Source organism: Psittacula echo (genome assembly GCF_963264785.1).
Source record: "Psittacula echo genome assembly, chromosome: 3".
Lineage (NCBI taxonomy): Eukaryota > Metazoa > Chordata > Aves > Psittaciformes > Psittacidae > Psittacula > Psittacula echo.
In genome coordinates, this window is record NC_137736.1 from 8,566,417 (window position 1) to 8,845,830 (window position 279,414).

Consider the following 279,414-nt stretch of genomic DNA (forward strand, 5'->3'; position numbering starts at 1 on the left):
GAGGTAAACTCACCAACCAGAGTAGGAAAAAAAGCGGGGGGGAGGGAGGGGGAACTGCGTGTGTAAAAAAAAAAAAAAGTCAAAATAAAATCTAGCAAAATAAAAATAAAATTAATAATAAACTAAAAAAGTAATAATGTAAAAAGTAACAAAGAAATAGAAAAAAACAACTGAGAAAATTCTTGGGGGGGACTCTAAAGGAAAAAAAAACTAAACAACAACTAAAAAAAAAGCCAGCAAAACCCCACCCCATCATAAAAAAAAAAAAAAAAAAAAAGCCAACAATAAAAACACTAACCTGGGGGAAACCCAGGAGAAAAAAAAAAAAGAGGGGGAAAAAAAACCAACCCAAGAAGGTAAAATAAATAAATAATTAAAAAAACATCCCGTGGGGGATGAAGGGTGGAAGCGGAGAAGTGTGGAAAATAGAAAACCCTCACCAACTGAGGTGGACTGCGAACTGGCTGAAGGACAGAAGCCAGAGAGTTGTAGTCTATGGGGCGGAGTCTAGTTGGAGGCCTGTATCTAGTGGAGTGCCTCAAGGGTCAGTATTGGGACCAGTATTATTTAATATATTCATCAATGATTTAGATGAGGGAATTGAGTGTACTGTCAGCAAGTTTGCTGATGACACTAAGCTGGGAGGAGTGGCTGACACGCCAGAAGGCTGTGCTGCCATCCAGCGAGACCTGGACAGGCTGGAGAGTTGGGCAGGGAGAAACTTGATGAAATATAACAAGGGAAAGTGTAGAGTCCTGCATCTGGGCAGGAACAACCCCAGGTTCCAATATAGGTTGGGGAACGACCTGTTAGAGAGTAGTGTAGGGGAGAGGGACCTGGGGGTCCTAGTGGACGGCAGGATGACCATGAGCCAACACTGTGCCCTTGTGGCCAAGAAGGCCAATGGCATCCTGGGGTGTATTAGGAGGGGGGTGGTCAGTAGGTCGAGAGAGGTCCTCCTTCCCCTCTACTCTGCCCTGGTGAGACCGCATCTGGAATATTGTGTCCAGTTCTGGGCCCCTCAGTTCAAGAAGGACAGGGACCTGCTGGAGAGAGTCCAGCGCAGGGCGACAAAGATGATTAAGGGAGTGGAGCATCTCCCTTATGAGGAAAGGCTGAGGGAGCTGGGTCTCTATAGTTTGGAGAAGAGGAGACTGAGGGGTGACCTTATTAGTGTATATAAATATATAAAGGGGGAGTGTCACGAGGATGGAGCCAGGCTCTTCTCAATGGCTAACAATGATAAGACAAGGGGTAATGGGTATAAACTGGAACACAAGAGGTTCCACTTAAACTTGAGAAGAAACTTCTTCTCAGTGAGGGTGACAGAACACTGGAACAGGCTGCCCAGGGAGGTTGTGGAGTCTCCTTCTCTGGAGACATTCAAAACCCGCCTGGACACATTCCTGTGTAACCTTATCTAGGTGTTCCTGCTCTGGCAGGAGGATTGGACTAGATGATCTTTTGAGGTCCCTTCCAATCTCTAACATACTGTGATACTGTGATACTGTGACAGGAAAAAAAAGTGTGTGTGAGGAAAAAAGCTCTTGGGGGGTGGGGGGTGGTGGAGGAAGTGGAGAGGGAAAAAACTCTGGGGGGGTTAAAAAATGTAGACCAAAAAACATGGTGGAAAAAAAGGCCAGGAAAAAAAAGGAACCTGGGGAAAAAAAAAACCAAAACCAAACAAACCAAAAAACCCCCCAAAAAACCAAGAACAACTAGGGGAGGAAAATCCCAGCCAAAAGAAAAAAAGGGGGGGGAACCCCACCCAAAACCACCAACAAAAACAACCTCCTCCCAAGAAAACAAATGAAACCCCTCGGAGGGGGAAAGGGCAAAAACAAAAGTGGGGAAAATAGGTTGGGGAAAGTTGGGAGGGGAGAAGGGAGGAGGAGAAAATTGGGGGTGGGAATTGTGGGGAAAAAACCCACCAAGCAGAAGGGAAAACGTGGGTAGGGAAACAAGTGGGGAGGGAAGTGAGTGTGTGGGAATCCATGGGAAAAAAACCCTTCCAATCTGGCGGGAAGCAGTGGGAGGGAGAAAGAGGGAGGAAAAAAGCTGTTGGGGGGGGGGAGTGGGGGGGCAAAAAAGTTTGGAACAAAAAACACCATGAAAAAAATCCAGCAAAATATAACACCACAACAAAACACCAACAAAACAATCCCCCACCTCCAGAAAAAAGAAAAGGTGGGGGGTGGAACCCAAACCCCGGGGGTGGAGGGGGAGAGAGAGAGAAAATGGAGGAGGGAAATGTGCATGGGTTGTAAGAGTGGGAGGAGGGGGGGAAATGGAAGGGTGAAAAAGTAGGGAAAAATAACTGTTGGGTTAAAAAACATGGAACAGAAAAATATGCAGGGAAAAAAAAATCCAGGAAAAGAAAATGGGGCTAAAACCCATCAACCATTTGGCGGGGGGAAGTGTGTAGATTGCCATGTTGTGGAGGGCATCAGGTGTAGGTGATGCTCAGCACCAGCTTTCTGCCCTGGCACCTTACATTTAGCATCAAGATTTGGACTTTTGCACTTTTTAGAGCTGTTTTCTCAGGCGCCCGAGAGTGCACTCTATGTAGGCAGTAAGCAGATGGACTTTTACTCTGTAAGCGAGGATGGATTGCCATGTTGGTGTGAGAGGAACTGTTGTTTTTGCATATTGGGGATGAGGCTTTGCAATATTAAGACTTTTCAATATTTGGTATGGTTAAGTTACTAAAGGAATGAAACAAAGGGTTTGAAATACCATGACTTAGGCACACTTTGTTTACACATTGTTCGAGACAATGTCATCTTTGGGCAACAGACACTCTGTGATTCAAAAGAATGCTCTCTTTGTACAACCTATGAAACTACGCTGGTGCAGGCTGGTTCTGTAGTTAAACAGTAAGTTGGGGTACCACATGTCTGCCACGGTTATGAAATCAAACCATAAAATGAGATAAATAAATAAGGGGAAAGGACCTACAAAATCGAGTAAGGAGAGATTTAAGCAGAGGTGGGACAGTTGGCATGTAGATTGTACGTGTTGGACATACTGTAAACCTTGGAGTACCCAACCAATGGGGAAACAAGGGAGGGAACCTCAGGCAGGATAGGCAATGTAAATGCAAATTTTGCGTTTGCTGTGTGTGCCTATTTGCCAGGACACCCGTTTTTGCACAAACATTAAATAAACAGCTGCTTTGCTGTTGTGTCTGACCAAGGCCTGCCTGAACCTAGAGACCAGTTTCTGACAAATCTGCAGTCAGTTGATTTTTTTAACTGCAAGGGGTGTTGCATTTCTGTTTTCTCTGTGGTTTAAATACAAATGATGGAGTGTCCTGGTTGAAAGAAAGGCTTCATGTTTCAGTCATTGTTGCTGACACTTTTACCAACAAATAGATCTACACAAATGTAGATTGAGATGAGATCTCAGGAAGAAGTTCTTCCCTGTGAGGGTGGTGAGGTGCTGGCACAGGGTGCCCAGAAAAGCTGTGGCTGCCCCATCCCTGACAGTGTTCAAGGCTAGGTTGGATGGGGCTTAAAGCAACCTGGTCTGGGGGAAGGTGTCCCTGCCCATGGCAGGGGGTTGGAACTGGATGAGCTTTAAGGTTCTTTCCAACCCAAACCAGCCTGGGATTCTGGGATTGTCTGATGTGCAAATATCACTCACTCTCCATTTCTCGTAGGTGGACGTGATGCTCTGTTCAATTCCTGAGGTTGAGCTGTGACCCCTTGCATGCTCCACCTCCGGGCAAAAGGCGCTGGGGAAGAGGAGCCCAGGAGGGACCTCCCCGAGCCGGCTGAGCAGAGACTGCTCCCCGCATGGCAACTCCCAGAGCACCTCTGCGCTAGGTGTCCAGTGGCCATGGGCTCGATGCTGCTGCCATCACAAAGCTGTGGCAGTCACTGTGGAGACCCCATTGTGACGGGGGCCCCCACAGTGACCATGGGGTATTTAAGGAGTGAGAGCCCTGGAGTGACCAGTGCAGAGGAGACATCTCTCTTGTGAGGCTGCAGCTCCCCTGGGTGCCCTGCAGCTCCAGGTACATGTTATGCTGAGAAGGGAAAAGAACAATTTTGTTTCATTCCACAATACAGAGATGTCTTTGCTGTTCCTAATACTCATTTAGCTTTTCATTTGTATTTTAGTATTCTCTTTAAACACATTTTGGGTCTGTGCTCTAAATGAGAAGCTGTCAATGGAGACAGTCATCTAAGGACAAAAAGGCTTGTTTCAGAAATGATTCATCTGCAGTCATGGTCTAAAGCTTAATTTAGTCTCCAGCCTTGCAATCACACCTTCGATCTGCCTCAGTCACTGGGATGATTCTGTAAACCATGAGAGTAGTGTTCATGTTGCCTTGGGTTTCTAAGGTACTATTGATGTACGGAAAGGCTGCCATAAGGTCTCCCTGGAGCCTTCTCTTCTTCAGGCTGAAAAGCACAGCTGTTTCAGCCTGTCTCCAGAGCAGAGGTGCTGCAGCCCTCAGAGCATCTCTGTGGTCTTTCTCTGGACTGACTTCAACAGCTCCACATCCCTCTTTGTGCTGGGGGAAATGACAACATTTTGTTAAATTCAAAGGAGCAAGAAGCCCATAGCACTGGAGCTGTGCTTGCAGCTCGCTGCTGTGCTTGAAGCATTGTGCTACAGCAATCCTTAGGAGTGCATCAGTTCTGTCCTGTTGCCACTTAGCTGACCCAAGCATCCCTCAGCTGCTGTCTCAGTGTTCCACTGAGTTCATGAAGGACTCCTCAGCTGTCATGGGACAACAGTGCTGTGGGATTCTGGGAGGTGAGTTTGGCCATGGCTGTAACATCTCTTGTAATGTGGGGGGGGCTACAGGCTCCTTCCTCTTGGGCATGACATTAGGTTTGGAGGGTGTGCATGGATGGTGCTGCAGGAACCCAGTTGTGTATTCTGGAGGCTGCTTCTTTCTTAAGTGTGCTCTGCTTGGGCACACGCAGTTGAGATACAAGCGACCAACTGCCTAGAAAGTCTTGGCTTTAACCTAGACATTGCACCGCGCCTGATATGAGACAACAGGAATTCCACTTGTTCCCAGGGTGTGAGATGAAGGCACCTGCTGTTCAGATCCACTGTGGTCTGTCGTTTCCCAGTTCCTGCAGATTCTCTTGCAACACTCCCCACTTATCCATGGCGCTCACCTTCCGTGTGCACTTAACTGATGTGAGACACTATTGAATGGATTTCCAGTGTCCAGAGAGACTATCGTAAGGGGAGGGCGGGTATTCCAGGTGCCCATAACAACATCTAGAACCAATCAAAACCCCATGAATGAAAACACTGATTACTTTGAATTGTTTAATGTTTCAGGTCTAATGACCAGCCTTTTTAAAATCCTGATTTCTAACTGCAGTTCTTCTGAGGAACACTTAATGCACATGGATGGGTCTGGACATTTGTGTTTGGGAGCTGGTTTGTGGGTTAGTGGGGAGTGCGTTTCACACATTGAGTTTTAGGTGAATAAGTAAGTGAGGATATCTGTGTTAGTGTCACTGTTCCAGAGGGCACAATGTGTAGGTGATGCCCAGCACCTGCTTTCTGTCCGAACACATTAGGCTTAGGAGTAGGGCCTGGACATTCTCACTTAGGGAGCTGGTATCTTGGTCACCGGAGAGTGCTAAAGCAGTCAAAACCCTGAGAATTAAAACCTTACCTTACTTTGAATTGTTTAATGTTTCAGATCTAATGACCAGCCTTTTTAAAATCTTGATTTCTAACTCCAGTGCTTCTGTGAAACTTTTAATGCAAATGGATGGTTAAATGTAGAATCATAGAATCACAGAATGGTTTGGGTTGGAAAAGACATTAAGATCACCTCATTCAAACCCTCTGCCATGCCTCACACTAGATCATGTCACCCAAGGATCTGTCCATCCTGGCCTTGAGCACTGGCCAGGGGTGGAGCATTCACAGCTTCCTTGGGCAACTTGTTTCAGTGTCCCACCACCCTTACAGTAAAGAACTTCTTCCTTCTGTCTAAGCTGACCTTCCCCTGATTCAGTTTAATCCCTTTACCCGTTGTCCTATCACTACACCTCATGAAGAGAGGATTAACTTCAGGCAGCCACTTTCACATACTTGGAAGAAGCTGTCTTCTTCAGCAGGTGCTTAATATTTCCTGGCAGTGAAGGCTGTTGAGCTTGCTTCTCATAGGAGTTGCCAAAGATGATGACAGGTTTCAGTGCGGCAAGCCGCTTTTGCAGACGATTGTCTTCAGCTGTGTCATGGTGGGTTTTATTGTCCATGGGTTCTGTTTCACTTTGCTGCCCCTGCATTCTGTACCCTGGCTGGAAGCTTACACTGAATTTATGGGTCCTGTGCCTTACTACTGGCAGAGCTGAGGATGTCATAAAAGATCATTTAAAACCCTTCCTGAGCAGACAAATCACTACTTGTAGACCTGAAGAGGTCCTGATTGCCTTTGACCTCTGCTGCCAACTGGCAATGAGAATGAGAAACTTGGCATGTGTGGTGGCTGATTTTTGACTCCTGTGCAAAAATAGCAGCAGTTCTGGCAAAAGCTCATGATCTGCCTCTTCTTTGGGGGCATTAGCTTTGCCTAAGGATGACTGTGAATTGGGAATGTGTAGTAAGGATTGGAATGTGTGTCCCTGTAAGCTTTAGGGCCTCATTTGTTATGAGCTTGGACTTGTATTCCATTTCTTGTTGAAATGCAGGGTTAGGGAGAATTTGTTGTGTTCAGGAGTGCAGGGAAGAAATTTGCACATCCTTCGCTATCCAAGTTGATGCCAAATAAGACATTGTCCCAGTTGGACTCCTTAGCCCCCCGATATGTGGTCTCTGCAGCCGCAACAGTCCTAGTCTGGTTGGCCATTTTGAGCAGAAGGTAAAACTTGAAAGGGAGGCAGATTCTCTGAGGCATCACAAAAAATGGCAGAGCTAAGTCCCACACCACCCCGTGGCTCAGAAAATATTTTGGGATGCCATCCACTGGGCTCACAGGGGTTAGGAAAAAGGGGTTAGTGAAAAAAAAAAAAGAGGGAGAGGAGAAAGAAAAGGAAAGAAAGGGAAAGAAAAGAAAACATAAAAGGAAACTAGTATACTTAACTATTCATAAATAATTTATACAGTATTTATGGTTTTGTTTCCAAGATATGCAGATACTCTCGATAAATTTTGCACTTCTGAGGGATTGGCTGGGGTAGCTACAAAATGCATATTGGTAACTACACTTTGAATCAAGCATATTAGGCAAGGAATTATGTAAGGTAATATAAGTAACATAAGGAGTCCCCAGATTAAGTAATAAATTACCCTTTTAGTTCATGGTCCTCCTGGAAGCCAGGACCACATATCAAAGTTCCACTCACGCTATGTCTGAACAGGAACGTGTGCAAATTTACAAATTCCTAGGGTAATCATTTTAACTACTTTTCCACTATCATCAATTTGTAGGCAGCAGTTAGAATCATTCAATTTTCTACAAACTCCTCCTTCCTCTGCTAGTAAGTAATAAAGAACCAATCTAGGTTGTAAAATTGCTGTCCGCAATACCTGCAATACCTGCGGATAGAGTACATCCCTCCCTAAGAATCCTGACTGATAAAGAAATAGAATCGAGATCCCTGAGCTCGGACAAAGCACAATTGAGGCACAGTAACGGTAACCTAAACTCTTTTCATTAGTTACAATCCCAAGGGTAATTATCTAACATATGGAGAAAGAGAGAAAAGAGAGAGAGAAAGAGGGGGAAAAAAAAGGTTAAAAGTAGAAATAGTCACCACCCTGGATCCTGCAGCGTCCCATGGATCTGTTGGTGGTCCTCAGCAGTCGGTGGTGGGTGCACACACGGATTCTTCAGTGATGCTCTTTTATAGTTGCAATTTCACTGAGTCATTCCGTGTGAGCCCTTTTGTGCCAATCACCTTTGTGAGGAGGAGGAGGCATTCGTGGCTGGCATTGAGGTGTGGTTGATTGTTCTCAATGAACCTCCAAATAAGGCATTGTCCCAATAGGACTCCTCAGCCCCCTAATACGCGGTCTCTGCAGCCGCAACTGTCCTTGTCCAGTCGGCCATTTTGAGCAGAAGGTAAAGCTGGAAATTGTGGCAGATTTTCTGGGGCACCACAAAAAATGGCGGAGGCAAGTCCCACACTGACCTCCCCTTTATGAGAGTCTCCCTGGGCACTAGAAATCCATTCAATAGTTTCTCACATCAGTTAAGTGCACATGGAAGGTGAGAGCCATGGATAAGTGGGGGGTGTTGCTGTTAAAGCATGGTGCTCTTCAGATAAAACAGGACACTCTACTCCTGCAGCAGCGTGCCTGCTCTCAAATACCCCTGCGGCCAGCCTGCCAAGTTTTCAAATGAACATAGCAGCTTCAACACAGCAAACAACCGCTTCTGCCTCTGAACAGCTTTGGCTGCAGTCTTCAGGCAAACCAGATCCTGTCACAGTTAACTCCCAAGAGAACACGCAGCAACTGGGAAACGACAGACCACAGTGGCTCGGAACAGCAGGTGTCTTCATCTTACACCCTGGGAACAAGTGAAATTCCTGTTGTCTCATATCAGGCACTGTCCAATGTCTAGGTTAAAGCCAAGACTTTCTAGGCAGTTGGTCACTTGTATTTAAACTGCGTGTACCCAATCACAGCACACTTAAGAAAGAAGCAGCCTCCAGAATACACAACAACTGGGTTCCTGCAGCACCCTCCAAACCTCATGTCATGCCCAAGAGGAAGGCACCTTAGTCTCCCCTATAGAAGAGATGTCACAGCTATGGCCAAACTCACCTGCTGAAATCCCACAGCACTGTTGTCCCATGAGGAGTCCTTCATGAAGTCAGTGGAACACTGAGACAGCAGCTGAGGGATACTCAGGTAAGCTCAGTGGCACCAGGACAGAACTGATTGTCCCGAGCCGAGCGGAGACGGGTCGTTACAACCTTTACCCGGCCGCGGCTTCGCAGCGCAGATGGGGCAATGGCTCAATCTGCCACAGCAGCACCACGGGCACCTTGCCCGACTTCTCTCTCCCGGTACCGGTACTCCCGAAGCCGCACCTCGTCAGTAGCAGGAGAGCAGAGCGGAGCGGGGAGTTCCTGCGGGGAGGCCGGGAGGAGGCCCCGGGGACTGGGGGGAGGCAGAGGCTCCCAGCCGCCGAGAGCGAGCTGGCTTGTGCTCGCCCCTGCCGGCCACAGCATCCCGGAGGCCGAACCGCGGCGCTCCCAGTCCGAGCCTTCCGCGGGGAGCCTGTTCCTCCCGTGATCCCTTTTCCCTGCCTCCTCGCCGCTGCCCGGCGTCCCCCGGACCCCGTCCCCCCCTCTCCCACGGCGCCACCGTTGCTCATCATGGGCAAACCGCTGTGTCGCGTCCCCTCCACCCCCTCCCGCGCAGGGCTGGATCCAGCCTTCCCGGTGCTGCTCTCGGGGGCTGGGCCTGGGTAACGCGGCTCGGCGGCCTTTGGGGGACCGGGAGAGTCAGTCTCGCTGTGAGACCAACCGCTGGGCCCCGCAACAGCCACGCTATGGTCCCTGCACCCCGCACGCTCGCAGTATCTTTCATCCCGCAATCTCGCGATAAAAGGATGGCTCCATCACAGCACGTGCTTCCTTTTATTTCAGTCTGCAGGGAAAACAAACAAACAAGATTCCTGCCTTCCCTACACTGTGCACTATTAACACAAATCCTGCTGTCTCAACACTCCGTCCCGTGGCGAGACCCGACAGCGCGGACAGCTGGGGCCAACTCCCCCCGCCACAGCCCCAAGACAGACCCCCCTGGAGAAAAGCAACCCTCAGCTCCAGAGCGAGAACCTGCCCGTGGCAGGGAAACGGCAGCGATTACAAATATGGGCACAGGGAGCTGGGGAGCAGGAGCTGCCCGGCGCCTCCGGGAGGCTGCTGACAGGAACACTACGGACCCGGGGATGGGCACGGGACACATGGAGGGAAGGACCCAAGCGGAAAACCTAGGGATCAGCAGCTTCAGGAGCAAGGCGCGGGTTGAAAACCCAGGGGAAATATAAATAAGTAACTCACCCACCAGCCAGAGCTCTTAAAAAAAAACAAGAACAAAATCATGACAAGAAGTTAAAAACAAAATAAAAGGTAAAATCTTATCACTATTAACAACTATACAACAAATTGCTGCTGAAGAACTGTCATGGTTTAAATGGGACAGAGCATAAAACTCGACAGGAGAAAGGAAAACACTAAACAGCAGTGATGCGCAATACAATTCCTCAGCATCCGCTCAGCAATACCCAGTCGGACCTGAGCAGCAGTCTGGGCCTTCCAGGTGACACTCCCATTTCTATGCTGGGCATGACGTGCTGTGGTATGGAGTACCCCTTTGGCTAGTTTGGGTCAGGTGCCCTTATCTTGCTTCCTCCTGGCTTCCCCTGCCCCTCCTTGCTGGCAGAGCATGAGAGATTGAAAAGTCCTTGATTGGGGTATGTGCTACCATGCAACAACTAAAATACTGGTGTGTTACCAGTGTTATTCCCAGAAAAAAGCCAGAACACAGCACTAGACCAACTACAGGGAAGAGAATGAATTCTATCCCAGCCATAACCAGGACAGTATCCACCCCTTATTCCATACCATTCACATCATGGCTGGTCAAGCATGAAGTTTAAGACCTTCAGAAAAGAGTCAGCATTCTTTCTGCATACCACTATAAAGGCAGCATGCAAATTCCTTCCCATTTTCCTCACCTCCTTTCTCTGCCATTCTGTTGTTCTTCGTCCTCAAGGAAGAAGGCAGCACTAAACTCTCCCTCATAAGCACACAAGGCTCAAGGCAGCAAGTAGAGAAGTCAAGGAGAAGCCCATGTACATCAGTAGATCCCAGCACTCTAACAAAACCAAAACTACTTTCTTCCCAAAGCAAAGCCAAATTCAACCCCTACTTCTAATCTCAGGAAAACACAAGAAAATGAACCAAACTCCTTTCCTTTCCAAGCCCAACTCTCCCAGAACAATCAACAGCTTCAGAGAACCTTCTGGTGCCTGGTAAGGGTAACAAAGCCCACCTGTGAGCACATTGCTCCCACTCACCTCACTGCTCATTCTGTAGCTGGAGCCCACCAAAAATAATCCACTGGGGTTTATGAGGACTTACGGAAATATCAACTTAATTCCTACACACGGTGACCTCTGGAAAGGTGCCACCAACATGGTAATCTGCCCCGGCCTTGCCACCTTAATCACCATTGGTGTACTGACCCTCTGCTGAATGCACTTTGGTGTGCTGGAGCACAGCTTCACAGTGCAAACATCCAGTAGTGCCAGGACAGAAAGCTGTTGCTGAGCATCACCTACACAAGAAGACCTCCAGAACGATGCCACCTACATGACAAAGAGGGCTTGTTTGCCACTAAAACACCATCTGCATACTGCCCCTCTGTTGAATGCACACTGGTGGCCTGGAACACGGCTCACAGAATGAAAACATCCAGAACCTGCTCTGACACCCTGTTAGAAGAGGGTGAAATTTTCTGGAACCATTCTAGCAGTGATTATATTTGAAAAGTTTGCAGTTTGCAAAGAAAGCCTTTGTACGTATGTTAAAATTTTGTAACTTTGCTGTTCTGTATTTTAGACACTATTCCAGTAGGCAATTGTGTTTAGAAATCATAAATAATAGAGAAGCTTCATACACTGAATACTGCAGTTGTGCTGGTTTGTATCCTAGCTACTTTATAACTAAACGCTACAATGGTGACTTTAGGAATAGAAACAAATATAACCTTGTAAAGTAAAGGGAATGTAGAAAAGAATGTACTGAGAAACGCCAACTTAGCAGAACCAAAGATTAAGTAAGCCTGAACCACATACCAAGGGAAGATAAGAGAATGCTGTATCCACATAGTGGTTGGGATTTGTCCAAAGAACAGAAAGGTAAAAAGAGGACAGAGTGAGGAAGACGCCTTACTTCATCAGGACGACCACCAGACGACCACCAGAGGGGGCTGCGCAAGCGCAGGAGAGGCTGATGTCTTAAAGGACTGATGAAGCAATCCCTGATACCTATTGTGAAACTTCCAACATGTAAATTGCGAACGCGATGTTGTTAGCGTCAAGACAAACACATAACCACCGGAATGGTTATATGAGGTGCTTTATTAAGGTGCCGAGAACCAGGGGTACTCACCCAAATCTGGTTCTAACCCCGTCACATCGCGTTCGCAATTTATACACTACAAATCGGCTGATGCAATACGCCTATACAGATTTATGATCTATTCCCGCTTTGTATTATAATGATCTTCACACTTGCACCTGCACTCTGATGACTTAACCTTGGTCCAAACTGCAGAACTATTGTTAACTAGTTTCTTAAGTGTTCCAGCCAGGCTTCGAACAAAGTTTTCCATTCTAACTTTATTCTTGGATATTTTCAATCATCGTACAAATCGTTCCTTGATTAGGTTTCTAACATAATGCTTAGTTATAAAATAACTAAAGATAAATGTACAATTGTTTTCCTAATGATTTATAATATTTCCAACAATGTGACGAGGTTAGAACCAGATTTGGGTGCATACCCCTGGTTCTTGGCGCCTTAATAAAGCACCTCATATAACCATTCCGATGGTGATGTGTTTGTCCTGACGCTAACAACCTGACATGCCAGGACAGAAAGCTCATGCTGCACATCATCTGTACAGGGAGACCTCTTTAATGGTGCCACCAACATAGTAATTTGCCCTTGGTTTGACACCTAAAACACTGTCTGCATACTGCAGCTCTGCCGAGTGCACTCTGGTGTCCTGAAGCACGGCTCCAGAGTGCAAACATCCAGCTCCTCTTCCCATGCCCATAGTGCTAGGACAGAAAGCTGGTACTGGGCATCACCTACCCATGGTGACCTCCGGAATGGTGACACCAGCATGGCAATCCAGCCTTGCTTAGCTACATAGAATTGCATCTGCATACAGCCTACACAGAGCGCACTCTCAGGCGTCACAGACCCAAGATCCCCAAGTGAGAATGTCCAGATCACGCTCTTAAGACTAATGTGTTAGGACAAAAATCAGGAGCTGGGCATGTCCTACACATGGTACCCTCTGGAACAGTGCCACCAACATGGATATCCTCACTTCCTTACCCACCTAAAACTCCATCCTTGTAAAGCCTCATTGGACAGCACAAAACACTGGACCCACAAACCAGCTCCCAAAGTGCAAACGCCTAAGGTGCCAGGACAGAAAGCTGGTGCTGCAAATCACCTACACGTGGTGGCCTCCACAACAGTGCCACCAACATGGCAATCCACTCTTCCTTAGCCATGTAAACCTCCATCTGTGTACAGCTGCAGAGGGCAGTGCTGTCAGATGCCCCATACACCAGGTCCCTAAGTTCAATTATCCAGAGCCTGCTCCTGAAGCTAATGCATTAAAACAAACACAAATAGCTGGGAATGTTCTACACAGGCTACCCTCTGGAACAGTGCTACCAACACGGATATCCTCACTTACTTACCCACAAAAAGCTCCATCTGTATAAAGCCTCACTGGACAGCATTTTCTGCTGACACACAAACCAGCCCCAGAGTCCAGGTCCTGGTGCTAAGCCTAAGGTGCCAGGACAGAAAGCTCATGCTAGGCATCAGCTACACATGGTGTTCTCCAAAACAGTGCCACCAACATAGCAATCCACCCTTGCTTAGCCACGCAAGCTTCCACCTGTGTACAACTGTGCAGGGCAGCACTGTCGGACATCCCATAAACCAAGCCCCTAAGTGCCGTTACCCAGAGGCTGCTCCTAAACCTAATGTGTTAGGACAAAAATAAATACCTGGGCACATTCTACACAGGGTGCCCTCTGCAACAGTGCCACCAACATGGCAATCCACCCTTGCTTAGCCACATAAACCTCCATCTGTGACTATCTTTCGTGCTCCTTTGAATTTAACAAAATGTTGTAATTTCTCCCAACACGAGGAGATGTGGAGCTGTTGAAGCCAGTCCAGAGAAGGACCACAGAGATGCGCTGGGGGCTGGAGCACCTCTACTCTGACAGGCTCAGAGAGCTGGGCTTGTTCAGCCTGGAGGAGAGAAGGCTCCAAGGAAACCTTACGGCTGCCTTTCCATACAGCAATAGTACCTTAGAAACCTAAGGCAACTTGAACACTACTCTCATGGTTTAAAGAATCATCCCAGTGACTGAGGCAAGTAGAAGGTGTGATTGCAAGGCTGGAGACTAAATTAAGCTTTAGACCGTGACTGCAGATGAATCATTTCTGAAACAAGCCCTTTCTCCCTAAGATGATTGTCTCTATAGACAGCTGCTTCTCCCTTTAGAGCACAGACCCACAATGTGCTTAAAGAGAACACTAAAATACAACTGAAAAGTCAAATTACTATTAGGAAGACACATCTCTGTATGGCTGAATGAAACAGAGTTGTTCTTTTCCCTTCTCAGCATAACATGTACCTTGATTCGCAGGGCACCCAGGGGAGATGCAGCCTCATGAGGGAGATGTCTCCTCTGCACTGGTTACTCCAGGGCTCTTGCTCCTTAAATAACCCACAGTCACTGTGGGGCCACATCACAATAGGCATCTCCACAGAGACTGCTGTGGCTTTGTGATGGCAGCAGCATCATGCCCATGGCCACTGGGTACCCAGGGGTGCTCTGGGAGTCGCCGCGGGGGTACCAGCCTCTGCCCAGCTGGCTTGGGGAGGTCCCATACAAGCTGCTCTTTCTCAGTGCCTTTTTTCTGGAGGTGCATCATGCAAGGGGTCACAGCTCAATCTGGGCAATGGAACAGGGCATCACGTCCACCTAGGAGAAGTGGAGAGTGACCAAGATTCTCAGATCAGGTAATCATGGAATCCCAGACTTGTTTGGGGTGGAAGGGACATTAAAGCTCATCCAGTTCCAACCCCCTGCCACGGGCAGGGACACCTTCCACTAAGACCAGGTTGTTCCAAGCCCCATCCAACCTGACCTTGAACACTGCCTGGGATGGGGCAGCCACAGCTTCTCTGGGCACCCTGTGCCAGCACCTCACCACCCTCACAGGGAAGAACTTCTTCCTGAGATCTCATCTCAATCCACATTCGTGTAGATCTATTTGTTGGTAAAAGTGTCAGCAATGACTGAAACATGAAGCCTTTCTTTCAACCGGGACACTCCATCATTTGTATTTAAACCACAGAGAAAACAGAAATGCAATGCCCCTTGCAGTTAAAAGAAAATAATTTATTGCAGATATCTGCAATGCTGCTGCCTGAGCAGAGAATGAAAGAACGTCCTAGAGGTGAAATAAATCACACCCACTTCCCGTTAACAACAATAGAGCTAAAAATGTCTTATCACAGAAGTTACTTATTTCTATTTATTACCTGCATATGTAAACTGAAAGTACTGCACTGTAGGAGATCCAGTTTCATAACCTTTGAATTTAGCATATTAAACCTAGTACAAACATTTCATCACTTGTCTTCAGTACAAAGCACAGCCTTTCAAACCTTCACATCAACTATCACTATAAACACAGTAGCTGAAAAGTGAAAAAATTATTTGGAAGACCTATTTAAACCCAAGTTCTAACCCAACACATATGCTGTCATTGCAGAAACCATTTGAATTAAAAGAGAATTGTTAAAACAGTCAAATTCTGCACTAATGTATAAGATTGGCTTTTATCACTTGACAGGTAGAAAACACAGAGAATGTAACCAATGAGCTGTGAAAACTGGAGTGACCCATCCCCTCCAGAGCTCAGCTAAAACTCAGTTCTGATCCCATCACCGCAGCACTTGTCCAGTTTTATCTAAGTCCATTCTTCATTAATGTGGTGATCAAGGGAGTCAAATCCTCAAATCCAGAGCGGTGGGAACAGGTGCCATGAGGTGTTCCACACAGTGACGGGTGTTCAGCCACCACAGAAGTAATCACATTCAGTGTTATACAGCATCACACAGTTTAATTAACTGGCTATTCTCACCCAAAGTCAAATCTCCTTCAGGTACACACCAGACTTCCCCATCCTTCCGCATTACTCACCAAGTGCACCATGTATAGGAGATGTCCAGCACCCACTTTCTGTCCTGGTCCCTTAAGCTTAGGAGCACAGTCTGGACATGGAATCTCTCATGACATAACAGATCCCGTGTTAAAGACACAAGCAGCTTTACCCGAAGTATTATTACAGATGTGAACAGACCTGAACCTGAACATATGCATTGCTGCTACATGCAGTGTTATGCCACCAACATGGCTATCCACCTTTGCTTACCCATCTAAAACTCCATCTGCTTAATGCCTCTCTGGGCAGCTCGCTCCAGTTTTGTGGACTGGATTCACAAATCTACAGGTTGCAAATCGGAGAGGACATCCCCTGCTCTCCTCCGAGTTCTCCTTTCCCGGAACACCTTGTCCATATCCAAGTCTGCACTGACCTCTAGTGCCTGCTGCAAGGAATTTAAGGTGGCCGGAGAGAAGGAGAGGAGACGTCCATAAGCTGAACCCAAACCCAGAGCAGAAACCAACAGGAGCTGTAAATGAGCTGGAGCCAAAACTGAACTGGAGTTATTCAGGAGCTGTGGCTGCAAGAAACGGGAACCTGAACCAACACACAAAACAACCGAAACCCAAAATCAAACAAGGAAACCCAATCCAAATCCAAACCCAAACCAAACCTCAAACCTAAACCAAATCCAAATTAGATCCAGACCCAAACCAAACCCAAAACAACCCCAAGAAAGGGGGGCCCAAACCTTCAACCTGTAGCTATGTCCAAGCAGTACTGCAGGCAGGTGCAGGCAGGGCAGCAGCAGTGTTGGTGAAGCAGCGTTGGTGCAGCAGCCTGGCTGCTTCTTGGGGCATCAGCATCAAAACAAACAAGCAAAACAAAACCCAAACCAACCAAATCCAACCCAAAAAACGAGCCCAGAAGCAAAATGGGGCCCAAACCCCCAAACTGTAGCTACATCCACGCTGGAGCCTCTCACTCCTTGCACTGTCGCCGGGCAGGCAGCAGCATCGGCCTCAGCACAGGCAGCCCGGCTGCTGCTGGGGCTCACACAGTTCCCTGCATGGCTGGGGCTCCTCTGCTCATCCATTTGCCCATCCCTGTGCAAGGACAGACATAGCACAGTCAGCTCCTGGCAGCACAGCCCGGCACAAAGAGCCCCGGAGCTGCTCCCAGGCCAACCCTGGCAGCTCTGCCCGGCCCCACAACCTGGTCCCGCAGCTCGGGGCAGCCGGGGAGGGAGAAGCGGGGCCAGGACCCAAGAATGTCCCTGTTCTTCCCGGAAGGGGGGGCGAGAGCCAGGAGCTGGCTGAAAACCCTCCTGCCCCGTGCGGCTGCCCCAGACTGGGGCCAGCACCCAGCAGAGCCGTGGGTCGGGGCTGGACCCCATCAGCGCCCGCTCCCACCTCCCCAGACGCCCCTGTGCGCCCTCTCCACCTCGGGGCCGTGCTCCTCGCCGTAGTGGAAACCAGTTTCCTCCAGCAGCCTCTCCCACACTCACCGGTCCCAGCTCTCCCTGGCTGCAGCAGAGCCAGCGCCAGGCTACAGAGGTCTGTCCTCCTGGTAGTTGCTCTAGGAAAGACCAGGGGAGCAGAAACCAGAGAGGGTCTGCACCCGGAGGAAGCAGCTCGCAGTCACAGCCAGAGCGGGGAAGCAGAGGCAGCTGTGGGCAAACCCAGCAGCAGAAGGCAGGTGGAAGCAGTTGAGTGCCTTTGGCTGCTCACCGGCATTAAGACACTAATGAGCTGCAACTCCCTTTGGTCTCTGCTCCTGCTCTATGGAGACTCCCCAGTAATCTCAGTCACTCGCTCATTCAGGCTGGGGATTCCGATGCCAAGGTCATGCGCAGGTGTGTGGGAATGTTCAGCCTGTGCAGCCCAAACCGTCCTGGCCTGTTCGGGGCTGGAAACGCGCTGGGTGCAGCCCAGATAACGCGTCTTGTGGCAAATCCAGCAGCACTCGCGTCACATGGGGACATTAAAACACAAAAATGCCCCCCAAAAAGGCATTAATTGCACCACAGGGGACCCCGGACACGGCTCCCCGCACCCCGCCAGTCCCGAGGGCACAGTACCGACCCCCAAGTACCGACCGTGTGGGACACGGACAGGCGTCACATCCTCGTGTGCAGCTCAGGGACCCCCTGAACTCAGACCCTGCCAACGGGCGGCTGCAGCGTCTGTGCTGCCGGTACCCGTCCCGGGACAGAGCTGCCTGACCCCTTCGCCGGGGGTCCCGCCACGCCACAGCCCGAGCCCCGCCGCCCCTTACCCCAGCGCTATCGGGGCAGCACCACCTCCCTACTGGCCCTGCCCTCTCAGACCCGCCGGGCCCAGGCACCTCTCAGGAGCTGCGGGGGTCGCCAGGGGCACGGCGCGACCCGTAGCTCGCCCGGAGCAGGGCCTCGGACGCTGGGGGCGGGGCAGGACCCTCCCCTTTCCGCCAGGGACCCACCGGACCATACCGTACCTGCTGCCGCCGCCTGGTGGCTGCGACTGGTACCGCACCCCGGGGCCAGTTGTAGCCTCGGAGGGCGCTCGGCACGGACCCGACCGACCAATCAGCGGCTGCCGGCGGGGGGGTGCGGGAGCTGTGCGGTAGCCAAAACCCGTTTCCTGTTAACTTCTCATCTAATAAAAGATAGAGAAAGGGCAGTGAAGCCACACAGGAGAAAACAGAGCACAAAGTGCCACCTTATGTGCACTCGGTGCCCTTTCAGTACTTTCCTAGAGCTGTTGGTTCTGTGTCCTGGTATTTACTTCTGAGATCCAAGAACAGTGACAAATCGGATCCCAAAATGAAATCCTGCCTCAGCACAATCCTGCCTCTGCCAAGTGGGCGACACAGTGGGGAGCTCTTTGCAGTTTCTCACCTCCAAAGGGCACATTCTTCCAATCCCTCAGCAGCATCTCTGTGAATTTGTTTGAAATTGATCTTTCCTGAACGTGTGGGCTGTGACTGGCACAGACTATTCCAGGTGAAGGCTTCTAGTGCTCAGGGCAACCTGTAAACCCACCACTTCCATCAGAAACACTTCACGGTGTCCTGTCATAAGTTCCCACTGAATTACTAGCTTTTGATTTCCTTGGGGGAATAAACCCAGAGCTTCCTTCCTCTCTCGTACCTCTGATAGGTGAGCTCTCAGCATTTAGAGCCAGAAATCCTTGCTGCAACATAAATCCTGGCCTCATGCTCAGGATGGAGTTTGATACCAGTTTTACTCTCTGGCCTGCCCAGGCTGCCATTACCCTCTCAGCCAGTCTTTCTGTCATGTGTCATGATGGCACACATGCCGGTGACACTGTGCTGGAGCAGTGCGGAGAGCAGGCAAGCTGCAACTCACAACACACACACACATTACTGAAGAGAAACCCAAAAAGCACTCACCCTGAGACAGATATATGTTGGGAAGGATTGCTCCAGGATACAAAGCAGAAGGGATTGTTGTCCTCTGAGGGATCACAAGCATCTACAGTAACATCCCATGCGACAGCAATGTCAAAGGACCTGCAAGAACAAAACCAAGTCTGTAACTGCAAGCATAATTCAACCTCCTGCACAGCAACTTCCTATCTAACCACTAAAAGACTGTCACATTAGGAGAAGAAATCAGAGCACAAGACAGCCCTGCAATGCATCAACACTTTGTGAGCCGTTCTGAGGGGAAAAAGCAAATATTCATCCCTCACACCCACAAGCAACTCACCTGGGATGTAAACCTGCATCCTGCTCTGCTGGCTGCAGGCTCTGTACCCACAGCAGCAGCACGTCACACACAAACAGCACTTCCGGCTCCACAGGGACATTTCCATTCCTTCCCAGCAGAAAAGGCAGCTTTGGAAGGAGGCGTTTTGTTTTCCAAATTATTTTCTATGTGACTAAGCAAGGGTGGATTGCCCTGTTGGTGGCACTGTTCTGGAGGTCACCATGTGTAGGTGTTATAGTGACTTATTTGAATAGAGAAATCAAGTTTAATCAGGTTTAACGTAGATTGCTTGAACTGGTTTTGGTGACTGACAAAATGTAAGATTCACCCTAATGAAAACGTAATAGTGGTAATGTGAAAATCAACGTTAATATCACTTGAGGCAGTGCGTTTGTGACTCCAGTGAGACTGATTAAGCTCAGGATGCAGCTGGGGCAGGGCCTGGAAATTGCTGCATCTTGAAAGACTTTTTTTAATAGGTACTGGTTCTCCATTTTGTAGTCAAGAGGAGTCAAGAAATGCTGCCTCCCACAGAGACAAGACACTGGGACTATTGTGCATAGCCTTTAGGAGAAGCAGTGTTTCCTTATTCCTATAATGTTCAGAGCTTTCTGGGAACCAGGAACTGAAACTGACTGAGGTGGTACCAGCAGGATGACTGGCATCCATTCACCTTGGTGGGAATAAACATCACTCTGCTCTCGCTGAGTTTCTGTTGTTTGGTTTGATAAGCAGTGTCTGAGAACTCACTCCAGGAAAGATGCTGAACCATAAGACAATCAAAACAGAATTTTGTCAGAAGGAAATAAAGGACAGGCAGCCTGGCACTTGACTCCTCATGGTTTGTTAAAGGTTGAGAGTTTCTTTCACCGTACTTACCAGGGAGGTTGTGAATGCTCCATCCATGGTGGTGTTCAAGGCCAAATTGGATGAGGCCTTGGGTGACATGGTTTAGTGTGGGGTGTCCCTGCCCATGGAAGGGGGGTTGGAACTAGATGATCTTAAGGTCCTTTCCAACCGTAACTATCCTATGATTCTATACTCTAACCCAGCCAAAGGCATTGTCTTGCATCTCTGCTAAGAAAATGGTGGCGTGGACCAATTAATGCTGTCATAAATGTGCAAACTTTACCTATGTGGAAAAACAATGAAGTTACTGGAATGAAACTTGTTTAGAACTAAAGAGAAAAAGGCCCAATCTAAACCAGGAAGTAATGAAAGAGAGGATTAAAAGATTTAAACTGAAAACAGAAAGTGAAAATGAAAAAGATAAACTTATAATTAAGCTACAAGCCCTAGAAAAGACTAAATTGAACTCCTGTAGTTAAGCCAAGAAAGAAGGTGAAGGTAGTAAGGAAGAGTGACATTCTGAAGACAGATCTAAGGGCGTTTTATCTGATTGAGAACTTGCTTCATGATTATTCTGAGATTTCAGCTCTCCTGAGCCTCTGGTGGTTTCTGTGAAGCAATCAGGACCTCAGCCTCTTCACAGCCCTTAGGGGCATCACCCTTCACTCATTCTGAAAACCTGAGGTTCCTGTTAGCTGCTCTTTTCAACTCTTCCTCTTGCCATGTGATAGCCCATCACATTAGGTCTCACTCCCTGACCACTCCTCCTTATCCACATCATCGGTCAAGTTCTTAGCAAGATAATGCCATGAACCTAAAATGGCAGGACTCAACACAAAAGGACATGACCTCATATAGCTGTAGGGCAAGAGAAGAATCATGGAATCATAGAAGCATCACACAGTTGCATTGCAGTACTTAAAACCATAAAAGAGTGGAAAAAATACAGTGGAATAGCAAGGACTTAGAAATATTGGAATTGGGAAGAGAAAGGTGGAGCTGGGCCACTGTGAGACGAAGCAGTAAGAAAGTCCACCCTGGTCATGTGAAAGGAGTATATACATGAGATCAGGTAATGTTAATAGGGGCTGCAATCCTCTTCACGTCTACCTTGAAAGCCTTTTCCAAATGAGCTTCAGACCAGAGCAGGCACCTCGAAAGTACAACTCTAGATGTTATTGGAAGTTAGTTTCAGATTCATTTGGACAACTTTGTGAATGTCTCTGTGGATCTAATGAAAAGTTTGGGATTTTTCACTACAAGGTTATAGCCTGCAGCCAGAGGGGCTCATCTGGAAAGGAAGAGAATAGCTGCATCTCCCATAGTCCTTAAGGAGCTCAGCAGTGCTCAGCCCGTCTTGGGCTTGGGATCACAGCACCCTGGGCCTTGCTGAGAACCACTCGTGTTGACATGTGAAAATCACGTATTTAGTGCCTCCTTTTGTTCCCTGTGCAATGGTAAATGAGGCATTGTCCCACCTCAGTTCTTCCTTAGAGAGGCAGTGACTCAAGACATCTCATCTGGGGGCATCTTTATTTCTTTCTTAATTTGATCTGATGCAACTGCAGCTCCTCAGAGGAACAGCGGAAAAGAAAAGCTCATTCTCTGACAAGGATTTCCACAGGAGACACCATCCCAAGTTGACGCTGCACACACTCCATCCCCAATGTACTAAGGCTACAGGTCATTTCCTCGTTCACCCATCTCATGTTTGACCACCTAGGTTAATATTTTGCACCTATGTCCCTATGAACCCAGTAGTCATTTTCAGGATAGCAGGGCAAGTAACTGTTGTTTTTCCAGAGAAGCTTATTGCAGAAAGGAAACTGGCAAGTAGCATCCCAGACTGAATAAACAGACTCCAGATGAAATGGCGCTCATTTAGACAGAGGAGCTGTGGCAGACAGTCAGTATATGTGTGTTCAGAGAAAGCAGGTGGACTGCAGAATCTGTTCTAGCACTCAACTCTTGAGGTTATCTCAACCTATGTTTCAAGCAGATTAGTTGGAGGTGAAAGAAAAGAGCAATCTGTCACTAATGGTGAGCAGAACCTATATTTTAGAAACCATATATGCTTGTTGAACTGGATAGCAAGGGAGCAGATGCTCTATCACAGCCATCCAGCTCTTGCCTTTGACTTTCTTTAGCATCATTTGTACTTGTTGTCTCACACTCTGCTTTTTGGGACTGGAAGATGGAGGGAAAAGGAAGAGAGGACAGGAAGGAGAGAAAACAAGACCAGTACCTCAAGACTGTGTTGGAAAACAGCTTGTTATAATAGCATGAAAATGTGAAAGGTTTGAAGTAGCAGACAGGCAGTGAAGTCTAGACATTCTTTGCAGAAAGTACCATTTAAATGCAGTGCCTACCTTTGAACTGCTCTTCTCCTTAGCAGTCTGTCTGTGCTAAGCGACTGTATTTGAGCTGGTAATGAAATGAAAAGCATGAAAGCTACTGTCTTTTGTGGTATGAGGCAAGAGCTTGGCAGGCAGAGCTTGTTGGCTGTTGCCTTCTCTAATACATTTTCACCCTTTGTTTCTTTATTGCTGATCAGCTGCTTAGAGGAACTATCATGGGCTTCCTTGGACAAGCACTTTGCATGTTAAAGTTCTACACATCAGCAGATACTGAGCTCTCTTTTTCTTGCTTCTCTTTTTCTTTTTCCTCTTTTTCTTCTATTTCTGCTGTGTCAAAAGCAATAGAACAGCATTCTGGAAAATTACTTTCACAGAAAAAAAAATTAACAACAAAAAGCCCAAAATACCAAACTGAAGAGGAACAAATTGCAGGGACACCTCAACTGCTGAGTGCTAAGACAAAGCAAAGAAGCTCATTAGACCCATTTGAGTCAATGTCAGTGTACATAAATCTAGATCAGGACAGCATCAGACTGGCATGGCTGAATAGGAGGGATGGACAGGGGACTTGGATCTTTATATAGAGGTTGCTGAGGCATAACATGGGGCAGGAAATATAAGGGTTTGCCAGTCTTCGGTCTTAAGTAATGAGCTTGAATGATCCTGCTAGCCAGGAGGATTGTGAGATCAGGGGATATTCCTGGTTGCAAGTGACCTCTGGATTCCATCATGTCCAATCTGCTACTCAAAACTGGGCAAAAATGAAGTCAGATATGGTTGCTCAGGGCTTTATCTAGTCATGTCTTGAAAAACCCTTCAGGATGGAGACTACCCAGCTTCCCTGGGTAACGTGATCCGAACTTCCACTGACCTCATAATGAAAAAGTTTCTTATTTCATCGTCTGAAAAATCCCTTGCATTGGTTCAAGCCTGTCACTTTCTCATCCTCCCACTGAATGCAGTGTTCTAGATGCTGTCTAAGAAGTACTGAGTACAGGGGGATAATAATTTCCATCAATCTACTGGTTAGTCTCCTATTAATGCAGCCGAGGATGCTGCTGGCCACCTTTGCTGCCAGGGCAGACTTGATTCATGTTCAGCTTGCTGCCTGCCTGCAGACCTCCATTTCTTTTTGAGCAGAGTTGCTCCCCAGACAGTCAATCCTCAGCACGTGTCATTGCAAGAGGGTCAGGGCCTTCCTTCTCAGATGCAGGACTTTGTATTTGTTCATATCAAATATCATAGGGATCCTGTCAGCCCATTCCACCAGGCCTATCTAGATCCTTGTTGTCGAGTGGTGTTGTAAGTGAACTTGTTAACGAGAACTCCATCACCTCCTCCAGGCTGTGTCTTTCAGTCATAAATATGTGGGGGCTGCAAGTTTCCATCTGATGGGCCAAAGGAGAAGTGTCCTAGTGAATAAGAAACGAAGAATGTGATAACCACGGAGCTGGAAAAGGGCAGGCCAAAAACGGCCCGTATGCCAAGACAGGAGGGAAAATGTGCAAGAAACTGTCAGCAGTCTATTGTTCTGTGCCATGGGTGACCTATCCTTTTAATGCTAAAGAATCATTAATTAAAATGTCTGAATTATTTTAGCAGGAAGTGAAATTTTGCTTGTCGATGCAGTAACAAACATAAAGATACACGTTAGCAGTACAGTAGCCTGATGAAAGGGCACCCCTTTATACTCTTCAAACCTGTCATTCACCTATAGTTATTAGGAACATGTAGGGAGTTCCTCAAACTGGTATAATCATTAGTAATAAGCCACCAGGGAAAAGATATCTCAGCCATGATATCAAAAAGAATGTTTTTTGTGGATGTCTTCTTTCAACACCTTCTTCTTCTAGGATAAATGTTCCTTCTCATATGCAACACGTTCAAAACTTCCAAAGGTTTTAACACTAAAGCATTACTTATGTCTACATCCAGAGTTGTATATGTGTTAGTATGGTATCATCACTGTGCTAGGAGGGGCTGATTTACAACAAGGCTAACTAACTCAGGTGCACCTTACATCTATTTAGGCTCCGTAGCAGATTTTTTATACCATGTTGCACTGCCATGTAGAAGCAAACTCATTGGCACCACTGAGGCCAGAGTGGCAAATTGTGCGTGCTCACTAGCCTGCAGGACTCCCCTGAATGAGTTATAAGAGTGCCTCTGTTGGTATCTTAGCAGGGGAACTCTTGGACGTGTCTAGCCTATAAAGCCTGTAAAGCATCCTGCAGATAACCTGTTCTCATAAAGATGGTAAAAAGCATTAATATTTCTCAGGTAGGACCAACCACAGGACAAGATCAGGCTTGTTTAGCTCGCCAGTAAATGTAAAATTTAGGCTCAGGGTCAGATGTTGTCTGCCAGGAAACTAAACGACAAGCAGGCATACCTGATTTTGTTCCTCAGATACCTAATAGGTGAATACATGATGCATGATAACTGAAACAATAGTACCTCAAATACATTCTTGGCAACAAGGTCAGATTTGACAACTTGAATGATACCACCAGTTACAAAACAAAGTGTCGTGAAGTTGGAATGAAACTGTGTTTTTCTACATGTTTGGCAAATATTGATAAATGAGAGGGGTCTCAAGATGGAAGAGCTGGTCTTGAGAGAAGCAACATTCACACCAAAGCTTCCTGTCTGTCTTAAAAGAACCCAGGTTTCCTAGGCATCCCACTTTTCAAGGAAGAGAGATTGCAGAGCAGTATGATCATAAGAGATATTATATAATATTATGTAATGTGTACATTATATATTACATATTTTATATTGCATATTCTGTATTATAAAGTGAATATCTATATCATGCATTATCTATCATATCTATATCATATATCTATCTCATATATTATCTACCTGTTATCTGTTGTGAACTGTGGTAATGGGTTGAGGATGAGTGTAGATTTTGGCTGGCTCCCTTCTTCCAGCCTCTCCCCACACAGTGGAGAGGAAACTAAGCAGGCTGAAAGATTGACTGAAATGTGGTATTTCTGCAGGACATGTGGCACATATATTTGCAAACTGCATAAGGTTGTTTTCACTGGAGTTGCTAGAAGAACTAAATGAATGGTGAAGGCTAATGGCACATGTGGCAGTGTGAACATGCCAGTGGTGATCAGGAGGCCTGAGAAGGCTCACAGAAGACATCACAGCCTGGGACACAATCCTGAATCTAAAAATTGCAGTATAAATATATAGACAGAAATAAATGCATAACCATCTGTATACCCAGCGTAGAAGGGCTCAGATATAAGGGTACAGAAGGCCATCCTTAGAACATCCTGACTCTGTTTGTGTCCAGCAACTTGGCCGAACAATATCCTATCAGGCCTACTGTGTAGGGAGAAATACATACACCCATGCACTGATTTCTCCTGGAAAACCCTTCTCTGTTCCAGCTTTTTTATTTCCAGGACACCTCTGATCTCATTCCACAAGGTGGTAGCACACCACAGGCACCAGCACAGCAGCTATTCTCTTGATTTGCAGGTAGGTGTTGTCCTCAAGGTCAAGTGATAGCAAAAATGGGGGGGAAATGTGAAGAACATCCACATTGAGATTAAATTAAATGCTTGTGAAATTATCTGCCTTCTGAAGCTAATGATATCCTTTTGTTGAAAGCACGGAAGGGGGTGGCCAGAGCTTGACAAACATCCAGTCCTTTTGGCACACCCATGGAAACTGCAGTGGTCTCACGAGCCTGTCCCCTGCAGAGCAGGTTCTCCAGCCAGTAGGTGGCCAAAACATACATCCCATTGTGTACCATAACCTGAAACGTCTTTGGTATTTATATTACAATATAGTTGAGCAAGAAGGAAGCCAGAAGTTACGACAAAAGAGCTAGAAGCAAGTGGGACTGTTGTTCACCAACAACTACTGCCACTTGACTCCACAGGTCGCCACAGGCATGATAAAGAAGGTCTTTTCTCTTAAAGAGGGAAGCTGTGTCCGTCTTTAAGCAAAGGGGTGAGAATACAGCATATCTCCCTCTTTTTTAAGCAACAAGAATAGTAGATGAAAATGGTAGACTAATGTTTGGTACACATCTGTCTGGTCTCCTTCCCAGGACAGCTGCTGGTCTTCCCTTAGAGCTTTTGTTTTGCTCTCAATGCAACTGCAATTCCTTTCATGTAGAGTCCTGTGGTGACATCTGACTAGCATGAACAAGGTAGAGGTGACTGGATTCCATTTCTCTGTGTTTGTACAGATCTTCAGGCAGTCAGATATTTCAACATTGAATTACAGTGGATTGTATTGTGAATTATGCGGTTCCTGGGTTTTGCCAAAGAAACTAGAACCCGTTTGTAAAATCCTTTCCTGTCTCTGTAGGTTGACATGTAGAAATACAAAGTTTTGAGAGGTGAAAACCTCATGCAATGGCTTGTAAAGGTAAATTTCATCATCTGGAACTAGATTTGTTTCAATTTTTCTTTTTCTGAAACACTTAGAAATGTACTGAATGATTCACAACCTACATGAATCAAAATATGATAGTAAGTTTTCATTCATGACTAAACAACATTGTGCAAATGCAAAGATGACCTCTTGACAGATGTTTTCTTTACAACTACTTTCACAGCCTCATCAATCTTTGCTGTTTCAATGTTATTTTCCTATTAGGGACCACAATAAGTCAGTTCTCATTCTACAAATGAGACCTGCAAATAGATGATAGGCAAGTGGGGGAATTTGTACAACTTGACTTTCATTTAGAGTACTGTCATTTACTATGGCAAGTTTTAGACTGAACTATATATCACATAGATTACCATTTTTGTTGTCCTTGAAGTTTACCCTATTATATTGGCTGCAAAGTAATACAAAGTTTCCCCAAACTAAACTGTTCATGTATTAAGGTGATAAAGAAGTTCCATCCTGTTCTTTATGACACTTTATCTTGATTGATCTTCACCTGAACAGTACAGATAAGTTTTGTATGGAACAGCTGGGTACATCTTCCTTCATCCTGAGCCACACAAACTCAGAAGTGAGATGAGAATGATAAAGGTCACAGTAAACCGTAACAAAACCCTTCATCGTATCTTAGCAGAGCTCAGGTACTTCAGAGCAATGTTTTCTCTGTCTCTCCTCCTTCAAACATGCAGAAATAATAACTGAACTTACACTAATGATGTTTGGAATCCACAAATGGCCCCTAGGAGGATGTGACAAACATAAAAGAAATCCTTCTCTTTTGTTTTATTATCTTTTTAACTTTCCCCTCAATTTAGGGTTTTGCACAGCACTATTGTAGTCACATCCAAACAAACTTCAGATGAGCTCACTTTACTCTCAGTAGCAGTCTAAACATAGAGCAGCAGAAACCCTATTGCAGTTAGACCATATGGAATTTTGTGGACACTACCTGCTAGCTAAAGAAATATCATTGTGTAAACCTTTGTACCACACTCCATGTGTGAGAAATCCTCAGTGTGTCATAGAATCATAGAATAATTTGGGTTGGAAAGGACCTTAAGATCATCGAGTTCCAACCCCCTGCCATGGGCAGGGACACCACATACTAGATCATGTCATCCAAGACTTTGTCCAGCCTGGCCTTGAACACTGTCAGGGATGGAGCATTTACCACTTCTTCGGGCAACCTGTGCCAGTGCCTCACCACCCTCACAGGGAAGAGCTTCTGCCTCATACCTAACCTGAACTTCCTCTCTTTAAGTTTAAACCCATTCCCCCTTGTCCTGTCGCTACAGTCCCTGATAACAAGTCCCTCTCCAGCATCCTCATAGTTCCCTTTAGCTGGGGAATCTCCACCCTTGGAGGTCAGAAATCACCTGGAGAAGGCCCTGAGTAATCCAGTAATGTTTGGAGGTAGCTCTGCTGTGAACAAAGGCTTGGAGGCTTGGACTAGAGATGTACCTTCCAGCCTAAATCTTTCTGTCAGTAATTCTAATAAAGATTAAAAAGCCATATTGTTCTGTGGCAAATTTGATCCTTTGTTCAATTAGTATAAAAAAGTTTCAGCATAATTTCAAGTCATATGTACAATAACTTGGGGATTACTGTTTTGACCTTTATAAAGTCGATTTCCCCCTCAATTCCTCCACAGGCTCTCACTTGCTATCTTATCAAATGTAATCCACAGGCTCCATTTAGGGGTTAGAGTCCATCACCAACTTTACTTTCTCTTCCTCCTGCTGAAAAACCTTCAAGAATCCTACGCTGGGTTTTTTGACCTGACACTCTCACATTTCTTTATATTCTGTCATTTGAACCAAAAATCAGCTCTGCAATAGCAGATGCAAAGTTTCCAACACATACCCATCCATACCCACTTTAAAGCTTTCCTTTTCCGTGACATCTGTGAGGAGTTCACAGGATTTAAGTGCTTCAGTGCTGACACCAGCCTACAGCCCTGTTATGTGCCTCACTTAACTTCCCATATTTAGCTTTTGACCTCAGAAAGTGTTGTGGGATTACACTCCTATCTAGTGCAGGGGTAGCTGTGTCTATGAAATGCCAAAGAGAGGTTTATAGAGTTACAGGAACATTTAGGTTGAAGGGAGCTATAAGGTTTTCTACTTTAAGCCCCTGCTCGTGGCAGGATGGTGAAATCCATGTAAGATCTCTAAAAACATCACAGCTTCTTCCAGCAATAATTCTACTGTTTCTCTCCAGCAGGAAAACAAAGGACAGATTCCTTCCTTCCTCTTTTTGTGTTTGAAGACTACACTCAACTCTTCTTATTAACTCCTTTAGGCTAAACAGACTTAACTTTGTCAACCATTCCTTATGTTTTTAAAAAACTCTATCTTTGCTGTGGCCTTCTTCAGACATATCTATCCTCTTTGACAGCAAAAATAATGTGAAAACAGGAATTTGCAAGGGAAGAGACGGTGCATTAACCTGGCATTTGGTAGCTCAAGAGGGAGAGAAATGAAGAACAACAATGGCCATGTGTTTTCCATGTGTTGGAAAGGCGCTTGCATTGAAAAGGGAGCTCAGTGATGTCTGGGAGGAAATTTCTTGTAAGATCAAATGCTTGAAAGAAGACTAGAACAAATAAATATGTCTAGATGGGACTGGGAGAATTCCTGATACATTTTTATTCACAAGCTTTCACTACAGAAGTTAGTACCTAAAACTAGAGAATAGAGAGATGATGAAAGTGTTGGCTATAAAACTAGAGGAGAGAAAGCACAGTTGAAGTGGAAGGTTTGTTACTGTAGAACTATGAACATGTTTCCTGCAATAGGCTGAGGTAATGGGAAATGTTGGGAAAATGGCTAAAACTGTGTTGGTGGGTGGGAAAAAGGAGAACAATGGCTGCGGGAAGCCACAGAGAGCTGATGGAGGCAGCAAGCCTCACCACAGATAACACAGCTTCACCTGGGCATCGCATAATGGTCCTCAGCTAAGTGAGGTGTCACTGCAAGAGACGAATGGCAACCAGGTAGCCTCACAGCTGCCTCTACAGGGCAGGGACTGTGACAGAGACAGTAGTTTGGGAACTAAGTATTGTTTATCTACCATTTTGGACTTCTCTCTTCTTCCTCTGGTGATAACACAGGTCACTAAGCCAAGTGCTTCATGCAAGCACGGGAAATCGGCTACCTGACATGTAGCCTTGTTGATGTGGCAGAAATCTCTCCCTCCCTCTGCCCCTCCATTCTTCACTAAATGTTTTCAAAACTTGCTTAGACACAGCAAGTGATAGTAGTTCTAGAACCTTTTGCAAGTAGCTTAAACTTTTCTGAAGAGAAATATAGCCTGTTTCTGATACCCCTGATGAAAAATAAATCCCTTTAACTGGGTTTTGACAGGTTAATAGTAAGGAATATGTTTGGTCATTTTTATCTTCTATTTAAAAGAAGGAGAAATAAGCCCAGAGCACCAATTCAGGTGAAGTTTCCACTCCCATTAAAAGCCAAAAGATTAACTGAATGCTCATGTTACATCCGAAACTGATACATTACAAGAAACTTCAGGTCATACTGTCAGAAACTAGAAAATTACATCAGCAAGTATGTTCTTGCATCTTTATTTGTTCCCATTGTACATATGAAACCATTCCATAATATTATTCTTTTTTCCCCACAATGCTTCACTACATTTTGGTGCTGTTCACTCTGTGCCTAATAAGTAGTTAAAAAAGCATTATTTTTGTATCTTTTAATACCACAACCATAAGCCATCTAACTTTAGCTGTAATGATTCTAAAGCTTTACCAGAGGCATACTTGGGTCTACACAGCCCTACACCTCAGTACATGGTGGACTTTCTCTTCAGTCATCTATAGATAGCATAAACATTTAAATGTTCATTTTGCTGATACTTAGAGCTTTCGAGACACTCTTTGCTGATATACAGCATTTCTAGGTGTATTACTTAGTAAAATGGAACTGCTGTAGAGGTGAAAAGTGTAATAATGAAACTGAAAGAAGCTGATTTGAAATGAGGCCAAAGTTCATTGTATCGCTAGATTTACAGATTCTAGAGTCATGGAATCACAGAATGGTTTGGACTGGTTGTTGTTCAATGGCAGCATATAAATCCATCCTATTCTAGGCTGGTTTAGTCACTCTTCGTCCCATTGGTGTGCTCCTCCTCCCTTTTCTTACCAGATGATGGGCACCATGGTTCAGGAAGAGCCTTCCCCTTTCCAGGACCATTGAACTGTAGGGTGAGCTCACAAAACCATGCTGTAAGGTGCGATTTGCCGGTACAGCAAAGCTGATTTCACATATAGCTGCTGCTAGAAAGTGAAGTCCTGGTTTTCTCCTCCAACCCCCAGAATGCAAATTTCAATTGCTCTGCTTCCAGACACATGTAATTTTGTGCTATCTTAGTTCTGTGACCTGGCATACCATGAGCTCAGCCAAGCACCAGTGACAGAGATGAAGGAGGAGGATTTGGCTGCAGCTTGTGTACAAGCTGCCTGTTGTGGCAGGAGTGAACTCCCCCTTCCCAGCTCCCCATCCTCTCCAGTAACATCCTGCCTGACAGAGCAGAGGTCCCTTGAAGCAGGGAACTTTATAACAGTGACCTTGAAAGAGGCTTATGTTTAATGACAATCTAGACTAGCACCAGCTCTGTAACTACATACTCTGCACAACTACATACTTTCTTTCTGGGAGTTGTGGCGTATGAAAAGCTTGCTTGTACTCCCTGCCTCCTTGGTTCCTCTCAGAAGATTGTCCACAGCGTATGGCCAGTGTGCCCATACCCAAGGTATATTTGAGACCTACTGCTGCTGAGGTTGTGGGCATTTGATTTGTTTGCCCCAATAATCACTAAATCTCCCCTGAGTCCTTGTAGAATCCATGTAGATTCAGCCCAGCTATAAGGAGAGGGCACTGTGCTAGAGACCTCCAGAGGTCTCATCCACCTCTATCCTTCTGTGAAGCTGAGCAGTCGCTCAGTCGTGTTCACTGCCAGTACAGCTTGTTCATTATTTTACACAGTCATTACTATTCATCACACTGTTGCTTGGTTTTAAAATCTGGAGACGGCTATGGCAAAATAAGTCTTGACAGGATGTCTCTTCTTGCTGCTGGGGGTATTTGCAGGATCTGGATTATTCCTGAACTAGTGAAAATTCCACTGTTTCCTCTCGCTGCAGTGCAGCTCAGCAGTGTGCTGGCCAATTGATGTCTGAAAATATAGCCCAGAGTAAACCTGCAATATGCAAATAAGCAAAACTGTCACCACTGCAGCTCTGCCAGAGCCTCCTTTGCCCTGCTTTACCAGACCTGCATCCCTGTGGCTGCTCACATGGCTATGTAGGTGAGGGGTTTGCACCCCGGCAGCGATATCTCGCCACAGTGCAGCAGCCCAGATGGGTTTACCTCTGCACTGCCAGTTGCTCTGCTTCTGTTACTGCAACCACCCCCACAGGGCATTTGCCACCGTGCATGAGTCAATATAAAGTACTGGCCACTTTTCTCATTCAGCAGTGTCCAAGGCCAGCTGGATGGCTTTCGCCTCGGCAAACTGACTCGATTCACCCTTTCCTTCAGCAGTTTCTGCAACTTGTCGTAGGGGACTCCATACATCTCCAATGCTTGCAAAGCACTGGAGCAGCCCACTGGCTTAGATACTTGCCTGTACTATCCCACACACCCTGCCACTCATGACTGTCCAGCCTCGGGGAAAATCTCTTGGTGGTCCTCCTATATCATCGTCTAACCCTAGACAAGACCCGAACCCACACTGCTTAGCTTTTGAGATTAGATAAAACAGGGCATTCTCAGGGTGAGATGGCCATGAATGGGTGAAACACATGCTGCATGTGTGCCAACATGCTGATCCCCAACACAAGCAGCAGGCAGGTCTCAAGGGCATTCAAAGGCCATCCAAAACCTTTAGAACTCAAATGCTGCTGTAAAAAGTCTGGTGAGGGAGTGGGGGGTGTAAGGGAATGTCTCCTTCATAGGTTGACCCCCTGAGGAGAAAAAAAAGATGTGTTAAAAGATGTGCTAAAAAATTCTATTAAATACCTCCCAAAGTAGAGGTGATGACCACACTGGGAACACAAGCCAGACCAGTTTCATGATCAGTAAGTCTATTGTATTACAAGTCATTACCATAAAGTACAGTGAAACAAGAACCTTAGCCCAGGCCTCCCAGCCGATAAACACTAAAATAGCAAATACTGGCTGTAAGTAAGGTACGACATGCTGAAACTCTGGGATCAAGCGCAACAACTCTGAGAGCAAACAAAGCAGCATTGTGATGAGTGATTATTAATCTGAAACAGTGAATGCTTATCACAAATACGATTAGACACACTCTGATCAGATCTATTGTTATCTCAACCCTTCGAGCTCCAGGTTGGGCACCAAAAAGAGCTGTAACAGCCTCTAATAATAACTACGTTGCAAGCACACGTATCTGAATCGTTAAACACGGTCTGGTTACAGACTTCATTGATTTGCACATATTTACAGCAGAATTAGCTTTCCTGATTGCTAAGTAAGCCAGAAAAGTATTGATTGGAAAGAGCTCTGTACCTACAGCACTCATCATAGTCCTTGCAGTTTGATGTAGACTTTTCAGTTGCCCCCAAGTGATGTTTTGCGAATCATTACTTTTTCTCTTCCTCTGTCTCATTCTGCTTGGAGTCTTCAAGGTCAGCTCCTGCATCTGAGGCTTCAGGTTCTTCAACTTTCTGTCCAGCTCATGGTATGGCTTGACAAACTTTGTAGGCAGCCACCATGGACCTGTAGGTAGGAGGACAAGCATATCCCCTCCCCCAGGTTATCACTTCCACAGGCCCTGCCCATTTCTGCAGGCCCAAAGGATCACAGTACCACACTTTAGCATGTTCAGAAGGCGGACTGTCAGAGCCAAAATGTTGTTGTGCTGCAGTGAGAGGAGTATTCATGGCAGACTGAGTGCAATTTAAAAAATTCAATGCATGGGTGGCATTGTCTAATTGCTCTTGAGGGACCATATTCCCCCTTTTTTGTTTTTGCAGCATGGATTTCAGAACAGTGTGAGTTTGTTCCACAATCCCCTGGCCTGTAGGGGAGTGGGGAATACCAGTGACATGCGTGACACCCCATTGCTGTAAAAACCGTGATAAAGCTAAGGAAGTATATGCAGGGCTGTTATTCATTTTCAACTGGGAAGGAACTCTTGAGGTAGCAAATGCACACATTAAATGTCACATAACGCCACGGGCCTTCTCTCCTTTATGGGCAGTGGCTGAAATCATATAAGAAAATGTGTCAACAGACACATGAACATATTTAAAGGCACCAAAGGAAGCAATGTGTGTAACATCTGTTTGTCAAACCTCATTTGCTTTTAAGCCATGAGGATTTACACCCATGGCAAATGAGGACTGAGCTGTTGACTGGCAGTCAGGGCAAGACCCGACAATTTGCTTTGCTTGAGAAGAAGACAAGTTAAACTGTTTCTTTAAAGCAGACGCATTCTGATGAAAAAAGGAATGTGAAGCAGCTGCAGAAGTAAACTGCACAGTGTTATCAGTCACGGAGTTTGCTGTGTCATTACCCGCAGTTAAAGGGCCAGGCAGGTTGGAATGTGATCTAATATGTCCAATAAAAACAGAATAATTCCTAGTTTCCAAACAATGATTTAGCTTCAGCAAAATGTCAAAAAGTACATGGTTATCAATTTCTTTTAACACACTAAGAGGAAGACGGGTTAACAATTGAACAACATATTCTGAGTCACAAACAATATTTAAGGATTCTGTAGGAAACAACTGTAGCCCATGTAAGACTGCACCAATTTCAACAAGCTGCATACAGCCATCCACACGTATAACAGAGGATTGCCAGGCATCATTTTCAAACCAAACAACAGCAGCTTTGCCAGTTTTTCCAGAGCCATCAATAAAAATGGTTTTAGCATCCTGAATGGGTTTGTGTTTGAGCTATAAATCACTCCTGTACATCAAAATCTGAAAAAGCTTTTAACAATTTATGTTTTGCAGTACCATAAACAACTTTTCCTGTAAAGTCTGGTAATGCTATTCGTAAAGACACAGACTGAGCGAAAAGGAACTGAAAGTCTGTTACAGTTAATTCTGGAGGGTCGTTGCCTGTTACATGTTGAAACCTCATGTGGCCTTTGGCAATCAAGCCAACAATTATATCTAATGGTTCTGTCACAGTCTTTCTCTGAGTATGTGGTAAAAAAACCCACTCCAAAAAGTAAACAGAGGTCCTGTCAATTTGACTTATAACTCCTAATGGCCTTCATTGCATATTAAAAACAAACAGAAATCAGCAAAGGTAAATGCACTCTATTTGCCTGTAGCGTCTCAACTTTTTGAGTCACTATATTCAAACTGTCAATAGCTTTAGGGGTAAGCTGATGAGGAGAATTCAAGTCTGAGGCCCCTTGTAGTAAATCAAAGAGTGGTTCAAGGTTTGCATTAGTAATACTCAACATAGGACTGCACCCAATTAATAGTACCTAAGAGCTTCTGTAAATCATTCAAATTTGTGATTTGCCAGTTTTAGCTTCTGAGGCTTTATTGTTCTTTCAATCAGCACTCACCCCAAATATTTCCAGGGTGGCATTCTTCATATTTTTTCCTGGGCAATTTGTAGTCCAAAACAACAGAAGTTTTCTGTTAAATGATTAACAGTGGTTTCTAAATATTGTTCCATTTCTGCACAGACCAAAATGTCAACGATAAATTATTGATTCAGGAAATGTGCTCCTAGTTGGTGATATAGCTGTGAAAACTACTAGCTGACAGGTTGCTGGACTGTTCATCATTCCTTGTGGCAAAACAGTCCATTGACATCTTTGCATGGGAGCAGCACAGTTGACTGAAGGCACAGAAAGAGCAAACTTACCACAACCTGCAGGATGCAAAGGAACTGTGAAAAAACCATCCCTAAAATCAATAGCACAAAGAAACCCATGGGTCGCATTACATTATTAACTGCACGCAGATCCTTGCAAGAGTCGCCACTTCACTGATTTCTTTGGGATTACAAAAATGGGTGTGTTCCAGGGACTAGTAGATGGAACAATATGTCCTGCTTTCGGTTGTTCTTCAGCCAATAAATGTGTTTGTTCCAATTTTTCCCCTTTTAAAGGCCACTGATCAACCCAAACTGGTTTTTCTGTTAACCATGAGAGTTTGAGCAAGGGCTTCAGTTCAGCCACTGTTAGGATAAATTTGCACTGTCTGTGGTAAGTAACAAATTCCACTGCATTTGCAAATCTCGCCCCCACAGATTCATAGAAACTGGCAGTATATATGGTTGAAAATCAGCTACAGCACCATCCAGTGCAATAGCTTTGAGGACTCAACTACTTTTAAAAGGAGACTGTATACCTCCTATTCCAGCTACTGATGCTGAAGTCTTTCCAAAGGGCCAATCAGTTGGCCATTGAGATTGTGAAATAATCGAAACATCTGCCCCAGTGTCTAGTAACCCACTAAAGACTCTATTTGCAAATTCAGTAAAGGTTGTTTCTGAGTAATCCCCTGGGTCCAGCAAACCTCAGCTTTTCCAGAACTTCCAAATCCAGAGGTATTCCTTGTGTTAATTTCTACTTTTGGCATCCAAACCTGTTACCCCTGGATGAACTTTTACTCCTTGGAGAATTGTACTTGAGCAGTCTAACAAAAGACCCATAAATCCCTTTGGTAAAGGTCCCCAAACATTGGTAGCTATAGCTTTAACAGTGTCACAATCTAATCTGATGTGCTTGTTGCCAAATCCAGCCCGGCACTGTCTGTTGTGGCTGCAAGATGGGAGATGGAGTGTTTGCTGCAAAAACCCTGTTGTTTTGAGGGGTATTGGGTTTTGCCATGCCCCGCTTGGAGTTTCCCGAGAAAGGATTCCATCCTTATCAAATTTACATTTACACTGATTGTTCCAGTGATATCCTTTCTTGCATCTGGGACAGAGTTCAGATGGCATTTTCTCTTTCTGCTTTTGTTTCTTTTTGGGACACATTTTACTAATATGTCCTTCCTTTCCACAGTTAAAACATTTTTACTGACACATATTAAGTTTCAATAATGCACTAGCCAATACAGAAGCCTTGTGATTCTCCATACCAAAATCCTGACATGTTTTAATAAACTCGGCAATGTCTGTAAAATTTTCCCTGACCGGGGCTAAAGCAGCTTTGGAGTCTCCATTTGCATTTTCATATGCTAGCTGAAATAGAAGCGCACAAGCAGCCTCAGGATTATCAATCTGCCTTTGTACAGCATTGTTTAATCGGTCTTTAAAAGATAGGGTTCCTGAGACCCTTGGTGAACAGTTGCAAAAGAAGACATTTTCTGTCTCAATTCAAGTACTCGCCTCCAGGCTTGAACAGCCATACAGGCGGCTTGGTGGAATACCAGAGGGTTTAGATTAAATTGATTATGAGGTTGCAACCATTGCCCAGAGCCTGTTAACATCAGCATCTATTGGTATTCCTCTTTGAACGTTATCTAAATACCTGTAAAGCCACTAAGTTATTATATTCCAATCTCCACACTGAGTATTGAGCAGGTATCAAAATCATTCGCATCAAAGTGTTCCAATCCCATGGCACCATGGATCCTGAACTAGCCATCATTTCTAGCAGACCTAATGTATAAGGACTTTAAATTTTATTTTCCATCATTGATTTTTTCAATTCCTTAAACACTGTGTACAGAATATTTTCATGTACTGGTTGTTGTTGTCCCTGTCCATCTGTTCTATAAAATACAGGAAAAGCAAAAGCCATGTCCCCAGTAAAATCACCATCCTCTATCGCTTTCCCTATGCGTTTTTGTATAAATATTTTAGTAGCCTTCTGGTTAACTAACAGCTGGTCAAATAATTCTTTATCGAGATCAGTCAAGGGAGGTGCGGTAGGCTGAGGAGCATGAGGAATATTCAATGTGAATGCCTTTAATGGCATCAGAGGTGGGTATAAATTTTCCTCCTTTTCTGAATCTATGGAGTCAGGATCAAAAGGATCATCAGACTCCTCAGAAAAGATATTTTCATCCTTGCTCTTTCAAATTGTCAGTATTTTGATCATTTGTTTTACCATGTTTCTGAATTATATCCTCAGCAGCTTGTAAATTAGATAACGCAGAACAGACAAAACGCCATGCCACTATTAAATCAGCAGGAATCTCCATACCAAGGCGATTTAGAGTCTGTAAATGTTTCCCCACTCTCTCCCATATCCAAGTATCAAATGATCCTGTTGCTGGAAACCAGTTGCAATTTGTTTTCACCCATAACAAATGATTCATTACTTGCTTTTCAGACAAAAAATATCCAGAGGAGTTTAGAATTTGCTGTAAAACTTTTATATATCATTTCTCTTCAGCTGATCCTCTTTTCCCATTTTTCTAATGCAATCCCGTAATTCCCCATGCAATGAGTATTACTGACCTCTAAGAGGCGAATGTCGGTACCAGAAATTCCCCACTGGATCGCGCAGACACCGCAATGTTGGGCAGTCTACTTACCACATACAGAGGGCACTATTTGCAGCATCTGTAAAGAAAGAGGCTAAACACACACACACCCCCCTCATGCTTCCACAACTAGTTCCACTTCATTCACTCCAGCATAGTAATATATAGCATACAGATATGGGTCTGAGCTGTGAAGCCAAACAGAAACCACATTAATTACAGTGATTGTTTTCAGTCACTATAAATTCCATTCAATAAACAATGACTTCCCAGGAGGTTTTCCAGCCTGACCTTGCACTCATAGAATCATAGAATAGTTTGGGTTGGAAAGGACCTTAAGATCATCTAGTTCCAAACCCCCTGCCATGGGCAGGGACACCCCACACTAAACCATGCCACCTAAGGCTCTGTCCAATCTGGCCTTGAACACCGCCAGGAATGGAGCATTCACAACTTCCTTGGGCAACTCATTCCAATGCCTCACCACCCTTACAGTAAAGAACTTCTTCCTTATATCCAATCTAAACTTCCCCTGTTTAAGTTTGAACCCGTTACCCCTTGTCTTGTCACTACAGTCCCTAATGAAGAGTCCCTCTCCAGCATTCTTGTAGGTCCCCTTCAGATACTGGAAGGCTGCTATGAGGTCTCCACACAGCCTTCTCTTCTCCAGGCTGAACAGCCCCAACTTTCTCAGCCTATCTTCATACACACTTGTCCTGGGCTCAGCAGTAACAGTCCTTTTTTTTCCTCCTTCTTAGTAGCTGGTGCAGTGCTGCGTTTTTGACTTTCGGCCTGGGAACAGCACTGATAACACCAATGTTTTTAGTTATTGCTCAAATGTTTAGCCTGACCAAGGACTTTGTGAGTCTCATGCTCTGCCAGGGAGGAGGGGAAGCCAGGAGGAAGCAGGGACAGGACACCTGACCCAAACTAGCCAAAGAGGTATTCCATACCACAGCACGTTGTGCCCAGGATGTAATTGGGAGTTACCCGGAAGGGCACTCTCTGCTCGGTCGGGCTCGTTTCGGCAGGTGGTATCGTATTCTCTTCCCTCGTTATTTTTCTTATCGTTATTATTATTGGTGGCAGCAGTACTGATTTGTTTTATACCTTAGTTACTGGACTGTTCTTATCTCAACCCAGGGGAGTTACATTCTTCCGATTCTCCTCCCCACCCCTCCGAGAGGGGGGTGGGGGAGTAGAAACTGCGTGGCTGACTTGCCAACAGGGCTTAAACCACGACAACACTTCTTGGCTTGACCAACGTGCACTATCAGCAATTATTCTTTTTTCTTTAATTATCCACACAGCAGGTACAGGACGGCTTGCAGTTCCCACAATAAACTGCAACAAGCAAAAAGTTCTACAGGCCATGTGTCAAAAACATTTTGATGGATTTGTTACTGTATTTCAGCTGGTTTCTGGAGAACAGAGACAAGAATCAGAGCTCTAGACTTTGACACTATGCTGACTATCCAACAGGCTTTGGAACCAGAGCAATGAGTTAGCTGGGTTTGGGAAAATCAAAACCAAAACAAAATAGCTAATGACTTTTGAGGGTCATATCAGCCACTTCTCAGTTCCGTTGAAAGGGGTGTTTCACGACACACTGTGCAAGACATAAATGTAGGCAAGAGAGCCAGTAGCTCCCACAAACAGCAGCACTGGGCTGAACGAAGGAAGTGTCAACCAACTCCTCCGTCCAAGAAGCCAACATCAAGGTGAGATGCACGCTTTTTACATTAAAACTTTTAATGGCTTCTTGGGCAGCTACTGTGAAATGCAGCTTAAGAGAAAAAGGTTTAAGTTTTGGGATGAGAGCTGCAGCACATATGTGGGACTCCGATGTCTGTATTTGCAGAAACTTAACACATCTCTGAGGTGATGAGAAAATGCAGGATAAAAATACCTTGCAAAGGGAGAGGGTGGAGAAAGCAATTGCTACAAAATTCCAAGGGGTGAAAGTGAAAATATTTTACCAATGAATCTTGGGCACAAGGATCCTGTTGGCTGATGATGATGAATATTATTATTATTATTACTTTTTCTACAGGCAGAAGGTCATTAGCCCAGTGTTCAATCTATCAATAAATTAAAGTGTGGGCAACCACAGCCTCCATAAATTATAATCGTGAAAAAATGTTTAAATGTTTTCAATCACAGAGTAAGACTTTTTTTTTTTAAGAGATATTTTTTTTTGTTTTAATGTTGATTTTGTTGCTCAGGTCTTACAATTTTAATATGACTTTTAATCTTACTGGGGAAGATCTGGTCTCCTTCCATCACTTCCTAGAATCAACTACAGTAACTGTTTCTTTCCGTCAGACATATTTGCCCTGAAACCTAAACCTTTGCTTCAATAACTGTGACGTGATTTAGAAAGGGAGCTGTTACCATAACTGGCCGCTCATTTCTGTTCTTGCAGCTGTTACTAATAAATACTGTGGTTCTTTATCTGATTCCAGACAAATCTGAGCGGAATTAGACATAATTATTTGTAACAGTGCTACAGAGAGGCATTTACAACCTGAAATGTAGTCTGACTCAAAGAGCTGATGCTTTGAACTTGGTTGCTTCTCAACTTATGTCAAGAAAAGGAATCTCTTGATTTCAATAGAGTTTCATATGAAAAGAACAAAATTATTTCAGTGAGTCTAAAAGTTTAGTTCTGGCCTTAGGAAAATCGATTTTTTTTCCTGTTTACGGTACAAAATGCACTTTCATTTAGAAACTAATTATCTCATTAATTCTTTACTTGTGATATTATGCGGATTATGAAATCTAGTACAAACAATGAACACCAATTGCCAAAACAGTTCTCAAATGTAGCGTCAATTATCAGCTGAAGGATTTAGCACCAGTTCTAGATTTTATTTCATCATTATTTGGGATACAGAGATAAGATGTTGAACTAAATGCTTACATGTCCCTTGCACATGCACATAAACCAACATACACAACTAAATAAAACTGGGCTGTTTTGGTGTACCTATCGCATTTTACTTTTTATTCCAAATTCAAATCTCTGTCATGCCCTCACATTTTTCAGCTGCTGCTATATTTATCCTCTAAAAATGTTTTATTTTTCCATTTTCTCCCCTTTTCTTCTCCAGTATTTTGTGTCTGATGCAAAAAGGCTTCTTACAAGCATGATTTGTTTCCAGTTTCCCTTTACTGCAGGTTGTTATCCAGCTCCTGAAGCAAGAAATCTGGGCTACAGAAGTCTTACTGGACGAGGAGGAAGATGAGAAAAATCACCATTTATGAGCACGCCAACTTCCAGGGTTATTCAAAAGAATTCACCAGTGACATTGCCAATCTAAAAGATGTAGATTGGAATGACTGTATCTCTTCAGTGACAGTAATTAGCCAGCCTTGGGTGGCTTATGAGCACTCCAATTATACAGGCCAGTTACTGGTATTTGAGGAGGGAGCATGTAACTTTGTTGGGCATAAAATGAATGATAAGATCACTTCTCTGCAGATGATCACTGAAAATCTGCACAATCCCCAGATCATGTCAATTATCAAGGGAGGGGCAGGGTGATAACAGAACCAACCAATCTAAATAGGGCACATGATGATAACACCATATCTTCTCACAAAGTGCAGAGAGGTGTCTGGCTGCTGTGTGAACACAGCAATGCAAGTGGTTTTCGTTACATTGCGCAAGAACGCGAACACTTTCCAAGTTATGGGGCCATCGATTTCAATGACAAGCTTTCATTCCTGCGTCCCCTTCTCCCTGGCAGGAGCTATTAGACTGCAAATCCTGCAGTGCTGAGGGAACCAGCAGCACCAGCAAGAAATCTGAGACCTAGATCTCTGTCTATGCTTGTATTGCTTTTTGTAGAGCTTTCACATCCTGTGTCACAGAAACACTGAATGAGAAAGATCTCTTTTCATACTGCACTGCTGATCTGTGTTTCTCATCTCTGCCTTGCATTGCTCCCCCTCCCCATAATCCAAGTGAATGCAAAAGCTATTGTATTTTGTCGGATTAAAGAGACTCAAAGACAAGAGACATCCAGGAGTGTGCAACCTATTGCACCTGCAGCTGGTATTCTGATGTCCTGCACTACTTAATGTAAAAGCATTATATATTGCTTCTGTTGCTAGATGCATAAACAAAGTATGAGCATATAACCAGCATCACTTACATTGTAGTTTGTTGTACAATGCTCTGTCTTTACCAAAGCCCAGCATTCTGTCTGTCATGGTTTAAGCCAGTTGGCGAGTCAGCCACGCAGTTTCTACTCCCCCCGCCTCCTGGAGGGATGGGGAGGAGAATCAACAGAATGTAACTCCCACAGGTTGAGATAAAAACAGTCCAGTAACTAAGGTATAACACAAATCACTACTGCTACCACCAATAATAATAATGATAAGAGAAATAACAAGGGAAGAGAATACGATACCACCCGCCAAAAACAAGCCCGACAGAGCAGAGAGCGTGGCCTTCTGAGTAACTCTCAGTTACATTCCCGGGCATGACATGCTGTGGTATGGAATACCTCTTTGGCTAGTTTGGGTCAGGTGTCCTGTCCCTGCTTCCTCCCAGCTTCCCCTCCTCCCTAGCAGAGCATGAGACTCACAAAGTCCTTGGTCAGAGTAAACATTCTGACCAGCAACTGAAACCATCAGTTTTATCAGTATTTTCCCCTGGGCCGAAAGTCAAAAACACAGCTCTGCACCAGCTACTCAGAAGGAGAAAAAGTGACTGCTGCTGCTGAACCCAGGACACTGTCCAACCTGGCCTTGAACGCAGCCAAGGATGGGGCAACCACAGCTTCTCTGGGCAACCTGCGACCACCACCCTCACAGTAAAGAACTTCCTTGTATGTACCTGACCTTCCCGTTTAAGTTTGAACCCATCACCTCTTGTCCTATCACTACAGTCACTAACGAAGAGTCCCTCTCCAGCATCCTTGTAGGCCCCCTTCAGATACTGGAAGCTGCTCTGAGGTGTCCACGCAGCTTCTCTTCTCCAGGCTGAACAGCCCCAACTTTCTCAGCCTGTCCTCATACAGGAGGTGCTCCAGCCCCCTTATTTTAGTGGCCTCCTCTGGACTTGCTCCAACAGCTCCATGTCCTTCTTATGGTGAGGACACCAGAACTGCACACAGTGCTACAAGTGAGGCCTCATGAGACCATAGTAGAGGGGCAGGATCACCTCCTTCGAGCTGCTGGTCACACTCCTTTTGAAGCAGCCCAGGACACAATTGGTTTCTAGGCTCAAGTGCACACTGCAGCTGACTCACGTTCAGTTTCTCATGGACCAGCACCCTCAAGTTCTTCTCCCAGGGCTGCTCTGAATCATTTCTGGGCCTGGGATTTCTCCAACCCAGGGGCAGGACCTTGCACTTGGCATTGTTGTACTTTATGAGATTGGCAGTGGCCACCTCTCAAGTGTGTCAAGGTCACACTTCAACTAACTAAGACAACTTCAAACTATTTGCATTTGGAATATGAACTGTGCAAGGCTTTCTTGCAGCTGTGGGTTCACTAGCTAGTTCAAGAGCTGTTTTGCCATATACATTTAACTGAAGGGCAGAGAGTTGCAGTTCTGCATTAAGCCTGTCTAACGGCAGCTGCACTCTGAGATGCTTACGATGCCAGCTGTGATGCAGCTCTGCATTGCAATATTTATCTAGCTCTGTGATGGGCTCCTGTCTGCCATGGTTTTCTTGTATTTTTATAGCTAAAAATGAAATGCAGAACACGCTGTGTTATCACCTGCTGGGTTTTGCTCTCATTTTGAAATAAGCACTGCGGGCTGTGCTGACATGGCAGCCACTTGTGTTCCTCAGCTAGGCTTATGTGGGCAGATGCAATGGTGATAAGCTCAGGCTCCACGTGTTTTAGGACACTTCTTACTGTTTTACAGCCCTTTTCAGGTTTCCTTGCTCTATTCACCAAAGATCTTTTAATGGGATTGCAAAATTCAATTCCAAGAACATGGAGCATTCTCCCTGCTCTAGGCCAAAATAACTTGAAAACACTGACCTCTCCAGATAAAGCCAGCTGTGCCCAAAGGAAACAGTGTATTGGAAGGAGAAAAGCAAAGACTAGCATGTCCTAATGTGGTCTGTAGCACTGGTATCAGTGGGTATGTAGTATGCAGTGTTCTCAACCTCCTCTATAAGATAAATCAGACTGTGCAGAGCTTTCTATTGTCACCACTAGACTTCATCCAGAAGGCCCAAGAGCAGTGTTTTGCTCAATATACAACAGAACAAGTTCAGGCGCATTTGGACAACTGCAGAACATAAAACTGGGGCTCAAGGTCAGGTCTTGTCTACCCAGAAACAGGGTGATGATTACACATTAACCACTTAATTTCGTAATAATGCCAGGTTGCATTGCCGATTAGAAAATAGGTTCTTTGGAAAACTTTCCTGGGGCTGGCTTGGCTCTCAGCTCATGGCTGGGCTTGATGCATTGATAGAGCATGCATCTTGACTGACAGAGCACCAGGTGCACCACAGACCCTCACAGGCATCCTAGTTTCACAGCAACACATTTGGCTGGGAAAGCCTTTCCAGATCCCCACACTCACATGGCCAGGAAATGTATCTGACATTTAATTCCTCTTATACCAGCAGGTTGTGCTCCTGACCCTTTCAGTGGCTTGGTCCAAGCATGACAGCCACTGGCCTGCCCTCGACTCAACACTAGGCATCACTTCTGCTTAAGAAATTCACCAGAGAAACCAAAAAGTTTACAAAGAAAAACCTACCCATCGGATTCGCAGTGGGTTTCTGTACCTGCAGCTTGAGCTAAAGACATGGACAGCTAGAGTTTTACAAGTTCATGTATCTCATGCCAGGCATCCGAAACCATCTGAAAATACAGACTAGCATGGTTTGGATTAGGGACCTCCAAACATTCCTCACTGCCTTACCTCTCTGTGAATCAAAAACATTCACTACCCGCTACCTGCTCCCACAGTACGACAAGGCACAGCAACAGAAGATGTGGATGTGGCTGGAAATGCAAACTAGGATCAAGATACTTACAGAGTGCCCGTGCAAACCTGTTTTGGAGGCTGCCAGAGACAAGGCTGTAGCAGGCAGGCAAAAAGTGTGAACTGGAACCAGAATGCAGACACCAGCCAGCTGCTGCTCCCTGAACCAACAGCTCATTTCCAAAGACGATTCTTAACAGGACATGTTCTGCACAAAGGCAGCTCAATGTTCACTCAGCCCCAGGACACTAAACAGAAACTAGTGTGTAGATGAAGATCTGGCCTCAGCAAAAGTAGGACAGATGCTGTGAGATGTACTTCAAATGCAGAAGGGAGGCAAAGTGAGAATGACTTACAGGGAAAGGGGACAAATGGTGACAGCCCACTCTAGCTGCAGAGACAGGAGGAGATGTGTGATAGGGAAGAACACCAAGCACAAAGTCAAGAGATAAAACCAAACGGCAATGGGAATTGAGGCAACTAGGAAGCCGAGGAGAAGCCTTTACAACACTTGATGAGAAAAAGGGAAAACCAAGCAGTGACAATGGGAGGGTGATAGAGGAATGTGCTGCAGCAAAGGAAATCATTGGTGAAAGGGACAACAGAGAACAAGGGAAGGGACAGCAGGTGAGGAACAGCACAGGCATTGATGTTTTGTTTTGTTGAGCAGAGAACCTGACAGAAGGACAGATCAGTAAAAATGAAAAGGCACATCTCTGACCTGCACTGCATGCGAGCAGAACATAGAAACGGTGTCGCCCTTCCATTCAGACAGCATAAGCAGCAAATCATTTTGCATGCATTGCAGCAATTCCAGAACAGTGCACGTAGGTTTCAGTCCACAGGGCTGGATAGGAGACACAGAGGAAGCTGGAGCTGTGAAAACATATAGCAAGAACTAGTCTCTGCACACAGCTTCTGCTCCGGATTGTTACAATAGCAAGAGAAAAACAAGGCTGTGAAGTAGAGGCATGAAGAAACAAGTGCCTGGTAGGAAAAGAGTAAGTGCTCCCTGCCTAAGTCCTGGGTCTTAACCAGCACAGCAGTCAGGGTTCTCAAAGAGGTGATAAAATGTACCGCAACCTCCCTCACTGCAGATAGCTAGAAAATGAAAACAAACAAAAAGCTTAGGCTTCACTGACCCCTAAGCCTAAGCAAGAAAAACAGAGTTTATGGTACAGGGAAGCTCTTGTGCTGACTCACAGAACTGGTCTGAAGCTACAGCAAAATGATGTCCTTTAAGCTTCACTTGCATATGAGCTAACAATAAAACAAAACCTGGGTCAAAAGGAAAGACAGAGAGACTCTGATCTATCTTTTGAAAACCAGTGGGTTTATACCCCAGAGAGCTATACTAGCCATTGTATGCAGCTCCAACAGAGGCACAGAAAAAGACGTCGTTTAGGCAATTTTAATTCTCCCCCCTTTATTATACAAAATACTTTACAATTAAAAAACATTTTTCCCCCCAATAGAATCATATACAGATATTTATAATTAACAAGATTCAGTTACACACAAGATGGGGAACTTCTGCACAAAGGAAAACAATGACATGATAAAGTGAAAATTAAGACTAAAACCTTTCCCCATCATATTCTGGGCAGAGAGATTACATTTTAGACTTCTATTCCTATCCCATTCCTCCAGGTCTGAACTCTGGGACCTCCTCTTACCCTGAACAGGGTAAGGACCTCCACTTGAGTCTGCAGCATAAGTACAATACTCCACTCTTAAAAAGGTTCAATGAAGACATTAAGAAACTAGCATCTGGCTGTACCATGAAGTTACCAGCACCCAGAAAAGGGCACCGCTGCCCACAGTTTTCCCTAGCAACCCACATATATACACATGCAAGCACATAGATGGAGAATCATGCTCAAAACCCAGAAATTTTCACTCTTTCACGAACTGGCAATCCCACCCCACCAAAGCAACCTGCACTTGAGACATATCCAGCAGGTAGTCTCTGCAGAATGGCTATAGCCAAGCGGGGCATTACTGCAAATGCAGTCTGGAAAAAGGGCTGGATGTCACAATCTTTCCCACTTAGATCATCTACCTACCAACAGTGTCAGTCAGTCTTGGAGGTGATAACATGAACCACTCAAGAGATGCACAGGCCACAACAGACAGGTAGGGAAAGTTGCACACTTCAGCAAGAGGTTCTTTCAGAAACAGTTGTCAGTGATCTGCCCTACCAGAGCAAGGAGATGTGTGAACCCTAGTAAACGTTTTCTCTCTAAGGAAGGTCACTGGTGGGCTGGGCCAACCCTGCAGTCGCAGGGAGCCTATCCCAAAGTCACTGCTGGAGGCCAAATGCCTGAAGCAGTGTGGGAAGATCACGGGCATCAGCTGCCCCGTACAGGTCACTTTGCCCCAGCATGGAAAGGGCCATGCGGAGTGTGCTCCAGATGTTGTCAGACATAGCTCCTTGCTGCCCCCGCGGACCTCGGCTCTTCTGCTGCATGTGCAAAGCCTCTAAGAAGTGCTCCACAGCCTCGCTGTCAACATGAGAACATACACATGCTTACTGGAGAAGATAGTACATCTCACACTCCCTCCCCCATTTGCTTCTCAACTACTTCCCCTTCAAAACAGTCTCCTCCTCTTCACCAAATCCTGCCCTGCTCCAGCACCAGAAATTCCCCTTTCCCTCTTAACAGTGACTTAAGTCCAGATGGCTCCTACTCCAACTGCATCTATATGATGCTTTGCTTTAGGGAAGAGTTACACACTCGCTCTACTCTCCTGTGCCAACGGAAGGCTGCAAGCAGCGTAGCACTGCCCTTGTAACCTATCACAGTCTCTCCCATGAACACAAGCACACTTAACGGTCACAGCAGATCTGCCTATCCTATGCTCACCGGTGGGCACCTAAGTTGATGCAACTGATGCCCAAGTTGTAGCGAGAGCGGATGTATCCTGGCTGGAGTTCCAGTGCCCGACGATATGCAGCCACAGCTTCCTCACTTCGATTCCCATTGGCCAGGGTAGCACCCAGCTTGTTCCATAGAAGATGGTCCTGGAGAAGGGGGTAGGGAGAAGGGGCTGAGAAGCTGGACATTTTTAAGCGCCAAACCAACCCTCCCTTCCCCATGTGTCTTACTCCTCCACTCCAAAATGTAACCCTCACGCAATCGGCACCTCTACCCAAACCTTCACCCATAAACCTCCAGGTACCTCCAGTGTCCACACTCTATCCCTTCTTACATTTGGGCGCACACTGAGTGCAGCACTGAAGCAATCCACAGCCTTCTCATATTCACCGCTAAGGTTGAAAAGGACACCCAGGCCACACTGAACATCAGGATCCACAGTTGAGGGGTTGCTGCGCACAGCTGCTAAGAACAGCTCCTTCACTTCCATGAAGAGCGAGCTGGAAAAGCACAGAACAAGGATATTGGTGTACTGTGGAGAGAGTTGGTCTTGAGTTGCTCCCTCTGCTCCAGCCTGAAACAGTCCCAGCCCTCCAAGAAGCCTCTCAATTTGTAACCCTAACTCACTCAGACAGCAGGGAACCTAAGACACGCTTGGAAGGCCCCAGGTTTGTCCCCGAGACACTCTCCTCTGGTTCCTTCTCCAGCAGGTGGGCATAGTCTGGTTTATGGCGTAGCCAGTCCCGTAGGGTCTCACATGCCTGCTTCTGCAAGGACTCATTGGTGAAGCTGACTGCTAAAGCCATAAGTGCTGTGAGGTTTCCAGGCTGCAGTTCCAAGCACCTGCAGGTCAAAGAAAAGTGAATACAGTATTAAATCTGTCTGGGAGACACCCAGACACAGGAAGTAAGACCAGACAGAGCACACCATGCTAGCCATATGGTCCTTGTGGTACTAGAAAAGGAGCCATGCTCAGAAGCTCTTTTGCAACACTCACTGTCTGAGGGCACTGATTGCCAAAAGCTCCTGTTCATTCTCTGCTTGGGTGGTTCCCAGATACTGCCAGGCCTGTAGAAGATAAAGATATACAGAGTCAGACTTCTTCACATCCAGAGAAAAAGGTCAGCTGATAAACCACAGAGATTTACATCCACCATATTATCCCACACGTTTTTAGAGTGAGACCAAATACATGCAAGTATACATATTATAGCTGCAAATACAAGTTTCAAAGGACAAACAGAAATAGACTTTATGGCACATGGATTCTCAAGGCCAATAAAACTGGCATTGTTATAGTGAAAAAAGAAAAAAAAAAAAAAAAGGAAGTGCAGATCTATCATACAGCAACTGTTGGCAGTTTTCAACTTTTAAGTCACAGAATATCCACTTTTAACTTCTGTGGCCAAACTGCAGAGGAAGGAGGGAAAAGCAAATCTCTTATTTCCTAAGAACAAAATGGCAAAGCAGCAGTGCTAATAAATGAGACCTTCAGGGTAGGCGGCTGTATATACTTGTGCATTAGCAAGTGGTAATGTTAAGGAGTTTACCATCAGACCTGAAAAGTAGGAGCACTGTTATTTTACTGACTCTTCAATCATTGTGACATCAGTACATGAAAGCCACTTCCATCTCCAGGCAGCTTAAATAGGGAATATTTAATTAAGGCATTAACTCCAAATTACCTGTTCATTTTCTATCGATAATCACCCCCTTGCTCAGAAACAGGTCAGATAGTTGGTGGGTTTGTCAACATGAAGTACTCACTTTTTGAACAGAAGTCACAAAATGCAGTATCCACTGTCTCAAGGAAATAAATTAGAATCATAGAATAGTTAGGGTTGGAAAGGACCTTGAGATCATCTAGTTCCAAACCCCCTGCCATGTGCAGGGACACCTCACACTAAACCATGTCACCCACGGCCTCATCCAACCTGGCCTTGAACACTGCCAAGGATGAAGCATTCACAACCTCCCTGGGCAACCCATTCCAGTGCCTCACCACCCTCTCAGTAAAGAATTTCTTCCTTATATCCAATCTAAACTTCCCCTGTTTAAGTTTGAACCCGTTACCCCTTGTCCTATCACTACAGTCCCTGATGAATAGTCCCTCCCCAGCATCCTTGTAGGCCCCCTTCAGAGACTGGAAGGCTGCTATGAGGTCCCCATGCAGCCTTCTCTTCTCCAGGCTGAACAGCCCCAACTTTCTCAGCCTGTCTCCATACAGGAGGTGCTCCAGTCCCCTGATCATCCTTGTGGCCCTCCTCTGGACTTGTTCCAACAGTTCCATGTCCTTTTTATGTTGAGGACACCAGAACTGCACACCATACTCCAAGTGAGGTCTCACGAGAGACGAGTAGAGGGGCAGGATCACCTCCTTCGACCTGCTGGTCACACTCCTTTTGATGCAGCCCAGGATACAGTTGGCTTTCTGGCCTGCGAGCGCACACTGAAGCCGGCTCATGTTCATTTTTTCATCGACCAACACCCCCAAGTCCTTCTCCGCAGGGCTGCTCTGAATCTCTTCTCTGCCCAACCTATAGCTGTGCCTGGGATTGCTCCAACCCAGGTGTAGGACCTTGCACTTGGCATGGTTAAACTTCATATAGTTGGCATCAGCCCACCTCACAAGTGTGCCGAGGTCCCTCTGGATGGCATCCCTCCCCTCCGGCGTATCAACCGAACCACACAGCTTGGTGTCATTGGCAAACTTGCTGAGGGCACACTCAATCCCACTGTCCATGTCACCAACAAAGACGTTGAACAAGACTGGTCCCAATACCGATCCCTGAGGGACACTGCTCATTACTGGTCTCCAGCCTGACATTGAGCCATTAACCACAACTCTTTGCGTGCGGCCATCCAGCCAGTTCTTTATCCACCGAGTGGTCCACCCATCAAATTGATGTCTCTCCAATTTAGAGACAAGGATGTCATGTGGGACAGTGTCAAAGGCTTTGCACAAGTCCAGATAGATGACGTCAGCTGCTCTGCCCCTGTCCATCAGTTTCGTAGCCCCATCATAGAAGGCCACCAAATTGGTCAGGCAGGATTTCCCCTTAGTGAAGCCATGCTGGCTGTCACCAACAACCTCCTTGTTTTTCATGTGCCTTAGCATGTCTTCCAGGAGAATCTGCTCCAAGAGTTTGCCAGGCACAGAGGTGAGACTGACTGGTCTGTAATTCCCCAGGTCATCCATTTTCCTCTTCTTGAAAATGGGGGTTATATGTCCCTTTTTCCAGTCGTCGGGAACTTCACCTGACTGCCATGATTTTTCAAATATGATGGCCAGTGGCTTAGCAACTTCATTCGCCAGCTCCTTCAGGACCCGTGGATGGATTTTGTCAGGTCGCATGGACTTGTGCACATTTAGGTTCTTAAGACGGTCTCGAACCAGATCCTCTCCTACAGTGGGCCTAAGGTCTTCATTCTCACAGTCCCTGCGTTCGCCTTCCAAGACTTGGGTGGTGCGGTCAGAGACTTTGCCGGTGAAGACTGAGGCAAAGAAGTCATTAAGAACCTCAGCCTTCTCCAAATCCTGGGTAGCCAGTTCTCCCGATATCTTCCGAAGGGGGCCTACGTTGTCCCTAGTCTGTCTTTTACTCGCTACGTACCTATAGAATCCCTTCCTATTATCCTTAACATCCCTAGCCAAGTTCAATTCTAACTGGGCCTTAGCCTTCCTCACCTGGTCCCTAGCTTCCCGGACAGCATCTCTGTATTCTTCCTAGGCCGCCTGTCCCTGCTTCCACAAATTGTTTCATTAACAAAGACCCAGACACACTGCACAAGCAAGAGGCAATCTAATGTCTCAAATCATAGATTCATAGAACCATAGAATAGTTTGGGTCAGATAACCTTAAGATAAATCAGTTCTAAACCCCCTGCCATGGGCAGGGGCACCTCACACTAGATCATGTCACCCAAGGCTTTGTCCAATCTAGACTTGAACACTGCCAGGGATGGAGCATCTGCCACTTCTCTGGGCAGGGTGTTCCAGTGTCTCAGCTGATGAGTGATAACTGCATAGTGTTCTGCCTGCAGAAGAGCTGAGCTTCAAAGTGAAGTCATGATTTGGACCAAAGCAACCATGACATTTCCTTCACAGCAATTGTTCAATTTAATTGTCTATTTCAATTGTCTATTTAATCACTGTACTGTATTTGTGAAGTCCTAACTTATGTACTTTCTGCAGGCACAACAAAATTCAGAAATGTTTTCACTGCAGCCAGAATTGTCCCAAGATTTCAACTACCTTTCCATTATGCTCAGCCTGCAGCCCACACTATCGTAAGAGAATGCCCATTCTAAAGGAGAATTAGCAACACTTTTTGACCACTTTAAAGCTTAAGTAGATCTCCAAAACCTCTGACTACTTTTCACCTACTCTCAACACCCTAGAAAGTTAGATGCTTGTATGCCCAGAAGCCAAGAACCTCTGTTTCAAGAGGCCACTTCTAATCTAAGCCTCAGGATTAACATAATAGGTATTTCCAGCCATATACAGTTAACAGAGCTAACTATATAGGAGGTAACACATGTAGAATTAACATATATATGTATTTTTATTTTATATATATATATATTTTTATATATGAATCAGACATACAATTCAGCATCCCTAGGTCCTCAAGGCAGGCACTCCATTTCCCAATCAATTCTGCAGAAGCTGAAATGCTTTACAGAAGTATTCGCCAAATTAGGAGCTGGAAATTAGTCTTCAATATAAAAATCATTCTCTGGCCCAGAGGTTCAAATGAAAACTGTGAAGACACCCAAGCCACCTCTCAACCCTTTGGGGTTACACCTTCTCCTGGCAATTAGATGCAAGACCTAGACTAGGAGTCCTGACTAACAAGCTGCTGTAAATTAGTCTTGAAAGCAGCTATCTGCCATAAACATCTCCAAGCTTGCAATGCCAATAAAGACTACCACAGAAGCAAGAGATAAGAACTCCTTGTCTTGGCTCCATGCACAGCCTCATGTGCTCCTAAGATTTTACACAGCTCTGGGACAGAGCCTTTGCGCTTTCTGTAACTGACATTAGTCATAAACCTTCTTCTCACAGCCCTCCTGGGGATTCACATACATAAGCTACAAAACCAGAGCCACAGAAAAAAGGTGGTGTTTTCATACCCCCTTCACAGCTCTTAACACTGAAGTAAGTTTTCTACACACACCATGACACCTCAAAAGGAAAGGATCTAAGTAGCAGAACACCTGGCCAAGGCCTGTTAGCTCTGCTCTCACTCACCTCCATATGATCCGGCTTCTGTTGCACTGCAGCCTCAAAGAGCAAGACAGCATTGGGGAGGTCACCTTCCTCCAAACGCTTCCGCCCCTCTTCAAATGCATCTGGGTGATCTCTCATAGGATTATCTTCCTCAAACTGGTATCCCTAGCAGGGGAAACAGACAGGGTATAATGCTTAGAGACAGGCTTACAGGAGAAAAGCATTCTCTGCAGTACAGCATAATCTAGACCTGCTGCACCAGAAACACTAAAAGCTGCTGAGCAGCCAGCACCCCATCCTCTCTGCTAATTTGTAGCACAACAGAGAACAACTGCTCTTCTTTCTGCCTGCTCTGTACTGAAAGATTTATCCAAAACCAGACTTGGAATAAGTTGCAACAGAGACTAAACATCTGGTATGGGGCCTATCAGCTCAGGGGTAGGGGGTGGCTGGCAACAATTGCACTCATTGCAAAAAAATCCCAGCATTAACTGGTATTTTATGTTGGGCAAGAACTGCATTTGCAGACAAGCACAAGTGAAATCAGTATTTATTCAGTCCCTAGCTGATCCAAGATGAGGGCGTAAATTAGAGCTAAAGATCAGTGGAAGAAGAAATCCTAGCAGCATTTGGGGATCCATGGAGCTCATCTGCAAGGTAGACATACTGCCAGTCTGCTCAAAGCAGTCCATCAGAGTGCTAGGGATTAGAGACCCTGTTCTTTATTACCTTGTCATATGATGAGGAGCTGATGTCTTCATAATCAGAGAGCCAAGGGTGAACCTCTGCATCTCTCTTGGCCATCTCCTCCCATTCTGCCTGGAGTTTGTCCCAGAAGTCCACATCTGACTGAGGGGACAACAGAATGTGACTAGAGTACCTCAACCATAAACTGAGCTCTACAGACACACCAGAGAACACCCTCTTAATTGTTTCTAGCCCTCCTCACAGCACGCAAAGGAGAGAGGTAACCCTATCATCAGCTCCCAGTTGGTACTCCAGCCCTCCTCCTCCACCAGCATTACCTCCACAGCAGTCTTTGCCTGCTCAAATTCCGTATCAAGAGTTGACATGTTCCCAGATCGCGCAAATTGATCCACCCAGGCATCAGATGTCCCCTGGAAGTTTGGAAACAGAAACACACCTTTCTTTTTAGACTCTGGCAACCTCAAGGCACATCCCAAAACAGCAGGAAGGTCTATGGTGACCCTTCCTCCCCATCAGCAAGAACTGATGGCCTGTAAAGTAGAGAATCCATATGAATATTCCCCTTCCTCCCAGGTGCTATAGGAGATGAGAAAACTCACACCACCCAAATACCTTCCCAGCTTCTGGCTAGACTCTACTAAGGAGAGCCCAACAGCCCCTCCCCTTGCCTCCCACAGCCTAATCATCAGTAGAGCATTGCTAAGAGTTGGACTTGCTCCCAGACTGTGCACTGTGGCAAAGAGCTTTCTTCCTTCAGAGCACATAGAGCTGGGGCTCCTACCTGCTGCTGTATAAACTCAGTTGCCCATTGCTCTGCCTGATCTTGGTCTCTGTGGGTCACCTGATTAGCTTCGATCGATACCCTCCCATCTCCGATCTGGCGGACAAACTTTAGGAACTGCAGCAGAGAAATGAAACAAGTGTGGAGCTGGGCAGATGCTCTACCAATAAGCCCTCTGCCCACACACACCACCCCTTCACTAAGAGGACTTCAATCTGCAAAGTGAGCACAAACAGCTCAAAAATGCGGGGAGGACAGGACTTCACCAGAGCCATGTCGTAGAGATGGATAATATCTAAAGTGGATTGTAGGGTTCAACTTCTAGGAATCAGGGAAAAAATGGAAACACAGGAGAGCAGGAGGCTTTATTCCTTTACTGTCTTCCCCCTCCTCAACTCCCAACACCCCTAGTCACATCAGGTATCTGTCAGCCCTGGTCAGGGAACTTCTTACCTCAGAATTCTTGAGTTTTGGATCATCCACTTTAGAGAGGAAATCACTAACGGTTTTTTTAAGATCATCCTCAGGTTGGTATTCCTCATACCTGTGTTCAGAGGCAGTAAAAGAGACAGTCTGACACCAAGCAACAGTGAACTCCTTCACTAACATGGCCTACACAATGGGCCAGACAACAGCACTGAGAGATACAAACCCTCCTCAGAGAGTCTCCAAAGTGATTCAGTACACTTATCTGTCTGTAAAAACTCAAAATTACTACTAGGCTAACTGTGCAAGTAACCAACATAAATGGCAGCAGAATTAAACAATTACAGTGACAGCACAGTTCTCCACAACAATCTGGATTCCTTGGCAAGTTCACATGCTACCAGACTTTGCAAGTTCTAGCACTACAAAAAACAAGGTCATACATCTAGGAACAAAGAAAGTAGGTCATGTCCATAGAACAGTGTCTTGGAAAAGCATCAATTCTGCAGAGGACTCATAGCAAGCACACAACTCAATATGTTGCCTTGCTTACAGCAGGACAGGACTAGTTCCAGGTGTTACTACTACATTCAGTCTTGCTGAAGTTTTTGGAACCAGCAGCAATAACTCAGGAATGTCCATATTTGCAGAAAGGTATCAGAAAAGGCAAGAGCCAGGAGGAAGGGGAATCCCAATATGCAAAATCTCAATGCCCAAGTTGTTTGCTTATGTTTTGCTTCTTTAATTTAAAACTTGACTGCAGTTAATAGGTACCTATACAGAGAAGTAGTAGCAGTACCTATACAGTAGTAGAGTTGACTGTTCTTTACTCTACCACACCAAAACCACATGAAAACAATGTCTGGGAGGTTGAATCTAGACATGTACAGAGAAAAGGCTGGATGTGGTTTGTCAGATAGGGAGAATAAAGTGATGAAAGCTTAAAACTAGAAGAGTCTAGTACTTGGGATCTCCCAAATCAAAAGCATCTGTTGTGGAAAATTCTGCTTGATTAGGAGTTTCCAAAATCACTTTAAGAAGCTTTGCATTAGGTATGAGATTAAGTTATTCTGCATAAGCCCAGTATCTTCCTGGAACTAGAAAACAGAACAGCTAGGATCTCTTAAAAAATTCCATCTCCAAGCACTGTTTCCTCCTTCCTCTGAAACCAAAGGCCTGAGAACTTCAATCTAGGTTAAATGACTCAAAAGCATTCACAGCAGATTTCTACCACCTATCTTCACCCACCCAAGTGCCCAGCAACACTAACTAGCCTTGAGAAGACAGACTCACCATTTATCTGCCAAAGACTGGTCTTCCGATTCCCCAAGCCACAGTTTCTCCTCTGACTGCTCTAGGTATTCTTCTGCCCACTTAGCAGGAGACACAGAGAGCGGATCTGCATAGGACATCAGGAAGAATGGGGAGAAGAGTGACATAGGCAGACCATCGCTCAGATGATCTTCAGATTTTGCCCTCTCGTCTTCACACAGTTAGCTAATCTGCAGAGAGCAACTCTCAAAGAAAAGTTTTTGCTTGTTTCTTCTAACTTTTTTTATTCTGAGCTAAATCTAAATTAAGCCTTAGGTTCAGACTATGTGTTAATACAGATGCCACCATGGTGCCAACAAACTTATGATTTCCTACTTAAGTTTCACAAATCATTTGTCTGCTTCATGTGGGATACTGTGTAGGTCAAGAAAATCAGCAATGGACTACAAGTCTCTTACAAAGCACAGCCTAACAAAGCACTTGCTCTAAGACCTTTGTAAATGCTGATTTCTATTCTCAGAAGTATAAAGAGCAAAGGTGAAAGAACTGGCATACATGGCCCTCTATAGTGGCCACTCCTGGAAAAGAGAATAGCATCTATTTAAATCTTATTCATAACTTCCAGATTAGATCATGGATGGTAACAGGAATCTATAACAGCCCCATCTCTATATACAATGCAGGACAGCTTTTTGGATAAACTGCTGGCTTGCTTGAAACAGGAAGCTTAACCTTTGGGACAGAAATATTCATTTTGCATATTTCCAAGGTGCAAAATCCCTCTACTTCCATGAAACTGATACAAAGTATTTGGCCAAAGCACACTAAGCAATATTTACCCTTGTAACAAAGGCAAATTTAGCCTTAAGAGAGGGAATTAGAGAATATGTAAGCAAGAAGTGGAACCAGACCATCTGCAGAATTTCCATCAGTTGAATCCTCACGATTTTTATAGAAGCATTTTGAATAGCCTGCTTCTCCTAAATTCTCCAAGTAACCCAAGCTAAAGAAAAAAGACCCTTACACCCGAATAAAAGCTTCCACACCACACTGTTCACAACTTGGCTCAGTTATGACAAAGCAGGTGGGTTTCCCCTCCTTCTCACCCCCCCCATCAAAGCTGCTATAGTAAACACTGACTGCTGGGCCCAAAGCATTACTCCAATTTCACATCCAGTAATTCTCTGCTATATGCTAGCATGTGACTGGGCAACATCTTAACAGTAATTCCAAATAGTAGCCTTTACCTGTCACTTCAGCAATGAACTCCTGTGACCAGTCAGCCTCATTATAATCTGAGGAGACATCACCAGCACTATCTGCTGCAGCCAAGAATTCCTGGGTCCAGTTTTCAGACAGTGCCAGAGCTGCCACACCTGGAGCTAGAAGAAGAAAAAACAGAAGTGAGGACTGGGGCACTCAAAGGCATCATTTAAGTGCTCCCTCATCATCTCTCATCTTGTCCTTTCTCTTTGTTAAGAATAAAATCTCAGAAAGATTCTACTTGGAAGTAATCTCTGGAGATTGCTAGTATTCTCACAGTAGGTTAACACTAAAGGTAAGGATTAGGTTGCCCAGGGCATTCATCAGATAACTTCTGCATTTGTCCAAGGCTAGCAATTCCCCAGCCTCCCTAGGCACCTGCTCCAGTAATGAGCCACCCTCCAAGGGAAGAAATGCTTTCTTACAGCTAGTCAGGTCCCCCTTCCACAAGCTATGTCCATTGCCCCTTGTCCTTCTGCTGTGTAACACTGCAAAGATTCTGGCTACAGCTGCTGAAGACAGCAATTAGACACCCCACCTCCCCTGCCCTTTAGACCCCTCTTTCCTAGGCTGAGCAAACCAAATTTCATCAGGCTTTCATTTACACTGTGCTTTCTAATCCCTGAACACTATCTCTACTGGCCTTGCCTCAGTACATTAGCATACTGGGAAGGCCAACTCTGGAAACAATACTCTAGACACAATCTCACAAGTGCTGATTAGATGGGTACCACCCTGCTAGTACCTTAGCCATAACACCAAAATCTTCTCCAGCTCTTCACCTACTCTAGCTCCCCTCACCTCGCTGAGGGGCCTGTCGGAAGCTTGACTGCTCAATCTCTTGCATCTCAGCCAACAGGTCATCCATCTTAAAGGTCTGGGGTGCACGGGACAGTAAAGGGGCATTCTGCTCCTGCAGGAACTCTCCAACCAGCTGCCGAAGACAGAGACAGCTTACAAACATCGCATAGAAAACAAACAGGCAGAATATGGAGCATGAGAGAGAGGAATGGCCTTATCAGAAGGAAAAATTAATATCGGGAAAGGGGGAAAATAACAAACAGTACTGATGAAAAAAGCAGTAAGGAGCTGGATCAATCTGTTCTTACCTCATCTTCAGTGGCCACTCCCAACGGTTTGGGTGCCTACAGGGAATAGTCCGCAATTATCCCAATGGCTTTGCCCTCATACCCCTCTACACACACATTATAATCCGATTAATTTACATCGTCCTCAGCATTAAGCTATCAGCATTTTTTTTGCATTAGCCGCATGTTTATGTGGAAGCTAAAGGAGCGGGAATATCTTGACTGACACTGTTCAAACCCTCTCACCCACCACCTTCTGTGTCGGAGCCTGTAAGACACATCTCATCACAACCATCAACATGCTCCGAGCACACATAAACACAATTCCCGCAAACAGCCCCTCACCCCACAACCCTATAGGCCAAATGGTATGACTCCATGGCCTGTTTACCCAGAAAAAAAGCAACACTGCACCTATGCGCACCAAAAATCCCGGTACTGCTCATGTCACAGCCCTGTTCTGCCAGCACACCCCTATGCCCTGCAGGCTGACCCAGACGCAGGCAGGCCCCACATCCAGCCCCAGCTCAGCAAACGGAGTGAAAGGCAACACTCACGGCTGCAGCAGCTCCGGGAGCCCCAGGGGGCCAGGCCAGCGGGCCCTGAAGTCCTTCCTGCCGCAAGGCTTTGTCCTGAGTGAAGTGGCCAGCCAGCTTCATGAGAGGGTTGGAGCCCCCGCACTCCGGTTCCACCAGCTCCCTCATGGCCATGGCGCCAGGCAGGGAGGAAGGGAGGATCGGTGCCGAACCCCACTGTGCCTGCACCTAGCCCCTGGGCGGCACAGACACCGGGTGAACGCCAGGAGCAGTCATAGGCTGCCGGGGGCGCTCGCCGCCTGTCCCCGGACCCCGAACCGGCGGCCACCTGCCTGCCCGCCCTCCCCTGCGGGCCCGGGGGCCTGCGGAGATAGCCCTGCCTCAAGCCCCACCTGCGCGGGCGGGGAGGCGCCGCGCTTGGGCCAGAGCCCGCACGGGCAGGAGCCGGACTCAGGCGCATATCGCCACGGCACCAGAGAACCCGCGGGTTCCCAGCGCGGCCGAGCGCAGCCCTGGCAAGCACAGCTACCGTAGCCGCCAAAAGACTCCCGCCACCGGCTGCCGCAGGGAGCGGGAACCCGTCTCCCAGCTCCCTCCGCCCTGCCCCAACCACCGCCCGCCGCCCGGCCGGCCCGGCAAAGGACACCCGCTCGCCAGGACATCAAGGCCGCGCCCGCCAGCCCCCCCCCCCCGAAACAAACCCCACCCGCCCCTGCCGCCGGCCCCCCAGACCCCTGCCCCGGCTCTGCCTGCCCCGTCCAGGCGGACGGGAGAAGACGGAGCAGCTCGATGAGGTTCCCCAACCCGACACCGTACCTGGGACTACCAGGGCTCGCGGGGCCCACGGGGTGGGGCGGGGCCAGCTCTTAAAGAGCCAGGCACCCCGCGAGCACCGCACCAGAGTGCCTTAAAGAGCCAGAGGCTCGCGGCCTGCCAGGGTTCAGAGGGGTAGTGGTTTCTGCTCGGTCCTGCTGCGTGACGGTACAGCTGAAGCTGCGACCGGGGCGGGGGGGAAGTGTCGCTCCTCTCCGTGTCGCCGGGCGCCGTCCCCAGGGTGGCTGCTTGGCGGCGACGCGCCCTTCTGCAGCTCCTGAGCCAGTTCCCAGCACTGGTGGCGGGGAGGAGGGCACACTAGCGCGGGCTCTGCAGTGTCTGCTGCCCACCGCTAGAGCAAAGTGGTGTGTATATGGCTTGCACATACACACTGCACAAGTGTGTGTAACGTTATGATACGTCGTTAAAGCCATGTCATGGAGTCAGCGTATACGCTCAGTAGATGCAGAGCAGCAGTTCTGTCACGGTGTGGGTGTCCTGTTGAGCTGCTGACACGGGTTAAGCGGTTTTTGCAGTGACAGCCCGCCCTACAGGCGGCTACAGGGCTCTGTCTCAAGCAATGTGGTTGTTAAGGCACGGAGGGAACAGGAGGTTCTCCTAATATCTGAACAGCACACGTTCATTTGGCTGATGGACTGCTCTTTTGTCATATGCTCTGGAATCACAACGATGTTTGCAGCTGCCGGTAACAGGTTAAAAGCACCTGCGTTTAGCTGAAAAGTATACGATGGCTTCAGATAAGCTGTAGAAGTAATACTGGCTGGCCAGTATTCCTCAGATCTTTTTGTTTGTTTGTTCGAATAGCCAATATATTTGGCCTTTTGCAGTCTTCTGAACGTTTCCATTCTCTAGACATCAAAGAGGTAACTGCCAGTGCACCTGATGTGGCTTCAGCCAATTCTCCAACCATCATGGGATGAATCAAGCCCAACCGGTCTGAAAGCATTTACTTTGCCTAAGCACTTACAAATCTAGAATGACTTTTCGTGCACTTGTCATTGGTGCTATTTAACCACCATCCCAGGGAGGTTGTTCTCATGAGTGGGCTCACTCCCCCATATTTGCCTGTTTCGTAGCAGTGTGTACCCAAACTGGATACTCAGTTCTGTGTCAGCCAGTGCTGTGACACTCACAATAGCACTCACAGTTTGATCTGACAGCTTATTTCATGTGACGTCCTGGCTATCCTTCTAGCCATACAAACCGGCATGATGTGTGCCTGGTTGGCAACAGCATGATGTTGATGTGCATTCTGCTTTTATTTCCAAGGAAAATGATATTCTGTGAGCTCTGACACTGCATGAAACTTTGCATTTGCAAAAGCAGCAGAGGATCTTTTTGTCCTGAATATTCCCCACCTTTGACATACTGATCCTCTGACCTTTGAAATCACGGGTATAATTTGCTCTGAGTGTTTTTTGTCTGAAACAGATTGGCCTGTTTTCATACAAAACCAAGTATCAGAGGAAACATCTGTGGTCCCACTGAGTGAGAATGAGAGTCGGGAACGACTGGGCTTTGCCTGTGTGCACCCTAAAGTCTGCACGGAGGGAAACGCGAGCAGAAAAGCATGGAGCGGCGACGAGGGAGGCCTGGGTTCAGCCCCGAGGCAAGGCCTAATCCCGGAGCTCCGAAGCAGCAGCTCTACACGGCCACATCCCCTCGCACCCCTCCCGCCTCCCGGCGCCCCGCCCCTGCTGGGTCCGGCCGCGCTCCCTGCCAGCAGCCAATGCGCGGGGCGGCGGCGCGGGTGTTCCTGCTGAGCGCCAGGCCATGCTGCAGCATAGCACCCTGCTCCACCTGATCGCTGGAGGGTGAGTGGCCGCGACGGCCTCTGCCCGGGATACGCGGCTACGCGGCCGGGATGGCCCGAGGCTGCCGTAGGCTCTGAGCCTCGCCGGGCCCTCGGCGCGTCTTTCTTCCCATGGGGCGGCTCGGGCCCCGCGGCCATGGCGTCCTCTCTCCCGGGTTGCGCCGGGCCCGTCCTCTGCTCCCGCCTGCTGCCAGGCCTGGATCTCTCTGCAGCCGCCGCCACGCCGCAGGGCGCTCCCTGCGTCCTGCCCGCCCTCGGGAGCGAGGCCTGAGGCGGCCCGTACCACCTCCCCCCGCGGGCGGGCCTCGGGTCGCGGACGCGTTTTGCGCCGGAGACTGCGGGGCCTTGGCTGCAAAGAGCCGGGGGAGAGGAGAGCCCCTAAGCCCCCTGCCTCGCCCCATGCTGACAGTGCCTGTGCCCCGCGGGCCTCACCCGCGCTGCCTTTGCTGTGCCACGTTCGAATGCAGACGCATCGGTGTGGCTCTAACAGCTCCGCGCCGGGTGAATGTATGGCTCTGCAGCGTGGGGAGAAGGGGAGCCTCCCTGTGATTCAGGAGGGCCTTCGTGTGGCGCTTCACCCAGCCTAAGCTCACCGGAGCTGAGGGAGCGAGGGAAGCTGGGTGCTGAACGGGCGAATGTGCGGCACCGCAGGGCCTCTTGAGGGAAGCGAATGGTGGAGCATCCTTGTCTTTAGGAGGGCACCCAACCCTCCACCACCGCGTGGCTGAGATTCCTGCATGTCTTCTTTGGCTTTAAATAGTGCGTCTGATTTTGGAGAGCCAGACGTTGGAAGCGTGAGGCTTCTGAATTCGCAGCGTGCCCTTGAGCATGTCCCTCGTGCGGCGTTTCACCCTTCCTCACTTTAAGAAACGTTTAAGCCTTAAAACAATGAGCTTTATGTTTATGATGTCCTAAAGCAGAAGATACTGAGGCCCTCTACACTTTGCTGAGTAACTGCAGAGAGCTCTTGCCTAGATAGCCACCTGATCCCTTTCCAGATTTCACCATCCTGTTGGATTCTGTGTGACAGTAAGCTTCGTGGTATAGCATGTGCAATAAAGCACCTCCTTTAATTGCTCTTAATGAGTAAATTTCCAGATTTCTGCACTAATGTAGTTGTCATGCTATGTCAGTCTTTACTTACATGTACTCGCCCTGTTCCCAGAGTTACTTTGTATATGTTATTCTCTTTTATTAATTAATCCTTTGAACTACGTCATCATTGCATTGTAGCCTTTCATAATGTTGGGGTTTTTTCCATATTTCTTACCTTTCCAGTTCAACTTTTCCTCATCCTTATTTCCACATTGGTTCCTGAAATAACAAAGGGAGTTTAGTTTCTAGAGTATGGCTAATGACAGGAGCATTGCTAGTGGGAGCTTTTAAGTCTGTATCCTGTCCTCACCCGCTGAGCAATAATTCTTGAATTGCAATTAATGAAAACACAAGATAGGAATAAGACTAATAAGTTCAGGTTATTGCTGCAGTATATAGTTAATATTACTGTTCTACCTAATGAAACAGATTTCACTGATGAAAGAACAGTTGTTCACTTTATATTCTAGTGTGAGAACTGGGGACCATCAAATGAAACTTAACAAAAGGTTTGTTCAAAACTAATGCAAGAACACAGCTCTTAACACAGTGTGCAGTTAAACTGCGGGGCTCCTGGCCATGGAATATTAAAGGGTAAAAGCTTTTTATTGTCCAGAAAGCATTTTAAGAAGATTAATGAAAAAGAATGTGCTGAATGCTATTAAATGCAATGCAACTTTCCTGGCTGACGAAATCCCTAAGGTGAAAATTGCGGGAAACTGGGAGATTTCTCCTACTCTTCTGTAGGTGATCTTTATATCCTAGGCAAAATCTGGTTTAACTGTAGATTTGTCTGACTTGGCACTGCTATCCTTAAATGAAGATCTTCAGTCCGTCTCAGTTTTTGGCTAGCCTGACTGAGGGCTAAAATGGGACTTACCAATAAACCCTGTGGCTCCTGTACATGTTCTCAAACCCTTCTCAGATAATTGAAAGAAATGCTAATGGTGGTTTTTGTATTTCAACAAATCCTCTTTTTTTCTTCCACTTCAAACTTCACAGTTTTCCTTCTAAAAATGTGAAAGCAAAATCTAGCGGTAAGTACTGTTTTCTAAGGTACAATCTTCTTCATTTAGCTCTTTTTGCCACTGCTTTGTGCTGGGAGTACATGTTATACTGGCTGTCAGACACTGCTCTTCATCATATTTTGCAAGAATTGCTTTTGTTCCTGCTTCTAGAGCAATGACTTCAGGGGTTTGGCTTTATTAAGCAGGCCTGTTTAAGCCCAGCAGGAGGTCCCTTGGTGACTGCTCAGTTCCATTCAGTAGTTTTTCATGATTTGTCATTATTTTGTCATTGCAGCTTTGCTCAGTACTGTGACAACCTTCATCGCCCATGGATTTTATCAAGAGTAAAATGTTATCTCCTGCCTGTTGGTGGAGAAGTTGAAAATGGTTAGGTCTAGGCTAGAAGTGATTTTCCTAGACCCTTGCTGGACTCCTGCTGTTTGTTTCTTCACTGACATCTGGTTTCAGGGCAGGGAAGGATTTTAATCCATTTAGCATCTATGCTGCAACCAGAGTGTTAAGGCCGTCAGTGTGTGCTCGTGAGATACCACAATTTTGCAAAACTGAAGTATATAATATCTTTGTAGTTGCTTTTTTTGAATCCAGCTTTTGTTTGGCAAGTTCCATAAAAAGACTCAACCACAACAATATACCCCCTCCTACCCCTCAACATGAATGAATGCAAAGTGTCTTTTAAGTCTGTAGTGATCTGATTCTGTAATTCTCTTCTGGCAATAATCCCAAGTCATACAACCATATAACCTTAGCAGAACAAACTATTACAAATGCACTTCTTCTTCAGTCCTGGTGGACAGTAGAACTCTTTTGTATATTTCCCCAGTACCTGAGGAATGCTTAAATTTCTTAAACATTGAAATCTGTAGGTATGAAGTCTCCTCAATCTGCTATTTTGAATATACACAGTCATCATAGCAGCCTTCCAGTATCTGAAGGGGGCCTATAAGGATGCTGGGGAGGGACTATTCATTAGGGACTGTTAAAAAGTTTAGATTGGATATAAGCAAGAAGTTCTTTACTGTGACAGTGGTGAGGCACTGGAATGGGCTGCCCAGGGCAGTTGTGAATGCTCCATCCTTGGCGGTGTTCAAGGCCAGATGGGACAAAGCCTTGGGTGACATGGTTTAGTGCAAAGTGTCCCTGCCCATGACAGGGGGGTTGGAACTGGATGATCTTAAGGTCCTTTCCAATCCTATCTGTCTGTGAACACCTTCTGCGTGGCTGTTCCATGCCAATTAATCTCAAAACAGTATTTGAGGTACTGAGCATCCTCTAGAAGAACAGTTGTCAGTCAAAGGATCAGAAGGGGCAGAAGCAGAGAACCAAATGTATCAGTTCCAACTTGCCCCTGGGTGGTAGAGAGGAAAAAGGGGATATGCATCCTTTCAGCATTACTGAGGTATGGCTAGACTGATGGTGGTGGTTCTTGAGTTCTAAAAATAGCTTCTGTCTACTGAAGGTCAGGGTCATCTTTCCTTAAGCAAGTCAGGCTGGGGCAAGCCTGGCTGTTAGCAGCAAATACATGTCTTGTTTATAGGGCCTTGCACATATGGGGCTGAATGGGGTATGGGTTGAAAACGCAGGCTGCGGGGTGGAAGACTTTTGTGCTGCCCCTCTCCGAGGTAGTGCAGCTATGGGGAGATGGGAGGCACAGTGCCTGGTGATCTCAGCAAAAGGCATTGCCGTGAGTCTGGGCAGCAGAAATGTTTGTTCTGGGAAAGTCTGAATACAAAGATCAGCAGCTCTGAGTGAGGGACTGCTGACTCCCTATGGACTTGGGACTGTTTATCTCAAATACTGTGTGAGGTTTCAGGTGAGGCTGCCAGGAGATGTCCCCAACTGAGCCACTATGATGTTAATCAATGTCAGAGCAGGAGGTCAGGCTGGGGGAGAGGTCAGCTCTCCTCTCCTAGAGAGCTGAAGGTTGTGGATGCGCGGGGTCGAAAATATTGCCCTGTTACTGCACAGGGCAATATTACATATGCTATTATGTCTTTGTATGCCCTAGATGTGGTGGCACAGCTGGAGCCATCCTGACCTGTCCCTTGGAAGTGGTGAAGACACGACTACAGTCATCCCAACTGGTACTGCGGCCTCTGTGCCTCTCAGAGATACAGCTGCCAGGGATGAGTGTGAGGCTGATGAACCCCACCTCACCATCTCCTGGAGTGCTGAAGCTGCTGAGGTGAGTAGGACGGGACAGTGTGCATGTTAGCACCAGGGAGATGAAGGTTTAGCCATTGGGTGAGGGGAGAGGGAGCACGATCAAGAAGGGGAGATGGATTTTCAGCTGAGGCTCTGGAAATTGCAAGTACAGTAAGAAGTTTGGTCAGAGCACAGATATATCTACTTCTCACAGTTGATCAGTGCTTTGCATCTGCAGGGGAGCTGTTGAGACTGAGAAATTTCTCAGCTAGTGGTTTGATCAGACCCAGAGTGATGGTGTCAGCAAGAATAGGGAGAAATGACTAAGGGAGAGAGAAAGCGGGTGGAGGGAAAATGAGAGTAGGGCAGGAAAAGGATAACACTGGAGGTGAGGAGAGGATGCTACAAGAAGTATTGAAGAACAAAGAAGGAGGAGCAACAGGAGAGCCCTTAGCTTAGTTATTCTGCTGATGTCTCTGCTCATTTCCTTTTGTAGGGCCATTATTGAGAAGGAAGGTGTGCGATCCCTGTTCCGAGGTCTGGGTCCCAACCTTGTTGGGGTTGCTCCTTCCCGGTGAGTACTGCTCCCTGAGGACAGCTCATGCTGTACACTTTTTAGAGGACCTCCATGACAGCTATTGCTCCACATTCTGGAGGCAGTCTGGGCCTTGTGCTCATGGGGTCACAGGACCGCTTTACACAGACGTTTTCTGAACCTTCCAATCATAGTTTTAAGATAAGATGATTTCTGTAGTAGTATTCTGGTATAAATGGTATCTGATGTCACATTAGACAAACCTTTGCTGGGAGTAAGAAGAGTTGGAGTGAGACCCCACACAGCAATGCTGCCTCTGCTTCTCATAGGTGAGCTGTAACCTCTTCTGTATTTCTTTTCAACCAGGGCTATATATTTTGCTGCCTATTCTCATGTTAAGGAGAAGCTCAATGCTTTCCTTGTACCAGAGTCCAAGAAAGTACACATGCTGTCGGCAGCCTGTGCAGGTAAGCCTCTTTTGTCTCAAAGCAGAGTCAAGGTGTCCTTCTGTCTGTAAGTGTAAACAGGTTTCCTTCCTCACTTCTGCTCCCATGAGTCCTGCTCTCTCTTCTGAAGTTTTCTCCCTCCACACCCGGAGCAGTGAATGCCTTGGCTAACCAAAACGCTTTCTAACTCTTTGTTCATCTTAGGCTCATCTCTTCGAGTTATGGAGCTGGTCTTTACCCCTTCAGCTACTATCAGGAAAAGAGCTCCATTCAGCTGTGAGAGGGAGAAGGCAGTCTGTAATTTGCAGTTTGTAATTTAGACCACTCATATTATTTCTCTTGATATATCCTACTTCTCTAAAAAAATCTTCCACTCTTGCAAGTTTAGTGAGTTGTTTCCTGCCTCTTTGTAACACCAGGACCTGCAGCAGGGTTATGTCTGAGGGAGAGGAGCTAATTACCAACAGACAAAGGCTGGAATGGGGGAGGCAGAGAAAAGAACAGTCTCCCCTAAATGTCTCTTCTCCTATGGGAGCTCAAGTTGCAAATGCCTGCAACTTGCCAAGCAGAATTCAGAGAGCAGATAGAGCAGCACCTCCTCACAAACTGTCAGCGTGATCCTGGTGCTCATGGCTTTTCCCCTCTTCTGCAGGCATTACCTCTGCCACACTCACCAATCCTATCTGGTTAGTGAAAACCAGGATGCAGCTGGAAGCCAGGTAAGGCAGGCTAGCAATGCAGAGCCACTCCATGTCAAATCAGGACTGGTTTTTGGGTGGAGGGTTGCATAGGGTTCTGTGACTTGCCATGAGGACTTAGGTCTTCAAGGTATGCTGGGGAAGAGTCATACAGTAGTGTTCACAACAGCATTTGAGGTCAGTGGAGCAGTATGGTGTTCTAACCCTCCCTCATCTTTACAGGGTGAAGGGGGAGATGGCCAGCAACGCTCTGCAGTGTGCCATGCGTGTGTACCGCACTGAAGGCCTTCGTGGATTTTACCGTGGTATCACTGCCTCCTATGTTGGAGTGTCAGAGACCATTATCCACTTTGTCATCTATGAAGCACTGAAGCAGCAGCTGAGAAACAGCCATCATTCCCTTTCCCCACCACTCACACTTTCACCAAAAAAACATGATTTCTTTGGACTAATGGGAGCTGCTGCTGTCTCCAAAACATGTGCTTCGTGTATTGCATATCCACATGGTGAGTGGGTCCACTCCCCTGGCTTCTCTTCCCCTCTATGGGAGATGCCATGCCCATAGGATCACTCTGCTAATATCACTTCCCTTTTTTTGTCTCTCCAGAGGTCATTCGAACACGGTTGCGAGAAGAAGGGTCACGATACCGTTCCTTCATACAGACTTTGCAGCTTGTGGTCCATGAAGAGGGACCTTTGGCTTTATACCGAGGGCTCCTGGCTCACTTGGTCCGTCAGATCCCAAACACAGCTATCATGATGGCTACCTATGAACTCATCGTACATTTGGCCTCTTCCACCTTGTAAGCACACTAGCAGCTGGTTGAGGCTGCTGTAGGCACCTCATGGTTCTGAGAATTGGTCTTTTTCAGTGGTCTGAGAAGTGCTTTTCATCACATATCAGAACTGGGTCGGGCATAGCATTCTCAGGACAAAAGGCTTTTCTTGTGCAGAGTGTTTGGCTCTGGTGTGTACGGTGTAGCCTTTCTTCTTTCTGGAGACTTGAATTGCTCCAGTGCTTCAGGATTGACATCCTGGTTTGACAGTGCCTGCTGTAAGCTCCCTGTATGAAACAAGGGCACAACACTTGCTGGGAAGGATACAAAGGAGAAAGCATAAGGGTACCTTAGCCTCAGCATGTTCACTTCTTTTGGACCCAGTAACAACCAAACGTGGGCACAGTCAGACATGACAGGCTAGAGCTCAGACATCTGAGAACTGCAGCAGGCTGAGATCTTGAGCTGAGACTTTTTACCCTCAGAGGGGGTCTTTCACTCTCATCTCCTATGCTGCCTTCCTGCCCTTAAGGAGGATTTCTCAACCTCAGTTGCCAGCAAATGTCCTATTGCAGAATTATCTTTTCGGTCCTTCACATGTTGCAGGCACTGCCCCGAGATGTGTCAGGCAGCTGACAGCCTCTTTTTGTCTTGCAGAGTCTGAATAATCAGACCAGGTAGATCAAGGGAAGAAGCACAGCCTGCTAGAAAGCACTACCCTTCACAACTCGTGCTACTGGGCTCATAGCCATGTTTTGCCAATATCTGTTGTGTCCCATCCCCTCCATTCCCAAAAGAGAGAGTACACCTTCCCTTGGAAGTGCTGGCTCTGTTCTGCTACAAGTTGGAACTCTGGTATGAAAAATACTCTTTAATGTAGAAAGAAAGCGGATTGGGTGGAAAAAACACCCTGGATGAAGCTGAGGATTTGGCCTGTTTCTGTTCATGATGCACTAAGTGTAGGGAGAGAGCCTTACTTTTTCTTTTCTGTAATCAAGAATTCAGTTTGCTGCGTGTGTTAACACATGCCTGTGCCAGGCTGGGCTGCCTTCTGTTCCTCTGCGGGGTCCTAGCCCCATGTCCTGGGGAAGGCTACATTGTGTTTACAAAGAGTGTTTTGACTCAGGGTCAGGAGTGATGTGTTTCTTGTTCCAACACATACAGTCAAAAATGTAACCCTTCCCTGCAAACGGCAGTCATTTCAGTAAATAAATGCTCTGGACAATCTCCAGTCTTACATTTGAGGCTCCACTGCCTGTTTCTTTCCCTGCTTGTAGTGAAAAACTGCAGAAGCCCTGAACATTTTATTTGAAATCCATTTATTTTTAAAATCCACTTTGTTTCCTCATCCTTCTTCCGTTCATTCATTTACTTCAGTAGTATTGACAACTTTACAAAGCGACACAAGCTGCAGTGTTGGGTTTGTGGTTGGTTGGTTGGGTTTGGTTTGGTTTTTTGCATGAAACAAGAATAAACCTCAAATGACAACATTGAAAAAATATACAATATATATATATATAATATCTGGGGAAGGGTTGTGAGAGACTCCCCTCTGAACCCCATGGCTGGCTTCTTCTATCTTGGTGTCCTTTCCAAGCCCCTCCTTCCCCAGTACAGTTTGAACTGTGCCACAGGTTAGGGCAAGTGCCCTAACAGATGGTTCTAGAGAGCCAGCTGGGGGGTCAGTAATGTGGGGAATGTCCACAATGGGAATGGCAGAAGTGGGGGGAAGATGGGAGGCAGAAATGACAAATGAGGGAGGGAGTGCATGTGTACACGGTGCGGGAAGGAAGAGGTTAAAAGTAAGACACCTCCTTCCAGCCATATGTTAGGGGGATCCATTGGACTGGTGGTTTAAAGCTCCTAGTAGCGGCGAGAGCCGTCGCTTCTGCCCATGATGTGTCGGTCACCCACGTCATTGCTGTCCGGCGAGTCTGGTGTCTCCGAGTCGGTGCTGTCATCATCATCCATGCCCTCACCAGCCCTGCCTTGGCCGCTGACTCCTGCCCTCTCCTGGCAGCTCTGGTAGGACTGGGGAGGTAAGACAAGGGGTAAGGGGAAGTATCTGGCAAACCAGCTGCGGCCCCAGCCCCTGTGGCTGCTCCTCACCTCCATGGGGTTGACAATGATGGTCAGGGCTGAGTCGTCCCAGAACATGTCACTCTCTTTGCCACCGCTGCTTGTGTGTCCCCCTTCAGCAGCTCCAGGGACCTCTTGCCCCGCTCCCCGCCGGTGCAGGGAGTGGATGCGCAGGATGCCAAGGATCACCATGAGTGCCAGGAAGCCCACACACACCACAATGATGACAGTGGCAGCACTAGGGACCACTTTGGAGAAAGAAAATGAGAAGCCGTGGTTAGACTCTGTCACAGAAACGCGTTTCCAACCTGGCCTGCAGGAACCAGGGTTCCTGGGCAGAGCTTGGAGGTTTGGGGTCTAGGCAGGACCCAAAATCCTGACTTTTCTGCTCCCCTGGGCACAGGCAGTTTCTGCCTTCAACTGCTCTATGTTTGCTTGAGGCCAGCATGGTCTTCCAGCATGCCTAGGTCCAGATGCCCTCTGATGTTGGCCTGGCCTGCAGACTCTGCACACTACCTTTCTGCTCTAGGCCAGTAGGCTCGGCCTCTTCTCTCCAGATGACCCCATTACCTGTAAAATCCATCCAGGCTCTCTGTGGATTTGTTCTGGGTAGTTCTGTGCAGCAGGGACAACTTTGCTGCTGCAATAGGGCAGAGCTGGGACAGGGAGAGGCAAGGGCTGGGTTTTGGTGCTCTCCCAGCACATACATAGGCTGTCCCTGCAGTGGCTCAGTGCCAGCCACAGGACTGGACCAGGCTGGGATCAGCAGCAGCAAAATCTAGCACCAAAGGTGGTTTTCATGTTCCCTACAACAGGGAACCAGAACCAACACAGGGTACTCTGTAGCCAGCCCTAGAGCTGGTCTGCAGTCATGCTTGTTGCACAGGGCTGCCAGCACAAACAAACAACTCTTATCTCTAGTCTAGCTTTCCAGCTTCTCTTTGCTTTGGGGGCAAGAATCCTCCTCTTGTCTCTGTGGTGCTATCTGTATTTTTCTGCCTTCCTTACCACCACCTAGTCCCATCTCTTTTTTTAAAGCGGTGTCGATCTTCATTCCCTTATTTCTCTCTTGCTGTTGAAGCTTCTTTCTGAAATGACATTACCCAATGTCATTTGTCAATGACACTACCCAATGTCATACAGTTGTTCTTGTTAGACCTTCTCGGGTGTAGATTTCAAACTGCTTCTACATCAAGAAAGCACACACCAAAAGAAGAAGTATTGTTGCACCAAGCCCTAAAACACAATTTGACTGCAGCCCATTTGCTAATGACAAGTGGCACAGGACAGTATAATGAGAACTCAGTAACATGGGTATAGAAAGCCTGAAAGGAATCCTCTACTATAAGTTCTACTACAATGACAGAAAATCAGCATCCTGACCCAACGAACAAACCCCAAAGATAACATTACATACTTGGGTTGTTACGAGTGCTTGCCAAACTGTGCCCAGATAGCTCTGGAGGTAAATGATGGCCTCGGTGCACAAACTGCTGGGAATTCAGAATATGGTTAGGATGAGCAGCTTGGTTCATGTTGTGGAGGACATTCACCTGCAGAAAGACCAGAGTGACGGAGACTCAGCCCTATGCTCATGGTGCATTCTACACTGCGTGCATTCCTGTTCACCATGTCCTCTCCATGCACACACAAGTACCTATGTGTGCATGTATTGATCGTGTACCTCAACAGTAAATTCATTGCTGGAGTAGCGTCCATTCATCTCAGTGCAGGACAGGTGAAACTTCCTTTCATAAAGAGCAGCACCATGGTTGATGTGGTACGAGACTTGGCGTAGGATTTCCTCGTAAACTGCAATGCTCTCCACACCTGAGATAAGAAGAGAGGACTGGTGCAGTGTGAGGAAGCTCCTGCTTCAAAGTCATCTGGCATCATAACCCTGTAGCAACTAGGAGCTATAGAGGAATCCAAGGCAATGCTGGGTTCATTATTTTTAGGAAGGGAGCAGAGATGGAGCTGGGCTGCAAAGGACCCAGTGAAATCCCTTCTTGCATTGCTAATACAAGTTGAAGGGAAGGGAGGATCAAAAGCAATAGTCCTGTTAAGTTCTGGAGAGTACTACAGGGTTGTACCAAACCACAACGTGTGGGATGTGCTGTCCCCCAGTCATGTCAAGCAAAGTGATGCTGGCACATGAGAACACCAAACCCCAAGGAGTAAGTCAGGAGGAATGATACAGATCTGGGTGAGAACTCGGAAACCATGCCCTAGTACTACTGTGTGCTGGAGGAGGAGGAGCCAAGAAAATGGCCTGGGACTTCTAAAAGCCAGTTCAACAAATGGTTACACCTCAGAGTCTCACAGAGTACACCAGCACATCTCTAGCATCAGGTTAATTGCTTCTCCCACTGACAGTGAGAAAGACATAGATAGCTGTGGCCAAGGACAGGACATACCTGTGATGGTCAGGTAGGCAGAGGTGTTAACAAGCTCCAGGCCCCGCTGCTGCAGCAGTGCCCCATCCAGGAGCAGATACTCCCTTTCTGGGTCCAAGTCATCTCCTACCAATGAGATCTCGCAGCCATCCAGGTTGTGCACAATCTCATCTGACATTCGTGTGTCTGTCACTGAGATGCAAATGGAAAGAAGACAGGGCCAGAAAGGTAGCCAGCCATCAGTGAAGGCAGGAGTTACTCAGAGTGGTACCCATTTACTTAAAAGTGCTCACATCATATGTAATGACTTCTCTTTCTCCTGCTAGCACTGACCTTGAGTAAAACCAGTCAGTCCAATTACTTGTTGCAGGAGTCCCCCTGGTTCTAATGACATTATTTATGCACATAATAAAGTCACTTAATTTTGGAATAACACACTATCAGGCTGGTTCATGATAACACATCTTGGCTGTAAAGACTCTGTTGACAATGACAATGTGCAAATTAGGAACAGCTCTATCACATATTAGCAGACCCTAAGTGCTTTCAAAAGCTTTCCCCTGTCTCACTTGCTAACTGCTGATTAGCACGGTTGGGATCTTCTTCAAAATGGCAGCCACATTCACCTTTTGAATGTGAAGTGAACCTGACTTTACCACTTTCAGCAGGGCTAAGACCAACCTGCTCTAAGTCAAGAAACTTATCATTGCATGAGGGAAGGCAAAGCTTCTCAAGAGAAAGCTATGAGGAAAAAAAACCCATTACCAGATATGAAAGAAGTGAAAGGACATGTAGACATAGAGTGCAGAGAAATAATCTGAGGATGATGAGGAGAAATTGAGGGGCAGGATGCTACAGGGTGTGAGGAAACTGACTGGGGATCACAGGAATAAGTGATGCAGGAAGAGGTGGGAGGGGGTGAGAAATAAGGAAAGCAGGAGAGAATGAAGCAGGAGGAGACTGGGTAAGTGTGGGAGTGGAGAGGGTAACAGGCAGGACATCCATTCAGTGCTGGATTCAATAAAGGGAAATGTAGGTAAAATGTAAAAGGGATTAGGAATTAGCAGCCTGGGAAGAGTACGGCAAAGGAACTGTGTGCATAGAAAAAGTACAGGGAGGAGTAGAAAGGGATAAGAACCGATTAGCCTACATATTGGCAGACAATGTGACTTGCTCCTGTATTTGTAAACTCCCTCTTGCAGTTTTAATGAGGGGCTCCGCTTTCTCTGCAGGACAACAGCCCTTGTAGGGCTTTCCAGTTTGTCAATTACACCTCCCTCCGTACTCCACTCACCGGTACCGTGCCAATTCTCATCCTTCTTGGCCTCCACCTGATGAGAAATAGAGCAGCTGATCTGCAGGTTAGGGAACAGGGGGACCCCATCAGGAGCTTCAAAGTCTGACACAGGATGAGCAGAGTGGGCATTGCCACTCAACAGGATCTGGGGGGCATCAGGCTGTAGCACCACAACATAACCTTCCACATCAGGAATGGAGACACAGGACTCTTCGCTGAAACACCTGAAGGAGAATAGTAAAAAGCATCAGTTGGCCCAAAGTTGTAAAAGAAAACCTCCTGCCTATTACTGCCAGCGAAGGGAATATTCTTTCTCTGGTAGTCTTCCTAAAAAGCTTCCCTATAGCCTGCTGTGCAAGACAGAGAGGTGTGTGGTAGGACCGACATCACCGGGTTCCAGGTGATTCACACGCCACACAGAAAATTAAAACCAGCCCACATACTTGGAACACCACGAGTGTAGAATGTAAAGTGAATGTAGAAGTTCTGCCATCCGCATAGACCCCAGGGCCCAATATTACAGTATCCATTTGGATATTGCATAGGTCAGTATTTATTTTCAGGAAGACTTTTACCCATTTTGAAACCATCAAATAGAATTAAAATACAAGGTGTGAGAGTGTAATTTTAGTCAAAGGAGAGGTAACCCTTTTGCTGCACTTCGCCAGAGGCACTGCTTTGTCCACTCACTTAACAGTAGTGGTGAGTCTGAGTGGCCGGACTCCAGGGGTAGCAAAGCGCAGTGAATTCATGTAAGCCACATGCTGGATTGCATGGTTGAAGGTTTCCACATCATCACCCTCCAAGGTGAGCAGGGACTGAGAGGGGTTCACATGAACCTACAGGTGGAAGAGAAGGAAATACTCAGGGCTCTTCAGCAAACACCATGAACCCAGGCTAAGAGAGACACAGAGGAGAAACGTGGGCAGTTGTCTGAGGTGTGGGAGCAGGCAAAGTCCTGGGAAGCAAGGCTGGGGAGGAGAGTAGAGGAGACCCATGCAAGCTGGGCAGATGGGCATACCTTCATCCCTTTGCCCAGACTGTCGAAGTCACTGTAATCAAGCCCCTCACGGCAGGCATACAGGCATTCAATAACCTCCCGGCTCTCCAAGCTACCAGGGCGCACAGTGAAGCCAGCCAAGTAACCATGGAAGTAGTGGTGTATCGACAGAGGATCTCCTGGGGGAAACATGGGAGGTGAAGTGGGTGAGAGACATGGCAAGGAAGAGAGCAAAAACCACAAAAACAACAGTGTGGGGGACATATGGATGTTAAGAGAAGTAGAGAAAGACAGAGGAGTGTACAGAACATGGAAAAACAAAGACAACAAGAAGATGGGAGATGCTGAAGTAAGGAGATGACAAAATTCCAGATAAGGGAAAGTGGGAAAACCAGACCAACAGACAGACCACGGCAGTGCCCAGTGGGTAGCATAGAGAGGTTTCTGCCAAACTGCTGAATGCCAGATGGAAACAATTTCTTGTTCCCTTCTCACACTGCTCTCTGTGAGGGCTTTTAAAAGAAGATAGGGATGAGGTGACATCTCCTGATGTCTCTAATGGCTATCGCATTCTTCAGAGACCAACTTTAATAATCAGGCATGAGGACTCTATCCATATGAAAAGCGTACTTCATCTCTCAAAGCAGGCAGTAGTGCTCCTTTTCATGCTCCATAGATACCAAGGTACCAAGTACCAATCTGCCAAATAAGGGGTTTCCTCCCAAGATGGTGGGAGGTGGCAGGACAGGACTGGGAGAGCTGTGTAAGGAAAGCACCATGCAAGAAGTGACAGCCATGCACGGTGAAGAAGGAAAGAGAACCATCTTCTTTCTTTCCCCTACCTTGTATAGTATCAGTGGAGTTCTCGCTTTCTTTGATTTTCTCTTTGTTTTTCTCCTCTGCAAAAGGAGAACATTCAAACAAGCAATAAGGCATTGGAACAGGGTAGTTACAGGGTCAGGCAAGTATCTATACAAGTGCCTGTATTGGCCAGTCCAAAGGAACAGCTCTGGATTCATGTGCCAAGCAGTGCATCCTTCAACCCTAGAGACAGCACATCACAGATGAAAGAGAGCAAGTCCCTCTCATGAAGGGGATGGTGATTCTGTAGGATGAGTAACTGAGAAAGTATAATGGGTTTCTTTTGGGGGGGAGGTTCTGGTTTGGTGGTTTGTTTGGTGGAGGGTTTTTTTTTGCCTTTCCCAATGATATCTATTTTGGGCATAAATTGATTCCTATTTAGGGATCATGGTCTTAGCCATGCTTGCAACAAGCCATGCATTCAACATCCCTTTGAAACTCAAATGGTTCCAGGAGAGTGTCCCAAGCTGGTTCCTGTTTGTTGGGTGTAAAAGGCCAATGGAGAGCACAGAGCTGTGGGAAGATCCATGATCTGTGAGAAGCAGTACTACAGTAAAGATTTGATCTTACTAGAGTGAAGGCAAGCAGCAGGAAAATTCCTTTAGTTCTGCCCTGCTTCAGTCTTGAAGTAGAACTGAAAAGAGCTGGGAAATGCAGTCTTACATCTCCACAGAATGGGTTTTAATCTGGTAGTGGCTTAACTATGTTCCTAACCTGATCTTCATCCTCCAATCCAATTCCTCTACAGAATGACTTGTGATTTCTTCCTATAGACCCTCAAGACACAGAAATCCCCATCAATATAACCAGCAGCATAAATAGTACTGCCTGCACTCTGGTGAAAAGCTTTGACAGAAACATCAGCAATACAGACAGTTTCAACCTTCCTCTGCCTGAAAGCTGGTTATCCATTGCATGTTCTACTGCTGTTGCCCATGAAGCTGCCAATGACACTTTTCCCTGAGCAATTATTACCATGGCCTGCTGGCTTGGTCCGTAAAGGAAGGAGACACACCAGCTTTGGTGCCAAGAAGGCAAGATAGCTGCAATGTGCTTTGCTTCACTTAATATTGTGTGGTGTTTCTTTCACCTCTTCTGGCTCCCCCTCCACTCCCTTGTTTCCTGTATGGGAAGAGCATGGTTCAGGGAGCGGGCACTCACCAGTCCAGCAGGCTCCAATCATGAGTGAGGGTTCCTGCCGGGGTGGGTGAATGAGGCCATTGTCGTGGATGAGGGCAGGGTCGTAAGACACGCCATCCACATAAAGTGTGACAGTGGGGAACTCCAGGTTGAGGGCGTAATGGTGCCATTCGTCATCACAGACCTATGGCAGACAGCAGAGGAAGGGATCAGCAAAGGGCAGAAATAGAACGGACATGAGGCAAAGGCAAATGCTTCCTCACCTGCTCAAGCTTCCAGAGGAATTTCACAGGCCTTGCGCTTTCCAGCAATGGCCAGTAGAGGAAAGCAATCCGGCAGCCGTGCACAGCCAGAGAGTAATGCGAGTAGCCATCCTCTGCCAGGGACAAGCACATGGAGTTAAATACCACAGGAGATTTCTTCCTTCAGGCATAATCCCTCCTAACAAGTCAGAGGCAGTGGGCAGAAGCATCACCACCCCAGGAGAAGTGTCTCACCGCTGTGCACTGTACTGCAGATCACCGTCTCCTCTTCCCGCCTGCCTTTGCTAGGAACCACAGCATGCTTCATCCATACAGACAGGGTGAAGTGGTCACTCAGCCCCTCATGGGCATTCAGCCCATTCATTACAGGCACCTGGGCAGCCTGGCTGCCATTGAACCAGTAAATGAGGCTGCTGTCCTGGCTGTAGTGCACCGAGAGTCGCGCAGTCCAGTTCGCTGTGGGGCTAGGCACTGGCAGCAGGTCAATCTCTCCTGAGGCAGCACCTGCCAAGAAGGGAAGGAGTTAGGAATGTCAGCATGAGAGAATAAGAAGTCTGAGAATTAGGGAGCAGACAAAGAGAGTGCCCCGAGGTTTTGTTGTAGCATCCTAGACCAAAGGAAGAGGAGGAGTTGCCTATAGGCCTTTGGTGACTTTTCCCTCATCTGTGTTGGGGGAAGTCCCACAGACTCTGTGTACTGGAGCAACACACAGAAACCTCTGGCTTCCCACCAAGGGGAGCACAGGGAGCCCCTTGTAAATATGGGCAAGGTGCCCACTGCCCCTCAAGTCCTCCCAGCCCCACTGATCACAGCAGATGTGAGGAATGTCCCCCAGCACCTCTGCTGCGTGAGGCACAGAGCTAGGACCATGAAGCCCATGGTGCTGTGCCATAGCTGCCCTCCGCCCAGGAAAGAATCAACTCACCACAGAGTTTGCGTAGTGACTTCTCAGAGTAGTTATCCCGGTCACAGCCCTTGGCCACATGGTTTGTCTGCAGCTCCACTGTGGCCTGGATGTTCCACAGGGGCTCATCACACGTCTCCAGGTGAATGGTGGGGAACAACGCAAGGCTGCCTGCACCTGGGGTGTACTCAATCCTCTTGTTCCAGCCTAATGAAGAAGAATGAAAGAGGGGGGTTAGGTCCTGCCAAGGACCTGAGAACAGAATATTTGGCACACACACAAGTGGCATCTATGGGCTACCCTAGAAACAGAGATTTTTTTGGCCCTTTCCATATTGAAATGACAACTTCATGCAGCTGGCACCAACACAAGGGAAGACTTCCTAGAAGCACAGAGTCTAAATCTGTCATCTTCTACAGGTAGTACCAGTGTAGCGTCAATCCTTGAATTGTCAACCTCTCTTACCAGGTACAGCAGATATTTAGCTGTGTTGATTTCTCCTTAATTCTATTGACTAAGGGAACCTGTAGGCATACACCACCTCTGGAAAAGCCAAATATCCTCAAGATGAGCAGCCCACAAAGCAATCTACTTTGAATACAGTCTATGAGCTTTATCGTATTATACATATATTATACATTATCAAATACATAGTAGTAGTAATCCAAGGAATGATTCTACAATGTTAGAATTGCTTTTCAGTGGCTTTGCAACAGACTGATAGGTGCTGCATCCCCTCAGACGGGACTGATGGGTTGGTGCCAGAACTGAATTTATCTGTATATATACACACATTTGCAATGAGTAGGACTGAGTCGTAGTTCAGCAAAAGCACAGGGAAGACATAACTGTGTCTGGAGGTTTCATACCCTGCCAGCTGGGCTTGCAGGTGGGTTTCACCTGGATTTCCACTTCAGCATCATCAGAAGCCCGCTTCTTTCCACAGTCATAGGCTGTCACTGTGAATTTGTAGACACGATCTCCACTGTACTGCAGCTTTTCTGTGTTCTCAATGTTCCCTGGTTAGCAAAATAAAGAGATCAAGGGAGAGGAATTTCAGTCTCCTCAAAGACATTCCTTCTAGAAATCACTCTTATTCCTGATTAACCACAAAAACAACCAAAGAAGGGTTGAGCCCCCTCCTTCCAATGCTACTCTGTAAGAGCTATAGCATCCCACAAAATGGCTGCTGCATCTCTGCGCCAGGAGAGATAGATCAGCAGTGCTAGAACATTCATATAGCACAGCTCTGCCATCAAATGGGACTGGCAGAAAGGGAGCAAAGCAGGAAAGGGGGAGTGACGTGCTCATGGTAGGTGTGGATTCTTACCATCATTGTCAATCAGAAAGGGAATATTGGGGGTCAGGATCTCATAGTAGCAGATCTGGCTGTATTGTGGTGAGCAGTCTCCGTCAATGGCCTCCACACGCAAGATGCGGTCATACAGCTTTCCTTCAGTCACTGCCACACGGTACAACTTTTCCACAAAGACAGGAGCAAACTCATTCACATCATTTACTCGCACGTGCACTGTGGCCCTGATACAGAGAGACATCAGTAAGAACAGACTGGCTGATTAAGAGCCACATACCCCCTACATTTCAGTATAAATCACGCCCCTAAAAGTGCACCAGTCTGATTTCCAGATATCAAAAACAAAGACAAGGAAAGAGACCTTGGTTTCAACACAACAATGTCAGCACACAGGAGCTTGGACAATGGTTTACCACCCCAGAGGAAGAGCAAAAGGAATGATAATGTAATCTGGACCTCCTGCCAATATGCAGTAACATACTGTCAAGCAGCCCTCACTTCTAGTGGTATTCACTCATGTGACTCAGTCAGTGAGCATTTCTATTTGGGTCTTATTTGCATGTTGAATTATAGTATTAAGGCTAGAGAAAAATACTTCTGGCTAAAGGAAGCACTTCCACAGCCATTTCCATCTGCGTTTCTGTGATAGATCATATTTTGTAACATGCAGCAATGATTGCATGGACTTACTTGTGTGATTTCTTGGTATTTGCTCCATCAGGTCCCTCTCCACAGTCATAAGCTTGGATGGTGAACGTGTGCTCCTTATGTGCTTCACAATCCACTGGTTCCTTGGCCCGTATCAGCCCCTCACCTGTAGCTTTGTCCAGGATCACAGCTTCAAAAGGTACCCCTGCCCCATGGATCCTGAAGCCACAGATTTCACCTGGTACCCAGAAAGGCAGAGAAGAAGGGAAGAAGGAAAAGTACTGAGGAGAGCATCTTATGTCTCCTTGCTTCCATGTCTCATATTTTCTTCCTTTCTAACTTATGCTCTCCTTTCTTCCTCTTTATCACATCTAATTTTGAGCCATTTCTGGTTCCCTAAGAGTTCCTCCTGCCATCTCTTACAGCCATTAATGATACAGATTGCCCTCTACTGGACATTACCCCCATGGCAACGAATCTTGACCAGCATCCAGAAATGATTACAATGGTTACAAGGCTCAAGCTACATTTACCAGTGCTACACATCCACGTATTGAAGGAGCACCTTATTTCTCCTCTGCATCCCTCACAGAGGCAAAACAGACCATATATTGCAGATAGGCAGCCAAAGCATGAAGATCCGTGATGTCTCATCCACCCACACAGACAGGATGTGCACAGTACTGCAGGGAACTGCAGATAGGGTCACATCAATCCTGAAGTTCGGCTCACAGGGACCACTTCTCCTCTCCCAGAGCTGAGGGACAATGCGTGAGGAAGCTCCAGGCAGGGCCTAAGCACCAGGAATACAACCCTTACAAAAGCCCCATCTGTAATTAGAGGGATCTGTGCTTACTGTGAGGGGATGTAGCACTGCCAACGAAGTGTGCCCTACCAGGTTCCTCCAGAGCTCACAGCACTGTGCATGTGATCCTTGGAAATAGCAGAACTGCGTCAAAAAGTAGCTGGCTCCACCCTCACTTTCTTTCCCTAAGGAAAAGAGCTCACAGCATCCAAATCAAGCCCAAATTGCCTTCAGACTTCACTGGGGACCTCCTCCGGAACAAGGTTTGGAGGGGTTCACTTCCTGCAGAGAGCTAGAATCCTAGCACAGGGATGAATGGCACCTTGTCTCTGCCTCTTTCCAAGTCTCTTCCTGCCTCCCACCCTTCCCAGAGCTGTTACCCACCTACCTGCATAGCGCAGTGGAGCATCTTTGTCCAGTGCAAATAGTGGTGGGTTGAGCAGGACTGTGTTGTCATTCTCCATGACGATGCCCTGATACTCAGCTTCAATCCAGGGTTTGTGCTTGTTTGCTGGGGCGGATTTGGGGTTGGGGATGGAGCACAGGAATGTATTAGCCACCAATGACAGATTCAGTGGGAAAAGAGCAGAATATCATCCAGTGGCAGGTAACAACCACCCTTCCCCACCTTCTTTTCTGGAAATAAAGTCTAAAATAATAGGCTGGGAGGAAGAAGTTCTCTTTCTTTAGCTCTACCCCACGTGGCTCTTGGGACTAGGAGACCTCATCAGAAACAATGTGTACCTTCTGGCCTCCTCATTACAATCCTATCAGGAATATGTGGAGAAGCATTTGGGTGCCCAGGAAAGCGGGAATGGTTAAAAAAAGCCTGAAATCAAAAGGCAGAAGTAGCCTGATTCTGGAGAAAGATTCCAAATGCTAAATCCTTTAGCTCACTGAAGCCGTAATTAAAGGATTTAGGATACATCTTCCCTTGGGGTGTCCCAAGGGGACAAGTCTTGCATGCAGCCATTATCACTTATGCCTGACATCCTCTGGACTAAGGCCCAGGATCCACACATGCATACCCAGGTCTACTTTCAGTCAGTCATTCTATGCAAATAATAACCTACTCTGAGAGTCCCGTGCTCCTTCCTTCCCCACTCAATGGCAAGCACCATATTCCCTTGGCCCTTCCTTGCTAATCCTGTTGGCTGGAGCCCAGCCAGGCTTGGCATGGAGGCAGCAGCCAGCAGGAGCCTCTGAAAAATGTCACAGGCCCAGAAATAGCAAATTAATCTTTATCACAAAGGCTCCGGGGCAGGGAAAAGGAGAAATGGGGGGGTGGGGGTGGGGGTGGTGAAGGGGAGGGGAGAGAGAATAAAAATCATTATAAATTAAAAAACCCTCCCCCATGCCCACCCCCTGCCAAATGGGCCTCTGAGATTATATTACATGGCCTAGTTACAACCCCCCATTCCCAGATAATCCCTCACTCTCCCACCCCTCGGAGACCAAGATTTATTACAACCAAGCAGTGCCTTGAGCACAGCATGGGTCAGAGCTGGTGGGGAGTAGGGTACAGAGCCTTGCCCCTCAAGGGCACTATTTCCAATATGGGAATTCATCCTCTGCAGCACAGTATCCTCTGGAACCACACCAGCACGGCGTGACGTGTTGACTCGAAAGGGACAGCATCCGCTACAGCCTCTGCAAATGGGGGCAAGGGGATGCTGCTGGAGCCAGGCGGTGGCCGCCAGACAGCAACAGGTCAGAGTGGGGGTGCTGCAGCACCCCCGGAGCAGGCAGCCCCAGCCTGGTGTGGCAGCAGGGAGCGGGAGTTGGCATTTCTCCCTCACCGTATTGATTGACATTTATAAAGCATTGCGTAGGAAACCCAGACAAACATCCACCCTGCTCTGTAAGCAGGTGGAATCCTCCCTGTGTGCAAATGCCCACATTCCAACCCACCCTTCCATTGCCCCCACTAGATTCCACTCCGTGACAGCTCTACTCCATGCGCCACAGCACTGGGGTGGGAATCTGTAGCTACAAATACCAAATGTGCCCTGTTGCTGGGGTAACAAGCTGATGGTAGAGAGAGATAAATCCTTTGCTGCATTCGCCTGCAACTTGGGAATCACCAATCTGATTTCTTGGGAAATGAGTTCCTGGAGGTTACAAAAACCATTTTTGGAATATTTTTAAGGGTACAGACTCCTACCAGCTTCAGGAAAGTTCCTGCAAATCTAAAATAATTTGCCAAAGGTGGGTAGATGTTTCAGAGTGTAGATTTACAAAGAAAAGACAAAATCCAGAGTGGAAGGGGCCCTGCCTTGCCACTGGGCCCCTCGGCACCAGGGCAGTACAAATACATGCCCCTGCCAATGCCAGCATGCACAGAGCTCCTCATTGCACCGCCCAGTATCCTTACCTCTTCCCAAGAACAGAGGATGTCACATTCCTCAATGACCCCTGAATCCCTGGCATGTTCCCCGATTCTTCCACCCTGCCTGAGTATTGACCCACTGACTCCCCTCAGATGAATTCCTCCTGCCTGTCCCTACAGCCACAGATTTAGAATCCTACACCTTTCTCCTTTGCTCTATGTGGTCAAAGAACATCTGCATTCAGAGCCTTACAGCCATAGCGTGAGGGTTTGGGGGTTTTTATGTATTTAGCACATAAAATACTGTTTGATCCAAGCAACCTGCATAATTAACACATAACTGGAAAATAATTCCTGTTGGCAGATCGCAGATGGATGAACTCGAATGAGAAGATGGAGACAGGGGATGTGTTTTGAAGACCACAAAGGTCTGTGGAGAAGCAACACATTCTCTCAGCACGCTAGGGAAGGGAGGCTAAATCCACACGGCGATAACTGGAACAAAAGCAAGACAAGTGGGTGGAAAAGGACAAAATGCGAAGGGAATGCTAGAAGAAAAGAACGAAGGAAAAGAAAGGAAAGCGGTGACAGGAGACATATGGAGAAAGTAGACAGAGAGGATGGGATGAGGGCACCCGAAGGGGCAGAGAGAGACGGAGCAGCCGGGGACCGCGGAGGTCCCACGACAACACCGTGCCAGGCGAAGGCGACGGGAAGCGCGGAGCCGCGCCGCCACCGCGGAGCCGGGGGGACGAACCGCTACCCCTCACCCCGCCGCGGGGTCCTAGCGCACCGTCCCTTCGCCGCCGCCGCCCGGGACCGTGCCCGCGGCGCTGCCGCCGCTCACCTTTGTTGGAGGCGCTGCCGGGCAGCGCGGCGCAGAGGCAGAGGAGAGGCAGGAGGACGGCGGCGCGCGGCCGGGGGTCGCCCATCGCGGCGGCAGGTCCCAGCCCGCCCGGGGCTGCTGGACAGCGGCGGGCGCTGCCCTGCCCGGCCCGGCCCCGGCCTCGCTCCCGCGGCGGCGGCGGCGCGCGGGAACGGAGCGGTACCTCCGCGAACCCGGCTCCGCTCCACGCCCGGCCCCGCCCCGGCACTGCAGCATGACGTCACGGGCGCGGCGGGGGCCGGCGGGGGTCGGCAGCCAATGCGAGGGGCCGCCGCGCCAGGTGTGGCGGTGCCGTGCGGTGCGGGCCGCTGCGGCCCCTCTCACCGCAACCCGGGCAGGGCACGGACAGGGGCGAGGGCTGGCGGAGGGGTTGGAGGGGGACTTCAAAACCGGCGCCCAGTGCGTGGCCTCGGGAAGCATCTCGCAGTGCGGGGAGACGCGGGAGGAGCAGGCGGGAAGGGGGACGTGAAGATCGGGGGGGTGTGTGGGAGGTGCCCCGGCGAGGGGATGCAGGCAGCATACGGACTGCGCCGCCCATCCGCACCGGGCTCGGCTTCTCCCCGACGGGCTGGGGAGAAAGGGGGCCGGAACACTGCTCTGAGGAAGCTCGCAGCAAACCCGCATCACGGTGCGAGGAGCGGCAGGCGGCGGGGAAGGGTTGCCGCTGGCTGGTATCCAAGAGTTTAACAGCAGCAGCCCCCGGGAAGGGCGGAGAGTGAGGAGGTGACCGCCGCTCTCACGTCCTGCCCAGCCGAGGCGGAGATGCTGGCAGCAGAGGCAGTCCCAGCCTTTTCCGCGCCCCCCGGCGCGGGGACTCTTACTGCAGCGGAGAGCCCGGCGGCCTGGCAGCCCCACAGCCCTCGCCGCACCGCGGGAGGGGAACCGGCCCGCCCGGCGAGCCTGCTGGGACCCGGCTCCGTGCCTGTCCCGCTCCTTGCTCTGTTTCCTCCTCGCTGTCGGCCCTGTCTTTCTGCCCCGGGATGCCGCCCAACCTCACCGGCTATTACCGCTTCGTCTCTCAGGAGAACATGGACAATTACCTGCGCGCTTTAGGTAACGCCACCCACCTCATCCCTCTCCTTTCACTCCCTTTGCTCTCTTCTGCCTCTAAAGCAAAAAAAGTCACAAGTCATGGAAGGGGTTTAAGAAACCTCTGGGCCTTCTGTCTGTGACCATCGCTTTTGTGCTGTGGTGGGCGGAGGGAGGAGGTATCGTGGCTGTGGCTCCCTGGCTAACAGAGTGGAGCTCTGCAGGGATGCTGCTACTTGAGGGGCCCAGGTTGTCCACAGATCTCCCCTCCCTCTCATTCTCCAGATATCAATGTGATCTTGCGAAAAGTGGTTTGCCTTTTGAAGCCCGATAAAGAGATTATCCACACGGGAGATCACATGGTCATCCGCACAATCACTTCCCTGCGAGACTATGTAATGGATTTTGACCTGGGGGTCCAGTTTGAGGAAGACTTGGGACCTGTGGATGGACGTAAGTGCCAGGTGAGAAGCCCAAGCTGTGCAGTTTGGCAGCAGACTGGGGTGCACGAGAAGATCGGGTACCTCCCCAGCTTTTGATTCATGACCCAGGTGAGAGCCCAGCCCAGAACTGGCATGCCCATGCAGGTCCAGGAATAGGTAGTTCTATGAGTACCTCACTAACACCAAACAGCCAGAAACCCAGTTCTCTGGGACCCAGAGGGTATTATCCTCTGGAGCAGAGCCCTGAAAAGACAGGACATCAACCCGCTTGACAGTACTCTGTTGCACTTGGAAGCCAGAGGGTCATTCACCTCCTGCAAAGAGCATCAATCCCAAGGAGCCACCAAAGACACCACATCAGGGACTGCATTTCTAAATGTGTGAGAGGAGCTGCCAGCGTCATCACTGGAAACCTGGATTGCCAGGACCTGCTTCCCTTGGGACCATGTCTTCCCCCCATTTTCTCTTTTTCAGACAACTGTCTCCTGGGAGGGGGATCAGCTGGTGTGTGAGCAGCTGGGAGAGAAGAGGAACCGAGGCTGGAGGCACTGGCTGGAGGGGGACCAGCTGCATCTGGTGAGGAGGGGTCCAGCGCAGCCCTCTAAATCCCAGTGGCAGTGGGCAGGGCACACATAGAGCTGGGCTCTGGGCTCTGGACTCTGAGCTGTGCAGCTCCCTTCCAGCTCCCTTAAGACTCCGGCCCCGGCTCCTCGGGGGGCAGAGTCCACTGCACACAAACATCCGGCTCCAGTCTTTAAAAGTTAACGAGGCTCGGCAAAGGCAACGGCCCTTCCCTGTCCAGCGGCCTGACCCCTGGGGCTTTGAGAGGGGTGTGCAGCAGCATGTGGACGGAGGGCGGGCAAGGCGGCAGCTGGGGAGAGAGGCGAGTCGGGGATCCAGCCTCAATTCCTCTTTCGCTTCCCTTTCCTAGCGCATGACCGCTGAAGACGAGGTGTGTGTCCAGGTTTTCCAGAAGGTGAAGTGAGCGCTCCGCCGAGGGATGCCCCGCATTGACAAAACAAACAAAGCTCCAGGGAACCAAGCTCCCCCCAGCAGCCTCCTTGTTTTCTAACGCCTCGTCTCTCGCCTGCAGCGGCCGGGGAGGCGGCGGGACGGGAAGGGGGTCACCGCGGGGCCGGGTCTGTGGGCCGCAGGAGGCGGGGAGAGAAGGCGGCCGCGGTGGGCCGGGGCGGGAGGGCGATGGGCTCCGGCTGCACGGAGGTTCCTTTCAGAATAAGAGTATGTGGGGAGTAGCAGGGCCGGGGCTGCCCCACGGCCGGGCACCCGGAGAAGCAGGAGGTGATGCCCAAGTGTGGAAGGGTGGTGAGGCTACCCCTCCTGCATCCATCAACACCAGCCGCCTTCTCCTGGCCCCTGGGGGTGCCACATTCTTCTCAGGATGCCGGCACCCTCAGGCAGAATGGGTTGAAAACGAAACAATGGAGGATATTTGTGTAATGGTGTGAAATCGGAGGGCTGGGACAAGGGAACTGAGCTCCCCAGAATGTCCCGAGGATGAGAAAAGCTCAGGCTCTCCTCCTGGTGTACAAAATGATGGCCAGCTCCAGTCCTAGCTCTCCTGGCATTCCTGGGAGCCTTTCCCCATGGCCATCATAGCTCCCTCGGTTCACAGATCCTCTCTACAATCGGAGACCAAGGGACAGAACCAAAGGTGGTGAGGTCCCCTAAAAAGCCAGACCAGTACCAAGGAGGAGTCCTTTAATGAAGACATCTGATGTGCACAAGCCCATAGGCAGTTACTTCCAAAGGATGCCTGTGTTTGTCCCCTGAAAAATGCATGAAGGGCAGGGTATGGAGAAATGTGTCACTACAGACACCACCAGGATCAAGAGGTAGGCAGATGTTGAAAATACAGGCCCTTTACACAAGAGCCAGGTTGGACAGAGCTTGAGGCAACCTGGTATAGTGGAAGGTGTACCCAGCAAGCAATCATAGCCGTGTCATCCAGCATGTCATTTATCTGCTTTATGCAGACCTCTACAACCCCATCATTGCTTCTGTTGCAAGGAGCCTCTGTTGTATCACAAGGTTGAGAAGGGCAGAGGTTTAACTGACAGCAGCTGAAGCTGGTTCAACTGTTGCCCTCTTTATACTCTCTGCCATACAATAAAAGTCCATCTGAGCTGTTTCTGACCCCAACACCAAGCTGGCTTCGCCATTTCCAGACTGATATCTTCCAGACTGTGATCAACAACTGGTCAGCTCAGTTGAGGCCCTGCACCACAAGCTGGTACAAACTTTCATTTCTTGAGCCTGCATTCTGGTTTGATGGTAGACAGCAATTGTCTTCATGTGGTTAGCCAGACTCTTCCATTGGCATGTCAACCATCCACATAATTGTCATGTAAGTCTATGAAGTGATATGCAGAGTGGATTGCTTCTGACTGGTTGCCAGCCATCATATATCCATGACAGCCTCTTGTCTTCAGGAAGCATCTGGTTGGGCCAGAACCATAGATAAGAATCATACCCACTTGATGTGGTCCACACTCATAGTAATCATAAGGGATAGTATTCCAGCCTATTCTAGGGCTTCAGTTAGTAGCTACCAGCACTATTGATTTAATCATGCTATGGGTATGATGCCTAAGTCAGATGGTGACTTTGCACAACAGTACTATGTCGCTGAGACACGAGCCTGTGGGATGTGACGATGCATAAGGCAGGGGAAAGGGTATGATATCGGGAGGACATTGTCTCATGGCTTCTGAGGCTTTAGAGCAGGTTTCTTTCCAATGGCCTCCTGTAACAACTGTATTCAAAGCAGGAGCCTCTCTCCATCAGAGGGTATGGGCATCTTTGACTGTGCTGAAGATCTACAGTTTCTTTACTTTGCTCTGATATTGTCTAGATTTACTGTCCAGTCCTCTCGCAACCCAGCTGAGCCAAGCAGGCAGCAAAGAGGTGCTAGTTTTGGCACATTCCCTGATTCTACAGGTATTCTGCCCTTAAGCACAGTAAGGCACAGACACACTGTAGAGGGGAAAAAAAAGGTATCAGGTATTTCCTGGCTCTGACGTGACGCAAAGAGGACTGCACAGAACATCTGCAGCGGAACGCCACCAGTGGGAGCACTGGAGCAGGACTGAGGGCACAGCTGTATTGTCCAAATCAGGTCTATGGGACATGTATCAGAGGAGGGCTGCTCCAGTACGGCATATCCCCAGCTAACCACCCTTGTTTCACCAACTGACGGTCTCTCCTAGCAGCCCAGACCGTGCTATCGGGGCGGGGGGAGGAAATGAAGGCACGGGAATTGTGCCGTGAAACTGCCATGGGGAGCTCCCAGTAGTGCCCGCCTGGATAGAAGATTCCTTGTCAAGAGCACACTGAAATGATCAGCTTCCTTACAAATGATCCTCATTCATTTCTATGAATCCAGGAAACACTCTGTTCATAACAGATCTCCCAAAGAGTCATTCCCAGTGCTTGCCACCTACTTTGCAGATGTGGTTTCCAAGTAAAAGCTTTCTTTCTGGTGGGACAGAGAGCCAGCTGAACCTGCTCCAGCACAGCAAAGTACAGCAGTGTGCCTGCCCAAGTCTGTTCATCATGCAGGGGAGATGTCTGGACATCAGGAAGTACTGGGCTAATGTCCCCCACTTCATCTTAATTCTGATGTGTGGGGCCATATGGTGTTATTACAGAGGCACTAATTGCTTGTTGATGTGATCTTTTCCAGGTAATAATTCAAAGACGCTCAATAAGCAAGTTCTCTAGCACACCACCATAAACATCCCAAAGATGATTTCTGCATTCTTTTTAACACTATTTTCATCTTCATTCAACATGTTTTGTGTAGCTGTGAATTATTGCCTGTGATTTCAATGCAAGAAACTTGCTTATTTCTCTGAAGCCACTCATAATTCTAAAAAGAAAACACTAAAATGGTGGGTTTACCTCTTACAACGAAGTCTGAAGCTAAGACATTTTAAACTTCCCAAAGTTGGCGGCACACAATATGTCTTGGGCAGTATGTTGATAAAAGCCTGAAATGTGTTTGCAAGTTGCTGGGTTTTCCTATTTTCCCCATTAAATACTGAAGGCCTTATCTATTGATACAAGATATATCTTGTTTCTCCTAAAAATGCTTGTAGAAGGAAGAGCAAGAAGGTTCCTTGGAAAGGGACTTGTTCTCAGAAGTCTTTATTATAGGATGCCAGACTGGTTTGTGTTGGAAGGGACCTTAAAGCTCCTCCAGTTCCAATCCCCTGCCACGGACAGGGACATCTTCCACTAGACCAGGTTGCTCCAAGCCCCATGGCCTTGAACACTGCCAGGGATGGGGCAGCCACAGCTTCTCTGGGCACCCTGTGTCAGTGCCTCAGCTCCCTCACAGGGAAGAAATATTTCCTAATATCTAACCCAAATCTCCCCTCTGTCAGCTTAAAGGTTTATTCATTTCCATAATGCCCAACTCAATGTCTGAGGTTTCTGGATTTCCCTGAAGAAGCTCCCGGTTCCCATCACAAAAAGACTCTGCTGTGCTCCTCAGCAAGTCAGGACAGAGAAAACTTGACCTTAATGAATTTGTTAAGACTAAACCTCCTGGTCTCCTGCACCAGAGAACTTCCCAGAAGGAGCGGAGGGGAGGGACACACTTCCCGGGCGGGACATCTCTCCTGAGGAACAAACTCCGACCAGCTGCCGGTTTGGAGACCGAACCTCGGAAGGTCTTTAGCAATTGTTCCTCCGCCTCCTCGCCCAGCAGCGGCAGATCGGGACGTGACAGCTCCGCAAGCGCCCCGCGGATCCGGTGTGCGCGGGCAGAGCGCTGGGCAGCAGGGGGCAGTAGGTCCCGGTCTGTTCGCAGCAGGGCTCTCTCTGCCCTCCCTCCGCCTCTTCGCACCGCCCGCACCGGCTTTCCGCTGACCGCCGCTGCGGAGCTCCGGCCGGGGCCGCGGGCAGGACGAGCGGAGGGCGCGCATGGACGTGTGAGTGGGGGCATCTGGGGACGGGGGAAGCACGGCCGCGTCTTTGCGGGGAGGAAACGGGGCGGGTGGACCCTTCCAGGAAGGAGAAGAGGTCAATGGGGCTGAGCTGGCACTCACTGTCCCTCCATGAAAGCTTTGCTAGAACCTATGTAGGGTTGAGGAAGAAGGATCTTCCTGGCTGGTGTTTCTCATAAGATCTGGGCAGTAAGCGTGTTTTGGAGGGACACTGATAGTCCCATTCCCCAGAGAGGGAGAGGGGAGATGTGCAGGATGAGAAAGAAAATGAGTCCCAACTGATAGAGAAGGGAGATGGAGGCATGGCTGATAGAGGGCTGCTCAGGAGGTACTGCAGGATCACTCCTCAGCAAACAGAGCTTGAGATCTTCAGATCCTTACCAAACACATGGGGCAAAGCTCCTGAACCATCAACAGCCAGAAATGACCGACTGGCCCAGAGTCCCAGGGAACCAAACTTCCCGTGGTTCTATGGGACCCAGCTCATGACTGCTCAGGGAATTCAGCTGTGCTCCTTCAAACTGCTCCCTGGGCTGATGAATCTTTTTGGCTGGGTCACACAATGGCTTGCTGGAGCCCGGGTAGTGCTGGTGTCTTCATTTCAGCTTGTCCTCCTTGTTCCAGAGTAACCCAAGTCAGGAGCTGGACCTGCAACTGGGCCTCCCATGTTTGGATTCCATTAGAGAGTGCACGAGTCACCTATGAAGTCTTCCCTGATGCTGGATGACCTAATTCTGTGCAATGTCATAGTTTTCTTGCCATGTTCACAGGCACGTTCCTTTTCTCCTGTGGGCCTTCCTGTTTCTTGAAGTGATCAGTTCCAGTCCAGTCCCAGCAAAACTTTTTGGGGAGATCAGATCCCCCAACTATCCCAAGCCATATCCCAACAATAACATCAGCATCTGGAATATCCACGTCCCAAAAGGATATGTGGTGAAGCTGACCTTCAGGTACTTTGACCTGGAGCCATCCGAGTCCTGCTTCTATGACTATGTTAAGGTATGTGCATAGATACCTGGACCAAGGGGTGGCTGGAGATGGGAATCTGGTGGCCACCACATGCAATGGGTCTTCATTCACCAGAGCTCCTCTAATGCTTCCCACAATGGAAAGGGAAGGAGTTAAAGATAGAAATGGGTGGAGCAGGTACTGGCAGCTCATGGCTGGGTAATAGTGATGCTTGGAGCAGACTGAATCTTACAAGACTACAATGATTTCCCCTTAACCTTGACAGATCAAAGCAGACAAGAAGGACTTGGGCCGATACTGTGGCCAGCTTGGGTCAACCACAGGCAATCACCCAGGAAGAAAGGAGTTTTTGTCTAAGGGGAACAGGATGCATCTGGCATTTCATTCGGATTTCTCCAATGAAGACAATGGCACAGTGATTCCCTACAGGGGCTTCCTGGCCTATTACCAAGCTGTGGGTAAGTAGGCAATACCCTCAGCATGCAGAAAGAAGCTTGTGTGGCTCCAACCAATTTTGCTCCCTGTCAGGCAAATAAAGAGAAGCTGTAAGCAAGGATATGGATCTCTGTACTTTCAGTGTACAGCAGAGACGTTTAACACTTTCCTCCCCTTGTCCCTGCGTCTCCTGTGTCTTCAGATCTTAATGAATGTAACCCTAACAATGCTGCTGAGAAAGACGAAAGGCCTCAGTGCCAGCACTTCTGCCACAACTACGTGGGTGGCTACTTCTGTTCTTGCCGGCCTGGCTACCAGCTTCAGAGTGACCACCACTCCTGCAGAGGTAAACTGAAACGCTGAAAGATCAGAGGGTTCCAGGGAAGCAACCAGGAGGGGTGGGAGAAGTACCTTAGGGAGCATTGACAGGGCTGCAGAACACACGGCTCCACAATGTGACCTCTGCTTTTTTCCTTGACACCAGCGGAGTGCAGCAGTGAGTTGTTCACAGAGGCAGCTGGGTACCTGAGCAGCCCTGAGTATCCCCAGCCCTATCCTGAAGACCTCAGATGTAACTACAGCATCCGCCTGGAAAAGGGCTTGTCTATCATCCTGAAGTTCTTGGAACCTTTTGAGATTGATGACCACCAGCAAGTCCGCTGTCCTTATGACCAGCTCAAGGTACTGGAGATTGGCAAACTCTATTTCCAACCCCCCTGCCAGACCCGGACAGGAATTGTGGGGACACTGCTATTCAAATGAGAAATAGGACAAGGAGAATGTCCCAGCATGAATCATGGAATCCCAGGCTGGTTTGGGTTGGAAGTGAGCTTAAAGCTCATTCAGTTCCAACCCCTTGCCACAGGCCAGGACACCTTCCACTAGGCCAGGTTGCTCCAAACCCCGTCCAACCTGGCCTTGAACACTGCCAGGGATGGGGCAGCCACAGCTTCTCTGGGCACCCTGTGCCAGTGCCTCAGCACTCTCACAGGGAAGAGCTTCTGCCTAAGAGCTCATCTCAATCTCCCCTCTGTCAGGTTAAAGCCACTCTCCTTGTCCTGTCCCTACTTCCCCTTGCAAAAAGCCCCTCTCCAGGTTTCTTACAGACCCCTTATGATACTGGAAGGCTGCTTTAAGGTCTCCATGAGAGCAAGGAAGGACTGATGTTTTCCTTTGTCCCCCCCCAGTGTTCTAAATTGTCATTGTCCTGAGCTTAAGAGGCTCTGGGTCACAGGCCCCTATGAGTAGAGCCAAAAAAATAATACTTCTTCCAGATTTATCTCCCTTTGATTTAATCTCAGGGTTTGAAGGCCACGATAGCTCTGATTCTTATGATAAGGGAGAAGTAGGTCTTGTGATAGGTCAGCCCTTTGTTCTGATCTGTCAGTGGCAAACTTGGTCTCTATTGCAATAGGGCTGCTGGAGCATGTGTGTTTCTGACCTTGTGATACATATTTTCCACATCAGATCCAAGCACGGGGGAGAGAAATTGGTGAATTCTGTGGCAAGAAGTCACCTGGTAGCATTGAAACCAACAGCAATGAGGTGGACATACTCTTCCTCACTGATGAGTCAGGGTTCAGCCGTGGCTGGAAGATCCACTACACCTCAGAGAGTAAGGCATTCCTTCCCGAAGGCTACTACAGCCCCTCCGCAGCATTTGTTAATACCCGCATACTTTGTCCCATTCTCCATCAGAAATACGGTGCCCACGGCCTGTCCCGCAGGATCAGTTTACCATCATCAGAGACCTGCAGCCTCTCTATCAATTTCAGGACTATTTCATTGTCAGCTGCAAGACTGGGTATAACCTGATGAAGGTGAGATCCCTTCTCCACTCCCTTCAGCCCTATTCTGGCTTCTGCTCAGTTTGTGTAAGATTTTCAGTAAAGCTTTCTTTGAAGATGATTTCACTCATGGCCATCTCTTGCAATTTCAGTTTCTTCCTTGCTTCTATCCACTTTCTTCCAGAGATTTCTCCTTTCCTAGCTCCCTTCCTTATGCAGTTACTGTTTCACAAAGCCCTGGCATAAGATGAGAGACAAAGATCCCAGGAAACATTGGCAAACAAGAATACCTCTTTGGGAGGATGTGAAATCACAGCCTTGAAGCAGAAGAGGTTACCTGTCTCCCTTGACATCCTATTGCCAGGACTTGGTGGTGCCCAGACTTGTCGTGTTTTCATGGCTACTGCTGTCTTTGCCAGTTACAAAGAACCTGTAGCCTGTGGCAAACACAGGATAGAGGGAAGGCAGCAAAGGGAGGGGACTGGAACAGGCTGCAGAAGGGCAACCATTGGACAGCAGTGAAAAGATGGCAAGATAGAATAACACTGTAATGTGGGGAAGGGAATGTAAGGCTGTAACATCAACAGAGATGTTTTTCTCTCCCACACAGGGCAACCGAAAGCTGCTGTCCTTCACGGCTGTCTGCCAGGCTGATGGGACATGGCATCAATCCATGCCCCACTGTGAAAGTGAGTGAGCCGAAAATGGGGATTATGCTTCCTGCTGTGGTTTTTCAGCCTCTATGGCTCAATCTGTCTGTGGCCATACAGTCATGGATGTGCCGGTTCAAAGGACCTGTGGAGGTCCACTGTTGCCTTTCTTTACATTTTCCCTCTTGCAATAAGTGGAACATTACAAACCCTTACAAACCCACATAAAATATCACCCCAAAAATTGCTATAACGTTGTAACATCTAAAAGTAAGAGCTCCAGTCCTGGGATTTTGGAGCAGCGTCTCTCTGCCCGCTGTACTAACTGGTCCTTCATATTCAGGCCACAATCCGAGTGGAGCCTTACAGTGTCTTAGATTCAGCTCTTGCTTTCTTTTACTTTTCTGTAGTTGTGAACTGCGGCAACCCCCCAGCTCTGATCAACGGGGCATTCAGCTATGTTAACAAACCTGCAGACAACAGCTACCAGGCAGTGATCACGTACCGATGCAATGAGCCATATTATCACATTGTTACTGGACCAGGCGGTGGTGAGTCCTAATCTCATACAGACACTGAAGTCTGTGCATGAAAGGCCCACTCAGGGTTTCCAGTTAGAATTGTCTGTGCTCCCCAGGCTTACAGCTCATGCTTTCCTCCTGTGAAGGCTCACTAGGCTTTCCTTGGCTCTGCAGCATAGCTCCTGAGGCTTGTTGTCTCAGCCTATTCCCAGCTTGCTTCATTCCCAGATTTAGAATCACAGAATAGTTTGGGTTGGAAAGGACATTAAGATCATCCAATTCCAAACTCCTGCCATGGACAGGGACACCACACACTAAACCATGTCACCAAAGGCTCCATCCAACCTGGCTTTGGACACTGCCAGGGACAGAGCATTCATCTCTTCTCTGGGCAACCTTTTCCAGTGCCTCACCACCCCCACAGTAAAGAACTTCATCACATCCCTCCTCCGTGCCCTCCTTAACTTTTGCAGAAGGTCTTATTCTTTCATCCATAATCATGATGTATTCTTCTCTAGTGTATTTCATTCTTTCACTGGAATTTGAGGCATAAGTGTCTGGGAATCACCAAAACTCTGAAACCTCAGCACAGCAGTCCCAATTGCTACAAATATGCAAAGACACTCTCATATGCCTTCTTTTTGCAGCCAAGACATGATTTGATGACATGGGAGCTTTGGTTACAAAAGCAGTATAAGAAGTTCATGATCTCCTTGCCTTGTCTGTTCATTTAAGGCTCCACACAAAAAACCCTGTAGATTTTGAAGCTGAACCAGTTCCTAGATATGATTGCATGAACACCCAGTGGTGCAGCATACATGAGAGGTGACATGCTAGCACTGGGGCCAGGAGCAAGCAGCTAAGGAGTTCTTTAAGTTGCTCCTGATGCTGAAGTCGACTGTTCTTGCATCTAAGTTTAACTCCTTCATAAAGAGACAGAGCTCAGTCTCATCAGAAAAGAAGAACAAGCCGAGGAGCAAGTAAATGTCAGCACTAGCTAATTCTGATAGGGAGTCATCATGATACAGTCAGTTTAGAAAGAGATCAGCAAACAGTTTCTTGGAAGCATTTACTGCAGTGTAAGATAAAAAGAATAGAAGTTATTTTTAGTCACCAGCACGACCCTTCTAAGAAAAGCAAATGTTGGAGGTAGTGGAGTTTGTGTTGAGAGGTGGCATGAGAGTTAGCTGACCTGCAGGATAGCCTCAGGGATAGATACTGAGCATGTGCAGTAACTGACTCATCTTTTTGCTGTCTCTGGAACAAACCACTTTGTTCTACTCTCTGCAACCTACAGATACCAGAAACTTGAATCTAAAATGTGTGTCTACTTCTCTCCCTCCTTTGGGCTAAATAAGGTCAAATTGTTCTCTGTAAGCGTATGGACTGAGTAAAGGTAAAATGCCACTGAGATGTCTCTTCAGATTTTTATTCTACAGAAGCAGTGCTTGAGCTTTACTGGTCCCCTGGAGCTGAGGTGCTTTGAGATGTACATGTTAACCCAAACAGATAGGAATAGTGGCTTCTTCTGGGAAAGGGCGCTTTGGCATGGAAAGGCTGAGTACAGCATGTGGGATACCTTGGAGAAACCCCTTCAAAATGATCCTATCCTATCCTATCCTATCCTATGCTATGCTATTCTTCCTTCCCACCCCACTCCTGCAGACCCGAGTCAAATTCATTTCCGCCTCATCCTGCAGAGAACTTCACCTGCTCTCCTGAGGGAACCTGGGTGGATGGACATGGCCAGGTGAGGATTCCTGCCTGCTTACCAGGTCAGTAAAGAACTAACTTTGGTGTTTACCGATTCATGCTTACTGTCAGCACAAAGCCAGGACAACGTGCAGGGAGGGGATGGAGGATAATTGTATTAGTGAGGGAGGACAGAGAAATCTATCCAGGGAGGCAAACTAAAGTGAAGTCAAACAGTGATGGTGTAGGAGAGAGAGAAATAAGCCAGGGCCGCAGAGGGCATGATGATCTCCTTGCATGTCTCCACAGTGTGTGGGAAGCCAGTCCATCCTGTCACTGAAGTGCAGCGCATCTTGGGCGGCAAGGCAGCAAAGAGAGGCAGCTTCCCTTGGCAGGCTTTAACCGGCATCCATGGCCGAGCAGGGGGAGCGCTCCTGGGTGACCGCTGGATCCTGACCGCTGCCCACACCATCTTCCCCAAAGGGGTTATAGGGAAGAATGCCAGCCTGGATGAGCTAGCAGAGAAGGCTAACATCTTCCTTGGCCACACCAGCGTAGAAGAGCTTCGCAAGATGGGTAACCACCCTGTACGTAGGATCTTTATCCATCCAGATTACAACCCTAAAGATGATCACAACTTCGATGGGGACATAGCCCTGCTGGAGCTGAAACACCCAGTAACTCTGGGCCCTACAGTACTTCCCATCTGTCTCCCAGATGCTACCAACACCACATTCTACATGGATGGGCACGTGGGCTATGTGAGTGGCTTTGGTGTGGAAAAATACTTTATCTCAAATCATTTGAAGTATGTAAGCCTACCAGCGGTTGCTCGAGAGAAGTGTCAGAGTTGGCTGGACAGTAAGAAGAGTGATGTACCTATGGTTTTCTCGGAGAACATGTTCTGTGCTGGCTTCCTCACAGTCAAACAGGATACCTGCCAGGGGGATAGTGGGAGTGTCCTCACTGCGTTAGACACAGAAAGTGGTCGCTGGGTGGCTACCGGTATTGTTTCTTGGGGTATCGGCTGTGCCGAAGGTTATGGCTTCTACACCAAGATCATCAACTATCTGGACTGGATCAAAGGGATAGTAAAGGAGGATAAGCTCTAGATGTTGCTGTCCTACTGGCTGAAGAATCACTGCTAGCATATAAATTTCCAGACACAGCAAATCATAGCTAAAGCTTCTGATGATGTCCCAAAGGCTTTTCAAACACGCAGACCACGTAACCTTCATCATAAACACTTCTGAAAGCCACCATGATGAATTCTTAGTGGCGCCATCAAAACTTACCAAAGATTCTGTACTATTGGCAGCTCGTGGGACACCTCTGTTCTAGTTCGTCCAAATGAAGCCTCAATAATATCAGGAGATCTCATGACAGCAAACATGTTATTCTTTGAAGTGCTGATATCATCAGACTACTGCAGTCTACTTTTGTACTCTATTGTGTGGGAAGGTTGCAGGGCAGCAGACTTTGTTGAAGGATGTGGTACTTTGTGCTGTGTACAGTCTACGTATGTACACTGGCACCAGTGAGAGTCTATGAATATTAAAATCACTGCTGGAGAAATCAGGTGTGTTATGGTTTTTCTGTCTTTGTGTTTAACTAAAAGTACTAAATATTCTCCATCACCGAAAGCAACCTTTGTGCTTTACCTACTGGTGAAGTGTTTCCAGTTCTGCAACAGCACATGGCAGTTGCTCCCCTGTCACAAAACCACCATTAGATTACCCAATCTAAAACACCAGTTGGCTTCAAGAGATGCAAAAACAAATTGTCTGTGTGGTGTCATATTCAAAAGAGATGAAAGACAACAACCAATATCATGGAGAAAAGAGCCCAGGAACCTTTACTGATGAGAATTTGAGGATAGGGTTTCTTATACTACATGAAATAAAGCTCTGACCACCCAAGAGCAGCTCTAAAATGATGCTGACTCCGAGAGAAGATGACTCCTCTTGTTTTGTGGGTAGTCTCTGGGGTTGTCTTGACTAGTTTTGCTACTACAGAACAACCTATATTCTTATTGTGACTCACTGAGACAACTGAGAGCTCAACAGAGAAACTCTGGCACTAAGGTCATAGTTGCCTTCTCGCACTGTTTTCTGTGAGATCCAGCTCCAGATCTTCTCGGTGTCCATATCTCTTCTGCTTTTGAGATAATATACCCTGGGGAGGAACCTGTGAAACTGCACATCTGAGATAAGGTCATCCATGATCTCCAAGAGAATTCTCATGATTTTTCCCATTTGTATGAGCAAGACAGGATGGTGAGAGGCAAGAAGACCATGGAAAAACAAAGTATCCAGTTCTACAGGAGCGATGGATAAAACCTGGTCCAAGGGAGGGAAGGGAGAATGACGCATATGCAACTAGGCGCTATTCCCTGTGAAGAACAGGGAATTTCTGGGATGCCCATGGGTACAGGTGACAAGAACAACAAAATACCCAACTCTTAAGTCCTTGTAAAAGTTGGAAAAGCCATCTTAAAGAATCTCCTGCTTTGCAGGAGCCTGGGAACCTTTGGGAGAATCAGTGAGTTGCCAAAAATTCCTTTAACTCTCCTAGGAATAGCAATCCCAGCTAAATCAGTATTTCCTGTCACCTATTCCTGGACCATTCAGCAACATTTCTGGTCCTCTTTTCTCCTGTCCTGCGTTGATTTCAGCACTTTGTCTTCCTCTCCTTTTGCAGAAAGGTTGAAGTTAATCAGTGAGTAACCAAGAGTCACTGCTGGCCTGAGTGGCTTTGTGCTCATAGAAGCTAAGGGAATGTCTTACCTTAGTTTGAAGGCCACTTTTTCCAGAGCTGAAAATTGATTCCTTTTGCTCAACTTGTACTTTGTTGAGATATTTCTACTGCTGACGTATCCATCACCTACCAAAGCAGAACATTCCTGACATCCAGCTATAGCAATCTGTAAGATTTCCAGTGGCTTTTGCTAATGATTACCCCAGAGGTTTGGGCATGTCTGTGTCATTTATGACATTCTAAGACATACTGTGTAGTTATAAAATACTGTTACAATGGCACCACTGCCATTGTTATTCTTCCTTCCATTGACATTATTGTTGCTTTGCCAGTATACAGTCACCTCTTTGCACAAGAGGAACAGGGGCTAAGACTGCAGCCTGGATTAGTAACCAGGGATGGACACTTCCCTGCTCTTCAAAAGATGGTAGCTGAGATGAGTCCATCTACTTAGTAACAAGAAGGAATGATATAAAACTTCATACAAGATTAAAGTTGGCACATGTAGATATAAAAGTAAAAAGCACTAAACATCCTGTGAGTAAGAACATTGGTTACCCAACAAAGAATTAACCTTTTGTTTGTTACACAAAGCTGAAGGTGCTTGAGCAGAGTGGAGGAATGCATACAAGATTTCCCAACAGCTGCAGGCATCCTCCTCACCACAGTATCATAGAATCAACTAGGTTGGAAAAGACCTTTACAATCATCAAGTCCAACCGTTCCCCCAGGCACTGCCATTCCCTAGGCTCAGAGGAGGTTCGTAGTCCAACACACTGCTGACAGCAGGACTCGTTTCAGAGCTTCAGGGTCTTGCCTGGGCAAATGACGAAGATGTCCAGGGACAGAGATTCTTCTATGTCTTCTATGGCACTTGTTCCAGTGCTGACCCATGCCCTGGGAAAAAGCCCTATTGGGAATTCCCATGTTGCAATTCATGTCTATTGTCTCCTGTCCTGTCACTGTTCACCTTTCTAAAGAGTCTTGCTCTGGTACTCTCCTTTAGTTATCTGAATACAGCAGTTAGATCCCACTCTTAGCTTCCTCTTTTTCAAGCTGAACAAACCCAGCTTCCCCTGTCTTGCACCATATGACATCTGCAGTAGTTCTCTGACCATCTTAGGAGAAGGATATCTGTGAGTGATACAAGACTTTCTGGAGCAGAAGACACCCATAACGCCTGTCAGGTAATATTGTCCCACAACCTTCCCTAAAACAAGTGAGCTTTATTTCTTACCTAACACAATAATGTTTGAAAAATAAAGCCCTGAGGACAGGTGAATGAAAGGATTTTGAAGATGTCTCATCTGCTCAGCTTGATTGAGAAGTCTGAAGTCCTCATTGCTGGTAATGGTTGGTCAGTGAGAAGCAACCATCTCAAAAGAACTTCATAGAGACTCTTAGGTAAAGAGGTGAGGTAGCAAAAGCTACAGCTTGACAAAAGCTGGCTGCATAATGTGTCAAAATGTGACTAGACACTTGATTTAGGAAGTTTCAAGGAGAATTAGGTCTACTCTGAGAACAAAGACAATACACTCACATAAGAACATTGCACATAAGGCAGCTTGGACATTCTTTAATGCTGTTAGCTATTCTGAACAATACAGGAAATACATAAAGCAGAAATCAGGCTCTGAACCTACTCTGGGAAACAACAGTTGTTCTCCCTTGGTCTTCACTGAAATCCTTGTTAGGTGGCAGTATGGCTACATATTCTTCAAGTGTGAAAAAATGGCATAGAAAAGAATGAGAGTAAGCAAAAGGAGCGTTTTTGCCCCAAATAGCATCTTCCTCTTACACTGCTGTGAGTGGAACAAAAAGTGTTTCCCTTCCCAGGCATAATGACAGTGGGAGAAAGAGATATATATCCCTGACTCTCCACTCAGCACATACAATGAGTAGGTCTGTCACCTATGGAGAGTGAGCAGGATCACAGCCAGCCTGAACATCATCATGTTTAGAAATGGTGACTGTGCTGAAAGAAGAAAGAGCTAATCCTGCCAAGTGTCTGCATCCTCATGCTTGTTCATGGTCTCTGTAATCCAGTCCAAATAACGCACTACCTTGGTGTAGAGACCAAAGGTACCACATCTTGGTCCCCAGGAGATCAGCCCAGCCACATAGTACTGTCTGTCATTAAGAGGATCTTGGATAGCATAGGCTCCACCGCTATCCCCCTTACAGCTGTCCTTGTCACCACCAGCACAGATCATATTGTCAGTGAATCGGTACGCACTGGAATCAGCAGAGCCCTCTGGTTTCACAGATCGGCACTTATCCATGTCCACCACAGGAATCTGGGCCTTCCAAAGATAAATGGGCAGTCTTCCTCTTTCTCTTTGACCCCAACCAGCAATGTAGCCCAGAGTCCCTTCTTGCAGCTCATACTCAGGTGATTTACCAGGAAGACAGAGGGGTGAGATGTTTGGGCCCATCTTCACCGGATCCCTCAGCTTCAGCAGAGCAATATCATTATCAAAATCGGTCCTGGTTTCTAGGGGCTGCTTCTTCCAATCAGGATGGATGAACGAAGCCTCTGGGATCAGTTGCTTGGCCTCCCGGTACAGAGATTCTCCACCAACATTGATTACCCCAGCATACATGGTGGGCTTGTCATAACCCTCCAGCACATGAGCTGCAGTCATTACCCATCTCTCAGAGATGAGTACACCGCCTCCTCTTGGATAATGAAAATACACCTGCCAGGGAAAGTTACCCTTTTGTGCAAGGGTGCCTCCAAAAATCCTTGCTTTCTCTTCAATGGGATTACTAGGCACCCCACAGACTGAAAGGAAAAAGAGAGGAACCACATGGGAGAATTAGCAGTTCTAGTTCTTTGGTACTGCTAAAAAGTCCATATTCCCCTCCTGCCTGTCTCCTCCAAATGTTTGATTCTGAGTAACCAATGTTTATATTCAATGTCATAGAGCTCTAAACTAGTATTTACAGAGAAATTAAAGACAATTCAAGAAAAACTATGATCAACATTCAATTTAATCTGAAAATACTAATTCTCATGTTCTTGCTTTGGAAAGCAGTTGTCATGCTGCCCATGCTGGGTACGTCAAAGCTCACAATTTGATTGCATTCTAGTTAGCATTTTTCCTTTGCTGAATTATGCCCTGTAGGTGAAGGGATTGATTGACTTTGGAGGATTTTGATAAGTTTTGAGAAATATGACACTGCTCTTTAATATATATATAGTGTGTGTGTGTGTGTGTGTTGTGAAATCCAGATAGTTTCAGGTTAAGTTGTCAGGTTTGTCACTGATGTTTTACCATTTCAACTCTCCACTCTTTTAGCATGTAAAATCTTAAGCAGTGGCTTAATGGAGACCTTATCTGTGGGTCTTATGGGTGCAGAGATGCTACATATTCTTTGAGTAAAATGTTCTACAAGGTTTTGCAGAATGTGAACACAAACGGTATAAATAAGGCTGGTCATTTTGACATAGACAGGAAACTGATTTCTTATCACATAGCCTTGTTTGCATTGAACCCTTAGTCATACAGTAAGAGACTGAGTACAGCCAGTAGGTAGCTTCCAATTTAAATGAAGCAGAGTTTGATAAAGAATTTCATGTGATCATAGAAAGATATAGGCTGGAAGGTACCTCTCTATGTCTTTAGTTCAACCTGTTCATCCCTAACTGCCCTTCCCCCTGTCTTCCTAACTGCAAAGCCAAGTTGCTCAGAGGCTTTGACAGGTGACTTCTGATCATCTCCACAGGTGGTGATTAGCCAGCCCCTCTGGCAACAGTTCCAGCAATCTGGGGAAGCATTATTCCTTAAATACAGTCAGAATTACCTTGGTTGCAACTTGTGCTCATTGCTTGTCATTGTCTTTCATTGCTATGTACCACTGGGAGCAGTCTGGCTTCATATTCTTTTCTCCTCTTGGGTAGTAAATTCCCTGAGCTTTATGTTGCCATTTGTCTTTAGCACTGTGCACTATTATAGTCCAAGTCACTGGCTGAGCTGGCCCTTAAGAGGGCTGAATCATCTTCAGCTGGATCTTGTAATTTGCCAAATAGGATTTGGGGGTTTGGAGCAGTGAACAGGCATCATGTACAACTAGCCCTAGGAATGTTGCCTCCTCTGAGTGGGTTCTTACCCACTCATGAACATCTACATGAACAGCATGCAGAATACATAGGATTTAAAATTTTCTCTCTCAGTTGCACATTAAGATCCAGACATAACTGCCAGCAGTCAGGAGGAGCAGGAGTAGTACCCATACACTTCCCTCCTCAATGTCTCCCAAGTACACAAAGACAGGATGGAAAGGTCCTTGACAGTGATCTTGCTTGAGCCTTTAGACATAGCAAGTGTAGCTGAATACTGAAGAGCACATTAAACCTGAAGGGTTTAGGCTATGACTTACAGTGAGAGTAGTGAAAGATCTTTCACTATAATGCTGCATCTGTAGTGCCCAGTGAAAAGCTGGACACTACCTGCAGGAGAGATTTAAAGAGAAGCTACAGCTGTCAGTGTAGCCTGAAAGGGACTGAAAACAGGCATCTTTTTGACCTTTCAGTCTTTTTGCTACCTGCAATGCAGACAGAGATCTAAAGCACTGAACAACTTGAGAATACACACACTTAAAGGTGTGGAAACTGGTTAAGAAACACACATTGATACTTGAAGAAGCCCTGTTATACCAGATGTCTTATTATGTTGCCCACTTTTGTTTCCAGTTTCTTTCTGCTGCCTCATCTGATCTTTCTTTGGGGCTCACAGCTTCAGAAATGTGATTTAAACAACAGAGAAAGGATCGACTGTAAGTTCAGGCTTAACAGTTGTAAAATAGAGAGATGAAAGAACAAGTGGTCCTCACATGCCACGGGAACATATACATAGTTTTGTTAGTACCTGGGACACATTTTGGTAGCTTCGATCCCATCTCTTCGTTTACCCATTCTCCGCTGGCTGAGCACTGATACAGCCCTTGGAAAACAGAAGAAAAAAGAGTGACATAAGGATACGGTCAAGATGAAGAGAGGGTAAATAGCACTACTGTAGAAGATGGTGAATTAACCTTCTCATTTCCAAAGCAAGCACAGCTTCATATACATTGCTGAGACCTCCCTAGAAGTACACAACCCCACCAGGGTGCTTCTCCTCCTATTTTGGAGGGAAGTCATTAACAGATTTCTTGAGTCCTTTACTTCTCCACCAAAACTGTGTGCTAGATGTGACAGAAATCTCCATAGTTCACACACCAAGCAAAAGGAGAGAGGACTTGCTAATGCATTTAAGGTCAACAGCCCAAGTGCAGACATTATTAGGGTGTATTGAACACAAAGGCAACACAAAAATACTGCCTGCAACTCCACACCAATGAAAATGTTTTCACAGTCTTGACCTGATGGGGTATAATCCCAGCCCCATGATGATGCGAATGCTATTTCTTAGACCTTTGATCAAAGATGTTTGTGTAGCAAAGGCAATACTTACCATCCCCTTGGATTTTTAGGGTATAGTAAGGTGCATCACACTGATAGCGGAAAGCAGCTTTGTACAGAGGCTCCTGAAGTTCAGAGACGTATACAGCTTGGGCATTGTCAATAGGAGTGGGATCACCACAGTTTACAGCTGTAGAGAAGAAATGAAGATGATCAAATATAATCAAATATAATCAAATGGGCATCCTCACCCAACAATATGATTATTCTGTATTATGGAGAACTACTTGGCTCCTCTAGTCTCTGTTACAGCCGTCAGTGCTCACTTCTTCTGTCCCTTCAGCATGCTCACATCCTAGTCCTTCAGCATTCTCCTAATCTGGAGATACAGTGGATTTAGAGCCTAAAGGCTCCATTCTAGTCTGTTTCCCATAATACAGAGACAGGTCACTTACGAACACAGCTGAAATGGGAGTTGCTCCATTCCCCATTGTCCTGACAGCTGGAGTGAAAAGTCTTGATGCTGTCTCGTTTCTAGGGAGAAGAACACATGATCCATGTAAATCACTGGCCATGAAATACGTCTGACACAGGCACTTCAGTAGAATGTCCTCACCATGCTGCAGTGTCCCAAAGGTGCTCAGGACACATGATGGGAAATGGCATCAGGAAGATGCTGAGAGGGGCAGAGAGGATATATGCTTTTTTACATTACTTACCCTCACAATTTCATAGCCTTCTACACAGGTCACCTTCACATTGTCCTTGAAGATATATCTGTCCTTCTTTGGGTCAAGAACAGAGTTGGGGATGACACTCGGGGGACAGCTTACAGCTTTGAAGAGATAGGTAGAAATCGGCGGTTAACTGGTTCAAGATTTACTCTCCTTCCTTCTCCCAACTTCTTTCTTGCTAGTGATTATTTCCCCTACTAAACAGGTATCCTCTATTTACTCAATACCAGCAGCTGCGAACATGTTGACAGGTTGTACCGTGAATATGACCTGCGACTAACTCAGCAGCAGAGGGAATGCTTTCCCAAGTGTTTACTCACGATCCGCATAGTAGCGTATTTTCCAGCCTTTGTGCTGTACTGCGTGGTCTGACTGGAAGGTTATGTCAAGAATGTTGTTCCTAGTTTTGATTTCAGGAGGGCCTGGAAATTTGCTGCCACAATAGGGACCAAAAAGCTGCTTTCCAGAGACAAGCTGGGAAAATAACAACCAAGAAGAAATAAGAAATTCCAACTGTATTTAGAGAGATATTAAAATACATATGCAATATATACATATTCAAATGTATGCCCAAGAACTTCAACCGTCAAAAAGTGACATAGCAGAAAATACAGTTAAGCAGTCACATGGTCTTCTGACTATGAGAAGACTGAAGGGAAATACAGACCATTCTGACTCCCTCCATAAGCCCCACACCTACTGTTAAGCTGTCGTGGCAAGTCCCTTTTGAGTCGGCTGGTTCCACATCGAAGTCCCTGCTGCGTATGGTCAATGCCACAAAGTACCCTGGCCTCAGAGCCACTTGGTACTCACACCGTGAGTTCTCTGGGTAGTGGTTGGGATAGTTGGGGCTAGCGATCTCCCCTGATAGCTCAGTGAAGACATTTCCACTGCAGTTCACTAGGAGTATGGAAGGAAAGCAGGTAGGATTCTGAATGGAAATGGTCCATGTATGCAGCTGACAAGATTTCCCTTTTCCACTACATCTCGTCTTCCCAGTCACCCGCATAATTAAATGTCACAACATTGCATCTTTCTACTTGGCCCCAAATGAATTCTTGCTGTTGACCACTTACCTCCACATGTTTTCTTATCCTCATAGAGGAAATAATCTGGTGGACAAGTACAGAAGTAACCTCCAATATAATTATTACAGTAATGACTGCAAGGTTCCTCCACAAAATCTGTGCACTCATCCAAGTCTGCAAGTGTGAAAAGATGAATCAGCCAAGATTAGCAGAGGGCCCTAAGGGCAAGAAGAAGATGAGAAAGTGAAGCAAACACTGGTGACCCACAAAGAAAAGGTATTTCTAAGACAGTATTTATGCTCGCCATACTTATGCTCGCATTTTTTATGCTCGCATATTTATGCTCGCATTCTCCTGAGAAAAACCATTCCGTCAGCTTTCCTATCCCTGATCCCAGCTGCTACAGAGATTCAGAGGATGCTGTTTTAACCTTACCCACTGCAACATAGTAGGCTGCGAAACCAGTGAAACGCTCCTCATTGGAAAAGTCTGATTGGAAGCTTATAGTGAGCGTGTTATAAGGGATATGAAATTCCTCCACAATTGAGGAGCCGTGCGCACGAGGTTTCTTCTGCCCACAAAGCACACCTTCAACCTGGCCACCAGACAGGACCTGCAGAAGAATGCAGAGAGGTGTTATCTCATTACTGGAATATGTGTAATTACCTACACTTGAATCTTTCAGCCTACAGGTGGCTAACCAAAGGCTCCTAAACTGCATGTATTTCTCACAACATTCAGGTAGATCTCCCAGAGCAAAGCTATGTCACACAGCTAGCAGGAGGAACCAAGGATGTTGTGTCATCCACCAAGCTGGCCAAGTGTAGGAGCCAGCCAGCCAAGGACCAGCTGAAAAGTGCCCTTAGCAAACCAGTTTCATGACATTTATAAGATGTTCAAGGATTGTTCCTTCCTACAGACTTCCCAGCTGTGAAGTACCTGTCTTCATTTCTCAGATACAAATTAATGCAAGAAGTTATCTGTTAACATCCTTTCCTCAGGCCCACTTCTACAAAAAATCAACCCCATGGTTCAAAGTGGCAAACCCAATCATTGATAGTCTGCAGAGCAGTCCCATAGGTTGTTGCAAAAGGACATGTTACTACATGTCCTAGCAGAGCACATCCATCTCACTGTCCCACCTTGGTCTTTCTCCAAGGTCTCCTGGTGCTGCACCTGCTCTTATTACCTATTGTCACACATAGCTATTGCAGGATAGGGTTGTCTTGTTTCTGTCTGTGCAGAAGTGCTTGATCTCCTGTGCCTTGTGGGACAACATGGGGAATATCTAGTGGGTCTCTAAGTTTTAAGATCATAGGAAACTGTAGCGCAACGACCACAGTGCTTTATCTGAGTGCCCACTATCCATACACAGAGCTCTTGATTGGTTTTAACCTCCATCATTTCCAATCAATTTCTGGTTGCATTAAACCATCTATGTCCACTCATGAATTAATCTGAATAATTTCAGAATCAGAAAAGCAATTCCCTGAGAAAATGGTCTTTTCATACTTGCAGTTCACTGGCTCAGAATATGCCTTGCAATAGGGAGATGTCAGTGATGGCTAAGAAGGCTTTTCCTATAAATACAGGAGAAATATGAAGAGGGGAACATATACGGAACACTCAGTTGGCAGATAATACTCATGTGGTATGAGGCAAACTCAAATCAATTCAGTGACTGCTAGCTCAGATATGCTCAGTCATGTGGGCTTGTTGGGAGTTCAGAACAGCCCTCAGTTTTGTACATAGCCTTTCTGTTGTGTACTCTAACCCTCCTTCTTGTCTTTTTCTCACTTGAGGATGTGGATAGTACCTTCACAAAGTCATATTCGCAGTTCTGTGACGGTTCAAGATCCATATGTGTGAAATAAAGGCGAATGCCATATCCTGAAGGGACCTGGATATCCCAAGATTCCTGCACATCATTGGGATACACCTGAGGATAATTGGGTGACAAGATCTCACCATACATGGAGGCTGCATCAGCCCAGGCAGGGACACAGAAGAAGATAAGGTACCTGAGAAAAGAGGAAGATGATATTGCAGTAGTCTTCTCTGTCCATATATGCATGCAGTCCCTAGGGGAAAAGCCAGTCTCTGGCTGTACACAGCATGCAGCACAGCTTCTGGCTCTGGAATTTTAATAATCAACGCTGTGGCTGCAGGGGCCCTTCTCTTTCTCCTGTAGTCTTTCACACGGAGTAAACCTCAGTCATGCTCTCTTCTCCTCTCTAGCTCTGTAAGATCCAATAATGCTGCAGGTGTTGAACACAAGGGTCTCAAGTGCTATTCCTCACTTCACTGCCTTGTTCTGAAGGTTACTTGGGCTATACATACATGCAGATTTGAGAATCAGTACACTACTACAGGGAAAAACACTTGATTTAAAACATGACATTTTTAATAAAGCTGAGTTCCCCTTGGAGGTTCAGTAACTCACCACATGTGGAAAAAGCAGATCTTCCTTTCTTTCGGGAAATCTTTCAGGAATTGGACTTTGGAGTTATGGTCTGGGACAAAAAACAGTGTGATTGATTAGTGTTGCTTGTCCTTCTGCTTGTCTGCTAGGCAGGTCAAAGACCTTAAAACGCCAGCTTGTGGAGAATACGTCAATGTTCTTCCTCAAAAGCAAGTTTAGATCTCTGTTCATTCCTGCATACAGCAACCCCAAGCACCAAGAAGGGACAGTAGGCTCTGTACTGACAAAATGGAGAGCTGATCTCTATCTTGGTACTCCCTGGTACTCTTACTCTCCCTTTATGACTACCAGCGTCTCCAAACACTGTGCTGGTGCACAGCAAATTAAGACAGAAAGTACCCCACACACACACACACTCCACTCTCACCCACCTCAAAAACTATGCCAAGATCCTGCGGCTGGGGAGCAGCTTGTCGTGACTCTTCTGGCTTTCAGACAGAGATACTCAGGAGGAGTTTCATTTCGCATTTCTAATGCTTGCAGTATTTACCTTCTCTCCCTAGTTCGTGTCTGATTTTCGTCCCTCTTCCCTTTTCTCCTCCAAACGAACCCAAGGCTCTAATCCGCAGTGTCGCAGCACCCTCTACCTGTGGGATGCTGGATTGAGATGCTCCGCTCGCCGGCTCTCGGCAGAAAGCGGGATTTCCAGTCAATTGCACAATCCCGTTGGCTCAGGCTGCGCGGGGGCAGCAAACAGATCTGGGCTGTGTGTGTTAGGCATTTTCGGGAAATCAGATGACTTTGGGGAAAAGGGAGGGGAACAGAGTTTTCTGCTGCCTCTCCTCCTCCTCTACCCCCTTCCTTTTAAAAGCTGAGAATAACATCCAAAGGGTGTAGAAAAGGGGAAATCCACATGAGAACTTGTCCAATGCTTTTGCATGGAAAACAACTGTTCGATCATCCTGTCCACAGACCACTTTGCTTGAGCCCACCTTGCTACTGCAGCCTGGTGGCCACAGGGCTCCTGCCGTGGCTCATCGTCTAATGCTGCAGACACCCTTTTTTATAGGGGTAAAAAAGGAAATGATAGTGGCCTATTCAATGTTGTGTCTCTCTGAGGCTACCATCAGGAGTAAGGGTGCATTGTTTTCCTGGGTTTTGTTATGGGAACACTCCTGTAGGTAAGAAATTCACTAAGAACTCCACTAAGAACTCATAACTACCTCTTCATTTACCAAGTAAACTTCATGTAAGAGCATCTGTTCATCAGACTTAGCCCTGGACCAAGCTAGATCTAAGAGCCTTATGGAAAGCAGTTTCAAGACTTATGCCAGATAGGACTCTTAATCCAGCCAGTGCCCACAAGCCAAGACCAAAGTACCACCATAGACCTGTCACTAATACTCTAAAAAATTCCTCCTCCTCACAAACCAGCTACGCTGTGACTGGAATATAAATGAACATGTAAAACTCCATTACAAGCTCTACCCTTTACAATCAACACAGCAAACTCCAGAGCTTGTTTCAGTCAGGAAAAAAATCATTGAAGTTTCAACAGGCCATAGGCAAAGTGTGTTAGCAAAGCCAAGCTCAGTGACCACTTTATATTGTCAAGGGAGACAAACACCTACAGATGAATCATTACTGACTTCCTTGTAGTCAGGATAAAGGCTTGAAGAACATGCCTAGTCTGTTTTCTTTGTCAAACTGAGAACGGATAGTGAAAGAAAACAGTGTGTCATCTAGCTTCTGATGTCTCTTGGGAGCACTGCTTGATGTTTCTAACTGGAATTTTGAGAACCAGGAAAACAGTGATCAAAGATGCACAACGAATCACAGGGACATGTTTTCTCCTCTGAACTGGGTAAGGTAAAGACCCTGCCAGTGACTCTGCAAGTCACAGTCATTTTAAGGTGGGCATGGCAGAAGTAAAATGAGTGTGGGCATGTCATTGCATTGCAAGGGAATTCTGTTTTCGTATAAACTCAACTTGTCTGCAGCAGTGGTAAATTAATGCGTACGTGAATATCAATAGTTCTTTGGAAGACATACACCTATTAATTAAGAAAAAGATGACTGAAGTTAGTTAAATAAGTAACCTGGACATCTATGTGCATAATGCTAACTATTCATGCAGCAGCCTGGTGATATTGATGTATGTAATTACATTGGATACACACAGAGCATTTGATTGCATTTGCCTAGATGTGTATTGGGTTTACACTTTGTAAGATGAAAGAGCTAGGCAATATATTTCACAATTCACTGAAACTATGTCAGGAATAATATTAAAATAATAATTTAAAAGAGGCAAAATCATGCCATTAAGGTTAATAAATGATGACATTCAGTTTGCCAGTGCAATATAATTCTGCTCAGAGGCACACGCATTCTCTTAAATTCCTAAATTACACGACCACATACTATTCTTCCCAAATTGCAGCAGACAAACCTCTTCTTCAGATGACTCAGAGCTGTGTAGCTGTAACCTTTCTGCCAGATGCCATGAAGAGCAGCAGTGTTCCAGTTTTCACAACATTACCATCTAAAACAGGCTCGACTGGCTTGTCTTCCCCCAGGAAGCTGGGAGGGAAAAAAAGCTTTTCCCAAGTTCTTAAGAAAAGCCACACTTTCCCATCTGGAAACACTGAGTCAGTGCATAAAACAAAGTGAGTAAATATCAAAAGAGAAAACATAACATTAACTAAGTGAAATCCATCAGGAGGGAATCAAGGATATGTAAGTAGCAAGTAAAATATCCTGGATCTACCCAGAGAAGCTGTGGCTGCCCCAACCCTTCACCATCAAGGCCAGGTTGAATGGGGCTTGGAGCAACCTGCTCTAGTGGAAGGTGTCACTGCCTGTGGCAGGGGGTTGGAACTTGGTGAGCTTTAAGGTCCCTTCCAATCCAAACCATTCTGTGATATACTAAGACCTTGGCTGTAATTTGCCTGTTTCCCTTTTTGCCTAAAAGGATTCAGTGGATTTCTTGCACACCACATTTCCTGCCTCACTCATGTGATCCAGGCTGGATGTATTGGCAGTTGTTAAATTCAGAGCCTTTGGTAAGCCTGGGAAAAAAAAAACCTTCCTGTGCACTGGCTGACATCTGCTTGGTCCAACCCACCAGTTTCCATCTCTGCATCCTCTACTAGGGGAATCTCACCAGAAGCTGTTGTCCTCTTTTACTCCTTCCAGCACCAAGTCTGAACACAAAGCTCCCATAGCCTCCCATGAAAACCTGGGACTTGGGACCACCTGGCTCTATGTGCTGTACCACACAGAGAGGCCTACTGCCTTCTGGACTCCCCTCCCCTCCATCTCTCGGTAGCTTCAAGCAGCCACAACTCTTAAGCACAGACAATGCCTGCGCAGGTGATGAACCATCCTTCATACAAAACAGAAGCCCCATGGTCTTGTTTACTCCCAAGGCCTTTTCCCTGTGGGCAAGGGACTCTGACTGGAGATATCCCACCGTGGGATAACTGGCGTGGGATCTCCCCACGACCTTCCTAGGGATGTCCTTCTGCACCACACACGCGGCTTCACCAGCGGTGACCAGTGGCTGAAGAGGAACGGTCCCGAGTTTCCTCTAATGGAGTAAAACGTCCCTAGAGACTGCGGCTTACTCCAAACCACAAAGCTGTGACCAGCTCCCGGCGGCACCGAGAGGCGGCAGCAGAGACCTGCGGGCGCCGCGGAGCCCGGGGGGCTGCTTCGGGCGGCAAAACGGTGTCAGCGTGCTGTGTAGCGGAGACACGAGCTGCAGCTCTCTAACCCTGGCGAACGGAGCCAGCGGGGTCTCACAAACAGGCTCTGACACCCGTGTCTTTGTGCAATGATTTCCACACAAGGTGGAGAAGGGATTGTTTTCAAGCATTCTCACTCCACCAAGTCCCTGTTTTTCCAGTTCTCTCAGGTCTTTGCTTCCTACTGGCTCCAAGGCCTCCTATTCATCCTCCTAATGAAAAGCTTATATTCACGTGTTTCCCTGCTTGTTATCCCAAGCAGTCACCCTTCTTCCTTTGTACTCTATCTCTTGCTAGTGGTTATTTCTCTCCCCATCCTCTCTGTGCCCATCCCTTGACACAGTGATTCCCAGCTGCAGAATCGAGTCAGATTTAATTTTATTCAGACTCTCACTTTTCCAGTATCTTCCTCCTCCTCGTCAGTGTCCAACCCCAAACTGCAATGCTACCCATTCTCTTGCCCCCAGTAGCCTGCTCCTCTTCTGTGGCCATTTCAATCAGGATTGAATGGTGCCTGCCAGCAGCAAGCTGTGCCCAGAAGGGCACAAGATTTTTCATTCAAGTCCTCAGCTGCAGAAGAAATGGTCCTGGAAGGAAAGTCCTACAAGGGTTCTTGAAAACCATTTGAGGTCTGTGGGAAAGCTGCACGAACCACTTGAACACAGTCAATAAAAATGAATTTGCAGAAGCGAACAGCAGCTTCACCCCCATATTGCCACACTGAGCTCATGTGAACTTCAAGTTTCACACTAATAACTCTGTAGTGCCATGAAAGCTCAGTGTATCTTCAGGACAGTAAATAAAGATTTTTAGGTAGACCTCCCCCTCCCAAGCATTCACTGCCCTGATTATTAAACAAATAACAATACTGACAAATAATGGTACCCATCATGATCTGAGTCTCAAAACAAGCTGCTATGTTCTGATCTAGCATTTAATCCAGATAAATGAAATATAGCAACATTTCAAGCAACTGTAAACAGAAACTCGCATTGGTAATCTCAGGAGCAGGTGCTGCTTCTGAAACCCTTCTCTGACAATAGTAAATTACAGAATGAACTAAGTCTAAACAAGCTAGTCTGCACAAAAGGAATGTGTCATAGGTTTGTTTCCTGAGTTATTCCAGACCACAAAGGACCGAGACCAGAATTTCATCCAACCCAGCAACCTCTAACTCTCTTTTTCTGCAGTCTCGAGTCAGAGGTGTGGACAGACTGCTGGAGGTCTACAGGAGGACTCCACTTGAAAGAGTCTGGGGTCCAAAGCCTTTTTTGCTGCTATAAATGTGACCTCCAGAACCAGACTCCAGAAGGAGCCAGCGTTGGTGAGGGGACAGATGTCTGCTTGGGCAGGAGATGCACCGGTGCATGAGGGAAGCTAAACCTTTGTGCAAGCCCAACAGAGTACCAGTGGCCACAGCAAAGAGTGGTGTGGGTGGTGCCACATTGCAGTCTGACCTTCAAGGCAAGGCCACAGAATCTAAGTAATCCTCCAGACATAATCTGAGTTTTCATAGAAAGAGGATGAGAAGGGAAGGGAAAGGATGAGGGGAGGGAAAGCCAGATGTGGAAGTTTAAGGAAGGAGGAAAGCATATGGTGATATTTCCCTTTTATATCCTCCCATTTCTGGCTATCTAAAGCATAGAGTCTCACTGAGTCAGAAGCTGTATCTATATCTTACGTGTCCTCAGTGGATCTTTCTTACATTAGTGTTCTCATTTGTGGACTTCTAATAAAATGATAACAATGATCGTGTCAGACAACCACATAATGCAGCAGGATAGAGACTTTAAGAGCTCATAACCCCAGAAGCATTGAGTCTGTGGGTAATTTAATTGTATCAAACAGGGCAGGAAGCTTGATTATGGAGCTGATTCCTTCCGTGATGATGCTAACAGGCCTCTCTCTCCAATCTGGCCCTCCATTTTCATAAAACTTCTACAGACATAATAGTTTGAGATGCCCCTTCCCAGCCAAACATGGCCAGGGGAGGGACAGAGAAAGTCAGCATGCTTACACAGGCCTAATTTACTTAGGAAATTTATTTTACTTTATTTACTTAGGAAATTTTTTATTTACGGCCTAAACACCATAAATACTCAATTAAACATTGAAATGAGAGATTGATATTCAGTCTGTCCTTGGACTTTGCAAAAACCTTAGCAAACACTGACCAGTGAGGGTGAACAAATACAGTAACCTCTTTGTAAAGACTGACTTGGTGGAGTCAGCTATTCATGAGTGTTTTTAAACCCCTACTAACCATTAGCCTGCCATACTTTATACATACATTCCACTGCCTTCAGGGGACTTCTGGAGGTCAAGGTTAAAGTCCCTTCTTCATGCACTTCCTTACTGCATTGATTACTCTTCATTTCCATTTTCCTCACCTTCTGTGAGCCCTGGGGCGTTGTCTAAGCATCTTCTGAGTATCTCCAAGGTTGAAGATTTCCAGCCAGTCTAAATATGTGTTCCCATGGTGAACCACCCTTCAGTCCAATTGAAACTTCCTTCATGGCAGCTTGAGACCACTTCTTCTTGCTCTTTCACTGTGGAGCTCTGAAGCGACTCTGACTCAGTTCTTCCTTAGTCCTATGTTAAGCTGCATGTTTTGTTTTTCTGAGCTTTGTAAGGTTTCTGTCAAACCATTCCTTCACTCTTTTTCTTCCTTATCTAGTTTACTCTCTACACTCTCTCCTTCTTTTGTGGCACTGCCCAATGTGCAGTTAAACTGCTTTTTCAAGACTATTTCCTCTTCCTTCTCTGGATCTGTGCCTTCGCCACCGTAGCGCAGGGAAAGGAAAACAGAAGAAAAAAAATGCATCATCATTTAAAGTGAAATCCATGCCCACCAAGGCCTGTTCCCAGCAGGTGAGCTACACCATAATCTCATGGTCAGAGGTACACCTAAGGCTAATGCACTAGCAGAGGCTGGAAGACAAAGGCAAAGGAGCAGCACAAGATCCTAGGATCCTGGCACACCAGCCCATGATGCACTCATGCAGCAGTGAAAGCCAACAGCACACACAGGGTGGCATGAATGACAGCCCAGTGAACAGGTGGAGAGAAGAGATTATTTCCCTCTGTATGGCACAGATAAAGTTGCATTTGATAACCCTGTGTTCATTTTGGGCTCCCCAGCACAAAAGAGCTGTGAACACACTGGAAAGAGCCCAGTGCAGGATCACTGGAGAGGTGACCAGTGCTGATACTGAGAAGTCTGGATTTGTTTAGCGTGGAAAAGAGAAAGGCAAAGGGAGGGAAGGTTTTCAACCTTGTCTCCTAAGTAAATGAGGTCTAGACAGGCATATTGCCAGTCAGTCCCTCTCCCAATCAAGTTTGACAAGCAATGGGATCTAATAGGGTGATTATAAAGAGGATGGAGTCAGACTTTTCCTGGGACAAGAGGCAATGGGCATAACTTGCAACAAAGATAATTCAGAGTATAATCTGGACAAAAATACTTCTCCCAAAGCATAATTCAGCACTGGCTCAGGTGTCCAGGAAGGCTGGAAGCTTTTCATCCATGAAAACATACAGCAATTGCCTGGGCAATGCCATGAGCTACCTGTCCCAGCTTTGGAGTCCTGCTTGTGAGCAGAGGGTTGGATCAGAGACCTCAGAGGTCCCTTTTCATACAAACCTTTGCGAGTCCATGTTCACCCCTTCAGCTCAGTGCGGGCAATACCGCCCATTGGCACGACATGACAGCAAAATGGTAACACAAGGGCAAGAGGATCATGTCCACCACAGCTGAATCTTTTGCTGAGGAGGAAAACTCAGGGCACACTCACGGACATCTGCATGAAGGGACACACCTGGGAGAAGGTCCTCCAGACGGGTGAGCTATGGGGAGGCTGTGCTGGCAGAGCCGCCTAGGGATACAGAGTCAGTACTACAGGTACAGGCTGAGGGACGGCTGCTGCTGCGACGCCTGGCATGGGGGAGCAGCTCTCCCCGGGTCAAGCACTCACAGTCTGTCTTCCAGGAGCCACTGGGAGAGCGGGACCCAGCAGCAGTGGGGAGGCTCAGCAGCTTGCCCTGTCCGCAGCCAGCAGAGCGGAGACCCAAGCCGAGCCTGAGGCGGAGGCAAGACTCAGGCCGAAATCAAGCCGAGGCCCAGGCCTGCTCACACGACCGTTGGCCCCGCGCCACCCTCCCCGCGCGCTTCATGCCCGCGAATAACCCCAGCCCTTCCCTACCCCTTACCCCTCCCTGCCTGGCTCTCTCCTGTCCCGCCACAGCCAATGGGGAGGCGGGCTCCGCCTGGCCCCGCCCCGCGCCGGCTCGACCCAGCCCCGCCCTCGGAAGCGCTTCCTCCAATCATTGGCTGGCGGGGACAGCCCCCGCGGTACCGCCCACTCGCGGGGTAACCTTTGCCTTAGTGAGCGCAGGACCCTGCCCCGCTGCCACCGGCTGTCCAATCGGAGGCGCCGTGGGGGCGTGGCCGGCCCGGCGCAGCCAATGGGCGCGGAGGGGGCTGTGAGCGGTGCGGGGGCCGCGGTGGCTGGTGCCGCTGCCGGGTTCGAGGAGGTACCGGCCGGCGGGGCGGCCGGCAGAGAAGATGGCGGTGGCGGGGTCCGGCTGGAGCCTGGCCCAGCTGGCCGAGGCCCTGGGTTCGTCGGAGCAGGCGCTGCGTCTCATCGTGTCCATCCTGATGGGTAAGGGAGGGCAGAGAGCGCAGCGGTCGGGGGTGACAGATCTGGCGACCCGCCCGCCGTTCGGCCAGGCCACCCCGCCGCTCCACCGCCGTGCCGTGCCGTGTCGTGCCGTGCCGCGCGGCGCCACGCTGCGTGGGGTAGGGCCGGGGCCGAGGCCGAGCAGCGCCTTGCCAGCACGAAGCCCCAGCTGTGTCAGCGCCGTCGTGCCAGGCCACGTGTGCGCGGAGCCCCCCCGCAGCCCCGGACCCGCCCCGGCGGAGGTTTCGTGCGCCTAGGTGGTGCTGCGGCTCGGCGGGGAGTTCGGGACGTACCTTGCGGCAGCTGTCGGTGGGAGCATCTCTGCTCTCCCGGCGGGGAGCGGGAGCGGGGCTGGCGAGCCGGTGGGTTTCCCCGCAGGAAGTCGGGGTGCGGGCCTGGCGGGCCGCCTGTGAAAGAGATCCGCGGCAGGGGGGAGCCTGGCTTTGAGATCTGCGCAGCCCGTCGCCGTGGTGCTGGCACTCGGCGTGCTGCGAAGCGAGTCCGGTTTGGATCTGTGTCGTGAGCACTGTTTTCGGCACAAGAACTTGGTTTGCAATTGTTCCGATGTTATTGAGTGAGTGACAGGTGCTTCATGTGCATCACATTCCCCATGAGCATGTGTCTGGAGAGGGGTGTACGCTCCACAACGCCTCTGAGCTCCACAGCCCTGTCTGAGTGCAGGGACATCTCTGCCAAGAGGCATTAGTAGTGTCTGCAGGAGCTATGCAGGAGTGGCATATCATCATGTCATCACAGGGACTGCCAGGTAGGGTGAGCAAATCCTGCTAGCTAAGTGGTCAGGAGAACTGGGATGTTGTGCTGCACTCCACCTGCAACGTGAAGCGTGTTGCAAAACACACACTGGTTATACTTATCTAAATGTGAGATAGTTCAGTCACGTGTAAAATGCTTAAGGCAGGGCTACAGTTACAATGTGGGCTAGCAGCTGAGGGCAGGTTATAGCTCCCAAAACATTAATTCAAGTGTTATGTGTACATGCTATCTACATACATCTCTGCAGATGCCCAATGAAACTTTGGGTTTTGGAAGATTTTGGTGGTGTAGTCACCAGCAGAAAGGAAATACAAGCTTTCCTCTGAACCTGAATGTATATTTGAAGTGGTGCGGCTGGTACTGTGTGATCTGTCAAAATCAAGTTGCTTTGGCTAACTAGAAGTATAATTTCTAAAAAGAGATATGAGAATAGTTGTTCACTTCAAAACCTTGATCTGGACCAGGCTTATTTCTGCCTGATGTTACACATTTATGATGTGTAAGATCAAACTGAACCAAACCATTCTTCATGTCAAGGGACTTCTTCAAGTCCCTATATGGGACTGAACTGACTATCATGTTGAATTTAACATAGAAATTATTTAACCAAATCAGTTAAACCAAACTTCTTCTATAAGAACATATGAAGTAGTAAGGAACATATACAGGACACACACATAAATCAGCATAAATTAATCTAGCAGCTCTCCACAGCTGAATGGGAAGAGTCCTGCTTTCCTTTCTCCTGTGTCTGTCTCTAATGCAATCTGATTGAATTTTCTTGCTGGCAGAAACCTAAACCAGAAAAAGCCGATAGTTTACTGCCAGGTTAGTCAACTGAACCAGTCAAGGGAGTAGTCTAACAAGTATTGATGCAAAAAGATGTTAGGAAGCAGACACCTACAGTAGAGTGATTCTTTTGCAGAATGCACCTTGAACATACTCCCAAAGTTCCTTCTTGTTTCTTACTAACAGTAAGCTAGAACATGGCATTGTAAGGCTGTTTCCTTCGTGGTGTATTATGGGTGAGCAAAAGCACTTCTCTGAAATGAATAGCAGGTAATTGTCATCTTAGTGATACGAAGAGATGCCCAGTCCAGTCAGTAGATTCTTTTAAGTGTGAGATTCGTGTGTGTTGTTACAGATGTTCCACATACAGTGTTGACACTAAGCCACTGAGATGGCAGTGTCCCTTCCTGAGGTAGGCCACTCTCTATTTTGCATAAAGTCTTAATAGATCTTTCTAATTTGTATTAAAAGTTTGGGGATCGGGGACTGCGAGCAGACTCGCACCTCTTTCCCCTGCATACCTGGAATGTATACCAAACCAGGAGGCTAGAGCTGCAGTCTTCCCTGTCCTTTCTCCATAACCCAGTATCTCTTAATTACATGCAATTGAAAGTGTAACTTCAGTTAGGCTAAAGGCATGCAAAACTGCCTCCCCTGTACTTTGGTACTCATGCAGGTCATGTAGATTGAACCACTGAGGCAGAGGGGATTGACTCCAGCTTTTCTGCTTAATGGATGAGTAGTAAAGCATTATACTATTACATTAAAAGGAAGGGCCAAGTACCAGAGCAACATGAGAGGAGAGTGAGAAGAGTTCCTTAATCCAGTGCTAGCAAAGAAATGTTCATTTAATTGCAGCTTAGTTACAGTCCTTGGAAGCCTTGAGCCTGTTGGTAATGCACCTATTGCAGATGGTCACTTGGTAGGATAGCATAAGGTATAAATGAAAGCCATTTCTAAAAGCTGGAAATGGCATTAGGTATGGCTTTTCCTTCACTTCCTCCATTTCAGGTGTTTGTGTAGATTCAGGAAGAAAATCATTTTTGTTGGCTGCAGCTAATACTGCTGAATTCTTTTAGAACAAGACCATGAGGATGAAACACGGTACTCTGTTCCAAAGATGGATTTAAAAGTTGTTTCTTATTTCTCCCTCTGTGATGCATTTTACCATCTCCACTGTGCAGTTTGACTACAACAACTGTTCTAGGGTTTCACTGTTCAGGAGATCACCAGAAACTGGTAAAAATAGCCTTCTGAGAAAGAGGCAGAATCGCAAAGGACTTTGCAACTTCTTACGTTGATTTCCAGAGAAAGCTAAATTGATGTTGAAAAAATAGCCTGAATGGGCTTGATTCAGGATAAGGGTGTTCACTTAGTCATGATGTGAAATAACCAGGAGGTAAATGAATGCTGTTAACATTCTGCTATTACTGAAAACACAAACAAATACAGGGGAGAAGGAGAAAGCATGAAGGAAGAGCAATCAAGAACAAAAACTGGAGTAGACCTAAAGGGCAGTGTGTTTTTTCGGTGAACAAGTGAAAATTCTAACAGCACATTGCTGAGCAAAATATGGGCATTTTAGTCACAGCTTTGTATTTAAAGTGGACACCTTTTATACATCCTGCAATTCTGAAGTGCAGAATCCAATTTGAATAGAGTCCATTGCTCAGATTATACGAGATTAAACATTTACTTCAGGTTTCTTGTATGTGAAAATTTGCATAAACAACCTTTGAATAAATGAGACTGCAATTTGGCAATACTATCAACAGCAGGAATACTTGAATTTAAATTGTCATTTAAAAAAAAATGTGGTGTGTCTAGTACACTAACATCCACTGATCCTATAATAATGTCTTTTGAGAGACTTATTCTACCTTGCATTCTTCAGTAAGCCAGGGTCCAGTGTTCCGCCAGGGGAAAATGTCTTTAAGTCAGCATGGAAGGCACCAGTGGCCTCAGCTCTGTACCTGCAGGGTTACTTTCCAGTTGCTGGAATAAGTGATCTGAACCAATGCTGTCCTAGTCTCTTGGCAGAGAAAAGGAAGGAGCCCCTCCAAGTGGTGCAAAGGAGAGAAGATGGTTTCTGTGCTGCTGCTTTTCTGCTCTCACTGCTCAATGTGTAAGCAAGGATACAGGAGGCTTCATGGCACTGTGTATTTAAGACTTTAGGTTAGTCTTATTTCTTGCATGGCTGTATGGTCCCAAAGAATTAAAGATATTTATCTGGCCATACTATTACACAGTGGCATGCAAGCTACCTGGCATGTTCTGCTGCATAATATGGAGGGGGGCCAACATACTGTTCACAGCCCTGAGCCAGAACTGACCCTGCTGATCTGCCCAAGATCCGCCAGGAAAAGCACTGGTGAAGTGTTCTCTTATCTACACACATAGTAGTGACCAGCAGAAACTATCATGTTCACACTGAATGGGTGCCAGAAACCAGCTGCTTTGCTTGCAGGTGGTGGTGTCTCCTCCTCTTCTACCTGTCACCATTTATTTCTTTTTATTTTGTACATCCTTTGCTTATTCTTGCTCTTTGCATCCTGAACATTTTCAGGCTCAGTGAAATTCTCCCTGTGGTTACCTATAGCTGATGACTTAGCCCAGTCAAGTCCCCAGCTACTCAGCCAAGCAGGAAACTTACTGAAGGAGAGGCAAGCAACTGGTTTTAATGTCCCATCTTAACCTGCGGTTAAACCAGCCAAACCACAAAGCACTCGTGTGCTGCCTTCTTTAATCTCTTACCTTCAAATGATGCTTAAATAAATAGAGATTTCTGTAATGCTACACACTGACTGTCTACATTAGCAAGTAAAATGGTACAATAGGAACAGATGTGTAGAGCAGACTCATTTGTGTGCTGTACCTGATGATTTTGGGACATTTACTTTGGATTTGCTTCAGTCTGGTCATACGAACTGAGCACCCACTGCAGTGCATTTTCAGTTCAGTTTTGTTTGAAAAGAGTCTTGTTCACGTGCTTTGAGACAGTTCTGCTATGGAAACTAAAGCACTATAAGTGGACTTTAAAAGTGCAATCCTGAGCCGAATTAAAATACTCATGTATATGCACCCAGTGTTAAGCAAGGTGTGGGAGTTTTGCAGTATTGTAGGCAGAAAAAGAGAATACTTTTGAAGTCAAAATACTAGGTAAAGGCTTATACTTTAACATGTCTTTTTCCTGTTGTCTCTTTCCTTTTAGTTCTAGCATTCTTACAGGAAAACGGACACAATTGATCTGCTAGATGTTAACAAAGGTGGAGTTAACTGATCAGCAAAAGGGAGAAGAGGAAAAATAGTCTGATCTGCTCTCTTGAAGATGAAACAGAGCTAACACATATAAAAGGGAAAATAAAGGGAGCCGAGATGAAAAGAATGGTGTTCTTACTTGCAGCTCTATCTCCGGAAAAAGACAGGCATCTTAATCACCCATTCCAGAAGATGCAAACTTGACAGCGCTGTTTTTGCTTGGAGTTAGAACTTTTCTCCTGCTTAATCCAGCCTCTTGATCCTTTACTTCTTTTGCTCAAGTAGATTGTTGTATGTGTGAACAACCTGGGCACTGTGCAGTGGCCCATTCCTCTCCCAAATGGTGGTGGCCAAGAAGCTAACCTTGTCCTTTGCTTCTAGTGTCAGGGTTCTCTTAGCCAGAGATCTCTTCTTGTTCCTGTGAAGTTAAAAAAGAAGTAGGGATTTAGCAGCAGCAGCATCTCCCAACTAATTTGTTCCTTTTGTATCAATTGATAATTCCCTTCTACAGGAGGCAAAACTAGAGGCAAAACCCAAGTCTGCATGCCGACTGCTTTTCACCTCCATAGTGCATAGAGAAGGAGAATTACTTCAGATCAGGGGGTCACCGTCTGTTTTCTCCAGAGAGCTGGTTTCATGCCTTGGTTCGCTCTGCTTGAGGGAGCTGTGAAAGAGGAGCTGGGCAGACTGGGAGCTGCTGGGCAGGGTCCCTCTAGGAGCAGGGAACTTTAGTCCTGTTGCTTCTGAATGGCAAAAGCAAAGCAGAATGGCATCCTGCTGCTGACATACCCAAATGTGACAGCAAGCTTGGCAGGAGGCAGCGATAACTGCTCTCCTGCTTTTGCTGTGCTAACCCGGGCTGCTTCAAGAACGCTGTAGTTGAGCAGGAGCATGGCTGTTGTTACTGGTAGGACCACCTCCTTATCTAATAAATAGTTTATTAGTGTTCAGAAGGGCACAGGCCACAGCAGAATGGCCACTGATACTCAGCATCCACTGCCATTCGGGGTTAAAGTTTATAGCTGCAAATGGCTAAGTTGTAAAAGTGAGAAAACTAGGTTGTGTGCAGCAAACCTGGAACTAAATTGCAGTCCAGAGTACTAGCAAGTTGCTCTGTACTGCAGAAGAATTTAGGCTGATGTTGTGACTTTGAAACTGGAACAGCACCCATGTAGTGGGTAGCATTCTGAAAACATACCTGCTCTGCATATTAGTAGCTGTCTTATTTGCAGGGACTCATAATTGTTTTTCCTTCAGAGAAGCATTACCTAAGCCACAATATGATCTGCTGCGTAGAGCTGAAAAGGAGTACACGTGACAAGTGAGACAGGTCTTTGAAAGGGTAGGAATGTTAGCTGGGGATGCAAGAAAATAAATCAAATGCCTGGCTTTTAGAAATCTGAGGTATAAAATAGTATTCAGTGATAATTTAATTCTGTCTACAGAAATAGCTAGAGCCAAAACCCAGTGAAAATGGAATATTTTGTTGGCTTGTACTGATTTTTGAGAGTGGGAAACCCTTGAAAAATGTGATTTTAAAACCCTATGTGTAGATGAACAGCAATAAATTGTGCTTTGCCTGTATATCTGATCTGCTCTTTCCCCCCCTTGATCAACAGGGGAAACATTTTCCCACAATAAACCTCAGTATTTTAACTTTGGATCTAGACTGATGGTAACACTTTGTATTCTTTTTTACCACTTTCACAAAGGCAGTTGTTACTACAGTTAATAGCAGGAAGGAAAAGGAACGGTTTGGGTATGGCATTTTGTAGGACAATGTGGAGCCACTGTTGCAGAAGGGAAGAGCAAGCTGGATGAGCAGGAGCAAGGTTGCCAGGCTCTGTAGGCAAGGGGCCGTGGTATGTGGGGCTGGCGGGCTGCTGAGACCAAGAAAGCAGCCTATGGTGTGGAAACCAGTGCAGGACACAAAAGCAGGAAGGAACAGGAACAAGGAGGCAGGGAAGACCGAAAGAGGGGTAGCAAGAGGCTAAGGAAATGGGAGCAGCAGCTCAGTTTCAAGAAGCAGCAGGTACACATCTGGGCTCAGCAGTGTGCTGCCACCCTGGATCTGCAAGGGAACCCAAACATCCCAAAATCTGGAACTCCCTCCCAAGGGATCTTGGAGGGAGGAAGAGGATCTTAAAATGTCTCCAGTCACACCTCAGCGTGTTAGCACTGCCTGACTGCAAGACACGCATTTTACATAATGTGACAGAGTTTCTCGTTTCCTGTCACAGTAGTGACTAGATTTGGCCTTGCTTGTTGGAAATCTTCCATCCATCAAATGCTTCTTGGCAAAATGGGCATTTCATCACCTTTTATTACTGCTCCATATAAAACATGACTACCTACTGCTACTATTACTCCATTAGCGTAAGTAGCAGAGATCTATCCACTGCTACAGATTTCACCTAGGCTAATAAGTAGCATGGATGCCAGTATTGTGGTATATGATTAATTTCTCTTTTGGTTGGGTTTTTTGTTGGTAGAAGAGGGTTTTTTGTTGTTTTGTTCTTAATCAGGATGAAAGCAACAAGCTTGCAAAGTAAAGCAGTAGTAAGTTACAAAATGCTAGAATTGAAATGGATTCTGCAATCCCAGTTCAGCTTATGGTGTACATGCCTTTAGGAGCACTAATTGCCTGAACAGACTTCACATACTCATGAAATGGACAATGCTTCTTCTGTCAGTATCATGGAATGGTTTGGGTTGGAAGGGACCATAAAGCTCATCCAGTTCCAACCCTCTGCCACAGGCAGGGACACCTTCCACTAGAGCAGGTTGCTCCAAGCCCCGTCAACCTGGCCTTGAACATTGCCAGGGATGGGGCAGCCACAGCTTCTCTGGGCACCCTGTGCCAGGGCCTCAACACCATCACATGGAACAGCTTCTGCCTGAGGTCTCATCTCAACCTCCCCTCTGTCAGGTTAAAGCCATTACCCCTTGTCCTGTCCCTACAGGCACTTGGCAAAAATCCCTTTCCAGGTGCTTTTAGTGCCTTTAGGCACTGGAGCTGCTCTAAGGTCTCCCCTTAAGGAGCATTCTCTTCTCCAGGCTGAACAAGCCCAGCTCTCTCAGCCTGGCTCCAGAGCAGAGGTGTGTTACAACATAATACAATAATTGTCTCGTACGTAGCAATGTTTAATGCATGTTATGTGAACCTCACCTAGACGACAAAATTGCATTGACTCATGGGTTTCTGTATGGCACTTCTCCCTGTATTACCAGAGTGCTTCACAAGTGTTTGCTTCTCACTAGAGTCACAGATGAATAATCTGGAGGTATTCCTAAAATACACCAGGAGCCAACCAGCAGAAAATGCAAGGAAAAACTCCTTCTATGAATCTTAGCAGCTCTGTATGCAATGCTTCTAACTTTGATATTGTTAAAAAAACACTACATCCTGGTCCCAGGGGATGTTAGTTACAGCTTTGTGTGCCCAGGAGTTCACAAATCGGATGCATATCTGAAGCTGGAGAGTTAGAAAAGAAAGAGTGTACTACTTGAGGTCACTTGAGGCACTCTGGTCAGCATCATGTGAGAACGCATTGAAGTGAGAGCACGGATTGAATGTTAGGGTAATGTAATGGTATTAACCATAAAATATCATCCCTCCCACCTTTTTTTTTTAATCTAGCTTCTTGCCACATTCACTGTGTTTGTCACTGAATCTGGAAGTGAATCAGAGACTAGTGTCTGATTCATGTATTTCAGCATTATCCATCTCATGTATTGAATGAGGCCAGAAACTGTAATGCTGGGATTTCTTACACTTCAGTGTCAACTTTGACATAATTATGTTCCTGTTGAAGTATTTTTGTCTCTATAATATACAGAGTATATGGCATCTTATCTCCCAAGATGGAAATACAAATCAGAAATGTACACCATGACCTGTGTTCATAATGTATGAACATAAAGTACATGTTCCTATTAACATGTTGAAGAAAGCTATAATCTTGACCATCACAAGTACTTGTCTATGCTCACCAGCTACTAAGAAGGAGAAAAAGTGACTGCTACTGCTGAACCTAGGACAACACTTTCATCTTTTTTGTTTTCTCCTCAGGATATCCTTTTGCCTTGTTCCAGCGCTATTTCCTTTTCCAGAAGGATACCTACCTCATCCATCTCTACAATGTGTTCACAGGACTCTCAATTGCTTACTTCAATTTTGGTAAGATGAGTTTGGGAAGAGAGAGCTGCCTGGCCCAGGGTGTGCTGCAGTTTGGGAAGACCTGTAGTGTTGTTTCTATTTCATCTCTTTCTCTTTCTCTCCCGTCCTACAGGGATGCAGTTCTTTCATTCCCTGCTGTGTGTCCTAATCCAGTTCCTCATACTGAGACTAATGGGTCGCACAGTCACTGCCGTCTTCACCACGTTCTTCTTTCAGATGGTAAAACTCTCTTTCTTACTGCATCAGTTTCTAGAAAGGAGCCCTCTGTTCAGTTTTGCACTTCCCAGTAGCAACTGTGGGTGGAAAAGTGGAGGCAGATCAAAACCAGCTGGGGGAATTAGTTTGACTAACCCAAACAATGGTCTCTTTCAGATATACCTTATGGCTGGATATTATTTCACAGCCACAGACCATTATGATATCAAATGGACAATGCCACATTGTGTCTTGACGCTCAAGTTGATTGGTGAGTGACACCTCCTTCCTATCTCTTGTACTCTGCAAGCCATGCCTCAGGGAAGGGAGGACTGCTTGTTCAGCCCAATGAGCCCATCACAGGCCTTCAAATAATTGTTTCTCACCTCTAGGTCTGGCTATCGATTACTATGATGGAGGAAAAGATCCGGTAAGACACCATTTCTCCTTCATTCCTCCTCCCTTCTTCCGTGTCATCCCAGTGAGCTAGAGGTCAGAAAATCAAGTTCAAAGGATGCAAGTTAGCAAGCCACATGCATTGTTTGGTAAAAGCCGTAGTTGAGAGGGAAGCCTCTGTGAATGTCTGAGGGCACTGAATTCTGGAGTGGAAAGAAATAATTTGAAACAGACAGTAGTGATTAGAGAGAGACAAAAGTTGTTTCAATCCTGTCAGAATATTCTGCTCCCTTCCAAATAACCCAACCATCTCCTTCCCCCAAAACTGTTGCTTTAGATTCCCAGTCTCCAGTGCTCTGTGTCTTGTGGGTAGTGTACTTGCAGACCATCAGCACTGGATCTCAGTTCCCATATTCCTTTCCTTTGTTTAGTCTTACTATATCCTTGTGAATGGTTGCCCTTTACCATTTGTTAGGGCCCTGTTTTTAGGGCCAATGAAGCAGTGAGGTAAGAAGCACAATGTGTGAGAGAGAGCAGAACACTACAGTCCCTTAATCCTGCTTCAAGTATCTGCATTCCCCATCTCCTGTTGGGGCCTGACCAAGATTTTAGCATCCATGGAATTGCTACTGACTGCAAGAAAACAAAGTTGAGCTGAAATTTCCTAAACTGAAGTTTCAAGTATTTAAATACAATGAATTCTTGCATCAAGAAGTAGGAATTGTAGGACAATAAGGTCTTTGGAGAATACATGCAGTTGCAGTCAGGGACTGGGATAGGTCAGATAGAGTGCTTTTACAATGCTTAGCATGCTGGCAGGAATGCATGTCAATAGACCCCTTCCATGTTTTGAGCTTATTTAGGAGCTGTCAACCATTGGATCTCATTGCTATTTAGAGGGGGTGGGGATAGAGAGGGCTGGGGACACGGATGGTTGTGAAGTACAAAGTGGAAAGTTATATATATATGGAGGGCAAGAACTGAAACCATTGAGGAGGTAGGCTGAGATCCTAACATCCAGAGTTAGTATGAGATCCCTTAGGATGATGTTAATGCCACTCCCTTTGGTGCAGGAGTTCCTGACACCTGAGCAGCGGCAATTTGCTGTCCGGGGAGTTCCTACCTTGCTGGAGGTCTCTGGATTCTCCTATTTCTATGGTGCCTTCATGGTGGGGCCTCAGTTCTCCATGACAGACTATCAGAAACTGGCAAGGGGTGAGATGACTGACGTTCAAGGCCAGAGACCCAATAGGTAATAAAAAGCCACTTAGCTCCTCACCTTCCTAAGATCCCAGAATGCTGAATCCTCCACATGTTTCCTGCAGCAGAGTGCCTTCTTACCTGGACACTAAAGTACTGTGATCAAAAGTGATTTCTAAGACAAGGCAGTCTTTCAAAAGTTGCTCATAACAATATGGTTAATGTCCTCACATTGTTCCAGGACATGAAAGTCAACCAGCCATTTGACATGTTTAGTACAGACTCAGTCCCAACCTGCTAATTTAGCATCCCAGCTTCCAAATGAAGTCATCCGCTGCAGTGGAACATGGTGACTCCCTTATCACTATCTCCTCTAACTCCTCCACTTCTGTTCCTCAAATTATGATGGTTGCCTTCCATGGCTTTCTTTTTTGACTGTCATATTTTTCTTTCTCAGTTTTGTGCCCGCTCTGAAGCGCCTGAGTTTGGGTCTCTTGTTTCTAGTAATATATACCTTGTCAAGCCAGTACATCTCTGACGAATACCTCACCTCAGATGATTATATGGTATGTATTCATTTGGCAGTACTGGGGTGCAGGAGAATTCTGCTTCTCCTGTGGGCATTGGATCTACAAGAGTGTGGTTTTTTTCTTAGTTTTGCTTCAATTTAAGAATAAGGTAAGTCATCAACTAGTGATAAGCCTTTCCACAACTGATTTGGCTTTACTGCCTGTCCTCTGGATTCCATTTGATGCAGAATAGGAATGTGTTAAGCTGAACTGAAAACAAATCTTAGATGCTACTGTTGTTCTTGAAACCTAACTTATGCATTTTGTGACCTTCTAATGACCTTCCATTTAACCATTACATGCAAATAACTTCACTAGAGTAACTTGCAAGGTTTACCAGTCTTTGACATTCTTAGAAAACTCTGAACAAGTCATTCCTACCTGCAGATTATCAGTGTTTTTGTGTCAATCTGAAAAAATGAAGGTATAAATTCTGCAGTGATTATGGTAACCCCAGAATCTTCCCAGAGTACCTATTTCAGTACAGCCAAGTGTTACCAAAGGAAGGAGAATGATGTGTGATCTTGCATAAACCCATAGCCTGGCAGCCAAGTCCATAGAGCAGTCTCAACACATGCATCAAATTAAAACGAAGAGAGTGAAGAGATCTCATCTACTCTGTCTCATTATTGCCATTCAGCTCCATTTTTCATTTTGATTCTGTTTCACTCTCATCTCTGCAGGAGAAGCCTTTCTGGTTCCGATGTGCTTACATGTTGATCTGGGGCAAAATTATACTCTACAAATACGTAACTTGCTGGCTTGTGACGGTGAGTCTAGATGTTGTTCCAGAGACAAAAGACAAATGAACAAAGGTCACACTTTTGCAGCTAATTAGTATGCTCTTGGACTTAGCCCTAAATGGAAATAACCCAAGTATCTGGAGATCAGTGCAGGTCAGTTTGCTTGCTTTAAGTTAGCAAAGGTGAGCGAACTAAAAAGCAGGCAGTTTTTCAATCATTTGTTCCATCTGCAGTGGTGCTCTCCACTCACCACAGTGAGAGTCAGAGCCTGCCCAGCTTTGCCTTTCAAAACAAACTGAAAAAGGAGGAGGAGCAATGTTTTCCTGTCTTTGAATCTTTTTCCATAGGAAGGTGTCTGCATCCTTGTTGGCTTGGGGTACAATGGGAAGGACCAGAATGGAAAGGCTTTGTGGAATGCCTGTGCCAACATGAAGGTCTGGCTGTATGAGACAACACCCTTATTCACAGGGACCATTGCTTCTTTCAACATCAACACCAATACTTGGGTGGCCCGGTGAGCAGGACAAAATTCCCATTCTAGACTGGTTTGGTAACATCTGTGTCAACAGAACCAAGATCCTATGCCGAGAGGGAGCATTAGGGGAAGAATCTGCCAGTTTTACATTCTTACACTCTTTCTTCCATGTTTTGCCATTTGGAACAGCTTACCGGATTAGACCTTTTCATTCAATCTAAAAGGGCAGTTCATTAATACAGTCAAGCAGTTGATTGCAGCAGGAGGGCAGACTGAATACAGCGAGCCCTTGCGCCTGCCTGGTCAAAGTGCCATATAGCTGCTCTACCAGCTGGATCCTGCATCCTGCCTTGCGATGCTCCCTTAAGCAACGACTTGACCAGGTTTTGTTTCAGCACTTGCTGGGACACACAACTGAAGTGTAAAATCTCATTTCTGGGTGCGTTGTGGGATGAACCACTTCTCCCCAGCAGCTGGGATTCCTTTAAGGCGAGGGCTGCTGTACATTTTGCCCTGGTAAGGGGAGCTGCCTTGCTCTTTCTGTCACCACAGGGTGTGCAAAGGTGTACAGCCCCCTGGGCCCTGCATTCCTGATATGGGGAGGGGAGGATAGACAATAAACTAGAAAAAGTTTGTTTCTTTTCCACTCTAGCTACATCTTCAAGCGTCTGAAGTTCCTGGGTAACAAACTGCTGTCACAGGCACTGGCCCTGTTCTTCCTGGCCATTTGGCATGGGCTGCACTCTGGCTACCTGGTGTGCTTCCAGATGGAGCTGCTGATAGTCATCATTGAAAGACAGGTGGGCTTTGTCTGATTGACCAGGATGGGGTGGCCTGCATGAGACTTTCCCTGCAAGCTGGGAACTGCCACGCCAAAGGCTTCACTTGGAGTAAACATGAAAAATAGCTGCTCACTTTGGGATTGGTTTTCAAGCACCAGACAGTTCTGTTCTCTACAGAGAGTTCAGTAGGTGGTTTCTGCATGAGCAAGCCATACATTTGTTGCAGAAGCTGAAAGGAAGAAAAGGCGAGAACTTGGCATACGGGTAGAGGGCAACTGAAGCACTTGGCAGCTGGAAAAGTTGGAGGACATGAGCTGAATGCATCTGCTAAATGTCCCAGTACTGACAGAACAATACTTTGAACTATTGTTTGGAGGGGGTTGAGCAGTATGGCGTACATAGCTACTTTTTTAGACTAACTGCTCACTGAAATCCATTTTACACAGCTGGATAGATAACTTTGGTCCCAGAGTATGCATATACAGCCACAGGACATCCAACTGACAAGAATTTTGTTGCTTTTCTTTGAATTAGATAATAAAGCTTATTCAGGACAGTCCCATCCTCAGCACTTTGACCTCCATCACTGTCTTGCGGCCCATCTTCTATGTGCTGCAGCAAGCTAACCACTGGCTACTTCTGAGTTACTCTCTGGTGCCATTTTGCCTTTTCACCTGGGACAAATGGATGAAGGTATTTAGTAGGCACAAACAGACAACACGTGCAACCAACCCTTTTTCCTCCAACCCATCTCAGATGTTCTTGGCTCAGAGCTGCTTGCTGATCCTTAACCCTGCCTTTCTCTTTCCAGGTGTATAAGTCTATTTATTTCTTCGGCCACGTGTCGCTCTTCATATTATTACTAGTGTTGCCTTACATTCGCAGACTACTGGTGCCACGAAAAGAAAAGCTAAAAAAAGCAGAGTAACAGCCAAAAGGTAAGGCTGTCCTAGGCAGAGACATGCCCACGCTTGGGCTGGGAGATGAAGCAGGGCAGCAATGTTACAGGCCAAGGTGAAAGGCAAAGCTGAAAAATCAAGCAAACCAAATCTAGCACTTTTCTCTTTTGCAGATTGTACCACCTGTGCATTTGTAGGAGTTACTGAACACTCCGGAAGCAAAGCATCACCTGCCAAGTTTGCTGTGTTGAAGTATGACTTCTTTTCAACGTGAGGAGGGGAAAAGAGAAAGCACAGGGTCAGAGACCCAAAAGGAGGGGAATGGAGTCAGCCTCCTTCCACATCCTCCACCTTCTGTATGTTGCCTTATCTCTCTGCCGCCCTCCGATGGACACTCGTGTCTCTGCTGATACCCGATGATTGTAAAACATTCAAGGCAGACACTGTATTGGATTGGTGCCACCTTCTTCTGACTTTTCTACGTTTGTCATCCAAGATAAAAATTGCTCCTGGTCTTTTTCATATGGGCTTCAGCTCATTTCCTGTTGGGTGCCTCGGTGGGGGAATGTGAACTGTCACACACCACCGACTACGGGGATTCTACAGGACTGAGCAACATCAGCTGCATGGCAACCAGGGTGCAGCTGAGAATTTCAGCTCCATGACAGATTTGGGCTGAGTCCCTGCTATAAAGGGATCGAGCCTACCCATGTATGAAACATGAGAAAGTAAAATACACAAACACTCTTATCAAAAATGGCCTTTAATAGGAGGATAAAGGGCATGTAGGGCAGTCCGTCAGTCTCATTGGCTCCAGAAGCTACAAGGAGTAACTGATGCCTTTTCCCTTCAAAGAGCCCAAAGTTGCACCAGGTCCATCCCTAAGTGAAAGAGCCTTTCCAGAATACGGAGTCACTGCACAGAAGTCCACCACGGCAGCAGCAGAAACTCATACTACTCCCCAGACTTCCTCAAAGGCAGTGGTAATTTTAGCACATGTCAGGGCAGCAGAGAGGGGATAGTTGCTGATGGAAACCATCTTTTCTGTATAGTCAACACTGACCTGGGGAAGAAAGAGAAAGAAAAAAAGACACAAAGCATTAGGCTGCAAGTTTTCACTTAAGTCACATCTATCACCATTGGCTAGGGAGGCAGAGTTTTCCTCCAGGACAGCTGCCGCCCTCACTAGTGCCTTGGGAGGGAGAGAAGTCCCAAGTGTTACAGCATTGGGTTGGGGAGGGGGGTGGACAAAGGAGACCAAGCCAAAAAAAGAGCAGAAGAAAAACAACCCATACTCAGAACAAGAGTGAAATCTATGCTGCTAAAGAGTTTTACAGCTCCAAATAAGGGATGCATGCACTTACCGAACCATGAGCAAAAGCTCCAACAACAATGGCAACTGGCTCTGCTGTAGGAACCAGTTCACGCAGATCTGACACTTTTGGGACTGCAAAAGAGGTACCTAGCTTCAAGCAGCCCACAGGGAGATGGTCACTCACTGGGTTTTTAATCACCTGCAGAAAGCAGAAGGTTACTAGAGGTACAGAGGTAAGATACCCAGCCACATAGCTAACTCCACTGCTTGTACAAAGCAAGCCCAACCCACCATACTCCTCCAGCACTGGTTGCAGAGGAGGAATGCTACAACATTACCCATGAACAGTCAAAGAGTGTTTACCTTCAACAGTTTCTGAGGCCCATCGGCTGCTCGAACGCTGAGCTTGTGCAGCAACTGAACTGGCAAAAGAAGAAAATTACTTAAGCCGTCTGTTCTTTTGCTAGAGGAACCCTATCCTCTGCCTAGAGCTGAAGTAGACAAAAGTCCATCTTTAGAATTCCCTTTAAAGCATCATCTAAAGCAGTCCAAAAGAATACTAATGTTACTTTGCTGCTAGCTCAGTCTCCTGCAGGCGCTCCCCTCTGTGCTAAGGCACACACAGTTGGACATGGAACTCACAAAAAGACACTTTGGTTTCTTTGCTCTTTTCTCACTTGCACATGTTTAAGGTTGGTCCAACTGTGTGACTCTTCCCAACGTTCCTGCACTCCTAAGCACCTTCCCGCATTATCCTGTGGCTGGTATGAAGTTTACATCACTTACCCATAAGACCACAGAACCTATCAAAAGTTCTCGGGATTCTGGTTTGGGGATTGATTTCAATTAGAACATTCTTCTGGGTATGGATGTAAACCTGTAGGAGACCAGCCCGATTCAGTGGGCTGTCCATGAGCATCAGGAGACTCTGAAGGACAAAAACACACAGCAGTGGAAACAGAAAAGGCACAAAGGAGGGGACTTTTGGAAAAGTTCAGAGTTATGCCCCGTAAGTGCAGGGAGAACTTATGCCGAAGCAGAAATGAGTTCATTTGACTATGTAAAGCTGACCGAAAACAATCCCATTCCTAAATAAACACTAAACGCACAAGCCACAAGCATAGCGGGCAAGAACAAATTCGCCCCGTTCAGAGGCACACACAGACCCCCAGACCTGAAGGGCAGCCCCGGCCGTCACACCCCGGTACCTGGTGGGTGATGTCCGGCCGCACCTCCGCGGGGTCTCGGCCGTTCCGCAGCAGCAGCGCCTTGTGCTTGTCACAGTTGAGGAGTTCGAACGTCTTCCCCACCTACGGCCGAGCACGGGCAGGTGGGCAAAAGCTACTGCGGCCGCTTTCGGCCCGGCCAGACACCACACCCCCCCGCCCGCACCTTCACAGTCTCCAGACTCGCCCCCTCCAGCACCACCAGGAGCCGCCGCTGCCCACGGGGCCGCTTCGCCTCCAGCGAAACATCCACAGCCGCCGCTCCCTCCTCATCCTTCTCCTCACGCGTCCGCCGAGGCGCTGCCATCTTGTCACCGCCGCATGCTTGACACCAAGCGCAGCGCACCCGCCCCGCCCTCAGGCCACCCACCCAAGATGGCTCCGGCGGCGCGCCCCTAATCTGGCTCCGGCCGGACCCACTTCCAGAGCGTGGAGCCGCCGCGCCGGAAGGTGGCGGTGGGACGGAAAGAGGCGGTTTCCCGCCGGAGCACCTTGTTCAGCGGCAGCTTCCGGTGTCCTTCCCGGTGGGGCGGGCGGCGCGGCGCGGCCATGGCGCAGAACCTGAAGGACCTGGCGGGGCGGCTGCCGGCCGGGCCGCGCGGCGTCGGCACCGCGCTCAAGCTGCTGCTGGGCGCCGGCGCCCTGGCCTACGGCGTGCGCGAGTCCGTGTTCATCGGTGAGTCGCGCCCCACTCCCCCCTCGCCCGGTAACCCGCCTCCCGCGCTCACCGCGCCACTCCCCCCTCTCTCTTCGCAGTGGAAGGCGGCCAGCGGGCTATCTTCTTCAACCGGATCGGCGGCGTGCAGCAGGACACCATCCTCGCCGAGGGGCTGCACTTCAGGTAGGGCCCAGCTCCCCCGCCCCGAGCGCGGTCTCGCGGTCCCGGCCCCGGTGGGTGCCCGCGCCGTGACGCGCCTCCCGTCCCTCGCAGGATCCCCTGGTTCCAGTATCCCATCATCTACGACATTCGGGCCCGGCCGAGGAAAATCTCCTCCCCCACCGGCTCCAAAGGTGAGAGCGGGCCCCGCGGCCATGCACGGGGTTCGGAGAGAGCGGGCAGGACCCCGGCTGCTTCGCCGACAGCGCTCATCTCTCATCTCTCCTCCTCTTCAGATTTGCAGATGGTGAACATCTCACTGCGTGTCCTCACCCGTCCCAACGCTGCGGAGCTGCCCAGCATGTACCAGCGCCTGGGGCTGGACTACGAGGAACGAGTCCTGCCTTCCATCGTGAACGAGGTGCTCAAGAGTGTGGTGGCCAAGTTTAATGCTTCACAGCTCATCACTCAGAGAGCCCAGGTAAACTTGCACTCAAATGGTAAAGAAACACCTGAGCTGTGCATATGGGGAACCTTATATAAAGGATAAATGTGTTAGGTTGGTAAGTGGTGTATTTAAATGGAAAGGGCATGGAACTGTATCCCACTTAAGAGTTTTGATTCCAGTACAGATGGAAACACCAGGGCTTCTGAGAAGAAAACTGGGTTTGTTGGTATATAGAGTGCAGAACTGCACCATAATGTAGTGTGGGAGGGAGAGCTGATTTACATCATAATCCACACATAAAAGTAGATCTGTCTTTAAAAAACCTGTTATCTGGCCTTTCATGGGTCTTGGAAGAGCTGTCAAAGCATATCAAACAGTTTTAAAGGATCTGAAAAGTGAAGTGGATGAGCAGTTAACAAAGCAGTAAGTTTTCTGTAATGGATGGTACGGAAAGGCAGCGAATATTTCTGTTTAGAAAAAGGTTAGAGGGTGGCCTGGGGGCAGGTTGCAAAATAATAGAAATATTTAGCTTTAAAAAGTCTGTATTTGGAAGTTTGTGTTCTGATAATGTGATTGCCAGGGATTCTGAGAATATCGCAGCTGAGGGAGAGAGAAGTTGCTGGTCTTCCTTTAAAAGGCTTTAGAGGAGATCCTGCATGAGACTGCTAAAGAGGATAAGTTGTCAGATGAAATATGAAGCATCTCTTAACTAGTTACAAAAAAAGAAGCAAAGAGGAGAACTAGGTGTCCAGGTCTTGTTGTGAGAGCTGTTCTATAGCAAGGACTCTAGGGTTTTGTGCTAGGCCACATGCTGTGTGCTGAAAGGATTTGTTAACAGTTGTGTAAAGATTATGAGTGGAAAGGGGTGATGTGACAGCAAAGAAACAATGTCTGCAAGGGATTTAGGTTTGTCAGAAACAATGGCAACTGTTAAGTATCTGAAACTTCTGAACAAACCGAATTGAGTGCAACCTTGTCATATGTTCTTTTAGTGTTTGTTAATGTGAAGTGATGGGTATGGTGGCCCATGGGTATTGACTTTACAGTTATGCGCTTGCAGCTCATACAGTGGTTTCTGGGAGCATTTTAGAACTGTGCTCAGAAACAGCAGCAGTAGAAGTAAAAGCAGATGCTAGGCTGGCCCAGCATGTGACACTGCAGCAGCCACTTTTATTGAAGCCAGTATTTGGTGCAGGACTTGTCAGCCTGCCTGAGAAAGATGCTGACAAGTTAAAGGTAGAACCAATCAAAAATATCTGCCAACAACACTCTTCCAAAGAAACATACAAGTGAAGTACCCGCACTACATTAATGAAGAGAGATGTGATACGTAGTTAACAAAAAAGTGGGGTTTTTTTTAACCCTGCATCTGAATACAGATGTGAGGAGACAGTCAAACTGCCAACAGTGGCAAATGCAAGGTGGACAAGGAAATACTTGTTGGCAAAACATGAAACATGGAAACTGGAACTAGATGTGGTAGGATGTGAATGCAAAAAAACAAACCCAAACCAGCAATATGAATTGTATAGTTAATAATAACTGTAAATATGATGTGATATACTTTTGGATACGTAGCATTGGCTATGCAGTGACAGATTCAGAGATGGTATTAAGGATAAATGGTCATGGTTCAGGGTTTGTTCTAGGTAATGTCTCTCTCTGTGAATGAGCTGTGAGAAGCAGTTGTGCTTCACTTGTGGGGTGCACAGGAGGGAGAAGCAGCCTGTGTTTGTACTCTTCTTGCTGTATTTGTCTTTCAGGTGTCTCTGCTCATTAGGCGAGAACTGACAGAGAGAGCCAAAGACTTCAGCCTCATCCTGGATGATGTGGCTATCACAGAGCTTAGTTTCAGTCGTGAATACACAGCAGCTGTGGAAGCTAAGCAAGTGGGTGAGTTCCGTTTATGCCTGAAAAGAGTGGAGTGCCTTTGCCCTTCCTCTGAACTGGTGAACAAGGAAGTAGAACTTGGGCTAAAGGAATCAGTATTTGGGCTGGCATGTCGCTGCTTCTGCATTGATACGGCTATAGAATGGAATGATCAGTTCCAGCCTCCTTAGTAATGGAGTTAAACAGATTCTTTTACAAATACTATCAGAAAACTCTAGGCTGTAGTCAATGGGATAGACAGTCAGAGGGACTGACTTCTCAAGACCAGGCATCCTGTTCAGACTAGGACTCTCACCACTTACTGTGGGGATTATGTGTAGAGGGTCTGGATGCTGCTGACTTTATTTAAGAAAAAAGTAAAGGACACTCAAATGCATTTCATAGGTGCAGATCTGGCCCCAGAATGCCATCAGTGCTTCTGGAAGCAGAGCCCCCAGGCCTCAGCTCCAGGGTTCTGGTTCTGGTGAAGGGTTCCGAAGATGGAATCCATTTCCAGGGCTTTTGGCCATTCTCTTTGCAGCCCAGCAGGAGGCACAGCGTGCACAGTTTCTGGTGGAGAAGGCCAAGCAGGAGCAGAAGCAGAAGATTGTTCAAGCTGAAGGGGAAGCTACAGCTGCCAAGATGATATCCTGCTTTGGGAGATTTTGTGGGATGTGGCTTGTGAGCTTGACACAATCTGTCACATCGGATCCATGCTTAGGAGACTGTTACAAGATGATAGCTTCAAGTAGGTCACAATTTATCATCCTCACCCCACAGCTGGCTGGAGTTTGGTTTGTCTGAGGTTACAGGTTAGAGCAGAGAAGGCCATGAGCCTTCACTCCCTGTTGTAAGGTTTAGCTTCTGTTGGCTGTGTGTGACCATAATGTTGTTATTGATTTAGGGAAGTAGAAATATGCGTGCCCAGAGGCCATGTTAGAGGAAAATTGCTTTCCCCCCTAAGAAGTTTCTAGGAAGAATTCCTTGAGGGTAAGTGGCTTTTGTTAGGATTTTCCTTAACTTTGGCTCCGCTGTACCTGGGGGAGGCTCTCAGCAGGAATCCAGGCTACATCAAGCTACGTAAGATACGAGCTGCTCAAAACATCTCAAAAACGGTGAGCACAGAATTCCTTTTGTCCTTTTGCAAGTCCTGGAGCTGTTCTCCCAGTCCAGTGGCCACATGATGAATTTAAGGCGAATGTGACCTGCCCTGTCCTGATCTCTGTTCCTGTGCAACCCTTCTCTGCTCAAGTAGACCTTAAGATTTAGCTTGCAATGATCGGCAATAAGAGGTGAGGCCAGGAGTTCATGCCCTCCATATGACAAGGCCAGATCCACATCAGATTCCATCACCCACCCTCAGCTGCAGCCACCAAAAGCTCCTGGTTTCCTGCAGGCTGGGAAAGGGGAACAGATAAGTGTGGGATCAAAGGTCTTTCTGACAGAGAGACAGAATGAGCACTTCTTTCAGAAAGTCTGATGGCACTGGGATGAAAGTCCAGAGTTGTTTTGGGGAATTGCATTGATTTAACTGAGGTCTCAAATGCGTAAGTCAAGTGCTGTATCTAGAGGGGGAGAGAAGTTCTTGATTAGTGTTGCATGTGCATTTGTACTCTTTGTGCCATCTCTGTCATGGATTTCTTTTTCAGATTGCTGCCTCACAAAACCGTGTGTATCTCACAGCAGATAACTTGGTACTGAACCTGCAGGATGAGGGCTTCACCAGGTAAAGGGGCCAGATGGCTGCATTTACCTGCATCCTACTTGTGAATCTGATCCCAGAGGATACAGCCAAGCAGGGAGCTGTCTTGTCTTACTTAAGAAATGACATTTTTGTTGAACTGTTACAGCTAATCAATGTATTCTTTGTTTCCCCCCCTTTCCCATTACTGCATCTCCTGACACGCAGAGGAAGGTGAGGCACTGTTTCTTTTGATCCTTTCGTTTGTGTACTTGGAACAGGGGTGTTGATGTTTGCCTGGTGCCTGGGATGCTTCTGGCTTGGGCCTTTCTGTCCACGGGAAGTTTATTCCATGTATACCTCAGATCCCGTTAGTGATGTGAAGCTTGAAACCTTACTTGCAGGGACAAGGAGGGTGTACTCATTAGCTGGAGCTCTCTGTGTCCCCAATAGGGAACCTTGTGTGGGAAAGGCAGGAAGAAGTAACTAAGGAGCATCCCTGTGTAGACAGGGCATCCTGCACATATTGCAAAGAGGGCTGTAAGAAGGCAATAAGATGGTTGAAGGAATTCTGGTTGGGTTGGGGTAATGGTGCTACAAAAGGCACTTTTGTTACTCACCAAAAGCTTTCTAAGTCCATCCTAGAAAACCCTATTCCCTGCTTTCAGAGCTGGCAGGAGTTTGGTGTCTTTGTGTAACCTCTCCTGTGTTTGTGGACAAGGCAGTGCCATCTGAGCAGCTTAAAACTTACATTTCTTAGAACCAAAAAAGGAAGCCAGAGCTGGTTTCTTTTCTCTGGCATCTCTGATGGTTCTTTACCTCTGACCGATTCTGTCTTACTCATCCAAGAAGGCTCAACGGGCTTTGCTAGTAGGAAGAACATGGAAGCCCATAACCTTTGGATGTGACACCCCAGACCCCCAAGTCTATAGTGTAGGTCTGGTTCAGCTTGCTTTGCTCTTTCTGGACTAATGACTCTTTTCTGTCCCCCTTTCAGTGACAGTCTCCTACCCAAGCAGAAGAAATGAAAGAAACTAAAGCCTCCCAGAACCAGCAGCACTACCCAGCAGCCGATAGGAGTGAGGAGCTTCAACCTCTCTCCACTGGCATTGTTTGCCCTCACTTTGAAGTAATTAATCCAGTAGCCACATTTGGTTCCCATGCCCCTGCTCCATTTGTGGTGGTCCAGTTAGGGGATTGGGCTCTGCCTCCAGGCAGCTGTGATTCCTTCCTCACTCTACCAGTTAAATATGGGGAGGGGGGAAGAGTGGATTTACTGGGATTAACCCATGTGGATATAGTAATTCACCTCTAATCTTCATTAATCTGTAGATTTTTGTAGGTAAAATCAGAATTCTTTCCTTTTTTTGGCCAAGTGAGAGAGTTCTGCTGTCAAGAGCACCAGGTTTTTTTGACAGTAAATCACATTTCTCTTTCACTCTTGAATCCCAAGAGAACTTGGGCCTGAATTCAGGAAAATGTCATTCATTGGGTGCCTGTTAACTGCTGGAAGGTCTGTTTGTGTCACTGGCTGCTCAGTGATTCGTTCAAACATTTGTAAGAATTAAATCCCCCCCAAATTTATACTGTGTCTTGGTGTGTTTAGTGTCTGAAAAAGAGGTTATTTTGCATAAGGGGAGATAGAAAAAGAACTTATACTTGGTTGAAGACAGAATTGGGAAGTTGTGGAGAAAGGAGCAAGAGAAGCACCCTCCTGTTCACTGAGAGATCACATGGTGGGGAGAGAATGTGGACAATCACATAGCTGCATGGGCACTGAAGAGCAGAGATCAGCACCTCCCTCTGCTTCCTCTCATGAGGGAAGTGTAGATAGCCATGAGGACAACCCTCAGCCTCCTTTAACTGAACAAGCCTGGTAAACTCAGCTCTTCCTCTTAAGTCAGGCCTTTCACCATCTTTGTTGCCCTCCATTAGACAACTAATATGTTCATATCTTTATATTGTGGAGCCCAAAAGTGCATGCAGGACTCAAGGTGAGGCTGGAACACTGCTGAGTATAGTGGGATCACCTTTGACTGCTTAACTGTACTGTACCTAATGCATCCCAGGATAATGGTGGCAATTTCGCCTGACAGCGCACATCTTTGACTGGTAGAGCTTACCATCAACCAAAATGCCCAGATCCCTTTCTGCAGGATTGCACTCTAGCCTCTTGTCCCCCAGTTTACATGTTGAGCCAGGGTTATACCGTTCCAGGTGCAGTCTAGCATTTGTTCTTGTTAAATTCCATGTGGAATGGGTGCAGAAGCTTTTGTGTGAGTTTGTCACGGCTAACCTGCTGTGCTCAGACTTACCTGACAACTACCAACGCTCAAGCCTCAAAGCAAGGAGCCACCATAATTGGTCACAGCTTCTGTTCAGGAGTCTGAAGGCTGCAGAAAAGCGATGAAAACCAAGCTAGAGCCATTCTTGTAAGTCCTTGCAGAGCTGCAAGTGAAGCCAGGAGTGCAGCTATACTCAAAGGGAAACAGAGAAAAAGCTTTTGGGACTCAGCATTCAAAGAAATACAAGTTTATTTACAACCAAGGGAGAAAACATGGTCATCACATCCAATTCTGGTGTATTTACAGCATCCAATCAAAGGATCAAATAGAAAAAGGATCATGAGAAGAGGGCCTCTTCATCAGGGACTGTAGCGATAGGATAGGGTGATGGGTTTAAACTTAAATGGGAAGTTTAGGTTAAATATAAGGAAGAAGTTCTCTACTGTCAGGGTGGTGAGGTGCTGGCACAGGGTGCCCAGAGAAGTGGTAGATGCTCCATCCCTGGCAGTGTTCAAGGCCAGGTTGGATGGGGCTTGGAGCAACCTAGACTTGTGGAAGGTGTCCCTGCCCATGGCAGACGGTTGGAACTCGATGACTTTAAGGTCCTTTCCAACCCAACCCACTCTATGATTCTATAGGGCAGAGGGTTGGTGTTAAGGAGAAAGGAAGTTTCCTGTTGAACTGCAGATTTGCTGAGCTGAAACAGGCCAAAACCTCTATACTTTAAAAGCTGAGGCTTCAGGGAACACTAACAGGCTAAATTCTAACTCACAGCAGTGGGCAGAGATGTAGCTCCTCTAAAGAGCTTCCTTCACTCTTCTTCAAGTTCACTGGAGCTGACCCAGCAGAGGTGAGCTTGGGCCCCAGTGCTCAGAGAGCAAGGGGAAGAAGGGGCCTTATTTCTGTTACTGAAGGATGAAGGGGCAGCAGGAGATGCTGCTGGCCTGCACAGGCAAGGGATGAGGAAGTCAGTCAGCTGAGCTGGAAAGCAGTCTGGTTCAGGGCTGGAAGGTAGGATGGAAAACAAAGGAAAGACCTAATTTCAGTCCAAGGGTGAGGAATGCAAGACAGCCCAGCCTGGATGTGAGCTCTAGCCCTGCACCCCTGGTTCAAACCCCCCATGGGGCTACCTGCAACCTATCTTATTTTTTCTTTAGCGAGCCTTTCAGCTTTTTCTCCAAGGAGTGCTGCTTCCGCGTCTTCTCCTTCTTCCCCAGGTTCTCATAGACCGTTGACTCCTCTTTCTGCCTGGATACCGGGGAAAAACAAGGGGAAAAAGCGAGCAAGAGTAAGAAACCTGCCAAGGCAGCAGGGAGACCATGGTCAGAGGCAGGCCAAGCTGTGCCTCTGGTTTAGGTGAGCTCTTACTTGGAGGGTTTCCGTGAAGCTTTGGCATGCACGTTCCTTGCTCCAGGGGGATAGGCAATGTTCCCATACTCAGACTCTTTTGACTTCCCTTTCTGAGACTACAGGAGAGAAATACCAAGCTGAGAAGAGTGTCATCTGGGGAAAGCAACATGAGGCATCATGGAAGGGTTCTGGCTGTTTAACCATGCTAGGATCTCAGTGGAGGTTGGTGGATTGCAGAAGGCTTCAGGCTCAGTGCACTCTGCCCAGTGCCATCACAGGGGGATGCAAATGCATCCTTGTAACAGGGGTGAACAGAGGCAACCAATATCACTGGAATGCCTGAGAGTGCCACATGTCAGCAAAAGAATATGAAACAGCAGCAGCTACTGGATGCTGCTAGAGGCTACAAAGAGAGATAAAAGATGCCACTTATCAGGTAGCAGGAGAAAATCCTGCAACTGCAGAACCAGCACAGGAAAGACAAAGAGAAAAGGACAGGGCAAAGTTTTGTAACCAAACAATGCTTGGTGGAGGTGTTATGTAGAATGTAGTTGAAATTACTGCATTAAAGCTGTCTAGCAGTTCAGAAGGGGTTGGTGCTTGAGCTGCTAATGTTGTCCTCTGAATTTTCAAGACAGGAACAGAGGCTCAGACCTGGGTGCAGCATCATAGTCTGTGTAGGTCCCAGTGCTAGCCTGGAAACAGAGCACTCCATCCCAGGCCTCAACTCACAGGACAGGAAAGCAGAGTCCCTTTTCTCACCTGGATAACTTCCAGCTTTTTCTTGGTTGTCTCTATGAACTGGCAGATAGCCATATAGATGAACTTGTACTGGGCCTCTGTCTGCACCATCCCTGAGCGCTGGGCCCTCACCATCTGGATGGTCTTCTGGATGTCAATGTCACAGTCCAGCCCTAGCAAAAGATACCAGGAAAGCTTATGGACATGTCCACTGGCCCCCTCTCCCAATTCTCCACCAAAAGCAGTCACAGTGGAGGTCAGCCAAGAAGTTTCCACCTCCCTCCACGCTCTTTACTCCTGTATGGACCTCCTATCCCTCCTTCCTGCTCAGCATCTTTCAAGTCTGGCCCTAGAGAAAGAGCCCAAGCTCAGGAAAAGCTGAAGTAAGTGGGTATGGTGCAGAGATCCAGTGGCTGCCTCACAGCAAGGACACTGCAACCTGCTGTGGCAGGATCTCTCCCAGTGATACCTGATGGTTTTCATCCATTTGCAGCTGGACTTAAGGGCACAGCCCTACTGGGTAGGCCAGCTCACTTCAAGATACTCTGGGGTCCTCTTACCCTTGGTGGAGATTGTTTCCACTATCATATCAATGATGATGATAGTCCCAGTGCGGCCAATCCCAGCACTGCAAGGAGAGGACAAGCAGAGGTCAGAGCAATACAGCTCCTGAAACAAAATGCAGTTGCTTCTGGGGAAGGACGCAGCACTTGTAGAAGCTGTTCAGCAATGCCACAGAGTCACAGATTCAATAGGCAGAGTTTGGTTTGGGGGCATCGAAGAGGACAAAGTAAGTATCAGAGCTGGCACACGCTTCATTCACAAGTCCTGGGAACAGCTGGTGGAGCAGGAGAGACTTTCTATACCTCACTCCAGAGAAGGGATGGAGAATGCTTCAAACCCTACCAACCTGCAATGGACCAGAATAGGTCCCGCATCTGGGATGCTCTCCTGCTTCTGGTTGATTTGGTCAAGGAAGCTGAGCACTCCTCCTGGATCGCTGGGTACACCGTGGTCAGGCCAGCTCAGGTACTGGTAGTGCCAGATCTCACGCACAGCCTTACCCTGATAATAAGAAGACACCCCACTGGTGAAACTGCAACCCAGTCCTATCCCTGGCCTCTGTTCCAGGGAGAGGTGGGTCTGAAGCCAGAAGGAATCTCTTGTCTCCTGTGCATTTCTTGGTGACTCCACCAAGTAAGCCCAGCTCAAACCAGGTGGGAACAACCACCCAAACAACGATGATTCAACAGCAGCATCACCACCAGCAGTTCGCAGCCTTAGACAGACAGTGACTGTCAGACCTGCTGGTTCAATTGCAGCCCTCGACCAGGTATACTCACGTTATCTTTTGGACACACATAGAGGTGACGGAGTTTGTACTCCAATGCATCATGCTCCCCAGTGTTTTCCACGAGGTAGGGACCATATTCCTTCATGCTGCCCACCTCTGGCCAGTAAGGCACACATTTGTTCTGTGTAGGCAGAGAGGACGGGGTGAGGATGGGCAGAAAGCAGGAAAGAGAGAAGAAGCAGAGCAATGGCTGAAGGAGAAGAGGGGGCAGCTCTGAGACACCACAAGCTGCTGCTTACCCGTCCTTTTTCTACCTCCCGTGTAGTCATCACAATAGTGCGTGTGTTCTCCTGCCATACCATTTGCCAGAAGTCATTGACTGTGGTGTCCAGGCAGCCCTGGCTGGCAATGTAGGTCTTGGTGCACTCATCTGGGCTGACCAGGTTGTTCTGAGTGCAGACAAGGGAAGATCAGAGGGCTGTAGGAGCAAGAGGCCTTCCCCCAGTTTGGGCATGCAGCCATCTTTAGAGAGTCTCACCTTGATGTAGTTGGCATTGATATAGTCAGATCCAGGTATATTTGGGTCCCTTCCTCGGAGAATGACTCTGGAATGATCAACTGGGGATGCAGTGAGAAAATAAACAGAGCACTGAGATGCTCTGATTCTCAGAGCCACGTGAAGCTTTGTCACTACCCCACTCATCCATACTACTCTGTGCATGCAGCATGCCCCTTGTTTTCACCTCTTTCTCTCACCCTGCCCTCTCATCTCTCTACCCATATGATGGCCCATCGGAAGCTAATGAGTACAATGCAACCCTCCCTCCTTCCTTCAAGGACATGAAAAGGCTGTGACCTTTCTCATCAGCTCTTACATCCTCAGTGCAGCACACCTTTAAACCTGCTCTGAAGGCTAGAGCGGGCTGAGGCAGAGCCAGGGATGACTCAGGCAGCTCTTCATTGCCTGTCTGTGTCTGGGGTTTTTTATGGTGGAGAAGCAAGACTCACAGGGCAAGATGTTCTTGTATCGGTTCTTGCTCTTGTTTTCAGGCCTCTGACCCTCGTGGCGGTCAAACAGCTGCTTGGCTTCCTGTTTTTGCAGGCTCTGAGAGCAGAAAAAACAGTCATGGCAAGGTCACAGTGTATGACAAAGGAGGTGGGCACTCACAGCAACAGTGGTGACTCTGGGACACATGGACGCGCTTACAGGAGAGCAGTGAAAAGGAAACCTAGACTTGGAAAGTCCAAGGCTCGAGCCCTTGCTATCTTGGTAACTTCCAACCATGAAAAGGCACATTTCTGCCTCTCTGGGTTTGCTTAAAGGTGACCCAGAGGAACAGGTTCCAGAGACATCTTTCAAGGGATAAATTGTCAAGAATTGACAAGACACCCAAGAAGTTTGTGTCCAGGAAGAAATCAAGGATGGAGAATAAAGGTGGTGCACAGGGACTTCCCAAAAGGCCAGAATCATGTCCCTCCAGCAGTTTCTTACATCAAACTCCTCCCAGAATCCAGCCTTGGATGCCTCCTCAGATAGACTCTTCTTGTTCAGTTCCTGCACTCTATTCTCAATGTCAGCAGCATTCACCCTCGTAGCATAGTAGGGCTGGGGACGGGAAAACACAATGGGTTGGCGTGAGAGAGAAGCTGCTGGAGAGCAAAGTCTCCTCTGTGTGCTGTGAAGAAAAGGAGGAGAAGAACACAAAGCAGAAACAAACAGCAAGTGGGTCCCTCCAAAGGATCCCTAAGAAACAGAGGAAACAGGATTTACCTGCTTCAGGTACACGAAGGAGCCAGACACCTCTTCAATTCCAGTCTTCTTGAAGTGCTCCACCAGATCTGCCAAGCTGTCAAACGTTTCAGCACCTCCAACTGTGTAGCGTCCGTTCTAAACAGAAGAAGGATGTGTAATATCCCACTCACAACCCCATGTAGACAAAGCTGATAATCCTCAAGGGTGCAAAGCCATAGGCACTACCCTGTGCCATCCAGAAAAGCATACTCCCTCTGGCAGGGAGGTCAAATGGTAGAGAACACTAAGTTCATAGCACAGTGAACTGCCTCCTGTTCTCAGTGAATGGAAGCCCACAGAAGGTGTATTGCTCTCAGCTCTCATTTAAGGTCACTTGTCATTGAAATCTCCCTCCACTATCTGCACCATCCCACGTGAAAGAAACAGAACTGGGGACAGCCAGGTTGGTCACATCCTTCAGACCAAGTGTGAAGGCCTTGCAGATGCTTCTCCTCCAAGAGCTTTGAACTCTTCTGATGAATTCAGACTTAGATTGTGAATCCTCCTCTGTCTTTCACCACAGACTTCTTGTACTGGAGTTCTCAGTCACACTGAGCCCTGCTTATGTCTGAGCACCCAGCCCATAGTCACCCAAACTGGGGTGAGGACACAAAAGACGTGTTTCAGGATCCAGTTTCACAAACACTGCTGCTAGTAACCAAGCTGTCAGAGCCCATGCTTTTGGGGACACGACCAGCAGGGATCAGCAGAGACCTCTTGCATTCCCTTTCCTTTTGCTCTCCCAACTGCTCACCTCACACATGATCTTGATGTGTGTGACTTTGAGCCGGGCCCCCGCAGCACTGGTTGCCCCAGCTGGCGGAGCATCAGAGCCAGGTTTAAGCTGGTCAGTGAGGACAGACAAGACAAAATCCCCAGGTTTGCTGAGGCTCTCCCGCACCAAAAAGGTCCAAGGGGTGGCTTTGGCCTGGAGAAGTGACTCAGCTGCAGAGCCTGAGAGATGCCCATGGTACCACCTAGGAGAAACAAGAGAGATGCAGGTAAGTGCTCTTGAGTTGATGAGTGAAGGACAGCAATGCTGGGGAATGGTGAGGGAGAAGGAAGGAAGGGAGAGAGACTGGGGAAGGAAAAAGAAAGGGAAGAAAAACAGGGGAGGAACAGGATCTTGGGACCCAGGGAGCAGAAAGCTGGTACCAGAGGACAGAGTGGGAAAGCACCAAGTGTGATCCAGTTGTGTGATACACACAAGCACAGGTAAGCAATGCTTGCTGGCTTGAAGACCAGTTGGGAGAGGGTAGTCCATGGGTTTCAGCACCTCCCAGCACTACTGGGATTCTTGCTTTACTGCTGCAAGATGCTGTGGAAGCTTAAGCACCAAAGTCAGAAACTCTCCCATAGGATTTAGCAGTATTCAGATGGTTATGTTGAGATCAGATCCATTAAAGAGCCACCCCATCAGCCTCTCTTTCTGAAACTCAGTCACCTCTTCAATCAAAGGATAATTCCCATTCCCTGGGCACACTACACCGCAGCAATCAGCCTTGCCATAGGACTGGACACCAGGAGCCACCTAAAGCCCATATTCTGCTCCTGGTACTTATCACTGTTGTTGATCCATGTGCACATTCCTGTCCTCAGTGCAAACATCCAGTCTACAGCTCCTTCTCTCAGCACAAGGTGAGGAGCATCCCTCTTTGACCAAGGGGCTCTCTGCCTTGCTGCAGGATTGCCCCCGGATGCAGAGGGATATGAGCATGGTGCAAATGGCACCGCTGCTGCCAAGCTCCTTCCCCTCTACAAAGCTCTCAGGGCAGTGTGTGCGTCTGGTGGGATCTCGTTGCACTATGTGGTGTGGGGGGAAGTGACAGGCACCAGAAGCAGGCTGGGAGATGGGACAAGCCTGGCCCTGCAGAAATGCTGGTTTTGACCCAGGTGCAGATCCTCTGGTTCCTCACATCTGTCCCAAGCTTCACAGTCTCCCTGAATCACACCAGAAGGTCTGGGGGGGCAGTTCTGAGTTGACAAGTAGAGATGCAGAAGGCCATGGTAACTGCAGCTCTGTCCTGCTTCCACAAAACTCGCTTGGAAGCTGGAGCTAGAGATCCAGACTACATCAAGCCAAGAGGTGCAAGGTGCTCTGGACACAGGGAAATGCTCCGGATCATCCCACTTCTCTACTACCCATTTTCTGGGGGAGCCTCTACTGCGTCTGACACATAGAGTCATAGAATGGTTTGGGCTGGAAGGAACCTTCAGGATCATCCAGTTCCAACATGTCTCAGCCCAAGGGCCACCACAGCCCTGGTGCTCCTGCCCTGGCCCCTTCACTCCTTCCCAGTTCAGTGTCAGGGAGGGGGTTTGGGCACTTCTCCTCCAGCAGGGATGGGTTCAAAGAAGCCCCTCAGGCCCTCAGCTGGAGATACAGCTGCTGAGTTTGGCCATTTTCCCTGGTGAGCAGCATTTCCAAAGCAGGCAGCTGATGCATCAGAGTGACTTGTAATGCTCCTCCCTGCTCCTGCTTCTTGCAGGTACCACAAGCACCAGTGATGCTCCATGCATCACTGCAGGCACTGCCATCTAGGCCAGGCTGATGCTCCCAGAGCTGTGGAAGCAGGTTTGCTGCCCACAGAACAGCCAACAGTGGAGGACTAGAGTGGTACTGGTGTCTATGGTGAGCTACACATTGCTAGAGCTATCTGTCCCCAAGAACTGAAACGGAGCCCAGGAGGCCCAAGCCACAGAAGCAGCTGAGGCATTCATTCACCTCGGCATCTGGCCAGAGCAACACATTCCTCTACACAACATCTAGGAATCATTTCGACAGTAATACATGGCAGACAGTTACTGTGCCTGGGCAAGTAATTCCTGTTTGATCCTCACTTCATGCACTGCAAGGAGGAATGACATTCACCACATGGTAGCTGTTAACTCCTGAACCTCCTCCCAAAGAAGTGTTCAGCCACCACGTGCCAGTGCTCAGATGCCCCCCAGTGAATGGTTGACCCCTCCTGCCCATCAAAGAGGTCTCCAGGCCTCCCCTCCACAGGTAGGAAGGGGTTAACGGGTCCCAGTTAAGCCCAGCTCTTCAAAGCCACGTGATGGAAAATCACTTGGGGAGAGAGTGAGAGGAGCTTTCGTAAGAGCCTTGCGGGCAAGGAGAAGTTTCCAACCACAGAGAGGAAGGGAGGAAACTGCAGGGCCACAACCCAACGGCCTTGAGTGGAGAGGACAGCCGACAGGCAGATGCTGGCCCCTCTGCAGCCCCATCCCCAGAGCAAGCAGGGGCTTACCCAGGTGCTTTTGCCCACGGAATCTTTGCTCCCTGTTTCCAGGACCCATCCACCCCACAGCACCATGTGAACTGCTCCCCAGCCTGCATCAGAGCCTGAAAACACAGCAGCAAGCGCAAACCCACCTGATTTGATTTAGGAACTTGGTGTCAGAGGCATATGCACACTTGAGACAGGGAAGAGACTAAGGCTAGGAAGAGCTGGGGAACATGGTCCTGCTCTCAGCTACGTGAGTCACTCAGGCCTGGAGTAACCAAGGAGGTCTGTGGCAAGACTGAGGGCTTCCACATAATATGTCACTCCACAGGCTGCTGCAGACCCATAGCTAATACCATAAACTTTTGCTTTTAGGAACAGTATATAAATAGCAAAGGCAACACAAAAACAGAAGCAAAAGTAGAGCTCTCTTAGGTCTGCTGTGATGGGTCAAGGTATAGCCAGCTATTGCTAGAGATGCTGCCCCTGTGGAAGCATAAAGAGGCTACGAGAGGCAGGAAATGCTTTTTGCAGGGTTTGCCCTGGGGATACAGGCACAGGCAGGGCAGAAAGATGGCCTTGAAGCACAGAGGTCTCATCACAGACACACTGGCTGCTTTGTTTTCTCCATACCTCTCCGTAGTAGGGTCGGAACAGTTAAGTGGGTATCGCAAGTCAATGATGGTTCCATCTTTGTCCTGCAGTGAACCCTGTTGCTGTGTGTAGTACTCCACCAGTTCTGACAAGGTGGCAAACTTCTCTCCTCCATACAGGTCATAGAAATCCCCAGTGTTCTGGATGCGGATGTGGGTTACCTGATCACCAACCCTGTGGGATGATGCACAGAGAGGTGGTTGGAAAAGAGGCAGAAAATGTTCTGCGTTACCTCCTGCCATGGAGCCAGAGCAAACCGTCCCAGTGAAAGGAGGCAAAAGAGAAACTCCTGGGGCAACTCCCAGGGTCTAGAAGATCCTGGGAAGCTGAGGTCCTTTGGAAAGAACTCACAGGAATAAGGACAGAATGAACACAATGCCACAGGACGTGTGAGGATCAACGCATCCTGTGTATGTAACCCTGGGAAGACAGCAGCTGTGGTCCAAGTTACTTACCGGACTGAAAGAGAAAAATCCCCCTGATTCTTCCGACTGGGTCTGGCCAGAAAGCTCCCATGGACACCTCGTCCCTTCAGTAAGGCTTCAGCTTCCAGCCCACTCAGGTCACGGTGAAACCACCTACCAGAGGAGATGGAAACAAGACCGAGTGAATAAAAAAGACAAGGCACTATAGTGGAGACTTGTACAGTGAAGCATGGCCCCAGTCAGCACCCCTAGAGATACCCATGTGGATGACAGCAGCATCCCTTCCTACCTGACACCTCCCTCACACTATGAAAGGTTTCCATTGAGATACAACTTCCAGGATGATGGATCCCCCCGATCTGTCCTACTTCCCTGGTTCCCCCTCTTTACACACACACATTTCTCAGTCCCTCTTACCTCACCATCGTGGAGAGCAGATGAAGAGGGGGACAAGTGTCTACCACCAAAGCAACTCAAAAAACACAGAGGAGAACTCGGTTTGCGCTGGTGAGAAACGGGAAGTTGGAGGTCTGCGCTGGAGCACCCAACACCACGCTGGTTTTGTGCCTCTCGGGAGCTGGCCGTGCATCTCTCCTGGTGTCTACCATCAGTCCATTCTGACCCTCTCCATCCACCTGCGTCTGGATCGGTGCCTTGATCTCTGGCTCTCTGCACAGTGCTGTGGGGCACAGGCAGGTGCGAGCCTGTGTGCGGCTTGGCATGCACGGCTCCAGGGACAGGAAGCGCTCTGAGCCATCAGCTCCCCAGCCCCAAGCTGCTTTGCACACACTTCTGCTTCTCCTTTTGTGTCTTTCCTCCCCCCATCCCCTGTTACTCTCTGGTTCCCTGTCTTCTTTCACACCAGGGCTGACTCTACAAGTGCATCTTGGGTCCCAGCTGCACGTTCTCTGGTCCCCTTCTTCCCCAAAAGGCCAATGAGAGGCATGAGTGCTCCCCACCTCCAAGCCCTTGCCATGGTGCCAAGCTGCCTGAGGTCACATGCCTGCAAGGCTGAAGCAGGCAGTACATGGTGACATACACTGAGCAATGAGGCACCCCACTGCAGGTTACATCTACCCAGCCACACAGCTTGGCTCTGCCAGGCTGCCTTCATCTACCTACCTGAAACCTCCATACTCCAGTTCACTGATGAACTCTCTGAGCAGTTAAATGTTCAATGTGCCCTGTACAGCTACAGGGGGAAATCTGTGCAAACACAGATGCTGAGGTGCAGGCAAGCATTCTAAGCACAGTTCTGCCTTCCCGAAAACAGCCTGCTGGGGGATGTGACTGGTAGCTCAAAAGGGATGCGGTGGGAGGTAGCCTTAAAGCTGCCCAGAGAAGCAGGCAGACACCAGAACAAACAGCTACTACCTACAGTGTGCCCATTCAATACCAAGTTTGCTTAGCCTAGGATCTTCAAGATCCGACTGTGCATACTGAAGCCAACCTGGACAACTAGATACAAAGAAGGAAAACTACCCATTTCCAGTTACCTAGCAGCCATTTCCAATCATGGCCCATGACTGCTCTTTTCCATAGCACTGGTTTCAAGATCTGCAGGTCTCAAGAAAGAATGGGAGTGAAGCAGTGGCCAAAGAGGGAAATCCAGCTGGCAAAGGAGCTGACTTTTAACCGGGGCCACTGTGGCTACCCTGTGTGGTGGTGTGGGCAGCATGAACAGCGAGAGATGTGCTCATCTCGAGCAGCAGCCTTCCCTGCTCCCCACCAGAATGGGAAACTGAACAGGCTGCTAGCAGGGAGTGAGACAAAGCTCGTGGTCAAGACAGGAACTAACAACAAAGGGAAATACAGGGGAGACAAGTGGGAAGCTAAACCTTATTGCTAGAAAGGCAACCCAGTCACTTACAGGAGCTTCCTTTAAAATGCTTCTATTTTCACACACGTGATGGACTGGGATGTAGGGAGGTGCAGGGATCCAGCTGTCCTGACTTAAATCTGATAGTAAAAATAAGGGGAGTTTAAAGGCATAGAGACCTGTGGCTCTTGGGAACAACTTCTACACAAAAGTATAGAAGCTGCACTTAAAAGACTGCAGCTAAATCAGAGCCAGTCTAAGCACTGACACAAGAAAGAAATATTGTTTAGTGGTAGGAAAGAAATTACAGAAGTCCCAAAAGAGAATTCCCGATGTCAAAAGATTATGTAGGGTCAATATGAAGCCATGGCAGACAAAAACTAAAACCTAGACATCCCTACATCTTATGAACTGGATGAAACAGAAAAGCTGTCTGAGGAAAAGAACATCAGTGGGACACAGAGGAAGAGGGAAAGAACAAGGTAGCAAAGAGCCCAGCTTAAGAGATTTCAGAAAAGAGCCTGCTCCTATGCTGCTGTTTCAGTACAGCACAAGTGGTAGAACCTCATCTTGTAAAACCTTTATGGAGCCAAGCCACAGGTAGCGCAGGAACAAAGGAGAAGGTAAATGAAATAGCCAATTAAAAGATACCCGCATCTGGATTGCTGTAAAAGAAAGGACACTGAGAAACTGGACAGAATCCAGCATAAGGTCACTAAGGCAGTGAAGAACCTGGAACACAGCAAAGACAGAGGATGCTAGGCTTGTTCACCTTGGAGAAAAGGTGTTTGAGGAGAGATTTAACAGCTGCCTGAGACTACCTAAAAGGGGACTTGTGGGGTTCACAAACAATAAACCAGAGTCTTCTTTGTGAGACACATTAAAAGGTCAAGAGGCACTGGGCGTAGCTTGCAGCGAGGGAAATTCTGATTAGATGTGTGGAAAAGCTACACACGCTCCCCCCACCAAGGGTGGTTCAGCAATTGCCACAGGTGCCCAGGGAAGCTGGGGAACCTCCACTCCTGGAGATGTTCAGGACTCACCTGAACAAGGCTCTGAGCAACCCAATACAGCTTTGAGGTTAGCTCTGCTGTGAGCAGGGTGTTGGAGCAGGTGATCCAGAGGTCAAAGTGGTTGTCAAAGGAGGAGTAGAGGAAGAGGTTATATATAGTTTCTTTTCCCTCTGTATTCCCTAAACCTCCATTTGCAGCTACTTGTAGAGTCAACCCTCAAATCCATAACAAATTTAGCATCCTTTGGCAAGGAGTTCCAGGGCCCACCTACAGAAACACTCCCTCCTTTGGCTTGCTTATAACCTGTTCCCTGCCTCATTTCTATTAATGTCTGGTTGTTGTAAGAAAGAAAAATCAATGATTGATTCCTGATCCCCATTCACCCCATCAAACTGCTCATGATACTGACCTGTAGCATCTATATCCTTCCTCAGGTCTTTGCTGGGCTGAAGACTCCGACTCTGTTCTACACCTCTGATCATCCTTGCTGTCCCTTTCTGAGATGTGTCCAAGACTGGTGTGTTGTTTTGGGGATAAGAGTGAAGGATGGCACAGAACTGCAGTGTTCCAAGATGCTGGTGAGTCACAAACAGTGGTGATTTCTGCTAATTGTTCACCACTACCAAGCATTAAGCCAGCAATTACACAGGCTTATATATGACCACAGGCTTACTCCAGAGAGGTTGTGATTAGTTCACAGTTCATTGTTTTAGATGTAAATGTTGAATTCTTTTTCTGTATGAACATTGTTTTACCTATGCCTACATGGAATTTCAGCTGCTCTTCTATTGCCCACTCATTCACTAGCATAAGGTCCTTCTGCAATTATTCACAGTCAGCTCCCACCCTATTATCCTGAATAACTCTACCACCAGCCAGTTTTCTCACCTCACCAAGCTCTATTTCCAGATCATTTGGGAATATACTGAACAGCAGATACTCCCAGTTAAGCCTGTGATCTGACCACTGATGACTTCCCTTTCCTGTAAGAACTGTCTATTCCCACCTTCCAGTTCTTATTTTCTACTAATTCTTCACCCAAGAAAATCTTCATTTTCTTTCTTATGCCACAACTTTAGCTTTAGTTAGACTTGGATGAGAAAAATCTTGTCAACTAATTTTTTGGAGATCCAAGGAAGCTGTCCCAACCAGACCTGCCTTATCCACAAAACTGAAGTTTTACAAAAAGTTGCCTTTCCAAAAGCAGATGCTGACTCTTTCTTTAATATCACAGTCACTGACTTTTCCATTCTACTGTCTACCCTTTTGCCCAGATACCAACTTGATTGTTCTGTGTTTCCCTGTACCCGAGGGAACTTATTTGGAGACCTTTTTGAGCACCAGCATTGCATTTGACACTTCAAATCCTCACCACTGAGATGATTTTAGTCAGGAGGTTTTGCTGTTCTGCACAGAACTGCATCCTAGTTCACCTGTTGGTGCAGGGAGAAGGCCATCTGGGCTGGGGGATAGCCAGATGGAACATGGGACCCTAGGACCACAGTGCTTTCCCAGATCCTTACCATACAGTAGTGAATCCTATTTCTGTACATCATGCCACTGCAGTTTCCAGAGCAGAGAAACTGGTTGGACTGACCCTGAAGATTTTATGTCCTGCTGTTCCATGAAGGACTTGAGAGACTGTAGTGAATCAAGCAATAACCACCCACCTGCTCTGTCTCTGTACAGGGACACTCAGAGACACTGGCAGAAAACCTGTAGCAAATGAAGCATCACAAATCTGCTTGCTCTTTATCAAAGTGAAATGGCACAATCATAACAGCAGTAAGAATCTAACCCACTATCTATTCCAGTCCTCCAGCTACTCCGAGGCTCCTATCAGAAGTTTTGCCCACTTCCTACTGCCAGTATTTGTGTTTTTTCTCCCCAACAAGTCCTGTTTGCTTCCCCTAACTAGCATTCACAGCACTCACCCACAGGATGGCATCAGGATCTTGACTCTCAGATCCCCTCTGCCGGGGGACTGACAGCGGCCGGTGGAGGAAATACCACAGCCCTTAATCAGGGGGTCCTACTAAAGAAAATAAAGCAATATTGGAATGAGCAAGTCAGTATCTTGAGACAGACTTGGGGGAGAGACCACAGAACCTGACAGAGAAGGGGTGGAACTGCAGCCTCCCGAAGGGGCTGGATGCTCCCGCGTTGAGTGCCACAGAGCGGCCGGGGGCTGCAGCACCTCCAGTGGCTCACCTGTGTCCGATCCCGCAGTCCCGAACTCCGCCTGTTCCTGGGCGGACTGAGGAGAAGGCAACTCCAGGTCAGCCAAACCGCAGAGGGCTTAATTCTCACCTTTTGGAAAGCACTTCCTGGGGTGTAGTTAATGAATAATTAGGGGGGTGGAGGAAAGCCAGGGCGGGAGAGGTAGATGGTGTCGGAAGGGACAGATTGCGCTTCCTGCCTCCTATCCACTGAGCTCACGCCCTTGCTGTCTACATTCCTGCCTGGTTTGTAACCGGAAGGCAGAACCAGAGACAGCTTTCTCACACCTGGCTCGCAGCTACCTGTTCTCCCAGGCCCGGCTTCGTCACCCCTAGCCCTGCCATGCTGGTCCACATCACCCTCCCCAAAGACCTCAACGCTTCCAAGGGCAACAGGCTCATGAGGAAGGAGGCTACAAGCAGAGCCACCTGATGTCCCTCCATTTGGATCAACTCAGATAAACCAAAAGTTGCCATGGAGCAAGGCTGCCCCGCTAGGTTTGTCTCTCTTCAGTTCCATAAGACATGAGATGCGATTTGATGTTGTTTGCACTGCTCTAATCCAGGCTGCAGCCAAACTGGGCACAATCCTCCCACACACCACTCCCTGCTGCCTTTATCGTTAGGGCTGGTATGTCTGTAGCACATTCAGCTGGGAAACAACGCAGCCAGTGGGTAGAGGTGGTAGGAATGAGTTACCTGCACCCACCCTGCTGAGGACAGGGGGCTCAGTGGCAGTTGCAGCACTTGCTGAGCAGCACTAGGTTATGTTTAGGGGCACATTAGCTAGTGCATTTCACATAGCACATTTGCAAAGCTTGCTCCAAACAGGGCTTAGCACCTCTGAAATGGAAAATAAAATTCATTTTAATATCAAGTCCCAGGACTTCGCACTAAGACTTTGCTTAAATTATTTCCTTTTTGCAGAATTAGGTACAAGTGGGCCCCTCAGAGCACTAGCACAGGTTTTGCCAGGCATAAGGCAGGCACTTCTGTAACCACCTCTGCACCAGGGAGAAGCATCCGTGCCCCAAAAACACCACTAAGTTTGTGTCCATTCATAAAACAAGGGCAATTTCGAGACATTGTTTATTCAGGAGCAGACACACAAGCAGGCACAAAGCACCCCGTTCCTGTCGGGTTAGCGCTTGCCCTGTTCGAGTGCTCCAAGGCAGTCGAGCACCGCGGCCCGGCGGGGCTGGAGGAGAGGTCGCCGGGCTCAGGAAGTGGCCACTCCGCCGGTACCGGCGCCGTGCGGCGGCAGCGTCATGGGAGGCAGGAACATGGCCTTGAGCTTGCCCGACATGCCGGCGATCTCCGGGTCCTGCGACTCGTACGACTTGATCAGCCGGGCGAACTTCAGGACCCCTGCGAGAGAAGGGCTGGGAAGGACGGAGGCACCCGCACACCGGCGGGCCCGGCGCTCCGGTGCGCTACCCACCTTCGCCGTCGCTGCTGAAGCCGTAGGCTTTGATCACGTCCTGCTGGATCTGGGTAGCCACAGGCAGGAGGAACTGCAGCATCTTCCCCATGTCGTTACAGGCGTTGTCCCTCGCCTCCTCCATGCGCTGCGCGTTCTCGGGCGCACCGAAGGCCTTGATCACCTCTGCCAGCACCGCTGCGGGAAGCAGGTACACACTCAACTGCCGCACAACGCAAAACAACGTTCCCAGGGCACGGAGCCTCCTGCGGCCCCCACCTACCCTTGGCCTGCTCCGCGGTCAGCGGCGCCGCCGGGGCCTGCGCGGACGCCGCCATGGGGCGCTGGGGGCTGGCGGCCCCTCTAATCTCCCGAGCACGAACTCGCTCCTACCCTTATACAGCTCATGCGCGGTCCCGCCCTCCTCTGTCATTTCACCACTGGGGGTGGCTTCCCGCACAGCGGGAAACCTTCTGGACAAATACTAAAAGAGCTGAAATCACTGCAGCGCACTCCTCCCAGCGCCGCACCCCACCGGAGCCGACCCGCCCCAAGGCGAGGGTGAGGGCCGCGGGGCACGCTCCCTCCCCACACCATCCCTGGTGCAGCTACCCCCTTCTGTCCCGCCTGGTCGCCCCGCCCCGCAGCGGCGACAACCGCTGAAAGCCGGGCCCGGACTCGCCGCCTTGGCGTATGCAAATGTACCGCTTCCCATTGGTGCCGAGCCGCGAAAGCTCCGCCCCCCTGCGGGGAGGGCGGGGCGTTGCCATGGCACCCGCTGCCGTACCGTGCCAGCAGCGCCTCCGCAGGGTTCCCCCCGCCGGCCCGGGGCGGTGCTCAGTGGCTTTCCCACCGGCTGCTCGGCCCTGGCTGCCATCCCCGGTGCTCATCCCCTGCCTGCAGAGCGTGCTTCTGCCCGATGCACGGCTCGCCTTGCACAGCCAGGTGCGCTCCTGGCTCCGGTGAAAATAAATGAACACAACGCAGTCTGTTTCTGCAAGGGTTTTTTTGATCCTTTTTCCTCCCCCCCTCTCTTTTAAGATCTTCATATAGATATTTTTATATATAAATTATTAGAATGCGTGTTGGGGCTTGGGAGTGCGTGGGGAACTTTGTTCAGGTGTTTTTTTTCTCTTCCTTTTAATGGTTAATTAAGTAAATATATATATATGGGGACCAATCAAGAGATACAATTGTGAAATCAGACACGCACGCAGGGATGGGAGGGGGCAAGGGGGTCACAAGTTGCTACATAAAACTGCCACGTCTAACAGGATGTGCATGAGTTAAAGTACATCAATTAGAGGGGTGAGGGGAAAGGGGGCAGCCATCATCTTCAAGACAGTCCCAAGGACGCAGTGTCATTGCTCTGGGCCACGTTGGCTCTCCCGACAGGACTTGGGAGGGGTCACGGTGGTGACTGTGGTCTGGGAAACAGCCTCCCGGTGCTTTGCACCTCGTTGGGAAGCATAGCCACCACCTCACAAACAGTCTGCGGTGCTTTGCACCCCGATGGCTGGGAGCGGGCTCCACATCGCAGGGGATGCTGGAGAGTAGGAAGCTGCCCCGGCTAATGGGAGAAAGTTCCACATTGCTTTTCCGTATCGCTAAGCAGTATCTTACACCTAAAAGGGGGGCGGGGTGTGAGGAAAAAAGGCTCTGTTGGGTTGAGTTCCTCCTCGCAGAAGCAGGAAAGGTGGCGGCATCGTGCACGTGAAGTCCTGCAATGCTCTGCGCTTCTTATTCAATGCAACTGTTCCCCCGAAACAAAGGATGGAGCTGCTGCCACCCTGAATTCATGTCAGTCTTTGTCATTTTGAGCTCTGTGCAATGCTGATGCCATTTCCTCCAGAGCTCTGCTGAAATCACGTACCGATCAGTTCATGTCTGTTAGTGGCATTTCAGTCCCTCCCCATTTTCTGTCCTCTGCTCTCTGCTCCCGGGATGCCATCCTGTACTGTTCGTCCGTCTTCTCTGGCACTCTGCTGCATGGTGGGATCAGGATGTGTCACTGCAGCTTCCCCTCCCCCAGGATTTGGTTGATTGATTGCTCCTCTTGAGAGAAAGACATGATGATGTCACGCCGACAGTAGAAGTCGCTTAAAGGGGTTTGTCACTTTCTTTCTTCAGGTGGCTAGAAGAAAGAAGAGGAGCAAGGTGATTGAGAAAAAAGGCAATTCAGCATCTCCCTCTGCCTTTTGTTAGTCCAGACCTACACAACACCGCTGGCTCGGAGGGTTTTTCAAATCCTTGAAGTAGGAGATGCTATTGAAAAGGAACAACGACTGCACGTCTCTTTCCCAACATGCCTCCCCTCGCACTTGTGAAAGCCTCATCTTGGCAAAAGCATCCAACCCTTGCAAATGTTTGGTATTTTGGCAGGGGTATCAGTTAGTGGGAACTGTGTTAGCACAGGTGCAACATGCCAGTTTATCCCCTCCCCAGAGGGCAGGAGATGAGACCCCACACAGGATTAGCCATGGAACAGCCACTTGTCAAGAATGACCTCCCTGGTGGCCAACCCACTGCTGTGCCCCTGGGGCACGGCTCCCTGCTCCCGGGTGTGGGCTCAGGCTCAGTCACCCGCTTCAGGGGCAACGCTTCCCTGTCCCCACCGCCCCTGCCCCCTCAGGCCAGCCCTGGTCCCAAAGGTGTTCTGGGCGCATCCACTCGCCCCACAGTGAGGAGAGAGCAGGTCCATGCACCTGTAGTAATCCTCCTGCGTTGGAAGCGGCACGCCGTGCAGAGGGTGATGCGCGTGGAGCCACTGCTGCTGTTCCAGAGCCAGGCGCTGCAGCTCAGCTGACTGTGCATGCATGGCCTGGAGCTGATGTGCTGCGGACATGGGCGCCGAGAGAGAGCCTGGCAGGTCCCTATAGGGTGCAGCTGTAGCCAAAGATGAAACAGAAAACAAAGAAGTTAATGTGACGGCTCCATCCTCACCTGTGGCCTCTTAGCTCAGTCAAGACTCTACTGCGCATGCTTTTCCAGCCCTGTGCATGTGCAGGACTTGCTCATTCACCAATAGCGTAAGCCTGTTCTATGCCATGCCAAGGCTCTGTTTAATAAGCCTCAGTTCGGTCCTTTAATCCCCTCATGACCACCCTGACTCTTGGAACTCTGCTGGTGCTCTTTAGAGGAGACCAGCAGTTCCTGTGAGCATCCCCTACCAAAAAGCTGGTGGCGCAGCACTTCATTCTCATGTAGAGGGTGAGGCAGGAGAGGGTTTGGGATGGTTCCAGCTGGGTATGGTATCCGGGTCAGGTGTGATCCCGAGGCGAGCGGGTCAATAAGAGGGTGAACAGAGGCCGAGGCTGGAAGAGAAGATACCACAAGATAATTGTCCCATGCTTTGTAAGAGGCAACATGGAAAAAGGCGCAACAAAACAGACATGTAGAGAGTTGGAGTGTGTCAGGGATGGAATGATTTCAAGGCTAGAAACACAGTACCATGTCCTTCTGAATGTTACTCTTTAGTGTATTGAATCTCATGTGAACCAGCCCGGGATAGCTCTGTCCCTACACTCCTCAGGGAGAAGTACTGCTTCATAAAGTCAATCCTGCAAGGACCTGCTCTGCAATCACGTCCATACCCAGTACTGTGCCAATCTGCCAGCCTGGCTGTCATTCACGTGCCTCCACAGATTGGGTGCTTCCATTTCCAGGTCTCATCCAGCACAGAGGCTCAGTGCCAGGCATTCACGTTTGCAAGTACTTTCTGAGGCTGCAATGTAAGGTACTACCTATATGAAAACTGCTCTTCCCAGGGTTTTGGACTCACTGCTGGAGTGCTGGCTGGTGGAGCCCAGCTCCAGAGCATGGGGGGAAGGACCTTGATTTGTACCTGATGCCATCTCCAAGTAGTTGCAGCTGCTTAGAGTGGGTGTCTGTCAGTGCCTCTGCCACCAGATCCCACTGACCACTCACAGAACCTACATGGGCATGGCACTTTTCCCTCTTGCACTGTAGTTTGCGCTTTGCTTCCCTGAGGTTTTCACCCCTAAACTTTCTTTTGCTTTCCTGAGGAGGGGAAAATAGAAGGGACCACCACCTGAAGGACAGCAGCCTCCAGCTGCTTACAATTAGTCCACCTTCTGTCCCATCCCGTCCCATCCCATCCCACCATCTGCAGCAAGAGCCACAGGAGCAAACTGGAGAACCAAGATTTCATTAGTCCTAAGGATACTGTTGAAACCACTGTTAGGAGGGCTCACACTCCCTCTGCAGACCACAGTGTGAAGGACGCAGTCGGCAGCACCACCATCCCCCTGGTAGGCAGAGGAACCCTAGCACTCATATTGCGTCCCCAGAGATCCTAAAGGACATGGTGCAAACAACTCTGCTTGCCTATAAGCAGCAAACTCACAGACGCCCCGACACCTGCAACAGGTATCAACGTCTTTGGTGGGATGGGAGCTAGCGCAAAGGTGAATGATCATGATGTTGACCTCTTCTGGCTGAAGTGATGGATCTGGGCCCTGAAAGTCTCTGCGGCTTCTGGGCTTCCCCAAGGCCAGAGGGAGGAAGTGCAAAGAGAGCACAGTAGGAGGGAGAGTGAGGTTTTGTGCAGGGCACCCTCACCATGGTCCTCACCTGCATGTATGGCATCCTGCTGGTGGAGATGGAGGTGGGAGTGGATGTGGGAATGCTGATGATGATGAGGTGTCACATTAAGCATCTGCAGCCGGGCCAGAGGGTCATTGCTGAGAGCAGCCACCCGCTCAGCATGCTGGCGCTCAGCTGCCAAGCGCTCGGCATAGGACATGTCGGGACGAAGGGTCGGGCCGGCTGCCAGCGCCAGCCTCTCCCGCTCCAAGTGGCCCAGCCCTGGGTGGAAAGGAAAAGCGGGATGAAGGCCGGGAGCTGTCTGCAGACTCAGCCCGCCGTGGCGTGGGAACGGATCCATGGCAGCAGCTGGCACGGCGTGGAGCTGCTCCAACTCGGCTGGCTTGACTTCAAAGCCGGGCTTGAGACGTTCACGCAGGTCCCGGTCCCTCAGGTCTCGTTCACGGGCTTCCCGCTCCCTCAGCTCCCGCTCCCGCGTCGCTGGATCACTGCTGTAGATGGCTGGGACGTTGTATCCCAGCAGGCCTGGGTCAACCGCACCAAGCGGCACATAGAAAGGGTGGTTGCGGTTGCTGGGGGACATGACATGGGGCCGGGCATATTCGCTGAGGGTGCGCAGAGCTGGGGTGTCAGGACCCAGGTATGGGGGAACAGTCGCTACGGCACTGCCCTGCTCAAACGAGGGGCGGTGGGGGACTGGTCCCAGGGATGAGCACTCAACCGGCCGGCCCTCCTGGGCCATCTTCTGCAAGAGAGCAGAGACACCAGCGTCAGAGAGCAGCCGGGGGGGTCCTAAAGCATCGGTAATGGGACCCCCAGACTTACCACGCTCCTCTCCAGCTCCCGCTCCTTCTCCCGCTCCCGCTCCTTCTCCCGCTCCCGCTCCCGTTCCTTCTCTTCCCGAGCCTTCTGCTCAGCCTCTCGCCGCACTTTCTCCACCAAGTCTGCCCTTTTCTTGGCCAACTTGGAGCCATCGAGGGGCACAAAGTACAGATCTGTGCGGGAGCAGGAGTTGAAGCCGCGGTCCAGGTGCTTGTTGAATCTAGGGACAAGAGGCGAAGCCTGTCAGTGCAGAACAGGCTGGAGGACAGGAATGAGGACAGGGGCAGATAAAGCCAAGCCCAGCAGTGTAGGAAAGGGAAGAGCATCATGGAAAAGGCAAAAAGGTGCAGGTGTACCCCGAGCTTGGGGTGCCCTCGCCTTCCCTGCCCCATATGCCCATCCTCAGTGCAGGGACACCTCACCTGGCTGACTGGCTGGCGTGGCTGGGCACATCCACTACCTTGGGAGGAGGCGAGGGGCTGCGAGCCGGCGGCACGGGGCTCTCGGGGGGCTCGTACTCCTCTGACGGCTCCTGCTTGATCTGTGCAGCGCTGAGGGGCAGCGGGGGTGCAGGGGGGGCCGGGGCGGCCATGCTCCCCGGCAGGGCTGCTGGGGCAGAGGGAGCAGGGGAGGGGGCTTTGTAGCCCCCCGCCACGGGGGAAGAAGCCACCCGATAGCCGGGAGGGGTGGCTGCTCGGAAAGGGGCAGCCGAGGAAACTGGGGGGGACCCTGGCTTGTAGGGGGCCGGAGGCTGGAAGGTGGGGACAGGGGAGGCCGCCCGCTTGCCATAGGGGACCACGGCTGACGGGGGTATTGGGGGTGAGACTGTCTTGTAGGGGGCCGTGGAGGGGGAGGCCATGGTGGCAATGACAGTGGAGAGGGTGGTGGCAGTGGAGGTGACCGGAGGGCCAGCCCCATGGGCAGGGGAGGGCGGCGGCGGCGGGGGGAAGGTGTAGGTGGCCGGACTCTGGCCTGGGGGGTGAGCGCACATGCTGGGATAGCTTCCCTGGGAAGAGGCGGCAGAGGAGGATGAAGAGGAAGAGGAGGAGGATGAGGAGGAGGAAGAGGGGGCTGCAGCAGCAGTGGCTGAGGGAGCCTGGCTGTAGGCAGCCTGGCTGTGGGGAGGGTAGAGGCGCAGCCCATAGGTAGCATGGGAAGGATGATGGCTGTTTGACTCCAAGCCATGGGGGTAACCCCCAGGGGCCTGGGGGGGAGCTGCAGCTGCTGGGGAGACCCCCCCACCGCTCCCATGGCCGTGGTGGTGCTGCTGGGGGGGCTGCTGGTGATGGGGGGGCTGGCCAGGGAAGGGGGCAGCTGGGTGGGAGCCTGCATTGCCCAAGGGGCGGCTGTAGGGGGGTGGCCCCTGGCTCCAGACGGGCTGGGAGGGCAGGGAGGGCTGGGTGTACTTGGGGGGCTGGCTGGACACAGAGAGGCCACTGGGTGGGGGGAAGGAGTGCCCATACGAAGCACTGTAACTGGGCAGGGGCTGGGCTGGGGAGGGCTGGGGGTACTGAGCTGAGGAGCTGGAGGGTGGCAGCGGTGGCGGAGCATAAGGGTAGCGGGAGGGGGCCAGGGCTGGTGCCTTGTCCTGCCCCATGCCATGGGGTGAGGGAAGGTGAGTGCTCAGGGCCTGTCCCACCATGCCCGGGGAGCTGGAGGCAACCACAGCATTGTTGAGTGGGCGCAGGGCTGGGGGGGGAGGCAGATTGGCGGAGACGTGGGGGAAGGAAGGGGCCGAAGCCGGGGGGGCGGCTGGAGGGTTGGCTGGGGGCGTCTTCTGAGGGGGGAGCCCCCCAACCACTGACGCCAGAGAGATGGGGGTGGTGGGTGGCGGGTTGTGCTTGGAGCCGAGGGTCTGCTCGCGGCCCCCCGGTGCAGGGAGACCCCCCACGCCACCGGGAATCTTGGTCCCAACCTGGACCACATTGGCTGTAGGGTAAAGAGAACCATGGGAGGAGGATGAGGAGGAAGAGGATGAAGAGGAGGATGAGGAGGAGGAAGGAGGAGCAGGAGGGGCAGCGGCAGCAGAGGAGGAGGACGTGGGTGTCTGTGGGGCTTGAGCCTGGAAAAGGCGTGAGGGCTGGCCCTCCAGCTGGGAGTGGTAGCTCCCCGCCGGGGGTCCCTGGGGGTGCACATCGCCCGGGAGCCCAAAGCTGGGCTCGGGTGGACGGGCCAGGCTGTCGGGAGCGGGAGCTACGGGTGGGCTCTGCGGGAAGAGCGGAGGGTGGTGGTAGGAGTGAGACGGCCCCTGGGACAGCACGGAGGAGGAGTCGGAGTCATTTTCCACACTGCCAGGGCTGTAGACGCTGGGCGAGGTGCTCCTGTTATCCTGGTCAATGTCCCTTGGGTCACTGCTCATCTCATCGTTGAAGCTGTGGCCATCGAGGCTGTCAACATCAGATGGGGATGGAGGACAGGGCAACTCCTGAAGTAGGGAGAAGAAGGAGAGGGGCATTATGTGGCCTCTGAGATCATGTGTGCATGAGCCAGGTTCTTGCCACTGAGCTGGGAAAGTCAGGGCATGTGCCCAGCTTCCAGAGTGTTCCTTGCAGGCAAGGCAAAAGAGACAGAGAGCCTCCATCTGCTCAGTCATTGCTCCTGGTGGCAGCTTTGTATCCAGGCAGATGCCATTTAGGTTGGAGGAGCTGCACAGGTAGGGAGCAGGAGACTCCTCTGCCCTGGACCTGGGATGCACCAGCACCCACAGATGGGAGAGCTCACCTCAGTCTTGGTTTTTTTGGGAGCATTGGTATCTTCCCCTTCACTCTCCGAGATCTCTTCTGCTCGGCCCTGCTTGCTGCCCTTCGGGGCGCAGGATTCCTCCACCCGGCCTTTCTGCAAGGGAGAGGAGAACAGGGAGGTGGGACAGTCACAAGAGAACACAACCTGCAGCAAGCCAGACACAAGCCACCATGGTGCTTGTGTTGAAGACCTTAGCAGAGGAACAGTGAGTTAGGATTAGGGCAAAAATTTGCACTGAAAAGGGCTGGTGGGAGCTGGCAGGAAGCGCAAGATGCTGAAGACGAAAGAGGGATCCCCCCCTTTCCAGAGAGTTAACCCAGCATGGTTTCATTGGTGGATCCCTGCTGGTCTGCTTCCCTGGATCCCACATGATCTGAGCAGTGCTGGGGCACCCCAACTCAGGCACTAACTCATGCTACCTTTGTCGCTTGCCGGGACTTCTCAGCCTTGCCATCACTGCTGGAGGTGCTGACACCCCCGGGGGAAGCTCGGCCCCGTGACCTGAGCTCCTCTCGGGGCCCTGGAGTCTCTTTCTTCCGTCCGCTCCGCATTGACATCTATGAGAGGGATCACTGGATCAGTCCTGCTTTGCATCTCCCTCCACCCCTGCCCTGTCCCCAGCCCCCCAAAGCCCCTGAACCCCTGGCACTGCATCACCCCAAGCTCACGTCCACTGGCTTTGCTGTGAGCATCAGTCCCAAACCAAGGCTCCTGCTTGGCTCTGGTGTCCCACCCCCTTCTCCCATCTCACGTACTGAGTCCTTGTTCTGTCGCGTCTTCATTCTTTTGGGTGTGGGACCCCCATTCTCCTTGGCCCGGTTTGATGAAAACATAAATCTTTATCACTCCGTGACCCCCTTCGGCTGCTCCCGGGGACACGGACACTGGGAAGAGCAGTTTTTTGGGAAGGGGGCTTACACCAGGTCCTGGTGAATCCTGAAAAGCAGACAAACAGGTGAGAGGGAAGAAACACAGAGTGGTTTGCTATAGAAACAGGACAGAATTATTACTGTTTCCTTCACTATCACCTACAAACACAAGCATCTTTACCCAGAACGTAATAAACTTCCCCAGGAGTGGGGGAAAAGATCTGACCACTGCCACATCACATTTCCTATTGCTCAGAACAAAAGCCACCCAGTGCAAGGCAGTCAGGGCCTCACAACAACGCTCTGGAGGAAGCAGGGGGGAATGGTTAGCAGTGCGTTAACTGGCCTCTGGAATCATTTCAGTGTTTTTATTTCCTTTTTTATTTGATCTTCAGAAAAAGAGAGCAAAAAATAACGGGAAAGTGCTTTAAAATGTTCCTGATGACATGGGGTTCTGACTTCCTAAGCTCCTCTTTGTACTTGTCAGTGAAGTAAGTTACACCACCCTTAACTGGCTGTGTGCTGTCATTAGCTAGCTCTGCATAATGAGCTCCCAGTGGCCTTTGCTCAGCGGGTATTACACAATCCTGCCCTCTCAAGAGCATATGCACATGCATATACGCACCAGCACGGTATGCAGTGTGACGACAAGGCTTGCTTAGGCTGTTCAAAGCCCAAGGTACCCAACTAGGTGTGAGAAAACGTATTTAGCTTTAATCTCACATGACACAAACAGAATAAGCTCTGTTTAGTTTGAAGTGCCTGCCTATGTCTCATTCTCCTCCATGCACTGGACTGTGTCTCAGTGTACCAGACAGGGTCATGCCCAGGGATACAGGGTACACTCCTAACACTTTGCAGCAGCAGGAAGATTTCTGAGATACCTCTGAATAAATTCACAGCTTTGCGCTATGTCCAAAAGCACTGCAGGTATTTAACACCCTGTTACACCCCACAGTCCCTAGTTCAGGGTATAAAAGCACTGCAACTGTATTAGCCTGGACTAAAGTGACTCAGGGATGATGCTCCTGAAGCTGGTTTGCTTGGCTTCACCCAGCTTGAGATCTTTTGCACTGCACTGCACAGATGTTAACCAAAAAGAGACTGTGCTTCCCCAGCCTGTCCTGTGCTCGGCCTCTGGGATGGACAATGTACAGGACAAGGAAATGTGTCCTGTGGATGAGGCATCAGGACAAAAGTGACACATCTCCTGGGATATATTCTCTGATCTGGAAGCACGGAGAAATTTTGTCAATAAGTATCTCCAATCTGGGACTCCTAAAGGCCATCCCAGACCTGGAAACATCAGCTTCCACCTGGCCAGTGCAGGAGCAGTCTGGATGCACTCTCATTTTTCTGAGAAGGGAACTGAAACCAGGATTCAGAGCAAAGGCACCAGGCAGAACTCTTGTGTCTCCTGTGCAGCCCTGCTGACTGTGATGACTGTGACTGTGATGACATGACTGATGACAGTGACCCCAGGGTCACTGCTTTCCACTGCCTCCATCTCCCTACCTGGGAAAAGGGAGTAATGACACTGACCTGTTTCTTCTGTGGCTCCACATTTTCCCTGACCAATGCTCAGAGCAACTCATCGGGGAAATACTTGGGAAGAGCAGGGGATTGTTTGTGTTAATTTCATTAATATTTTATTTGACCCTCATTGTGAAAGCCACGGGGGACTCATCCTGCATTAATTCCCACACACAACAATTCATTAATGGAGACCTCTTCCTTAATACAAAACTAGCTCAGGATGGTTTAGAACTGACTTGCCGGAGGCAGAGCACTCTTCTCATCCCTCCCAGCTGACACCTTTTGCAGCCTTCCATTTCTGTCTCACTAAGGCCTTTGGTTGCTAACTCAGCTGGCTACACCGATGCTATTCTAGATAAACATCTAGAATTAACATCTCTCACATGAAGCAAACAATGTAAGTCAGGTTATCCTAATTTAACTCAGCTTCAACACACGCCACATTGGCAACCTTTGAGTATTAGCTCAGCTCTGAATACACAGAAGCAGCAACGGCGCATTACCAGTATGTCAGTGCTCTTTATGTTCAACAGGGATGCTACCCACACCTCCCACACCAAAGAACTGAGCATCATAACACAGCACACGGGTCTCACTTCAGCTTTCCAGGAACCCTGGAATGATAATTATGGTCTTCTTCCCAGAGAAGCATCTGTGGCCAACCACATACTGAAACTTCCATTTGAAAACCGAGATACCAGCTCAGTACTTATGCCAACCAGTGAATATGCAGTACAAAACAAAGGCAGACACACACAGGCATGATTCAGTAGGCAGCATTAACCACTGGGTAAGAAGTTTCTATCACTTAAGAGAGCAAATGCTTTGCTAAAACACATCCCAGAACTGACACACACATTATTAGGCACCGTACAGCAGCTGTTATGTCAGAGGGCAGGTGAGAGGACCACAACACTGCCTTCTAATTTTAACATCTATGAAATAAAAGCTTGCAATGTGAGCCTTGACAATTAACAAAGTCACACCTAACCCTTCCCATCACTGAAGATCCCTGTAATTGTCTCTGAAGAGTTCTTAGGGCTCTGTGATTTTGGAAAGGAAATGAGACATTTGGCAGGTTTGCTGTCAAAGGGACAACCTTTTCCTGGCCCTATGAAGCCCTTTACAGGTCTAATGGCATTATGAGGCACTGCAAATGGCTATTTTCTGTTTGCGTTTTGTACAACCCAGCTTGGTTTGGCTTCATGCCCAAACCCCTCCATATTCTCTTGTAAGCTCTGGTGCAGCCTCCTCCAAGCACCACACACTCAACAGGCATCCCCACATGGGATCCAAAATGGATCCTGCTCCTCCTCTCCCCCAGCTTCAAGCAGTTCTCCTTGCCAGAGCTGGACTGACCTGCACAGGCAGTCAAGAGCTCACAGGAGGCTCCAGATCCTCTTCTGCTGAGGGATGCAGGTAAGTTCTCTTCTTCCCAGGCTATAGTATGAAGCAACTCTCCACAGGTTAACAAAACCAGAGTCAAGTCCATCTCAAAGGAGATGCACTCAAGTTAAGCATATACCCTTGGTCTCTCCAGAACACTGGGTGAATGTTTGTGCTTGGCTCAGGGCAGCCAAGTCAGACTGAGGACTGACTGACATCTTCGACTGAGGGTCTGAGAAAATAAACCTTCCTAGATGGCAACAGAAGCAGCAGAAATGGGAACGGAACCAAGCTGTCCACGAAGGGTTTTGGGGGTTTGGCCAGAACTGTAAATGATAAATGAGTCATGTGCCCCAACTTCACGGAGGGCTGAAGGCCTTTGTCACTTTGGCCAGAGCTTAACGGCAGAGCAAGCTCCAGGATAGGCTGCTCCAGTCTGCTGGAGAAGGTTAAAAGCCAGCTAAGGTCAAGCTAGCCCTCCCTGGGGCCAGTGACAGGAGAAGGGAGAGCTGAAGGCTGCTTCAGAGCTAGCACCACCATTACTTCAGCAGCATGTCTTTAGCTAGCAGACATTTAAGGCCTGATCCAGCCCTCACTGAGATCAGCTGTCAAGAGTTACCATGGTCTCTTCCCCTTCTTTTGCATTACTCCTCTCTTGGGAACAAAAAAACCCAAACCAAACAGGCAAACAAAAGGCCACCCAAGAAAACAAACCAAACATCTGCTTGGTTTTATGATCTGCTATTCTGGATCTGCGACTGTAATGTCCCAGCAATCCCAAGCAGATTCAGACCTGGTCCAAGCATGAGGGGAGGTGCACCAAGCAGAATGCAACTCTGGCACATGACATGAGAGCCCTGAGCTAACCAGCAATGATTTGGGGGTAAGTGAATAGCACTGATGTAGCCTACTCTCTCCACCAAAGCTCTGCCTGGTAGACCATGCACCAGTTGGAGGCGAAGATGTCAAAGTGTATGGCTGGATCACTCAGTCTGAAAGAAAATTAAGCAAAAGCTCTGCCACCCATCAGGACCACAAATATTGCAAGAAAAGGCAGTCTGACAGCATCTGTACTTTGAAACAAACAAGATACGGCCTACTGTCTGGTCCTAGGGGTGATTGGCATTACACAGCTTGCACCCAGATAGCAAAATTCTCCTACCCTCCAAAAGGGGACATCTAACCTGGCCACTGGCTATCAGTATATTCCTATGCTAAGTCCTTCTCCATGCTCAGGCATCATCCGGGACAGTGCTCTCTGGGACAGACCAAAGATTATATAGAGGAACACCATCCCAATGGACAGACAGCGCTGCGCACCAGTGCTGGGGCCCATTTCATTTGTTACTAGAGACGTAGCCAGTGTTATCTTCCACTAGATCGTAGTCCACAGAAAGGAAGTTTGAAGTAAGGAGTCAGTGAAACTGTTTCTCCTTCAGCCCAAGTACAAATGTTCCGAAGTTCAATTCTCTTCTTTTTTCCAGTTGGGAACTGCTGAAATCCAAAATGAACAGCATTTGGCATGCGAAGGCAGACTCAGACGAGAGAACTAAAAGGAGTGTTTCTCTGCAATTCATTAGCTCTGTGTTCCCATCCTGATTTTTCTCTTCCCCCTTTTGCAAAGCAATGGGTTAGCACTGGAGTGAGGAACCAGGGCGGTGAAACAAACACGACTGCTTTCTAACACACTGCAGATGCTGGAAAGTGTTCTGAAAGTAAGATGGGGTGATAACCAATGGATCCCTCTTGATGGGTAAAGATCACACAGAAGGGAGTGCCCAGTGGAGCAGTACAGCCAGGGGACACACACTGTGGGTGGGAAGACAGAACGTGGCATATATATATATACATACATATATATATATACACACACACACACATATATTGCCCAGTGAATGATCCCAGGCATTTTTAATCCCTGTCTCCATTTCCCTCATTTTATAAAGTGAAAGGAAAATTCCCAGAAATGTGATGGAGTTTAACAACTGTGTAGCATCTTGAAAACACGATGTTTCATCCAAAATAATGCAATCAGACAACCTGAATCACAGCGTTTCCCAATGGCTAATGATTTAACTGCATGCTTTAACTCCAGCATCTTCTATAGGGCATGGTGGAGAAAGTGAGAGAAGGAAGGGGAAGGGCACTGTGTTCAGTGTTAGATAGCAACAACCAAACAGGTCAGGATGCATGTCAGAGTCTTTTGTCAGTCTTTTGACATGTACACATTACTGTAAAAGTGAAAATGATTGTGTGGGCAAAGGGATTAGGATGCCAAAATGGTTGAATACCAAGATGGCAGCAGGCAAACACTTGGGGCTAATGTTATCTTGGGTGTGAACATTCCCAGGAATTGCAAGCTTTTTATTACTTGGTACATTTTGCTAAGAAGAAATATATTTATATGACACAAAATAAAAGGCACTTGTGAAATATGGGCATTTTTCTTTAACATCCAAGCTGAATGAAGTCTCTTTAGATTTACCTGTGTATGCAAGAGAGGAGCAAGTTCACAATCCCATCATAAGATGATCATAAGGTTTGAGACCACCTGAGGAACCTGAACACACAAGTCATAGAATCATAGAGTGGTTTGGGTTGGAAAGGACCTTAAGATCATCGAGTTCCAACCCCCTGCCATGGGCAGGGACACCCCACACTAGACCAGGTTGCTCCAAGGCTCTGTCCAACCTGGCCTTGAACACTGCCAGTGATGGAGCATTTACCACTTCTCTGGTCCACCTGTGCCAGTGCCTCACCACCCTCACAGTAAAGAACTTCTTCCTTATATACAGCCTGACCTCCCCTGTTTCAGTTTAAACCCATCACCCCTTGTCCTATCGCTACAGTGCCTGATGAAGAGTCACTCTCTAGCATCCTTGTAGCCCCCTTCACATACTGGAAGGCTGCTCTGAGGTCTCCATTCAGCTTCTCTTCTCCAGGCTGAACAGCCCCAACTTTCTCAGCCTGAGACTCCTGAGACCCAGTGAAATGCATCCCAGAGGCCTGAGGGAAATGGCCAATGAAGATGCCAAACCATTCATCATCATCTTGGAAAAGTCGCGGCAGTCAGGCCAAGTCACCAGTGAGTGCAGGAAAGGGAATACGGCCCCATTGATGAAACAGGTAGTAAGGACCCTGTGAACTACAGACCAGTCAGCCTCACCTCAGCGCCTGGCATGATCATGGAGCAAATCCTCCTGGGAGACATGTCAAAACATATGGAAGACAGCGAGGTGATTAGAGACAGCCAACATGGCTTCACCAAGGGCAAGTTTGGACTGACTAATCGAGTGGCCTTCTACGATGGAGTAACTGCATCAGAGGACAAAGGAAAATGTACTGATGTCATCTACCTGGACTTCTGTAAGGCCTTTGACACAACATTCTCGCCACTAAATTGGAGTGATATGGGTTTGATAGATAACAATGGAATAGATGGCTCTGTCCATCTGAGAGTTACAGTCAACAGCCCAATGTCCAAGTAGAAACCAGTAATGAGTGGTGTCCCTCAGCAGTCTATACTGGGACCAATACTATTTAACATTTTCATCAGTGACATGAGGACAGTGGGATCGAGCGCACCCTCAGCAAGTCTACAGATGACACCAGGCTGAGTGGTGCCATTGATAAACTTGAAGGGATGCCACCCAGAGGGACTTTGAAAGGCTTGAGGCGTGCACCCATGTGAAGCAAGCTCAATAAGGCCAAGTGCAAAGTCATGCACACGGGTGGGGACAATCTATAGGGTGAATACAGGCCAGAGTTACGAAGGGATTGAGAGAAGCCCTGTGGAGACAGCACTGGGGATACTGGTGCATGAACCAGCAATGTGTGCTCACAGCCCAGGAAGCCAACTGCATGCTAGGCTGCGTCAAAAGGAGTGTGACCAGCAGGTCAAGGGAGGTGAATCTGCCCCTCTACTCTGCTCCTCTGAGACCTCACCTGGGGTACTACGTTCAGCTCTGGGGCCCCCAACACAAAAGGGATGTGGGTCCAGAGGAGGGACACAAAAAAGATCAGGGGGCTGCAGCACCTCTCCTATGATCACAGGCTGAGAGAGCTGGGCTTGCTCAACCTGGAGAAGAGAAGGCTCTGGGGAGACCTTAGGGCAGCTCCAGTGCCTAAAGAAATCTGTACAAGAAACCTGGCAAGGGGCATTGGACAAGTGCCTGTAGGGACAGGACAAGGGGAATGGCTTTAAACTGACAGAGGGGAGATTGAGATGAGCTCTTAGGCAGAAGCTCTTCCCTGTGAGGGTGCTGAGGCACTGGCACAGGGTGCCCAGAGAAGCTGTGGCTGCCCCATCCCTGGCAGTGTTCAAGGCCAGGCTGGATGGGGCTTAGAGCAAGCTGCTCTAGTGGAAGGTGTCCCTTGGCAGGGGGTTGGACTAAGGTGATCTTTAAAAGGTCGCTTCCAACCCAAACCAGTCTGCAATTCCATGGTTCTATGCCTAAAATAACACCTCTCATGCAAAAAAAGAACTCAGATTGAGCCAAGAGCTTTAATCCTTTTCTTATATGTACTTGTTGACCTATCTGTCAGTAGTACTTGTTGAGAAACTCACTTGTCATGCTACCTAGGTGCTCCTGCTTCCTAGTAAAATAATAAAGGAAAATTCAAATGCTCACATTTCAGGAAAGGGTGCCAAATCAGAGCACTGAAAATAAGCCTGCAGAGTGCTGGCAGATTCAGAAGACAAAGACAGTTTATGTTTTATGAAGTCTATATTAACATTTTGTTTTCTTAATTCTGTACAACCATGAGGAGTAAGAACATTATTTTAAGCATGAAAGTTGTAATTCTGGTATCTCCATTCAATGAAAAACAGATCTGAGCAAAAAAAAGGTCTTTCCTGACAAGCAGAGTGAAGTAAAAACTATTAGAGCTAAAGCAAGGTAATAAATAATTAAAAAATCATGCATTTAACAATAGCTTAATTTACAGCATAAAAGAATATATTAGTTTTGGCAGGTGTAAATGAAACTGAAGTTTGATTCACTCAATGAAGGTTGGCTGTACAAAGCAGGTCCCGTTAATCATAAAACGATTCCTGAGGGCACACTAAAGTGACTGTAAGTATGGAACAGATTTGCTTAAAAATCTCCACAGAATCATTCCATTTCCCCAGAGGAGGCCTCGGGATCTCTTGGAGACACAGGCTGGCAAAGCCCAGAGGAGGATCACAGAATGCAACACACTGGGCTCTTCCCTTTGCGAGTGCGATGGAGGCCCGTGGGTGCACCATGCAGAGGAAGGACACTCCACTCTCCATAGTCACTGTTTTAAGAAGTCCAGCATCTTCTGTGTTAGGAACGCCTGAGCACACCTCACCTGTGGAGCTGTTAGGGTTTAAGGGTCTATTGTAATACTTGACACTTGTTTTTATACACATATACCCCTTCACTAAGGAATGCAAAGGAAATTACTCAAAGACATAACTTTCTAATTGCCCAGAGACTTAAAGGAAGATGTAAGGCACAGCTGCAGGTCTCTGCTCCAAACTCCTCCTCACTGTTGAGCTGACCCCAAATCTAGATGGGGTTGCTGAGAGCCTTGTCCAGACAAGCCCTAAACATCTCAAAGAGTAAAGCTTCCCCAGCTGACCCTGGATACCCATTACAGTGTGGAAACACTCATTAACAGCTGTAATTTCCTTGTTGCAACTTATGACCGTGATTCCATGTACCATAGCTCCTCACGGTTAGTACATGGAAGTTATTCACCTGAGGGCTCAGAGCCCTCAGTCCCAGACAAAGCAGTCAGAATGTGGAGAACAATGAGAGGGAAGCTCAGTAGCTAGAAGGATAAAACACTGCAAATGGTTATGAATTAATGAAATGCTGCAAGTACCAGGCTAGGTGGAAGAAAGCCTGATGGTGTCTCACAAGGATCAATGTCCAAGCACAAGGCCCTGCACATCTGGATCAGGGCAATCCCAAGCACAAATACAGGCTGGGCAGAGAATGGATTGAGAGCAGCCCTGAGGAGAAGGACCTGGGGGTGCTGACCGATGAGAAACTGAACATGACCCGGCTTCATTGTGTGCTTGAGCCCAGAATCCCACCATGTCCTGGGCTGCATCAAAAGGAGCATGGCCAGCAGGTCGAGAGAGGGGGACCTGCCCCTCTATTCTGCTCTCATCAGACCCCACTTGGAGCACTGTGTGCAGTTCTGGTGTCCTCAACATAAGAAGGACATGGAGCTGTTGGAGCAAGTCCAGAAGAGGGGCCACAAAGATGATCAGAGGGCTAGAGCATCTCTCCTATGAACACAGGTTCAGAGGGTTGGCCTTGTTCAGGGTGGAGAAGAGAAGGCTCTGGGGAGACCTTAGAACAGCTCCAGTGCCTAAAAAAATCTGTACAAGAAATCTGTAGAGGGACTTTTTACAAGGGCCTGTAGTGACAGGACAAGGGGGAATGGCTTTAACCTGACAGAGGACAGAATTAGATTGGATATAAGGCAGAAGTTCTTCCCTGTGAGGTTGTATGCGGCTTGGAGCAACCTGCTCTAGCGGAAGGTGTCCCTGCCTGTGGAACTGGATGAGCTTTAGAGGTCCCTTCCAACCCAAACCATTCTGTGATTCTATGATGTCCTACCTGGCAACGGCATTACACTAGGAGACACTGTCAGTATCGCAGAGAATCACAATTTAAGAGGTAACTTAAGAGAGTACAACACTAAAGAAGCAAAATAAGGATGGATACTGCAAAAGGGCAAAGGGAAATCTATGTGGCTGACAAAAGTCAGTTAATGACAGTGATAGCAAGGATGACAACTCACTGATGAGAACTGTAAAAGGACTTTCCAAGAGCGACTGTGGGCAACTGATAATGGGCAACTGACAATGGGCAATTAAACAGCATATGAACTTTTATCTAGATAAATATTATGCAGTGCACACACAGAGGAAAAAACAACTCCATCTCCACATATAAAATGGACCCTCAGCTGACTTGGTGCCACTCAAGAGTGATCCCCTTGGGACAGGAGAGGCAAATCCATGAAAATGTCACATTTGTCTTGAGCAGCTATCAGGAAAACAGAACCACATGCTAGAAACTCATGAGAAAGAAACTGGAAACAAAACAAAGAATGTCATCATGCCCTTGCACAAACCCATGGCTTCCCCACATCTTCGAATGTGTGTGCAGTTCTGCTCCTTCCACAGGAGCTAGAAAGGGCAATGAAGAGGCATGACCAAGCGGGTTAGACATCTCTGTCCAGAGAAAAAGCTATTGAGTATGTGATCAAGGACTGGAAAACCAGGAAAAGTAGACGTTAGGTAGGAAATTATTTTCTACTCTCTATTCCAGTACAAGGCCTTAGGACCATCAGATAACACTACAAGGAAACAATTTCAAAAACAACAAGACAGTTGCTCTTGAACTTGGGTGGCTGCAGAATTCCCAGTCAAAGGACACTACAGGTGTTACAAGATAGCACAGATTTGCCAGGTGACTGGACAATTTCATGGAAGAAAGAATAACTGGTGCTTTCTGAATAGCTAGAGACCACATCCAGCTATAGCAGTCCCTCTGCCAAAACCAGTTTGAAGCTGCAGGAGCATCAGAGGAAAACAGAACGTAAGCTTGCCTTAACTTACCTTTTTTGCCAGGGATTTGGAGCAGAGGATGTGGACTAGATGGACCTAATAGGGTCATTTGGCATGTCTTTAAAATGTTCAGTCAGAAGGAGTATTTCAGCTAACTGAGAAGGTTGGTATAAGAACAAATGGGTATAACAAGGTCACCAACAGTTTTAAGATGGAAATGAGAAGATCCTTGGCCATATGGTGAAGCTCTAAAACAGCCATCATTGAAGCAAAACAGAGGCAAAAGCAAATCATTAAGACAGAATTCAGTCTGTTTGCAAACACGCATGGTGCCCAAAGAGACTGGGAGGCAGGCCTAAAGGGCAAAGGACTCCAGGAAGGCTGGACATCCTTCAAGAAGGACATCTTAAAGGTGCAGAAGCAGGCCATCCCCATGTGCTCAGATGTGTGCTGGCAGGGAAGAAGACTGGCCTGGCTGAACAGAGAGCTCTGACTGGAATTCAGGGGGGAAAATGTAGAGTTTATGACCTTTAGAAGAATGGGCAGGCAACTCAGGATGACTACAAGGATGTTGTGAGGTTATGTAGGGAGAGAATTAGAAGGGCCAAAGCCCAACTAGAATCTGGTCACTGCCATAGACAGACAATAGACAGTAAGATAAAAAAAAAATATTCTATAAATACATTAGTAACAAAGGGAGGACTATGGAGAGTCTCCATACTTTATTTAATAATGTTGGAGAAAACATAGTGATAAAGGATGAGAAAAGGCTGCAGTACTTAATGCCTTCTTTGCCTCAGTCTTTAACAGCCAGACCAGTTGTTCCCCAAGTACTCAGCCCCCTGAGCTAGAAGACAGGTACAAGGGACAGAATGAAGCCTCCATAATCAAAGGGGAAATAGTCAACAACCTGCTACCACTTCAAACAAGTCTATGGAGTCAGGTGGGATCCAAGGGTACTGAGGGAGCTGGCAGAAATGCTCACCAAGCCACTTCCCTATCATTTACCAGCAGTCCTGACCAGGGAGGTCCCAATTGACCGGAGGGTAGCAAATGTGATGCCCACCAACAAGAGGAGCCAGAGGAAGATCTGGGGAACTCCAGGCCTGTCAGTCTGACCTCAGTGCCAGGGAAGCTTATGGAGCAGATCATCTTGAGCACCATCACATGGCATGTACAGGACCACCAGGTCCTCTGCTGCCCCAGTCAGAAGAGGTTTATGAAAAGCAGTTCCTGCTTGACCAACCTCATCTCCTTCTATGATAAGGTGACCCACTCAGTCAATGAGGGAAAGGCTGTGGATATTGTTTACCTGGACTTTAGTAAAGACTTTGACACAGTTTCCAATGGCATTCTCCTGGAGAAACTGGCTGCTCATGGCTTGGATGGGTATACGCTTCATTGGGTGAAAGACTGGCTGGACTGCTGAGCCCAAAGAGTGGTGGTGAATGAAGTTCAGTCCAGCTGGTGGCCGGTTACAAGTGGTGTTCCCCACAGCTCAGTACTGAGGCCAGTTCTGTTTATCAGTGATCTGGATGAGGGGATAGAGATCACCCTCAGGAAGTCTGCAGACCAAGTTGGGCTGAGCGTTGATCTGTTTGAGGGGGAAAGGCTTTACAGAGGGATCTGGACAGGCTGGATCAACGGGCTGAGGCCAGTGGCACGTGGTTCAACAAGACCAAGTGCTGGGTCCTGCATTTGGGCCACAACAACCTCCTGCAATGCTCCAGGCTTGGGGGAGAGTGGCTGGAAAGCTGCTCATGGAAAAGGACCTGGGGATGCTGACTGATTGAACATGAGCAGCTTGTGCCCAGGCAGCCAAGAAGCCAACAGCATCCTGGCATGTATCAGCATCAGTGTGGCAGCAGGGCCAGGGCAGTGACTGTTCCCCCATGCTGGGCATTGGTGAGGCTGCACCTCGAATCCTGTGTTCAGTTCTGGGTCCCTCACTACAAGAAAGACATTGAGGTGCTGGAGTGGGGCCAGAGAAGGGCAATGGAGCTGGTGAAGGGTTTAGAGAACAAATCTCATGAGGAGCTGCTGAGGTAACTGATGTTGTTCAGTCTAGAGAAAGGGAGGTAGAAGGGAGACCTTACTGCTCTCTCCCTACAACTACCTGAGAGTGTAGCAACGTGGGTATTGGGCTCTGCTCCCAAGTAACAAACATTAGGGCAATTTGCACCAGGGGAGGTTTAGCTTGGGTATTAGGAAAAATCTTCACCAAAAGGGTTATCAAGAACTGGAACAGGCTGGCCAGGGAAGTGGTGGAGTCATCACTTCTGGAGGGATTTAAAAGATGTGCTTTTAGAGACATGGTTTAGTGGTGGACTTGGCAGTGACAGGTTAACTGTTGGACTTGATGATCTTAAAGGTCTTCTCCAGCCTAAATGATTCTATGATTCTGTGACTTTGCAGACAGTGACCAAGGACACTCTTGGTTCTGTTTCTAGAGATTCGCGACTGACAGCAAAGCCAATGCAAGTGCCATCTATGCAAAGGGCAAGCATCTGACCACGATGAAGACAGATAGATCCAGAAGTAAAGGAGCAAACTGATGCCAGGAGATGGACACAGTAACAATCATCCAGCAGACCTGAGACACTGATAAGCTTTGACTCACTCCCTTGCCTGGGATCCCACAGCTTTTCCTTGATTTACAGAACTGGTTAAGTGGGATGATTCTGTCCTCACCTCTGGGGCTGAGGGAAGGGAAACCCAATCTCTGGGAAGACTAACATGGAAAGAGATCACTGGAAGTCTCCACTCAAAGTCCCTGTTCATAGTAAACTGCAAAGCTAGATGAGGTTGTCACAAACATCTCAGAAAACAGAATGTCCCCATCCTCCCTGGCAACCTATTCCAGTGCTGAACCACCCTTGGGAGGAAGGAGAGGTTTTTATCTTATATAGTTCGCCAAGTTCATGATGAAGTATGATTTTCATTCTAATGATTTTTATGAAATCAGAACACACAATGGCTAAAACAAGGTCTTCCTGGTCATGATACAATGAAGGATTAAAAGTCACAAGTATCTAAAATTCTCCCTGATCCCAAGAGAATTCAAAGCAAGCAATTCATGCCGAAATGCTACCACCCACAGATAATATAACCTGCCTTACCGATCACAGACACCAGCCTCCACCTCTCAAGTGGGCATCCGAGCCCAGAGACTGATCCCAAATTATTGAGGATTTTTACATCATAGAATCAACCAGGTTGGAAAAGATCAAGAAGAAAAGACTGTAGAATGCTTTCAAGGATGAAGATCCAAGGATACATAAGGCCTTGTAATTAACAGCTGATAACAAACGGAACATGAGTTCCCAGTACAAGACTTCTGAGGGGGTTACACCTGAGTGAATGAAACCACTGGTGCATAGAAAGGAATCTTCTTCAGGAGCAGGAATAGAGAGATCATTTTTACCTGACTATATACAGGCTTGGTGTGACCTTTATGGGAGTAGCATGGGCAGTTTTCACTCGTGTATTCCAAAAAGGATGCTGATAAATTGAAAACTACCAAAACAAAACAAAGAAGGATTTCTGGTAACTCCTCCCTCCCCTTACAGAAAGAGCCTTAAAAAGCCCAGTATATTTAGCTTATCACAGAAAATGTTAAAAGGCACGTTAAACATGGCCTACAAGTACTACAAAGTGAGAAGACTGCTGACAGTAGAGAGCTCTTTAACGCACAAGACCCAATGGATCTAGCTGAAACTAGACAAATTCCACACAGAAAATGTGCAAAATCTGAAAAGCAGGAGAAATCAGTCACTTGGAAAACTCACCCAGGGATCTAATGTATACCTGGAAATCTTTAAGGGCTTTATTTATTTTATTCTAAAATAAATACCTTTAATATGTTCTGTAAAGACCACCAGGTGACATTTCCTGCCACGTGCTGTGCACAAGAGGACCGGCCAGTTGCTCACACTAGGTTTTTCAATACTAAAGTCATTAGCAGTTATATAGAGAGGTTGGCAAGAGGTGATGGGGTCTACAAGACCTGGGTGAAAAAGTACTTTGAAAGCAATGGTGCAGGAAAGCTTGATGGATAATCACAACTGGATAAACCACTCTTCATAGCGGGTGGACCCTCCTCATGTGTCTGGCCAACTCTGAACAGTTCTGAGGGAATTCACTTCATCTACTGCACTGCCTGAAAGAAAAACAGTAGTATAACCAAAATACTATGCTGTAGATACACTTTATATCTGATACACATCTTATATATCTCAATATAAAATTTAAGATATAACACTGTATATTATATACTACATAATACAGGCTATTATATAAATTGTGATATATATGCACAGGCATTAATATATATACACACAGTATATCCAATCCACTGTCCAAAGAGATGCAACCTTCACTTAAGTGATCTGTAACACAGAGAGATCTTGTGGAAGAAACATCAATCAGGGTATCAGCAAGTGCCTTGTAAGGCAGGGAAGCACAAGACTAATGTTTTCCAGCTAAACTGATCTAGGATGTCACCAGGGCAAGAAACATGAAGGAAGATTCAAAGCACCCAGCTACCCTTCTTCAGCCAAGCCCAGACAGACCATTGTTGGCTGAAACTGCTTGGAGAAGACACTGAGTTACCCTTTGGTTTGTAGGTGAAAATACTACCACAACAATCAATCAAATATTGATATTTTTACAGGAGACAATAACAAATCAGTGTTTGCTGCCACAACAAATGCAGAAAACAGCCTGTCAGAGATTTCTGCAGGAGCACTACTAGTGGAGTTCTGGAGGTAAGTCAAAGCTTCTGAAGCGATTGTTTCCTCACAAAGCTGACTTGTGTTCAGCTTCTTAAGATATGCCAAATCCTCCCCCCAAACTGCTGGAAGCTCAAATCAGCCAACCAGACTAAGGGAGAGAGGAGAAGCTCAAACCACTTGAGCTGGAAGCATCCCCTTCTGTCTCATCACTCTCCACACACATCCAAGGACATGGGTTGTGGGCTCGCAATCGCCCACCACATGACTGGAAGGACAAAAGATTCTCCTGTGTTCAGCTCAGTGCGACACAAAGAGCAATGGGACATAACTGGCCAACCCAGCAACACGTCTTGGGGACTGCTGCAGCTTCAGTAACAGGCAAGGCACTTACATGGAGCAATTCATGTTCATGTTAACCCATCTGCTGTGACCAGGCTTGGGCAATGATTGCATGAATTCATTCTGCACAGAAGACAGACCCTGGGTGTAGCACACTGGTTTAACAGCATGACGTTTTCAGAGATGCTGCCACTTTTAAACACACTTGGAGCTTGTGTTGCTTTTTCCTTTGGTCTTTCAGAAATCTGTAATGCATTCCTATTCTGTACTTCACTAGTAACACTCCTCAAGAAGTACAGATGGAAGAGGTAGAGTGATAAACACAGGAAATACACTTCATACCTCCATAGCATCTCCTAATGGAGGAAGAAAGAGATCAGAAAATCCACTGGAGGCAAGAAAGTAGTTTATTTGTCTGGAACAGAATGGGAGAAAGAAACAATAGAACTGGGGCAGACACAGCCTGACAGAGGAGGAAACCAGGTCCTCAGAAGAAAAGGCAGACACCCAAAGAGGAAAAATATAAGACTGGGTAAACATTCAGGTACATATTAAGGAGGGGCCCAACTGAATAAATGCTCAGACCAATTCCAGAGAGTAACTTTGCAAAGATATTACACCTCAGATTTGGTAAACAAATAATCCTTCCCTGCACACCTCGGTATTCCACAGCAACTGCTCCCCTTGACTCCACCTCCATCCCGCAGGAAAATGCTGATGGACATGAGGGAGCTCCAGGAGGTACCGGGCGGGAGGGGGATACAAGGAGTGCCACAGGCTGAGCTTTTGGAAGAAGAAAACCTACCTGATTAATTTCAGCTACAAATAAAAATAGAATGGAATACTTCAGTTGGCAGGGACCTACAATGACCATCTACTGCAACTGGACTAGATGCTCCCCCTCTTGAGGAAAAACACATACCAGGCTGCTTTTAGTGATGCCACTATGCTATAGAATCATAATTCCTTGCATCCCCATTATTATTTTGGAACACAAGTATGCCCACAAGAAACCTTACTGTAATTCCTTGTGCAGACAAACCTGACGGTTTCAGAGGTATCCAAGGGGTACAAAATCTAGGGGAGGAGGTAAATGCATACAAAGAGAGGTAAAGGCAGGCCACTGCAGCAGGTTAGACCTGTTAACCATCTTCATTAGGATTCATTGCACATTTCATTTTCAAATGTTTGGAGGGTTTTTATAATTTCTAGCAAGAACCATGGTACTGCACTGTTCACTCCTTGGCCGTACTTGAAAAGCTCCATCATGAAACACCATTGGGAAAGCCTGGTGTGAAAGACCAGATCATTCCCAAGAACTTTGGGAAATACACAAATGATTGGTTGTGCAGTCACCTATAACAAATATAAATAAAACAAAAATAACAATTTGGTCAAGAAACAGGGGCGGGGAAGGATGAAATTCATTCCAATGAACAATTTGACCATTCACATTTACATGCATCCATCCATGGGCACGATGATCATGGAGCTCTAGTCCCTCAGCCCATGTGCAGCATAACAGTGATGCACAACATCCTCTTAGAAGAAGGCTTAGAAGAAAGGAGGTTCCAGCCTTCAACTCAAACAACTGTGGGATTCAGCTGATGTGCTGACACACTGAATGTGGTGGGAAGTCAGGGCTGAACTCTAAAGCTTTAGGCATACGCATACCCGAAGGGCGTGTAACCAAGCTCCACCATTCAGGTGGACCCGAAACAAGCATTTCCAACTCCTTCCCCCTGCTCTCCTGCTACACACCTCAGCATAATGGTCCACTACTTTTTCCTCACTTTTTCTGTGCTGGAAAGCACAGCAGTTTCTATGCAATCCACCCAAGACAATCACAGATAACGAAAACAGATTTGAGTGGCTAGCTCGGTAAGGACACGCTGCTCCCCAAGAACCACAGCACTGCAAAATAGACCCTGCAGACAAAAGGAATACAAATTCTTACAGTAGCCATCCTGGGAACTAAGTAACTGGCTGTGGAACTCCAGGCAGCCACAGCACCCAGACAAACAGCAAAGAAAGACACTGGCCATCTCAAAGGCAACTTGAGGCACATACAATAGCTACCACGGCAGAACTCAACAGCAAGCAAAGGCAGTGTGCAAAAGTGATGCCACAGTGACCAAATGGCTGCCACTTCCAACAGCACAGCGGCCACTCAGCAAAATACAACTGGCAACGCGCTGGGCAGCAGCAGCCACAGGCCGGCAGCCTGCAGGAGCCAGCGGGGCAGAACTGCCACTGCTCGCCCTATGACACAGCTGGGAAAAACAGACGCTGCTTCTCCAAAACCCCTCAGCAGCAGACAGACAACCAGCCCTACATACCGAGGGATCTCAGTCGGTTCAAAGGAAGTTCAACCACCATCCTGATGCTGCCCAACCATTTGGGTCTTGTCTGCTGCCCGGTCCCCAGGCAGCAACCTGGCTTCCAGAGGAGTGGGCAGTGGGTCCCCCGACTGAGAGTGGCATCGCGGAGGGGGCGAATCACCCCCGTGCCTACCACGGGAACGGAGGACGAGCGAACACACAGCTCCGTGCCCCACTTCCCCCCGACGGAAAACATTCCCAAATATTCCTGCCCGCACCTGCATAAGCGGGAACAATACGAGGCTCGCCGGCAGGAGGGGGCGGTTTTGGGGACCGGCAGCGTGCCGCCTGGTCCCGTCCGTCCTCCACCCCCCACCTCCGGCATCGCTGCGGGTCCCTCCCCACTCGGTGCAGGGCTGCGAACTCTCAAGTCCCGCCTGGCACACACACCCCCCCCCACCCCCGGCCCCGCTGAACTTTCCGCTGCAGGGAAGGGGGGCTCCGCGGGAGGTGACGTCACGCCGGCGCGCAGCAGGGGGTGTCCCCGCCCCGGGACCCCCGCGGCGGGCGCGGAGCCCCCCTGCCTGTCCCCCGTACCTCGCTCCCCTTCCGGAGGGGGGGGGCGCGAAGCTGCCGCCGCCAAATCTAACGAGTCCCGGGTGGGCAGCGCACCCCCCTCCCGGTAATTTACGAGCGGTCCCGGCCGCCGGGGGGAGCAGGATGGAGCCGATGGGCTGCCCCCCCAGCGCCTCCGTGACCCGCGGCGTGCCGGCGGCCTCGCCGCATCCATAACCCCGCCGGGACAGGCACCGCCGGGGGCCTTTCCCCAGCGCTGCGGGGGTATCCCCCGCCCTCCAAACTTTGCTGTTCCCCCTCCCCACCGCTTTGCCCCCTTCTCGACAGACGGACCGGGGGGTGGGGGAAAACACCCACCCGCGGAAGAATGCAGCGAGTGGGCGAAAATGACAAGCAGGGCGGGAGCGGCTGTGAGCGGGCGAGGGACTCACCAGCGGCTCCGGAGGGGAGGTCGAATGAAGGGAGGAATGGAGGCGGCGAAGAGCGGGGGGAAGGGATTTAAACGCTGCCCCCCTCCCTTTTTCTCGCCCCCCCTTCCCTTTTCCTCCCTCCTCCTTTTCCGCGCTGCCTCGTATCCTCTCGCGTCTCCGGAATAACCGGTCGGCGGCGGGGGGCAGCGGCTCCGGGGGTGCGGCGGGGAGCGGGGCCCCCACGCCTCAGTCGCCCCCTCTCCCGCCGCGCACCCCGCGCTCAGGCGCCGCCGCCTCTGCCCCGCCGCCCTCCCACCGCTCCGACCGCGGCCCGCCTTAGCCACCTCCCATTTCCGAAGAGCCCAGAACCAGCCCCCCCGCCCCTTCGCTCTGTCACCCCCCAAGCCGCGCTCGCCGCCGCCCCTCCCCGCGGGGGCCCCGCCGCACGTCCCCCAACCCACCCGCGGGAGCGTGGGGTGGGGAGGAGACACGGGCGCGGGGCGAGCAGCCAGCCCGGCCCCCGCCCCGCCCCCCCCCCCCGGCACAAAGGCCCGGAGAGGGGGAAAGCGCGGAGGAGCCTTTTTGGCCGGACGGGCCTGGGGCGATCGAGCCCCCGGGGGGGGTGTGTGCAGAGAAGGAACCGCCGGCCGGAGCCGCACCCCCCGCGGCTGCGGGAGGGGACTCGGCGGGCGGGGGAGGCGGTGCGGGGCCGGGGCCTCCCGGGGGGCGGCGGCCGCCTGCCTGGCGCTCCTCAGCTCCCGCCCCTCCCTCAGCCGTGCCGGCCGCCTCCCATCCCCCGCCCGGTTACCAGGCAACGGCACAAAGGGAGAGCCTCGCGCGGGGACCGACCGGCCGCCCCGCCCGCGCCGGCCCGCGGCATGGCCCGGGGGCCGGGCGGGGGGGGCCCCGGTTCCCACCACCCATCGCAAAGCGGGGCCAGGTCAGCGGAGGGGTCGCTGGGAGCCGGTGTGTGCGGGCCACATCGCACGCCCCCGCCACCCACCGCCACTTAAAGGCGGCCGCACGGTGCGAGAGCGGCTGAATCCCCCCCGCCCCCGGCGGCCGAGTTGGGCCCCACCGGCGACGGACATGGCCGGTTTTGAACGGCTGCCGCCGAAGGAAGGCCTCGGGTGGAGGGAAGGGGGCGGCCGGAAGGCTGTGAAGGGCCTGACCCAACCTCCTACGGGCCGGAGGGAAGCTACAAGTGAGCAAGCAGTGGCTGGCCTTGCTGCCCAGGTTGGGTCCGTAAAGCAGGACTGGGTGGACACGCACGGCCCAGGCTGCACCGTGTGTCTGTGTTAAATAGAGAGGCTTCGAGTGCGTATGGGCAAGTCCTTGTATCACTCTCTGGTAGCCTTCAGTCAGAGACCATTTCCTCGGTGGACCTTCCAACGCAGGCTGGATGCTTCTCTCTCAGCGAGTTTTTATTCAGGAATTCCTGTTGTCCGTTACATGGCTCCAAGCACTATTTACTGTATGGCATCCAAACCCGGCAGCAAGTAGAGATGTATTCATCTCCTCTTGTGGGTTCTTCTGTAGCACTAATCACCCAAGCACTTCAAAAACGTTAATAACATAGTCCCTGCAACACGCTTGTAAGCCCATGGCTCCCCAATGTGTTTGTCCCACACCCTTTTCCCCAGGGGTGCTGTGGCATCTTGGGGCCTCCCTGTGTATCCTGGGTACAGCATTTCTCTCAGTGCCTCTAGTTCCCAAGCCAGCCCTGTTGGCATGCAGCACCCCATTGCACAACATGAGCACGCCTCATGTCTCCAGCCTTCATTCATTCTTTCATCCACCCTTCTCCCCAACCCACCTCTTTGTCTTGACCCTTGCCAGAGCCTCCGCCTTGCCAGCAGTAATCCAGGGTGTTATTGTTCCCTACCACATTCCGGTTTCCACGCATCCAGTGGGGGATTGAAAACACCATGGATAATGCACAAAAATGCCCACTAGTTTTGGGATCATCAATAGGAAACATTTCGGAGTATCATTTTGCAGAGGTGCTCTGTGTTGGCAAGAACACCCTGTTGATGCCTAGCACAGAGGTAAGCATTAGACTGGCTATTAGGAACAATTCCTTCCTCAAAGGGTGCTCAGGCATTGGAACAGCTCAGCTGCAGCTCAGGCTGCCCAGGGCAGTGCTGGGGTCACTGTCCCTGGAAGTGTTCACACACTATGTGGATGAGGCCCTCAGAGACATGGGTTAGTGGTGGCCTTGGCAGTGCTGGGCAATGGTTGGACTGGTCTTTTCCAACCTGGTTGATTCTGTGGTTCTATGATTATCTGCTTCACAGAGTGGCTCACCCAGCTAAGCCCCAGGAAACAAGAATAATATTACTATTCTTGCTGTTGAGCTAGCAGTGCTTGCAGTTGTGGCTGCTTCAAACTGCTGCCTTAGGAGTTGACAGCCTTACCTCCTGAGCTCAAAGTGAGTATGACCCTTAGAGGCCAAAGTGATGACTCATGAATAAGGAAGATCTTGTCAAAATCCTTGTTTTCTGGGTGCTAAACAAAATATCCAGATCCCTGAGGTTTGTGATTTTGGGAAATGCCTTTGTGAAAGCTGGTATTGCTTCAGCCCCAGGGTCTTCAGGATCAGTGACATGTGACACCAAGCTGATTAACCACAAAGTCAAGCTCCGAATGGTTTTCATGTCATCATTTCCCATAACCAGGCCAGTTGCTTGAGTTAACAAAAATTGTCTTACACAAATGGTAAATGAAAAACAACGAGCGATTGAAGACAAGTGCAGCTGCTCAAGACCTGTTTTGGATCTCTGGCTGGCTGAGGACAGCCTATAGACACAGGGGTGACATGGGTGCTGTCAGCCTTCCCAAAGGCTGCACCAGCTCAGGAATCCTCATAGCCAAATGGCTGCTAGGTAAAACCCCCCTGCTTTGACTCAGGGTGGCATGCGTAAGTGGAAAATAAACAAGAGGAACAGAAGTGGTTGTGCGTGCTGGTGCAGAGAGGCCAAGGACTGGCTGCAGAACATGGGAAATAAACTTCTCTCACCTTTGAAATGAAGATATTGAAACCTTGGGCAAATCAAAAGCATTATTAGCTGTATCTTTTCAGAATGGATAAATGACTTCTGGAATCTGTGAGCCAGCCAGGAGGCCTCAGCAAGCAGATACCAAGCTTGCTGGGGTGCATCCAGTCCTTTTTCGGAGCAGAGGGATGGGACATGCCACCTCATGAGGTCTCTCCAGCTGCATCATCCTACTGCTTTCCAGTTCTACCAGGGGACAAGTGGTAGCGTGTGAAATGAGAGGCCTTGGCTGGGATGTAGAAATGCAGCACAAGAGAGATGCTGATAAACTGTAAAGAGTCCTGCAGGGAATCAGTGAGATAGTTAAGGTGCTCAAGCCCATGGCATACAAGGAGAGGCTGAAGGAGCTGATTCTTCCATCCTGGAGAAGAGAAAGGTTAGAGGGGAAGTAATTACTCTCTGCAGGTGTTTTTTGTGGGAGGGGTATGGACAGCTCAGTGTCAAGCTCTTCTGACAGATGCAGAAAGGGTGAAAAGGTGAAAGGGTTCCAAAATTTACAAGGGAAATTCTGACTAGACAAAGGGAAAACCTCTTCCCTGAGGATGGTTCAGCCCTGCCACAGGTGCTGATAGGGGCTGGATCTAGGCCTGGGACCAGCCCTGCTGTCAGCAAGAATTTGGAGCAGAGACCTCCAGACACCCCTTCCCATCTCAATCTTCCTGTGAAACTGATTCTAAAAATACAGAGCCCTGTTTCCCATTTTGGCACACAGCACACAGGAGTCTCCTTGATGAGCCAAACGCTCTTCATTCAAATAACATGCCCAGCACCCAGATTTTTGACCTCTTGTCAGATGTTCAGCAGAAAAGTGTCTCTGACAGCCTCCAATGTTAAAGATGGGTTCTCAACACTGAACACCATGCCATTGTTCTTGAGAGAGGCAAAAAGACACCAGAGAAATTCAGTAGCTCTTCATTAAGGCTTCCTGTGCACTTTACAACAAGCCTAGTTCAGTGGCATCTCCCCTTCCAGCTCCATTATGGGCACATGCACCTATTTAGAAATAAAAGAATAATTCTGGAGGCTTCGGGAGAGGTGGTGGCTTGTGTTAAATGAACCCTTTAACCACTTGACATCGTTCTGAAAATGTCATCTAACCAGAGTGTGACTTGAGAGTTAAAAGAAAACCAATCCAAGAAATGTTTCCCTGCACAGATACTGTCACATCCCCAGCCCATCCCTGTGCTGTTCCTCATACTGAGGCATACTGGAATGCACATTATAGGACAGCAATCTGATGGAGACATCAGCTTGTGCACCAGGAGCCCTCAGGTATGGGAACAGTGAAGTGTTTGGACATTTCTATCACAAAGAAACAATAACCAAATCTCTGCCACTGAGGTGAAGAGAAAGCAGTGTACATCTTATGGTGCATTAGCTAAGGATGAAGATCTGCAGTGACCAGGCAAATGTATCAGGGACCCTATATTCCTATATACATTGTACCACCAGTGGCAAACTCTTCAGCTTGAGAAAAGGCATCAAGGTGAGGCCCTGCCCCAGCACAATGCGTCCTCAGCACCTCAGTGCTTTCGTGTCTCCCCTGACACAGGGATGTGGCAGTACTGATAGCTCTTCACCAACAAATTGTTAGCACAGTGTGGGGACATATATACTGGTTCCCTGCTGCTACCACGATGCTGTATTTAAATGGGAAACACAGACTACCTTGGGTACTTAGTTTCCTTCCTTGCACAAGAAAAAGGCAAATGTGGGAAGGGGAGATGCTCTTGGGAACATAAAAGCTAAGAAACTTGATTTCCAAAAAGCTGCCCTGCTTGCTAAGCAGCAGCCATATCACTCGCCAAAGTCCAGCCTCTAAAACAAAGGAACACAGCCGTTAGGTGTACAACTGGAAACAGGGTGCTCTCACACCACCTGCACGCACCCAAGACGCACCTTCCTGCCCAAAACCAGCTTTGTCGTGCACAAACGCTTCTTTGGGGGAGGACGCCGCTGCGAGGGACCACTGCAGAGGGGAAGGCACCCCCTTGACACACACCTCACATCCCCATCGCTGCGGGGGGCAGCATTTTGGTTCGCGGCAGGCCCCGGCACGGGAAAATGGAGCGTTCCCGGCACGGCTCCCGGACTACAGCTCCCAGCGGCAGCCGCGGCGTGCAGGATGTGCTGGCTCCGCCGCCGTGAGCGGGCTGCTCCCCGCGGCCCTCACCCGCGCTGGGCGGGAGGCGCCTCTCGTGGTGCCCAGCAGCCCCTCCGCGGGGTGCGGGGGTTTGTTCAGCCCTGAGCATGAGGCGCGGAGCGGGTAATGCGGGCGATCAGGGGCAGGCTTTGGGGGGAGTTCTACTCCGCAGCTACGCTGCTGCTCCGAGGGGCTGAAGGGGAGGCTTGACAGAGAGCATGGGCGAGACATGGCCTGCGGCTAGGACACAAGCTATTCATTAGCACCGAGATTTGTTCTGTATTCACTAGTGATCCCCTAGGAACCAATCCTGTCTCTACTCTTAGGTTCTCCCTCCCACTCTTTCTTGTTCTGGGCATGTGTGCCATAGCCTTTGTCTTCCCTTCTTGAACCTACTCCCTTCCCCGTGCTATTTAGTGAAGAATCAGCAGTGAAATGGCAGTGGTTTAAGGTGGTGTCTTTTGATTTTAAAGTCTGAATCAGGACAGGGTTGAGGGAGCTTGGGATTTCCCCTGTCCTTGCTCATCACAAAAAGCAAGATGGTGTGGCTTAAGCAAGGGTCTGGAAACTTACTGTAGCGATGTGGGGCAGGAGGTTTGCAGGACCTGTGTGTGTGCCCAAGTACATAGGGGGGCTACTGACTTGAACTGGTAGCAGTGGGCAAGGTGGTTTTACCAGTTATTCCCCATCATAGCTTGGGTTGGATTTCTCACAGCAGCCTCATGCCTTGGCTGGAGTGGGTCCACAATAACACTGCTGAGCAGGCGCTGGCGCTTGCTGGCACTCAGCCTGCTTGGGCACAAGCTGAGCATAGGCTACTTTTCCCAAGTACTGCTGTGTTGCCTCTGTGAAACAAGATGGAGCTGAGAGACACATTCCATCTATCCCTCTAGTCAGGGCTCTGCAAAGGAAGGAGGATCTGCTCTCCCAGAGACTTGCAGTTCCAGGTTCCCATCACTTGAGAACAGTCTGGGGCCCACTGTGGAGGGCACAATTAAAGACCCTGCACAGCAAATCTTCACGCGATGCGGTTTGGTGGAGATGGTGGGGACAATGCCTGTCCTCCCCCCGCCTCCCCCTGACAGAGCAGCCTGGCTGTGGGACAAGGATGGAAAAGGAGGTGGGGATACCGGGGCCTTTTCTTTCTCTTGCTGGTCGCCTCTGCTTGTTTCAGTTACCTTTCTGCATGAGCCTCTCCTGCTCTGATGGCAAAATGTCCCCATTTCCCAAACACTGGCAGGTAGAGAGAAACATCAGGCCAGGCCAGGCAACTCAGGTGTGAAATACATTTTAATTGAGTTTAAGGATCTGTAGTTTGTCTGTTGCTCAGCTGAGCATGGGCCGTTCAGAAGGTGAAGCAGACATTATGGGCAGAGGAGAGGGTGAAGGACTGCAAGAGGGGAGGGAATAGAGAGAAAAAGGTCACGAGAAGCAAACAAGAGCATGGATTTGTTTACGGATGTGTTTTAATATATCATCCCACAGTGCTGACCCGGAGACTGACAGCACACACATACACACACGCAGACCCAGTGAGGGACAGCAGTGCACTTCAACACTAAGCTGCTGGCAAGCACATCCCAACACAGCACAGCACTTGGGGTGGAGGGAAGGGACGCTGGGGTCCCACCAGAGCTCAGTGCAGACACAACCTGGGGCACAAGGATGCCATAGGCCAGCACACATGCACCTACACAAGTGCACAACAAGAGCGAGCCACTGGTGACACTCATCCATACACAGCCATGGGTGAGACACTTGTCCAAACACAGCAGCCAATGCACATATGTTCACCGCCCGTGCTCCAACGTACGGAGGAAACACAACAGGCAGCTGGTGTGCTCCGCAGTTTAACGCATGAACAGAGCGGCTCAGACGCAGCCCTGCACACAGAACCCCAACAAACACACAATGCCTACATCCAGAAATGCTTATGACCCCAAAGCAAGGGACAAAGCAATAGGCCTCTCTCTCATCCTTCACCTGGTACATCTAGCTGGGGACACCTGAACTCAAGGGGGTTTGAAATGAGAGGGAACCAGGTGGCAGAGTGGGGGAGAAAGAGCAAAAAAGGGAGCAGTGGAGCAAAGGGAGGTTCAGAGTCTGTGAGGTGGGAAAGAGCAGCAGGGTGGCTGTACCCTGGGGACAGTGTTCAAAGAACACTTGGGTTGCGAAAGTTGTGTCCAGCAAAGCGTGCTTCGTCGCCAAGCTCTTCCTCAATCCTGCAGGAGACAGAGAGAGCACATGTCAGGTCCTTGCTGTGAGGGAGCATTGGAAGCACCAGGGTACCAGAGAGAGGCAGTGCATCAGCAGGAAGCTGACATGGGCTGGAGAAGCCAAGGAGGAGGGAAGGAATATGCTCCAGAGATCAACTTGGGATTCTACTGTTATCTCTGCGCCTTGTCTTCATAACATTTCCCCCGCAAGCCCCATCTACCTTCCAGCTTTCAGCTTCTCCCACCCCAGTTACTCACTCCTCCATTCTCTCTTTTGCATTCCCACCCCCAGAGCCTCTTACCTCATGAGCTGGTTGTATTTAGCCAGACGTTCAGACCTGCAGGGAGCACCCGTCTTTATCTGCAAAGCATTCCCCAAAACAAATACTGTGAGACACTGTCATAACTTGCACCAGTTTCCCATGGGGAAGCAAGGGATTCTGTCTTCACGCCCCTTCGCTTTCCTCCAGACTTGTGCATGGTCTGGGTCTCACCTACCTGCCCAGTGCACAGTCCTACAACCAGATCAGCAATGAATGTGTCTTCAGTCTCCCCAGATCGGTGGCTCACCATCACCCCCCAGCCGTTCTCCTGGGCCAGCTTGCAGCTACAAGGAATGAGGGATGCAGTCAGCATATCCCACTCCTCTAACTGCTGCCTGCATAAGGTGAGGTCCAGGCAGCCTCTCCTCCCACCCTCAGCACCCTACACTCTGGTAGAGACAAAAGTCTATTCATCCAATGGATAGATGACACCCTGCTGTGGTTCATCACAGACCCTTTCACAAGACAACAAGAACAGTGGGCTGGACTTACGCTTGGATGGCCTCCGTGACAGATCCAATCTGGTTGACTTTCAGCAGGAGGCAGTTGCAGGCCTTCTCTTCAACAGCTCGCTCAATGCGCTTGGGGTTTGTCACTGTCAAATCATCTCCCACTATCTGAATCCCCACATTGGCTGTGAACTTGGACCAGGCTTCCCAGTCATCTTGGTCAAAGGGATCCTCAATGGAGACCACTGAGGGGACAACAGAAGAGACATGAGTCAAAGCTGCCTCCTTTCCCACCCCAAAACCACAGGGTATGTACCTGTTAAGCATGCCACACCAGTGCTGATTCCCTGCTACCAAGCACAGCAGCTCACCTGGATAATCACGTACAAAGCTTTGGTAGAGGTCACCCAGCTCATCTGCAGAGATGTAGCGGCTTGGGTCATCTGACGACTTGAAGTCCAGGTCATACTTGCCATCACGGTAGAACTCAGAGGCTGCCACATCCATACCAATGACAATCTTGTCCGTGTAGCCTGCCTTGTCAATAGCTTCCTTGAGGAGCTCCAAAGCTGGGAGGAGGAGAGTTGCAGTCAGCCCATACAAAAAACTCTGCCTTTCAGTGAGAACCTCCCCTGGGAGGGTTCTGGGAGCCACTGAAGGGTCAGGCAGTGAGATGAGAGAAGTAAAGGGAGCTCAGAGCACAATAGAAACATGCCACAGAACTGTGGAGGCCATGTCCAAAGGGAGGAGGAAGGATTTAAAATAAAATTGCACAGCTCAGAGGCAAGATGGGGGAAGTCCTTCCAAGTGTGCACACACATAAAAAGTATTTATGAAAAGGCCACAACAGATCGAGGCCACCACAAGTCGAAGTAGCTTAGGAACCATTCCCTAACATAGGAGGTTAATGACACTGGGGCATCATATTTTGAACCGATCTTTGGGAAACGCTGTGAGCTGGGTATAGGAAGCCACAGCATTGCAGGCAGAAGTACCACATCTCCGCAGGGCTCTCACCTTCACTGTTTTCCAGGATGTTGGGGGCAAAGCCTCCCTCATCACCCACATTGGTAGCATCCTTGCCGTACTTCTCCTTGATGACACTCTTGAGGTTGTGATAGACTTCAGCCCCGATGCGCATAGCATCGCGGAAGCTTTCAGCTCCTACAGGCAGGATCATGAACTCCTGCATGGCCAGTTTGTTGCCTGCATGGGAACCTCCATTGATCACGTTGAAAGCCTGGAAGAGTCCATAAGAGAATCAGAGCTGAAGGTGCCTGTCCTGGCACCACCTAGAGGAGGCTCTCACCATGCCCGTTCGTGAAGGGCAACATAACACATCACCTACAACGCATCAGACCAAAGGCATGTAGGCCCAGTGTCTTCTTTCCAACACTGGCTCACGGCAAATGGTTGGAGAGGACTTTCCCTCCTAATTCATAGATTCTTATCATAGAATCATAGAAAGGTTTTGGTTGGAAGGGACCTTGAAAGAACCAAACCCTTGCCATGGGCAGGGGCACCTTCCACGGGCAGGGACACCTTCCACTTGACCAGGTTGCTCCAAGCCCCATCCAGCCTGGCCTTGAACACTGCCAGGGATGGGGCAGCCACAGCTTCTCTGGGCACCCTGTGCCAGCGTCTCACCACCCTCACAGGGAAGAGCTTCTGCCTAAGATCTCACCTCAATCTGCTCTCTGGCAGGTTAAAACCATTCCCCCTCATGCTGTCCCTACAGGCCCTTGCCCAAAGCCCCTCTCCGGGTTTCTTGTACAGATTTCTTTAGGCACTGGAGCTGCTCTAAAGTCTCCCCTTACAGAGCCTTCTCTTCTCCAGCCTGAACCAGCCCAGCTCTCTCAGCATTTCTCCAGAGCAGAGCTGCTCCAGCCCTTGCAGCATCACCGTGGCCTCCTCTGGACTCACTTGAGCAGGTCCACATCCCTCTTGTGTTGGAGCCTCCAGGAGGTTTCCCTGTAAGTGGTCTCCTGAGCTATATGTGTTCATCTGTGCTATGTTTATCTGTATTTGCTTATCAGCAATGCAACATCAGCCCCTCCTCCAGGACCTTTCTCCTTGACTCTGAGAAAATGTTAGCACGCACAACACCCTTTGTGAAGGAATTTCACAGAGCAGCTACCCTGCTGTGAAGACCCATATACCCTTGTTTTGAACCGTGCCCCAGAGGGTTCACATGATGCCCTCTGGTTCTTGTGTTAAGAATGAGATCCTCAGTTAGCTCCCACCACAAACCTCTGTCTTATCCTCCTCAGGCCCCTCTTTTCCATGTTGAAACCTGTCAAATCCCAGGCCTTGGTTTGCTTCTTTAAGTGCAGTGCACTCAGCTGATGTTTCAGTCCTATATTCCTTCCTTCTCCACCCCCCAACACACTCCTTGAAGTTTCTGTTGGAGTTTCTGCAGGTGGATGTCAAGGACAGAGGGCTCTTACTGGCACAGGAAGGATGAGATCAGAGTTGCCAGCGAGGTCAGCAATGTGCCGGTACAGGGGGACATCCTTCTCTGCAGCTCCTGCCTTGCACACAGCCAGCGAGACTCCCAGGATAGCATTGGCACCGAACTTGGCTGTGGGGGAAACCAAGGAGGAGTTAGGCTTCTCACCAGTGACCTCCTGCCCAGCAGTGCCCTTGCCAGCCTTGGGCTCACCACAGCTCTGACAGTGCCCCCCGCTCCAGCCCCTTGCAGCCTCCCCTGTTCTTTACTTCCTAGGCCAAAAAAGAGGGATGGATTACATTTGTTCTCTGTGCCATCCATCTCAAGCATCAGATTGTCTATCTTCTCTTGATCCACAACAGAGAGGCCCTGCAAGAAAGAAAACGGCTTCTGAGAAGGGGAGGCTGAGAAGAGCTGTTGGCTCTGGTGTGCAAGACAGGAGATGTTGATGGATAAAGCTGTGGGGTACAGGGACCTTTATAGCTTGTGGGGGAACATATACACACAAAGCTTTGGAAAGTAGTGCCTTGGTATGTAGTCAGGTTAGGTAACCACGATGATGTTGCTGCAGTGCAGTGTAGATGTGCCCCCACTGGAGGAGGGATCAGGCAAGGCCACGTGTTGCTGGGGACAGAGGACTGCCTTGGAGATTTACCCAGCCTTATGGAAGCTTCCACAGAGCTTTGTGGTGCTATGACCACATAGAAGCTAGGCAGAACAACAGTACCTGCTCAACCCCAAGCAAGCAATGTAGACTGGATGGAGCTGCCCCTGGGAACAAGCATGGCCCAATCCATGCCCTCCACCAGGCTGGGTGTTTTTCTGGGGTGGAGATTGCTGGGCCCTCAGCCAGACCTCCCTGCAGGCTGCACAGGGTGTAACGTGTGGCTTTAGCTCAGCTCTCCTCAGAGCAGGCTCCAGATCTTCAGGTGTGAAGAGGCTGCAGATGTGACACCACTGCTGTGCAGCCCGGTGCTGTGCCAGACCTGACACGCTATGGTCATTGCTCATCGCACCGCGAGTGCTGGGTGGGACGAACAGGGTGTGAGGCCACAGACACATGGGTGAGATTCAGTGCTTGAGGAGGAACACATCTGAAAGAGGGGAGGGAGCTCTACAGGGAGCATTGAGGGGACTAGTTAGGCGGTAGAGATGCTGCAGTAGGTCATATAGCATTAAATCCTTTCCACCCAGAGGGAAGCTTGCTGTGGACACATACAGGCATGGAGGACAGGAGGGGTGCACCCAAGTTCACAGGGAGCATCACTGTGTCTGTTAACCCAGTGAAATGAAGAGAGGCAGAAACAGAGATCAGGGAACAGAGATGGACCAGAGTAAGCGATGGACAAGGGAGAACAAAGAGAAATCCTTACAGAGCCCACGAGAGCTGGGGCAACAGTGCTGTTGATATGATCCACGGCCTGCAGGACCCCTAAAGAAGGGAAGAGACAGAGAAAAAGAGAGAGAGAGAGAGAGTGAGGCAAGAAGAGGAGAGTGGAAAGAGGGAGGGAGAGGACCAATAGAGAGACAGAGAGGGACAGCGAGGGAAGGTTGAGGCCTGATCTTTCACTTTAGCTCTGTGCCTCTGTGGTCCCCCTGAGGGTCACATCTGCACCACCGCAGCAGCTGAGCGGAACCCCCGGCAGAGCCCTGTGCACAGGCACCTCCCCACCTTTCCCGAGGAAACGTGACTTGTCGTTGTCCCGCAGCTCCAGCGCTTCATAGATCCCGGTGGACGCGCCGCTGGGGACCGCTGCTCGGAACATGCCTGGGGAACAGCAGAACACACATGTGAGGCGAGCAGAGGGAGGGAGAACCCTCACGGACCTGCTGGTGACCTCTTGCCCTGGGAAGGGCTGGGGCAACTGCTTGTGCAAAAGGATGGCCCCTCAGGGCTGGTTGTCTCAGAGGGGGGCACCAGGCAGCAGAAATAAAAGCACCAGGAATTGCAGGCTGAGAAACCCGGATCTAAGGTGCCCCAAGGTCCATCTTGAACCCAGCACTATGGGTGACAAAGGGTGGAGTTCTGGCTTCTCAGCCCTCCTCCTGGTTCCAGAGGCAGCCTGACCCATGGCTAGCGGCTTCCTCCCCCTCAGCCTAGGGCTGGGTTTCTGTAAAGAAGGGATGCCTGCTCTGTCCCCCCACTGCGCCTCACCCTTCAGCCCACCCAGCTTTGGGCCCAGCGCAGCTCCTCCAGTTGAGACACATGCGCGTGTCCATGCCTGCACAGAGGACAAACCTTCCCCTGCCTCATGAGCATGGCCATGGGTGTGTTTCCAAACTTGGACTGTGTCCCAGCACTAAAAGCATAGCTGCAGCTGGCCATCACAGGGATTTGACAAGGTAAATACATCTATATTAATGACACTTTCCATCCCTGGTACTAGCAGGCACATGGCTAGGTTGCACAAGCTCCACTGGGTGGGCAGCACATCACCTGTTGTCCTCACCACGTACCTTTGTGTGTGTACAGGTCCACCTCAACAGTGGGGTTCCCACGGGAGTCCAGGATCTCACGTGCATGGATCCTCTCGACTGCCATGGTGAGCCTGTGGAAAGGACAGGACATACCCAGCTCTGAGAGGACCCCAGGATCTGGTGCTTCTAATATCTAAAGAGGACACTGTCAGGGAGAAGGGAGCTCAAGGAAGAGAGACCTGAGGAGCTGGAGCTAAAAGTACGGGCTCAAGAAAATTTAGCAATTGGTACTAAACTGCAATGAGTTTAGTGTGGAAATCTGCCCACGATCTGCCCAGGAACTGGTTATCTGTTCGAGTTCATTCTGCCCCTTCGCTGCCCCTGGCACACTGGGAGCTCCCACTCCCCCTCTCCCTGCACCACAGCGGAACTCTGCCCCTTTATCAGGGCTTCTGACATGAGCAGAGATGGACGGCAGAGACCGGGAGGGACAAAGAGGCAGCACCAGTGGGCAGCAGAGGGAGGGATCAGCACGTCCCCCTTCCCCTTGCCGGGAGGTGAGGACAGTCCTTGCCAGGGCAGCCCAGCGTGGTTTCTGCCGGGGACAGAGCTGGGCAGGGGCTGGTTGGGCCATGGTGACCCTCAGCCCGGTCCTCGCAGCGTGTCCCTGCCCCAGCATCCGGCTCAGCCCTCCTGCCGGGTCAGGCAGCACCGAGGTGGAGCAGCCAGAGGAGCCATCTTGTTGAAGGCCCTCACATGGGAGAGAGGGCTCTGCAGGGAAGGGGGGGACCTGGCCCTTTGCTCTGCTCCTGAGATGGGGAAATGGGTGACACTGGGAGACACCTCTGTTGGATGGGAAGGGTGAGGAAACCTGGCGTTTTGGGGCACTGAGTTAAACAGATGGCTGTTTGAAAAAGCTTCTCTCGCTGCAGTTTGATCCCAAGGGGGTCCAAACCCCCTTGTTTTCCTCCCCCATAGCACTGCCTTATTCCCCTGCCATGGGGCCATGCGATGCTGGGGAGCTGCCCCCCCCACAGGAGAAGGAGCAGCAGGTAGGTGTGCATCACCCCATGTTCCCAGCCCTGGCAGGCTTTCCTCCTCCAACCTCCAACCATGATTCACCTCAGCAGAGCCAGTGCCACGCAAAACCTGGTGCAGAGGCTGTGGTGCGTGTGAGCAGCAGTGGTGCAGCCAGCACTGGGGCTCAGCATGGGGTGGTGGGGCTGCAAATAGCACATCATGGCACTGAGGGGAGCAGAGAAACTGGCTGGGGGAAAGCAGGAGCCGGCTCTTGAGCCCATTGCCTCAGGTGGTGGAGATGGCACTGCACTGAGGTTTCGGCTTCCCGTAGTGGAGAGTTTCAGTCAGCGACACCAGGGCTCTCTGGAGCCCCCACAGGGCCCTCACCATGTCCATCTGGGCTGGAATCCCCCATCAGCTGCTTTGGCAGCACTCCTCATGCCATCTGGCACACGCTGCAGGAACTTCCTCCAGAGCCGTGCCCGTGCAGCTGCGAGCTTCCTTTGCAGCAGTGCCCTGGCCATGTCCCAAAAGCCTCCACAGGAGACAGAGGAACAGGATTGCATTAACGTGCTCTTTGATAGCAAGACCTGTGCCAGATGTGGTGCCTCTCTGCTTCTGCAGTCAAGTTGCCCATGTCATCCTTCTGTTGTCACATCCCTCTGCCCACATCCACAACCCCTTGTTGAGGCCAGCTCGGAGGAAACCAAATAGCAAGCTCAAATCCAGCCTTGCATGCCCCATCTCATCACTCACTTGATCTCTTCTCCCCTCTAGTCCTTTAAATCCTTTTCTCCACTTGTGCTGCTGCCCTGTGTCTCTGCATTTGCCCTCCTTTGAACAGTGCAAAGAACCACCCTGAAATCCCTGGCATCCGCTGCACTGTCCTAAAAGGAGGTCAGAGGGGGATAAGCTGGGATAAGGGATTGGGACAAAGCCATGGCCAGGAGCCCACAGACCACAGTGAGGAGGAGAGAGGAGCCAGGCTGGGACTGGGGCTGATCAGGGCATCCCAGGAGACAGACGCTGCTGCGGTGCCATCCCGAGGGCATTGCTCCGGGGCACTGCCTGTGGCCAGGGCATCGCAAGCCCTCCGCCCCGCTACGCAGACAAGAGTGGTGAGACCTTTCCCCCAAGCTTCCGGCGCTGCCGCGATCCCCCCCGGGCTGGGCACTGCTCCCAGGAAGCGCGCACTGCTGCAGTGTCGTGGCTGATGCAGCTATTGCTTGCTTGACTGTCACCTCCTCTCCCTGCTGCCCCCCTCCTCTGTGTGCCGTGGGGCTGTACGGATGAGAAAACATCCCTTCTGCTCCCTCCCGCCCTCCCTTCCTGCCTTCTTCCCTCTCCGTGAGACCAGTGTTTGTGTCAACACCTCAGGAGGCTGGGGACCGGTCTGCTCTGAGGCTGGATCCTTTACCCAGCAGTGCCCAAACTGAGCTTTGCCTCCTCCCCACCCGCATCTCCCTGTAAAGCTCCATCCCGCAGCGCCTGCCGGCAATGCCCTTGGGAGCAGCGCCTATCCTTGTTGACTGCCCCCCCTCCTGCAATCCCCTGGGTTCACATCTGAAACGATGCTTTCCCGGGGTGGGGAAGGAGGGAGCACCTGAAATTAAAATACGAAAGAAAAGTGAGCAGAGTGGGGGGTGAGGAGGAAGAGGTGGGAGGAGCAGGGGGAGGAAGCGAGGGGAGTTCGGTTGTTAATGCCGCTCAGCGTGGACCTTCTCCGCAGGGACCCCGAAGTGCGTGTGGGGTTTGGAGGACACGGGGTGGGGGGCAGAAACGTGCATGCGGTGAGGAGGGCGCTGGCCGTGGAGAGACACTTACCTTCCTAGGGTAGGGGTGAACGAGAGACACTGAGAAAGTACTGGTGGAAAGGAGCGAGGACGGAGCTGAGGAGGGATGCAGGACCTCAAGGGGAGATGATGTGTCCTCTAAGCCAACGGCGGCAGCAGCAGCAGGATGGAGACGCCCCTGATAGGGCCGGGACAGCAGCATGTGACCCAGAGCTGCGATGAGTCAGGATTTAGCAAAGCTTTGCAAACAGCACGTAGAGGATGGAGAGAGAAAGAGGGAGAGACAGACAGGGGATAGACGTAGACAGACGAGGGTGAGGAAGCCGGGAATGGGAGTGGGTGTGCAGGATAAACAACTCCAGTCACTCCAGGCTCATTAATTATTTTTATTCAAATCAGAAAATGTTGTAGGATTTTTCGGAGGCATAAGTTGAACCACAAAACCTGTAACTTTTCACTTTTCCCTCTCAGGCCTACTGAGGAGAAGGCACATGAGTGCAGTGACTGCAAAAGCCCACTGCAGTACCTCAGAGCAGCTTCCAGGACCAGGGTGGTCAGCCCTCCTGTTTTCTTCTCCAGGGGCAAGCTGAGGTGAGGGTGGGTCTGGTACCTATGACTGCACATGTGGGGGAAGGCATCTCCAAACCTAGACTGGCTCTGGGTACAGGTGTTAAAACCAGGGTCACTCAGTCGCATCACCCTGCCCTGATCTCTCCATTTCCTGAAGAAGAAAAGAGGGACGAGTTAAATGACTCCATGCCAGAATTCCTTTCACCACTCACTTCTGCTAGTGGGGATGGGGATGGCCAGAGGGTTGTGATGCTGGCCATCACAATCAGGTTGTGAAGCCTGGTCTCTGTTTCAGACTGTCTTTGCCCTTGGGACTGACCTCTCTTAGCCTTCTCCTCATGTAATCTAGAGAAGGAGAGGCTTGATCAGCATGTGTGATCCTCTCTCTCTCCCTTCACTTCCGTCCTCTGGCCATGCTGGTCTCACCTTTTCCTCTTCCTGCCTTCTCTGACAGATTTCTTTTGCCTCTGCCCGCTCCTCTTGCTCAACTACATCCTTGTCCAGACGCTGCAGGTGTGGCAGCAGGGCCAGGACCTCCAGCCGGTAATCGGTCTTCTCAGAGCATGGATTGTCCAACAGCACCAGTGCTTGCAGCATGGGCAGGACCCGCAGTTTTGCCACCTCCTGAAAGCTACTGATCCCATTGTTCCTGAAGAAGAGGAAGCACAGAGAGCAGGGCAAAGAGACACGTGCAAGTAGTGAGATCCCTTTGGAACGGTAGGGTGACAAGACAAACAAAGCAAGACTTGTTAGCATGATAGACTGTAGACTTTAGATCACAGACCTGTGATCTACAGTACAGATCTGCCTGCAGCTCCTCAGACTGAGGGACAAAAAGGACGTCTCTGGATTTCTCTGTGCTCAGACAGTCCACTGAGTTGTGTGGTATTACCATTGCCTTGTATAGCAAATGCCAAGAAGTAAAGGGCACTTCACTCATGTCCAGGGCACAGAGAACATGCTGAGAGGAATACAGAGGAGCTATGGCAAGGAATAGAAAGTATGAGGTGGGGTGTGAGAGTGACTGAAAGGCAGATCTTTTCTGAAAAGCCCAGGAAAAGCCCTGGCTGTTATGACTCTTGACAGCTGAGTCCTGAACACCAGGTAGGACAGTAAAGGTTGACCCATCCCCATCAGCTCTTCAACTTCCAAAGAAACCAGAAAATCCTAAAGATCTAAATAGGAATGCAGCCTGATGAAGGGATCTCTGTTCCCCATCAGATCAGGGAGGACCCACCGTAGGTTGAGGTACTGCAGGCACTTCATACTACTAGAGAATCCATCCAGGGTCTCGAGCTGGTTGTCACGCAGGTGCAGAGTTGCCAGCTGCTCTAGCCCCTCAAGGCCTTCAAGGCTTGAAATGGTGTTCTGGGCCTGAGCACCAGGGAGGCAGGAAGAGAGAAGGAAAAAGGGGACACAGAGGAGAGAGAACAGCAGTTATTTCTGGCATTTAAAGCTCTTTCTACCCTTCAGAATCCCTGCCACTCATAACGCAGCCTTTTCTGAAGCTAGATTGTGTTGCTCAAGGTCTTACCCAAACGGATTTTAAGTATTCAGATTCAAGGACCAAAAGTTTACCAAAAAAGTGTTTCCTGTAGCATCCCTTGGTGATGGAGACAAAGCCACGCCAGGTGAATATGCTGCTGCCAGCACAGCACTCTCTTTCCATGGCAGTGCCAAATCTGGGTTCCTAAGACCACAGAGAGCAACAGTGTGGAGGGGAAAGGATGGACCTAAGCCTGAAACAAGTGTATTTAAAGGATGAATAACCAGCCTCTCTCAGGTACTCCATGTAGTCCAGGGATCTTCATTAGCTGCTTCTCATGTGGGGGAAATCTACTACCAAGAAGTCTCCTCCTCTCCTCTAGGAGCAGAAACAGAAGCAGGCTGCATGTTCCTGAGAGAGGTTGCAGACATGGTGGTTAGTTTAATATTAAACTTTTCCAGGTATAATTGTTGCTCTCCATCCGCAGATGCACCTTCTTGCAACAAATCTGACAATCTTATGGCAGAAAGTCCAACGTTCCTCATCACTGAATTTCATTCACTTCATTGTGATGTGAGTTATGAGACAGGGACATACAAAGTGCTGGGCTGATGGTTGGGCTCAGTGATCTTAGAAGTCTTTTCTAACCGAAAGAATTCTGTGAAGCTCTGAATTTCAGCCATAGTTTCACGGGAGGGTTTCGGCTGGAAAAGGCCACTAGAGGTCTCCCGGCCTGGCTCAGCGCAGTGCCAGCACCCAGCTAGCTCACGCTGCTCACCCCCTTGTGCAGCCACGCTTGGAACATCCCTGGTGACTACAACCACTCCTCTGCGTTCTCCAGCCGTAGCAGGGGGGGATTCGCTTGTGGTTGGGGCTGCAGTCTCTAAGGACGCTGATACCTGGGCAGGAAGCAGGGAGAGAGGTCCTGATGTGCTCCCTGAGCTTTGCTGGTACCCAGGCAGTGACGTGGCCAGGGGCCAAGACTAATAAAAGGAGCACATGCCGAACTGGTGGGGTAGGAGAATGGTTTAGGGCTGGGTCACTCAGGAAAAGAGCATTTTGTAGAAAAGGAGGATTTTGATGGAAACTGGACAAAGGAGAGTCTGGACCAGCTGGGCCAAATAAAGAGGGTAACACAGGGACAAAAAGAGGAAGGCTGGAGATACAGTGAAGGTTGTGTGAACAGATTTAACAGCAGGAAGGATTAATACTCTGAACCTCAGAGCATGTCAGGAGCTGGTGTGGGAAACAGGGTGAGGAGCTCACAGACCACTGCTCTGTAAGATGAATAATGACCTCCTGACACTCTCATTTTCTTCATGACTTCAGTGTGGACAGTTTTAACAGCTCTGGCCCTATAAGCACTAACAGGGCAATGCAGAAAAGGTTCTTTTCAGAGTTAGGTTGTTGGGTTTTTTTCCCTACATCAAATAACATTCCTTATGACACCTTTGAGTGATCACATCATCACTGTAGCTTAGATACCAGTTCTTCACATAGATGTGATGCCACCATTTCTTATGGAAAGCTACTAGAATGTGTTGCCCATGGTTGCCTCCCCCCTTCCTGCATCCCTGGCCTTACTCTAGCTGGTTGTTGTCACCACTGCTGCAGTGACTGGGAGCTAACAGAGCCCTGCTGACAGGGCTCTGACAGGAAGCAGTGATCCTCAAGCTGTCCCAATGGGACAGAGCCAGCTCATAGTCTTCCTGCTAGTAGGTATAACTTTATTAGTGCTCCCTTTCATCTGCAACTATGTCATACATTAACCACATTTGGTTGCACTCCTTTAAGCTGAACCGTTTGTCTTGAACTCTGTCCTTGAGGCATCAGCTACATCTACCCATGGCTCAAGTAATACTGAAATCTTTATACAGAAAGCAAAGGACCTCCTGGAGAGAAACCTCCCTCCAGAATGCTAGAATGAGCACGTGGACATGGGAGGCAAGTTCAAGCCCCAAAGATTCCTGAGAAATTAGTCAGTTATTCTTATTTTAATAATCACATCTTGCAATTTTCCTGCTTCACATGTGCAGCTCAGAAATCCCTCAGTCATGCCAGTAACCTTTAAATCATGGCATCACAGACTCATAGAATCATGGAATGGTTTGGATTGGAAGGGACCGTAAAGCTCATCCAGTTCCAACCCCCTGGCATGGGCAGGGACACCTTCCGCTAGACCAGATTGCTCCAAAGCCCCATCCAGCCTGGCCTTGAACACTGCCAGGGACTGGGCAGCCACAGCTTCTCTGGACACCCTGTGACAGCATCTCACCACCCTCACAGGGAAGAACTTCTGCCTAAGAGCTCATTCATCTCAGCCTCCCCTCTGTCAGTTTAAAGCCATTCCCCCTTGTCCTCTCCCTACAGGCACTTGGCAAAAGTCCCTCACCAGATTTCTTGTAGGCCTTATGCTGTGTTTGCTTCCCTGCAATCATTCACTAAAGTCACTGTTTTCACTTTGAAATGCTGTACTGTATCTAGTGACTTATCCAATTCATCCCTCCTTTGAGCACCCTCTAGTCCTAAAATCTCAGCTTTCCACCAGAAAATTGCAGGCAATCTCAGCAAGCCATCTCCTCAGTGTTTTCTGACAGGGAGTCTTGATTCTAAAAGCCTTTGGAATCTGTAATTGCTTTTTAAGGGGTAGTGACTCAGGACACTCTATCTAGCCTTTGCAAGCTGTAGCACCGTGTGATGCATGGAACTAAGCTATGCCTACTTTCTTCACTCGTGTCTCTAGGAGTAAGTGTTCTCTGAAGCTATAGTTTATGATGTTAAGAAATCTAACTATCTTTTTTTTTGTTAACCACTTTTACTATCTTAGTTTCAATGCAATGTTTAACCAGTTTCCTTTTGGCAGCTGAAGTGTGAATCATGTAATTGTACTGGTTTTAAACCAGTATTTGATTAGGCCCGTCAGAGAGGAGAAAGAGGCATTGCCTTCCCCTGCCACCCAGAGCAAACCTGTTGCTTTCCCCACGGACCTCTGGGGGTCCTGGGGCACAGGGAATACAGGCTTGCCTAACACTGCCAAAAGAGAATACCCACAGGAGGAGAGAACCCAACACACTGAACACCCGTCTGCTGTTTGCAGAGCTAGTACTGGTCAGTGGCTGCTCCCTTCACACTGTCTGGGCAGACAGTGAGGAGCTACCCCAAAAAAAGTGATTTTGTCTCTTTATCTCTCTGAAATCTGTTCCTCTCTTGGGCTGAGAAGATTGAACTGATTGCACTGGCACAAAATTTGTGCTGCTTTGAAGGGCACAGTGTCTTACTTCCTCACATGGGCTGGAGGTTCCAGGCTCTGGAGCAGCTCTGTCCCACTCCCCAAGCTGGCTGATCCCTTACCAGATAGAGGGTCTTGAGCTTGGGAAGACTGAGCCCTACTGTGCTCTTTAGCTTGTTTCTTCGCAGCTCCAGGATTTGTAGGCTGAACAATTGGTCATGACTCAGGCCCAGCGCTGTCTGGATTTTATTTTCTGAGTACCAGAGGAAGAAGGAAACAATGAGAGAATTAATCCCACCTGAAGAGAGTGTCCTGTAGGCACAAGAATGAGGAGAGGGGTCTTTTATCACCTTTCATGCTGAGGTTGGCTAAGCGGGGGTGAGTAATGCCCTCCATGTCCTTGATGCAGTTGCGAGCAAAGCTGATGACCTGGAGGTAAGGCAGCTCCTCCATACGGGCACTGCTCAGCAGGTTCCCATCCACCTTCAGCCAGAGCAGCTGGGTAAGGCTGCTCAGGGGGTCCAAATCCTGCAGCTTGTTCTCCGACAAATCCACGTACCGCAGGTGAACAAAGCTTTTGAGGAGGCTGATGTCTGTCAAGTCCCTGTGGGAGGGAGGATGTGAATAAAGTATCTCTCTTAGTTCCCCCTGCTACCAGCTTACAGCTGCTGGAGGGAGGGCATCCTCCTCTCCTACTTCCCTGCTGTCCTGGGAAGCCTTGCTGGAGAGAAGGAAGAAAAAGGCAGGTGATAGGGACAGGCTAAAACAGTCTGTAAAGAAGGCTGAATGGTTAAGATCGGACCCACTTTCCCAGCACAGTGAGTACTTGCTCCCATTGAATTTTATCTGTCAGAAGAGGGCAGAACCAGAGCAGAGAAAGAGGTTAAGTTGAGGGAGAAGGGTGTATGTTTAGGCAGCAGTGGCAACACCAAGGAATGTGTGGAAGGACTTTCCAAGTGGGAAAAAGCTGGTTGAGATACCTATGAGGCTGCTGAAAGACACACTGTTAACTGAGGCCTCTTAGTTAAATCTAGGATATACTGATAGGGCTGAGGCTCCAAATTGTCCCAAGGCCATTGTGACACTGTATTTAAGTTCACACCTTAAAGGTTAGCAGTTAACAGCAGAGATGCTTAATGTCTATTTCTCAAAGTGACTGTGGGGATGTCACCATCTTCGACCACATTGAGACCACATTGAGGGCAGGCTCCCCTCAGTGAAGGGGGACGTGGATGTTCCCACCAGTGCACCTGGCCATGGTGGAGGCAGCCCCCAGCTCAGGGCTGAGCAGGGACAAGCTATGCTGAGGTGCAGACTGGAAGCCAGATGGCTGGAAAACAGGGCCTGGAAACACTCCTGCCCTGCACGGCCGATTACCAGTGGCCTCACAGCACAACTGCTCTGTGGCCTACAGAAATGCCTGGCAAGGAGGAGGCTTTCTCTCCTATGAACACAGGCTGAGAGGAGAGGCCTGGAGAAGAGAAGGCTCTGTAAGGGGAGACCTTAGAGCAGCTCCCAGTGCCTAAAGGGGCTACAAGAAACCTGAAGAGGGGCTTTGGACAAGGGCCTGTAGGGACAGGAGAAGGGGAATGGCTTTAAACTGACAGAGGGGAGACTGAGATGAGATGTTATAAAGAAGTTCTTCCCTGTGAGGGTGCTGAGGTGCTAGCACAGGGTGCCCAGAGAAGCTGTGGCTGCCCCATCCCTGGCAGTGTTCAAGGCCACGTTGGACGGGGCTTGGAGCAACCTGCTCTAGTGGAAGGTGTCCCTGCCCGTGGCAGGGGGTTGGAACTGGATGAGCTTTAGGGTCGTTTCCAACCCAAACCATTCCATGCCTCTCCTGGGACAGATGTTGCACACTCACTTGGATTTGGCTTCAAATTTGACATAGGCATGGGCCAGGCCGTTGCTGGTCTTACAGAGGAGAGAGAGACCCTCCTTCAGGACCTCCTCCGTTAGGGGACACGGAGCCGGAGCCTGAGAGAGAAAGAGAGAGCTCACCACCAGCGCTGGCCTAGCCGCGGCCAGGCAGTGCTGTAGCCCCCGCCTCACCTGCTCCTCCTCCTCTGTCTCCTTTTCCTTCTCCACCGCCTCCTCCTCCTCCACCACCTCCTTCTCTTCATCCTCTTCTTCCTCCCCCCTCTCTTTCTCCTCTTCCTCTCCCCACTCCTCCTCCTCCAGCTTCTCGTCCTCCATCCTCACTGGCCCCGCTCCCTGCCGCGCTGAGGCAGCTCCCTCAGGCTGCGCGGACCGCGGCGCGCCGCTGCCATGGAAACCGGGCAGGCGGGGCCCGGATTCCCTGCCATAGCAACCGCGCTGAGCGACAGCCCCGGGGCAGGGTCTGCTGCTCCCAGCCGGGGCCTCAGCGCAGCCTCCGGGCAGGGCGCTCCTCCTCCCGCAGCGTTACCCTCCGCCCCTAGCAGGGCCTCTGCTGCTGCCTCGGGCAGTGCATGTATGAAGTCCGGAGCCCGGAGTAACCTCCCCCAAAAAGAGGCTTCTCGAGCTGCAAGGGGAAGCGTTCCGGTTAGCGCATCCCGCAGCTAACGCTCGGGGTCCTGTAGTAAGGCGGGCGCTGCCGGTTTGCCCTGTGCCTGCCATCTATGCTTCCAGTGGCTTCTTTATTCACCATCCTGCTGGTAGTGCTCTGCCCAGCTGGCTGCTTGTGTTAGCTGGCTGCTCTGCCTGCAAGAGCTTGTCATTTCTGGTATTAAATTCCACGTGGAAAGCTCAGAGTGGATCATCGTCATTAGAAGCACTTTCACAGAATATAGGATCATGGAATGGTTTGGGTTGGAAGGGACCTTAAAGCTCATCCAGTTCCAGCCCCCTGCCACGGGCAGGGACACCTTCCACTAGAGCAGGTTGCTCCAAGCCCCATCCAACCTGGCCTTGAACACTGCCAGGAATGGGGCAGCCACAGCTTCTCTGGTCAACCTGTGCCAGCACCTCAGCAACCTCACAGGGAAGAGCTTCTTTATAACATCTCATCTCAGTCTCCCCTCTTGTCAGTTTAAAGCCATTCCCCTTGTCCTGTCCCTACAGGCCCTTGTAAAACGTTGCTTTCCAGGATCTTTCATGATTCTGCTCTACTCTCCCAAGTGCTCCTGGCCCTTCCTTGCTGAGTGATGTCCGCAATTATCAAAAGTGTATCCAGAGAACTGAAGGATCATTTCAGTGGGAAGAAACTGCTGGAGGTTGTCCTGCCCACCTCAAAATGGAGCTGGCTTCAAAATTAGGCTGGGCTGCACAGGGTGGTGGTCACTCATGCAGCAAATAATCTGTGTGGAAAGACACTCATTCTCCCTGGTAAATGCTTAGTTACCATGTGGAGCAGAATTAGGGTCTGCATGGAACCTCCATGATGTGTCTCCTCAGATGCCAGGAAGTGTCTTTTGGGGTAAAGTGTCCTGACCAGCTGTGGTGAGGCTGCTTCAGCCCTCTTCTCCAGGTTGGGGAGCTGGGGAGGGCTGAGACTGCAGTGCCAGTGGGTGCCATGAGTGCCTGTGGGTCTGCGCCCCCTGTGTCTGACAAGCACAGCCGGGTGTCTTGTGGTTAGTACCAAAGTCCAAGGTCCTGCTCCCTTTCCCTCCAGTGTACTTTGCCTCTTTGCAGCCCCTGGGCAATATTCGTGTTAGATAAGCTGGGCCAAGCTCAGCTGGACACAACCATCAGACATGAGTCTCAGGCTCTCTCAGTGTCACCCCTCAGTGCTCCTCAGCACTGGCCTCTTCTATGCTACACTTGCCCCATCTGCATTCACTCCCTGGCCATTAACCTGCACATGATGTAGTTTTCCACCATATCCCCTGCAAAAGAACCCTCAACACATAAAGTACTCCAGGCCCTCTTGCCTTTGCTTTCCAAGGCTTTAAGGAGCCCTTCAGCAAATCAGTGCTGGAGGAAAAACAACAACATGGTTTTCTTCCTGTCCCTTGTCACTTGATGCTGAAGCATGGACTGGTGGGAGTTGTCTGTGACTTTATGCACATATTTTACGTGTTCTGACAGCAGGATCCTATGGCTCAACTGCCTTGTTTCTAGATGACCATAGAACTAAAAAAGGGAACAAGAGAAATTATACACAGGAAACCAACTCAGAGAGAAATTTTGTTTAGTTTTTTATATATATATATATATGCACATATATAACTAAAAGACCCCAAACCTATCTATACTGATCATTAAGGAGGTTATGTGCTAAAACCTCGTTTGCACACCCACAGAGGAACACAGGGAGATGATGACTGGGGGGGACCACAAACAGCACCCTGCTGAGCTGCCCCCAGGCCCATCGAAGGAGCCATCAGCCCACCAAAGGAGCACAGAGGCACGGTTGCAGGTGGGAACCCCAATTAAGGACTGGGAGGAAGGGACATCCTGTGACCCTCCCAGGGGACCCTCAGCTCCAGAGTGCCTTTAGGGCTGGGGGGTCACTGTGTTCAGGGGTGTGGGACACATGATGGGATACAAGGGAAGAGTGTTTGGGGATTGCACAGGATTCATTAGGATGTGTTCAGGGGAGGAGCCAAAGGTGGGAAAAGGATGGATCTAGGTGATGTGCGCAGGATCAAGTGTGGGAAAACAGGGATAAGGGACTGAAAAGGACTGATTGCATGTAAATGGTTTGAGGTGGTTTGGCCGTGTCCGTCCCATCTGTTCATTAAACTCTTTTAATAAACTTTGCCCTGGGTGAGGGATGCTTGTTGCCATGTGCAGGGGTGTGGGGGGGCTGTGGGTGCCAGCGGCCCATGGGGCAGGTGAGTGTGTGAGTGGCAGTGAGGGTGCAGTTGGACCAGAAAGCAAGGGGGCATGAGGGAGGGCTACAAGGGAGGGGGTGGTGCCAGGGACACTGAGGGAGTCCCAGCAGCTGCTGAAGAGGCTGGGGGGGGGGTGTCCCTGGGGATCCAGAGCACCACAGGGGAGGTGGCTACTGGGGAACCAGGGGGTCTGGAGAGGCTGGGATTGAGGGGCAGCTGCTGGGCAGGCTGCCTGAGCCCAGCTGCTAGAAGGAGCCATGCTGTACATATGTTGTGTGTATGTATAGATCTATAGACACACACATATGTATATGCATGCTCACTAGTGCACCTCCATCCTACTCAGCTGGAAGAGGGGGTGGGATGAGGTCCCTGGTGCTGTGTTTGTGTGAATGAGCTCTGTGTGTTTGTCCATGTATAGATGTTGAAGTGGTGTATATGTGTGCTTGTGTGTGTGTGACTACTCGGAATACAACTGCAGCCTGGCTACTGTTTGGGGCTGGTGACATGGAGCTACAGCAGCCTCCCTCAGGCTGTGTCACATCAGGCACAATGCATTTTTCCCAGCAGCAACCCCGTTCAAGATCCAACCACCACAATTTGCAGTGAGGATCTGGGAGTATTCGCACTTCACAGAGCCGTGGCCTTGCTAGAAAGCAGACAAAACAAAACTAAACCAAGATCTTTCATTCCTGCTAATGCATAAATTACTGTCCATGAGTGTATTCCTCATTAAAGGAATGCTTTTTACGCCTCTGTGTTCTCCGCACAGCAGCAGGATCGATGCGCAGCTCACATCCTGTTTTCCCTATGTAGGTCACCCCCTGGGCTCCGTGGCGCGGAGGGCACACACCACGGGGCTGCAGCCGGTCCCGGTGAACCATCCTCCCTCCATCTTACAGCCGGCGCATGGCCCCGCGGCCGCCTGAGGGCGCCCCAGCACCGGCAACCGCCCGCGCCGGCCCCGGCTCCTCCCCGGGAGCGGAACGCGCGATCACGGTGGGGATTAGCAGGTGGGTATGGAAGGGCACAGCGGCAGCGGGTGTCCCTCCTCCGCGGTCCCCTCCCGCCTCTCGTCCCTCGGGTGATGCGGGAAAGGGAGGAACGTGCCACATCTGCATGAACCACAGACCAGAACAAGAGCCAGGAGAGCGCATCGCAGCTCTGAGCTGCCAGCCCCTCCACACATCTGCTTCCAACCAGGGGCACTGGCCCTTTGGCTCCCAAGGATGCACCACCCCACTGCTAAGCTCCTCCTTGTGAGGCACTTGCTTTCTAGTTACCCTTAGCACTAGCTAAAGATCGCCTAGCTAGTGCAGCAGATGGGAAGTAACAGCTAGTCCTGCCTTCTGACCCAGCAGAGCACGGCTGAAAGCAGGCAGCAAGCACAGCCTCATGACATGGCCTGAAAACCTTTCCCTGTGCAAAGAAGGTGCTGCACTGCGCTGCATTTAATGAGCAGCAACGTCAATCATCAGTTGTCACAGGCAAGGAGCAGGGATGAGGGCATGGAAAGATCAGCCCACGAGAGTTGACAGGCAGGTGCTGGAATAAAGAGACATGGAAGAGATGCACACAAATCACTATGAGCATAAAAAGGTGCTGTAACATGACAGAAGATGCTCAGGGCATACTGCAGATGAAGCCTATAATAGCATGTCAAACCTGTGCAATGCCCACTGCAGCAATGGTGGGCCCTCAAAGAAAAGGCCACCAAACCCACACTACCTGCCCTGGAAGCAGGTACCTTCACAAGCAGTGAGTTCTGTACACTGCTTGTCCCCAGCTGCTTCCAAGTAAGAACCAGGACACACCTTTGCTTTTTCTTTTTTCATTTATTGTTCAGTAGGGGACATGGGTGAGGTAAGACATCTCACAAGGGACTAAGCTGACAGGCTCCTTGCTGATGGAGCTGAAGGATGCAAGAGACTGTAGAGCTCTTTCTTCCTTCCCCCAGCACCAGTGACCCCTTCTCCCTGCAGCACAGCAGGGAAAAGGGGAGGGTACTGGCCAGGTTGTGGGCTTCTATGGGTCAACAGGCAACCAAGGATTTTGCCAACACAGAGAGGAGGCTGTCAAGACTCTGCTGAGACAGGCCCCCACTAACAGGACTCCAACATGGTGTGTGGGGGGTTAGCAGCACAGCTACAACAATAACCGTGGATGGGGGAAGCCTCAGAACAGAGACGTGTGCAATGAAGGGTCCCTTTTTGCTTTCATGTCTTGCTCTTAACCACAAGGGACTGTTCCTCACTGGTTGCTTTAGTGCCTGGCATTGATAATATCCACAAACTCGGGCTTGAGAGAAGCTCCACCAACAAGGAAGCCATCCACATCATGCTGAGAGGCCAGCTCCTTACAGTTGCTGCCAGTGACTGAACCTGAGGAGGGAACAGTATTGTAAGGTCAGATGTGGCCAGCTCCAAAAAATGGGGGCAGGGTAAGACCTGCAAGGTACTAGCCACCTCTCACTATGCAGATATGCAGACAGCAAGACTGTCTCCCATTTACCCAAACAAGCTAGTAAGTGGTTCTTCATGCTCTGACAGGCTCCAGTTTCCTCACTAGCCGAGCATGCTGTATAACTGCAGCAATAAGCAGAGAAACAAAGTGCTTCTTGCACTGGAAAGAGGCTTCAGAGTCATTTACCTCCATAGATGATCCTAGTTGACTGAGCAACAGCATCAGACACATGGCTTTTCAGCCACCCCCTCAGCTTCTCATGAACTTCCTGAGCCTGCAATGGAACAGAAAGGGTTGCACTGAGGACTGAGCCATTCTACACACCATTCCCTTCCAAAGAGAATGGACAATCTCTTGGAGACAATCTTAAGAGATCCTCTAAATCTTTATTCTTTAGAGAGAACCTTCAAGATCTCTTGAGCAGGAAGGGTCAGTGGGCCATTTAGTCAGTCATTTCCCTTCTTCATACCTGTTGTGGAGTTGCAGTTTTACCAGTTCCAATAGCCCAAACTGGTTCATAGGCAAGAACCACTTTACCCCAGTCCTTCACGTTATCTGGAGAGGAGGGAGAAAGCATAGGTGAGCACAGTACATGCTGGAAAAGGTAGAGCTAGAAAACTTCCTAGAACATACGGGCTTTTCATTAACATGATCACATTAATGTTGTGTGTGAACACTGAGAGCAATGTATTTGCAAGCCTTACAGCAAAGGCCAGGATGGCCATTACAGCCGTCCAGTTGAGGCTGGGATGGCCATTTCCCGAAAGTCCAAAGCAGTAAAAAGCACCCATTTTCTTTCCTTACCAGCAATGGCCTTGGTCTGTTCGAAAACCACCTTCTCTGTTATGCCAGCTTCTCTCTCATCCAGCTTCTCTCCAATGCAGGCAATGACTCCAAGGCCTTCAGCTAAAGCATGAGCCACCTTCTGCCCAATCAACTGGGCATGGGAAAGAAGCAAGATAGCTAAGTCAGACCTACTCCTGTAGCCTTATTTTAACTGCTCTTCCCTCCAGCTTTTGGAGGCACCTCTGATCTGAACCATTTCTCCATTCCAGGGTCACTCACCTCATCAGACTCCCCAAAAACATGCCTTCGCTCTGAGTGGCCCAGGATCACCCATGCGGCTCCAATATCTTTAATCATTGCTGGGCTGAGGAGAAAGGAGACTGCTTACACCTCTGGAGGAAATCCATGCCCCAGAGGGACCCTAGCTTCACCCTCCTGTGGAGGCTCACCTGATCTCTCCTGTGAAAGCGCCCTTTGGTACCTTGTAACAGTTCTGTGCTGCGACTCCAATCTTTGCATCGAGCTTCTGACGGGCAAAGTCAAGGTAGATGGAGGGGGCTCCACAAACCACCTCTGGAAGGCAAAGACGGTGCTTACCCTTGAGATGGGCGAAGGGCAGACACCCGGATCCCAGCTCCACGAGCTCTTCCCTCCCTCCCCTGCTCCTGGGAAGGCTCAGCCCGCCCTTGTTGACACGTGGGGACCTCATGCAGCAGGAGTACCTCCGCTACGTGAGGAATCAACAGCAGGAAGCCCTGCCCAGAGGGCAGAGAGATGGCACCAGGCCCACGGCCAGGCCCCTCTGCCGGTTCACACTGGTCCCTTGGGAAAGGCCTAGCTAAGAAACCAGGCGGGAATCACGCCCCGCTGCCCAGACCCGGCAGAACCGGGGAGGGCAGCGCCGCGCTTTGTAACCGGGTGCGGCGGTGAGGCCGGGATAAGGTCCCGCAGCCTGCCCCAGCAGCACAGCTCGGCTGAAAGCCGGAGCTCCGCGGCTCCGGCCGGGAGAGGGGACCGGGAGCACCGGGGCTGGGCAAAGCCGAGGCGAGAGGCCCATGGAGACGGCAGAGGCGGCACCAGGCCACCGCCGGGGCCTGCGTGGGAACCACTCCCGGCGCCCGAGGTTGCAGACAGAGGCGACCCGCGAGGTGCCAGCCGGACCACGGTCCCGGATCCGGTTTCGCGGGTATATTTAGCCCCGCTACCGGTTATATTTAGGCCCCCGCCGCCCTCTGACATTTGCCGGGCCGTGAGGCGCCGCGCGGGACGTGCGCTACGTGCGGCCGCGCCCTCACCGGTGTCGGCGGAGAGCTTGGCGCCGTTCAGCGTGTGGATGAGCTCGCCCAGGCTCTTCTTGTCGCCATTCATCTTCCAGTTGCCCCCCACGAAGAACTTCCTGGGCGCCATGGCGGGAACGGGCAGCGGCGAGGACCGGACGCAACGCGAAGGTCGGCGGCAGCGGCAGCGCGCGGCGACCCGGACCCGCTGTTATAGCCCGGCAGCGATCGAAGCCCCGCCCCCCCTACAGACCACGCCCCCTTCGCAGGCTCCGCCCCTCCGGCTGTGCGCGGCCCTAGGTCCTGGTGCCGGTCGCGCCCCGTTCCCGGTCCCGGCGCTGCGGAGGCCAGGGAGACACAGCGGGGATTCCGACCTTTATTTTGTCCCTCGTGTATTTTGGCATGTAAAGGGCACACAACGGGGGAGCGCCGCTCGGAGCCCACCTTGCTGCCTACCCCGCGCCCTCGCCCCGGCAGGGCAGGCAGGAGGAAACCCCCCATACACAAGCCACACATACACACAAGCCCCACTCTTCCCCTTCCAGACAGCAAGGAGATGGCATCATCCCGTCAAGCAGCAAAGCTAGGGCTGTGCGTCATGGGGGTGGGGACAGTGAGGAGATTTCTTATAGAAACAGATATTCCCCCCCACACACACACCCCTGGGACCCCCTTCATTCATGTCCATGGGGGCTACAGCCTCCAGTCTGGTAGGGAACTCATCTCCTCCCTGTGTGTCTCCATAAACAGGCTGCAAAGGGATGAGTGAGGAAAGAAGAGTAGGGGAGAGAAGGACCCTGCTCTCATCCTCAATGCCCCCACCCCTTCCCCCTGCCACACACAGCAAGAGATGTTCTAGCTGGGAATCCGCTGATAGAAGTAGATGTAGCCCAGGTCCTTGGGGGGCTTCTCAGAAGCACAGACTTTCTGGTCGTTGTAGATCACCCACCTGCAAGGGCAGAAGGGGAGGCTTAGGGATGGCATTCTGTGGCTGAGACAGGACTGGTGCCCCTTGCCTGCTCTCATCCCTGATCCCCCCCAAGACCCCTGAAGAAACAGAGAAGGTCAGTGACCTAAAGCTGTGAAAATCCCTCCTACCTGCCATCTTTCTTGATGTGACAAACGTAGTGCCCACACATAGTCGATGTGCCCATGTGGCTGATGAAGGCAAACAGCTGATACTCTGGAAAGGAGGAGGGAAGAGAGGATGGTCAGAAAAGGCGTCTGACACCAAAACACCATGTGCAAGGCCCTCTCTAGAGAAGGATCCTTGGAGGAAGCTCTGCTGGGTAGTAATTTAGAACTGGGTCTCCATCAAGTGTGACTGTGCATGGTCTTAAGGCCAGATGTGCAGGGAAATAGGAGATGGTAACTTCCATTTAGCCTTTCTCTCTTTCAACTGTGTATTTGGCCCACGGGTTGCAGATGGTTAATGGCAGCTCCTGTGGCACCCACAGCTGAGCAGCTTTGGCACTGATTCTGCAAACCAGACTGGAGCCTGGTTTGTCAACGGGAGCCTGAAGAGCAGAAAAGCCTCCCAGGACAACTGGGAAAAAGCAGCACGGCTCTTCGCATCCTTCACTTGATGGCACTTCCTCTGCCTCTCTCTTACTGACTTCCAGGTAGACCCTAGCCTGAAGGGTCTAGACCCTACTTTGTCATCCCTCCCCTTTTCCTCCCTGCTTCCACCTTCACAACCAGGTTAGTTTCCGGGACAGCTACTGCTGCTAAAACCTGTGGTACTGCATGGATTAGGGAGCATAAAGCCTAGTTGAGTTTGCACCCAAAATCTATATTCCTACTGTTTGGAACTTACTTCCAGGCCCATCGCGCACTTTAGGACCCACAGGTACTTCAGAGATGGACTCAGCTGCTGATCGCCCTTCTGAGATGTCCATAGCAGCTTCTGCATCAAGGTCATCAATGTGACTGAAGATCCAATCCACAGCACGCTCCAGACTGTTGTTCTGGAATAAAGACAAGACTGTGAATTTGGGAATCCCTGTTCCTGAGAATATTCTTTCACTCTGGTATCACTCAGGCCTCTCACCGTGGCTCTAAGTGCTTTCATAGCCTGGTCCCGGGAGAAGCCCATGGAGACAATGGTGGCCACACTGTCTTCTGAAGGAGGGTCTGGGCAGGCAATAGTTGACCCTGGTCCACTGGATCCAGGGAGGACTAATGGGTTAGCAAAGTCTGCAGCAGTAAAGAGAACACAACCCTGAGCAGTTAGATCTCTCCAAGAGGGATGCAGTCTGAGTCCAAAGTACTTCAGTTTTCCACTGTGGTAGTGGGACAGAAAGCACAATGGCCCAGATGCAGTAAGCCTCACCATGGCCATATGGCCTCATACCTGGATCATCCATGTGTGACATGACCCAGTTCATGGCAGCCTCAACCCCAGTGTTCCCTGTGTAATACACGGCTTTGCGGCAGGCATCCATGGGAAAGCCCATCTCCACCAGCTGGATAATCACTGACTCATCCAACATAGGTGCTGTGGGAAGACAGAGATGAGAGCCACCCACTCCCACCCAACCCTGCCTGCTCTGTTTTGTGCTGTGTCACACACACCCCCAAGCCACCATTTTCTGACTTTGTTTCACATCAAGTTCCATCTCTCTGCTCTTCTCACCCTTTACTACCTTTCTGCTTCAGCAGTGCAGTCTCTCCCACAGAAACCCCAGGGAACAAAAGGATTCAACTCCTGAACTCAGCACTCACTCTTCCCTAGCCTCCAAACCCTGCCTCCCGGTGTGGTTTGTGAAAATAACATACCTCTACCAGTTAAAATTCTGCATAAAGCCCAGCTCTGCCCCCTCTAAGTGCACTGGACATGCCACCTCCCCATCTTGCACAGAACAGGAATCAACAAACTCCCTTGCATAATACCCTTGCATAACAGGCATGCAAGGGAGGCAGCCGGCATTCGCTGACAGAGGGACAGGGAAAGTCTGAGCAAGTGGGAAAACTGCTAGCATGGGAGACAAGGCTAGGAGAGCAAGGAAATGAGTCAGGCATCAGGAAAAGAGGAGGAGAATCACTAACATGTCGGAGAGGAGAAGTGAGGGGAGCAGAAGGAGTCGTCGTCCTCGTTGCCATAGAACCCCAGGCTACCTTTGGGCTCATCTGGTGTCACCAGTGGGGGTGCGATGTCTGGCATTTCTTCTTCTCCATCTTGCAGTCCAGTTCCCTGCAGTGCAGAGATGTCTAGCTCCTCTGGCATTTCAATGGAGACATCTGCAAGACACAGTCTTGCTCAGCCTCCCCGTAAGGGCAGAAACAAAGGACTTGGTTTGGAGATCTAAAAGGGTAAGTCCCTGGGATACCAAATGTCACAGTCTGCAGCTCCTTTTGGGGTAGTTACTTTCCTCTTCGCAGCAATGATCACAATACTCATATATAACTCCCAGTACCTATGTGGTTCTCCTTCTTACCAAGTTTTTTGGGCACCCAGTCCAGACCGAAAGTGAATTTCTTGATCTGGATCACCAGATAATCCGGGAAAGAGGCGAACCGTGTTGTTCTGGAAGAGACAAATAATCCAGTTAAATAGGCTGTCAGCAACGACTGAGGGCACCTAGTTGATTCAAGAAATCAGTGACTAGGGTGGAGGGATATGCATTATCTGTGCAGCTCTCCTACGCTGAGCTTAAAGTTCCTCAAACACGGAACTATTTCTAAAGCGGATGCTCTGACAAGATGAGGAGAAATGCAACACATACAAAATCTTGGGGATGGAGAAAAGGTTCTCTACCTTCTAATCCTGTATTTTACCTCCTCAGATTTTAGTATTTTATTAAAAGTCTAACCCTTAAGGAATGCAGAGGAAAAAAAAGATCATTTATTAGACCAACAGCTGCAGGAATGGACAAACTTTCAAGCACAAGAACACTTCTTCAGATATGAAGCAAAAGCAGCTAACTGAATCTGATAGAACTTTGAGAGAGAGGGTGTCTGGAAGATACGAAACAGAGAAGAATGTTTGTGTACGGACAAGCAGTAGTAAGAGAGACATTTTATTGGGGGATAGTTGTAACATGCCATAAGATTAATGTAAGCAGTAATACATATTCAATGCTAATTCTTACTCAGTGTTTGAACACAACTCACTACTTAAAAGCAAACCAAAATGTTACTTCCCAATGTGACTGTGTTACTGTTTGTTTATAGGAGCTATTACTTAAGAATTGAGTATTTGTATATAGAAAGACAATTCCAGTTCTTTGAGGACTACTCTTTCATTGCAGAGGAACAGTCAGTAGCATCCCAGCAGGAAGCTGCTGGCATCTGTAATCTTCTTGCTATACCTCTGCACTGTCACATGTGCTGCAGGCAGTGAGACAAATTAAAGCTGGTTTTTAACCTTGCTATTGGCATTTAAGTTAGCATTCTTTAAAATAACTAATGCATCTCTTACATTGTTTTGCTCAGACTTCAACAGCTAAAAACTTCCTTTACAGAACTTTTAGAGACCATGCAAGAACAGTGTTGCCATCCTGTCAGTACTGATTTTAAAGCTAAATTTCAAATTAAAAATATAAGCTGCTGGTTTTCTAGTAGCCTCACAGCAACTACAAGCTGATGGTAGAGACTTCACTAGCACTGCTGTTCTGTACAATGTAATCCCTTAAGGGCAATCACTCCAGCATTGACTATCTGATTCCCCCCCTTTGCTTCAATGTTCTATGGGTCCAGGGTCTGAAACACTACAAAGCTTTGGTAACACTTCTTTCCCAAGCACCTAAAATAAGTCTCCCAAGATGCAGTTATTGCCAGTTCATCACAGCGTCACTGGTAACTCACACACACACACTCACTTGAGAGCCACAGACTTGGCCTGCAAGGCTGTGCTCCAGAAATCATCCACCTGCTCTGGAGCTCCATAGGCCTCTAGGCAGGAGCTGAAAGGCACCTTGGCTCGCACCAGCTCAGGCAGTGGCTGCTTCTCTTCCTCTGCCTGCCTCTTTTTCTCCTCATATTCCAGTAGCTCATCTAGAGAATAAAGCAGAGGAGTCAAGAACCACCTCTAGGTACGTACAAAGCAACAGGTATAAGCTACACCCAGAGACAGAATAAGCCTATAGATATATGCCACCAAGAACAGAGCACAAACTAGACAATGTCTTCCAGAGCACTGTTCTGCTACTGCAGTCTTGTTTTGCTTGTAGTGTTGGAGGGAAAGGCTCTAGAGGGACATCACAGCGTCACACCATCTCTGAAATCAGCCTGATCCCAGAAAAGCAGATGAAGGACCTAGCTTCAGAAGTGGCAAAGAAGTCTGTTTCTCATTTAAGGAGTGTCATCGGAAGAGTACAATATCCATAGTGTTTGCTACTGTTCTGGCCTTGGCACACTACAGACCTTTGTTGAGTGCAGCATCCATGGGCACAGGCAGCTGCATGATGTAGTCCACACGCTGGGTATATTTCACCTTTTCTGTGGCCAGGCACTTCAGCTTCTCCTCCACCAGAAAACGGAAGACCTCATTCGGGTTCTCCGAGCTGCGGCAGTTCCTCTGAAGGAGATTAGAGGGGCAGATGTAACATCAAACTGGCAGAAGTAAGTATCTACAGTAGCAGCGGTCCCACAGAGGACATGGCTAAAGAGTGTTAACTTCTGTACCCAGTCCACTGGAAAAGAGAGCAAAGAGTAAACTTGAGCCAACTCGTCTACCCCAGGAACCCAAGCCACTCCAGCTCCTAAAGAAGAAAACTTACATTTCCAGCTGTGCCATTTCCCGAAAAGATTCCTCTAAGGAATCAGCCCTGAAAACATGGCCAAGCATCTCTCCTTCTCTGCTCCTACAGGTGCTAGCTGGCCCATTTCTCTGTGTTCTCTCCCTCCCTCTGCTACAATAGCCAGCTTCTCACTTCCACTCCTATGATTTGACAGACTCAACTATTACCTCCACCATGTTGATGAAGTGCAGAAAGAATTCTTGGGCGTCCTGCTGTCGGTTAGTGGAAAATTCTGGGTGCCCCTTTCCAATGAGGGACTTAAACATGCGTGGAGCAATGCCGTTCTGCACACCCTGCAAATAAAAAGTGGTGGTCATAATTTGCCAAGCATGTGTCCTCGCATGTAGCAATATACTCTTAGCCCTCCTTTTCTTCAGATGACAGGGCCCTGGAACGAGCTCCAGCACATGTCTTCAGAAAGGGCTCTCCCTCCTTACCCATGTGACACACACACAGCACCTCATGCAATACACACATTGCAAGGATGCCATACCCAAGTCTCACCTTCTGATCGGGCTGCTGTTCCCCATCTGCAGGAGCTGGCTTTGAATACTCCCCAGAAAGCAGTCCATGGCCTAGTTTGGCTCTGGAATGATGAAGTCACTGTCAGCATCAAAATGGTTTCTTCAATCCCACATACTTTAGAAGCCACATCAAACCATCAGCTTTAACACTGCCATGGACTGTCAGTTTTGCAGAGACAAGCCTTCTCTACTGCATCATCAATATGATCTTATCTTGGTCTGCTCTCTGGTCCCATGAGACATCACTGATTTGAAAACTACTAGGACTTGTGGGCACCACTCTCAAACACAGCAGCTGCACAACAGCCAAACTAGACTGCAGCCTGACACTGGTAAAGTAGAAGTGTATCTGACTGACTGTGCAGGAGACAACAGGGAAGAGTGAACTTGTCTGAGCCAGAAATAGCATTGCTGTGAGCAGACTGATCACATCTTCCCAGAGGAAAGATTGACTGCATGAAGCATTTAATGGATGGCAGCAAATTCCTCTTATGCTCAGACTCTCTTACTATTCCCCTTCAGTCCTCCCCCATCACTGCTGCCATTTGCCTGGAACCAAACCCTACCTCCCTTTGCTCAGGAAATAATCCTGGCTGTCTCAACTTAATCACCTCCCTAGGGAACACCTTACTCCAGGCTGTCCAAATTTAGAATCATCCCTTAGTGCTGAACTCCCACCAATTCCACCTTCCACTGCTCCACCCCAAGCCTCCATATACTGCTTTGCTGTTTAAGAGCAGATGTAGCACAGAATTCGTGTATTTAAAATGCAATACCCTCCCAAATCTTGTATTCCTTCTTCTCTATATTCTCCTGCTATTGCTCACACAATATCTCTTGCAGGAAGCCTCTTGAAGCATACAAAAATTATACACTAAGAATAAAGTTGCCTAAATCGATGTATTTCTTTGCTCTCAGCCAACTCCTCCTGTTGCAGACAGCAAGCACCTTTCTGCTGTTACACAGACAGTACAAGCCTACCAGAAATACCCCCGTGGTAACAGATGGTACTGTGCTCCCCACACAATACAGAGAAGAACCTCTCAAGAACACTGAGGTGCACTCTGTCCTCTCCATCTAGGGCATTCAGCTGATCTTTCTTGGCTTTAGATCCTTATTGATCACTGAGGATCAGTGTCTCTGGTGACAGCCATGGAAATACAGAGGTGAGGCTCAGGGGAGAAACCTGCAGCAAAGCACACTGGAGCAGCACAGAGGGGACGCACCCAGGCAGCCTCAGCCTTCCTTCTCTCACCAAAACTCTACGTACACTTGTGTGCTGAAGTCCTGTGTGGGGTCCGAAGGTGCACTTTGGAATATCTTCTCCAGCTTGTCCACATACCTGCAAAGCAAATCAGAGCAATCTAAGGGACATGTGGGTTCCTCTAGTAAAGATGCAGTTCTGAGCCTGACTACTGTAACAGCAGCTCCCAGCTCTAGGAGACCTTTGTACTGATCCCAGGCTAATGGAAAGGAGTGATGAAGCTCACTTACTTTCTCTGGAAGTCTGGGATACTGAACAGCACCTGCACCACAGAATTGAGGTAGCAACTGTTGCCCAAGTTACGGATACCAGTGTACCCAGGCCCATAGAGGGGCTTGAGCTGCACACCAGACTCCTGGATGAGCTCCCACTCCCCAATCCGCTGGTTCATGTCTATTTCCAGTTCTGTCATTGTCTTGTCTGTCTGTGGAGGGAAAGAACAGGAAAAACCCTCAAAGAAGATTCAAGGGGACATCAGAGGTGTGAAAAATACAATGCTGTAGAACACCACAGAGTCAAATCCGTTCTGGTTTATTAAACTAGAAGAGCAGGAAGAACAAAAATTATTTTCAAATATCTGAATAGCTGACACAGAAAAGAGGAATGATGAGAAATATATGAGAAATCTGAACCACTTTCTCTAAAAGGGGCATGGAAATCACACACTGAACAAAGCTGAATGCCCGGGAACCTCCCTACCCACAGTACTGACACAAAACCTTGAGGAAATAAGCCTGACGGACAGGAAAGACAAAAAAGACAATGAAAAAAGACAGGCAGATGAGAGAACTTTGCCTGACAAAAAAAACCCCAGGGTTTATTTACCAGAACTGGTTCTGCACAGCCACAGAAAGCTGGGATCCAACTAAGATACCTCAGAGTTGCTTTTCTTTCCCTCTGGACCTATGGAGAACCACCCCTCTCCTACTCACCTTCTGCATCTTGAGCATGTCAATCCCAAAGTGAGCAAGGTGTTCTGCCAGGTTGGGATCCAGCACCATGTCATCCTCATCATAGGAGTAGACGTCTATGCAGGAACACGGAGGAAAAGGAGAGACTTATAATGGCCTGTCATCTAAAATTCACTGTGGATGAAGGAACAGAGTGCTCAGAACTGTGAGCTTTGACAAACTGAGCAGTTGGCGTTTCTCTCCTTCCTCAGGAGAGTAGCACAACAGACAGAATATTGAGATTCCTCCAAAACAAGGGACAAGACAAACAACTTTTGTCATTGATCAAGTACAGAGCATGCCTGGAGTGAGCAAAGTAGGTTACTGTGCATATACTCTCTGCTCAGGCTTTGGACAAAAATTCTTTGCTGAACATCCCACCACAGAAAATAAGATGGCAACCTGGATAACAATTATAAATCCTCTGAAGTTCCAAGGGAGGGGAGGAGGAAGGCAAGATTTTATCAGCTGGTTCTCTGCCTGCCATGAGAAGCAGTTCAGAGTGGGCAAGTTCATGGTAGGATGATACTGCATGTTCCAGTTCATAATATGGGCAACACCAGCCTGATACCTGGAAATCCTTCTCAGAGACCCCAGTGGTGCCTGGAATCTAGAGCCCTCACAGGATCCCCCTTCTCACCGGCCCCATCAGGAGTAATTGTTCCCAGTTTCACAGCCAGTGGGTAGCCAGTTTCCCGGTAGTGCTCCACCGCATGGTTGTTGCCACCACTGCCATCAAAATAGCGCCGACCACAGAGGATGGCTCCATCAGTCATGTTCAGCCACAGGTTCTCTCTCATGTCACATTTGCTACACTTCCAGCCACTATTGCAAAGGACAGAGAAAAAGAGATTAGGGTGAAAGTGACTGAGTTCTACCTCACTACCCACTGAACACAGCACAAGCAATCTCATTGCTCTTTTATCTCAGAACACTGAGCATCCTGAAATACCTCAGTTTGCCATTTCTCCTGAATTTACTATGACAAGGCACACAGAGAGACTCACAAGAAGTCTCATCTGCTGCTGCAATCCAGGACAGGAGAAGAAGGTGATGGGGGTGGAATACAGAGAACACAGCTAGTTTCAGTACTATGCTCACCACGGTGGGATGCGGACGTCATTCTGAAGTTGGTGCAGCGAAAAAGCGTGTTTGGAAACTCGTCGGACCTCCCCATCCCACGCCTGCACTTCCTGCTTCCGGGAGGCTGAATCTGCTGTCAGGATGGCCTCAACTGCACTGGCAATCTGGAATTAGTACAGCAGGGAAAAAAAATGAAGGGCACAAGAAAAGAAGCTTCCAGTGCTGCAACACTCCATGTTTAGTCTCAGATCAGAAAGTTAGTTGTGCTAGGGCAGCATTCAGAGCCTCAGTCACACAGGAGGACTCTGCAGTACAAAGCACTGCATAAGTGCAGAACAATCCTGCCTATTACAAGCAAAAAGTTCACAGCAGCTCTGTAGGATCCCTTTTACAGGATAGCAGTTCATTCTCTGTAATGGTGCATTTTCTCCTTACCAGGAATAAATAACAAACCTTGATCCAAACATACCCTGTCTCTGACCATGTCTGGCAGTCCCTCCAGCCCATCACGAGGAATATCCAAATGCTCCGGGAAAATTACTATTTTTACATCTTCATCATATTCAAACTTTTCCTCTGTGATGTCAAATCCACCTTCTACGCCTACATGGAAGAGAAAACATTGTGGTAACAGGTAAAACAAAATAGCTTGCAAAGCTTCTTTGCCCAGGTATGAAATAAGGCACATGACATAAGGCACCGTGACTAAGACAAAGCTCTAGATCAACAATCCACTTCTGGATCCCAAAGTTTCTGCTGGTGATATGGACTTTGCGGAAGCAAATATAAGCCTAGGAACAATAGGTTTGCTTTCCTCAGCTCTTTTTACAGATGTTTAGAAGGAATCTCCAGACCCTGACTACAACCAGAAAAAAGACTCGCTCTAGAGAGACACTGGCCAGAAAAGAGCCACAATAAAGCACTGCTGCTAATCTTTCACAGTGTATCCAAGATGATGAATGAAGATGTGCATGAAGAGATCATATTCTAAGCCAGTGGAAAGGTCTAGTCTACCAGCAGGTTTAAGGAGTCTGGCTCTGCTTCTTGCCTCTTCCAGGAAGGACAGTTCAGAGTCCTGAACCCAAGCAAGGAGAACTAGGAGTTCATCTGGAACCACAACACCCAGAATTACAGAAACTGGTCCACCAGGAACAGGAATACGTGACATGAAGAACAGAGGTACTCCCCCCAACTCATTATAAAAGGGGGAGTAAGACATCTCCAAAAGGAGTACCTTCAAGAGGACTCCAGAAGGACACCTCCACAAGGACACCCACCTCCAATGGGCTCTTGGGGGACACTCTGCTACGATACTGACTACAAACCCTGAAGGACTCCCACCACCGATAACGACGACGGATCCCTGGGACACTGCTGGATCCATGGTGCTGACTCTCTCTCTGCACCCTAAAGCCTTGCTTCATTTTCTGCCTTTTTTCCAATCTTTCCTATCACTATCTCCTTTATCCCCTTTTTTATAATTGTCTTTTTGTAATTTGTAATAAACAAACTGACTGATTACAGTACTTGACCTTGCTTGAGTCTTAATTTCACTCTTAGGATCACGAACTGAAACAGGGTCCCGCACTGGGGTTTTCTCCAATTGGACCCCGACACAGCCAATGACATTTTGCTCCTAAATCTTTCCAGTACTTTAAAAAGATCTCCCATGTCAGAATTAGCTAAACCACCATAGGTTAGCTAAAGAAGAGGAAAAAAAAAAAATCTCTCCTGGATTTAAGATCACTGTCTCCCAGGGCTAATACTTTCTTTTATTCCCTCCCACTCCATTCAGACCACTAGCTGTTATCACAGGCAGATATTTGCTGACCCCATGACAATGTTCGACTCAAGACCTTTGTAGAATAGAGGATGCAGAAATAACTCATAATGCAGACCGGGCCTCATCTCTCCCAAAGCTGCATAATCATATACATAAAAGCACTGGCTAGCTGAAGAAACACAGATTCTGGTATCAGTTTTGCTAGAAGTGACCTTTGGGACTTCATTCATCTCAGTATTAAAACAAGGAGCACATGACAGTGTTAATATTGGTGTTTGTGCTGTGGCAGCAGTGAAGTCACTGGGAGTCTGCTACACAATGGCAGTCAGGGAAAAAGTGAGCAAAAGGCAAGATGTGCACAGTCCAGGTTCTGGATTTCCCTCTAGTGGTCAGCTCCCAGCAAGCCAAGAACCTGTTACTGCTAAAGATGTTCCCATCCTCTATGTTATAGATGCCCATAATGGCTCAGAAATTACTAGCTGAGACTGCTACAGATAAGCAGCATCTTCACTGACGGCCATGACAGCCTTTTCAGTCAGTGCAAGACAGCAACAGAACACCTGCCTACTCTGCCAAAACACGGCTTGTTGTTAATACTCTAATCCTTCAGTATCAGCTTTGTATTTCAAAGGCTTATCAAGCTATAAATGTTAATATGCCATTTACCAGTAATTTCTTCCCCATCTATACAAATAACACTAGTTCAATAGCTGAGAAGTTTAAGAAGTAGTTTTTCAATCAGAAACTTCAACCTTACTTTTCCCAGACTTCCACGTTTTCTCAAACTTACTCCAACCCCACACTGGACATATCTGTATGAAGCAACAGCCCCACACTGGATCTACCCACACCAAGCTGTGTCAGGCATATGGAGTCAGGAGAGGATGCAAAACATTTATCTACAGAAAACACAACACAGCTTTGAACCCAGAACAAAACTACCACCTCCACAACTGCTTTGCAGAAACTGCCCACCTAAGACACATTAGAGAATGTGAAGTTTGAACTCAGTCAGGGACAGTGGCTTCAACTAGCCCAGAAAAAGAAAGGCAAAAGAGATGTGCCACAAAGCCAGGCAGCTCCAGAGGACTGGTTCAAAACAATGATGATAACAGTACACAGGTGCTTCCTTACCAATAGCTAAGCGAGTTGGTTTCTTCCTTGGGGGGTCTCCAGCACTGGAGTTGGCATCTTCTTCCTTCTATTACATTAGACGAAATAAGGAAATAGTGTTAGGGGGACAGGCAAGCTGTGGCAAGCCTAAAGGCTTAACATTAAGCTACTCTGAAAACAGAAAGAGGCCAGGCAGAAATAGCATGGGCCATCCATACAACAATTCAGCATAAGAGCTGAAGAACTCTTGGTATACCTCAGTCCACCAAGAAAAATATCAGTTACATCTGAAGAGAAAAAACTCCACCTGATTGAACACAGAGATGCAGCCCAGCTCCCAAATCCACATCAAGTTTGACTGCACGGATTTTTATTGTTTACCAGTTTACGTGTCCTTTTGAGGTGCAGGTAGACCCGCTGGCCTGTTTTCTGAAAGTGCTTTTCCACATACTGCTTCCCAAAGCCCAGGAATGTATTCATGCAGATATACAAGCCACCATCTGACTCCTGGAAGGAAGGAGAGATAAAAACTGGAAGGAGGTGGTAAGGAATGCCATTCCAACTCTTCAGATAGGCAGTTACCTCTAGCAACACTATTCATTAAATCATGGTTACAGCTCATTCCTACATACCAGCCACCTAGCAGCTAGTCAGAAATAAGGTGGCAAGCCCCAGCCTCAGCTGAGAAGGTCAGAGCATGGTACAACCGCTACCAGCAAAACTGTGGCACCCTGAAAGCACAACCCCCAGTGCCATAGAAAAAGTTGCCAAACTAGAGAGTGAGGCAGGTTAACAGACAAGTTTATTTTTGCTGCTGTGAGTAACTCTGAAACAGAATGGAAAACACAACACTTAATCAGCAGAGATATATCCTTTTTAAATTGAAAAACCAAGGGACCTAAGTGCAGAGACTGGAAAAGGGGGAAACCACAAAGAAGTTCTAAGCCTGCTTCCCAACATGAAGCAGCTGGGCCAGACTCAGAGCAGGGAGCACACGGACAGGTATCACCGTGGGGCTCAGAGGGGCAAAGAGAGCCAAGCTGCTGTGTGCTGTTTCCTCGAAGGAAGGACCCGTATCTTCCAGCCGCAGCCCATTTCTTCTGGTGGGCTAGGGCACAGCCTGGATGGGCGCCTGCGGAGGAGGCCAAGGGGAAGACCTCGCCCCCCGCCGCCGGGGCCTCCCCAGGTCCGCCTAGGCCAGGCGGGGATAGGGAGGGAGGAGCAGGGATGCCAGCGGGGTGGAGACGCCTGGAGAAGGGACCACTGCCATCTTAATGACACAGCATCGACTCGCCCCCCGCCTGCCGAGCCACGCCACGCTGTGAGGCCAGAGGGGGCAGCTCAGACGCGGGTAGGGCGGGACCCCCGGTCCGCCCCACAACGACCAGAGCTGGGCCCGAGGAGAGCCCCGGCCCCCCGCCCCCCGCCGGACTACAAGTTCCGGGAAGCCCCCTCAGCGGAGCGAGGGTCGGGGGACACCAACTCCTCAGGGACTCCGGACCGGGCAGCACGGGGCGAGCGACCTGCCCGCGCCCGCTCCGGCCACAGAACTACAGCCCCCAGCGCGCCGCGGCACGGAGGGGCACATCGCGGGGCACGCTGGGCGCTGTAGTCCCCGAAGGCCCCACGCTCCCCCCTGCCGCGGGCCGCTCAGTCCGCCGAGGAACCACAAGTCCCATTGCGCCCCGCGCGGGCGGCACCCCGGCGGACGGGTGCGCTAGGAGCGGGCCGTAGCGGGGGGCAGCCCGGGCGGGCGGGCGGTCCGGCCGCGGGCCGCGCTTACCGGCGTGTCAAAGGAGAAGGCGCACTCGTCCTTGTGGACGCGGTCGCCAGCCTTGGGCACCCGGATGGACGGCAACACCGAGAGCAGCGCCTCGCTCAGCTCCGCCATGACAGCGGCTCCCTGCGGCACCGCCCGCAGCCCCACCCTAGCCAATCACAGCACAGCGTAGTCAGGCGGGCTCTGGCCAATCCCGCGCAGCACGGGCGCGCCGGCAGCGAGGCTGAGGGCCGGGCTCACGGCCCAGCCCGGGCGGCTCGCCCAATCGTAGCCACCCTTCTGGCGTCACGGGAGGCGGTGCCGGGCTCCTCCACCAATGGCTACTCAGAGCGGGGCGGGACGGAGGAGCTCCCCGGCGATTGACAGCGGGCGGGGCGGGACGTGGCGGGAGGGGGCTGCGGCTCCGACTAGCGTTCCTCGGGGGTGGTGCGCGGCCGAGGGCGGGCCCGGGGGCGGGGCGGGCCCCTCCTCTGTGCGCGGGCCAATGGGACGGAGTCTGCCGGAAGCGCGGGAGATTTGAACCTGGGCGGCTGTTGGGGCCTGGTAGGAGCGCTGCGCGGCGGTTGCCGCCATGGGGGTTTCCGGCAGTACCCCCGCCCGTAGCCAGCACTTGGCGCAAGTTAGCGACCCGCGCTCCCCCAGCGCCGGCATCCTGCGTACCCCTATCGAGGTAGGCGCCCTCCCGCGGGCCGTCCCCGCTTTCTCCGGCGGCCCCCTACCCGACCCCTGCCCTCTCTGCAGGTGGTGAGCTCCCCTGTGTGCAGCCCTCAGCCCAGCCTCGCAGAGCTGGCGGCGAGCACCAACCAGGACCGCGATCCGCGTTCGCCTACACCCGGTATCTTCCGCACGCCCATGAGAGCCGTGTCCAGCGGTGAGTGAAGCCGCAGCGGGAGGGCGGGAGGGTTGCCTGGCCCAGCGCCTCACCCTGTCGCTCTTTTCCCGACAGACAGCGTGGACCGCCTGGTGAAGCAGCTCAGCGAGATCTTCGGGACTGAGGCCGCGCCCCGGGAGTTGGCGCCGCCGGCAGCGGCCTATCCCGCCGAGGAGCCGGCCCGGCGGAGCCCTCCGGAAGTGGCAGTCCCGTCGGGGGAAGCAGCGGAGAGGCCGCCTTCTCCCAGTGCGGTCCCGGTTCGGCCAGCCCGCACCGCCGGTCTCGGCTTCTTCTCCGGTAAGTGCTCGGTGTGTGGGGAACACAGGTACGGTTCCGTGCCCCTGGGGAGCTGCATGGTCTGCAGTGTGAGTAGTCGGGGCTCTCAGCACCTCTGGTGCTCTTTTCCAGGCTGGCTTGCTTAGAGGCCTTATTCCTTCTCCCCAGCTTGGCTGTCTCCTACTGCCTTAGGTAGCCTGGCCTCAGGGCTCTGCAGCTGGCAGTCCCTTGGGAACTGTTCTTTTATCCATCTGATTTCTGTCAGCAGCTGCAAAGACATGTTTGCAGTCTAGTCAGAATCAAGAGGTAAATGTCAGCTCTTCTTCTCTCTGAAACAGGTTTGAAATTGTGGAGCTTTGTTCAGTGGGACCTTGCAGTTTCTTCTTGGGAAGAGCTTGGGAGGAAAGGTGGTATAAATACCTGAATGGAGGGTATAAGGAAGGGAGAGCCAGGCTTTTCAGTAGTGCCCAGTCATGGGACAAGAGACAAGTGGAATACAGGAGGCTCCATCTGAGCATCAGGAAATGTTTTGTTCACTTTGGGACAACTGAGCTGTGGAACAGGCTGCCCAGAGATATTTTGGAGTCTCCATTTTTGAAGAGAGTCACAAGCCATTTGGACATGGTCCTGGGCAACTGGCTCTAGGTGGCCCTGCTGAAGCAGGGGGCTTCGACCATGTCCTCCAGAGCTCCCTTCTAACATCAGCCTTTGCGTGATCCCTTTACATGGAAGTCCTTGGGTAACAGTCTCTGCACAGGCAAGCAAGATAGATCAGAAAGGTTGTGAAGCATTTAAAATACAGCTTTGTCATGACAGACTGTTGTGTTTCCTTCTGTCACCAGGGAGCAAACCCGTAAGATACAAGACCAACAACAAAATCCTGGCAACATCTGGTGGAACTGGCCGCTCTCCCCTCAGCATCCTACAAGATGATAATTCCCCCAGTGCTCCTGCTGCTCGACAGGTAAAGCTTAAGGGGCCCTCCTGTGGGAGGGGGGGAAAAAACTCAAATCCTTCATTTTCTGTACTTTGTAGGGCCCCAGTTTGAACTGTGGCTTCCTAGGCCTGTACAGCCTAGTGACTTCATGTGAGTCAGTCTTGTCCCCAGACGTCCACTAGTCTTGTTCAATATCTGTATCTGGCCTTGCCATGATATTGTCCATATCAGTGCATTCTTTCTCTTCAGGCTGTGAAAAGAAATCTATCGCTTGAACACTGCCACAAGAGAGCCAAAGCTGAATGGCCTTAAAATGGGCTACATCTTCCACTGAGAACTAACATTCAACTAACTTCTGGTTTGTGCTATGTTTTATTTCTCTAGGGTAAGAGGCACATGTTGGGAGAGAGCCTTGGGGAAAAGAAGGAAGTGATGGTGGATCTGAGCAGGAGCCTCAAATCTGGGAACTATGCTTGGAGTGACTTGAACAAAGAGAACCAACAGTGCCCTTTTGTGGAGAACTAGGCATTTCCTCTTCCAGGATCTTGCTGTAATTTGCTTCTGTGTTTTGAGAGTCTTCTGGAGTGAGAAATCCTACAATAGACTGAAACTTCAGACTTGTGGTCACTCTTCTCACCTATCCCTGTTTGGGAAAGAGCACTCTTTCTCCCTTGAAGCTTTGCATGTCTTATGTACAGTACCACCTTCAGCTCTTTTGTTGTATATCAGCTGTATTGACTTACTGCAGTGTTCTTATCTGTATTAAATAAATTTGTATTAAATCTTTGCTGACTCTACCTATGTCCTCATAGGACAGTAGGAGTTCCTTAGTTGCCCAGTGCAATGTTTACTTTGAGGACAAAGATTCAGGAACAGGCTTGAAAGTCAGGTTATATTAGCCTTGAAACTCAGCTGTGTCCCTGCCTGTAACACACCAGCATGGACCTGTGCTGGGAAAGGTCTGACCATGAACGTGTGTACTATAGAGTGAGCTGGGAAACTGCAGCTCTGTGCAGGTGACTAGTGTCACTTCGAGAGTTCTGCTGCACCTACACTGGCCTGAAACTAATGCATACAAAGGACTATAGCGTACTGCCAGATTCAAAACAGGATGAGTTGGTATTATGGGTTAATATTTTGACCTTCTGTAGATAAGTCGCTATACCTTCTTGACTTTCAACTCTCCCTTGCAGAGCTTTGGGACCCCAGGATGTTGGCATGAGCAAACAAGTAGAATAGGGGCTGGCTGAATATGATGCCTGTCCCTTATAATTTAACTCAAATCTACAAGGTGTGCAAAGATACATTTTCAGCTCTAGGGCAGCAAGAGTCAGGACTAACAGCCTCTTCTCAACTGAAAACATCGCTGAGGAGCACCCACCCCTGGGCACTTTGAGGAAGAGCAAGGTGAAGGGATGAGATGTTCTCTGGATGGGGTCAGCAGACAGTATTCACAGGAAGAAAGTTATGTTTACAGTAGCTCATTGCAGTGATGGAAAGAACACAGCCTGCTGTGCTTATGTGAGCTTTATTTGCCTGGGCTATGGAGGTCTGTAACAGACTTGAACATGGGCTGATGGCTACTGGTTTGACAGGGTCACCACACAATGCAGGGGTGAGGCAAAAAGAGAAGGAACAGCAAGAAGCAGACAATAAATAAGAATGAATATAATGATTCCTGGTATTCCAGCAGGCCTGAGGGCTACTCTCCCTCAATTATGCATAGATAAGATTTGAGCTAAGTCTTCCCCAATGGAAAATGAGCCCAATTTACATTAGCTTTTTGTTTGAGGTTGTCTGATAGAATTCTCAAACCCAGTATGTCTCTGAGGCTGTCTGCAGGGATGCAGGACAGCTGCACAGAGAAGCACAGGTAGAGCTAAGTCTGGGACAGAGGTGTTGGATGAGGGGCCCTTTGAAGGATGAGTGTTGATGCAGGTAGAGATGTTTGAAGGAAGACACAGTGTGCCTGAACTGTAATGTAAAGTCCTGAGATACAATGAACAGTGTTTTGCAGGTGTTCAAACCTGCACAAGGCTGGAAGCTGCTGGGCCTGTTTAGAGGTGAAGAGAAGGGCCAGTGTGTGTTCCTGCTCCCCAGCTCCCCCTCCCCAAGCTCTCCTTTCCCTTTCACTCTGGGAGACCCCTACAAGCGACCTGTGTCTAGAGACAAGCGGGAGTGATAGGTAGGCATTTCTGTTGTGCTCAGCTGACAATGCTGTTTACATGGGCTCTGGTTGTGGACCATGCTTCCGCTGCTCTTTCCCTCTCTGCTTCTGGCTTCAGTTCCAAATCTTGAGGAAGCTGTCCCAGGAGCCAGTGGCAACAGCCATGCCATCTGCTGTCACCCCCAAGCAGCTCACTCTGTTGTCATGGCCAGAAAGGATTCCTATGGGGGGGAAGAAGAGAGGTCAGGAAAAGAAATGGGGTGTGGGATTGATGAAAGGGTTGACTATACAGAGAACATGCATTGTAAGCTGTGTACCTACACCCCTGTGTATAGTTACACGACATGCTATGATCGGTATGTGGCTAATAAGAACAAACATGCAGAAGAACTTTTGTGCATGGCATACAACCACCACCCACCCATAGGACTGGCCAAAGAACAGTATTCTTGGGAAGGTCTGACTAGCAGAATCCTAATACAACTGCTTTCAGCCTGGAGCAATGGTAGGACTAAGAAAGGATGTGGCATCCTTGATAAGTTTGAGAAATAACTATGTTATTTCTGCATAGGCTGCATTGTATGTATTCAGAGGCTAGGGACCACATCTGAAAGAACATTGCACTTGGGTGTATTCTATGTATGAGCATCCCAAAGGTGTCGGATGGAAGCTTGAGTTCATACTCATCTTGGTGCCCTGCCACCAAGTGGCACTGTGAGCAGCTGGAACTGGCAAAAGGCAGAGGCTGGGAAAAAGTAAGAAATTCTACTGGTGTTTGTGAGCAGTTGTAGGTAATAAGAACCCTAATGCTCTTTTCCCCCCTGAAACAACATTGTTTACACGCATGACTTCCTTAGCATTAAAGAGTTCTACACAAGAGAGCTGTATTAGTTATGGTGTGCTCTTTAAGTGTGAGGAAGCTTTGTGGGGTTGCAGTCAGTGTAGGATGTACTCCTTTTAGAAAAGACTAAGGCATCTTCCTTGCCTTGGCAGGTGCAGACAACCTTGCAGGGAATGAAAGGAGCACCCTCAGGAGCCACTCACCCACACGCTCTGCTTTCAGGGAGTCCCAGATGTTGCAGTTGAAGTCATCATATCCAGCAAGCAAGAGGCGCCCGCTGCGGGAGAAGGCGACAGATGTGATCCCGCAGATGATGCTCTCGTGAGAGTACACGATGAGCTCCTGGTCTGCCCGGAGGTCGAAGAGGCGGCAGGTGGCATCATCGGAGCCGGTGCAGATGGCTTCACCATTAGGGAAGAACTGAGGAGGGCACACACCAGGTTTTATTTAGGTTGTGCCTTACAGATTTCCTCACCTCTTCACCTCCCTGTTAACCACCAAGAAGCCACAGAGGTAGGAAAACCCAGTGGGACAAAACACTGGATTGTAAAATTTGAGTCTGCTGAACGGGGAGATCTTATCCTAAGATCTAGTAAAGCCATACCATCTTGAGAAAACAAATGACCTAGGGGCTAGAGCTACTGCAAGATGCTATAGTCTTGAGGAAGGACACTAGTGTCTCTTTAACTCCAGCTGCTATTTTGGGGGTTGACAAGTGTCCACCCATGATTTACCAGATGGGGTCTGACATGATTCAGAGCTACGAGAGCCTTCCTCTGATCCTCATACCCCAACCTTCTCATACACACTTCTGTTTCCTTGCTACAAGGAGCAAAGAAGGGCTCCTCAGTGGCAGGTATGGCAGAAAATTGTGGGGATGGCAGAGTAGCCATGAGAGAGGTGAGAAAATCTGTACTGACTGAAGCCAGTGAAGGGTGGTTCAACCAACAGACTTTGCAGGAAGCTGGCAGACTCATTTGGTTAGCCACATGGGATTAAACTAACATGTTCCTTGTCCTGCCACCTCTAGGGCTCTGGTTTGAATCCTTTCCTCTGAGGGCGATACTTGCCCCCAGACGTCTGTTCTGCTTCCTGTGAAGATTTAATCTTCAGAAGACCTCCCCAGGAAGAGCCAGCCTCCAAACTTCAGTGAACTCAGGCTCTTCCTGCTTCAGTCTGGATCATGGGGCCAAGGAAGGTCTCCTGAGACCCTTGTTCCCTACACGACTACGACAGCTTCTTTCACCTTGTCTCAAGACCCGGTTTCAGAGCTGGTCCATTTTCCTTGCCTTCCCAGCACTGTGCAGCCAGCATACGTACGCAGATGGCGTTGATATCAGACTCGTGCCCTGAGAAGGTCTGGCGGCAGGTGCCCTCTCGCACGTCCCACAGTTTGGCAGTAGCATCGCAAGCCCCAGAGATGAAGAGTTTGAAGTCTGGGGAGACGGCCAAGCTCATACAGTCACCGGTGTGACCCAGGAACACCGTCTTCTGCTGCCCTGTCTCAATGTCCCAGAGCGCGCTGTGGGAGAAGAGAGAGGTTCTCAGAGCCATCCCAGGCAGAACAGAGCTTCAAATGGGCTAAAGAGCTGCCGCACTCACAGACAGAAGGAGGGCAGCCATGGGTCTGGCTAAGCATGGGAAAATGAGGGCATCCTTGGAGTCAGCTGTATACAACAGGAGATGTCTTCACAGCTGTTACTAGTCATACCTTTGCCAAAGCAGAGTTAGACTAAGGCTGGGGGGTTTGACCCCATACCCGTAACTGCAACAGTTGAAGGAAATACTGAGAGAAGGTTAAGAAGACTCCACAGGCAAACATGTGACAAAGGTCTGCTGTATCCACACTCATAGGATGCATGGGCCATGTTTGCTGGGATCTCATGTTGCAGCCAGGCAAACAAGCTCAGTGTAACCTTGATCTCTGATGGAAATGCTACATCCTGTCTCATCCTCAGTCAAGAGGTTTTTCCACATAAATTGATTGTGTTTTCTGTCATGATACCGTGCTTTGTGAAAGCTGACAACATGATCCTTACTACTTCATCAAGAGACCTGCATTTTGACATGTCCTCCACTGGGATAAGAAGCACATTCTGCCAAGGGAGGAAGAATGGATCTGGCTTCCCAAGGCGCTTTGTGTGGCCTCCATGTGTAGGAGGAATTAGTCCTTAGTGGACTGCTATAGAGCTAAAGCTCTGCACTGGCCTCTAGGCATCAGAGATCACATCACTGGGATGCAGATGCAGAACGTAACACTCACCATGTGGTATCTCCAGAGCTAGTCACAATGTTGTTGTCATCAAGAAATCGGCAGCAGGACAGGTAACCTGGGAGGTGGGAACAAGCAAATATGAGAAATGGGGCAGAGCTACAGGAGTAAGGTTTGGAAGCAGAGGGCACCCAGGCTGCAGACAGGGAGCACACACACCTGTATGGGCTGAGAGCTCCCTGCTCACTTTGACGTTGCCTTCACGAGTCTTGAGGCTGTAGATGGAGCACATGTTGTCGAGGCCTCCACAGGCCACAAAATTGCCCGAAGGGGCATAGGCACAGGTCATGACCCAGGAAGAACGCAAAGGGATGGCATGAACCTGGGAGGACAAGAAACCATGTCAGGCTTCTGGCAGCAGAGAGAGCAGAACAAGGGCATTAGCTCCAAGGGGACCCACTCCAGCATCCTGGTTTGCTGCAGCCATCTGACTCCTACCTTGTTAGTTGTGTATGTGTCCCACACAATCAGTTTCCCATCTTGAGAGGCACTGACCAGAAGTCTGTAAGAGAGGAACAAGATCATGTTAGTAGGTCTCTTCTCCTCAGAGCCTTCTTGCCCTTCACACCCATGTGCTGCCCTGCACCCAGCATGTCTCTCACTTGGAGTCTGTGGACCAGTGCATGGCGTAGATCTTGGCCAGGTGCCCACGCAGGGTTCTTCGGGTCCGCATCTGGATGCGGCCAACAACTTCCACGCCGGACACGATCTGAGGAAACAGGGGGAGAGGAAGAATTCACCTTGGACTTGCAGGAGCTGTATTCTTCCCACATCACTGCCTCCTAACTCCATTCCCAACTGGAGAGAGTCCCCGTTGGAGTGGTGCTGGCTGACACACTTACACCCTCACATGCCCGGCCAGCTCTGTCCTTACCTGAGCAAGCGTTGTGTCTGCACAGGCTTTCCGGGCATCCTAGAGAAGAGACAAGAGCAGAGGGGTCAGGAAAGAAGCCGTGTAATGATGGCAATATGGAATGCAGGGGCATGGCCTAGGGAATGCTACAAGTAGGAACTGCTGCTCTGCTGTGTTCTGACTGTGGCCAGCACAGGGAAATCCTGGTTTGTGACCAGAGTGCCTTGGCACCAGTCAAACATCAGGAGGGTGAGCTAAAAGCTGCTCAGCATCCAGTGCTCTGATGGACACCCTTTCCATGGATCCTCCCAGCTGGCAGAACAGAGGTCCTGGGGACACACTACACTCTGGCCCTATGCAGACACAATGCTGGTAGCCACTTCTTTCTCACCATTGTAGTGTCCCTTCTTCATTCTCTTCTTTTCCCTTTCTTCCCCCCACCATGCTATGATGATCTCTATCAGCACTTAAAGGTCTGTGCAGAACTGCAGGAGCTCAAGGATATAGATGGAGAAAGCACCACCCCACATTGTGGCTGAGGAGGACAACTTGGACAGGGGGTAGACACCCTCTTAGTTTCATGACTGTTGCCAACATTACCGCAATCTGCTTCTTCAGCTGCTCAGCCTCCTGCTTCATCTGTTCCATTTCCCCCATCTTTCTGACCTAGGGGTGGCTCTTCCGCGTGGGGCAGCCTCGATTCTGGGGATACAAATCCAGGGAGAGAGATGTGAAATAGAAAGGGCACTGATGTGACTGCTCAGTTATGCAAACGTAGGCACCTCTAGTAAAAGCTGTGCAACCATTTCTTGCCTGAGCGCTTGGTAATGTGCTGTAACTGATCAAAGCCTTTAGCAAGATTGTACTTGGCCTGATCAAAGGTCCGTTTGGTCTGGTATCCTGCTTACACAAACACTGAGAAGCTGAAGACTTCTAGAGCTTCTGACGGGGGTTCTGGCCACACTTGTCCCCTCACCTCTTTGTTTTTAATCTTTCCATCCCAAGCCCTGCCAAGTTCTGGGTCTGCCTCATTGGCTTCTTCCTGTTCGTGGCCAAGCTGCCCCTGACCATGGCCTAGCTGTCCCCCTCAGCCACAGGGCTCCTCCTCCTGGATCTATCTCAGATCATTTGTCCTAGGCAAAAGCATCACCAGGCAGTGCCCACCTGGGGGGTGGTCTTTGACCATCAAGGGAAAAGGGTCTGTAAGGATCTACATAAGTAGATAGCGGTATTTCTCCTGCTTTCCTAGCCCCAGGTTTTCATTGATGTCCAAAGTTAGAGGCAGCATTAGTTGAAAGTCCTTGATGGAATTTTCTTCTATTTATTTGTCTGTGAATGATTTTCTGGCAAAGAATGGCCACATACCCAGATCAGCAAGTGCCTACGTGGAGTTCGACATGAACCAAGGGACACCTAGATGTGAAGGAGGATGGGAGTGAGGCACTGTGAGTAAAAATCCCAGCAAGATAAGAAGGAGCTGGAATTTACTAAAATTTGCTAAATTGAGGACTGTTGGAAAACTTTGAAGGTCAGGTTCTCACACCTGTGCTTAACCAATTATATATTAGTTGTTAAGGGCCTCGAAGATATGTATCCCATCACAATGGGCCAAGTTAGTGCAAACAACTTTAAGAAATAGTATATAAAGAGTTAGTTTTCTACAATAAATGGCTTTTGTCTGATCACATTGATCTCCGACTGAGTCCATTCCATGACATTTGTCCACACAATTTTTGTGCCCATGTCAAAGTTTAGCATCCTCTGTACCCTCAGGCTCTGCAAAGAAAATTGATTCTGTTACTCCCCAAAAGGCACTAGTTCCACTTGGTGGTCCCTAGCTTTTGAGTTGGAAGAATCAGCAAGTAACTAGTCTCTATTCACCTCAGCATCACTTGGTATTTTACAGGTCTTTGTCATATCTGTCTTCATCCATGTCTTTTCCAGACTGCAGAGCACACTTAGTCATTCCTCCCATGTAAGCCACTGCATTCTATTATGTCTGTTGTTCTCTAAGTCCTTTTAGGTTGTTTACAGAGTGTAGGTGATCTGTTTTTGCAGAGAGCAGTGAACAAAAACTGCAATCCGTATCCAAGATCCAGGTGCACACAGCAGCTCTGTCCTCTCTTTTGTGTGCACTTAAAACTTTCCCACTGATTCCAGCATCTCCCACTCTTGTAGCCGAATCGAGTCTTTAATTGCTTCAAACTTTCTCCTGGGTAGGTGTGAGTGTCCAGAAATGCTCTGCATGTTGTTCACCATTAGAACCAGCGCTTTGCCCCAAGGCCAAGAAACGCTCCAGCAGCAGCTACAGCATTTCTCCTAATCCATGTGGGTCACACACCTCCATCCCCCTCTGGCCTGCTGTGTGAAGGCCTAATTTCTTCCAGCCAATGGGATTTTGGGTCCTGCCATGCCAGGCTGCAGTCTTGCTGAGGGCAAGCTTATGCAGGTATCTCCCAGGTCCCACCTTTGCCTGCTGCTTCATAGAGGTCTCTGACTTTTCCTCCAGAATCCCTTCCCCTAATGTCTCCGTGGTTTTGCTTTGTTCCTACAGGCAGAGCGAGTTTCTGCTTGGTTAATGACTCCTGCAGCATGGTTTTGACTTTGGGAAATACAGGGGGATACAGATTTCCCCTAGCTCCTTTAAAGCTCCTGGAAAGCATGATCCTATTCCAGGAGAAAGCTATTTCAGGCTATATTTGCAGAGAAAGGCTTGTACCTGCTGCCCTCAAGCCCGAACAGAGCCATAGCACCGCTGCCTGCCCCCTGCCCATGCACTGGATGTGGATGCTGGCCCCAACACATGGCGAGGGAGCAGGAGAGGAGCCCAGGGCTGCAGTCAGAGCCCAGAGGCATGTGCCTCAGAGACACTGAAGGATGGGGACAGACCAGCACACGAGCTGTGCCCTTTTCACCGTTGTTTTTCTCCCTCCTTTAGACAGAACAACAATGAGAGAACAGCAAGGATGCATAGCTGCACCTGGTTGAGTGATGCTGGACATAGAAGCTCACCTCCACGCACTTATCCTTTGGGAAGGGGCTGGGCATCTCACACCACCTCTCAGCTAAGTAACAGACTAGCGAGATGCTGGGGAAGGCCTTTCAGCTTTCAGAAGGCCTTCTGGAAGGAAGCATCCTCCTTATCTTGTGGTGTTTGCCCCTCAGTTTCAGTGTACAGTCAAGCTGCAGAGACTGCATCCAGCTCTGGTCACTGCCTACCAACACACTAAGTGGCAAACCTGAACTTCCAGCCACCCTGCAAAGAACAGTCCTACCATCGTGGTCCACACCTTCCCCTTTCTCTATTTTCCCTCCATCAACCCTAAGCATTGCACTGCCTTTTCTTGCTGGGACACCTCTTCCCTCTGACTGTCTCCTCTTAGTCTCAACTACTTGGTCTACCGGTTCTCCAGGCTGTTATTTTACACACCTTTGGCCATCTGAGATGTCCATCCACCCGCCCTAACCTGTCTTTGTGGACTTCTGGTTTTGCTCACCCAGGCCTGCATGAAGAGAGGAGCCTTGTTCTCTTTTCCTTCCAACTTGCGCCACACCTGAAGCTGGCTGCACATCCTCCTCATGGCACCTCAGAACCCCAGCCTTCTTCACTTCTCTCCTCCTTTTTCATCGTGCTCTTCCCCTCCCTGGGTGTTTGTTTCTCAACTGTGGCACTACCATGGGAGCACCAGTTCACAGGCTCCCGCTCTGTGAAGATGCACAATGAGACAAGGGGTTTTGGAGCCGGCAGACAGATAAAAGGGAAGGGGCCTGATGTTGAGGATGGATAAAAAGGGATAAATATAGAGAAGGTGCAGCTCAGGTTCAGGACTCTGTCCAAACCTTTAAATCCCTCTGGGGGAACACTCTAAATGAAGCTGGGAATTGTTCTCAGCCTCACAAGGACAAGGAGCCACAGATGAGCGATAATAATAGCTCCAGCTTTGCCTGTCGCCTCCAGCCGTCACATCCCGCTGCAGGTTGTGAAGAGTGAGTTACCTGGTCCTCAGCTGCCTCCCAGAAGCACTATGGTGGGGATGCGAAAGAGCAGCTCCTCGTGGTCATGTACATTTAGGACAGGAAATGGGGGAACCAAATGGGAGAAGAACAGGGGAAAGGGGAATGGAGCTTGGAGTCAAGCCAAGGCATGCTCCTGCCATGACCAGTGGGACCCTAGGGATGCACATTTGTTGTGAATCCACAGCTCAGCTCATGGTCTCTTATGTTAGCTGCCCAGCCTGGTTTTAATGGGAAAGGCTTCCAAATGGTGCACACTCAATACTTTCTCAAAGTCAGGGCTCTTGCATGCGGATGCTAAGCAATAGAGGAAACCAAGTCATTAGGTACCTTTGGAAAAGCAATTTGCCACCATCTGCATTGCAAAGAGCTACTGCCAGGAGGATCTTTGCACCAGCACTGGTCCAGAGTCAGTTCAAGCCAGCCCTCTTCTGAGCTCTGCCTTTGCTGTGCTCATCCAGTTCACAGTTCTTGGCTTTAGAAACCATGTTTCATTCTTCTGCCCTCTGACATGACAGTCCTTTCCCCTCCTGCCTTCCCTGACATGCTTGAAGGAGGCACCTGCTGTAGCGCTCCTGTCTGTGGGCAACCAGACCCATCCTGAGCCCTTGGGTGTCTGTTTGTAGCAGACCAAATGCCTCTACCATGCTGTGAGGATGATGGAGATCTGGAATCATCCACCTTTTGCTGCCACACCATGACTTCTCAGGACAGCAGCTACATCCCTTGCACCATGCCATGGCTGGGGCCCAGCCTGCACCCCAGGGGCTGTCCTACCGAGCCACCTGCATCACTCTTGTGGGGATCAGGGCACAAGTGATGGGTGGGAAGAAAAGGGAGGTGAACCGCCTTATTCCCTATCCTCCAGGTAGCTTTCCCCTTCCTGGGGAGGGAGTGGTCCCTCTTCAGGAGGGCTGTAGGTAGAAAAGGGAAAGGTGCAGGAGGGAAGATTGAATATTAATAGGTAGCAGTCCTGGGTCTCTGTGTAATCCCTAGCTGGGCTTCACATGCTTGCCCTGGTGACCCTGGGCTCCTTGCAGAGCCAGATACAGAGATGATCCCTCTCCCCTGTGATGGAGATCAAAGGCCAGGGTAAAATTACCCTGCTCTGCTCCTTACTTTCTGAGGGCTCCTTCTCCATTCAGAAAAGCAGTCAGCTGCAAAGAGATGAGCACAGAGGTGCACCACGAGTGCAGGACTGTGTACCATAGTGAGTACCAGGTCCCTCAGAGGAAGTGTAACCCCCCTGTTCCAGTCTGGAAACTGGCGAGATTCACCTGCCAAGGGGAGAACAAGCAACCCCATGCCGGTGCAAAACCTGTCATTGTTGTAAAGACATCTCAGTGGTAACCCAAATCCCTTTCCCACCATCATCTTCCCTCCCATATCCTCTGATGGGATCAGCCCTTGTACAAAGACTCCCTATAAAACCACACCAAGAAACTCAGGCTCCCAAGTGCCGGGCTCACCAAGGTGACCTCAGGTATCACAAGAATGCAGCATCCTTACCGGGATCTGTAGAGCGAGGTGGGTTGTGGTGTCCCCTGGACGGGACCCTCACAGCCTCTTTTTCCTGCTGAGACACGGCTCGCAGCCAGTCAGAAGCCCCTTGTCACTCTGTGGTGTCCACTCGGTCCAGCGCGTCCACACAGCAAGTCCCTTGCTTCTGCTCTGCTCCTCAGCCTCTCCCAGGACTGATTTCCCCATGGGAAGGCTGTGGACGGGAGGGGCTAGGGGAGGGCTGATTCCAGGAGCAGCGTCAGGCAAATTAAATCAGACACCAGAGACTTGGGGAAATCGGATTGGGACGTAATGCAAAGCAGGTGGGATGGGGAGGGGTGAAAAGAGAGAGTAGCATGCTGCTCCTGAAGGGAAAGAAGCCATCATGGGCGCGTTGGACTCCTTCTGTTCATATCAGCAACTAATAAAGTGCAGATTAGCCAGAACAGGCCAGGATTAACCAGCCACTGGGGCAGGGCTTGCTGCACCTCATAGTGCACTGGAATTCCCATTTTCCCAGCGACAGTGTGCCACCACTCATGTGCTGGGCATGGCGGGAAGAGGGATGGTGCCACTCCCAGTGGCCTTGCCGAGGGAAAACCAATGGCAGCGCCAGGCTCACCCCCTCTCTGGGCAGCAAACTGGGCTCTGTATGGGGGAACCAGAACTGGGCACAGGGGTTAGGGGTGGCAGAAGATTTGGTGGCGTGCCTTTTGGCAGCCACTTTAGTGGGATGCTGCAAGGGGATTATCTTGGCCTCAATCTCTTTTAATCTCTCCCACAGCTTTGGCCCAAGCCTGAGATAAATACCTTTTAACGGATCTCATCTGACGTCAGGAGGCCATCAGTCTAATCACCCAAGCCAACTTTGGGCAAAGCAAACCAGAGATGTGGATATCGGCCCCTCACCCCCAACAGGTCCTCATCAAGCCAGGAACCAGCCAGCACCCCTACATGGATCATGGGGCGGTTGTGTGAGTGCACGGCTGTGCTGGACCTATCACCAGGGAAAGGGCATTTGAAACACACACATCAAACTGTCTTTTTCCTGTGACCCTGGGGAGGATGGAGGCAAAGCGGTTGCTGGTGCAGGTTTCCCAAGCTTGTGTGTTAAGGAAGTGCGGGGATGCAGACTGATGAAAGTCTTCTCTTCCCATGGAGCAGAGGCCCTGTGCCAATAGCCATGAGGGATCATCCACCCAGCTCTTACACCACTGGTCCTGGCCTTAAAGATTTATTTCAGCTGAACTTTAGGCGAGGTCTCCATGCACAAGTCTCATCAAGGCCTGGTCATGTCATGACCACAGATTGATGTCTGGCTCTAACGCTTCCCAAGAAAAGGGTCACTGCTCTTTTTGACACTCCATACCCACCCCATTCAATTCCTGTTTGGCTACAATATAATCCCATCTCAGGACACTAATCCCTGGGCTGTGACAGCAGATTGCATTTGTATCAGGGTGGAAACTGCTAAACAAAGTATCTCCTTTGCTTTCAGGGGCAATTTGATGCATGGAGAGAAGGGAGAAAAAGAAGAGAGGCCTTGCTGCAGGGAAACCTGAGTGTACAGGACTCTTCCTAAGGGCACTCCTCACCCTTCCCAAGTGTTAGCCATGGCAGAGCTGACTTTCTCTCTTGTTCCCTTACTGGAAGTAGCTGGCATCTGAACAAAGACTTTGTTTCCCTTCACTGAGGGCTCATTCTCCTTCCATCATTTGTTAAGTAAATTTCCATCAGCAGTGAGTGTGCACATATTCCTCCCGGCAAATAGACTCAAGCTCCCACAACATCTGTGTCCAGCATTTTGCTTTTATTCCATAGAGTTACAGTTCCTCACCTTCTCCTTCTCAGACCAGTTGCGAGGTTCTGGAATGTGCAGGTGCCTAGGAAACTCAGAGGCTTCTGGTTTAAGTTCCTGAATGTGAAGACGGCCCTTGCTGAAAGACCCCAGGCTCCTCCTCCCCCTCTCAGATTTGGCCCTGGATGACCAAGAAGCTGGCACTGCAAGGAGTGGGGTGAGGAGACCCTACCTTCTGACTTCCAAGTGGCACAGACAGTGTGGTGAGGCAGTGAAGAAAGTTCCTGGTGTCACCAACTTTAATAACTCTGTCCCTGCTCCCATTTTTCAGCTGCTGGGATGTCACAAAGAAGAAAGCTACATCCCTCCCCATCACTACGGCTCTAGCATGCTAATACACTGCTCCAGGCCTCTGTGGTCCTGGTGCTACCATGACTTGGTGCTAATCCTGCCCCTGGGGCCCCTTGTTACTCAGAACTCATCTCTGGCCCGCAGCTCCTTGGGATGCTGTGTCCTCTCCAAGCCAGGCCTGTGTCTCCGGCTTGTATACCTGGTTTCACTGCTGGGAACAGGAGGCTCTGAGGAGGATCTCCCACTGCCATCAGCTCCTTGACGTTCTTCTCTATCAGTCTGGTCCTGCTCCACAGCCCTCTGCTCTATCAGCTCCTCTGCCTTCATTCGTTCCTACAGCCATGGAGACAGAGATGATGTGAACCCCTCCCTGCTAGGGTCCTGGCTCACAGGGGCTGACAAGACACATCTCATCTTTGCCACATCCATCCAACCCACCTAGAGCCCATTCTCTCTTGCAGGATCCATCAGAGACTAGTCCCTCCACCAGGTATCTTGTCAGAGGACAACCCCCAGCTACTGCACTAGGCCCTGCTCCATGGGAAAGCCCACAAGCCATTCTCTGGGGGGATTTGATCTCACTTGGAAGTACTTGTAACCCTTTCTCCAGCCTGGTCCTTTACCTGCTCAGCGTGCTCCTGGGAGTGTGTGTACCAGAGAGCAACGGCACAGCGCCTTCCACGTCTCACTGCCCAGATGCCATGGGGGTTCTCCTTGCCAGAGCTGAAGGCTACCAGCCTCCCACACTTAGGGTGCACCTCGGCCTGCCAGAAGAGAAAGAACAGACAATGAAGCCAGCAGCCTCCTGCTCTGGGGCAAATGGCCTTTCTATGGAGGTTATGCTGTCTCTGGTAACTCAGAACAGCAGAGAGCCACCAGGTAACCACTACCAGTCTATAAGCAAAGCAGATGTTGGGGAGGAACAGACAGAATCAAAGGGACAACACAGGTTGCAGACACCCACAGACTGGAAGAACCTGGACCATCTCAGCTAAGAAGGAGTTAACCTCTCTTCTGTCTGACATTTGCCTCAATTTGCCTTTAGGTGCTCCTATTTGAATCTGCCACAGCACCAGTACTGGATTGGTTTTGGAATGGTGGGATCCAGCAACCAACTAGCTTCCTCCCGCCCAGACCAAGTCTCACACTCTGTCCTCTCTCCCTCTTATGGCTACTCCCAGACTTACTGTGACAGTCACAGTGTCCATTTCAGTGAAGAAAAGGCCTCCACCTTGGAAGTCATCATTGAGGTAGAGAATGCCACTGCAGACAAAAACAAAGAAGACATATGAGAAGGTGAAGCTCATTCCTCCCAGGTGCTTCCCCATGCTCCTTGTCACAGGAGGCTGTGAATACCACAGATTCAAAAGCAGACCAGTTAGCAGAATCCATTTGAGGGTGTTAAATACAACAGTGCCTAACTCAGGTGGTCCCTGAGCTTCAAGCCACAGGAAGCTAAGAGAATATTCCAGAGAGTTACATCTACACACTTGTCCTGGTTTGGTTTGGTTTGAATCTTCTGCAGCATGCATCTGTAGCACCATTGTGACAATGCCCTGGACTACACAGACCTTCATTCTGACCTGGCATGATGTTTATGTTTAAAGATTGGGAATAATGCAAAGCCTGGAAGAGGAGACTGATCAGCAAAGAAAGCCATGTTTTAAGAGTGAAGGAATTTCAGGGTAACATAAGAATGGTCAAGAAGAGGCTTAGTGCAAGCAAAAAAAGAAAACCAAAACAAGATATTTCTTTACTAATGTTAGACAACAAAGTAGTGAGGCCAGTGTGCAGTGAGGTAAGATCACAGTTGACTAGGTGAAAGAATGGACTACAAGCTATTTGCATTCTTCTTGGCATTCAACTAAGCTGATAGAAAATGTCAGAGGAAGGGAAGGTCATCACTGGGACTGGGAGAAAGAAATAGAAATCACCACTGTGGCTGCTGAAGCAAAACATTAAGGACATAAGGACAGTGAGAGGATTACCAGCCCTGAAAGCCAGGAAGGCATAGCTCTTATGTCATAGGGGTTTAATAAGACAGTGAAGTCAGGGTGGTAACATGACTGCGGAAAAGCAAGGAGAGCTGTCACAGGCATGAAAGGGCAGGAGGGTAAGGATAATGGCTGAAGCATAAACAGCACTGTCAGCCTAACTGGAGTAGTCTGGAGGGCTTTAGACTCCATTTCTGACGTGGATTATTGTGGGACAAGTGGTAAATGTAAAAAGTCTCACAATATAAAATGGGGGCACTAAAAGGAAATTGGGATGGCCACACAAGCATTGACAAAACAGCTGGTTTCCCAGGGAAATGGTTGATCTCAGCAGCTTGGACTGCAGTAAAAGTACTGAGAACAGTGCCATAGGGAAATGAGTAGAAAGGTGAAGAACAGCACGTGAACAGCACACAGTGAGTAGTGCAACACTGGCACCAAAAGGAGTACTGTTTGCCTGTAGGAGGATTACTGGGACTCTTGGACCCCTGGGCCCAATTCTGTTCAATAATTAATGACTATAACACAAATACAGAGAAGAGATCCAGGAAGTTTGCAGCACAGGGGCATATTTCAAAAGGACACTGGAAGAGCTCAGCCCTTGTGAGCTCCTTGGTCAGTTATAATTGACTCTGCAAAAGGACAGGAATACTCCTGGAAATAACTCAGCGGCAGAGATCCCAGGAAGATGCTTTAACATTTATTCAAGGAAAAGTCAGAGAAGCCCACTCCTCAGGGAGGAGTGAGGTGACAGGACAGCTTTCCCAGGGAAGGGACAGAGATCTCACCAGTTACATGATAGAGCCTGGTAACTTTACAATCCGACTATACCAAGTCAGCATCTATACCAGAAGGGAAATGGACTCAGTGATACTGGAATTCCCTCCAAGTCCCACATGTTTACCATAGGCTGCTCAAAGATTTCTACTCTGGGTACAGCTACCACTCAAAGAAAAGGGAAATAAGATTTCTGGATGCCCAAGGATCATGATCTGGTATCATGGTTCTAGTCTGTGCAGCCTTCCAGCATCATTCTGCTCTCCATTAATGCTGGATCTGAGGAGGCAGAAAGAGCAAATCTTCCCAGCCTAGGGAAGCTGTTTCACTCCTTGTTCTGAAGCCACTGATGCAGCCTCAGGCCTGATGCTACAGTCCTGGCTGGCTTTGAGCCATCAACCCATCACCTGGTTTCTATAAGCTGAGCTCATCCTCAGGTGAGGCTGAGGAGACATTCTGATCTCCACATGATCTAATGCAGGTCCCTTTCTTCTCTTACCTGTAGTCCCTGTACACATAGGCAGGTGGTTCTTTCCAGCACTCTTGCCCCTCAGGATCCAAGAGACAATTATCAGCATGGACGGGATGACTAAGATCCATGCGACCTTCCTGTTCCTCTGCAAATGGGAGTCACAGAAAAGAATACGGGTATTTTCAGTTTCAGTTAAAAACAAGGCAGAGAGAAAGGGGCATAGGGAGAGTAAAGGGAAGAGAGTCTCCTGAGAGTACATGGCTGGAACTTAGGGTACTCTCCAGGAGACGGGTGCTAACAGGGTGAAGGATTCTTTACCATCTACGGCTGTGCGGCACACAAGGTGTGTGAAGGAGAAATGCAGTTTCTTTCCAGGAGTAAAATAGGATTCTATGATTTTCCGTGATTTCTCACTGGCCTGCAGAAGCAATTTGGCATCTCTCCAGTCCACGTCCCCATTCTGGGCCAGCTACAAGTGAAAAACAATGCTGTTAAAATACTTGCATAAAAAGACACTCTAAAAAATGATGGGTAAACGTACACAGTACAGAAGAAGAGACCTGTGTAAAAGTCCTGTGGGCACACATTGAAGAAAAGAACATGTTTTCTCATGTAAATGTATATCAGGAGTACACCTTTACAGCACAGCAATTCCCTCCTACTCAGCACATGAAGCCACACCTGGAATGCAGCATCATTTTGAGTCCCTCAGTGCACAAGCGATACGAGCAAACTGGAGTGAGTCTTCAGGGAAGGACCTTAAGATGGCAGAGGTGTTGGAGCACGTCTAAAAAGGCTGAAAGAGATGGTTTTCTTTAGCCTAGAGAAGGCGGATCTAACTACAGTCAGAAGGAGGATCTAACTACAGTCTCCTTTCATCTATAAGGGCATTACAGAGAAGATGGGGATAATCTCTTCTCTTTTTGGCCACTGAAAAGACAAGAGGCAACAAGCAAAAAGCTGCAGCAAGGAAAATTTTCGTTAGATATAAAGGAAAACTTAGTCTTCCTCAGAGTGGTGCGCACTGAAACAGGTGCCCAGAGGGGCTGGGGAATCATCACTCCCAGAGATGATCAGGACTTGCCTGCACAAAACCTTAAAGGATCTCATCTAGCTCTGGATTAGCCATTCTGTGAGCAGGGGGTCCCATTAGAGATCTCCAGAAGCTCCCTTCATCTTATTCTCCAATTATCAGCTAAGCATGTCTATAAGACTGTGCAGGGACAAGCAACAATCCTGAAACCCTGTGTCACAGGAACAGGAGCATTTATCAAGTCCGCCACGTAAAACATGCCAAAACATGATCGTGGAGGGGAGACTCCACATGTGCTTGTGAGGAAGATAACACTCCCATGTCTCCATCCAGAGTGCACTCCACAGAGACAAACATTTGGGTGACAAACACTGTTTCTGGACAATTAGGAAGGTGTCAGACTCACAGAGCCACTTACTTGCATGGCCCTCAGAACAGTTAAGCCTTCAAATCTCTCATGTGGGGTATGAGGTGACCGTCTTGCCCGGTAGCCATCTCCTGCTTCTCCTGCGGCCTAGAAGGGTAGAGATGACACACCTTAGGCTGCCATCTCTCCTCCATGGGAATGCTGCAGTCCTGCATTCTGAGAAGACCCAGGCCTCACCTTTGCCAGCCGGAGAAGGTCCTTACACTCAGACTCCATCAACACTCTGTCAAACACTACCCTCTGGGTTCCATTCATTTGGTGGGAATCCATCGTGATAGAAATATCCTCAAAAGGCAAAGGCCCTGTTGAGAAGCAAGTACAGATAGGCGTGAGCAAGCTTTGGACAAGAAGCCCTGAGACACCAACCCCCAGTCTGGATAAGGAAGTGGAGAGACACTACATTCTCTGAGAAGAGAGGACAGTTCCCCAGAAGTGCCCGTTTTTCGCAGACCTGGGCCACTCGCACCCCTCACATGCTTCAGGGGAACCAGAGCATCAGCTGAGGAAGCTGGCCTACAGCGAGTGCTTCAGGAGCCAGCAGAAACCTGGGGCCTGCTAGGAGAGCAGCAGGGAAAAGTTGAGTGCACTGTGGATGGCAGCAGCAGAACAGGTCCAGCCTACTGGGGTGAGGCTCTGGAGAAAAGAAGCAGGTAAACACCTCCATCAACCCTCCTTTCCATCACACATCTCATCCCAAAATTATCACCAGTGAATCTTTCTACTTTCTTCAGCCCCAAAGAGAAGCAATGGGTTATTAGTTGGTGATCTGGTCTTTTGATCTTTGGCCTTTTTTCTCCCCCATCTCTGACCTCTGGATGGTCAAGAATTCTAAGGCACTTAGTCCCTCAGAATGATCTGCTCTCCCATGTATCATAGCAGAGAACCACTTGGGATCATTTCAAGCAAAGACTCCAGGGCAGACCCCTGCAAGAGGTTGTGTGTCCACGCATGAGAACAGAGGACCAGGAAGAACATGGTACTCTGCACTACAGTCTACAGCATTTAGCCACAAAACTTTTGGACTTGTGTTTTTCAGGGAAAGACTTGGCCAAGCCGAACAGTCTGCTTCCGGTTTCCATTTCCCCCCCATCTCCCCTTGTCTCCTTCAGAAAAATGGTGTTTGAAGTTGGGCTGGTGGAGTTGAACCAGGTTTGGTGTAGACACTCATGCCACACTGAACAGGGATCTGCATGTCCATAGACTTGTCATGTATTCAGGCATCACTGCTCTCAGCTTCTCCAGCCACAGTGCTCTTTGAGTTCCCATCCCAGAGACATACACAGTGAGATTTTGCAAGATTACACATGCATCAAAGAGGGAGAAAAGAAACAGTAAGAGGACTTGCTGAGCCATTCGAGTCAGTCTGCATCTATGCTAGCATTCCAGTGTCTGAGAATGGAAGAAAAGACAGCACTTAGCTGGGCTAAGTCTGGCTGACTGCATCCAAGTCCTTCCTCAAGCTCTTTTACTTACCTTTCTTATCCCTCTCTTCCACATCCAGAGTTTCCTGCTTTTGCTTCTCCTGATCCTCTCTCGGGAGCAAGGGAAAAAACAGAGACCAGGGCTGTCAGAACACAGAGCTATGCCTAACTATCCTCTGTGGTAGCATTTCACACCCTTCCTTATCCTGTTTAGTCCATTCCTCAGTAGGCATTACTGTTCCTTGTACCATCCCCTACTTCCAACACTTACATTTCTGTCCTATTCAACTTGGCAACCTTACCTGTGTTTCTCCTTTAGGTTTTCAGGAATCAGCTCATCTGGAGTCCAAAGATCCTGTAGAAACAAATGCAGATGGTTCAGAACATAACATTCTCCCACACTGGATCATGTCAAACAGTCAGTTCCTTGTCCCACTTCTCCAGTGAATACCAGACCAATGGTTCTGGCCTGCTTCTGACAACAACCACAGTGGGCTATGCATATGATTACAGCAGCAATTTCAAACTAACTGCAGCCCTGGAGCAGTGGAAAGGCCTACAGACCCCCCTCGTAAGGACTCGGGGTCGTTCTCATCAACATCTGATCCTTTCTGGATCATGTGCCATTGAAATGAATTCTGGTTAACTCTATTGGTGAAATCAGGGCAGGAAGATTAAGAAGATACCGATACTTACAGGGTCATTAAAAGTTCCTCCTAGATGCTCCACTGCATAATAAATCAACTTCTTCTCCATCAAAGATCTCTGCACATAATGTTGAATACTCTAAGGAAGCAAAAGGGCTGTTAAACAACCACCTGATAAAAGACAAGCCCATCCCTCTATAGGGCAGAAAGCTGCCCCAACACACTGCTGTGCACTTTGAAAACCAGGTTGTGTCCTGAAGGGACCCTGCCTGGTACAGACTAGAAGTAAACTCAGGCTCCAGTTTCTTTACTCCTGGGCTTGGCACACATCTGCAGTGAAACGTGTTTCCCTTTTTGTCTCCTGGACTCTGATCCTGTTGTATGGGACAGAGGAGGGCCAAAAAGTACAGACCTGGGGTTGTAACTACCTCTCTGGCTGTGACAGCCATGTCTTCCCCCAGTTCTGTGCGATACTGGTTCATCTTCTCCAACATCAGCTCGTCCATGGGATAGAAGAGCAAGTAGGAAGCAGCACATTCAGCAGCCAGTGCCTGGTTCCCAACTTGTGCAGGAACAGAAAAGAACAGATATGTCTCTGAAAGAGTCAATGTTAGCAGCATACATGTATAGGCCAGCAGCAGCCAACACCCTGCATGGGATTGGACAGCAGGAGGCCTTACAACAGAGTACACATGGTCCCACCTCCCTCACCCAATGGACATGATGAGAGGTCTGGAGGCTTCTTTGAAATACAAGTTTTACCAGTGGTCTGACAGAAGAGATGGGACAGGTGGGACAATGTAGAAAGGAGCAGAGGTATCCAAGAGAAGAGCTGAGGGACATGTGAAAGTGACAGGGTGACAGAATGACCAATATCATGACAAGCTACCAGATCAGTGAGGGAAGGCAGGGCTTGATGTACAGGGATATTGGTAATTTGCCATAGTGATAACAGTATCTGGCTTGCAAAGTAAGACTAACAATATCACTTAGCAAAACAGGATTTAATAACAGGACTTTGTATAAGCAATGCATTCCTTACTAACCACATTAACCTAGAAAGAGGAACTAAAGGACTGATGAAAGGGGCTTGCCCCAGAGGGTGCCAAAGACTGGATGATTATCAAAGAAACAAGTCAGCAGAAACGGTGGTAACAGAGTGAAAGGTGAAGGTGGCAGGGGGAGACTGTGAGCACTGACTCAGTTTAGGACCGAAAGGGCTTGCCCCCTCCACACCCTCAGGGAGCATGCACGCTCATTTACATAGCAAAAGAGGACAATTTAATGCAGAGAAGATAGAGTACTAATTGATATCATGATTCATCAACTTCTGACCAATGAAAAGTAATTTCTTTATTCTATCAAATGTACAGAATCATAGAATAGTTAGGGTTGGAAAGGACCTTAAGCTCATCCAGTTCCAACCCCCCTGGTACAGACTCTGATGTATGCAGAATGAGGGCATGCCTGCCCTGTGCAGCTGCCACCTAGCACCCTATGTTCTGCAAAAGAGCAAGTAAATAAAATACCACGACTCTGTGTTTATACTGGCATTTTGCACACGAGGTAAACAATCCCACTTTTGGGACTACAGGCTGACTCAGAAGGAACACCACTGCTGAGATGAGATACATATGCATGACCTAGATAGGAAGCGGGGGCCTGGTCTGGAGCCATGTACTGAAAAAGGGAGTATAAAGTACACAGCAGATAGTTGGTGCAAGGGAAAATAAGAGAGTGCTGGAAGAAAGAAGTGGGAACAGCCACACATTACAGAAGCTGCACAAGTAAAACTGAAGTGGACCACAAGGTACCTCTCCCAAGATGGCCACAGGTTTGAGAAAGAAAACAGAGGTTCTGGGAAGAGTTGGTTGAGGGCTAGAAGGAGGGAGAGACAGGTAGAGCTCAGCTGAATGTGCCACTTCTCCCATGACATGCTGCCCTCCAGGCCCAGAAGAAAAGGGCAACTTTAGGGGTGCCACAGCAACACATGCTGGGTTGTGGCTCTGCTCACCTTGATCGTAGGCAAACTGCAGTAAATCAAGATGAGAAGGGATGAAATCTTCCGTGGCAGAAATCCGCCCTGGCTTTGTGGCAATTTCAAGAACGCACTGCTGTCTGCACTTCAAAACCTGAATATAATGGGCTGCAAGAGAGAGGAGCAAGAAAGGCAGTAGCTTACACTTCTTCCGGACAGGAGCACTGGGAAATGGGGCGCATCCAGTGTGGGAAGCACGGCCTTCCTACCCAATCCTCTGTGCATCTAATGCTACCTGCAATGGCTTCGTACAGGCCAGGTTGCATCTCCTCCTCCTCCTCATTATCCTCATCCTCCCAAGGCCCTTCACATAGGGCACGACACTCTTCCAGTGCTGACAGCGCCTCTGTGAGCGACTCCTCCAGCCTGGCCACAGCCTGCAGGTACTCATCTGCATCGTAGTGCTGTACCCCAGCCTCATATGCTTCCTGTGAAAGACAGATCCAGGTCCCTCATCAGCCTGGGTGACACCAAAGGATGCCTGAGCCTTCAAGTCGCTCACAGGGTAGTACTGACATCTAGGGGCCTGCCCGATTACACACAGCCCACCACGCAGTAATAGCTCATCTTCTGGGCTTAAGCCAAACACAGCTCTCCAAGGCCCTGCAGCCTGCTGTAACTGTCGCCAAGGTCTCTGTGGCACACTTGCTATGGTTTTTCTTCACCCTGAAGAGAAGGCTTCAGGGAGACGTTCTTGCAGCCTTTCAACTCTAAAAAGGGGGGAGGTTAAGAAAGACTGAGCAAGGCTTTTGACCACGGCCTGTAGGGACAGGACAAGAAGCAATGGTTTTAAACTGAAAGAGGGCAGATCTAGATTGGAGATAAGGAAGACATTTGTTATGATGAGGGTGGTGAGACACTGGTTGCCCAGAGAAGCTGTGGCTGCCCCATCCTTGGCACTGTTCAAGACCAGGTTGGACAGGGCTTGGAACAACCTGCTCTAGTGGAAGGGGTCACTGCCTGCAGCAGAACATCGGACTACAGTGATCTTCAAAGGTCCCTTCCAGCCTAAAATCATTCTATGATTCTATGTGTGGGGCTCCGTCTCAAGCTGTGGCTCTTGTATGGAAACAGCTCAGGGTCCCAGTCTGGTCCCTAGGATGGGATAAGAGCTGCTGATGCCTGGCTCTGCACTGAACCCTCACCCAGTGTGGCGTGGCCTCCAGGTCTCGAAAGTTGTCTGACCTCACCCCTGACATCCGCCGGTACTTCTCTATGTCCTCCCGCATTTGGAGGTGCTGGGGATTAGCAACGAAGAAGGTGTGAGCGGCGGATACGGCCTGATCCAGCTTCTTCAGCTGTGGAGAGAAGGCAGCAGCGCCTGTCACACTCCCGCGGGCCTCCTCTTCACGCCCACCCCAATCCAGGGTGACCTGGATTCTCCCGCAGGGTGCCCTTGCCCCCCACCTCCTCTGCTCCCCACCTGGAAGAAGGCCACCTGGAGGTAGTTGTAGGGCTCCCGACGCTCGAAGTCGCGGCGGATGGTGCGGCTGGCTCGGTGGGCGGACGGCGCGGCGCCCAGCCGGCGCCCCAGGCAGTGCTGGAGGCAATCGGCGCGCTGCAGCACCGGGCCGAACAGGGCGGCCTCCCACGGCCCGGCCCCCGGCGACCCGCCGAGGAAGGCCGCCTCCCGGCGGCAGGCGGCGCGGCAGGCGCGGAGAGCAGCCCGCAACCCCGCGTAGCTGTGGAGGGCGCGCTGCAGCAGCTCGGCCGCCCGCGCCCAGTCCCGGGCGAAGTACGCCCGCACGCCGTCCGCGTACAGCAGGTCATAGGGAACCAAGCGGCCCGGCGACGTGGCGGCGGCGGCGGCGAGCAGCAGGCAGAGGCAGAGGCGTGAGACCATGGCAGAGCCGAGGAGAAAGAGGAGGAGGAGAGGGGTCCGGGGCGGGCAGGCGTCCTAGCGGGCCCCGGGCTAGGCCCACCCCAGGGGCCGGGCCGGGCGGGCCGGCGGGCGGTGCTGGGTGGAGGAGCAGGAGGGAGACATATCACACGAGGTTATGGTTAACGTATCAGAACCGACGCCAGGGACAGGCTTTGACCGTTCATAGACCAAGTCCCATCATATGTAGAAGTGCTTTGGAGGTGAAGGGCTGCCCATCTCCTGCTCTCCTCCGATGAAGCCAAGCCCTTGCCCATGGCTGGAACTACAGTCAGCACTGGGCGGGAGAAGGGTTATCTCTCACATGCTAACTCTGTGCCTCCCTTCCAAGAGTTTTTTGCAGGACAGAAGCCTGCTCCAGACTTCACCTCTCCCAGTTTTGACAGCGTGGGCAGTCGAGAGCCTTCCCCTAAAGCCTCTGTCAGCTTTCCTGTTTGGGTGAGAAGTTTGGGCCATTGTTTTTCATGCAAAGTTTGCACTGGAATCAAGAGTTTGCACCGCTGAAAGAAGATGTTATGGGCGAGGGTCTTTTTGGAGAGATTTCCCTTTCAAGCCTGGGGTTCCCTCAAAGCAATAGCTTTTGCTGAGCAATATTAGAAAGTACCGAGGCTGCCCCTGCTTAGCTGCTCTCCCCTGGAGAGGAAAATTTTTCACACAGAATCCTGTGACAACTCCTCTATGGGCTTCATTCCCCTCCCTGGGCTGCTAAGCATCTGCTGCCTTCCAGATGCACTGACGAGAGAGGGATGGAGAGGAAGGAAAGGAGCCTCGCACGTTCCACATTTCCCTTCCAGAAGCCCGTGAAGCTTCATTAAACATTAGGCCAGTCACTTTGTTTCTATGGAAACAAAATTATTACTAATATATTATTTTAAAAACAGACACACGATTGACACTCCAAATATAGAATTTTAATACCATTCTGTGCCTGCCTCGTCTCTTCGGGCAGAGCGGATGTGAGGGTGGAATTCACAAAGGGACTGGACTGGCGAGGGTGCCAAGTGGTGATGGCAGCGGAGGGTGTGTTTATAACCTGAGAGCAGGCACAGGCTGGCTGTTCATCCGTCCATATCGCTCTTCTGCAGTCCGTGTCCCACTTCTTCTTTCACCACCAGCGTGGGCTGCCATGTTCCTGCCTGCTGGTGAGAAGGATGAGAATGCAAATTAGCGATCAGGTCCCAGGACAAAGGGAACACTTGAAGTTTCATTTAAAAATCATGATGGCACTGAATGTTTTTGATGCTGTCTCTCATAGTTTGGGATCCTGGAAGGTCTGTGGCTCGCTGGCCTCAAGGGTCCTTTCACACAGTGCCTGCTCTCCATCCTGCAGCTGCAAGGCTTCGCTGCAAGCCAAGGAGCAGCGCCGTGGCCGGTCGGTGTTCTCCTCCTCTCTGCTGCCAAGGGAGAGGCGGCGATCGCGGCGTGATGCGAGCGGGAGACGGGAGTGCCGTGGGCTGCAGGCTGGGGAGGGCTGCGGTGTCTCGTCAATGAATGTGGTGATCTCATCTCGGAAGAAGCAGGCGCTGGAGCCCCGGGGCACCAGGCCCCCCTCCAAAAACTGCCGTAGGGTTGTCAGCTCATCTTCTGGGGGCTGCTGGCGGTGCTGGTAGTCATGCAGCTGAGGAGGCAAGAAGATGGGGCTGCCGGGTTTGCGGGGAGTGGGAATGCGAATGTCATCAGATGAAGACCACTTGTGTAGGAAGGATGGAGCAGAGCGGTGGGCGGAGAAGATGTTAGTCTCATCATGTGACATTCTTCGAGAGAGGGGCACCTGGAAAACAGAGGAGGCAGGTGATAGAAAACTTGAACAGACAGAACAGGAAGGGAGAGTAGCTGAGGCTTTCTCAGGGGAGTCAAAAGGACACAAAGGTGTGGGAGACTGACAGAGAAGGAAGTGGGTTGTGGGGCTGCCCCTCATAGCTCTCAGCTCACCTGCAGGTAGTGCACCTTGTCCTGGGGCAATAACATGTGGTGCATGGGTAGCAGCTTGATGTCCCGGGAGTCCCGCTTCACAGCTGCAGCGCCGTTCGCATCAAACCTCACTTTGCAGATCCTGCCGTCGCCATAATCATCACACACACCATCTGTTGGCAAAGAAGAGAACAGCAGTCAACGCTTTTCGACCAGAAGAGTGTTACCAGAAAATCCTGAAGCCATCCTAACGGTTGTCTGACTCCCGCTGCCCTACCTGCAGCCCTCAGGGCTCACCTGTGAAAAAGGACCTCATCTTTCTGCTTACAGCAGCACTACAGCACCCAGAGGTTGCCCTGTTTCTTCTGTCTTGCTTTTGAACTGCTCACTGTTAGAACTTGGACCTTTGGATCAGTGAGCTGGCCAAGGGCCACTTTTGTTGTGGTTTGGCAGCAGTATGCATGGTCTTTACTCTTGCATCTACTGTTGCACTAGTTTTTCCTGGATGCTAATGAGTCCTAAGGCAGGAAGCGAGTGGCAGAGCCTTCTCCAGAATATATTTTCTCATGGTTGCCAACCCTAAGCTATAACATGTCCTAGCGACCCACACCACCACTCCTGGTGCAGTCACGTTCTTTTCACAAGGCAAACCTCTCTTTCCTCTGTAGTCTTTTACGGAGGGGGTTAGTGAAGAAAGGTGACTGTGGCGTGGTGAGGTCCTTACCATCATCTCCATCTTCCTCAGACATAATGGCCACACATTGCTCCCACACAGTGCGGAGATCTGCTCGGTAGCGCTCGCAGGACCAGATGAAGGAGGGGAGCAGCAGGGTCTGTACCATGGAGCACCAGAGCACAGCCAGGACCATCCAGGTTGGGGCCGTATCATAGCGCAGGCTGAAAAAGCTCACAACCTTCGAGGTAAGAGAGAGAAACAACACTGAGAAAGAAGACAGAAGTGGGGATCAAGGGAGAATGATACCAGGAGTCAATCTGTAGTAGAACATAATCTGTCTGTAAAGGATTTGTTAAGTAATTACCCCATTCTTGTGGTGTTGCCTCAGGTTTGCTGGATCATATTCCAAGCTGTCAGATCTCTAATATAAGACCTGGTTTTTGCATCCCTTTTTTCCCTGTGCTCATTATAAACTGGAGCTAAATAGGTGCTAACAAAGGACACAGCCACTGGAAAAAAGAAAGCAAAGCTGTTACTAAGCCTCTGCTCTCCTAATGGTTCCCTTTGAGAACTTCCCCAGCCCTCCAGTTTTGCAGAGAATCAACCAGCCAGCCAAAACCTGAATGCTGACTATGACTATACAAGCAGAAGGAAAAAGAAAACTGGCTGCAACAGCTCTTAAAGCTGGGTATCAGTTCTCCAGAAGCAAATGGGAGAAACAGAAATCTCATTGTTTTTACAGAGCTAGATCCCCCTGTAAGTTTGCAGAATAATTTTCTCTCCTCCTAACCGCTTGAAACTTCCACAGTGGTTTTAGCTCTGTGTGTGTACACCCCAGCCTTCAGCTTGTCTTACAAAAATACTGCTGCAGAAGGATGAGAGAATTACTGCAATCTTTAAAACCGGCCCCCAGAATAATGCAGATTCGGCAACACCGTGGCTGGCTGCTGGACAGAAAACTCTCTTTCTCTGAAACCTGAGAGAAATGGAAATCCTAGTTAAACTGCAGAGTCTGAAGGGGAAGGGAGAACTTGCTGCTTACCAAGATAGGCACCCCAGTGAGCGTGTCATACAGGAAGACAATAGCGCTGATGAGGTTGGTCATCTGCAAAGAGGTCTTGGCTGACTCGGAGCCATCCAGTGAAGACCTCCTTTTGCCACGTACATCCTCCACTACAATGGCTGGCACATTGAAAGTGGTGTGTGCTGATGAAGAGCAGGATGATGCCTCCTCTGCCCTCTGATGGCGGCACTGCTGGCGTCTTCTGTGTGCCCACAGGGTCTGGTAGAAAGTGATACCCACGCACACCAAGCCCATGACGATTCCTCCGAGCAGAAGGAGGCTAAAGCAGACACCGAAGCCCAGCCCTATCTTGCTGACAATGAACTGGCAGCCACGGGCATAGTAGCGCTCGCCATTGTTGTGCCAGCCGATGGAGGGCAGGGTGGAGAGGATGAATGATACCATCCAGATACCCATGACAGCATGCAGAGCCTGCTTCTTGGCATTGCTCAGCCGGTAGTTGACTGGCCACCTCACCATCCACATGCGGTGGTAGGAAAGGGAGGCCACGGTGAAGCAGGTGGCCAGTGCCAGAGTGTAGTATGTGGAGACGAAGACCTTGCAGATGCTTTCGTTCCAGTCGTAGTCGGAGGACTCGCGCCGCAGCTGCACCACAGCATAGGTGGTGAGGGGCACTGCTGCCATAAGGATGTGGGTCCCAGCAAGGAAGCATAGCAGCAGCTCCAGGGGCTTGTGTTTCTGTTGCTTGGCCGTGATGCTGAGGATAATCCAAGAGTTGGCCAACAGGGCTAACATCCCACATGCCAGCCACCACAGGGAGTTGTTGTGCAAGGTGGACTCTGATTCAGAGTCCCCCATGCTGCCACCCCTGCTAGGCTGCACCTGGTCCCTGCTGCTGGGGTTCTGTAGGAGGGAGAGTGGGACTCCGCACTGGGGGAGCCACGTCCCTCCTCATCTGCTGCTGTGATGCAAGGTGTATGCACGCTGGTGGGGTTTCTCAAGGCATTGCCACCAGGTAGTAGGCAGAACAGCCGTCAACTGTGTCTCACTTTCAGTCCTCCCTTTCCCTTTTATTTGATTATATTTCTTTCCCTTGTTCTAACTTTTTCCCCTGTTCTCCTTTTTCTCTGTTCCACCTTTCTCTCTCTTTCTCATGAACACTTGCCAGCGCTTCTCCCCTCACTCGCTTGGGCTCACTTTTTTTTTTCCTCCCCATCTATTTCATCCCCCGTCTCCACTCTTCCCCCAAAGAAAAAGCTCTCCTTACTTCCATGTGCCCACCAGGGACCTTCTGTCTCAGGGACCACCTTCTGCTGGGACTGGTGAAGGCCACATGCAAACAGGGACCGCTGGGGACTCCAAACAGTTTGGCAGTAGCAAGTGGCTGCTGCCCAGCGTCCTAGTGGATGAGGAGCTAGGTAAGAGATTCAGAGATGACAGAAGGCAGGACAAAGGTCCTGTGCAAATGGTGAGGGTGGTTCATACACAGTGTGTAATTCTTCTCACCAAATGCCACGCTCGTGACCAGAGAGAGGCTTCTTGCCAAGGTTTTGAGAGAACTATCAATGGAGAGTGAAGGGTGAGGAACAAAATCCAGACGGTTCCCTATCCAAGACCTCACAGCACCCTCACTACATTGTCCTTTTTGCTGTCCTCCAGGGCTCAGCCTGCTCTTTAAGCTTCCCTGCACAGCACAGAGCAGAGCTGGCAAACAATAAGGAGATGGCGGGGAGGGGAAGATCCTTTTCAAAGGTTCCCTTGGAGATTCAGGGCATGAGGTTCACTGTAGAAGAGAGGAAAGAGAAAAAGTAATCTAACGTAATTCTATCTCCTCAGATCACTCTTTCTCCTTGCCCACACAAACACCTTGTCATGATTTAGGCTGTGCAGAGAGCCCCCTGTGCCTTTCAGGGAGCAGAAAAGCCAGTTTTGCACCAGTCCTTCCATACCTCAGGCTGTACTCTGTCCCCAAGCAATTCCCCCCAGTGCTGCTGAGACATGCTGTGCTCCCTGCTTTTCCAGTCTCCGGCACCCCACGCAGAGCGTTACTGTGCCATTTCTGCCATGCCCGACCTGCATTGCTCCATGCCATTCCAGTCCTGCTCCTGTCAGACAGATCCGCCAGCCCTTGGACCTCAGCTTTTCTCCACCAGTGCTTTGAATTTAGCCTGTCACCCCATGCTGTCCCATCCATGGGTGCGTGCCACCATGCAGTCCTGAAGCACAGTCTTTTGGCCACATCACACCCACCTAGAGCATTTCTGCTTGAACAGCTCTGGTCTCCAGACACCCCATGGTTACAAACCCATTGAATGAGACTGCTAACCTAGTCCTGAGACTACTCACCTTTGCCAGTGACCACTGGTCCTACCAGCACAGACCGGCTTCTCCTGTCTTCATCTAGAGGGGGCATCCAAGCAGTATATTCCAGGAAGGGATAGGCCTGCTCTGTGCCTTGACCAGAGCAGATGTGAACTTAAATCTTTCTGTGGATAGACCAGTGGGCTCCCAGACCGGACTAGTTAGCTCCATTCTCACCCTCCCCTCTGCTCCTCTGTATTTTCTCATCCTCTCTGTAACCACCTGAGGCTTTTCCTCCTTTCCTTCCTGCTTGGAGCAGTTTGCCATGACTGGATTTGTGATGCCCTTCGTTCTGCCCCAGTTCATCATTTCTCCCCCCAGTGCCATCATCACTCTTGCAGTGAGGCCTGTGGCCTCTGGAGACAGTTATGAAGCTAGCCAGCCCAGCTAATCCCAGGGGAAGGATTTTCCCTGCAGCATCTCCTTCTGCCGCCCTTCCCACCCAGCTTGTTCTGGTGGCCCACGCTGTTCCCTCAATGAGGCAGGAACCCCCCGCCTCTGCTGGCTTTGGGGCCCAATTCTGCTCCGAGCTGCGGTCCTCCCGCTCGTGGTGACAGGAGAGCCCCGGAACTGATGCAGAAAAGGCCAGGTCAGGGAAACCCATCCTCGCCTGGTCCTGCTTCCCGACCAGAGACCCCCTTTCATCCCACCGCCCATCCCACCCGCAGGGCGAAGGGAGCCTCCTCGGGCTGGTGACTCAGGGGAAGGCGAGGGCTGGAGGTCCAGCGGTAAGGTGACCCACAATAACTGCACGGAAGAGTGGAGAACCCCGGGGCGCGGGGGGATGCGGCCGGCCCTGGGCTGAGGTGCGGTGCTGCCCCCGCTGACCCCTCCCTTTGCCCATCACTGGCAGCCCGGCCACGGCGGCCGGAAGGGAAGCGGGGGGCCGAACCGGGCCTCGCCTCGCCCGGCGGCGGCGAGGCGAAGCGGTGCGGAGCGGCTGGGGCCGGGACCGCGGAGCCCGTGGGGCGCCCCCCGGGGCGCGGCCATGCCCGGCGGCGGCGGCGCCGCCCTGTGCGCGACGGAGCGGAGCGGGGGCCGACGGCGGGGGCCGATCGCGGCGGCGGGGGCCGGGGGGACCCATCTTACCTCTCGCCGGAGCAAGCGCTGCCATGGCGACGGGCGCCCCGCGCGGCTGTGCGCGCCTCTGCCCGGCTGTGCCGGCCCCCGGCCCCGGCCGCCGCAGCGGACGCCGCAGGCAGCAGCCGCCCCGGCCCCGCGCTCCGGCCATCCGCCAGGCGGGGCGACGGCGAGGGGCGAGGGGCGGGGAGCGCCAGCGGCAGACGGCGGCAGGAGCACCGCCGGGCCGAGCAGCCAGGGGGCGGGCCGGGCGGCCGAGCGCGGGAGCGGGAGCCACCGCCCCGGCATCGGCATCGGCCCCAGCCCCGCCCGGCGGCTCGGCCACCTGCGGCGGCTCCCGGCGCTGGTGTTGGCCGGGGCTCAACCGCAGGGGCTGCTGGTGCCGGATCCCGGCCCGCTCCCTCTCGGGTGCATCCCTCCCGCCCCACGGGGCAAGGCTGGTAGTCCCTGGGAATACGGGATGCAGGACGAGAAGGTGCCGGGCTCCCGTTCCCAAAGAAAGAGGGTTATGAAAAGGCACCCAGATAGTAGAGGTGTCGGAGGATGTGTGCCGACAGGAGGGGAAAGGCAAGGAGCTGGTGCTAACAGAGGGGCCTGCGGGGGGTGCTTGCAGAGAAGGGTAGCCAGGACGCCTGGTGCGCAGGGTGACTCCGTTTGTTCAGCTGCTGGGATGGTCTTTACAATCAGCGGCCGGCAGCGTGGCCCCACAAATAGGGCAAGGGGACAAGAAGGAAGGTGATAGAGGGGAGTAGTGCTCAGAGGAATGGGTTGGTCATGTCAGAGGGGTAAAGCTCCCCCTCCAGGGGTGTCATCTCAGTGAGGGCAACCCTGGCTAGAAAGTCTTCACAGGACAACAGACATCTCATTTTCTTCTTGCTTGCTATTGAAGTGAAGGCACTACCACCATCTTCCTTGTCTTTGTTTCTTTTGGGAACGGATGCCTACCAAAATCTCTACATGCCTTTCCCCCATTAGAACTAGAGTGGGAGTCTGTATTTCTGGACAGTTAGGGTGCAGCTGCATCAGCACCTCAGTTTGAATCAGGAGGACATGAAAAATTCAGATGAACCTTCCTGAAAGATGTGCAGTAAATGTGCTATGAGGACTATGAGACTTCAGCTTTGCTTTGGGCTGGGGTTAGTCTGAAGTAAACCTGCAGACATTTATAGCATGGCCACTAAGTCCTCAGCAGCAGCTGTGTTCCTCTACAGATCTGCTCCTCCTGCATCACCATGTTTGCTAAAGTGGACCTGACCCTACGGATCCAGGGTCTGCTCAGCTTTATCACCCACTCTGACAGGTCTGATTTCATGCATCATTCTGAATATTGGCTGAGGTGATCCCAAGTGCCTTGGATACTGAGGGTTTTGTCTAAGGCTTGTATGATCAGCAGGAGAGAGTCCCGAGTAAGAAAGCTGGTTCTCAGGCCCAGGGACAGCAGTGAAGGCAGTTCCAGTGGTATCAAAGAGATCATCTCTGAGACAAGGCCTGTTTGCATTGCACTAGCTGTTGTGACTGAGGCCTGCCTTAGAGATGGTGAGTAGAATCAGGAACCACTAGAACAGATCTTGCTTTACGTCAGGTAAGTGATGAGATATTTTTGAGGAAGGTAGGTGGTGATGATTGCTGCCATGCTTTGGCTATTCTTTAGCATGCAGGAGCATGCACGATGAAACAGCCCCGAGGTGGTTCATCTCAATGGTCAGTTCAGCAACAGCCAGAGAGGTGAGAAGGGAGAGTTATAGCCCCCCCATCAGCCATTTCTTTTCAATTCCTATCATTTGTGGGAGGTTTATGCCTTGAAGTGAGAAAGTCTGTATCCACAAATGTAAACATTTGTGCAGCTCCGGTTGTGTCATTTCTGTGAATTACTTAATGTGATAACTTCCACATTACCATCTTCTTCTGATTCAGAAGTGGAGTCTCCTTAGTGTGAGTTGTTATCCTGCCTGCGTGGGTGAATAAATCCTCTTGTTATCTCAGTGAAACAGTGAACTAAGCTTCCGATGCTTTCTGCGCTGCCTGTCTCAGCTCTGCTCAGGTGGGGACGTCCTGCAGCCCAGCGTCGGCTACCCCTGACAAAGACTGGTGAGCAGAGCTGGATGGGGACACGTCCTCTTACCTCAAAGAGGCTTCTTGTGTTTGCAGAGGTGGCTGAGTTCTTAGTTTGAATGAAGGCACACAACTGAAGATGTATTGTGAAGCAGAACAAACTCTGGCGGCAGAAGAGCTGTTACCCTGAGGCTGTCATGCGCCTAAGCAGATGCTCGTCCATCTATCCATCTCATCTAAATGGATTTAGAAGACTCTGTTTATTTGCCTAGGATTTCCAGACACCTCATTTCACTGGTTTTGATAAGAGATAGATTGCAACTGTGTATGTGCTGCATATTGACAATGCACATGCAGAGGAGTGCCAATGTTTGGATCTGGAAACCCTGAAGCCGCACAGTGCAGGGTTCCCTGTGTATCTAGGAAGTCCAGGCTAGAAGTGAGAACACCCTTCCTCCCAACTCATGTCTTAGAAGGACTCACAGAGCTGGGAGCAGTTTTTCCTACAGAGCCAGGCCAGACTCTGACCAGTGATCTGCTGTCTAAAGGCTCAGTAGCTCACTAAAACACCCTCAGACATGCAGGCCCAAAGAAACACCAGTGTTACACTGCCAGGGTAAGAAATGTTTCCTAGAAGAGTTCATTGTATGAAGATGAGTTATTGCTGGAGAGCAGTTCAGCGGGTCCAGGGCAATGCTGTCTCTGAAGGTGCCCTGGGTTCTTAAAGAAACATCTAAAAGAGCGCTTTAACTAAGAAACAAACACCAGAATCCTAAAAGCAAAAGCATGAAGAAAACAGCCAAATTCACATCACACTGCTTTGATGGTTTGCAACTCTTGCTCGGGACCTTGAGAAATGGCCATGGGAGGTTTCACACACGTTTCTCACAGGTTATGGATGCGATTAAACCCATCCTCAGAGCCATAGCTTACATAGCCTCTCGTGAGGCTGTGCTGATGTGCTTCCAGGCAGGTTTCCTGGCGTCCTTCCTGAGATGTGGTTAATGGCTAACAAGAAGCCAGCCAAGCAGATATGTTGGCAGATTCCTTCAGCAAAGGCAGTAACTGCAATGTAGATTTATCATATCCAAACCTGAGATTCTATTTCTAGCACTGTACAGAAAGATTTAGTGAGATTTCTCGGATAATTCATCTGCAAAATGGGCAAGTGATAATAGCTCACATCAGGGGACAGACGACTAATGCTGTTCATGAGCTACACAGAAATATAAGGGTCTGCAATGTAAAAACTAGGATTTCAATTTGTGGATGCTTGTTTCTAGATGAATGTTTGTCCTTACACAGCTGGACACCTTATAAAAGATTGGTTTTCCTCTGTTACATACATTAGTATTTGTATATGACATTTTCCTTGAGAAAAGGAAATACCAGGGTCAGTTTGTCAGGCCCATGGTTGTTCTGATGCTGCATGCCATTTGATGCATATCCTCCTGCTTCCCCCACTCCACGGCCCAACTGATGGAAGGCTTTGCGCACTCTTCTCAGTATGTTACTGACCCTGTTTGCATTCCTCCTGGCCCTGTAGCATCACTGATATCCCAGCGTGCAGAGTTCCAGTCTGTAAAGGACGTTCAAATGTAATTTCAGTGTTTAATTACACCACTTCCCAAAATTACCAAACACTTACTTGTTTGTTCTCATACAGGGAAAGGATAATTAGGAGCTCTTGAATCATTAATCTGGGATCCTATGATGTCTGGAAGGAGCCAAAACGGTTTATTTTCTTTGGATTTGTAACCCAGGAATGCAGTTTTCATTTTACCACCCGTTCCCCCAGCTTGCCTAGGTATGCCTGAGGTTTCTCAAGACCAAAACAATCTTTCCCTCTTTCAAAAATAGGCTGGGATTTCAGGAGCACTGCTGACACGCTGGATGCAGCTGGCCTGAGCCAGGGAAGCTCTCTGGCTCTCCTTCAGGACCTATGGATGCGTATCATCAGGTCCTATGGACTTGTGCACTGTCAGGTTCCTTAGATGGTCTCAAACCTGATATCCTACATCGTGTGGTTCTTCATTCTCCTAATTCCTGCCTTTGCCATCTGAGACTTGGGCAGTGTGGCTGGAACACCTGGTGGAGCCCAAGGCAAAATAAGTGGTTGAGTACCTCATCTTCACTATGTCCCAGGCAAGCAGGTCTCCCAGGTTCTTCCAAAGAGAGCCCACATTTTCCTTGTCTTCTTTTTATCACTGACATACCTACAGAAGCTTTTCTTGTTGCCCTTGATGTCCCTGGCCAGATTTCCTTCTATCATGGCTTTACCTGATCCCTGGCTGCTTGGACAGTTTCTCTGTATTCCTGCCAGACTACCTGCCCTTGCTTCCACCCTCTGTAGGCTTCCTTTTTGTGTTGGACTTTGTCCAGGAGCAAATCTTTCATCCATACAGGCCTTCTGGTGTTTTTGCCTGACTTCCTCTATGTTGGGATGCATTGCTCCTGAGCTTGGAGGAGGTGATTCTTGGATATTGACTAGCTTTCTTGGGTCCTTCTTCCCTGCAAGGCTTTATCCCATGGTACTCTACCAAGCAGATCCCTGAAAAGACCAAAGTCTGCTCTCCTGAAGCCCAGGGTAGTGAGCTTGTGCACCCTCCTCATTGCCCTAAGGTTCCCAAACTCCACCACTTTGTAATCACTGCAGCCAAGGCTTCCCTTGAGCTTCACATTCCTCACCAGCCCGCCCTTGTTGGTGAGACCAAGGTGCACCATAGCACCTCTCCTCATTGGCTCCTCTATCACTTGGAGAAGGAGTCTCCTGGATTGCTTAGGCCCTGCTCTGTTGTCCCTCAAGCAGGGTGGTTGAGGTTCCCCATGAGGAACAGGGCTCATGAAAGTGAGGCTGTTCCTATATGTTCATATAGGGCCTCCTCCACTCAGTCTTCCTGGTTGGGTGGCCTGTAGCAGACCCTGTCCCTGCCTGCACTTAAATCCTGACCCATAAACTTCTGTTCACTTCCTCTTCGATCCCCAGGCAGAACTCCACACACTCCAGCTTGTCACTGACACAGGGGGTGACACCCTCTCCTTGTCTTCCCTGCCTGTCCTTTCTGAAGAGCCTGTATCCTTACATTCCAACACTCCAGTTATAGGAGCCATCCCACCACGTCTCTGTGATGCCCATAAGATCACAGCCCTGCAGAATGCACACATCTCTGCCCCCTCTTGTTTATTCCCCATGCTATGTTTGCTTAGAGGCATTTCAGCTGGGTCCCTGCTGAAGCTGACTTACTGGATGGAGTGGCTGGAATTCCTTTATGCTGCTGTTCAGGTGCCCTCCTGCTGACCTGTGACCCCTCTCCAAGCTCTGGGCATCTCTTACTGGCAATGGCATCAGACTGGTAGGAGCAGGATTGATCAAGGTTTCCCTGCCCCAGCAACTTTAGTTTAAAGCCCCTTTCACCAGCTTGGCAGGCCTATGACTGAAGATGCTTTTTCCTTTCTGAACAGATGGACCCCATCAGCCTCCATCAGCCCCAGGATTCTCAAAGCAAGTCTCATGGTCTAAATAGCTGAACCCCTGTCTGTGGCACCAGTCCTGTAACCATTGTTGAATGGCCCGGTTCGACCGGTCCTTTCAAACGCCTTCCCAGTGACCAGGAGGATTGATGAGAAAGCTTCCTGTGCTCCAGAGTCCCTTACTGCTGCTCCCAGGGCTGCGTAATCCTGAACAGGAGGAGAGCCAAAGACTTCTTCAGGGGGGATGCTGGGGAAAGATGCTGAGGCACTTGAAGCGAATGCAGCCCACTGTGGTTTGGTGGTGTTGCTTGGATGTGATTGCACTAAGGAGCCCTGAGGTCTCTCCTGGTAAACATGTACTTGGGAATACTCTCAGAAAGGACCCAGTCCAGAGCTGAGCGCTCAAAAATGTCTGGTACTCCTATTCACCTTAACCTCTGAGAAGAGCGAATAGAAGCTACTGTCTCTCTGCAAGCTGCATTAGGCCGATGAGCCACTCAAATGGACGATGAAAACTGTTCTTTTTCTCCCCACTGAGATAAAAGGAGATGAGAAGAGGCTGAAGTGCACAGCTTCCTCCCTTCTAGACCTCGGGAGCATGCGAACAAACACACAGGGTCATTTGGCTCTGAAGGCTGAGGGATGCGAGTGCTTCACTGCAGAGCCCGCAGGGAGCATGAGTCACATGGGCTGCCTCAGCAGATCCAGGCTGACAGCATCCACCGAATCACTGCCTCGCCTTGCACTCAAAGGGCAGAAATAAATTGGGAAGCAGGAGAGGCTTGGGAGGTGGGGCTACAGCCGGGGTTATTTCAGCCCATGTGTTTCTAGTTCAGCAGAACTGGACATCTTCAGCTGTGCCCAAGCTCCTTCCTCTGCTGGAGCAAGCAGGTCTGTGGGTCCTGACAGGGGAGCGTGCATTAGAGGTGTGTCCGAAGTATGGAAACATGTGCTTTTTGTCTTCTGCAGCCCAGGAATATGGGGAACAGCAGTACCAGAAAGTACCCAACACTTCCTTAGGAAAAAACAGCACTTTCCAGTTTTTTCTGAACTTGCTTTCTGTGATGTTTCCACATGGCTGCACAGAGCTCTTGCTGCAGTTGTCATTTTGTGAGTATTGGCAGGTAAGCCTTTCTGAGCCCTGCATTAGCTTGGGACTACCCTGAGGAGCTGTCACCACATGATAAAATATGTCTGTCCTTGTGTTTGCCACTTTGCAGACTTGTGTATCACTGTGGTTTGCATCATGCAGAAGCATTATTCCATTGCATGGTGTAGACACACCCTTGTCACACCTAGCAAAGGTGTGACAATGCCACCTGAGAAGGAAGATCAGGATACATGCAACACAGCCTGTAAAGCCCTGGGATGCCACAAGGAAGGGACCACACAGAAGTGATCTGATAAAGACACCTGGCTTTTCATCTCTGTCTTCAGTGCCTCATAGGAGCACTATTATCACAGTATTACCTGCTGCACAGGCGGTGAAGACAGTGTATTGTGTCAGAAAGGGAGTGTGCTGTTGTGTTGCCTGGGCAAGATGTCACTAGAGTCCACTCTAGCTGGGGACTCATAAGGTACATCTACATTGGCACTTATGTTTTGTGCAGGCTTGTTCTTATCTGGTCTGTACCTCCACCTCCCTACTGCCTTGAGACCCACACTGGAGCTTTCAGTATTGCACTCAGATGGATCACAAAGCCCATGTAGGACTTGCTCTGTGGATGACATTTCTCTCAATCAGGGCAGTCGGTGCATCTAGGGAACAAAGAAGGTCATCATGTGAAAAGATACAGACAGGAGAGCTTCCAAAAAAAGAGATTTATGAGATAGGAGATTTATGAGATAGGAGCATAATGTGGTTTGTGCTTGCAGGTGAGTTTCAGGGCAGGGTCATGACTGTTGAGATCAAGAGACCTACTGAGGAAATGTGCAGTGTTGAGGAAGGTTTATCATTTTTGTTACACTCATCCAGGTGGGAGAACTGGAAGCTGTGCATCTGTACAGACGGCTGTACACTTACAGGCATCTCAGTGGTACCATCATATCCACTGTAATGCCAGCTAGGCTACTTGGAAATGGATGGAGGGACCTTCTGCATCTTTGTGAATGGGGACACAGCGTTTGGTTGCTTGTGGGGACTCAGCATGTTTCTTCCAGCCCTTGGAAAAGAGCAGGACTGGGGTTGCTGAGCTAAGGGTTGCACATCCACGTGGTGACACTCCTCACCCTGTGAGAGCCCACCCTGTGATGGAGGCCAGGTAGGGCCTGTTATCTTAGGGGTTTTTATTAGGATGATCCTCCAGCTGACAAAGTCAAGGCTTGTGTTCTTAAGTACAGATCTGGTTGGTTCAGCTGCCAGAGCCTCAGATGAGCATCTGAACTGCTGGATGATGGCTGCAGTGCCAGAGGAGCTTTGTGACGGATGCTCACCCAGTGTGCTGCTTTGTCCACCCAGGGATCAGGCAGTACAGGATAATCCCTCTCTTCTGGACATCAGTATGAGTGGAAAGTGGAGCAGATTTAGGTACTTGAGCAGTTATTTAAGGAGAAGGATCTGTACTGCAGGAGAAGGGGTTAGTTTTGTTTGTGGGGTCTATGCCAAACGCTTTATAATGATTGCTATATTGACCACCACTGACATGTGCTCATTTTCCCTCATACAGCTCCCAAAATGGACCTCTCCTTAAGCCTTAATGATGCTTTGTTTAGCAGATTGATGGGCCTCAACTGAATCCCAAAGTACACTGGCAGTTCAGGGACGGGACAGGAGCAGGAGGAGTGACTATACACCCATGGGTATGGGCCAAGGCTTTTCCAAAATTAATGTAGTTTTTCCTGCAGCAGCACAAACTATGGGAAGGAAAACAGCATTAGCACAGGTCTTCATCACTCCTGTTTGCGTGAGGATGACGGTGGAGGAGCAGGCATGACACTGATGGTGGCCCACACCTGCTGCCACAGCTGCCTGGGGCTGCGTCCCCACTGAGGGGCAGAGATGGGGTTGTGGGGGGCAGGATTTCCCCCCGCTCACAGATGTCATCTCTGCCGTTGTTGGCACCTGCATTCTCTGTCAGTAACGGCATGATGCTCCAGTACCTCCAGCATGGGGGAACTCTGCTGTGGGGAGCCCTTCCCACAGCTCCTCTGTGCCTCTGCGCAGCAAGCCCAGTGCAGATGAACAGATCTGGACTGCAGGCAGTGACAGCTGTAGGAGCTCGAGGCTTTTCTGACCCACCGCTGGCAGACAGTAGAATAACTTCTGCAAACACAGGGCTTCTGTGTACATATTCCAACAGTATTTTTTGGTTCCAGGACATTCTGGCATCTCTGCAACACTCTGGTACTTCCATCCTAAATTTACTGGGCTTCTCACTCCCACTTCCCATCTCCTTGAGCCAACAAAGAATCGTTTTGTTGAGAACCATTTCAATGGCTTTCTCAGAAGCATCTGTTCCTTGTGCTCTGTAGGTTTGCTCAGTCCGAGGCTGGTTTGTTCCCCTAGGAAATGACTTGGCCACCCCATTCCAAACTTACCTTCTTGATCAACATTCACAACTACTTCAGGTGTTTCCAGAAGCTATTGGTAGCCTGAACTGCCCTCCCAACAAAATTATTCCTGAATTATGCCACTGCTTCTGGTGTTTTCACCTGTGCATTGGCTTGTTATAGGAGAGGTGAAGACTACAGCCTGAGGAGGGGTTTGGGGGGTTCTGTAGGGCTCAGACTGCCCAGGTAAGGCAAATGAGGATGGACAGATTTCACAGAGAGCAGAGGGAAGAGTGCATTAAGGAAGGCTCGTGGCAACCAGGGAGGTGGGAGATGGTGAGAATCAGGATTACACATCCTAGCAGGAAAGGGAGAAATGTGAATTTGAACAGAAAAAAAGTGCTTCAGAAAAAATTTGGCCCATCTTGCAAAAAAACCCCAAACTAACTCAACCCCAAAGTAATTTATTGTAGCTCAGGCATAAAAGAATTGCATAAAATTGGTTCCACAAGAAGGTCAAATTAAGTGCACGCGCAAAATACAAATGTGTGTGTGTATATATATATAGATACTATTCAATGCCTCTCGTTATAGAACTGGTGACCAATCACAGCCCTTAAGGGTTTCTTGTCTTGTCTTTCAGCTTCTAGACAGACAACATCCCTCTGTGGCATTAGACTGGGAAAATGATGAAGAAATAAAGAATTACATCAAAACAGGAGAAAGATGGATTAACAGAGCACTATGCGCTGCCCGGTGTTTAGGTACAAGCAGAGACTTCATCAGTCCTTCTGACCCCAGTGCTGCAATACTACTTATTGAGCCAGCTGCAAGAGAAAAGTACTGTGTGAGTATCAGTACTGCACAGGTGAAAGGCTTCACCTGGATACCTTGCAGCCAGCCCCATACTTGTTTGTGTAGTGTAGAGAATGACTCCCCATGTCTGTAGCTAGGAATTCAAATGGTTACTTGTGCATCCACACGGTTTAGATTTAGGTTTCAGTTACACTGAGTTGTTTACTTGACAAAGAGAGTTAAAGAACAACTGTATCAGCACTTGTATGGCACAGATTTATCTAGGTTTTGATGTAGCTCTATGGGCTTTGTCCTCTCCTTTTGAGGAGTATTTTTGAACCTAACTCTCTGCATACACATCCCAGCTGGGAAGCAGTATTTACCAATAAACATTCTCACTGAATTCTCAGTGACAGTATAAAAAATAGGTCAAACTGTCACAGTTTGCCACTGTCACCAGTGAAAATTAAGCAGAAGTCCAGTTCTGTATCTATACATTCACTGAACTTGTTCTTGCAATCATTTATACTGTCCTTAGCTCTCCACTTTCAGTGGCAGAATAGCTGTCAGTGTTTCTCCACAGCTGCTTCTGCATCCGGATACCATGTAAGCTTAATGACCTGGGAAAGGGCAGCTTCTTCTCCAAGAAAACCTTCCTACCATGAAAAAGGCCAGGACCTGATGGTGTATTTCGTATCACCCAAGGCCTTTGGAAGAGGGCCTGGTTCACTGTGTTCTGTGGTTTTATCTTCTCTTTCCTTGCTCCCAGGAGGCTATCGGCCATTTTCAGGTTGCAGTCCAGCACTGTGCTAGCACAGCTGTGATTACATAGAATCATAGACTGGCTTGGTTTGGAAAGGACCTTAAGATCATCTAGTTCCAACCCCCTGCCATGGGCAGGGACATCTCCCACTAGACCAAAGCACATAGCCTGGAACTCCATACTAAGCAAATCACATCTCTGAATGCAGAGCTTGCGTTGCAGCCTACACAAGTCAAGCACAGCCCTTCACTCACAGAGTAACCCATACAACCTAGTGTGCTATACTCGAGATTTAATATTCACCTTAATATCTCTTGAATTCTGACTCTTAGCATTTAAGCAGGCTAAAAGTATTCACATCCTGTTCAGATTAAATTGACTTTAATATTCCATTTATCAGCAATAGATGCTTCACTACTGTATTTTTATACCTGATTTGATTTTAAAATTTGAGTTTCATCCTTAAGCTTGGTTATGTGCCTTCCACCTCCACAGGTATATATCTAGGTCCCAAATCCACCATGGAACCTATTGAAGAACTCAGTAGCTCCAGCTTGGGTTTGGCTAACATCTCTCAAACATCAAGGTAATTCAAGTTGAAACCTCTCTGCTCAAAAGGTTCTCAGCACAGTGCTACCATGGGTTTGGGTCACAACAGGAAATTCATTAAACATAGCTTGTGACTTCATGTAGGAGCTGAAAATGCTGACATGCAACTGTACTGCAGCACCAAGCAGGCTCAAGCTCCGTTTCTTCCTGCTCTACCATCCAACCCCCCTGTCTTGAAACCAGTCTTTGCCCATTCTGGGTGCTGTCATTGCCACTTACCGTTGACACTGACATGTCTTGTTTTCCAGCAAGTATTGTCTTGCTTGTGCCATCCTTTTTCTCTGTCGCTGCCAGGAGAGAAGGGATAAATAACAATTGGATATTTTTATGCTTCAAATGCTTTCCTCTGAAGTGGTAGTGAAGTACTGTCTGACATCTGCAGATTGTCTGTTTCTAACAGTTTGCTCTAAGGATTGACCCTTTACCTGTTCTGCCTCACACCCACACAGAAAACCAGAGTCCTCCTATGGTTTGATCACCTTTCACGGGGACCAGGGAACTCACCCTTCTCCGCTGCCATCTTATGCTACTGATGATGCACAGGCACACAAGGCCAAGTGTTAATACACTGCCTCCAATACTTGCTCCAATAGTCACATAGCTGTTCCAAACAGGAGTTTCCTCTGGGGAAGGAAAAAAGTATTCAGAAACAAAGGGAATTTTAAGACTTTTGGGTGGAGGCAGGGGCATGATGCTGATGTCCATACCCACGGGGTAATGAAGGCTGATCTTCCTGTCATTGTCTTCTATGAGGTGACAGTTCCACAGCCCTGCAGCACTGACTTTCACCTTTACTTCATGCTGCTTGGACTTCTTGATGTCCATCTGCGTCCCATTCACACGTTCCCAGAGCAAGTGGGCATTGGATGGGAGCGGACCAGAGACTTGGCAGGTCAGGGTCATCTCAGCTCCTCTGGGGAGTGGCCCCGCGTGGCTTGCTGAGACTGTAAAGGAAAGAAGAGAGCACATGAGTGAGAGAATAGGGAGATGGGTCCCCCCATGCTTTTGTGGCTTCCAGGTTTCTGCAGATCCTCATCTCTTGGTACACTTCTCTTTCTCTCACCTTTCATCACCACCAGGTCTATCCTGCTCTGCACGTGTCTTCCTTTGTATGCCAGCTCGCACTTGTACTGCCCAGAATGGTTGAAATGGACTTTGGGGAGTTCCACTTTTATGGTACCTTCAGGTTTGCTTTCAGGTATCTCAAACCAAAAGTGACTGCTTTTTTTGGTCTCATGCTGCTCTCCTCGTGCTGTGATGCTGAAATCAAGTAGCTCATGGGCGGTTGCACTTTCCTGTTGTTTCCAATTCAGCTGTCCTATGAAATCTTCTTTCCATTTTATCTTCTGGAAGTTCAGAAGCCAGGACAAGATGACAGTGCTGTCAACAGTTACATACTTTCTTTCCAAATTTGGATTCTGAAAACCTGAATTCAGAAGAGACAAGGAATATAGAGGCAAGGAAAGCCAAGGCTACACTTCCCTGTTTCTACCTTTGGACTGGAGAGAGACACACTGTGCTCAGTTGAAGGAGGAGTTGAAGAAAAGCCATGAGTTACTCCAAGAAGGTTAAACAGTTAGTGTCTGAGAACAAGTTTAAAGAACCAAAGCTCCCAAGCTCACCAGAGCTGACAAAAACATCTGAAGGAGAGGAGGATCCTCTCCTCACCACACCGGGAGAGGCAAATGGAAGCAATTGTGGAAGAGGGTTCAGGGAGCAAAGCCATCCTCAAGCTGCAGTGTTGGAGACCCTGGGAAATTGACCCTGGAGCACAATTGCTTGGGATACTGGAAAGTAGAAGCTCAGCTCAAGAGCTGGAGAGAGCACTGGTTCCTGAGCATGTGTGAGTTGCATTTTTGTTATCGCATACCTAATACCTTCACATCAAACGGGATGTTTTGATTAATCAGTGGAGAGTCTGACTGGATGTGACACATCCAGGTCCCGCTGTCCGTAGCCTCCAGTTGCTTTAACTTCAGTATGTACTTTTGACGGGTCGTGTTTTCTGAGGGTGTTGATCTTACTGTGTTCTTGTTACTGTCAGACACCGTGATAGTGAGATCCGGTAGAGAATGGGATGAACTTTGCATTAAAGTCAGCTCAGGGAATTCGTTCGCCAGGAAGCACCCGTCTGAAGAAATCGTCACTGTAAAAACAAAAGGTGCAGTCAGTAAGTCTACCCCTTTTCCTGTGAGAGAGGGACAAGTGTCACAGCCAAGAGAATATGGAGACTCTGTGCTCTGGAGATGGAGGAGAAATGAGCTCTGATAGACCAGGCCAGAATAAATGGCAGCTGGATAAAGAATTCCAGCAGAGATGTCTCTCTGAGCTCTATGGTCCATTTCCCTCCTCACCTTCTCATGGATAAAAGCCCTTTAATCACTCACATTGAAAGACATGCAGTGAGATACTGACTACGTGAGAGTCATATTCACAGGTGTAGGTGCCAGCATCAGAGAGCCTTAAGTCCAACACCTTCAGGTGTTTACTCCTGCGGTCAATTTCGGATCGATTGGTCATGGTAGCTTTGCCTTTTGAGAAAATAAGCTTGGTTAGAAGGGAAGAGGTTTCTCAGGGATGTCCCGGGGAGGAGGGGTGATGACTTGGAAGCCTTACCTTTCAAATAGTTATCTCCATATTGTCTTATAAGAAGATTATTGTACTTCCAGGTCACCTCTGTTTTATGAGGTATGCCTCTGCAGTTCAGGATCACTGTCTGTCCTGCCACTCCAATCTGTAGTTCACTTTGCTGAGCCATAATGGGGATCAGACCTGAAAGTCAATATCCACCAAAAAAACACATACATTCACTTTGCAAAGAGTGGCTCAGTGAATATTTCCCATTTCTCCAAAAAGGAGCAGATGTTTCTTCTCCCTTTTCCAGATACTGGGAAGATTATCCTCAGTTTCTAGACTTTTCACTCCTTTACCCCATCCATCCATCCATCCATCCATCCATCCATCCATCCATCCATCCATCCCTTTTCTTTCCAGCTCCATAGCTTCCCTCCCCATCACTTTGGGCTCTTTATCTGGCTAATGGTTATACTGTTTCACATACATTCAGAAAGAGTGAAAATACCAGTGGTTGTGGTGGATTCACCATGATTTCCAATTTTGAGATATTGACAGTTTTACTGAAACAACCTTTTTCCACTGGAAAAGATGTAGTTGTCCTACTGATAGCAAAGGCAGGGCAGCATATGCCAGCCTTCCTTCACTCCCCAGTCAAGGCCTGAGGCAGTACTGACAAATTTTCTCATCCTTTTCTCCAGTTTTTGCATGGAGCCAGACTGAGAGCCCAGGAAAATGACAGGATAAAGTAAGAAAGAAAAAGGGAAGGCTGGCCTAACATCAGGTTTCTGTTCTTGGAATGAGGGTTCTGTGACAGTAAAAGAAGTAGGAAGTATAATGTTGAAGAAATATTAGTGATAGTTTCTTGGAAGAACCACTTCCTTTCCTTCCCTGCAAAGAAGACTCCTGCAGGAAACCATAAGGAAGAGATGGAGTTGCCAGAGGTATGACTGGAACTGCTGGGAAGCCCTCAGAGCTGCTTAGCCTGCAGATCACCAGGTGACTCTTGTACTAGAGAGCCACAGAAGTGCAAAATAAAAGGTTTCTATGAGTTTAATGGAGGGGTTTCCACAAGTTACATATTTCTCCAAAAATATATGTAAACCACAGCATTGCCCATACAGACTTTTGATAATAACACGGACCACTGTGAAATTATAAACGTTATTCATAAGAGTTGGGATTTTTGCTTTGCTTTTGGTTC

At 49.0% G+C, this 279,414-nt stretch overlaps 21 protein-coding genes across 30 annotated transcripts in view; 6 read left to right on the plus strand and 15 right to left on the minus strand.

Annotated features, from left to right (window-relative positions):
* Window positions 1-47,109: 47,109 nt before the first annotated feature.
* Window positions 47,110-60,751, minus strand: PEX5 (peroxisomal biogenesis factor 5). Of its 4 annotated transcripts, XM_080613791.1 has the most exons (16): window positions 60,712-60,751; window positions 59,917-60,130; window positions 59,381-59,416; window positions 59,073-59,205; window positions 58,256-58,390; window positions 57,030-57,135; window positions 55,764-55,854; window positions 55,311-55,427; window positions 54,847-54,939; window positions 54,551-54,670; window positions 53,843-53,986; window positions 49,586-49,656; window positions 49,216-49,431; window positions 48,923-49,088; window positions 48,577-48,734; window positions 47,110-48,213 (listed from the first exon to the last, which is right to left on the minus strand). In XM_080613791.1, the coding sequence occupies exons 2-16, from the start codon at window positions 60,067-60,069 to the stop codon at window positions 48,012-48,014; spliced, it is 1,941 nt and encodes a 646-aa protein (XP_080469917.1). In that variant the 5' UTR covers window positions 60,070-60,130; window positions 60,712-60,751; the 3' UTR covers window positions 47,110-48,011. The 4 variants fall into 4 exon arrangements, with proteins under 4 accessions (XP_080469917.1, XP_080469916.1, XP_080469918.1 ...); XM_080613790.1 differs by lacking the exon at window positions 60,712-60,751 and having other exon boundaries at window positions 59,917-60,419; XM_080613793.1 differs by lacking the exon at window positions 60,712-60,751 and having other exon boundaries at window positions 48,059-48,213; window positions 48,587-48,734; window positions 59,917-60,419.
* A 1,751-nt stretch (window positions 60,752-62,502) lies between these two features.
* LOC308219193 (solute carrier family 25 member 36-like) lies at window positions 62,503-69,293 on the plus strand (the record flags this gene model as incomplete). Its single annotated transcript, XM_080613805.1, has 7 exons — window positions 62,503-62,543; window positions 66,671-66,847; window positions 67,304-67,381; window positions 67,709-67,809; window positions 68,441-68,507; window positions 68,709-68,992; window positions 69,094-69,293. 7 exons carry the CDS (start codon window positions 62,503-62,505, stop codon window positions 69,291-69,293), a joined length of 948 nt encoding a protein of 315 aa, XP_080469931.1.
* A 1,832-nt stretch (window positions 69,294-71,125) lies between these two features.
* Window positions 71,126-85,231, minus strand: CLSTN3 (calsyntenin 3; the record flags this gene model as incomplete). The annotated part of the gene is made up of 18 exons (XM_080612289.1): window positions 71,126-71,293; window positions 71,372-71,589; window positions 72,759-72,894; window positions 73,026-73,171; window positions 73,759-73,929; window positions 75,032-75,258; window positions 75,725-75,873; window positions 76,056-76,213; window positions 76,877-76,933; window positions 78,057-78,219; window positions 78,299-78,411; window positions 78,533-78,802; window positions 79,224-79,409; window positions 80,072-80,221; window positions 80,533-80,741; window positions 81,208-81,403; window positions 82,359-82,481; window positions 85,147-85,231. 18 exons carry the CDS (start codon window positions 85,229-85,231, stop codon window positions 71,126-71,128), a joined length of 2,925 nt encoding a protein of 974 aa, XP_080468415.1.
* Window positions 85,232-86,147: 916 nt separating this feature from the next.
* Window positions 86,148-87,642, plus strand: RBP5 (retinol binding protein 5; the record flags this gene model as incomplete). The annotated part of the gene is made up of 4 exons (XM_080612773.1): window positions 86,148-86,238; window positions 86,500-86,678; window positions 87,132-87,233; window positions 87,589-87,642. The coding sequence occupies exons 1-4, from the start codon at window positions 86,166-86,168 to the stop codon at window positions 87,640-87,642; spliced, it is 408 nt and encodes a 135-aa protein (XP_080468899.1). The 5' UTR covers window positions 86,148-86,165.
* A 4,287-nt stretch (window positions 87,643-91,929) lies between these two features.
* C1R (complement C1r) lies at window positions 91,930-98,793 on the plus strand (the record flags this gene model as incomplete). The annotated part of the gene is made up of 11 exons (XM_080612692.1): window positions 91,930-91,955; window positions 92,398-92,626; window positions 92,862-93,054; window positions 93,234-93,377; window positions 93,516-93,712; window positions 94,499-94,646; window positions 94,730-94,851; window positions 95,429-95,507; window positions 95,879-96,019; window positions 97,690-97,764; window positions 97,991-98,793. The coding sequence occupies 11 exons, from the start codon at window positions 91,930-91,932 to the stop codon at window positions 98,791-98,793; spliced, it is 2,157 nt and encodes a 718-aa protein (XP_080468818.1).
* A 3,636-nt stretch (window positions 98,794-102,429) lies between these two features.
* C1S (complement C1s) lies at window positions 102,430-114,267 on the minus strand (the record flags this gene model as incomplete). Its single annotated transcript, XM_080612693.1, has 13 exons — window positions 102,430-103,223; window positions 105,310-105,384; window positions 105,895-106,032; window positions 106,298-106,376; window positions 106,562-106,677; window positions 106,897-107,050; window positions 107,277-107,476; window positions 107,653-107,778; window positions 108,040-108,217; window positions 109,421-109,625; window positions 110,048-110,117; window positions 113,566-113,741; window positions 114,170-114,267. The coding sequence occupies 13 exons, from the start codon at window positions 114,265-114,267 to the stop codon at window positions 102,430-102,432; spliced, it is 2,409 nt and encodes an 802-aa protein (XP_080468819.1).
* A 3,972-nt stretch (window positions 114,268-118,239) lies between these two features.
* LPCAT3 (lysophosphatidylcholine acyltransferase 3) lies at window positions 118,240-133,170 on the plus strand (the record flags this gene model as incomplete). The annotated part of the gene is given in 14 exon segments (XM_080613458.1): window positions 118,240-118,281; window positions 118,283-118,436; window positions 127,348-127,455; window positions 127,568-127,674; window positions 127,828-127,921; window positions 128,043-128,080; window positions 129,120-129,298; window positions 129,704-129,812; window positions 130,499-130,585; window positions 130,906-131,072; window positions 131,686-131,833; window positions 132,350-132,508; window positions 132,627-132,753; window positions 132,888-133,170. Coding segments are annotated over 13 exon segments (1,509 nt in total). The 3' UTR covers window positions 132,744-132,753; window positions 132,888-133,170.
* Window positions 133,171-133,499: 329 nt separating this feature from the next.
* Window positions 133,500-135,597, minus strand: EMG1 (EMG1 N1-specific pseudouridine methyltransferase). 2 transcript variants are annotated; one of them, XM_080612909.1, is made up of 6 exons: window positions 135,422-135,597; window positions 135,238-135,339; window positions 134,816-134,906; window positions 134,393-134,451; window positions 134,079-134,228; window positions 133,500-133,777 (listed from the first exon to the last, which is right to left on the minus strand). In XM_080612909.1, exons 1-6 carry the CDS (start codon window positions 135,560-135,562, stop codon window positions 133,664-133,666), a joined length of 657 nt encoding a protein of 218 aa, XP_080469035.1. In that variant the 5' UTR covers window positions 135,563-135,597; the 3' UTR covers window positions 133,500-133,663. The 2 variants fall into 2 exon arrangements, with proteins under 2 accessions (XP_080469035.1, XP_080469034.1); XM_080612908.1 differs by having other exon boundaries at window positions 134,816-134,957.
* A 69-nt stretch (window positions 135,598-135,666) lies between these two features.
* Window positions 135,667-141,653, plus strand: PHB2 (prohibitin 2). 2 transcript variants are annotated; one of them, XM_080614214.1, is made up of 9 exons: window positions 135,675-135,931; window positions 136,012-136,096; window positions 136,187-136,266; window positions 136,369-136,553; window positions 138,284-138,413; window positions 138,931-139,034; window positions 139,427-139,504; window positions 140,039-140,304; window positions 141,068-141,653. In XM_080614214.1, the coding sequence occupies exons 1-8, from the start codon at window positions 135,805-135,807 to the stop codon at window positions 140,117-140,119; spliced, it is 870 nt and encodes a 289-aa protein (XP_080470340.1). In that variant the 5' UTR covers window positions 135,675-135,804; the 3' UTR covers window positions 140,120-140,304; window positions 141,068-141,653. The 2 variants fall into 2 exon arrangements, with proteins under 2 accessions (XP_080470341.1, XP_080470340.1); XM_080614215.1 differs by lacking the exons at window positions 139,427-139,504; window positions 140,039-140,304; window positions 141,068-141,653 and adding an exon at window positions 139,538-140,027 and having other exon boundaries at window positions 135,667-135,931; window positions 138,931-139,137.
* A 785-nt stretch (window positions 141,654-142,438) lies between these two features.
* PTPN6 (protein tyrosine phosphatase non-receptor type 6) lies at window positions 142,439-152,601 on the minus strand. Of its 3 annotated transcripts, XM_080613068.1 has the most exons (16): window positions 152,256-152,601; window positions 151,869-151,991; window positions 151,393-151,587; window positions 148,287-148,509; window positions 147,512-147,628; window positions 147,233-147,346; window positions 146,749-146,845; window positions 146,279-146,358; window positions 146,040-146,189; window positions 145,790-145,921; window positions 145,357-145,511; window positions 145,007-145,074; window positions 144,468-144,619; window positions 143,724-143,821; window positions 143,486-143,603; window positions 142,439-143,359 (listed from the first exon to the last, which is right to left on the minus strand). In XM_080613068.1, the coding sequence occupies exons 1-15, from the start codon at window positions 152,261-152,263 to the stop codon at window positions 143,498-143,500; spliced, it is 1,818 nt and encodes a 605-aa protein (XP_080469194.1). In that variant the 5' UTR covers window positions 152,264-152,601; the 3' UTR covers window positions 142,439-143,359; window positions 143,486-143,497. The 3 variants fall into 3 exon arrangements, with proteins under 3 accessions (XP_080469194.1, XP_080469193.1, XP_080469195.1); XM_080613067.1 differs by having other exon boundaries at window positions 142,439-143,603; XM_080613069.1 differs by lacking the exons at window positions 142,439-143,359; window positions 143,486-143,603; window positions 143,724-143,821; window positions 144,468-144,619 and having other exon boundaries at window positions 144,930-145,115.
* A 5,353-nt stretch (window positions 152,602-157,954) lies between these two features.
* Window positions 157,955-158,799, minus strand: LOC308218483 (protein C10). The gene is made up of 3 exons (XM_080612659.1): window positions 158,593-158,799; window positions 158,331-158,507; window positions 157,955-158,257 (listed from the first exon to the last, which is right to left on the minus strand). Exons 1-3 carry the CDS (start codon window positions 158,645-158,647, stop codon window positions 158,109-158,111), a joined length of 381 nt encoding a protein of 126 aa, XP_080468785.1. The 5' UTR covers window positions 158,648-158,799; the 3' UTR covers window positions 157,955-158,108.
* A 1,610-nt stretch (window positions 158,800-160,409) lies between these two features.
* On the minus strand, window positions 160,410-167,236 carry ATN1 (atrophin 1; the record flags this gene model as incomplete). Its single annotated transcript, XM_080612710.1, has 9 exons — window positions 167,195-167,236; window positions 166,859-166,996; window positions 166,419-166,532; window positions 164,120-166,122; window positions 163,701-163,917; window positions 162,903-163,620; window positions 161,480-161,623; window positions 161,015-161,195; window positions 160,410-160,443 (listed from the first exon to the last, which is right to left on the minus strand). Exons 1-9 carry the CDS (start codon window positions 167,219-167,221, stop codon window positions 160,410-160,412), a joined length of 3,576 nt encoding a protein of 1,191 aa, XP_080468836.1. The 5' UTR covers window positions 167,222-167,236.
* Window positions 167,237-193,476: 26,240 nt separating this feature from the next.
* ENO2 (enolase 2) lies at window positions 193,477-199,342 on the minus strand (the record flags this gene model as incomplete). 2 transcript variants are annotated; one of them, XM_080612711.1, is made up of 11 exons in its annotated part: window positions 193,477-193,585; window positions 193,882-193,940; window positions 194,078-194,186; window positions 194,395-194,596; window positions 194,723-194,920; window positions 195,369-195,591; window positions 196,799-196,932; window positions 197,100-197,169; window positions 198,174-198,232; window positions 198,473-198,568; window positions 199,258-199,342. In XM_080612711.1, the coding sequence occupies 11 exons, from the start codon at window positions 199,340-199,342 to the stop codon at window positions 193,516-193,518; spliced, it is 1,305 nt and encodes a 434-aa protein (XP_080468837.1). In that variant the 3' UTR covers window positions 193,477-193,515. The 2 variants fall into 2 exon arrangements, with proteins under 2 accessions (XP_080468837.1, XP_080468838.1); XM_080612712.1 differs by lacking the exons at window positions 197,100-197,169; window positions 198,174-198,232.
* A 3,371-nt stretch (window positions 199,343-202,713) lies between these two features.
* LRRC23 (leucine rich repeat containing 23) lies at window positions 202,714-212,957 on the minus strand (the record flags this gene model as incomplete). Its single annotated transcript, XM_080612694.1, has 9 exons — window positions 202,714-202,752; window positions 203,028-203,250; window positions 203,839-203,975; window positions 207,439-207,569; window positions 207,667-207,920; window positions 209,181-209,293; window positions 209,519-209,579; window positions 209,724-209,819; window positions 212,785-212,957. 9 exons carry the CDS (start codon window positions 212,955-212,957, stop codon window positions 202,714-202,716), a joined length of 1,227 nt encoding a protein of 408 aa, XP_080468820.1.
* Window positions 212,958-213,974: 1,017 nt separating this feature from the next.
* TPI1 (triosephosphate isomerase 1) lies at window positions 213,975-216,802 on the minus strand. Its single transcript, XM_080612758.1, has 7 exons — window positions 216,618-216,802; window positions 215,772-215,895; window positions 215,602-215,686; window positions 215,341-215,473; window positions 215,006-215,091; window positions 214,723-214,810; window positions 213,975-214,454 (listed from the first exon to the last, which is right to left on the minus strand). Exons 1-7 carry the CDS (start codon window positions 216,727-216,729, stop codon window positions 214,336-214,338), a joined length of 747 nt encoding a protein of 248 aa, XP_080468884.1. The 5' UTR covers window positions 216,730-216,802; the 3' UTR covers window positions 213,975-214,335.
* Window positions 216,803-216,910: 108 nt separating this feature from the next.
* USP5 (ubiquitin specific peptidase 5) lies at window positions 216,911-230,974 on the minus strand. Of its 2 annotated transcripts, none has more exons than XM_080613132.1 (20): window positions 230,841-230,974; window positions 229,439-229,564; window positions 229,079-229,145; window positions 226,631-226,764; window positions 226,180-226,325; window positions 225,719-225,903; window positions 225,061-225,155; window positions 224,359-224,552; window positions 224,135-224,206; window positions 222,845-222,926; window positions 222,508-222,633; window positions 221,964-222,117; window positions 221,420-221,594; window positions 220,037-220,125; window positions 219,717-219,839; window positions 218,953-219,096; window positions 218,650-218,795; window positions 218,416-218,566; window positions 217,698-217,782; window positions 216,911-217,548 (listed from the first exon to the last, which is right to left on the minus strand). In XM_080613132.1, the coding sequence occupies exons 1-20, from the start codon at window positions 230,946-230,948 to the stop codon at window positions 217,455-217,457; spliced, it is 2,496 nt and encodes an 831-aa protein (XP_080469258.1). In that variant the 5' UTR covers window positions 230,949-230,974; the 3' UTR covers window positions 216,911-217,454. The 2 variants fall into 2 exon arrangements, with proteins under 2 accessions (XP_080469258.1, XP_080469257.1); XM_080613131.1 differs by having other exon boundaries at window positions 219,648-219,839.
* A 434-nt stretch (window positions 230,975-231,408) lies between these two features.
* CDCA3 (cell division cycle associated 3) lies at window positions 231,409-233,446 on the plus strand (the record flags this gene model as incomplete). The annotated part of the gene is made up of 5 exons (XM_080612916.1): window positions 231,409-231,507; window positions 231,579-231,708; window positions 231,784-232,005; window positions 232,827-232,948; window positions 233,306-233,446. The coding sequence occupies 5 exons, from the start codon at window positions 231,409-231,411 to the stop codon at window positions 233,444-233,446; spliced, it is 714 nt and encodes a 237-aa protein (XP_080469042.1).
* Window positions 233,447-235,202: 1,756 nt separating this feature from the next.
* Window positions 235,203-239,711, minus strand: GNB3 (G protein subunit beta 3; the record flags this gene model as incomplete). The annotated part of the gene is made up of 9 exons (XM_080613635.1): window positions 235,203-235,309; window positions 236,133-236,349; window positions 237,250-237,451; window positions 238,193-238,259; window positions 238,361-238,523; window positions 238,640-238,703; window positions 238,804-238,910; window positions 239,076-239,114; window positions 239,655-239,711. The coding sequence occupies 9 exons, from the start codon at window positions 239,709-239,711 to the stop codon at window positions 235,203-235,205; spliced, it is 1,023 nt and encodes a 340-aa protein (XP_080469761.1).
* A 7,126-nt stretch (window positions 239,712-246,837) lies between these two features.
* Window positions 246,838-257,369, minus strand: P3H3 (prolyl 3-hydroxylase 3; the record flags this gene model as incomplete). The annotated part of the gene is made up of 15 exons (XM_080613830.1): window positions 246,838-247,050; window positions 247,341-247,481; window positions 247,905-247,980; window positions 249,988-250,105; window positions 250,279-250,429; window positions 251,412-251,507; window positions 251,598-251,722; window positions 252,894-252,952; window positions 253,144-253,196; window positions 253,538-253,627; window positions 253,917-254,050; window positions 255,503-255,634; window positions 255,762-255,954; window positions 256,672-256,824; window positions 256,950-257,369. The coding sequence occupies 15 exons, from the start codon at window positions 257,367-257,369 to the stop codon at window positions 246,838-246,840; spliced, it is 2,154 nt and encodes a 717-aa protein (XP_080469956.1).
* A 1,285-nt stretch (window positions 257,370-258,654) lies between these two features.
* On the minus strand, window positions 258,655-261,874 carry GPR162 (G protein-coupled receptor 162; the record flags this gene model as incomplete). Its single annotated transcript, XM_080613760.1, has 4 exons — window positions 258,655-259,176; window positions 259,338-259,489; window positions 260,041-260,230; window positions 261,035-261,874. 4 exons carry the CDS (start codon window positions 261,872-261,874, stop codon window positions 258,655-258,657), a joined length of 1,704 nt encoding a protein of 567 aa, XP_080469886.1.
* A 12,310-nt stretch (window positions 261,875-274,184) lies between these two features.
* Window positions 274,185-279,414, minus strand: part of CD4 (CD4 molecule) — a 12,273-nt gene continuing 7,043 nt past the window's right edge. Inside the window, exons 3-10 of the mRNA XM_080612776.1 lie at window positions 278,253-278,408; window positions 278,024-278,167; window positions 277,507-277,782; window positions 276,700-277,062; window positions 276,344-276,580; window positions 276,141-276,259; window positions 275,856-275,923; window positions 274,185-274,296 (exon numbers count right to left, since the gene is read on the minus strand). Coding sequence (XP_080468902.1) covers window positions 274,281-274,296; window positions 275,856-275,923; window positions 276,141-276,259; window positions 276,344-276,580; window positions 276,700-277,062; window positions 277,507-277,782; window positions 278,024-278,167; window positions 278,253-278,408 — 1,379 coding nt within the window. The 3' untranslated portion in view covers window positions 274,185-274,280. The remainder of the gene's footprint in view (window positions 274,297-275,855; window positions 275,924-276,140; window positions 276,260-276,343; window positions 276,581-276,699; window positions 277,063-277,506; window positions 277,783-278,023; window positions 278,168-278,252; window positions 278,409-279,414) is intronic.

Coding starts and splice junctions, on each gene's coding strand:
- USP5 (XM_080613131.1), bottom strand. CDS start 230,948: ATGGCGGAGCTGAGCGAGGCGCTGCTCTCGGTGTTGCCGTCCATCCGG. Junction 221,595..221,963: donor GGATGCTGCACTCAACAAAG/GTCTGTAGTGTG, acceptor TTTATTCTCTAG/ATGAGCTACTGGAATATGAG. Junction 219,840..220,036: donor CTGGGTGCCCAAAAAACTTG/GTAAGAAGGAGA, acceptor TGTGTCTTGCAG/ATGTCTCCATTGAAATGCCA.
- TPI1 (XM_080612758.1), bottom strand. CDS start 216,729: ATGGCGCCCAGGAAGTTCTTCGTGGGGGGCAACTGGAAGATGAATGGC. Junction 215,092..215,340: donor ACAGACCAAGGCCATTGCTG/GTAAGGAAAGAA, acceptor CCTCCTCTCCAG/ATAACGTGAAGGACTGGGGT. Junction 214,455..214,722: donor AACTAGGATCATCTATGGAG/GTAAATGACTCT, acceptor TTCCCTCCTCAG/GTTCAGTCACTGGCAGCAAC.
- PHB2 (XM_080614215.1), top strand. CDS start 135,805: ATGGCGCAGAACCTGAAGGACCTGGCGGGGCGGCTGCCGGCCGGGCCG. Junction 136,097..136,186: donor GCCGAGGGGCTGCACTTCAG/GTAGGGCCCAGC, acceptor CGTCCCTCGCAG/GATCCCCTGGTTCCAGTATC. Junction 138,414..138,930: donor TGTGGAAGCTAAGCAAGTGG/GTGAGTTCCGTT, acceptor TTCTCTTTGCAG/CCCAGCAGGAGGCACAGCGT.
- PEX5 (XM_080613791.1), bottom strand. CDS start 60,069: ATGGCCATGAGGGAGCTGGTGGAACCGGAGTGCGGGGGCTCCAACCCT. Junction 58,391..59,072: donor CCGACAGGCCCCTCAGCGAG/GTGAGGGGAGCT, acceptor TTCTTCTTCTAG/CTCCAGGTGTGGCAGCTCTG. Junction 54,671..54,846: donor AGGCAAAGACTGCTGTGGAG/GTAATGCTGGTG, acceptor TTGTCCCCTCAG/TCAGATGTGGACTTCTGGGA.
- EMG1 (XM_080612908.1), bottom strand. CDS start 135,562: ATGGCAGCGCCTCGGCGGACGCGTGAGGAGAAGGATGAGGAGGGAGCG. Junction 134,229..134,392: donor GGCCTCAGAAACTGTTGAAG/GTAAACACTCTT, acceptor TGCTTTCTGCAG/GTGATTAAAAACCCAGTGAG. Junction 133,778..134,078: donor GAGCTTTTGCTCATGGTTCG/GTAAGTGCATGC, acceptor TTTCTTCCCCAG/GTCAGTGTTGACTATACAGA.
- PTPN6 (XM_080613068.1), bottom strand. Junction 148,510..151,392: donor TCCGACCCTACTACGGAGAG/GTATGGAGAAAA, acceptor TGTTTCTCCTAG/GTGGTACCATGGGCATCTCT. Junction 145,075..145,356: donor CCTATTCTGGTCCATTGCAG/GTTGGTAGGGTT, acceptor CTCTCCTTGCAG/TGCTGGGATTGGCCGCACTG.
- LOC308218483 (XM_080612659.1), bottom strand. CDS start 158,647: ATGGCGGCGTCCGCGCAGGCCCCGGCGGCGCCGCTGACCGCGGAGCAG. Junction 158,508..158,592: donor GACCGCGGAGCAGGCCAAGG/GTAGGTGGGGGC, acceptor TGCTTCCCGCAG/CGGTGCTGGCAGAGGTGATC. Junction 158,258..158,330: donor CTTCAGCAGCGACGGCGAAG/GTGGGTAGCGCA, acceptor CTTCTCTCGCAG/GGGTCCTGAAGTTCGCCCGG.